The sequence below is a fragment of the Gopherus flavomarginatus genome, chromosome 14 (assembly GCF_025201925.1).
Source record: "Gopherus flavomarginatus isolate rGopFla2 chromosome 14, rGopFla2.mat.asm, whole genome shotgun sequence".
NCBI classification, from domain to species: Eukaryota; Metazoa; Chordata; order Testudines; family Testudinidae; genus Gopherus; species Gopherus flavomarginatus.
Window position 1 is genome coordinate 28,778,642 of NC_066630.1, and position 288,358 is coordinate 29,066,999.

Sequence of the window (288,358 nt, forward strand, 5' to 3'; positions counted from 1 at the left end):
CACTGTGAAATTGCCACAAAGGGCATGAAAGTCTGATGCACCTTGACCTTTGCCATCTCACCCTAAGACTCTGGGGATTTGGCTACTCTAACCTTTTATTGTTATTATTTTTAAAGTGCTAGTCATGGTGGGAGATCTAGTGCAAACAAAGTGCAGGAGGTAGCAATACTGCATGCAGTATAGGCAAATTCCATTGGAGATTGGGAAATTTTAAGAAAACAAGCTCATGTTTACAAGACCAAAGTAGCTTTCATAGCCTTGTCTTCACCAGGAAAGAAAGCTATATTTTAAAGAGGTATTAGCTGTTGTAATAATTAACCTGTTAAAATATTAGTAGCATAGTCAAGGCAAGTTGTAGTCTTAACACATGAGCTGGTTAAGGTAAATCATCCCCTCTTAGGGATACTCACTGTCAAAGGTAGTTTTTCAACATGGCCTTTGCTTTCCTTATATTTGTTAATCAATTAGTCTAGCCCACTGGCTCAACTTTGAAGCTTTTGTTAAATATAGGTAATAGTGGGGAAAGGAGGTGAAAGAGAAGTAGGAATGAATTCACTATCTTGTGTCACAACACTCCCCTTTTTCTTTATTGAATTTTTTCTCACAGATGCTAAACACAATTAACATGCTGCATTTTTAGGAACTTTCAAGAACAAAAATAATTCTCTGTGCTTGGGTGCCGGCCTGCTCTTTCGACCTGTCTCCACACATGATAAGTGCACCAGGGCTGCCTGGGGGCGGGGGGGCAAGGGGGCAATTTGCCTCAGGCCCCAGAGGGGCCCCCACGAGAATATAGTATTCTATAGTATTGCAACTTTTTTTTATGGAAAGGGCCCCCAAAATTGCTTTGCCCCAGGCCTCCTGAATCCTCTGGGCAGCCCTGAAGCGCACTGGATAATGTGGAGATATGTCCCATTTGAAAGCTGAACTGATACCAAAAGTTTCAGGACTAATCACTGCATTTAGGTCCTCTCCGTAGTAGTACTTGAGACTAATATGGTGGCAACATATTTAATGTCCCCAACTAACCTGCTATAGAACATATTTCAATCATGACTGGAAATTCCAGTGAGCAAGGAGTATCAGAGGGTAGCCGTGTTAGTCTGGATCTGTAAAAGCAGCAAAGAATCCTGTGGCACCTTATAGACTAACAGACGTTTTGGAGCATGAGCTTTCGTGGGTGAATACCCACTTCCTCAGATGCATGTAATGGAAATATCCAGGGGCAGGTATATATATGTGTGCTAGCAAGCAAGCTAGAGATAACGAGGTCAGTTCAATCAGGGAGGATGAGGCCCTGTTCTAGCAGTTGAGGTGTGAAAACCAAGAGAGGAGAAACTGGTTCTGTAATTGGCAAGCCATTCACAGTCTTTGTTCAATCCTGAGCTGATGGTGTCAAATTTGCAGATGAACTGAAGCTCAGCAGTTTCTCTTTGAAGTCTGGTCCTGAAGTTTTTTTGCTGCAGGATGGCCACCTTAAGGTCTGCTATAGTGTGGCCAGGGAGGTTGAAGTGCTCTCCTACAGGTTTTTGTATATTGCCATTCCTAATGTCTGATTTGTGTCCATTTATCCTTTTCCGTAGAGACTGTCCAGTTTGGCCGATGTACATAGCAGAGGGGCATTGCTGGCATATGATGGCGTATATTACATTGGTGGATGTGCAGGTGAATGAACCAGTGATGGTGTGGCTGATCTGGTTAGGTCCTGTGATGGTGTCGCGACATCACCATCACCATAGCGACACCATCACAGGACCTAACCAGATCAGCCACACCATCACTGGTTCATTCACCTGCACATCCACCAATGTAATATACGCCATCATATGCCAGCAATGCCCCTCTGCTATGTACATCGGCCAAACTGGACAGTCTCTACGGAAAAGGATAAATGGACACAAATCAGACATTAGGAATGGCAATATACAAAAACCTGTAGGAGAGCACTTCAACCTCCCTGGCCACACTATAGCAGACCTTAAGGTGGCCATCCTGCAGCAAAAAAACTTCAGGACCAGACTTCAAAGAGAAACTGCTGAGCTTCAGTTCATCTGCAAATTTGACATCATCAGCTCAGGATTGAACAAAGACTGTGAATGGCTTGCCAATTACAGAACCAGTTTCTCCTCTCTTGGTTTTCACACCTCAACTGCTAGAACAGGGCCTCATCCTCCCTGATTGAACTGACCTCGTTATCTCTAGCTTGCTTGCTAGCACACATATATATACCTGCCCCTGGATATTTCCATTACATGCATCTGAGGAAGTGGGTATTCATCCACAAAAGCTCATGCTCCAAAACGTCTGTTAGTCTATAAGGTGCCACAGGATTCTTTGCTGCTTTTACAGTGAGCAAGGAGAATCTGTAACGTGGGTTAGGTTAGCATGACTGCAGAAAAAATGCCCTTTTCTTCACTGGACCAGGAAAATGTACTAGTGACAACTGTATTGGCAAGCAGTTGACAACATGATTCTAGACCAAGGGTCGGCAACCTTTCAGAAGTGGTGTGCTGAGTCCTCATTTATTCACTCTAATTTAAGGTATCGCGTGCCAGTAATACATTTTAACATTTTTAGAAGGGCTCTTTGTATAAGGCTATAATATATAACTAAACTATTGTTGTATGTAAAGTAAATAAGGTTTTTAAACAGTTTTAGAAGCTTCATTTAAAATTAAATTAAAATGCAGAGCACTCCAGACCGGTAGCCAGGACCCAGGCAGTGTAAGTGCCACTGAAAATCAGCTCGCGTGCCACCTTTGCCACATGTGCCATAGGTTGCCTACCCCTGTTCTAGACTATGGCACTGATAGTCCCACTTTCCTACCATACCCCCAGAGCCTTCCCTGCATTCTACTGTTCTTTGGGTTGGCTACACACATGTTGCTGTGGCCATCCCACCCCTCATCAGCTGCCTTCTGAGCACACCTCACTCACCAGCATCCCTCCCCCTGCTCCCACTCACTGGTGCTTTCCCACTGCTATTGTGGGCCCTGAGCTGACTCCACTTACCTGCAGCCTTTGCCTCCTGCTGCTCTGAGAGGGAGAAGGACAGTGGAAGTAGAGCAAACAAAGGAAGAGGAAGAAAGGAGGGACAAAAAAGGTAATGGAGGGAAAGTCAGACTGTGGAAAGAAGCTGTATTAGGGTGATGGAGACATATTGGGGGCAATCTATTGGCCCCACTGAGAAAATTTACCTTCCATATAATTGTAATCAATGGAAGGCCCCCTGCTTATGGATAAGCTTGTACTTACACTAATTGAATCTATTTCCCTATGCTAAGTTCTCCTCACACCTTCTATGGGTCATCTCAATTATCACTTCAAAAGTTTTTTTCTCCTGCTGATGATAGCTCATCTCACTTGATTAGACTCTTCCTGTTGGTATGCATACTTCCACCTTTTCATGTTCTCTGTATGTATAAATATCTCCTGTCTGTGTGTTCCATTCTGTGCATCCGAAGAAGTGAGCTGTAGCTCAGGAAAGCTCATGCTGAAATAAATTTGTTAGTCTCTAAGGTGCCACAAATACTCCTATTCTTTTTGTGGACACAGATTAACACGGCTGCTACTCTGAAACCTGTAAGATCATTGTAAACTAAAATGTAAAACTCTATAAATCCCCAAAGTGTATGTTTAAACAGGAGCGGGAAGCTTCACACAGCGCAGTAATATCAGCAGCTATAACACTATTCAGTTTAAGTTACTCTCTCCTTACTGTTATTTCCATTTCTCCTTCTGCATATTGCCAAACATCTATTGCTTCTGAACAATTTGCCTGGAGGCAAAGATCTACAAGTTTCACTGTATGTGAAACCTTTCATCATTCTATTTTAGACTCAGCTGCTAACTCAAAACTACAAATTGCTTCCGGATTGCACAGCTACTTTACCAGCAGTTTGCAAAACATTATTTCAACTCCTGTCTCTGGCCCCGAGAGAGGGAAAACAGCTGAAGAATGATATTGGGGGAGGGGGACTTTCAAACTGAACAAACATCGGAGAGGCAGAAAACGGGAAGGCGCATTGTATCCTGCAAACAGGTGCACCTTCCATTCACCAAACAGGCCTTCAGCAATGCAGGTAGCGCCGGATTTCATCACTGGCATGGCGTTGCATTCAGTTACCCCCCGCCCCTGAGCACTGCCTTGCCCATCTGCCCGGTTCTCGAAGAGATTCCCTATTCAAGCTAACTTGTGTCCCTGTCTCTGGAGTGACACCGTCCCCCCTGGCCGGCCAGTTTCGTTGATCTGAGCTGTGCTTGGGGAGCTCGCCTCCCTCCCCATCACTGCTCTTGTATTATCTGCCCCCAGCTCCTTCCTTTGCCCCCCGGGGACGCGGGAGAGGCATTGAATACAGAGCTGCTCTAGTCGATTCCTTCACTTTGCTGTAAATATCACCTGCCAGCTGTAAACCCTCCGCGGCAATCCAAGAGTTCAGAAAGAATTCAGCCCCCGGTACCTGCCTGCCAACCAATGGGGTAGATGTTAGTGCCGGTCCCGCATCTAGACTAGGTGCAAAAGGGCGAGGAAGGGGGACTTTGGCCACTTACATCGGGGCTCTGTGCAGGCGTCTTGATGGTCTTTTTCCTTACACCCCCGTCCTCTCATTGGCGCCTTCCCCCTCTGCTAGTACAGGGAGTGCGATGGGATTTGGACTGGACACTCACTGGTTTACACTCTTCCCCCCCTCCCCCCGCCATGTTCGTTTGAAACACCCCTGGCATTAAGGATCGGCGTTAATCGACAGGCGTGCACTGGAGAAATAACTCACAACCCACCTCTTACCAAAATCCCCATGTATTGATGGATTCCCTCCCCCGTCCCAGTAACTGACAGCCTCGGGAATTCGTTAGGGCAGAGCTGATGGAAGAGCTCAGAACACACGATTTAGCCGGCTCGTACTTTGCAAGCAGGTTTGTGTTCAACAAGGTACGTACGAACAGACACAGTGCGTACACATTTGGCTGGTGGTTTTGGCTCTTCCTTTGGGGGAAGAGGGGGGCGTCTCAAAAATGGCCATTTCCCAGAGGTTTAGATCCACATTTTAAAATACATCCATTATTTTGCAGGAGCAAAAAAATTCCTGCTAATGCAATTAATGTGAAGTGTGTATAACTATGTAGAGAGAGTTTTATAATAGCTCATAAAATGGTGATGGTAAGGGAAAAGAGAAGGGGGAACTGGTGCACTAATGAGAAAAATCCGGCGCGAAAGCCACATTGATTTTTGTTACAGTTGTGACTAAAGATTAATCTAATGCACAGGCATTAGAAATCCTGTCCCAAGGACCTGCACTGGTTGGAGGCCCCCAACTGAAGCGGGACTCAGGATGTGCTTTCAACTTGCCAGAGGACCGCTGGGGGGCATAGGGGTCGTTTTATTCCCCTGCCTGTTTCTCTTAAGAGCTGGAGTTAAATCATGCCCGATTTAACAGTTTGCATTTAAAGAATGCACAAAAATCTGCTCCATCCCCTTCCACTGGTCCCTGCGCAAAACTCGGAGGCAGCAGGCCCTGGGAGAGGGAAACGGGGACGATCTTGGCCTAGGGGTAGTTGGCATGAGGCACTGGGGTGGGGGGGGAGTCGGGTCCCTGCACAAACGCAGGGCACGTGATGTGGTGCAAGAAGCCTCTGGAAAGACCAGGCAGGTGCCACTGGGGGGCTGACAGCTGGGTGTGGGGCGCTGGGTCTGGAGAACTGGAGCCCAGCTATGGGGCTGCAGAGGGGGCCCAGGTGTGAACCCGAGTTGCAGGGAGCGCCAGACGCTGTGCAATCGAAGGCAAGGGAACGTGTGTGTGTGTGTGTCTATGGGTGGGGGGGGGGGAGGTATAGACCTTCCAGGAAAAATGGGGCAGCGTATTTCGGAGCTCACGGTCTCCCCGTGCAATGCCATGCCCCGCTCTCTGCGATGCGTGCGGCCAGTCATCAACCCGGCCGCCCAAAGCGACTTAAGCAGGAGATTTCCCTCCAGTCGGTGTAAAAGCAGCTTCTGCCCGGAGCCCGCGCTAACACGGGTCCATCTCCCGTGGGCAAGGGGAGCGGAAAGGCAGGGACAGGCGGGAGTCTCTGTCCCCACGTCTGGGATCAGAAACACACCGCTGAATGCGCCTGGGGTGGGCGCGGAGCTGAGCCCTGCCTGCCGGCCGTGCAGGATAGCAGGTTTTGTGGGTCAGCACTGGCCAGACCTGCAAACCCAGCACTGTTCACACCGCCACCTGCGCAGCGTTTCTGTTTGGGGAGCGCAGACCCCGACTGGCTGTGTCTCTACAGCAACCCTGGGTGGCAGGAAGCCTTCGGGTGGTCTCGCCTTTCGGGCTCATTACGGGAAATCTCCCCCTTCCCTTTGAGTTACACTCAGGAGGGCGGCAGGCCAGGCAACTCTACCTCCGCAACAGTCTGCGGGGGGGGGCATGGCGAACCTCCCCCACCACACACCCACCTGCCTCCCCTCCTTCCCCCTCAGCGTGGGGCTCGTTGCGGGGCCTGGGGGAGGGGGCGGAACCCACCCCCTTGCACCCAGACCTGCCCGCACCCAGCTGACACGTGCCCCAGCGTCTCCTGCAGCCTCGCGTCGTGCTAGGGCTGGTTACGGGGGCGGGAGGAGGAGAGACAAAGCGAGCCTGGCTCTGTAGATTTCGGAACCATCCGCGGCGTCCGCTCGCCGGAGCCCCAAAGCCCGGGGCTTTGCTTGTGGGGAATGAAATCTCATCCAGAGCCCACCGACGTGAGAAATGCCCCTGCTCGGCGCTCAGCTCCCCACGCCGAGGGAAAAGCCGCCGCTCCAAATGACAGACAGGAATCGGCTGCCCTAGTGGGAGAGAAACACTCCGGCGTGCGGCCCGCCCGCTGAGCTAGGAGAGGGGGCGTTCACACGGGAGAGCAGAACGGAGTCGCTGCCTTAGATATACGGGGGGCGGGGGGAATCTTTTTTAAAAAGCCAGGCAAGAGGGAGTTCACCCCTCCCCGGCTACATGCGCCTGGCCGTCCGGAGAGCCTGCCGCTGCAGCCCTGGAGGGGGTGGCATTCACTGGGGACTGTCCCGTGTAGACTCGCTTTAAATGATCCTGGGGGAAAGAGCCCGAGCCCCAAAACCCAGCTGCGAGTGTTTTCCGCCCTAGGGCCGGGGTGGGGGTGTCACATCTTCCCCCACGGCCCTGGTTTCCCAAAGGGACAGCGCCCCGCACTCCACGGGGGTGTGTGTTTCTTTCTCCTGCACCCTAAAGCGCAGTTAAGGCGGCTCTAATTCGCCTCCTCTTCCCCCCCCCTCCGAAGAAAAAAAAAACGAGCTGAGGTATTTCTTGTATATCCCTTGCCCAGCTGGCAGCTAAGTCTTGCTGTAAAATAAAATCTTCCATAATATCCCCCCCTCAACGCACCCGCTCTCCTCCCCTGCACTGTTCCCACAAGGCTCTTGCCTACAGCGGGCCAGCCCCTTTTTGCTCCTTCCTCTGGGATCTTTAGACAAAATACACCAGCGCCCAACCCTTTTGAGGGTGTTCACCACTTTGATTCTGGCTACAAGGCACCTTCCTTCCGCTGGGGTGGGAGTCACTTCTGCCCCCCACATGCCACACCATTTGCAGAGAGAACAGTTCTGAGTTTTCATGGTGTTAATAAACCAGCCCAATTCCTAAGGACAGGATCGAGGGCCAGGATCTTCCCACGTCCACCCCCTTGCTGAAGGGGAGCACAAATCCGAACCCCTTGCTAACGACAAACTGGTCTATTGTTAAAGTTCCTAGCCGGTGGGTCCCAGAGCAGAAATATTTAGTCGAGGCGGCAAACAAAAATTAACTATCTTTGGGATGAACAGGGTGGAAGAGAAGGAACCCATCCTACCTCCTAGCTCTGAGGCCTCTGTACAAAGCCATGCACTTTCTGTGTAGAAATATAAAGAAATCGCACTGCTGCACCAGACCTCCTCCAGAAGGACAAAGCCACAGGTGGATAATTTCAGTAACTCACAGCTGCTGATGCTTCTGGAAAGGGATAGGGGACCAAGCTGTACCCGGAGAGAAGACTACCTTGGTTAAACTGATGAGGAAGGAGTGTGCACCAAATCTCTCTTGCTTAAAATCAATGAAATAACTCACTTAAGGAGATAATTATGCCTTGCATTTATAATACCCAGCTACAAAATAATACCCCCTTTTGAATATAGGCTCTGATACTTCCTCCTCTACCAAATCAATGAGAGTTGTGCTCACACTCATCACGTGCACAGACCCTATTGCCAGTAGCCAGCTGCACCAAGTACACCAACATTCAACCTTAGATAGTATTTAAAGTACTGTCCTGTATAGCTCAGTCTAGTAATGCTCAGCATTACAGCTCAAGGAGCAGTTACCCTGTGGTGCAGTGGCTGCTCCAGCTCCTGCCCTAGGAGAAGGTCAAACATGTTAACATCTTCCCCTAGGCCCAGCTGGGCAGGAAAGGGGAAGCGAAGGAGTATGACAAGGTCTAAGCTATGCTACAGCTCAACATCCTAAACCAGCTGTTAGGCAGCCAATTAGGAGTTGAGGGTTATTTTACATCAGACCAAGAATAAAAGGACCTTATGCAATTAGTTTTGATGTATTTTGGAAAAGTTACAGCTGAAAGCTTTAGAGCCTTTCCCAACACATCGCATAAGAGTTTTGTATTTTTGATTAATTTTCTAGACCCACTGCTAAAAAGACATTATAGACAATCCTTGAGGGGGCCTATTTAGGGATTGGTGCCCCTTTGAGCAGGGGGTTGGACTAGATGATCTCTTGAGGTCCCTTCTAACCCTAATAATCTATGATTCTGTGAAACAATACCCTACACATACGTGAATGCCACCTCCTGCTGCGGAGTTTGTGATTAATGAAAAAGTTTACCACACCATGCCAAGAGTTTATCTGCACTGGCTGGAAGCAGTGCATAGCTCTTCCCATAGCCATGTTTGCAAGTACAGTATAGGGCCAAATTCTTTTGAGCAGTTACCACAGCAGAGAACTGACCTTTTTCAGCCCCAGGATGTCAAAGGCATTAACAGTGCCTTAATAGTTCTCTCTCTGCAGGGCAGTACAACCCCTAATTTAATAATATTTTTAATGTAGGGCTGAGTTTTACATGGCTTAATACTGCCTCCACAGAAAGTCACAGGGAAAGCTCCAATGAACCTGAACAGGTTAAGTTCTAAGATGAACCAACAAAACCACCCACAAAACAAAACAAAACCACAACAACCCACATTTAAAGTAAAAAAAGAAGAAAAAAGAAAAAAAAAAAGTCTGCTAAAACCTTGTTTCTGCCACTTAGTGACACAAAAGTAAAAGGTATTCTAAAAAGGTAATTCATATTTAATGTCATTAATTAAATCATTAGTCTGTTTAATTTGTCTTTGAGGCTAAAATGACTCAATTTTAGATACACACTATCTCTAGTGTACATTTACACGTTAACAAATCTGCATTTTATGTGACACTCATCTGGTACATAAATCGAACAGTAAAAGACATACATTTTTTCTAAAGGCATTAGTGTTTATAGTGTATTTAGGATGTATAATCATTGAAATGAAAATGAAAATTCCCTATGAAAAATAGTTACTGCACAGGAGATAATTTTCAGGTTAAGTCTCAGCATTAAACTGTACATTCTCCCCTACCTCCAACTCTAGATAACAGAAGTAATTAATTAGACTACAAGGGTCTAAATTCTTTGTCAAAATGACATGTAAAAAAATAAAAATATTTGAATTATCAGTGTGCAAAAATACACAATATACATAAAACTAGAAATTGTCATTTGTTTTAAAATTGTATAATTTAAAAACTGCCAAAATGATTGTTTTGCTTCAAATTAAAGAAGTTAATCAAAAAACCCTCTCACAGGCACAAATTGTGGACCCAATCTTGCGTCCCAAAACTCCCATTAAAGTCAATGATAGTTGTGGGTGCATAAGGAATGATAGATCAAACCAGTAGGGAGAAAGGCCATACTGATTCCTCCTCCCTACCCCCATATAATATATGAAGGTTTTTAGTGGACATCTTAACTCAGACAAAGCAGGATAAACATGCCACAATCATACAGTCTCACAGAATAAAGTAAAGTAAACATCAAATCTAAAACATTTGAACCAAGTGAAGCCTTAAATCCAATATAAAATTTCCTTCAAAGGAAACTTACCTAGTCTCGATAAGGCCATTGTTAGCAGCATTTTTTATAAAGAGATGAAGAATACTAAAATTACTCCCAATCATCAAATTGGAGGTGTGATATCACTGAATAGTTAAAGGACAAGGTTCCCACTCTTAGTGGAGATGCAAATATATATTAACCATTAATATGCAATAAACATATGTATACCACACATACATATAGATACACACATATACATACCTGGATAGTCCTCTAATACCCAGGGGTAAGGTTAAATAATACATTCAGAGACATTATTAAATACAAATACACTTTAAAAACACAGAGACATTTTATCTGTTGCAAAAATGTATTTGATTACTCAAGTAAAATTACAGTATCTCTGTTGTTAGTATTAAATGTTAAAGAAACTGGACCTCTTTTCCTTTCAACTTTCCAAGAAAGTGCATGTAACAGTCCAAAGTTGTGTTTTTCCCCCCACATATCTAATACAAAATAAACAAACACTATCCTTGTTCCCTTGGTCAAGAAGCAGGGCTTGGTCTTGCAAGGAACATTATGTACATTTTAATGAAAGTGATATTTCTTATTCTATATACAGGAGCATCTACATTTGTCCATGGAAGGTTGTTCAAGATGCTATACTTAGCAGCATTGTGAAAGTCCAGCACATTTTCTATAATGAATATACCTACAAGGCAAAATGTTACGTCTCAGTTTCAACTACCAAAACAACACTTTTGTATCTTCTCTAATAATCTGCGTGCTTATTACTGTACAGAAACTTATGAACATTGAAGACGACTCAAGTAAAAAGCACAATACAAACAACAGTTCAAAATGAAAAATGTTAAATCTACAAAAATTAAAGCAGTTTTAATTTTATAATAAAAATCAAAAACTGAGCTTGTAAAGGACCCACACTGTTCAGTCATATTCTCAGCTTTCAGTCCTTTTCTTAATTCTGTTTGGAAAATTAAACAATGTGTTGCTGATAAAATTTCCAGCGAGATCAAAGTATACATTTATATACAGGACTTTTATTAGAGATCTAATGCACCACTGAGGTGGTGCATCAATACCAGAGTTCATGTTAAACTGGATATAGAAAATAAGTTAATGCCAGAAAAAGATCACCTAGCAGAACAGACTTGCAACTGCCATAAATGTTACAGCATGTTTACAGCACTCTAGTCGATTAGTATTTAGTTCAAAATACAGGAGACCAAAGTTAATGCTTGCATTTGTTTGCAAAGCAAGGTTATATCACTAATAAATAAGCTCTCTTAGAACTCTAGAAGTAGAACATGGTACAAAATAATGTCTTTATAATGTTGTTGTTTGTAGATTTGTAAAAAGCAACCCTAGGTTGCACTATTTGCAGGAATGTTATTGATAAGGTTTATTCTAATTGGTTACAATTTCTTTGTTGTCTTCCACAAAACGTGTAAAACGGAAGTTTGTCCCATTTTCATTGCTTGCCATTTTCTCCAGACCAGCTAGAGGTGCATTAGGTTCAGAATTCTGGAGCTTCTCCAGGCTTCCAGTCAACCCACTAATAGGTGAACTGCCACCGTTGCCCAGGCTTCCAGGAATTGGAGGGATGCCACCATTCTGAATGACTGAGATCTCATTGGTCTTCATAGCCAAGCCATTGGAGAGTGCAGCTGCATACTGATTCCAGAAGCTGGAAGGGTCTCCGTTTCCTGACCTTGCAGCCAAATCTTTCTGAAACATTTCTGAGAATTTTACAGGATTGCCTCCTAGAAATGTCATGGGACCATCCACCGAAAGTCGTCTGCCTCGTCTCGCAGGAGTGCTGTTCCACATGTGAGTGCCCATGTGAACCTGCAAGAAGGGAGTGGGTGGGGGAAGGAAGGTGGTTAGCAGTGGAATTCATTCTGACTGATCAAATATACCTTACCACAAAACAAAGAAGGCAGTCCATGTGTCTATTATTATTTATGTAAAGAATACCACTAAAGGTAAAGGATGTAATATTCCAGTTCAGATCAGTAACAAATAAGATTCATCTGACCTAGGTACCAGCATTATGCCCATATTTTTCCTGCTGAAAATATGCTTATTCATTGCTTATTACTCTTTTTCATTACATATATTTAGTTTATAGCAGCCTTATGTTATCCAGTCAATTGCAGCTAACAATTTTGATCCTGAAAGTAGCTATGTCCACTTTCATTGCAATGGTAAGTATTGTATTTGACACTCTTTACCCTATAAAATGTCCTTTTCAGACAGGAAGAAAGTATCCTTTATTGATTGCTCATCGGAGAGCCTTGTGTATAGACAGCATGGCCTGAAAGTAATTATTCATCTCACATTACTGGCAGAAATCTCTAGAGAAATACTCTGTCAACAGAAACATGTACACAGTAAAGTGCTCAACTAGTGTTCTAGAACTTAAGTATATTTGCTTTTTCGACAGATCAGTAGGAAATGTTAGTTATACAATCAAATAAAATAATGCTTATTAGTTCAATAATTATTAGTTAGAAACAAGTCTGTTGTGCGTGAGTTATGAAAATAGTATATTTAAGATGCAGTGCTTAATAAGTAATATACGCAGTCCACTTCATGCATATCTTAATTAAACACCCTTTAGCAACATCCGGCTATCCTGTTTCATAGGCTACATAGCGAGTTTGGTGCATTTTATCAAACCAGAAATATCTTGCTGCATTAAACTCTTCAATCCCGTTCAAAAATGCCAGGCGCCGAGCATGTGACAATCTACCATTTTTCATACCCCAGATATCTAAAAGGAGCACTGTTTACAACACTGCAGATGTAAATGTAAACAAACAAAAAAACCCCACAACAGCATAAGAACAGCAAGAAGGAAAGTACCTTAAGATTGCCTTTTGTCGTGAAAGCTCTTCCACATATAGTGCAGGCAAAAGGCTTTTCGCCAGTGTGTGTCCTTTCATGAATCTGCAAAGCACTAGAAGATGAAAATGTTTTCCCACATGTGTTGCAGTAGTGCTGTTTGGGAGTTCTTCGGGGTAGAGTTGGAAGCAGAACTGGTGATGTGGCAGAAGATGGCAAAGGCCCCAGAGGAACAAGACCAGGCGGTGTGTCTTTGCTATCCTGAGGAGAGCCGTGCAGAAAGCCATTAACCTCAGTTTTTATGAGAGATGACAATGAATTAGCAGGTATAACTGAAGAGTTCTGATTAGGGCCAATATTGGAATTGGGCTCAAAAAGCTGTGATGGCAGATCTCGCATTTGATGTGTCAACATATGCTGCTTCAAATTACCCTTTGTGGAAAAGCCACGATTGCAAACTGTGCAAATAAATGGTCTCTCTTTGGTATGACTTCTGTAATGAATGTCCAAGGCACTCTGACAAGCAAACGTTTTGCCACAAATGTCACACGCTGTGTTTTTAAATTTACCTCTATCTCTGAAAGGAAAGAGCATACTCAAAGATTCTTCTTTAATTATTTTATCTGTGTTACTAGAGGTCAAGTCCAAAGCACCACCATTAGCAGGAGTTGGAGACAAACCATTGGCAAACTCACTTGGTAAAGCTCTTAGCTGTTTCTCTTCAATACTTGGTGATTTGTGGTAATCATTAGTGCTGTTGGATGGGGACAAGGCCTGCATAGAAGAGGTAGACTCTGAGATAGCAGGACTTCCAGCACTTTGGCTTTCCATATCACCACCAATAGATGATGAATCATTTGTCATAACATCCCCCTCCACTGACCCATTTTCAACTGATTTTAAGCTAGCTTGAAGTTGTTCAGCAAGTCCTGCATTGATCATCTTCATTTGTTTTTCTAAAGCAGCAATACTTGACATTTCCAGTGGCAGAGGGGAAGAAGATAAGCTGTCTTGGGACGCATCAACAGATTTAGGTGTATCTGGCACGCTGCTGTCAGGACAATCTTCCATGTTCTCATCTGAGAAGTTGTCTAGATCATCAAAATTCTTCTCATCAAAAGATCCTGTGTCAGATTCCATTGACTCTGGATAGTTTTCTGTGACAGGCGTATTGGGAATCTGTCCTCCCATATGCATTCGGATATGCTGCTGTAGCACGACAGCATTGGTGAACTTTTTCTGGCAGATCGGGCATGAATGTTGTACTTTCAGCGGGGGCATGGCACGATGAACACTGTAATGAGTCTTTAAATTTCCTTTAGTAGTGAAAGCACGACCACAAATTTTACATTTAAATGGCCTTTCACCAGTATGTGTGCGATAATGCATTTTTAATGCACTCTGGCAACTGAGAATTCGATGGCAAATAATACACTCATTAGGATCGGTTGCCTTTTTGTCAATATTTTCTACCAGTTGCTGCAATTTTGATGTTTCTGATGCCGACGTTGAATCTAGTAGCCCTCCAAATGGAAACTTTGCCTTAAATTGCTCCGACATTAGAGGCATCAGTGGATTTGTAAAAGGGACAATGCTGTTGGAGCTGGAGTCTGCTGCCGGTGAGCTCACAGAGCTGTTAATATTAGTGAAGGAGTTTGAGGTGTGAGTGTTTTCTTCTGTTTTGCCATTTGTGGTAGGCAAAGCACTGACGTCTGCCTCATCTGAATTTTTTACAGCAGGATCAGCTACTCCCGAGTCGCTTTTGACAGAACCTGGAGGGCTAGCCAAATGATGGCTAATGGGAATAGGTTGAGGCTCCTCAGTTTTGATAAATGGTGTCAAGCTTGGAATTGTTGGGGGGAGTGGCAGGCCAACAGAAGTAGTCAAAGTAGACAAAATTGGTTTGCTGTCTAGCCAGCTGGTTACAGGTTTCTCTGGTGGGATAGACATCCCGTAAGGAATACCTGTGCTTGTAGGAATATTGTCCAAATGTTCTGGCACTGGGTATGGATTCATTTGAATATGAGGGTATTTTTCTTTATGACGCTGAAAGTGGACTTTTAAGTTTCCCTTTGTGGAGAATCTGTTTCCACATATGTTGCATTTGAAGGGCCTCTCGCCAGTGTGAGAACGTAAGTGAATCTGCAAGGCACTGTCACTCCCAAAGACTTTCGCACAGAACCTGCATTTATGTTTAAAGAATGCCTCATCAGAAGTACTTTTTGCTTCAAAAGCAGTTACATTTGGTGGCTTGCTTTTTCTTTGCTGTGCCAAGGCAGTCAAGGAGTTTAAATCCTCTGCAGGTGTTCCAAGATTGGACAAGGGGTTGGAAAAAACTGAGTTATTAGGGGCGGGTTGAGGTAGAAGTGGATTAGATGCAGGACTTAATAAACTGCTTATTGCAAAAGCTGGTGAAGATGATGCTGATACTGGTGGGTTGCTGAGCTGTGAGCTACCAACATTTGAAGCCACTTGTTCCGAGGATGGTGTTGTAACTGCTGCTGCCAGTATGTTAATATTTGGAGAAGAGCCACTACTGGATGGAATTATAGTATTGCCAGAGTTGCTCTGAGGTAGCTGTATACTGGGTAGTTGTTTCAAACCACTGATGCTGGCAGATTGACTAGCAAGGCTTTGTGCTAATCCAGCTGCCGCAGCCAGCTGCTGGGATAAATGGGAACTCAGTGTGGACAAGGGGTTGGCAGATGTTCGTAAAGTACCTTGAGAAGGGCTAGAAGATGTTGACACGTCTGTGTTTTGGGAAGCCAACAATAATATTTGGTGACGAATTTGTTCAATCAGTTGCAACTGGTGGATCTGCTGTTGCTGTAAAGCCAACAGTTGCTCCATTAGGGCAGGTACAGCAAGCTTATTATTTGACGCACCATTACATCTCGCTTCCTGTGAGAACTGTGCTACTGCCACTTTCGTACTTTGAAGGTTTTCTATGATGACATTGCTATTTATCACTGAAAAGTTGCCTAATGCTGTCAGATCCCCTATTTGAGGTAGAGAGGTTGTTATAGCTGAGGTACCCATTGTGGAGCTGTTACTGCTTGTAATACTATTGTTGACGTTCTTGGAACTGCTACTGCTATTGTTAATGCTGGAAGCCTCCACATCCATGGATTCTTCCTTGTCAAGTTTGTTATGCTCTGAAAGGTCACTGCAGTCTACTTGATCTGTGTTATTAACTGTGTCATTCATCTGTTCATCAGGATTATCAGAAGGGGAACGAGGAGGGAAGGTTTCAGAAGGAGAAGCTGGATTTTCATTCACAATTAAAACTAATTGATTTTTAGTACAGTTCTTCTTGTGTTGCAGGAGATCTGATAATTCAAAGAACTCAGCACAGCACCTGCCACAGACATGGGCATCCTTGTTCTTAGTGGTTCGATTTGCGTGACCCTTTTCTGTGTGTCCTAAAACATCAAAAGATGATGGATTAGAAACTGAGCAGAAACTCAGAAATTTCTCTAGGACATTTTTATTTTAAATCTACTGTTTTTAACTCTCAGACTACAACACGCAAAGATTGTACGTGAGAAGAGATCAATATTAGTGCTTTCTAAATATTGCTCATGACTCATTGTTAAGACTGCACATGGGTGTTGTATTAATCCCTATGTTTTAGATGATCATTTCCTTCAGATAATCCATCAAAATATAAAATACTATGAACTGAAGACATTGGGGCATAATGAAATTCCATAGCAAAGTATTGATTTCCAATATTTCATACTGCTTATTGTCTAGTTGTCCACTGAGCGCAAATCAACCATTTGAAGGACCCATTAGACTCTCAAGTTCCTGTCAACCTTGTTCATTTTCAACAGATTCAAAGATATCTGTGACAGTTGTCCCTGTCATTAAACTAATTTGTAGTCACTCAAGGTCCCAATCATTTGTTGACAAGAAAAAAGTGCATATCACTAAGCTACAGACTGACAACTCAAAAAAAAAAATATCGCTTGAGTTTCCACATAAGACCTAAGCTAACTTTGATTATATAGCAAAGATTAACTTTTGATGTGAAAGCTAATTCCACTGTAACTGGAGACTTCGAGCTGAATAAAAAGGAAAAATCCCCAATAAAAAGGAGAAACATTCATATTTCACAAATAAAGTATTTTTTCTAAACTCATTTATTATGCTTTGACTCATATTTGATTTTAAGACTGATGAACGATAAATCTGCTATTCTTCAGCAAAAGAACTCTTTGTGGGATAGATTCAGAGCTCAGTAATGCTAGTGTAAATCTGGAGTAGCTCCATTAACACAAAGGAAATACTGCGGATTTACACCAGCCAAACTGAGATAAGGATCTGACCTCAAATCTATAAACTGTGCATAAGTTTTACATTTCTGAATAAACATCAAGAAAGATGATCAGTTAAAAGGAAATGTTCACATACAATAAGCAATAAGTCTTGGTTTTAAGTTTGATAATTCTATGCAATTTTACTTGTCTGAATGCATTTAAAAACTATTTGCTCTTAACTGTTGTCAATTGTTTAACAGATTGTAGTGAACCTCTCATTACAAAATCCTTTCATTTCATGTTTGTTTCCACTAGTTGCTCACATTTCTTATCACTGGGATCCATTTGTAAATTAAACATTAAAAAATCTCTGACTCTAAACTAGCTGATCCTATTCAAAGACAGGATGGCTCCCTATTGTTTGCTCAGCATGAGGACACCAACTTCTGTTGTACAAATGGTGTGTGGTCATCTTGGAAGGCTGTGGAAAAAAAAACCTGTTTAATTCAAGGATTACCTCCCTGCATGTTTCTCTCCAGTACTAAATCAGATAATAGGCGGTTTCCATTACTTCCAAATTAAATCTCAAAGAAAACTAAAATAAAAGTTCCTGTAAAAAGTTGAGAAACAAACTAATGATTTGTCTTAACAAATGAGAATTTGAAAATAAAGAGCCATTTCTTTTATAACACAAACAAAATGAGATGTGATGCAGATTATCAACATTATATTTTTCAAGATTTTGTTCCCTCTCACGCTTTACCCAAGTGTATATTGTATATACTGTGATGTAGAGCTTAGCATGAACACCCAAAAATTGAAGGATATCAGTTGCAACTGATATTTTGTTTAATTAACTAGTTGGTTCCATATTTTATAGATCTTTTACTGATGCATATCTCAAAAAAGTTAAATGTAGGTGTGAAAATAGGTTTATATATACACACATCAGTATTAACAAGCTATAAGGTATGAGAAGAAAGCAACAATTATGATTCAGTTTTTAAGTTAAAGTTTACTCATACTAATGTGTTGGATTCCAATACACATTTTATGTACTTTTAGAAATATTGTACAGTGTTCAAAAATGAAGGAAAATATTAAATGAAATTTATTAAAGTTGTGTACTTTTCTTTAGTCATTGTGCTATTTAACTCCAGATAAAAATAATATGACAAACATTCCACTTAAGGCTTTTTATTTTGACAACCTATCTCAAATGATGCATCCATTTCAGAAGCTTATTTTAAACTAGGAAATGCAATTCCTAATATATTCAACAGAAATGTTATTTCTTTCTCTTTGCCATTTCCATATGTAATGGTTATGTTTCCATCTACTTTTACAGCCAATTATGAAGGAACAAAAGCTATTCTGTTTGTTCACACATTTTCAACAAAATGCATTAAAACTATTATGTCAGCATGTTCTATTAAGCTCTGCATTCAGTGGAAAACACTTTTCAACCAGATCACATTTATCAAAACATAAAGCCACTTTAAAACACAGTTTTGCTTGGTCAGCTGTGCTTAGATAAATAATGGCAGATTCAGAACTAAATAACTAGCAAGGGAAATCAGAAAACTGACAATCAAACACATTACAAGAATTTGCTTCAAATATTTAGCACTTCTGTATGGAGATTAAAGAATATTTTAGTTCTTTAGTTATTTTTTTTAGTTGCAAAGTATGTGATATTCTTGCTTTACAAAGAAAGGTGATTTTGTACACATATCTAACTGCTGCTTTTCCATACCAGAAATTGACTAGTGTTCTAGCACAATACAATACATATTAAAACATGAAATAAAGTCTGTGTATATATTTATATTTTTAAATAGTTTAAGCACGTGAATACTGCAGAAGTTAAGACATCTGTCATATAAGAACAACAATAAACTACATCCATAGATCAAGCAAAAATAATATTGAGGGCTTAGATTTTTGTAACATTTTTCATCTTGATATTTGTTCATGAATTGCATTCACTGGGTTTAATTTTTGTTTTCTTAAATGCAACGATTAGGCTTCTCTATATTAAAATAGATCTTAATTTTACAGCTACCTGTAGATTATACTTCTACGGGGGAGGGTGGGAGAGGGGAGTGGCACTATTAAGTAATAATTGAGGTTTAAAATGACAGATCTTGAAAAGTAGATTTTGTAAAACCGATAGTAAGACATACAGCGTGCTTTCTACTGTATATTTAATCTCTACTGTATTCTAATCACATCTGTTAGCTTTCTAACTATTTCCTTGAATGATCTGTTCTAAGTAATAGTAATTGGTGACCTGACTAAATGAAGTTTCTTTGTTGTGCCTATCATGGTGAAGAAATCTTCCATCTTGCTTTTATGTATCCTGTAAAGAATTAACAGTAAAATTAAATCTGCCGTGGGTAGCTATATAGAAAATTCAAACAGCAGTAATTATGAAAAAAAGTCCACAACCTTTTAAAATGACATTAATGACACTATGGATTGTTCCTTGTCAGATGTTGGTTTTTCAGTTTACAGGTTTCTTAAGGATCGTGAAAAATTTTTAGTGCTCAAACATTACTCATTTCAAACTTGGGAATTTTGAACCACTTGAGATGCATATTCTAGAATGAGAACCAAACACTCCATAATCCTCAAACTTGTAAAATGAAAAAAAGAATCTGCTTTGCTTAGTGAGATGACTGAACAAGGACTTAAAATATTTAGAAGGTTTTGAACTGTAAGTGTATTTATGTTTTCAAAATGATTGCTCACCGAAATTTCCATTATAATAATGGACATGCTTCTGTGTCTATAAACTTTTAGCTAAACCTCTCAGTTAAGCAACTCAGAAATGTAATCGAAATCCCAGTTTGCATGAATTGTTTAAAGTGTCCCTGGTGAATAAAAATATTTTAATTAACTGCCCCCTTAACTGATCTACTAAGTGGGAAATTTAAAATGGCAAGATGTTATTCTGAAGAAAACAAGTTATAATATATTGGGGGGGGGGGGAGTATTCACATTCAATTCAGTTTCTTAACTTTTCTGTGTTATAACTCGTAATTTGCTAAAACTATTTTTTCATATATTAAATTCATTCAAACGAGGAATCTACAATTTAATAATCAAAAACCAACCAAAAAAGATTACCAAGCTATTTTAAAACTAGGAACAAATCTATCTAATGAACACAATTAAAAAATGTCTTCCCTACAGATGAATCAAAATGAACACTAGATGGGGTTCCAGTTGCAATAGTTTCTTCAAAAAGTTGAGTGTAGTTTCACTGTTCCAGTGACACGTAAAAGAAAGGCTCCTTAAGGTTATATCTAAACTTTGGCTACATAAACATTGGCAAAAGGACAAGAAACTAAATCTCTGTTATTTGGAGGGTAAAACGGAGCTATGGGAACTACCTGTCAATCTCCTCTTCGGGGGTCTGGCATCTAAGGGGACAGGGGAATAGGGTTAGCAAAAGCAGCAAAGCTGATAAGGCAAAGCTAAAATAAACTACTAACTTCCTGCTATGCGACCAGTAAGACTCAATTCGGGGGTCACTGGCAAGATACTGAAGTACATATTGTGATCTGAACCCTGTCACCTTTCAATGGAAGGAAGCTAGCAAAGGTTAAAACAGCTAACACTTAAGTAACTCCTAGCACCAGTCATACAAACTTTCTTGACTATATGCTCATGTAGCAACTACTTCACTTGTATATTCCAATTTTTAATTCTTAAAGAAGATTTTACGGGATATAAAGTGTCATGCATCTTAAACGGTTAGGAAAAAAAACAGCAATCAGTGCTTTCTTCATCAGCGAATGTCTGTTTTGCTTTTTACTAACAATTTCAATAAGCTTAACTGTATTTTTCCCCTAATAAGATTGCTTCAGTAAAAATGACTGTTTCCACATATGGTTAAAACTGACTAGCACAGAAAACTTGAAGATGGTTAAATATATGAAAAGCACAGCCTGTGGACACCTAGTAATGACTTATCACCACATGTTATATTAGACGCATGATAAGCAAAATAAATCTGGGAGAGTTGGAGAGAAAGAGTGAGTGTGAAGGGAAACCCACGCAACATGCCAGTTTAACCCCACTGACTTCAGCAGAACTACTTCTGACTTACATCAGCATAAGCAATATCTGATAAGGCCCACGACATCTAGTGCACTGCCTTGCAAAAAAATGTAAGAAATATATATAAATTGTAATCAAGACTGATCAAATACAGTTATCTCACAGATGATATAATAAGCTAAAAGAAGCCTGACTAAACATGTACTCCTTCCAAGCATTCGGTCTTGCAAGTGTTATTAAATAAACAACAAAATAACAGTAGTTTTTAATAGCTGCCTGGGCCCACGCGTCATTCTGGGAACCATCTAATGCTACAGTGAATAATGAAATTCTATGATTTACTAACATCAGATGAACTGATTCATCTATATGGAAGAGAAGCAAGTATTATATCTGCAGCAAATGCTAGCTGCATTGCTCTTCTGATAGAACCTTTGCCTTGAAAAGCTATGCTTCAAAATAATATTCTGTTGTATGATTAGGCCAGGAAGCTCCTATAATCTAAAAGCCCTCCAAAAAACAAAAACAAAAAACACAAACCAACCCCCAACCAAAAAAAGAAAAAAAGAAAAGAAAAAATAAGCTCAAAATGTAATAAGAAAATCACACAATCTCAGTTATTAACAAAAAGAAATAATCCAACTGCCTTTTGTACATTTTCCACCAGTAATTAGTTACTTGTTGAATATAATTTATGTCAAAAGTCGCTTCTATTAGTCCGATTTCTGTCCTGTTTATGCCCGTACAAAGGTATTCTGCGTGCACATTCACAGAATATAATGAAGCCAAGCTTCCTTATTCAATGACTGCACCAAAAATACATTTGAAATATTAAATCTTCAGAGTAAAGATGTACTGCATTGACCCTAAACTTTGAAAGAAAGTGTTCTTAAAAAAAAAAAAAATGTCGTAAGACATGGATGAAGTTTCTTTTCAAACTATTTTCTATTGACCCTTAACTGTGAATACATGTCAGAGTTTCCTAAACTAGAACTCAAAACAGATACAAGAAATTTTTGACAGAAACATGATTTTTCATTTATTCTTAAGTATTACTTCATTTCACATTATTGCAAGTGTTGTTAAAGTAGCAGTGATGCCAAACCTGTCTGATTTCTGAAATTGTAACTGAGCTAACAAACCTGAATTCACTTCATCAAAAAAATAAGAATGAGGGATTTTTGTTTGTTTTGTTTTTTTGCAATTTTGAGGCATATCATGAAAAAAATGTTTCGCACCTATCTCAAATGTATCTACTATAAATTTAAGAACTTCTCACATGCATAAAGCATTCCTTTAATTCACTTCTATAGGGTTAGTTTTACACTAATATTGCAACAGCATTCTAAATCCTGTAACACTATTACAAAACATACCCTCTAGGCAATGTAGTCAGAACTTATTGTCCAAGCATGTAAAACAGTCATAACCTAAAACCATTACTGCTGAAAGGAGGGGAAAAGCTCCTAACAGGGTTTCTAATAATCAACTGCTTTTTCTAGAGAACCAACGTTAAAAAAAAAAAAAAAAAGTACAAAAAAAGCCTTAATTATTTACTTAGTTAACTTAAGTTACTAGCCAGGAAAACCAAATGAAAGATTATCTAATGTCATCATTTTAGGTGAAATCCAACTATTTTAAGTACATCATTTAGCAACAGGCAAGAAAGCTTCTCAGTTAACATTCCTTTCTCACACCCCCAGTGTCTTGCATCTGAAAACATGTGAAAAATCAGATCAAAAGACTAAAAACAGGAAAGAAAAAAAAAGGAGTTTGAGAGTGCAGGCGCGATTTTATTAAGATACTTAAAGGTGCTTTTATCAGTGTCCTTTAGCAAAAATTTAAAAAAAATAAAGACTTTGTCAAGAGATGCGATTAAACAAACCGAAGATGTGAAAAATAGCCCTTTGATTCTCCAGCAAGATAAGTTAACTTCCATCTATGCTTTTCCTCTTTGCTTACTTTGTAAAGTTCAGAACTCTTTTTAGGGCACTGGTGAAAGGATAAATAAAACGTAAGCTTTCCCCAACTCATGCTTGAAATTTCAAAGCTGAAGGAAAAAAACATTTAAAGTTAAAATAAGTGTCTTAAAGTGAAATTAAATTAATTGATTGAACCCGGTGGCAAAATAGCAATGCATCCACACACATGAAAATTTACCACCACCCACCCCCAAAATAAATAAAATAAAATAAAAAACGTTTCCTTCCAGAAACCAAAATACTTCAGAAACTTTTAAACGGTACAAGAAATGAGTGCTATTTATTTATTATGATAATAATGATGCAAAGAAAGGTGTCTCAATATTTAAAAAAAAAAAACAACTAAATGATAACAAAGCTACCATAACATCCTTCCAGCTTTCCCAGGGAGACCCGATTTACTCTGCAGATCTTGGTATCTTAGGTTACATTTGTTCCGAAACTCCTCAGCAGCTTCCGTGCAACTTGGGGGGAGGGAAGGGAAAGGGTGGGGGCTGATAAATGGAAAAATGAATGAAGACAGTTCAGAGATCACAGCTCCCATGTCCCCAAACCTACCTCAGTGGCGACCCTGATAAGCATGGTGCTGAAGGGGGGTGGGGAGGGTGGGAGAAGAGGGTTGTTTCCTGGCTGCTGCTTTAATGACTAATGCAGGGGGTTAAGGGGGCTGAGGGAGACCAGCTCCGGGCTCCTCTCCATGACTCACATCGCACACTGGCACGTCAGCTTCTGGCCAAGTCCCTCCGCAGCCAGCAATGTGTTCGCTTTAGGAGCGTGGAGGGTTTGAAAAGGGGGACGAGTCAGAGCTTTTCTCGGAGAAGAAAAGGAGCCCAGCACACCAAGCGGCTCTGGAAGTTAGCTGGGGAAGCCAAAGGTGCTGCCTCGTCTCGGGGCTGATGAGTGCCACCGTGCCCAGCCCCGGCCAGGCGAAGGAAAAGGAAACGAGTTATTTATTCAGGGCCAACTCTCTTCATCCCCATCCGATTTGCCCTGAGCACCGCATTACCCCCCAGGACAGAGGCAATAGCTCTGGAGATGGCCCCTCCAAAGAGAGATTTGGGCTGAGATCTCAGCCACACTCTCCTACCCACCAAAAACTGCCACAATTTCTAGAATCTCAGGAAGTGCCCTGCAGAAATGAAAGACACCCCCCCCCCCAACTTTCCATCTCGTCCTTCCTCCCAATCTATATTATCCACATCTGCAGCCAGCCTCTTGAACGGACACCCGGTAACAGTTTTCATGTAACTTCCTGAATGGCCTGTTTATCCCCCGCCCCTCCTCCCATTTCAAAATCTGCCCCAAGGTGTGGGTCCCGCTGGTCGGCAGGCGCAGAACTGCCCGGCCGGGGCGAAGATCCAGGGGGGACCAAACGGGGGGGCAGGATTCCCCTCCCGTGCTCACCGGCAGCTCATCCTTACTCGGGCTCCCTCGCAGCTGGTTGTGAAGCTAAGGCATCCGCCACCTCGAGGTGCGCTGTGCCGGGGCAGGGCAGGAGAGCGGGCCTGCCTTTGGGAGACAGGACGCGGAGACCCTCTGCCACCTTCACCCCTGGCCCCCGAGCCTCACTGATCAGCCAGGCACTCCCCAATCGCCCACTTTCTCACTTGGATTTCCCCCGCACCACTTGCCCTCGTCCCACAACTACCCCTCCCCCTACTCTGCCGGTTTTTAAAGTCCAAGCAGACACAGGTACAAGCACCCCCCTTCAAGAAAACTCCCTTTTCCTGCACCAACGCAGGGCTTCCGGACCCCCTTTAAAAATAATAATCACAGGCTCTCCAAAGCCAGCTACAGAGCAAGCCACCCTGGTTCCTCCTTTACCGGCTTCACACCCAAAAAAGCCCCAAAGGAAGAAAGGAAACAAACAGCCCCCCCACAACTAAAGCCAGCCGCAAAGCCGCCCTCGCCGGAGCCGCTGCGAGCCCGGATCCCGCAGATGCCAGGCGGCCAGAGCAAAGAGCGAGAAAAGTTACCAGGGGCAGGGAGGGAGTCAGCCAGCGCGTCAGTGCGGCGAGAAAGACTTTCATCTCCAGCACGCAAACTTTCTCCCCCCTTTAAAAGTGGGGGTTCAAATGCTCCGGAGGCGACGGCTGCCTGGCAGCGCAGGTTTCCCAGCCATAGCGGGACTCCAGGGGGGAAAGGGGGCAGGCAGAAAAAAAGTAGGAAAGGGGCTTTTTCCTTTTTTATGGGGAGTGGGCGCAGAGAGTAAGTGCGGTCGGGTCGATGCATCCTTAGAAAGCACACACCCTAACCCAAACCTGACTTTTGTCCCGCTCCTCACCAGCCTCTGGGGTGAGGACTACAGAGGGGGTGTGGGGGAGAAATCCATCTCTTCTGGGGTCAGACTGCCAGATCATCAACAAAAAAAAGGGGGGAGGGAGACACACACAAATGCAACAAACAGAAGGTTAATAAAATAATACAAATCCATCCTCAACAAGGGCCAAAATAGTAATATTTAAAACAAAAAAAAAAAACCACTACCACCAAAAAACTCCAGCAGCTCCAGCGCTCTCTTCCCTTTCCCGGTGCAGTTTCTAGCTGTCGCTAAGGTAAGTTGATCTATTTTGCGGGTGCGTGTTTGTGTTAAAATGTGTGCGAGAGAGAGATGGGAAGAACTCACCATTTCGCTGGGATAACAAGGCCAGCTCGGGGTCGGACTGGAAATGCTGAGGCTTCGCCTGCTTCCTCCGCGACATGCTGGCTCAAACATCAGCTGGGGCAGAATAAAAAATTACTAAAAAAAAATCTTCTCAAAATTACGGAAATCGAGCCTCCCCCCTCCCCAAGCCACGCCGTACCGCGCATGTGTCCTGCTATAATTATGATTATCAATAATGCATTGCGATTAATCATAGAGGGGCTCTTTGAAAGGCGATTGGCACATGGCCAGCTCTATTCAAACCCGCTCGCCTTAATCAATTAGGCGCTGATTTGCTGGAGACCCTTGTCTCTCTGCAGCTCCCACCCAATGAGTCGATCCATGTGGCAAGAAAGGGGGCTGGATTTCCCCAAAGCTGTTTGGATACAGTTTAACCCTCTTAGCAACCAGCTGGGACTGTTTCACGCCATCCCTGTTACTATAGGAATGTGCCTGCCCCCAGCTCGCTGCTGTCCCGAGCTCCTGGGTTGTTGTGGGGGGTTTTCTCGTTACAAAAGGGGGCCAAGAAGCAAATGAAATTCTCTCTTCTCTGAGCGCCCGGGGAGCGGTGAATAATCAGAACTGGTCGTTCCCCGAAAGCAGCAAATGCAGAGCGAGAAAGGACCCCCGGGAGCAGATCGCCCAGCTGCGGGGAAATGCTCTGGCTCTGCCCGTGCAGCGGGGACACCCACCGGGGCCGGGTGGGGGTGAGAGGCCGGGCTTTTCCCGACTACCCTGCCCCGCGCTCAGGCAGCGCCACCGCCTCTGCCTGGGACCGTCCCATCCCCGCTCCGCCGGCGGGCAAGTTTTGTGTCTTGTTGTAACCTCTGCACCCATCGCAGATGCACCGTCCAGCCTCCCCCCGGGCCCGGGGGGCACAGCGGGCGGGGGTGGGAGCGGGTCGGTTCAGCGGCCGACGGGCGGCTCGCAACCTCACACGTTTCCCAGGACAATTACAGCAAAGTTTGTGCCCGGCTACGTCACGAGCCCGGCCGGGGAGGGGGAGGCTCCGCCCCTGGCGGCGGCGCCGCCGGTTGGCTGAGGCCGACGTCAATCTGCGGGAGAAGGCGGCCGGAGAAGGCTGGCGGCGGAAACCCGCCGACTCATCTGCCCGGTGGAGTCCGGGGCACGGGGGGCGGAGCCCGGAGGGCACCGGGCGGCTGTACACGTTCCTAGGCTGGCGCACGGCTGCTCCGCTCTGCCCGGGGTAGTCGGCGGGAGGGGGTGTGAATTCGGAGTGACGCCCCCCCCCAGCGCAAAGCGAAATCGCTCCTGACTTTCGTTTTCTGCTCGAGAGTCCGAGGCTGAGCCGCGCTGGGCTTCCAGCCCCAGGTCCCGGGCAGCCGCCTGCAGCCTGAGCTCGCGGGCCCCGCAGCTATGCCAAGCGCCCCCTCTGCTCCACACCGCCCGCTCAGCCTCCCCGCCTGAGCCCCGGGAGGTCGGTGCCTCGTCTCTTTCCCTGTGTGGCCAGACACGCAGGCCAGCGCGATGGGCTCTGGGCAGGCAGCTGTGCTGGGAAACTTCTAACTCCGGCCACGGGAGTCAGAACTGAGTTTATGACAGAGCAGCTCTTCGTGTGGGTCAACACGTTTAAGAATGGACCTCTCTCCCCACACCCCCGTGTGTGGACACATAGGTGTCTCTGCCTCTTTAGCTGCACGTGTACAGTCGCGCACACACACACTGCTATGTGTAACAATAGATTAACCACATACGTGGTGTCTGCTAGACGTGCAGCAATTGAATACATCCTGCCCGAACCGCTCAAATGGAGCTCGGGCAGCAAGAATACATCGTCAACCAATTTCGTAATCGCGGAAGACAAAGTTCCCTCCCAAAGTTAGGAAGGTTCTCTCCAGCCCCAGGATTGGTACATTGCACCCACACAAATGCACATACAGCACGGCACGGGCAGATTATGTTTGGTTTATGGGTAGCTATGGAGCCCTTTGTATTCCTCGTTCCTCTGCACGTCAAATTCCTCCGTACTATATACGAAAAGTTGGTGTGCAGGGTTATCTTGGTCTGAAGACAAGCAAGCGTGCTGCTGCTGTAGTCAGTTTCTGTTTCTGGGCCATTCACAGCACCCTCCTCCCCCCCTCCCCTCTGGATTATTTACTCTGTGATTGAAACGACTTCTTTCCCCCGGTATCAATATTAACAAACTCTGTAAAAGCAAGAGGCTGATCAGATACAACTCATTTCAATTTCAAATAAGCCGGTGAAACCTAGAGAGCGAGAATCTCTCTCTCCAATCGAGGAACCGACTCACTCGGATTTTCTTCTCCCTATTATTAAACGAACTAGACTTTAAAATGTTTACCAAGGTGGGTGAAAAAACATCAGTAACCCCTCTCCTCCCCCCAAGTGCCAGCCAAATATTTAGTCAGCTTTAGCAAACCGGACACTGAATGTGCTTTTCTTTTCTATATAGGGTGGGCTTTTCTCCCCCTCTCTCTCTTTCCTCTCCCCGCAGTATTTGGTACAGTAGATTTTGATAAAAAGACAAACGAAGCTGTCAGTCGGGCTGATGTTGAAGAATGAAGATAATAATGTTGCTATAGGTGGTATTTCAGATGCCATTATTTTTCACTGAATATTTAAAGAGATCTTTCGGCAGAGATGGATATATTCAGTGGTAGGTGTCAGCCTCCTTACCCTCACACACTGGGAAATACACCGGATATATACTTACATGATATATGTATACATACTGATACACGTATATGCATATAACACCTACATAAGCCCTATTCACAAGAATGTCTGCAGTTAGAATTATATCAATCACTCGATTAGCTCCCCACGTCTTTAAATCTAGTTACTGTCTGAAAATGATTCGCATTTACAATTTCAGGATATATTTGTTGATTAAATTGGATTGCTTTAAATCACTTTCCCATAGCGCTATGCATTTGGCGCCTCTAAGTGCCCGTTGTGAGCCTGCAATTAAAAAAAACAACAACGGTTTGGAGAAAGACTAATTTGGAGAGAGAAAGTTTAATAACTTTTTTTTTCGTTTCTTTGCCCCCTCGTCATTGTAAAAACAGACGCTTAGTGTTTAATTTAGGGTCATTTGATTATTTGTTGTTTGTTTTCTTCCTCTTTGTTGGGGGCTGGAGATGGGGGGGGCAGAGTGGTGTTTGCAGGGAGAGAAGAATTGGTCTTTATTGTTGTTGATAGCAACACATCAATTAAATGTCATTGCCGCGAACAGAAGTTGTGAGGGTTCACGAAATACTGTGATTTTGTTTTTGCTGGTTTCCCCACTCTCCAGGTCCAGATGACCCCTTCCTCCCCGGCACCCACACATCTTCGAGATCTTTCTTAGGTTATTTTTAAAAAAATTGGGGTGGTGGGACCCATCGTGTTTTTCCATGCAAATAAGCCCTTGGTTGGAAAACAGCGGTGCTGGGGATCGATTTCCAGTTCATTGAGATGAGCACTGAAGGGAGATTGTAAACAGCGGATAATTTGCAGTTCATTCGGGTGAGAGACGATTTCAATGAGATGCAGCACACTAGACTGGATTATTGTTATTAAGGTTTGCGATCAGACATAACAACCTTAGCACTCAGGGGTTAAAAGCTACACAATACCCATATACTTATAATGCATCGTTAATAACGATCTGGGAGAAAATCCAATTGATTTCATATTTTCTGCAAATTTGCACCACCGGCGCAGCTTGTAAAGCGGAATTTACTTAGATACAGGTCGGTCTCTTCGCAGAGCTAACCCCGAACAATCAACCTTTAACCTGTGGCAACATTGTCTCTGCCCTAAAGTTAAAACACTTTCAGGGAAACACCGTCACCGGGTAATTCATTCATTCACGTTTTCAGATGGCAAAAATCCCCGCTTTTACGTAGCAAGGCTTGTTTTCTGTTTATGGAGAAAAGATACCGTGCAAACCAGATTTTAAATATTGCTGCATGTGCCCCCTAAACTGCTAATACCAAGCCGTCCCACAGCTAACGCTGCTCACATGTATTTTAGAAATGTGGGTAATTAGGGGCTTCCAGATGCTGCTGTCAGATGGGAAATTGGCTTTGTGCTCCGATATATAATAAACTTTTGAGCCAGTCCTGGGGCGCAGCTATCCAGGAGTAGCTAGGAACTGCTATCTGGAATTGTTTTATTATCAATAGCCTGGAATTCCGCTATTCAATACGCGCATTTCAACCCTTGTGACTGGGTGGGTTTAGGTGGTAGGACTACTTTTGTGGACAAGGCTGTCAACAACCTTTCCCCCTCCCCCCCTTTTTTGATTTATTTTCTAATGATCATTCCTTAAGAAAAAGAAGAAGGGCCAGAATGGAATCCTTCTCCATTATTACTGACAACTAATAATTGATCATTGCTCACAAGCGCGAGCTTTTAGCTAGATAATTGAATCGTAAGCAATACGGGTTGAGCGAAAGGCGAGAGAGAGAGGGGGGAAAAAACCCAACCCAAAACAAAAACAAATGTAAGAGCACCAAAGTGAAGGGATTTTTCTTTGTTTGTTTATTTTTGCGAAGATAAGAGATGAAAATGACTAATGCCCCATAACCAGCCAAGGTGGAAATATTTAATTCAATTCTTTCTTTGCACATTTGCTGCCTTTTGTTTGACCCTGTGGCCAGCAAAATTTTACACTTAGCCATCCCTTTTGAGTTTATTGATGAAGGTGCTTCTGAAATGATTATCAAGAGATTTACAGCTATCACTCCCCACCTATGGGAAAAGTAATAAAATCAATCCCTCAATCAATCAGATCCTTCCTCCCCCCCCATCTTTTTAATCTATTCTTTCAGCTGCTTTATTACAATGCAAATCTTTAAATATATTTGTTTCAAATTTATCAAAAATGCCCCTGAAGGACACTGCCAATTTAGATATATTAATAACTAAGTAAACAGGCTAGATGAAAGTAGTGAGCTAGTAAAGAGACTAGGGGAAGTGTTTTTCCAGGCAAGACGGTTGAAAGCTGAGAAAAATAAAATGCATAGATAAAGGAATGAAACTAGTAGCAATGTTCAGTACAACTGCAGAAAGGAGGTTTTTGTATGTTCAGTCCCTAAGAGGGAGGTGGGGGAAGAAAAAGAAACATTGCAGGAGTTTCATGCATATTTCTTTTGTTTCTCTGTACATTTATTGTATGCAAAAGAGTTCTGGCAAAACTATACCCACCATAAATCCTATCCTATTATCCTAGATATAATATCTTTGTGTGATATGATGTCTTACTTTCTGTGTTAAGAATAAACCTGGAATTTTTTTGCCATGTAATAAATTCTTTTTTTAGTCAATTCCTTTAGTTTGACATTATAATTGATTTATTGCAAGGGCACAATTGTATTCTTTTATATAGTATGTTCTACATTAACAATAAAATGCTACTTAGATTAGTAACAATGAATTAAAGCATATTTCAGGTAGGCTATAAAGGTCCCAAAATCACTGAAATACCTTGGAATTCAGTGGTCAAAACTGCTAGTATGGACAAAATTAGTAGGGAATCTATAGGGAACTGAGAATTATCTTTGATGCCAAAGGGGATTTTTTTTCACAAGCCACATCCCCTTCTAGCCCAGTTTAATTTGTGTATCAAAGCCACATAAAGCCACAGTGTACCTCCAGCAGAAACATAGAAGTTTAGAAATGAAATGACACATAGTTCTCCAACCTCATATAAACTGGTGAAATCCCACATTGGGAGTCAAAGACATATTCCACTTTCATGGGCTGTACCACACCACAAAAGTAACTTTGTATGGAATAAAAAAGCATGATGCAAATAGGTACACATCAAGAAAATAGCTTTAAATAAATCCTGATATCAGTTCATGAGGTGGCCATTAGCTAAGTAGGGCATCCCTGGCATTCTTCTTTGAGAACAGTGCCTTCATGTGAGGGAACATATCTTTTCAGATTGCGTTGAACCTAGCCATCTAACAGCGAGAGCTTTAGTTTGGATTTTTAAAATATCCCTTAATTATCATAATTATTTAATAGCATATAAAGGATTATTTAAAAGAGTAGAAAATAAGCCTATGGCAGCCATTAAAAAAGAAAAAAATACAGAAAGAGATAGATGGTGAAATTGAATCTGGCATTAGTAAGAAGAAAATCTATTGTTCTTTTTATTTGGTTTCTCCTTCAGGATTTGCTTATCTTTCTTACAGACTTACAATTCTGCAAGGTTTCTCTAGTCTTGTCCAAATAAAAACACAAGGCCAAAATTTCATTACAATTGCCTCATAACTTACATGAGTTCCTACAACTACAAGGTAATCATCGAGCACGGGGTTAGACCCATTGTCACAGACTGATTGCTGTTCTTTCCAGAATCACCCTGTCAATTCATATTTACCAACACTGTGAGTTTTCTACCTATATTTTGATGGCTTACTTTAGTGTGATGAATAATAAATTATTACAGACTAAAAGTGTCTCAGACCTCAGGGGGAAATGTTGTTTGAGTTAGTCCCAAATTTCATGCCTCATTAAATAAACCTGACAACCTAACTCATTTTCCTAACACAATTTTCTAAAGTTTCACCGAATACGGTACAAGTACTTTTCATTACATAAACTTCATTTGCCTAATATTAAGGTGCACTAACTTTATGTGTGATGTTTACAATGTGATAGCTATGACACTATTTGTATGAATACAAGAAGTTGGTATTGCAGAGTTTGGTTTCAATAAAATTAATATACTGTGAATAATGCTTTACATTCTATTATTGACTAAGTACATTCTTCATGGTCCAAACTCTGCACTCAATTCAACCCAGCCCTGCCAATGGAATTGATTTGGTGTGTCTGAGAATAAAATTAGGCCTGTTGTATGTAAATATATGTTTCCTTACTATTTGACAAGAGTATTTTCTGTTGTAACAGGGATTCTCTTCTTATGTGTGGGCCCCAGTATAATAGGGAGATTTTCTTGCGCACCCACCTGCTCTCCCTTTCAGAATTTTGCAGATCCCCTTCCCTTCCACTCATGAACATGTGACATCCATGTAACAACTACAGCACTTGCCCACTTGGAAAACAAAATTAAGACAGTACTGACTGCATTCGTAGCTGTCCTTTAAAGCAATTCAGCAGCTGGAAACAAAGAAGAGGGACAGCACCATGTGACAAGACAACTCTCTGTGGACCACCAGCAAGTGCTACACAGGCCAATAGTGACCCACAGGCAAATCTGAGAATGGCTGCTCTGTAAAAATAAGAAATCAGTTACTGTCTAGGAGGTGAAAGTCTCCCTTCCCTTCATATCAGACTTTGTGCATGGAAATCTGCAAGAAGAGAATGAAATTCACCTTCACCCCATGACTCAAACTGAAAAAGTGGCCTCTACCCCTTTACATTCCCTATGTGGCAGGTATAGCTGCAGCAGGTGTTTCCCAAGCTGAATTATTTCTTTTTCTCACTTTTCATTGGTGTCTTTGTCCTACTTACATTTAGAACCAAATTCTGCCTAAAATGAAATTAATAGGATTTCAGGGTGCAAAAGTCAGAGCAGAATTTGGCCCTCAGTAATACAATAGTTTTGTTAGGTCTAACTGGCTCTCCCAAACTTCCCATAGATTCATTAGGATCATTTGGGCTCAGTCCTAACCAATATTTGTGGGCCCAATGATCCCAGTGGAAGTATGGCATGAATACAAATTAAAGGTGTCATCCAAAACCAATTGAAGTCAATGGACATCATTCCAATGTTGTCGGTGAGTAAGGATTAGGGTGACCAGATGTCCCAATTTTATAGGGACAGTCCCGATTTTTGGGTCTTTTTCTTATATAGGCTCCTATTACTCCCCTACCCTCTGTCCCGCTTTTTGACATTCGCTGTCTGGTCACCCCAGTAAGGATGGTAGCCTAGGCCAATACATACACAGTTCTTACAGGTCATATATAATACAGGTAAAAAAAATGTTTACATAAACCCCAATGCTAATGCTACATTTAGTTGTAATTTGTTGAATATCATGCATAATTAGTTGCAAACACCTAAAAGGACTATTTCTTGCCCTGAGGGGGTCTGCAATACAACAGACCAAGCCTAAACTCTTCATTGATGAAATTCAGTCCTGTGCGGAAAGCATGGGGTTAATGTAGTACTTAAGTGGAGCAAAGGTCTTGTGCACTGGGGTACATTTCACCCTGTGCAAGCATAGCTACAAGGGGAGTTCTGTTGTATGAGCAGTGCAAGATCAGTCAACTTTTCAAATGCAAGATGCAAGATGGCATGGAGTTGTCAGCACTGACAATAATCAATGCTTAGAAAATCTGCCTGATAGCATGATGCCTCTTTATCTCCATTTTAATCTAAAAATAGTTAAACAAAACTACCTTTCCAATCTCACCAGTTTTAAGGGGTTAAAAATAACTTAATGTGTCTTTAAAATATGCTCAGCCCTGCTTCTGCAGCAGTTGTAGATGCTCCAATTTTTATGCGCCATTGAGGCAGAAGCAAAGCAATCATATTTTAAAGTGACAGTTTTAGAATCTATTCTTATTATAACTCTACTGAAGTCAATGGAGTTATACCAAGGATGAATTTGGTTCCTTTTTACCCCCTTGCATCCACGACGAAATCCTATGTTTAATTCCATAATAAAATAAAATAACCGATCTTGTTTTTTCTAAATTGCAGATTCTGTTTCCACCCTTGCTTTTCAGCCCTCCACATTTTTAGAGTAAAATCCAATTTCACCCAGTGCTGCTTCTCACAGGACTTCCAGGACTGCAGCTCCTTTGCCCCAATTATAATGAATTACTCTAGAGTCGTACCAGGTCTGAGTGTGCTCTGGTTAAAAAAGTGACATGGACATGAGCCTAACGGGTGAGAGATGAGTAAGCCTACATTCATGAGTCCCAGCACTACCAGCATCATGCAGACAGAACAGGCAGCTGCCTGGGGCTGCAAAATGTTCAGTAACACTTTGCTGTGCTAGTGACTGTGCATTGTAAAGGGCCTATGTTAAATAATTTGCCGACAGCAACAAAATCCTGGAGCTGGTGTTGCCTGCCCTGTTCATGGAAGCCTGCAGGAGTTTGTTCACTGATATTCACATGCTGGGCAAACAGCTCACTGCCTCGCTAAACTAAGTGAATATGGCATTTGAGGTATACTGTTCCTTAATGCACCTGTAATCAGAGGTAATCCTGGTTCTTCAAGGAGATTATACAACAAAGGTGTAAATACCAGATAACCAAAGACAGAAACTGTTATTGGCTGATGGGACACAATGATTACAGATCCACTGAACAACATGGAAAACCAATAATACAAAAAAGAATGTTGTAATTTGGTAGAATATCCTTTGCATTTCTTCTTATTTTAATTTCCTTACTGTCATACTCTTAACATCAATCAAGGTGTTAACTGTAATGTCTAGAAACAGCCAGAATTTAATCTGGAAGAATTATACACATGTATGCCAGTACTGGAATTATATCTGTTTAAAGGAGTCACGTATCACTACAGAGAATGCATTGTTCTGTGCTTGTAGTATTGGCACACATCTCAAAGGTTGTACTAATTTCAGTTTAGAAATACAGTATTGGCAAAATAATCTTTGGAAATACAAATGTTATAAAATTAAAGATAGAAAAAAATCTTAATATGCTGATATGCAGCACAGTGACTGTTTTCACTGTGCCCAATAAAGATCAAATATGAGCCAGAACCAAACCCTGGTTCCAAATAAACTCAAAACTTTGGATCCAGACTTTGCAGCTCATGCCCATCTCTGCTATGTATCAATATGATTTACCTCTATGGTGGAGGTGCAGTGTGTACATACTAAGTATCTATAAATAGCAGCAGCAGCATCATAGGTCAGATTGGGTGTTTTGGATCTATATGAGGAGGATCCCTTGTCTCTGTGGGGTCTCCCCCCCACAGTGTAGAAAGCGGGGAGTCAGCTGTTGCCTCAGAAGGAATCTGTCCCCTGGAAATGAGAGAGGACTCCTTGCAAGTCCAAGGATCCATGAAGGAGAAGTGGAGGCCCTAGCAGACTAAGGAGGGAGAAGGGAGTAAGTGCACCATACTGCTGCCATGAGACCAGCTGAGCTTCCCCAGGAATTGCAATACCCCTCAGAGCCTTTACTACACTTGCATGGCTTCCTTCCACAGTACAGATCCCCCTTTAGCTGGGGCAGCCTTGGTCAGACCGGTCCCCAGGAGTGATGCTACACTACCAGGGGCGTCTCCAGGCCCCAGCACACCAAGTGCGTGCTTGGGGTGGCAAGCCGCAAGGGGCGCTCTACCGGTGCCGCGAGGGCGGCAGGCAGGCTGCCTTCGGCGGCTTGCCTGCAGAGGGTCCTCCGAAGCCGTGGGACCAGTGGAGCCTCCTCAGGCAAGCCGCCGAAGGCAGCCTGCCTGCCTTGCTTGGGGCAGCAAAATGCCTAGAGCCGCCCCTGTATAGTACCAAGGATTGGGGCAGGGCCGGTTCCAGGCCCCAGCGTGCCAAGCGCGTGCTTGGGGCGGCATGCCGCTTGGGGTGCTCTGCCGGTCACCGGGAGGGCGGCAGGCGGCTCCAGTGGACCTCCCGCAGGCGTGCCTGCGGCGGGTCCGCTGGTCCCGGAGCTCCGGTGGAGCATCCGCAGGCATGCCTGCGGGAGGTCCACCGGAGCCGCGGGACCTGCGAGTGGCAGAGCGGCCCCAGCGGCGAGCCTCCATGCTTGGGGTGGCGAAATGGCTAGAGCTGGCCCTGGACTGGGTCCAAAGTTGCCATGGAGCACAGGGCCTCTGTGCTGATGATTCTGTATCTCCTGTGAGCCCCTGTGGACTCAGGATACCTATGTGGTTTGTGGGTCAGACTCCTGTCTCCATGGCAGAAGACTGCAGGGGAAATAATAATTAGTAATAATACTAACACTTTGCACTGACACAGCACACTTACTGAGTAGCTGCAGCATTCTGTGTCCTAGATTCCACATAAATGACATGGCAATTACACTATGTTATTTGCATGTTTTTTAACTTATTTAATCATTTCAAATTATCAGTATTATTAGTATTTGATTATGGAAAGAACTAGGTGGTTCTTGACTGACATGGCATGGCAGATTAACAGTTTTTGAGGTCCTGTTTGTTTTATGTACGGCATTTTATTTCACTTTGGATAGGGCCAGAATGTCGGATTTGCTTTGTACAAGATTGTAGCACCACCAGCTAAAACTTTCTTCCTCAAGCTAAATTCATTTAAAATTGTTATGCTTAACAAACTTTCAGATGGGAGTCTAATTGTTGATAGACATTTTGCATTGCATGTGTCTATCACTTTGATTTAATATGCATTTTCAATTAAATTAAAGGAAAGGCCTCTAAGGTTGCAATTTAACAGCAAGACATGTTGTGAATTCCAGATATTACAAATATCCAATTTTCAGTGTCTTATGTGTAAAAATAACCCTCAGAAAAATCAGAGTATTTTTATGGCTGAATTATCAAAAGCTTAACGCCTTTGAAAATATTGCCCATTTTTTAAATTTGTTCATGTTGATCTAAAGCAAACCAATTCTTTCCCATTTATGTAAAATTTCAGCCATGTGTGATTTTTTTTCTTCATTAACAATGAAAGAAATCAGGTTTTATGTGGAAATCCTGTCTCTGGTCTATTTTACCTAGTGGTATGATTTAATTTTCTTGTAGAGAAAACATACATCTGAATTTCTCTAAGTAATAGGTACTTCTTGTCATGTTTGATAAGAGCCATTTAAAAGGAATTCTAAATATACTCTGAAAGATGAGAGAGCAAAACCAGCTCTTATGCGTCCCTAAAAGAACACAAAACCAGGCAGAGGAGAGCATGTACAGTACAAAGGAGACCTGTTTTATATCAAGTCTACTTTTGAAATGATCACAATTGCAGTTAACCTACAGGCCAAACTACTGATGGCTGACAGTAGCACAATCATAATCATTTTGTAACTTCATTTTAATTTACTTAAAAGGTTAGACAAAAATATTTTCAAATATATGTATTTTCTTTTAAATTTTACTACAAACATCTTTGCATTGTCCTTTTTTAATATAAATTGCTTGAGATCATTTTGTCCTTAGTGGTGCTGCCGGGTGTCCCCAAACTTATGCTTGATGGCAGGATAAATATTCATTAAACTTCAAAGCTGCCAAAACCTCTAGTTATTTTGATTTAGGGGAATAATTTAAATTAATCCCCATGTTTGTGCAGAAAATATGTAAAGTAATCAATTTCTCTGTCTGTCTCCAGCTTTGAGTCACTTACACTCTTACAAAATGCTTTACTAACATTTCCTGTCTTGAATAATTTGGGGAGAAAATGAATGCTTCGTATCTTATAAAAGAACGCTGTTTTAGTGACACTAGACAATAAATATAACTCAGGGTTGTGGGCTTATATCGTAGCATAACTGCTGTTGAGATTGGCAGAGGCCCTGGAGGTTTTTCGCCTTCCTCTGCAGTGTCGGGCATGGGTCATTTGCTGGTGGATTATCTGCAGCTTGAGGTCTTCAAACCACAATCTGAAGACTTGAATAACTCAGACATAGGTTAGGGGTTTGTTATAGAAGTGGACGGGTAGGATTCTGTGGCCTGCTTTGTGCAGGAGGTCAGACTAGATGATCATATTGGTCCCTTCTGACCCTAAAGGCTAAGAGATCCATGCACAGGACAAGCTTGTCAATGGATATATTAAAACCTAATTCAATAAATATTATTTGTAGCCAAGGAGCCAGTGATGTTCTTTTAAGAGTTTTAAGAACTCGGGCCCCAATTCAGCAAAAGGTCAACTCATGTTCTCAAGGACTTACTCAGTCAAAGCCTAGAGAAGGCCTATCGTCAAGCACTAAGCATGTATTTTCTTTTTCTAATTAGTTGCTCCTAAATGGGGCCAAGTTATCCAGGAAGCTTAAGTTTTAACAGCATGAATGGATCAATCTGACATTTTTTTACATTTTTAAAGTTAACACAATAATCCTCTGAAGGTGTCATTTGGACTGTGTGCTGTGATGTGCACTGAAAGAAAAAGGAGTCAGAACCTCAACTGTTGGAAATCCATGTAGCTCTTCTGAAGTCAATTTACAATTTACACTGGCTGAGGTTGTGGCCTAATACTTCTATTCAAATATGCAGGCAACAGTACTCTCCCTGAGCTATACAGACATTTGTTGAAATTGAATTGTAAAAGTATAGGGATGGTATTATGGAAAACTAAAACAATTTAGAACCTCATCCCCAAGTCCTTTCTTTTCCAAAACTCCCATTGACTTGAATGGGAGTTTTGGCTGCGTAAGAACTACACGATCAGACCCTTACTACTGTATGAAATGAAGCAGTCAATTTTGTCTGAATTTTGTACTTATGAACTTGTAAGTCAGATTGTCCTGCATTGACTTATGCAATGTACTACACATGAATGATCAGAAATGTTTACAAAATGAATTAGTTTGACTCCAGCTTTCTAGCCGGAAAGTAATCAAAGTGAAGAGCTAACCTATTTCTGAAATTCCAGTTTCTCCTAACTTGAAATACTGCATGCTTCATCTTTCTGCCTATTGGGGGAAAATATATATACTCTATACTGCAGTCACATTGAATATAGTTCATAATAATATTTCAAAGCATGGTACAAACATTAATTACTTAATCCTCATGCTGCCCTGTGGGGTTAGTAAGTATTATTACAGTATATGATCTGGCTATTAAAATAATGTTAAAAATTGAAATTGACAACCAGTGAATGACTAGTCTGTGATTGGTAGCTATCTTGCAGTATTAAGTGTTTCTTAGTTTTTTCTTTAATTTCCTCTGAAGTGTATACGCACTCCTGGACACATATAATCAGGACTCTTTTAATGTAAATATTTTCTTTATAGGCTTGTTCAGGGTTAGGGGTCCTCACCATTAAATCTTGGAAACTGATTTATTTTGTCCTCAACCATCTTAATTTAGAATTTAGGAAAATCAGAACTGTCTCTAGAACAATCTCATAATGAACATCAGGTTTTATTGGATAGTACATGGAAATGATTATTTAAGAGAACAGCAACATTATTTAAAATGTTTCTTTGGGCTGGATGAAGCCGTCCTCTCCCCTCATCCCCCCCAAAAAAATTATTGGCCCGTCCCAAGAAAGTCAGCCTCAAAGTTTGAGAAGCATCACTTGATATGATGCTGGAGATTGTCACGGGCCAGGCTCCTCAGCTAGAGTAAACTATTGTACCGCCAAAGAAATCAGATATCAAATGGAGCTACGTTGATCTCCATCCGCTGAGGAGCTGGCCTACCTGCCTCACCTATGTTGTTGTTGTTTTGCAATCAGCAAAGAGTTCAGTTCCGTGGGTCAGATCCTCAGGTGATATAAATTGACTCAGCTTTATTTGCTATCTGACATTAGTGGAGCTATAATGATTTACTCCAGCTGAGGATCTGGTCCAGCATGTTTTAAATGAGATGTGTTTATGGGGCACTTAAGGACCTGATTCTGCATTCGTCCAGTGAGCAGAACTCACACTGCGTAAAGGCTACAGGCTGTGGCCCCTTTTTAGTTCATGCTTCCACAGTACATTTAAGAACTAACAGGAGTGGTGAGAACAAATAATGTTTTAATAAAACAGTGCAGCAGGATATTGCTAGCATTAACCAAAACATTTCTAAAATGAATGATCACTAAAGGGTTAAATTTGGTGCATAAGTAGTTTAACTTAAAGCCCATATTTGTGGCTTTTGCCATCTCAGAGTTCCTACAAGAGCTCGTAGAATTTCAGCAGTGATCTTTCCCCATTTTATAACATTGTACTTTTATACAACCCTTCGTCCTTACACCTCTCTAACTTGTATCAATTATCCATATGAAAATACTATAACACTCTCTCCCCCCACACCCCGAAAGCAAGTATCAATAGAAAGAATGACAGTGGCTAGTTTGCACACTTGAAATGGTTTATTTGTTGCAATCCTCTGCACAAGATGTTTATCAGTAACCACCAGACAGCCATGCAGAAGAAAGAGCCTTAATTCTGTCTGAGACAGCCTCTTATTGCTATTGATAGTTAGCATCAGTGTCCAGTCTGAGAAATGGAACTGCTGCAGGCAACTTCAGTCAAGACATCCTATTGATCTACTGCTTTCTTTGCCTCCCTGAAGCTAGAGGAGAAAAATAAAAAAAGGAGGAAAATCTTTCCGTATAAGAGGTGATGGAGCAATCTATGCCATACAATCATTCAAAAGGGGTGTGTAAGTGCATGGATATTCCTGATATTCAGCACCTCAAACAATTGTAAATCATGCACACAGCCATGATAAATATAAATGTCAATATATTGGCAATGTCCTTTATATAAGAGGTGTCTCTGGAACTACATTTTTAGCATGAAACATTTTTGCTGCTTTTTATTTTTCATTGACTTATTGTGCTTCTATTATACTCTGTTGAACACAATCAATCTAAAGCATAATATCTGAGACTCCTATTCATAAATAATACATATTTGGGTCATTTTCATTCTTATCCTACAATGAAGATTTACAAGCCAAAAAGAAAAACAGAAACAATACATGCAATGCTCTAATTCAGTGGATAAGAATATATTGCTGTGATCAATTAATATGTTTTTCTGTGCATTAGGTGGACATCTTTATGGTACACACATGAGGGTTTATAATTTAGAGGCAGAATCAGCTCTCAGACTCTAACATAAAATGCTCAAAGAGAAACTTTTCCAAAGATTTTTTTTTGAGTGTGTGCTAAATGCAGTAGACTCATGCACAATAATAACCTGTATCTTGTGTGAGCGTATTATTTAGCTGAGCCCTGCCTATTACCTTTGGTATTTGATAATACACAAAAGGTGACCACATTACATGATGCACCTAAGAAATAATAATATTTTATTGTGCCATACATCCAAGGACCTCAAAATACATTATACAAAGGTAGGCAAGTATTGTTATCCCCATTTTACAGATTGGGAAACTGAGGCACAGAAAAGTTGAGGGCTAATTTTTTCAAAAGGCCACATACACAATCAAGTCCATTTTTTTTTTACATGCATGCATTACGGGAGCAAAACAAATGCCTGTGTGTGAATCACCTGAGCATAGGAAGGTGCTCTGCTAAAATCCAGTGATAAAAGGCTTCATCTTTTCCATTTCCAATTTCTTATGAAAAAACTGAATCTCTTTGTGTGCCCACAGTGAATGAGTATACTGAATATGTGCTGTGCCAGAGGAGCAGCATGAGGGGCTGAGAGGATCTGCAATTAGTGTTGCCAACCCTCCAGGACTGGCCTGGAGTCTCCAGGAATTAAAGATTAATCTTTAATTAAAGATTATGTCATGTGATGAAATTTCCAGGAATACATCCATCTAAAACTGGCAACCCTATATGCCTGAAGGGGAGGGGGTGTGTGTGTGTGTGTGTTTTGCTGGGGAGAGGGAGTGACAGGCTCTCCCTCCCTGCCTCCATATTACCTGAACTGTGTGTTGGATGCCAAACTAGTTTCATTCCACTGCAAACAGGGAGGCAGGATGGAAGGCTCAGAGGGAGTACGCAATCCCTGCACCGAATGGGACGCAGCTCTGCAAGACAACACATAGGTGGCAAGACAGCGAGAGGCACTGCTGGGTGGAGGTGGGGAAAGAGTGGGCTGCTATGGGAACTTCTGATCCTTACCCTTTTGGGCTGGCAGGCATGGTTTGGAAAGGGCCCACAGAGCACACTCCCGTCACCACAAGATGGATTCCATCCCTGTGCATTTGCTCAGTGCCTGGCTGGGCATTCAGCATACGGTGTTATTAGATTAGCCTCTCAGCTCTGGAAATCTGCTACAACAAAAGCAATTTTACATTTCACAGGCCTTTTAAAACACATTTCAATAGAAAATAAAAACAATAAGGAAAAAGGCTACATTTCATTTCCCCTTTTTATAGTTTGACTTTGCAAATGTTTTGTATGAGAGCAGCACATGCCTTCAAGTGTCAAAAGATGCAATAACCTCACACACAAATGGCCCAAATGACAGAATGGTTACAGTGAACTAGAACGTACTAACCTAAGAATCCTGCCAGCAGCAATATACTCCTGGTATTTTGTACCGAAGACATTTCATAGTCCTTTTAATATTTTACATGAAAGCAAGTGCAAGTTCACTTGATGAGTATTGTATGTTTATCAGATCTGGGAATGATCCTTACAGAATATTGTACCTTCTGAAAACAGTGATTATTTATAAATCCTTGCTTTGTTTAAATTCAAATGCAGGAACAGAAAAACAAAACCGGTGTTTTCCTTTTTGGTGGTAACAAGAAAAACTATGAAAGTTCAGAGTTTCATTCGGGTTTGAATAAACACCCAACATTTCAGATACTTATAATTGTCTGAACTGCACAGAACCCTTAAATCTGCACAACTGGGCTCCCATCCTGCAATATAATTGATAAAGGAGACCCCTGTGCACATTAAAAGTCCCACTTATTTCAACAGGGCTTGGGGCAAGTGTGGTCCACATCCATGTGGATCAGACTGCAGGATTGGAAATCTCTGTAGAACAGCCTCTCTCACAGCACACAGCACGACTGCTTTGGCTTCAGCTGAAAGAACGAGGTGTGAAAAAATAAAAAAGATCATTTTGAAAGAAGTTTATCCTCCATTTTATTTAATGCCAAAAAATGTTTGTTTGAGGTTTGGTTGGAATTTTAGACAAAGTTTGGTTCAGTTCGTATGGTACATCTGAACCAAACTGTCCATCTCTATTTCTTTGGTTTTACCAGAAAAACAGAACAGAAATCATTTTCTAATTATGCTAAAAGAGTTAAAAGAAAATCTAAAAGCCATTCTGGTGGTACTGTAAACAATGCATGAATGTTAAAATGGAAATTGCAATCATAGTGAACATCAGGATGTTTAGCATCAGTTAACAGACATCAAATAGACATCAGAGGATGGATTTCAGGCCCTACTTGTCCTTAAATTCCATACAGTGAGCATATGGTCATACTTTACTACAAAGAACTGAAATCAGTCCCAGGGAATCTTTACCTGAATATGAGCAGACATGCACTAAGAAAACGACGTCAAAGGAAATTTCAAAACTATATTTTCAGAACATCCAGAGGGGTGTGAGATCTTGTCTTGGGGGACAGTAGAGTTAACACAGCTAGCAGAGGAGGAAAACATCAGAGGAAAACAAATTGACAGTCTGTATCAAAGATAATCAAATCCAGACATGTGCAATCCCAGTGGAGGATTCAAGGTAAGCTAAAAAGGTCCTGTAGTATTAAATGCTGCTAAAGCAACCAGTACAAATAGAAGAGAACACCTCTCATGATCTCTATAGATCAGTGGTTTTCAATGTTTTTTCATTTGAAGACCCCTAAACAATTTTGAATAGAGGTGCAGACCCTTTTGGAAACCTTAGACATAGTCTGTGGAACCCCAGGGGTCTGCAGACCACAGATTGAAAACTACTGCTATAGATATAAAGGCCAGCTGAGGATCTAGCCAAGAAGGTTGTTGAACATTGTTGCAATGCCATCAGCATTATACCATCGTGTAAAAATGGAGCAAAGAATTCAGAGAGTCCACGTGCAGTTAACCGGGAAAGCAGCTAGTTCACAACAGCACAATTTAGCACGTTTGCCAAAGAAGACAGGTTTTATATGATTCTGGTGGAAAAGTGCAATTCTGCCAGTAGCATTGCTGAAACATTTGCTTTGAAAAGGAGGAATCTTATTTCCAAGGTCAACCTGAGGTTTCCTGGGTTCAGTGTAAAATGTTTTGTGGGGCCAAAGAAATATTTACTGGGTTGTAGGGAGCAGGGAGGAGATGTGTAGTTTGAACATGTTTCAAGTCAGCCTGGGAGGTCTTTTTGTTTTTAAATATTTGCGTCTCCTCAGACAATTTTTGTGTGTGAGAGAGAAACTGGAAATGGAGAAAATGACTACTTCAATGGATTTCAGCTGGGCTGATCCAGTGACACTGCTTTGTTTGCATCCTCCTCCAAAATGCTTTTCTTAAAGACATTTTCTTTCCACCGCATCTGATGAAGTGATACAGCAGAGTCTTGCCTAATGTTTCTCAATCCTTTTTTGGTAAAACGAAGAGTTTCTGGATTGAGCAATGGCTTCCTTCACGCGGCCACTGACTATAGAAGCCTTGAAACAATGGCCTCATATGCAGTGAGTACACTGAGAGGAAGAGTCTCTTGGGCACGGGCATAAATGAATTGGCCACATAATGCATATTAGCTTGACAATGAGCAGGTGAGTGGAACTTGTGTACTGCATGCTAGAGATCATCATCCGGAGGCAGAAACTGTCACCTGGATCAGGAGTGGCAGTGAAAAGTTAAAAGAAATATCTAGTAACAATCATATTTTAAAAAAGGAGAGAACTTCTTATATCTGCCAAAGGAGCTTGGGGGAATTAATGTCTCTGAGTCAGAAAGACTGAGAACAAGTGAAATACTACTACGGGGGTTGCCAGAATGCCTGGAGAGACAATATTGCATATGCAGTTTAACCAGGCAAGGGCCAAGATCCTCTTGCAGAGGCTGTGGAGCTGCTTTCAAATACAGGAATGTACTCTGAACCCAGTGCCCAGGCCCTCTCTGGCCTTCTTATTCGCTGATTATACCAGGGAAACCCATAGTGAGGTGTTAGGTCCTGAAACCAGGCAGAAGCTGAGGAATCAACGTTTTACATAAAACAACAATTACAAAGAGATCTACAGCTCCCGCCATATAATCAGGCAAATTACACAGAGTGGAGTAAAGAACCTAAATGGGAGAAAAGAGCAGAGGGGTGGGTGATATGTGACGGGATGCTTAGTCTGTGTCGGGGGTAAAAGATGAAGTGAAAATGTAACGAAGGAATGATCAGGTGTAATCAGATGAGAGATAGTTAAATAAAGGAATGTGCTAACCTAAGATAAATGTGAAGAACCAGGCCTGTGTTTAGTGTAATGGTGCAGCCACCTTTAATGATTCAGGATTCAGAGAGGGATAATCCCCTTGGATCTTGGAATACCACCCTAAATCCAGATAAATCCCATCTGAAGGGCTGGCAAGCAAAGAAACAAAATAAGAAAATGGAAGGGAAAAGAGAGGGCCGGATTCCCATTTAATTGAGGCTCTAGCAGGTAAAGGGGCCTCACAGTGCATTTAAAGCACAGTTACACCCACTTTAAGGTCCTTTCACACTGCCGAACAGCATAAAGGGGCATTCGTGTAAATGAGTCAGATTCAATGTATCTGCAGTATCTGTGAACAAGAAAGCTGCTGTTCAAGGAATCTGAGGAGGGCAGCGTGAAAAGAGCTTGACATGTAAACCTCTCTGGTCGGCTTATGTTTCCGCTGGCCACATGACTAGTAAGACTGGACCAGGGATTTTCCATCACCAAGCAAGCAGGATTTTGCAAAAGGAGGAGCTCAACAGAGCAAATAAGTGCTGTGGATAGAGCCCGTATCAAGTCTCTACCAAATATTTTGGTAAATCTCCATCCTTAATGCATACTAGGGTAGGGGAGCATCTGGAACTTCTTGGGTATCCCCAAGTTTGGATATGACTGCAGGAAGTTTGAATATCAAACCTTTGGAGGCTGGAGCATTGCAGACTTTCAAAAGCAGCCACAAATTTTCAGCCCCCAAACTGAAAGTCCACATTTTCAGGCACACAATATTAGAGGCTTAAATTTTTGCTTAACCTGCAAAGTTGGATTTGCATGTAGAAACAGTATTTATCCATGCAAATTTGGAACTCAGATCTCCAACTAATCTAGTGGGTGCTAAAAACTGGCCTTTGGGGAATGAAAATAGTTGGGACACTGAGGTTTGCACATTTAGAAAATTAATTGTGGCCACCATAAATAATTTTGGCCATGGAAGTCTCTGAGGACGAAGACTGTGCTCTGTATTGCTCACTTCCTGATATTAGGTTAACCATAGATTGCAATACAGTCTGAGTGAAGGCTATTTGCACGGCTCAACTTGAAAAATGGTGATGCTCCCGTGTCTGTTTGTGTCAAGCATGCAGTTACAATGATGGAGGAGTGAGGGGCTGAACCTGAGGGAGTCAGAACGAAGGAGCTGGTTAAAACCCTTTGACCCCACTCTGTCAAGTTAATTTTCCTCTGAATCGTACCTGCCTTTCTGTCATCTTAGATACCTCCAAAGTGCCTATCCCCACAGTATTTAAGCACTATGCAATGATTAAAAAGCACGGAACGTATCCACAAAGGGCATCAAGCTCAGTAGCTCCTTCCTTTCCCCGTGGATGAAGCACTGTTTCAGAGCAGGAGGCAAAAGGGTATATGTATCCTCTTAGCATGCGCCTGTGCTCAAATGAGTGATGAAGATGAGCCCACAACTCTGGTATCTAGGGAAGCCTATTGCAAAAACAGGGGCAAAAGGGAGCAGGAGGAAGGAATAGGAACCAGCTTTATGAGCTAGCAAATGTAATGATGGATAGCTAAATGCCAATAGAAGGCATAACTGTGATTGAGTTTGCACAGTTGTAACTATTAAAGGTTATTTTACTTTTAATTCTCTGTGGTAGTTTCTCTTATTCCTTCTTTACCGAGACCCTTGATTTTCACTTGCTAGATGCTTGGATGCATTTGTCATACTCCAAAAGGTGATTTCAGTTCTTGGATGCCAGGAAACCTTTTCACAGATCAAAACACAGCTGCACACACTTGCTTGATCTGTTAATGGGTGCCACAACTCTGGGGTATGTCTGTCTATACCTGTGAAAATAGATATAATTAGTATAACAGATATCATATATATGTGCAAATCCAGGAGGTAAAAATGACTCATAATAAGAAAAGGTTTTCATTTGCCAAAGCTAATCAAACTATCTGAACAGCATAATCACACACATATGACCTATATTCGGAATGTGGCTGTTGTGACAACTTCAATGCACTCTTGATCTATTGTTTTAACACGGTCTTTTTTTTAAATGCAACCTTTTAAAAATGTATTTTGATTTTTTTTTAAAGCATGCTGATTTAATCACCTGCTCTCAGGACATCTCTCTCCTGGCTAAGTTGTGTCCATTACTTCCCACAACTGGGCAAGATGTATGACGTAAGTCCACAGGGCCACATGAATTGCCATTCACTGGACACAGATCACAGGTTTTAAGACAGTGAAGACAGCAAATTGCTACCAAGTTTATATAATTGTTTTCAGTATAAGACAGTGAGCAGAATACTTCCTAGTAGATAATCTTTCTATCTATACTGAAATGCATACAAACAGCATTACTACCATACAAAGAACCTGACAGCAATTTCAGTGTCTTATTACATTCGTAAATTTAATTTTACAATTATCTCTCTTTCTTATGGTTTTCTGGGTCTTATCTGGTCAGATCTGGCAAGCACAGGCCCTCCTTGAGCAAAGAACCTAAGCATGTGAACAGTCAAATTGAAATCAATGAAACTACTCACATATCTAAAGTTAACCACCTGCTTGAGTTCTTTGTTGGACTGAGGACCTAAATGATTAAACCCCTGATCAAAAGCCAGTTGAAGTCAATGGAAGTCTTCCCTCTAACTTCAGAAGGCTTTGCACCAGGGCCTAAATATGAACAATTAAAACCACCCCCACTACATTAATAACAATGCCATCACTACATAAATAACTACAACAACGTTGTTATGAATTCTAACAATACATATTAGAAGGCTTGGTGTTCAGCATTATTTGTAGCCCAACAAAGTGTTGTCTGGGATAAGTGCTACTAAGTGCCTTTTCTTGCAATATAAGAAATGAAAATAGAATTGCTTTATCTACGGTTTCTTTTTTTGATTTGAAGACTCATTTCACAACAGTTAATTTTGAACTTTTTATTTTATTTCCTTCCAAAGTGTCTGAGCAAAAGAATTGTTATGGTTCTCATCATAAGCTCCAACAGCGAGACATTTGATCAGACAAAGCTTTGAGTGCATGCAGATGTCTGCAATACATAGCAGTTTTTCTTTAGGATGTAACCAAATTAGCACAAACATCTTGGACAATTATGGGCAGAGCCCAGCTTCCATTTAGACACCTAGATGAATCAATTGTCTGTGTTTAACACTTTTGAAATTCTGACCATTGGAAAACATCAGCTTGGTAGCTAGGTATTACGGGGATGTCCATACTGGAGACCATTATTTCATCTTACAAAATGTATTTACACAAAGGAAAGTGGCATCCAGCTAGGCTGCATCTGATGTGGTTTTGTTTTCATTATTAAGACCATTTTTAGTATTCTGAATTCCCTTCAAACTTGGACGTGACTGTGAATGATTTTGGGTTTCTGACTAGATCATGGTGACAGATTTCTGTACACAGTGCCATGTTTTCTATTATAGAAGAAATAATACCTACGGTAGTTCAAATGTGTGCAGAAGCCCCTCTGAGTCATTTGTCACCGGCTGCTTTTGACTTAGTATGGCTGTGTTTCTTTGCCCATAGATGTCAGGGGATGGATCACTTTATGATGACCTGTTCTGTTCATTCCCTCTGAAACAACTGGCATTGGCCACTGGGCCAGATGGACCTTTGGTCTGACCCAGTATGGCCATTCTTATGATGTCAATGGTCAAGGTCCCACTGACTTCAGTGGTGCTAGATCAAGCACTATTTGCTTATCATGACCCCACAGGGTCAATCTTGTGAGGTACTGAGTGCATCTCTTGATAACAATGGAGTTAAGGTCACACAGTACCTCCTAAGAGGTGCTCAGCATTCTGTAGGATTGGGCCCATACACGTTTCCCTATCATGCTTGTCTTTCATTGTCTGTACAAATTGTGGTTTTCTAGCTTGCTACAGCACTTCTGTTGTTGAAAGGGATGAAAATGTTTGTTTGCTTCCTTGTCTATGTTGATGAGGAAGTGAGAGGAAAAAATGTAAATCCTTTTTGAAGGGAGACTGCTAAGCAAGAAAATCCTTTGTCTGTCTGTCTGAAGTATTTCCAAGTCACCTCTCAAACTGGTATCTACAGCTACAATTCCTGGTGATGCACACACCTTGCTTTCAGAGCCATACGTACAAGTGTATAATGCCAGACATGGAGTGAACAATTAGTTTCTTAGCTGATGCCATGATGACGTTTCTGATTACAGTAATACTCAGCTTCACAGATTTTCTCATTTTTAAGCCTAAAAACCTTGACAATGCCTCTTTTTAAGCAATAATTATTAAATAGAAAAGTCAAGTTAAACTATCATGCTGGATGCATATAGGGATTGATTCTGTGCCTACAAAAGTCCCATTGTCTTCACTGGTGCTAGACCTGGCCTATAATGTTTGTGTAAATAGTACTTAGTAGTAATGTGTCTAACTTCTTGATGATTATTCATATAAACATTTTTAATCCATATTCCTTGAGGAAAACTTAGTGGAATAAAACTGTGTGTACACACGTTTACTTTATCATTAAGATCCCGATTCCAGGCCAACACTTAAACACATGCTTAATTTTAGACATGCTTAAGTCTCATTGAGTTTGATGAGATGAACACACGATCTTAAAATTAGACAAATGCTAAAGTGATGTTCCGAATGGGGATGCTTTCCTGAATTGGAACTAAATATGTCCTAGTTCTACCACTAAATTAACACCCATTCAAACTAAAGTTCTCAAGTCCTGTCCCCCCACAAAGTCCCACCAGTCCATTTATTTATCTCCTTATCAGGTCACTCCCAGGCCTTTCCTTCTTAGGTCTAACTCCCGAAGTTCCAGGTTTCTCTGCTGGAAGCTATGTGCTTCCAGAAGCCTTTGTATTCTACTCTGATCTTCCGGAGAATCCCTTCTTTCTACAGCTTCCAGACAGTCTTTATAGAGAATCAGCTCATCCCTGCGTAGGAGTGTCTCTTTAGTAACTAACCAGGGTTGGCTGGCCCCAGGCCTCTAGCTCTTAAAAGGGCAAGCCATCCGTTACAGTACTTTATAAACATGTACCAATTACATTATATCATACCCCATGAGATAGGGAACTTGGGGACAGATCTACTGATGCTATGGCACCTTTCCCCACAGTCTACCTGCCGACTCTTTGACCCTCTTTGTGTATCTTGTCTGTAATTTTTGCTCTTCTTCTGTACCATGCCACTGTGGGAGCATTTGGGCCTAGAGAAGTGTGTGTTTAGATTTCATACATCTCCGACCCTAAATTAATAGGATAGTCAGAGAAACGAACACTGGTGTGTGTGTGTCTGACAGGGGGTAAATTATCACAGGCCCGCTGAAATAAGCAACTGATGTCAATGGGCTTATGACAGTTTACACCATCTCAGGATCTGGCCCAGACAATAATAGAAGAAAATAAGGCCCCAATTCAACAAAACACTTAAGCACATGCTTGGCTTTAAGTATATGCCTAAATTCCATTCCTTTTCAACATATGCTTAAATGCTTTGCTGAATCAGGGCTAGACAGTCAAACATGAGAGAGACTTAGGTGGAGTGTCCAATAGCAAGGAAAATGTGTGGGTAGGTTTCATCCCATAATTTCATTTCTAAACTTGTTAATCAGGTCACCTGAGTTCAACAGCCAACTCATCAGAGTTACTTATTATGATCTATATTATGCTAATATTTTCCTATTTACATTTAAAATATTCAGAACCTCCTGATTTATTCCTCATAAGACACTATCAGCCATGCACACAGTTGATCAGTTTTGGCAGTAATGGGCTATGCCAGAAAAATCACAGTTACACAATGCTATTTGGTGCTATTACAGCCTGATGCCTCTGTAATAGACAGCTTTCTCTGGCTGCTGAAATGATAACACACATATCTACCTGAATAATACTTTTGATAATATTTAAAACGGCTGGCTCCTTTGGACAGTTACATTGTTAAGAGGATATGTCAGCCAAAAACTGTCTTGAAAACTCAAGAGGAAAAGAGACAAACTTAAAATGCCAAATGAAATAATATTAATATGTTTAATATCTCTTGGAAGAAAGCTTACGGAGTAACAAAAATTCTGAGAGTCTCATTCACTGCTGCATTACTCCATTAACATCAATACAGTTACCCCAGCATAAAACTGGAGTAACAAAAGGATTAATCTGCCCCTGAATCTTTTAGTTAAACAGAAATAGCTGAGACATAAACTATAGTCCGGGTGTGCACTTTAACGAAGTGGGTTTATGCAGAGTGTATAATGCAATGTATAAGACACTGTCTTTTAAAAATAATCACTTGGGTTCAAATTCGAGTTTCAAAATATATGACAAATTCTTGACCCTGCCTGTAAAAATCCCCAAGTCACGAGCCAGTAGAATAAAAATCTTTTAATTGGAAACAAAAAAAAAAAAGGCTTGTTGATGAGTTTGCTACACTGTTAAAATGTTTAACCACAGCCTGGAGCTACAGCAGGCATTACATCTGATGTTACTATTCATTAGAGTGCCTGGAAAGTACGCAACAAAATGTGAGCTGCAGTATTTTCTGTTTGTTTTTGAAGGAGATGCACCAACTAACTAAATGTAAAATAAGACCAGTTTCTTAGAGCTGAAGTTCTGCAAGTAGATGGGGGCAGATGTATTGGGGGTGGGGGGAATATTTTGCTCCAAGCACAGATAATTTAAAGATTTTCCAAAAACACTTAATAGCAAATGATACAAGGAAATGGATCAGAGAGAAATAAATGTGACGACCCTGGTGACTTGTCTAGAACTAAATTCGGGAAGGGAAAAGGGCCAGATACACCAAACCTACAGACCATTCTGAACCCATGCTTTGAACACATGTCCTGAATAAAAGTCAGAAATCCTTGTTCTGCTTTTGGCTGCGGTTACGGGTGCTTTATCCAGACAGTGTGCAGTGGGCTCGCTGGTTTCAATTGTCGACAACATTCCAAAATACTTCTTTCTCCTGTGAGATTGTCTGTGCATATTTTCAGCAGACATTAAGCAAATCAAATGACTTGTACTGCCGGATAAATACCTTCCAGTTAGTTAGAGACGTTTCACTCTGGCTAGTTGTTATTAATTGGTTATTGCAATCTACTGAGATTGCACTAATGAACACAATCACTTCAGCCAATGTAATATTGTTAGTGCACAAGGATGAATCCTGTCCTCTCCTTTTTGCCCATGGAGAGCCCCGGATGCTGTTGAAAGCATTCTGCTCTGGGGAGGAAATTTGGGGATTCTATGAAGGGTAGGGAATGGTCCACACAGGGGCTGTGCCTGTGTCTGTGCACATTGTGGTTTGGAGCAAGCGAAAGGAGGACTGCTGAATTCGCAGCTATGCAAGATTGGCCAGCCAACGCCCTCCATGAGGGGCAAGGGGTGCATTGCCAGCAGGAGCTACTGTGACCTCAGGGTTAGAGTGATAGCTGAGGAGCAGCCCAAGGGATGAGCGGGGAAAATTCCTTAGCCTTCTCCACAAAAAAGCATAGCTTGAAACGTCAATCTCTGCAAAGTCCATGTAACTACATTTCCCTGTCACTGTCCCTCCCCTCCTTTTCCATGTTACACCCAATAGCAGTGTCTTGTCTTAAATTGGCACATAAGATCTTCAGGAACAGGAACTGGTCTTCTTATACAATGGTACAAAGTATAACACAATGAGGCCCTGCAATCATGAGTAGGGCTTCTAGGCATTACTGGGATACAAATAATTACCCTGTCCCAAGCCCAGGCATGGTGTGTGAATGGGGAAGATTCAGTGCCAAATAATAATATTTGTGGAAAATATTAATTCTTTTTTTGTAATTGTCCTTAATGGCGCCATACACATAAATAATTACTTTGATGGACCACACTGCCTAGAACAATGTGAGAAACTTACATGCACCATGGAAAGCATATGATTCCACGATTCATTAAGCCTTATTTATTATGTGTAATTAGGCACCTCTTAGCTGAACCCAGGGTCTCCAGAGATGAAAAGCACTATGTAAGTTCTAAGTATTATCATCTTCAAAGTGCTTTACAAACATTAGCTAATTAACAACATAATAAGACATGAAAGGCCAGCATACTTACCCACTGTGCTGTCTAGCCCTTGTATAATTCACATTTTGATGTTTTAAAACGTAAGCAGCATTTTGGGGAAGGGGAACTTTACTCGTTTTTTTCTGTTAAAAATCACAAGTGTCTGTGCTAATAAAATAACTAAAGAGGGGACGAAATCCCCAGAGTACTTCTCTTCCTTGTTACTATTTATTGCTCCTGGTGGATGGCAGAAAGAAATAGCTACCAGAAATGAAGGAAGGCATGTAAATTGCAACCACCTTATCTGATTATTCTTACAGACTCTAGTCAGTCCACAGCTGCCTCTGGCACTCTGAGCCTTTGGAGCCACCATGATGGTTCCTTATGTGAGGCTGTTTTCCCTGAGACTCTGTTGCTTTTCTGGGGCCACCTAAGGCGACATTCTCCTGAGGGCAATCATGAGACAGTCAGTATGGCTATTGGACTCCAGCAGGTGACAGGCTGTGAGGGGGAAAGCCTTTAGTTAAACACAAAAGTCATCACTAAGAGCAAAGGAAGACTTAGGAAAGTACTGGCCAGGTACGTTTCTTTCTGTAAAAATGTCCACGTTTTCCCACCCTTCCCTCCTTATATGACTTAATGTAAGATTTTTGCAGGGCTTATTATATTTCACATTTGTTGGATTACCTAGAGGCATACTGATAATAGCCATGCTGAGATGTGGATACAGTATTTCAGGCTTATTTCTAAATTAACATTTCTTCCTGTATGGCAAGTGGTGGTATAACGTATTGTAGAATGCTTAGCCCCACAATCAGTGTCCTTCTAATTTTAATGATATATAGACACATGGAGGGCAAAGTAAAGGAGGAACAAATGATCTATAATCCCATTCAGTTTTAGTGACCAGTTTTTCTAATGATCAGTCCATTTCAATGATCATTTTTGCAAATGCAGAATGGCTGTGTGTTGTCTGAGCATATATATGGGTTTACTTAAGGATCATCCAGCCACCAATGAAAAGACTAGATAACATCACGGCAGTTTCTCTCTTCCCACTCCAAACAAAGCCTACTGCTGCCCATTTGGGGCTTCGATTGTACCAAAAGGTAGAGAATTTGCAGACCAGTGAGAATATATAAAGCAAAGCAGAGAGAGCTGGCAACACACTACACATCCCCAAGACTGCCCACACAAAATGCCTCAAACAAAGAAATGATTCAGAGTGACTGGCTGTGTTTAGTCAGAACCTGCACAAAGGGGTGCACCAAGGATTTAGAAGTGGAACATGTGCTCCTAGGCCCTTCTTGAATGCAGCTGAGCATTCCAGCTTGAATCCTGAAAGCCAACAATATTGCAGGGAAAATGGGCATATGAGATTCCGTCACAAACATAGGGTCTAATTAAATCAGTTACAATGTAAAAATGCTAAATGTAGAACAGAATTGTCAAAAACATTTTATACCTAATGTGGGAATTCTAACTTTTCCGTTCTTATTTGTGTAATGCTACATTTTAATTTGCCTGCAGAAGTGTTGATAAAGTTGGTATTGCAAAGACAGGTGGGTATTTGATGGTACTGTTGGTCATGGCTGTGCTCAGTAAAACCTGCTATGCTGATCAATGGTTATCAGAATCAAATGACACACTTCCCAAATCAGCTCTTACTCCATTACTACCCTAGAAGACACTACAAAACTCCACCAAACAGCAGTGTTCCCTAAAATATTTACAAATGCAACCTTTTACTGCTTTCCTGTTTACAGCTCAGAATTACACAGATCTGGGGTGAAGAATAAAGCTGTTTTCATAAATCAAAGACTACACTGAGTTTCCGTAAAGTGAATTCAGTAAAGCAAAGCAGGGAAAACAATTTTGATATTAGCAAAAGAGTCATTTAAATCTTGTCAATAATCTACTAGTATGATGCATCTAGTTATTTTTGATTGATTTGCTGTTAAAACAAGTGTAGAACACATGCATTCATTCTCGTAGCACAATGCTTCTTTCTTTTTTTGTTTGGTTTTGTTTTTGGGTGGTTTTTTTTGGCCGGGAAATATGGGCAATCAGTTTATATGCATCAGTCCCTTTAGAATTTTACAACTTTTTTTTCCAGTCTAAGAATAGCCTAAGAATAGGGTACTGTATGCTGCACAGTTATAGAAGAAGTTGGTTATAATAAGGCTGAAATAACTGGCCTTTTTCTAAGCGTTTAGACAGTTAATATCTAGTAACTAACAGATCTCTGTTGAGCTAAGTAGCATAAGACAGTGATAATGGGTATTCTCCAGCTCCTCTCTAATAGTCATGACAGCTATTCTGTGGACTAGTTTAACATTAATTATTACTTATGCTGTTGTCACTGTGATGTGCTCCTTCTTATTTTCTTTTTCATAAATGGGCTGCTCTGCTGATGAACTTTTGACAAGAGTTGCCTATAGAAATAACCCTAGTTTTCATTTGGTACATTTAACCTGAAAAGCCAGGACTGAGAAAGAAAAACTAGATTTCAAGCTGGAAGGTAACTGAACCTATTATTTATATGAGATTTGATATATTTTACTACTGTCACCAAACGTAGATGATGCTCCAACACCACCCACTTCAATAGCTTACCAGAGTGGGTTTTTTTGGATTTTGGTATCTTTAGATGATAATGACCTAGGTTAGGGTGTACATTCTGCAAGGAATTGCCTAGGTCTCCCTTTCATTCATTCATCCATCCATCCATCCATCCATGCAGAAGTCGGAGAAACTTCTTTCAGAACAGCTCTGTTCTTCAGTGCTCTTTCTTGGTAACAGCCTCTTGTACTTCATGATATTCTGGAACTTTGATCCAACAACATAATCGCTGCCTTGTGCGAGATATTTTGTGGCAACTTTCTTAGAAAACATGCTTGTTGGAGGACCTCATCTTGTTGATTGAAATTACAAGATTATTAGACAGAAACCCAAACAAAAAGTGACAACTCCCAACTCAAAAAGCTCATGTAACCAGGGAGTATTTATCAGGACAAACCCAGACAAAGACTCCTCTTACACGTACCATACACAGTCTGACTCCCTCAGACAGGGTTCAGCTTTTATAGCTCCTGACATTTCTTCCACTAGCCACTGCTTCAGTTAAAAACATGAACAGCAACCCCCCCAGTAGCCCTTAATGCACCAGAGATGGTGCAGACCTGCAGAACTTCCCTTCTCTTTGTGTAGGAACATTCCTCTGGAACAAGACACAGGGCTCAAGAGGCCTCTTCCCTTGTAACTGCAGTGTATTCAGGGATTTAGTGCCTTTCAAGCTAGTAGATAAACATTTAGCTTTATTATACTTAAAATTGACATGTTCCTACCTATCGCCTTTGCCAATGCGTTTAAATTTCCAGTCTGAAGAACTATGGTTGAGTTGCTGGAGCAACCTGAGAAGAAAATGAGAGAGAGAGAGAGAGAGAGAGAGAGAGAGAGAGAGAGAGAGAGAGATGATGGCTGGTGAGCCTTGGGAAAGAAGAGCGAAATAGCAAAACAGAAAAACCATTCATTCAGAAAGCCAGGTTCTCCTCATGCCCCTTGGATGTTTATAAATGACACCTCTTTAGGAGCTGGTTTCAATATGTCTAAGGTCACCCCTTAACCCAATGGGATTTAAACCCTATTACACTAGGTGGTGTGCCAGTGACAGGATTAGTGATTGAACAGGTAACAGAGGATACATCCCACCATTTTGTTTCCTCAGGGGTATATGAGTAAAGCAAGGTCTATAGGGAGATGTTTACAGTGTTGGCTTTCGGTCTCATTGGCATTTGCTGTGGCAAACATCCCAGCCCCAACACTAGCAAAGCTCACCCAGTCTTTCAGCAGTGACTGGATGGAATGCAGGGTGGTTAGTTCTAGTATGCACGCTTGGCTGTTAGAACTAGACAGTTCAGGATGTGAAGGCACTCTCACATTGGTCCTCCCATGCTGCCAGGGTGCACACAACCTTCCCTTTTCATTTCTTTCGCTCTTTCACTACCACATTCAGTCTCTTTGGGAGAATGAAACAATCCTTTTCTATTAGATTCTTCTCCAGCTGGTTCCAAACAGCGTAATAAGCCAATTACCCATTAGAGGAAGCAGCAGAAACGCTGGCTCTGAATTTTAGCTAAGTACTTACATGGGTTTATTAATGCAGCATTTGAGCGTTCTCCAAGTATTTACAGATTTATCCTAAAAGATATTTTTATCCCCATTTTACATATGGGAAATTGAGGCACAGAGAGAGACCACACTGAAGGAGCTGGGAACAGAACCTAGCTTTCATGAACAATAATCATAAGACTATTCTTCCTTCTGCCCGTACTTTCAACTTTACTTGTAGTTTCACCCTGGAAAGTAGTTTGAATGGACTTTTTGAATGAAAGAAGTAAAAAAAGAGATCAGAGCCAACAGAGAAACCAGGCAATAATGGTAATGGAGATGCTTGCCTTCAATCTGTCACACCAACAGCAAGATGGGGCTCTTTGTATGCGAGCAGATAGCCATTGCAAAGAGCTACTCGGAGTCTCTATATTGGCTGGACAAGATGGAATGAGCTACTTCAGTCAGGCAATGCAGCAAGTAAAGATGCTGATGACAGCACATGGAATATGATGGATGGCTGGAGTGGCAGAATATCACCTATGTATCCATGTTTTTCTATGGTGTCTAGCACTATACTATCTAAGCACCAATTTAACAATAGTGACAGTTAATGAGCTATAGATAAATCTCAGCCTATTACATTTGATTTTACGTCAGTTTTCCCTAGTTTACACCTTTGCTCATTTCTTCCTCAACCATTGGGTCACAGTAGCGTTTTCTCACAAAGTATGGATGTAGCTTTGTGACTTGTGGCAGGAGTGTAGCTTTGTGCACCTGTTGATGCTTATTCAATAGAGCTCCTTGCAGAAAAACAATACAGCCAACTGGTGAGACTTGTTATGAAACTGCAAACTGGGTGCTTTTTCATAATATTTGGAATTAAACTCTGAGGCAGTGGCAGTGCAACTGCTCTGTGCACCTGCTACTTCATTTGTAGTCAGAACTGTTTGCAGTAAAGAGAATTCCTGTAACCAATATAACCTGCAGCAAAACCTGGAACTCAGTTCATTTTCCAAGTAGTTAGTATTTGGTAAAAAGTCTGCAAGAACTTAGCTTTGTGTGTCTATTAGTACTTTTCAAGTCTTGTGAGACTCTCTTAGTGAGGCATATAATGCTTTTAGAAAGTTGTCCTTTAAATCACATTTTCAGAAATAGAAACACAAGCATTTGGAGCAGCATCTTTCTGCTGTGTCATGGAAACCAGTGCTTGTCATCCTCCAGTCAGCAGAGGCTCCCTTCCATTCATTCTGCTTCCTTCCATTTTTAAATGTATTCTCACCAGCCAGGCTATGATTGCCATCTTACTGACTCACTTGTAAGGCAACTGCTTCTCTCAAGACTTTGTGCGTAAAGAATCAAAATAAGTTTTGGGCGGTTGGGGGTCACTTGTTCTGAGTTCCTGTACATAGCGATTTTCCCTCTCATTTGTTTCATCTTTCTCGGTCATATACTTACCCTCTATTCACGTCGCTTTCAAAGGATGTGTGCTAACTTACACCCCATGTGACCCATGAGGTCAGTACAAGTCAGAGCAGTGAGTCTTATGGAATTTTGCCCATGGCTTCTAAAAAGGCGATAATTCCAGGTAGGACATTTCAACATTGGTCAATAGTTTCTCCTATTAACATGCTACTGAGACCTAGCTAACACAACACACACACAGAATCAGGTTACTTCTCAGGCTATCCCAACATCGCTGCATTTAGACTCCTGGCAAAATATATTTTATTACTGGGAGTCTCATGAAAGAACTAGGATTCCAGAAGGGACAGCAAGCGTCATCATGACGACAATCTAGGGTTTATTCTATATAATTTTTGTTTGAATTATTCTAGAATAGGATTTGACTGAGGAGAGCATAAAGCTGGACACAAACAGCAGAGCTTTTGTCTTGACGCTTGGGACAATTTGCTTGTGACTCAAACTCTTGGAAGAGGAAATGGCATTTAGAGCAATGCACAACTCCTGCAGAGTCATACTAGTGTAGAAGCAGACTGGAATACATCTAGTTTGAAGATTTATTAGTTCAATTATTGTTTTGGAAGCAGAGGCCCTAATAAATTATTAGATATGCTATTGGGAAACTGACTGTTGATGAAAGGAAGAAGGCTGGAACTTCGTTAAATATACATAATCAGTGCTCTGGCTCAGTTCTGGTTGATGTATATTTACTTTTATTGTTTTTCTGTATACGATTTCTATTCTGTTAATATTTACATATATTGGTGAAAATAAGTTACTTTATGTTCTCCTGTTTGGTTGTACATGTGGGTGGCCTTTAAGAAAAGGAGCTAGAAAGTTACTATAGGGCCTATTTTGAGCGGCTTTTGAGTCACTTTTAATTATAAGAAATAATGACACAAAAATAGTTAGGGAAACATTCTGCTCTGACCATAACTGAAACCTGTAGTTACACCACTGACATTAATGAAGTTACACCAAGAAGAGAAGAGAATCACATCCTTTGCTTTCAGGAGGTAGAGTGAGTGGGTGCCGAGTACAACACAAAAATTAATAAAAGAAACTACGAGTTAATTGCTGCATATTAAACTAGTGCTAGTGGGTGACAACCAGGCCCCTGCTCCAACATATGCTTGATGGTGTCTCAAGGCAAGCTGGGAAAATTTAGGTGGGTAGAAAAAGCCCCCCCAAAAAAACTGCAGTTAAAGTATTCAGCTGCATTGAGCCAAATCACTTTGGCCAGATTCTGCCACCCCTCCTCCAGATGAGTAGTGCTTTACTCCTCGAGGAGTCTCTAGGCCCACTACTCACCATGAGAAAAGATGGCCTTTTAGTAACATCGTTTTACTGTGTAGACTGACCTACAATGGCTGTAAAATACCACTGCAGTTCTTATAAGGATGATTCCTTCAGGAAAAAAGGAGTTTTTACTATATGGAGGACAAAATGATAATGCACATCCATGCCAAGAACTGTGTGAGAATAACATGAGCTCTTTACCACCACATGCTGCACTGGGAAATCTACTCCCAGACACACCTTGACTGAGAAAAAACAGATGGGGAATTGTAAGAAATAACTTGCTTCATCTGATAATAAATTCGCTTTGCAGAAAAACACCACAGTGCATGAGGGAATATACTTTCCCAAGGTTTAAGCTTACTTTTCCCAATCAGCATGAGACTAGACAGTTTTTCAAAGCAGCTGCAAATAGTATTCCTCTAATGGATAATGATAGTTTCTAAAATACATGGTTTTTGCTTATGTCACACTAGAACATTTTTGAACACCAACACAAACAGCCTCAATGGTCCTGTTAACTTCCCCAATGTAAATATCATAGCAATTATTGTAAAGATAAATATTTACATGCTGGGAGATGAGAGACAACTAGTTGGAAAATGACTGCTTAGAGAAATAAAGGAGTCATCCAATGAAAATTAGAAAAAGAGGTCTTCTTTAATAGATGCAAGTCCTGCAACTACCATACAAGAGGAAGTTTTAAGGAAACTTATTAGCTTGTCCAAGTTCAGGTTCACAGAAGCATCAGTCATAAGGAAGTGAGACCAGGTTTAGAACATCATGCTATAGACTTTTGAAATGCCTGCTCTCAGAGCCCAGATACACATGATTGGTAAGTTTGAAGAGCTCTTTGCAGCCAGGGCATTATCAGTTAGCTCCTGCATGCGCCACACTGTTTCAAATAATGTGCTCAGCTTTGAACAAATCATGCACATAGAAACATTTGCACATATAGGCATAGGAACTGATCCTACAAAGGACAGCGCTGTACAGTATCAGGGCCATAGAGAAGGTGTACCTTTACAATTTGAGCAAGTCAAAGGTCAGAGCCAAAGTAAAGCATGAGAGATCCAAGGCTGATTAATTTTGTTTCTGGAACTAAAATTAGTCTATGCTCTTAGAGTGAGTTATGAAAACCTTCCAGGTGAATATAACGAGAATATGGGGTGAACACAGCAGAGAATTTCTGCTGTATTCCCATCTTAAATTATTATAATTAGATTAAAGGTTCCCACCAAAATGGATTTATTATAGTACTGTGTTACAGAATTTAAGAAAAACATTTTGAATGGTATGATTTACAAACGTCTTCAAACCTAAAATTCATCGACTGTATGAACTCAAGATCACAGAATAGAGTATTCAGTTAAAGCTAAATAAATCTGTGTTGGTTTTGCTTCTTTCATAATAGCAAGCCAGCTCCTCAGCTGGTGTAAATCAGTGAGTAAACTGTAAATTGACTTCAGTGGCGCTATGTAGATTTGTATTGGCTGAGAAACTGTTTAAAGCAGATACGTTTGCTTAAGAAGAAGATATTAGAAGTCAACATTTTGCAGCAGTCTTAGATATATTGTCGGTGAATAATTAAAATCAGGGTGAAAAGGAGCCCCCTGCAGAGAAGAAATTCAGTTCTGCCACCTAAGTGGGAAATGTTTTATGCGTGAGTAATAATGCAGTTTATGGTTTTCTTGTAACGCATTGTCCTAACTTTAATCTTGAATCATTTATCAAAGTTCTCTATTGTACTATACTAATGGGTTTCTTTAAAAGAGCCATGAAAAAAATAATCTGCGCCTTAAGGAAAATCACCATTTGTTTTTAACTCTGACAGGAAAAAAAAACCCTCCTCTCTTTACTGGAGATGAGTTTTTGAGTCTGGCTCAGGTAAAGCATGCAAAAGTTCTGATGCTTATCTGACTAATCCGAACTACTTGGGCCAACTTCATTTCTGATGTAAGCAGGCACAACTCCGCTGAAGACAAATGGAACTAGGCCCATTTACACCGAGGATGATTTTTTTTCTTGCATCTAAAAATATAGCATGAAATTTTACCATGAGCCAGACCATTATGTCAGTGGTTCTCACACTGATTTGACTGGCCCCTCCCTTCTTTGTGTCTGTTATTACCAATCTCCCTCTTCCTCAAGTACATATGCCACCACCCAGCTCTGATGGCAGAGCAGAGAGCAGCGGGCTGGGTGCCCAGCTCTGAAGGCACCCACTGCAGCACAGAAGTAAGGGAGGCAATGTGACAAGTGATGCCCCTACACCCTCCCGCAGTTTGAGAAGCAGTGCACTAAATAAGTTATTTAAGCTCAGTGAGGCTGTGTGGGTGTGGGGGCTGTTTTTGGCCCTTACACTGCAAGGACTTGATTCTGATTTCACTTATATAAGTGGAATAACTCCATACACATGTAGAACTGGTATAAATGAGTTCAGAAGCAGGCTCTAAATCTTGTGTGTGTGAGATTTCTGACACATCAATTGCTTCTTGTCTGTGCAGAAGCCAAAAGAAATAGCCTACTGTGCTGTATTTCATATTTTCTGGGTTCAGTCCCAGTAAGGCACTGGAAGGGAATATCCCTTATCCAAACCTTTCAAAAATGTTTGGGGTCAAGTTTGATACTAAAAATTGATTTGCGGTTTAAGAGCAGCGATTCTCATTTTATCCAGATTTCCTGACCCAGACTTTCTTTGCATCCTGGGCAGTCTTACTACTATTTGATTATTGTAAAGGAAAATTGTTGATCGCTGGGGATCCAAGGAAGTATTATGTCAGAGTTCAGTTTGCTTCATCACTTGGTTAATTAGAATCCTACTCACAGAACGTACGCCAAAGTGGAAAGTACTGGAGAGACATCTTCAAACAGTTAAAAATATTTAAGTGAAATATTGAGTAAAATTCATTCTATTTGTATTTATATCTCAAAATATTTTGGGGTGGTGAGTGGAGGGAAGAAATGTAATGGGCAGCCTAGTCTATACTGCTTCTGCTTGGCTTTGGGGCTAAGACCAAGTGAAAGTTCTAGTTTTATATTGGCTGTGTCATCTTTTGGGGATTTGGGGCCCAATCCTCTACCTACTGACTTCACTAGGAAGACCTCATGCCATTACAATGACATGGCCTTATCAATCAAATAGACATTTGCATTCTGTAAACAGTTTGATACTGTTGCTATGGGAAAGGAAGGTCCAGGAAAGAAACAAAAATGCCAGTCTCATAGGGCCGCTGTGAGTCTTAATTCATTGCTGTTTGTAAAGTGCTTTAGCATCCTCAGGGCTTGTCTTCACTTAAAATGCTACAGTAGCACACCTGCGCAGCTGCAGCACCTCAGTGTAGACACTACCTATGCCGCTAGGAGGGTAATCCACCTCCCCCAGAGGTGGTAGCTAGGCTAACGGAAAGTCCTTTGACCTAGTGTTGTCTACATGGGGACTTAGGTCGGCTTAACAACATCGCTCAGGGGTGTGGATTTTTCACACCCCTGACTGATATAGGTAGAGGAACCTAATTTTCTAGTGTAGATCAGGTCTCAGATGGGAGGTGTTGTAGATGTTAACCATATTTTTTTTTATTATTATTATTATTATTATAGTATCTCAAGTTCCTGTCTTTCTTTACCTCAATTTTCCTCCTATGAACATCTCATGTAAAGTATACAAGTAACATTTATTGTATTTATGGAAGTCTTATTGACATCAGTTGGAATAAAATGAGTTCAGGAGGAGGAATAAGTGTAGTCTATGCCTCAAAAGAAAACAGAGTGTAATAAATATATTTTGCAACAAATTCTCTCATTACATAAAATGTAGGGAATTTCACAGAAAATGAGATTTTTATATCTTGCTCTAATGGTGAAAATATTTAAAAATTCTGTTGATATCACTAAAAGTTCTGATTCTCCCCTCTCTCCCAAGGAAATTTATAGATGGGCCCATTCTCTCCATGTTTTTTTTTAATCTAATTATATAGACATGTTCCCTTTGAGTTTGATGAAGGCACTTGCCTTTACCGGTGACACACAACAGCACATGCCCCCGTTCAATTTGCTAACATATATGTGCAATGACTAAATATTTGTAATACACGGAATGCATTGTCACTTATTTTACTGCTCTCTCCCAGACAATACTTCCTTTCTTTACTGGCTTCCTGAAAAGTGTATGGATTGAAATAAATCTCCCAGTTCTAAAGAATGGTCATTCTTTCATACTTATATGACTTAACCCAAAAGTAACTATATTTTTAGTACTTAAGCTTTCATTAAAATTTACAAAACGCCCTTGACTGTACACTGATTTATTGTTGTATTAAGTAAAACTACACATACTGTATAAAATACCATGTCACTCCACTTGTAGTCTGATCTAACACATTATCAGTGATTGCAAGTACATTTTATAGCCCCAGCTGCCGAATCGAAAAGAACGAAAAAAAAAAAAAAAGGTGATACAAGCATCAATCTCCAGGATAAAATCAGACCACTTTCTACCACAGTTTGACCTTAGTGATGCCTTTGGATAGTCTTACTTGTCTAAGTCCTCACAACAATTATCAAGGGACAGTTAGAAAATGCAGCTTTAATGGTGAGGGCTGGAATTACTAGCTGCATCAAAGACTTAAACCCCAACCCTGGAGATTTCCAAGCATCGGAAGAATTTGACGTAACTCTGATACTGCTACAAGAAATAAATGGAATAAGGCTGCAGAAACCATTCATATATTTTGTGTGTGTTCTTTATCACCTGTATCCCAGAATTCTGTAGTGTCATTAACAGATACAAAAAGCTATAAATAAAAAAACCTATAGATAACAGACCTTAAGATATATGCTATCGTTTGCTATATTTTATTTATAGCACAAGGAAACACAGTTAATTACAGGTCACAGAAATGTTAATTTATGTCATAATACAAGTTACAGTCCAAGAAAGAAGCCAGCTTATTTTTGGACTGCCACAATTTAGCCTTATAGGGCCTCTGTTAATTCCAAATGCCACAATTATCCTAACAGAGCCTCTGTTAATTCCAAATCTCACTGCCTGTTAATAGAATGAAGTATAAGCAAAGAAATTCAGTAGAATAAGTGTCTCTAGTCAGCCTATTTCACAGTCCTGAATAGAATATTCAAATCAAAATAACCAAAAAAATTCATCATCTGTGATACAAAATACTGAAGGTTAAAAAGAATGGGGTGAAAGCAACCATTAAATGGCTATTTTGAATAAAAAAGCAATTGGATTTATATTAGGAATGTATTTAATAAATCATTTGTTTAGAAATAACAGAGTTACCTATTAATTTATACAAACCCTTTATTAAAAAAGAAGTGATTTTAATTTTTACAGTTACACTGATGACCTGGAAAAGAAATATAAAATATACTTCTAGATAACACAGAGTAACAAAAAATCTGAAGAGACAGCAACCCTTTAATCTATTCTAATGTATACAAGACGATTACTAAGATAAACACTATGTGAAGAAGGTTGGAGTTAGTTATATTACATACAAGCAGAAACTGGTCACCCTACAACTTACAATTTATGGCCCCCTAATTTGCATTTAGTATCAAAGGTATTCAGTTTTCAGGATTTGTAAAATAACATGATTTGAGCAGTTCTAAAGATGATATGCATTTAACTAACTTTTAAACTATGTTTCAATCTTTTCAAAACCAGTTACATACCATTTCAGGAAATACACTAGATATTCTCATGCAACTTGAAATTGCTGCAGTAAAATGGTAAAGTCATTTTTGGAAAGAAAATAGCATTATTTTCAGTAGAAGGCATTGATTTGTCAAATCTTATACAAATACATGAAAGCAGTAGGGCAATACATATTTGAAATACAAAATCTGCAAGCCTATGTTTAGATTCACCTCAGAAAAAAAATGCATACAAACTATAACTTCTCTCTAAGAACAAACTGGCAGGCTACTTTGTTTTGTATTAGGATCTGACTACCACTGAAGAGCAGACAATTAATCTCTTCTGTACAATACTATGACCTTCAGGTCTGCTTTATAGCCAATGATAAACGTAACTTTTGTATTCACAATATTATCACATTTTTCCTACGGTAAAAAAACCCCAACAAGCCCAACCCTCTTGCAGAGTTTGGAGCTCTTTAATGACTGTATTAACACTTAGATATTACCAACATGTATTTTCATCCAATGTTCCTGCAGCTAGGCCACTCTTGGGCTTTCTAAATCTCTAACGAACAACTTTTTTGTATCTCTTCACTATAGATTTAATTTTATATGATGAAAGAGGAGCTCTTAGCAGAATACAGGAGAAACCCTTCCATGACAATCTCCCTATGAGGATATATAACAAGGGTATGTACTTTGAATAGAGGAAAAACAAAATCTTAATTTCTATTGGATTTATATATGAAAACTACGTGCCATGAAATAATTCATTACACATCTTGAATAGGTCACAGTGTTAAATAACGTATGGCCTGATCCTGTATAGTAGTGAGAACATGTAACTCCTATTGAAGTAAATGGGGTTTCTCAGTACTCTGTCTCTCACTCCGCCTGATCCTGAGAAAAGCAATCTGAGATGAACTTGGTTTAGAAATGGTGTTAAAGTACATATTGTTTTTATAACACGATTTTTACAGCCTACTAAACAGAGATCTGTTTTCTGTTGCAGAAAACTAATTTCATCATTTCCTTTACTTCACCACATATTCCTAACGTTTGTTCATTCTACTTACTTGCTCACAATGTTGGACTCTAAGAACATTCATAGGAGTTAAAAGAGAAATAAATTAAATTTACAAACAGTGTTGCTGTACCGTGATAGTTAAGAAGAAATGCAACAATATTAACTCTTTATTTTTAATAGTTCACGACACCACTATACCCAGTTAACCTACTTGCGGACAGGAAAACTAAAACAAAGATCCAGAAACAGCTGAAAATCCTCCCACTGTAACAAAACCTTCCTGGATAGCTTATACCAGCACAAGTTTCATTACAATCACAGAACTCACCTCTTTCACTGCCAGTGCCAATGTCTTCTCCAGCACGGTCTGTGACCATGTTCAAGCCTGAACTTTATTTGCTCATATAACGTCTGTCTAATTTAGGTCCAAATTTTGTCCTGTGTCTTGCGGCTTCTACTGGAGACAAAGGGTGAAATACTGGCTCCATTAAAGTCAATGAGAGTTTTGCCATTTACTTTAAACGGGCCAGGATTTCACCCAATGGGAGTTCTGTATGTGCGTCTGAGTAAAGAATTTGGCCCTTCTTGTAAGCTCTTTGGTGGCAGGGAATGTATCCTCTTATGTGTTTGTATGGGCTTGGCAATATATAAATAATAAATACGAACACAATTTGGACTGAACCCTGTTGTACATTAGTTAGGCCTTTACCATTTATTTGCAAAAATTTTAAATGTAAAGGGACCATTATTTTTGGAATGAGGAAAAACATTTATCTATCTAAAATGCCAATGAATATTTGATCTGATATATTTCTAAGTATATAACATGTTAGAATATTCAGGCTGACAGACCCTATAAAATGTAAGATTACTAAGTACTGTATGAAAGCTGCAGTTAGAACAGAGTTTGTTTTCAGTACGATCTTATAGCACATCTGTGCTTATATCAGTGAAAGTACAGTTACCGTGTGCATTCATGGTAATAGTGGTTATTTATGTAGCTTCACTGGTGTGCACTGAAGTTTATAGACAAATAGGACGGCAAAGTGCTTGACCTGAGAAGCCGAAAATCTAAATAAGACAGACAACCTAGTAAAAAACCAGCAGAATGGGTGGATGGGAAGGGGGAGGCAATGGAAAGTAAGGGGAAAGAGAAACTGATCTTTGAGAGCATTATTTGCAAGGAATCTAGATCAGTTACTATGTTGCAGTGTCCTGGAGTTTATTTATGCAGAAGAAGGAAGGGCCAAATGTAGGTGGAACTCCACTGAAGACAGCACCTGAGTTACAATGCGGATGAATTTTGGCCCAGAGCAGATGTCACTGGAATTGAGAGTAAAGTGGGAAGCGCAGCTGTTAAAAGTTGTGTTTGGAGAGGGGATCTGAAGGAAGAACATTTTATTTCAGCCTGGGTTTATCAGTAGGATAGTAGAGTGTTCTAAATAAAGTGCTGTCCATTTCTTGTATTGTGGGAGGGGAGGGAGGAAGGGAATGCCGGAATCCATCCCCTATTTTAAATGAAGTTCTGTGTACTTTCTGCAGCAGCTTTTCAGAGAAATGGTGCATAATTCTTGGAAAGTCAGTCTGGCATTGCTGCTGTTTGATTAGGGAACCACTCTCATGATTCACCTCTGGTCTGGAAGTGGAATTATTTCCTATTCACCAGCTTAGTTTTTCTTGCTGTTCTGACTAAAGGTTAATGTTTCACTGCTTGGCTGAATCAAGATCACCAGTTTCCTATTACAGTTTGTTTTGTTTTGGTCCCACCTATGAGTCTGATTTCAGCAGGTTTTGACTAATCCAATTCTCTGAATGCTAAGCACAATAATATGTTTTATTAATGTATAACAAAATGATTCCACAAAGTGTTTTAGGTATTTTTAAGCTGATTGGGTCAAGACTACAGCTCCCTTGTGACAGGGTCTGCTGTTTGCAGTGGATCTGACAATGAGTCATGCTATGGAATAGCCAGTTTCTGATATACATGAACACAGAATAAGAACATGAGAATTTAAGGGGGGGGGCAGAGAGGAAAGCTATTCAAGCTTCTTGGTTGTTTGAGTCTATGTCCAATTGTCAGACCAATGCAAATCAAATGAAAAAGAGGATCTTCCAACCCAAACATTCAGCTCCCATTCCAGAGATTCAGTCTTTATATTAACTACTGCACAGGATTTGAAGTATGAAGTCATTTTTGAAGGCCTCTCTTTTATGCACTTGCCCAAAAAAAATGAGAGTAAAAACACAGAATTCTTCAAATTGATCTGCTATTGTGCGCTTGTGCTCCCATTTAGAGTGACTAATTGGATAATTTAGCCATAAAACCAGCCTAAACAATGTTACTCTGTTGAAAGTCCACCTTTCTGCCAAGTTGGCAGCCAGTTAAACTAAGATCATTTGGACTTGTATTTGCAAAGTTTTGTCTGAAACCCAGGGTCATTAAGACTATTTTTGTAATATACTAAATGAAAGCATTAACCATAAATGTTCAGTTCAAGAAAGAAAATCCTCAGCACTGAACTATTTGTCTAAGTAAATATCCAGATAAACTACAAAGCCCCAAACTCTCTTCTCCAAAGTAAGATGAAGATGTTTTAGTGCTTTGAACTAGAATAAGTCACTAGAAGAGTAAGAGGAAGCATTGAGCTAAAGAAGGAAGCTGAGCCAGAAAGGCAGAGGTAGCAGCCTATTTCTCTTTGTTATCAAGTGAAATGACTCCACAAATATGACAATAAATCACTGCAGGAATCAATCTGAGCGGAGGCAACTGCTTCATGCTGATAATGCATCAATCAATATTTAATGTTTACACTTTAATTAATCCGCACGTAGGAAGCATTCTTTCAGTGACAAAAAAGTGATGAGAAATAAAACACCTTTTATATCAAACAGCGACGAATGGCTGCCTATCTGTTAGGCTTTGATTGGGCCCTCAATTGATCATTGTAGCCTTTTTCGATTGCACCAGTGTACAATGTCACATTTGGATATAAAACAAACACAGGCTCTGAGGGGAAAGGAGAGGGATGAGGGGGAGCTTCAGAATCTGGTTTTGGATGATTACAACTTAATCAGAACAAAGGAAGGCTGATACTGAAGTATGGATTCTTTGAAAAGACAGAGGAGAGGCAAATAAAATAGAGGATTTTCAAAATTTGTGGCAGGCACCTATCTCAACAGACTTCTGTTGTGCTCCACAAATGGTGATATATAGCTCTTTAGAGAGACAAAAGTCTGCCACTAAACAAAATTGCCACCTCTGACACATTTCTTCCAAAAGCTGCCAGCGAAGATACCCTTTTATTTTGCTGCTGCTCATTTGTGATAGCATGCATGTGCGAGGTGCTGTACAAACATAAAGGGAGACGCAATCTCTGCCCCGGGTAACTTACCTTTTTTTTATTTTTGCACAATCTATTACATTTTTGTGACCTTTATTTTAAATAAGTCTGATTCAGTGTTCACTGAGGTCAGGGGAACAACTACTATCAACTTCAATGGGCATTGGATTGGTCTGTAGATGAACAGCACTGTGACGAATGGTCATTAAAGACAGCTGAAAAGACCATGACACTAGTATCAAAAGCTTTTAATTTATTCTTTAACCCCCCTCCTCGATCCGAGGTTCTCCTCATTATTTTTGTTATTTTTGGTTTATTTTTCTAAAGCATAACATTCATTAAGATAGTTTATAATAGATACAATAATATATTTTAACAAAAACAAAGGTTTGGATCTGGATCTAGATTCAAACTCTCTCAAAATTCAGGTAGTTTGAATCCTGGGTTTTGGTTTATCCTGTTACGGAATCTGCTATAGAATAGAAAAGGGCCTTGTCATGCCATTGTAAGCTTTTATATAGCATGCCCTACTAAAATTAAAAATTAAAGATACTAAGCTGGGAAGGGTTGCAAGTGCTTTGAATTAAAATTCAAAATGATCTGGACAAACTGGAGAAATGGTCTGAAGTAAATAGGATGAAATTCAATAAGAACAAAAGCAAAGCACTCCACTTAGGAAGAAACAATCAGTTGCACACATACAAAATGCGAAATGACTGCCTAGGAAGGAGTACTGCAGAAAGGGATCTGGGGGTCATAGGATCATAAGCTAAATATCAGTCAACAGTATAACACTGTTGCAAAAAAAGCAAACATCATTCTGGAATGGATTAGCAGGGGTGTTGTAAGCAAGACATGAGAAGTAATTCTCCCACTCTGCTACACGCTGATTAGGCTTCAACTGGAGTACTGCGTCCAGTTCTGGGTGCCACATTTCAGGAAAGATGTGGACAAATTGGAGAAAATCCAGAAAAGAGCATCAGAAATACTAAAGATCTAGAAAACAGGATCAATGAGGGAAGATCAAAAAAAATGGTTTGTTTAGGCTGGAGAAGAGAAGACAGAGAGGGGACATAAGAGTTTTCAAGTACATAAAAGGTCGTTACAAGGAGGAGGGAGAAAAAATGTTCTCCTTAACTTCTGAGGATAGGACAAGAAGCAATGGGATTAAATTGCAGCAAGGGCTATTTAGATTGGACATTAGGAAAAGCTTCCTAGATGTCAGAGTGGTTAAGTACTGGAATAAATTGCCTAGGGAGATTGTGGAATCTCCATCATCAGAGATTTTTAAGAGCAGGTTAGACAAACACCTGTCAGGGATGGTCTAGATAATACTTAGACCTTCCATGAGTGCAGCGGACTGGACTAGATGACCTCTCGAGGTCCTTTCCTGTCCTATCATTTTATGATTCTAAGTGTCCTGACTCTAAACTATTTTTCATGAAACAAACTTCAGCATTTTATCAAACATCAATGCGGAAATCCTGCTTAATCTCTGGTAACAAAATATGCTGACCCAACCTTTGGATGAGCTTTGGATCTGAACTTCTCAGAAGATCTGGATATTGGTTTGGGCCTAGCTCTAATGCTCATACCACAACAGAAGGGATATCAAAGTTATAAACACAAAGAAACCTGAACACAGTGATCTTAGGCTACGCCTACACTGCGCCACAGTGTGGACTACAGGGGTGTGAATTGCAGCATGCGACCAATGCTGTGTTGTAATGGCCCCTTGTGGACATTGCTGGCGAAAACTAAAAGGTATCTAGTTCTGTCTGAAGAGGACTACGTTAACATGGACCGTGTTAACATGAACTAGGTGTATTTTAACTCACGCCAGCATCATCCACAGCACTTGGGCGCGCACTGCAATTCACACTCCCATAGTTGAAACTGCGGGGCCATGTAGTCACATGTAGTCCTCATAGTTGGATAAATGCAGGCCAGATGTTTTTGGATTCCACCCGTGTGCTGTTAGGATTCAACAATACACTTTTCATGATTCTTCAAATTTCTCCAGCCACTGCCAGATCCATGACTAACATACAGAAGTATCAGCTTTGGAAGTGTTAACATTTTAGATGCAAAGGCCCTTAAATCCAGCAAGGCCTTAAAGCATGAATGACATCATGAAACTGTCATTTCTTCTCTACAAGGTTTGAAATATGGCAACATACTTTGTTCTAAGGGTTTGTAATGGGGTTCTCTACTCACCACTGGGTGCCTCCTTGTGTCTGTGCTGGGAGAATAGTTCCACCTGAGTCTGATGCCCCTTCTCGTCTCTCATTTGCCCTGTGGTCCTTCTCACGCTCCAGAAGTTGCAGTGCTTCTTCCTCAAGACTCAGAACACTTCCTCTTTGTGGCTTGACCCTCCGGCCAGGTCACTATAGTTTTTCCCTTCCAGGGTATCAAAGTCTCACTGATTCTCTGACTGGGTATGGTTCCCAATAGTCCTCCTATTCAAGGCAATGCCTCTTTCTCAGTGGCTGGTAGAGGAGCCCAGGCCTGCCCTCTACTCTGGGTTCAAGCTCAGGGACCCTTGAATCAGTAACTAAGGCCTGCACCATCCCATGCCTTGCTGCTGTTCCCCGAGCTTTTTCCTTCCCCACCTCTATCTGGCTTCTGCTCCATCATCCTTTTGGGTAAGCCCTCCTTCAGGGCCATGATCCCAGGGCTTCTACTCTCCCCCTGCATTTTCTCCCTTCCCTCTCTAAGCCCAGACAGCGACTGCAGACTTTCACAGTGCAGCCTCCTTCTGCCCTGAAGCCCTAGCCTCATACCACCCCTGCCTGCTACTGCCTAGCTGACTCCATCACCAATCAGTGCATGCCTATCAATTCTCCTAATTCTCCTTCAGGTGTGGCCTATCAGGTTACTTAACCCCTTCTGAGCCACATTAGCCCTTTCCTGGCGAGTGTGGGGGTGAACGCCCCATCCCGGTGTTCTTAAAGAAAATGGAAAAACAAAGAATATGAAATTCAACTGAAAATGTAATAATGAAGCCATTCTTAGCTAAAGCCTCTAAAAATTAATGTTGTTAATTTCTGACACCATTTCCAGTGATAACCTATCATACCTACATATATTTTCTTCTTCACACAAAGTGTCACTTTTTAGATAAAGAAAAAAGCTAGGATTTCACCAGCTTTATAGAAAATGTTTTACCAACATGTGCTCTGTAAAATCCATAGGTACACCTCATAAATAGCTGTTTGGCTGATTTTACTAACAAAGCCTGCAGAATGGACACACCATACCCACACCTAGGAAAGAGCTGAGTCTGTAGTTTATTTTTCCATAAAGCCTTTTTCCTCCTCCCATGCAAATTAGATGAACTAGCTAAAAAGGGCACGGCCAAAAGAGAAGAATACCCTGTTGTGATGCCTGATCAACTAAATACTTATGGAGAAAAAAAAAGACAACGCTACTGTGTATGCGCATCAAAATGCCCCTAGGGCAGCTTTCAATGGCACAGTTAACATTTATGGAATAAAGACCTACTTATGGCACATGCAATCATGGTTTCTCTCACCATTACACTCACCAAAACTGTCCTTGCATGGTACATCCCTGCCCTCAAGGAAATAATGCAATGCACCTTCTGTACTTAATATTGTTGCTGAGAGACAGAAAAACAACTGGTTACATTTTCTGATGATCTTATGCTCTAGATGTGTACAGGATCCTATGTGTGAATCATTAGCCCACACACACATAAGGTCAAATCATGGGCCCTCGGATTTGGCGTGGAGCTTAAGGGAGATGAACAGTCTGGCCATCAGAGACATTTCTGGATCCTAAGGAGGTAACTCCTTTAATATGGCTACAAAGCCTTCACACAAATATGCAGCCCCCATATCTCAGAACAGGAGCCCATGAATTTGCCCCACCTAAATGCTGTGGGATGAGGAGGAGGAGCAAGGGGGTTCCCTCAGGTGAACTGACAGGCAGCTACAGAACACCTTGAAGGGGCTGCTGGCACCCCAACAGTGCTGTCCCTGGCCCACATGTCTGCAGCGGAGTTCTCTCCTTGCACAGCACACAGAGGGAGTGTGCATCCCTACTATCACCCTGTTGCCCAACCCCCACTAGCCTTAGGACCAGAGGAGCTAAAGCCATTCCCCTGGAAGTGAGGATGGAGGCACTGCTGTTTGGTATAGTTAAAGCTAAGCTGGAAAGAACCCAGATACCTGGACAATAAGGCATAATCTTGCAGTGGCAGGGAGATGAGCTAGGACTTTGCCACATCTTATTCACTTTTAGCATCTTATGACACCCAGGGAAGTCACACACGAAGCAACAGAGCACAACAAAGTAGTGTTTCAAAATTCACATTAAATGGGTTTAGTTCAGTCCTCCATCCTCGGTGGAGTTACGCTGGCGCGAAAGAGTCAGGCCCATGGATTTTACAAACTGTGCTTATGAAATAACTTCCCTCCAGCCTAAAGAAGTAGGAACTAATTTCACAACCCTAAATGCTCTTATTTTTGTCAGTGCAAAGGATCAGGTCCCAGCTGATGTAAATCAACATTGCTCCATTAAAATAAATAGATTAATACCAGTCTACACAAGCTGGGGAGCTGGTTCATACTTTTTTTTTAAATACAGGGTAAACATTAATGCTAGGCCTGGAAGGTCAGGGCATCTTGAGAAACCTTTAACCATGATAAGCACTAGGCTACATACTATAAAAATTGACCCATCTTTTTAGATAGCGGAGAATCTAGAAATAAAAATGGATTTTAAATAATGGAGGAGAAGGATATATAATTAAAACTGTGCTCTGGTCTATTCATATGAGTCAGGGTTTTCAGGACTGGGTCTTTTGGGTTCTGAAATAAGTAAAGGAGAAACTGGTACCACATTTTGTTTTGAAAGGTATTAATTCATAACGTTTACACAGAAATTATCTTATTAATTTAGAATCTTGACCATTTGGCTGATTCCTTTTTGGTAAACAGTTTTGCTTCACTTTGCTACTCAGGATTGCTTACGCTGGCTAATTGCCCGCTGACTTTGCAGTGCCTCTCAGTCTCATTTACCCTAATTTCTGTTACCTATTCCTGAAGCAGCACACTTTTGCTTTGACTTTTAGCCTGTCCTGCTGTGTTGTCCCCTGTAGTTTGGCTAATTGCTTTGTTTCATACCCATCCAATTACAGATAAATATTTGACCCGACATAGAATTAGCTGTTATCTAATGGAAGCCCTTACCAAGTTATAGCTTTAGATCAGGAGACTCAAGTGAACCAAAAGAGTGGAAACCAGAAAGAAAACTGATCATACTTAGTCCTGCCTCAGTGCAGGGGACTGGACTAGATGATTTATCGAGGTTCCTTCCAATGCTAAATTTCTATGACTCTATGGTTTGTAGACATTACAACTGAAATCTTGGCTCTACTGAAGTCAATGGCCAAAGTTCTATGAATTTCAATAGAGCCTATACAGGTCTTCCAGTTTGTGTAATGTCAAGCCAACCAGAGCTAGTGTCTGGTGGGACACGGTACCACCTTTGCTGCTCCGAGAACACTACTTGGTGCAATTGCTGAATGCCAGCTTGAGGAAACCATTGATACTGTTGAACAACAAAAGAAAAGATCCACTATTCTCCCTCCTACTTCACCACTGCTGAAAGGCTAAGAGCTTATTATACAGCTAGTGAGAATGAGCAAATTTGCAGCAGGAGATATCTACCACCTGTGCTAGTTAAAATTCAGCCTGAGTTGCCAGCTGCGGATGGAAACCAAGAATAGTGGCTCTGGTTCTGGTTCTGGTTCTGGCTCTGGTTCAAGTACTAAGTCAGTTTTGGAGGTATAATATTCCTGCCAGTGGACCCATTTAGGAGTGGAGGGGCAGTATTTTGGTACTCCTCACAGTAATAGATTTAGGCCATGTTTAGCTTTGTTAGTTATGTTTTTCGTTATATTCTATTTAGTGCCCAGAGGCCCAATTTGTAATTCTAATAATAAAAAGTATTCTAAAGCCCTAGCTAAACACAAGCAGGTTCTAATTCTATTTCACCTCAAAAAAAAGAGCTAAGCTGTTAAACCCCAGCTTCTTACAATATTTCCTCTTTGTGACATACACAAAAATCTGAATCCAACAGTGCTCACCCAGAACAGTTTTAACTCAATCTATCTGATCTCATATAAAGTTTTACCTTCTATACTTTCTTTTTACTATGTTACTTGCAGCATTGTGACGCAGCTGGTATGCTGGGTAGACAAGGCCTTTTGCAAGCTAAATTGCAGTTACAGCAGCAAACAGTTCTATAAAGAGGAACTCTTGATCAGACAAAGTTTTTCTTTACTCGTAGGCTTTTCTATGGTGCTCATCACCACAATATCTTAGCACCACATAAACACTGATTAATATAATCATCCAACTCCTCTCTGCGAGATAGCGCACTACTGTCATCCCCATTTTACAGATGGGAAATTGAGGCATAGCCCGATCAAACAACAGAGGGAGATGGTAGAGTCAGGATCTGAATCCACATCCCCTCAGTGCTTTAACAACAAGACCATCTTCCTCACTGGGAGGAACTCCAGTCTTCTGCAGCAGCAGCAGCAGCAGCTTATTTCCTACACATCATTTTTGTCCCTTCCATAACTGATCACTTTAAAAATGAATGACTGGCATTAGCTGCCCTTCTCTTAGACTAAGCAAGACAAGAATACCGTAATTTTTATGATGAACAACTATTCTCTCTGTCTTCCAGTCTTCAATATTCTTTATTAACTTTCAACAGGCAAGCCCAGAGGCCTTTGCGCTTGACTAATTTGGACTAATCTATTTACTTATTTATTGATATATTTACGACAGCTTGGTGAGCCCATCTGCCAGATGGTTTTTTGGAAGCTCCTGGAGTTCTGCGAGTCTGCGTTGAGTAATAATACATATACACAATAAGGTTTTCCCTGGCTAGATGGGCGACAGGGAAGTCAGATGGGTGGGAATAAGGGCAGGTGAAGAAAACAGAGGAAGGTCAGGTTGAAGTCAATGCAATGCCTTTTAAATTTATTGTATTTCTTGTTTTATATTAACAACTACAATGGACAACTCTAGGGATTGTACTGGCACATATGACTAGGAAGGACTGAAGTCAGAAGACAACCATTGAAGAGTGGTAAATAGTCATAATGCTGGTCTACAAACAAATTGCCCCAGTTAAACAACAGGTGTGATAATGAACTGATTTAGGGCTTGTCTACACTTACAGCACTGCAGTGGCACCAGTGCAGCTGTGCTGCTCTAACGCTGAGTGAAGACTCTACCCACACCAACGGGAGAGCTTCTCCAATCAGCATAGGTACTTCACCTCCCCAAGAGGTGGTGGAGAAGCTCTCCCACCAACATAGCACTGTCTATACTAGGGGTTAGGTCAGCATAACTACGTCATTCAAGGGTGTGGATTTGCCATACCCCGGAGTGAAGTAGTAATACTGATATAATTTGGTAGTTTAGACCAAGCCTTAGTTAAACTGCTTCAACTGCATTTGTGGACTCTACTATTAGTTTTAACCTGGCTTAGCTTGCTCCTCATGTAAGGCAAATTTAAAGTGATGCAAGAATGTCCACATACACAGTCGCAAAAGTTTAGCTAAATTGTTAAATCTTTGCCATTTGTGTGTGTGTAGAACAGACCGTAGGGGGTTAAATTAACCTCCTGATATATAACTTTTCTGATATTAACAGACTTATGCCAAGTTGGAAATTGCCCTGGAACCTCATAAATCATAATCGCCTCATTTGTAGGTTGTTTTTTTTTAAATAAAGCTCAGATTATTAGCTCCTGAATATTAAATTCCAACTCTGTCAAGAATAGACCCAACTGGAGAACAAGCAAAAAATCTGGATGAGAAGTTGGAGCATTTGAGAGGTATTGGAACTGTTATCTACCTGGCAACAATCCCAGATTTAATCCAGAGGTTAGCAGAACTGCCCAGCAGTTATTGCAATATTTGTCATGTTTGAAAATAAGCGTTAAGGGGGAATGTTTCATTATTTTTCCTTCACTTCCAATTCCAGGATCTTGCATTCTGTGCCAAAAAAATACTGAGAATTCCAGTATTTGTTCAACTGTAGTTTCCCAATGTGAATGCAGTTACTAGGACACATTTAACACAACAGTAAAACAATTCAGATTTGTGCTGCTCCTGAGCTCATGTTAACGGAAAGTATTTTCAGTGAGTTGGGTTCTTAGTAGCTTACTTAAGGATATAGAATATGTATCCTATTAAAGAACTAATAATTCCATCATCTGTAGATTAATAGCTTTCTACTGGACCACTAGTCATGGTGACTTCTTACTAAAACTTTTTTTAAAATAGAAATTAACCTAACCTCTTTGCTGACTGCTGTAGCTGAAATGGAAGAGACAACAGGGAAGCATGGCTCACCTTATTTAGATTGGGTAATTAAAGACAGCTAATAGGAGTGGCGATAAAAAACATACTAAAGGACCCAATCTTGCAAACACTTATGCAACTGTGCCTTATTCATGTGAGGACCAAATTCTGCAGTCCTTAATCAAGCAAAACTCCTCATAAAGAGATGATTAAGATCTTCCTTTGAAAAAACACAAAATGTATAGTTCCTCTTGTATGGTTATAACAGTGCAGATACTCATAGCCTGTGGATTTCAGAGCATTAATTGCTAATCCACAACTGAACTGAAAGGTTCTGGTTTGTTTGTTATGTTTTTATAGTATTTAGTTAAACTTGCCAACCTTCAGTTCCCAAGGAAGTCATATTTAAGTTTCTTAGCAAAATACTTTATTTAAGGAATCCCCATTTTGTGAAAGATCCATTTCTCATGGTCAGCTGTCCTTCCATATTTGTTATGCTGGTTTCCATGAATATGTTTAATAACGTGTGATTTACTTATATGCAAAATCTAGGGGTCTTTTTTTTTTTTAATGAAAAGCATATACTTCTCCCTGAGAAGTTAAACCATGAAGTCCTGGAAACCAAACCGCAATATAAATGTTTCTATTTTCCTTACATGATGTTCAAGGATTGCTCTTTATCAGTGACAAATAGAAAGTACTTAGTATAATTATTATAGCTTAGATTCTAGCCGTAGGTGATTGCAGCTATAAAGTTTCCCAAATAGAAACAATGAGCCCTATGAAACTAATGAAAAAAATCGCCAACTTCCTCACTCCAAAGTCTGATTTTTACAAGGACTCCATTTCTTTTAGGTTGCCAAAATTGAGAAGTTTATTTGAATCTAAGTTAGGTCTTCAGGAAAAGAACTGTAATGTAAAATTGAATAATGTTGCACCAAGGACAGGATAATTAAGCAGTTTCAAAATCCAACAATATTTTAGTTTCTCTTACTGTAGCATGTCCCATTAATGGAAATATAGAATTCCTATTCTAATGTTAGCTTAGCCAAAGATACCAAAAATCTAGTGGTACTCCATGCTATGTCACTGTCCGGTAATCAGGTGAATTAGAAGTGTAATGACTGCTTTGACACAAACTGGTATTTAATATGCTGAAATGTACCAGATTTTTCCCTTCCCCAGGCATTACTAAAATCCCCAAGAAAATTAAAATCCAGGTCATAGCTAAATTCCTTTGAAACTGGGATTTAAATAAAAGAGTTTCTTTGGTGTAAGAATTTTTTGCGCAATTACATTTTTATAAGGTTAAAGTTAAAAATAAATCCAAAATCTTTTTAGGAGAGAACATTTAAAAACAGACTTAATGTGTTCAGAAACCCATCACACATGTGCCTGTCAAACAGATGCTTCCCCATAAATTAATTTGAGCAACTCTATTCTCCAATCAGAGAAGAGAAAAGAGCTGTTAAGGGTAGTTTATGGGGTGACATTGTTTTGACCGACAAATCTTTCGTGCTCTGATTCTGTCGTTCACATCAATTATATTTCTGAAATACACATCAATTATATTTCTGAAATATCTTTTTGAAAATGAAATGAAAACGCGAAGCACCTGGTAGAGCAAAGAAATGGGAAAACTGTTGATTTTTAGTTGGCTCCATCCATGCAAAAGTGGATCCTGGTTTTAAAAACTGTTTATCAGTGATAAAAACAAGGATGGGACAAAACTCCTGCTGTCATCAGTTAGAAAAGAATCGGCCCCCAAATGTCAAAGTATTCACATCATCCTTTTCTTCTAACGTTCTTTCTTCATAGTGTTACTTATCATTAGAGCAGATCTAACAAAATGATGTCGTTTAGTGAGCCTAAATCCTATTATATTTATGGAACTTTGAAAAATAAATCAAAAAAGAAAAATTTGAGGCATAGGAGAAGTTTTGCTAGCATTTTAAAGTCAGGAAAAATTAGTTTTTTACGTTGTTTTGTTCCAATTGTACAAATTTAATTTGCCATCTTTAAAAAAAAAACCCATACAATTGCTAGAAAAGGAATTAGTAGATGTAAGGGGGTTATTAAACATTGGCATTCACCCATTGCTCTTACACAGAAAAGGCAGCACTGAAAAAGACAAAGCTGATTAATATGAATGGCAGCTAACCTAAAAACTAAAACTTGAACAGAATGGTGTATGCTAATCTTGCTCAAATACAATTATGAAAGCTGAATTTGCTGGTGTTTGTCATTACTATGCAGGCTGAGAGGTTTATGTGAATGACATCTCTACAGTACTAGGCAATCCAGTAACAAACAAAGAATTTTATCCACATTGTCAGTTTCCCAACTGCTCTGTCCATCCAGAGCTGCTTGAATACCAAAAGACTTTACAATCTAGGGTTATTTGTGATAAACTTTGTCTAAAAACAACCTATTCATTACTAAAAATGTCCTTAATCCTCAAGTTGCCTGTAAGGAAAAGATTGAAATTCTGTGTTGTTTATTTGCTCTGTTGGATCCACACCCAAAGTAACTCAATATGTTAGTCACATTAATAAAATACCTGCCAGATCAAAAATCTTAACAGTCAACCTTAGTCATGCCATTGTTTATAGATGTTTGTTTACCAGCATATCTGGAGACATAAGGAAAACCTTAATAGCTCTGGCCGCTCATTAGCAAAGTACTGTGGAGCCCTAATCCCATAAAGATATTAAACTATTTTTCCTTACAACAGCAACAAATGGAGGGAATTCTCATTACTTATTAAGATATGCTACATTCTTTGCATATTGAGTTTCTTCTTATACTTTGAACTCTTATCCCTCATCATTCTATTTCTGAGACTAAGATCAAAGTAGACCGGCCTTACAGAGCTACAGATGAGTGGACGCATTTCAGAGAATATTAATGCCCTCTTGAAGAGCAAAGCAGGGAAGGAGGTGTAATCCCCTAAAGAGCTAGCCCTGGGAGTCTAATAATACTGAACAACTGTAGCATGCTCGATGGATCAGCTGTTAAAGAGTGTAGCCTCACGGAGGTGGAGCTGCTTCTCCTAGTTTAACAATGTGGCCCAATTCCCAAAGTTTTTGGAACTGGCAAATCACGTAAATGTGGATTCTGGCAGATTGGCATAGAGCAATGTGTTTTATAGTAGGAAAATAAGTGGCCAATTTTGTATTTTGCATTTCACTCTGTCTTGATTTTCTGGCCTCTCTAATTTGGGCCGATGACTGCTCTCCTCTCCTCTCCTTTGGTTTTAGATGTTACCTTTTGGTATTTTGCCTACTCAAAGATTATTGTTACTGATGAGCTGGCTGGACGTACTGGTGTGTGATCAGATAGTGTTCTCCCTTGATCTCCCACTTCCAGCAGCTGATCCTGACATACAAGGTTTATTTTTTGCCTTTGGACTGCTTGCCAGACTTTTAAAGAGGAATTACTTTAGACCCTTGTTAAAGCTAAGAGTAAACATGCTAAGTACTAAGGCATTTGGTGGGTATCATTATATGAAAAGAAGAAATGTTATATTCATTACAGAGGAAAATCTAGCAATAAAAAGTATTACCTGCATTTATAGCCCTTGTAACCTAATTTCTGTGACAAAGCGAAGAAGTAAAAACATTCCATTCTGCCTTTCAGTGACCCCTATAAGAAACCCCCCATGGAGTCATTTAGGATAGTAACTTGAGTGAAAATACATGCAGTCTTTACTTTGCCTGTTCGTCTTAAATTAAAAAACCTTAGCAATGGTAAACTTAACAGCATTTTAAGATGATTGCGAAATGCCTTCAAATTAGTGAGCAATTAAAAGAAATAACAACTTAAAAGACATTTTCCACAGCATAAAAGAGTGACAAAACATGGAGCTGTATTGTGCAAATGTTAAATTGTACATAAAATACCCCTTCAATATATGCTGCCAGTAAACCCCAAGGCACTGCAGGTCATTAAAATGTCAGACTTGGGGCAGAGTGGAAAAAATGCCGTGTTTAAAAGTAAACATGTAGCCCTTTTATAATTATTTTCCCTTAAAGTTAACTGTGCAAAAGGTATGAAAGAAAGAAAAAATGAGTTTGCTCCTTCTGTGTCTCTAATGAACAGCGCTGCATCATCAGGCTGAAGGGTCAAACTATGATCCCAATCCTGCCCCTCGTCCATGTAGTCAGTTCCAATGGGAACAGGATTGAGCTCTACTTATGGAACTTCAATTCATTTTCTCTTAGCCAGCTTTCATAAAAAGAAACAGGCTTGTACTCATCCATGGTGTAAGCCCACTCACTTTACACCAAGAATGAACTGGATCAACATCTTTTTTAGAAAACACAGGGAGCCCAATAATCAAATATACATGTACAAATATACAATAGGCTATCTAAATGACACAATCTAATATTGACAGATTAATACCTGCTCCACTCACCTTTGTGATAAGTGTCCAAATGTGAGGTTTGAACATTATATTCAGGAGTTCAGACTGCTACTGGGCCCAATCCCGTACTCCTCATACTAGCTAAAAACCTGCATTGAAGTCAATGGAAGGTTTAGCCTGAATACACAGTGTGAAATCTTATCCTACTTGGGCATAGCTAGGAGGCAATCTAATGTTACTTAGCTGAATCATCTGTTTCGTTTTTACTAGCTCATTGCAAATGAATCAATAGACAGCAATAGAATTACTTGTTTCACATTTGTGTAAATAAGAGAAGAGAAGAGATTTTACCAAGCATGTTTCCACAGTGAAAACACAAAATGGTGAGACATATGCTGTTGTATTCTGTAGTCTCTTGTCTTATTTCCAGAGCTCTCTAAGTCAGTCACAAAAAAACAATGAGTCAGAAGGATATCAATCACAGTCCAGTTTTGTTTCCCTCCTACTGGAAGAAAGCGCATCATGGCCCTGAATAAAAATGTTCCATCTCATTAATTTTGTATATTTTAAGCAAAATGTCTGGAGATGAAGTTGATAAATGTTTGCCCTGTATCATTTACTGAGTTATGCGTCTAAGCCAATACCAAAAGGTGCTTAATACACCAGTTAAATTCAGTCCAATACGTCTAACTGAGAGAAGAACTGGACTCATAACATTCAGATAAATGTAATGGTTATGAAATAAGTTTACTACTTTAAAACTAGATTTCAAATTTGGGGCTAAATTCTGCCATTGGATGCATGTTTTTCTTTTCAGTCAATGAGGACTGGGCACATGCATCTAAATTTGCCCCTTAGGGTATGTCTACCCTGGGAGCGAATCTTGCAGCCTGGGTCAACAGGCTTGTGCTAGTATGGTAAAAAATAGCAATATGGACATTGCAGCTCAGACACTGAAGCCTTAGGGGGGTGGGTTCACAGCCCAAGCTGGATCATCAAAGGAATGTCTACACAACTATTATTAGTGCACTAGCCCGAACCCTGAGTGTGAATCTGTTGACCCAGCAGCTGTGTAGACACACTCTTAGTATCTCCTTTCCTTAAAACTACCTAATAATATTGCTGAAAGTGTACCATGTCAGGATTACAATTAGCAATTAAATCAACATCCCTCTAGTTTCTATCTGACAAATGCAGAGTTCAGAGAGCAGGTCCACACTATGGGGCTAAGTCAACCTAAGTTATGCAACACCAGCTACGTGAATAATGTAACTGGAGTTGATGTACCTTAGGTTGACTTACTGCTGTGTCTACACCATGCTGGGCCAACGGGAGAAACTTTCCTGTCGATTTACTTATGCTTCTCGTTCCCCAGAGTCAACGGGAGAATGATCGGCAGTCGATTTAGTGGGTCTCCACTAGACCTGCTAAATAGACCCCTGGTGGAATGAGCACCACAGCATCAATCCACGGTAAGTATAGACAAGCCCAAAGTTAAGTAAAGAGACAGGAATGAAACAGAAAATGCCACTCTGAGATTCAATGTTCAGTTAACCCTTCAGTGCTTCTTTAACAGGCCTTTGCTTTAGAAACAGTTCTTATCAGAAGAAAAAAATTTCATCATTACATGAAAAAAATACATGAATTTCTGTGATAAAATATACTATACTCAAAGTGCAAATATATGGAAGAATATACTCTCTCTCAGATATTTAATTTCCAATATTATTTATAATACCTATATTCTAATATAATTGAATGAAAATCAAATGTATTAGAAACTGCTAGTATACTGGGCCATATTTAACCTTGGTGTAAGTGAATGAGTCAAAACCTCTGCAGAAGAATCTAAAGACTTAAGTCATCTAGACAGTCTAAGACAGTGGTGGGCAACCTGTGGCGCCCATGCAGCCCATCAGGGTAATCCACTGGCAGGCCGCAAGCCAGTTTATTTACATTGACTGCCTGTAGGCACGGCCACCTGCATGTCCCAGGGGCTGCAGCTCGCCGTTCCTGGCCAATGGGAGCTGTGGGAAGCGGTGGCCAGCGGTCTCTGCAGCCTGCGCCACTTCCTGCAGTTTCCACTGGCTGGGAACGGCAAACCATAGCCACTGGGAGCTGTGAGCGGCCATGTCTGTGGATGGTCAGTGCAAACAAACTGTTTTGCGACCCAACAGTGGATTACCCTGACGGGCCACAGTTTGCCCACCACTGGTCTAAGACTTAAGTGTCTACATCAGGCATCTGAACCAGAGCTGAGTAAATAATTCATAATGAAGAACAGATTTGAATTTCACTTGTTTTTTCCATTCATGAATTGTCCCAATTCTATTTATTTATTTAATATATTTAATTTTTTTCACAAGTGATGGCTCCAGTTTGCAAAGAATGTAAAGCTCCGGAGTAGACCTACAGAAGTCAGTGAGACCACTCAAATGCGTGAAGTTAAGAGTGCAGCTAATAGATCTTTGGTGTATGTAAAAAACACACTTTGCTGGTTTGCTACATACCACAAATGCCATCATTACGGTCTTTTGACTTATAAAACTAACAGCCGCCAATTCAGAATTGCAAATATTAATGTAAAATGTGTATGTTGAGCTTAAACTCAATGGACTTTTCATAGATTCATAGGAGTCTAAGGTCAGAAGTGACGCTTAGATCATCTAGTCTGATCTCTCGTACATCCTTCTTATTCTCCATGTTTTCTTCTTATCTTCTCACTGCTGTGTTTCCTCCCTCTTCTGAAGTCTGCACAGGTGCCAGGGAGAGACTTTGAGAAGACTTGTCTAGTGGGTGCATTTAGTGAAACGAAAGGACATAACACCATTTTCCTTTTCCCTCCCTTTCACTCTTCAATACAACCCTCAGTGACCCTGGCTTCTGTCCCTAGCATTTAATGCAATTATTAACTCTGCCTCCCATATGCCCCACTCCCTTTTTTTCTCTTCATCCCCTCTTCCAGTTCCACCACCCCCCAGCTCCAATTCTGATCTGTTTTCCTGCCTGTTCTGCATTGTCTGTTACCTTCCAATAGGTATTTCAATGATGAGTGAGGCACGCTTTAGATAATATTTATTTAGGGCTAGATTGTAGAGTTACCACTAGTGCTGAGAAAGGGGAAGCATGAAGTTGTACTGCCCCAGGAGAAGAATGGGGACCAAATTCTGACTCATACCTACTGTTTGGTACTTGACTTCCATAACTTGCTTCTCTGAGCCAGGAGTGGGGAGTTAATCTGCGCCAGCCCTTTGCCTGATGCTGATTACTTTCCCGTGGACCAGCTCAGCCTTTCTGGCCAGGGTGTGTTACTGTGCGGCTGCTGTGTAGATGTCCCCTTCCTACTTCTGCCTATCCATCCCCATCTACATGGGAGAGGCTCTGTGGAGGTTGTCTGCACTGCTGTGCTGTATCCCATGATGCAGCAGAGCCAGAGGATGCCTGCAGCTCCTTAGTATCTCGCTCAGGTATGTAATCTAGTCCTTAATTAATGAAAGAAATAACTTATAAAGGGAACACACTAGTGAAGCTACTGGTTTTATTCTTTCTGCACCTGGTCACTGACTCTCCATGCATGAATCAATGGGTGGTGTGACACTGCACAGTGCCCTGAAGGACATGTGGCACCTCTGAAGTAGCCCTCTCCAGCATATCTCCACTTTTAATTGTGTTTTTCTAAATTCCCTGACTGAACAAATTGTAGCATGTACAATGATTTAGCATACTCTTGTTTGTATTGTCACAACAGTGCCAACAGGTTTCAATCACTATTCGTAGACATGCCAACCGTTTTCTGGATCTACTGTAAAGTAAAATGTTGTTATGTGTCTCCATATCTTTAACAGTCTCATCAGACTTTTTCACATTGTCCAAAACAGGCTCAATCCACAAAGTCTGTGTTTTCCTGATGCATCTGTGCTCACTTCACTCTTCTATGCTTGCTTGTTTTTCTCATTCACATTCTCAGTTACCTTTAGTAGCTATCTACAATTACTTCATAAAATCGTACCACTTTTCTGTGATCACTGAATGTGAACAAAGTAACATTTTTTTATTCATGATAGCTTTTTCTGGCCAGCAACCCTTTTGCCAGTTTCTAACAGTCTTTGTTTTTTTCTAAATTCATTACAAAGGTAGAAGACTTTTAATATTGTATCTGTTGTGACCTGTCTAACCTGTTTGCCAAAACTCAGGGTTATTTGTCATCTTTTGATTATGTCTCATATCTGGTAATTGAGTATGTATATGCCTATCTATTTAACCTTAAAGACACAAGGCTTTATTTTTGCTGGTGAATTGTTTGTAGGACTGCAGAACTAATGGTGTTACAGCATCCTAAGATTTTGAAACATGAGCAATTGAGATGGAAGAGATATTTTGGTCAGATTATTTCAAACTAGGACTGTCAAGTGATTAAAAAAATTAATCATGCCATTAATCACACTGTTAAACAATAATAGAATACCATTTATTTACATATTTCTGGATGTTTTCCACATTTTCAAATATATTGATTTCAATTATAACACAGAATACAAAGTGTACAGGGCACACTATATATTTATTTTGTATTACAAATATTTGCACTATAAAAAACAAAAGAAATAGTATTTTTCAATTTACCTAATACAAGTATTGTAATGCAATCTCTTTATCATGAAACTTGAACTTATGTGGAAGAAAACAATGTCCTCACTCTGAGTTTGAAGCAACAAGCCAGAGGCAGCTTTATTACGAGCAACTGCAATTGGTTGGGAGAATATACATGGGCAAGGATTCCCCTCCCTGGGCAGGTCTCTGCTAGATAACCAATTAGGGCAAGCATTTATACCTTTTGTTACATACAATAATGAGCAATAGCTGCATTTTGTTATACATATTTCTTTTTGATATCTTACTTTTTAAATTAATTTCTGCCACAGTCTACATTCCATTCTTATCTAACACAAAGGTCAAACAGTATTTCTTACACTCTGTTCCCACTCGCTTTCCACCTGCCTAGACCCTGCCTTCAAGTTTCACGTTATTAGAATTGGTGTCAGTCTGACTTTGTTAGCCTGACTCTTACTCTATTCCTAGAGACTAAGATATCTATGTTCAAATTCCTTTTATCCCTTTCTCCTCTTCCACACTTACAAATGTAGATTTATGTACAAAATATAACTGCATTCAAAAATAAAACAAAGTAAAACTTTAGAGCCTACAGGTCCACTCAGTCCTATTTCTTGTTTAGCCAATCGCTCAGAAAAACAAGTTTCTTTACATTTTCAGGAGATAATTCTGCCCACTTCTTGTTCACAATGTCACCTGAAAGCAAGAACATATAAATGTTTAGCATATCTGGCATGTAGATACCTGGCAATGCCGGCTACAGAAGTCCCATGCAAAAGTCTTTTCTCACTTTCTGGTGACACTGTAAATAAGAAGTGGGCAGCATTATCTCCCATAAATGTAAATAAACTTGTTTGTCTTAACAATTGGCTGAACAAGAAGTAGGACTGATAGGCGCAGTTTTGCATTGTTTTGTTTTTGAGTGCAGTTACATAACAAAAAAAATCTACATTTGTAAGTTTCACTTACACAATAAAGAGATGGCATTATGTATGAGATTGCACCTCACGTGTATGAGGGAACTGAAAAATACTGTTTCTTTTGTTTATTATTATTTTTACAGTGAAAATATTTGTAATAAAAATAATTATATAAAGTGAGCAGTGTACACTTTGTATTCAATGTTGTAATTGAAATCAATATATTTGAAAATGTAAAATATCTAATAAATTTCAATTGGTATTTTATTAACTGTGCGATTAAAACTGTGCGATTAAAACTGCAATGAATCAATTAATTTTTTGGAGTTAATTCCATGAGTTAACTGCGATGAATTGACAGCCCTATTTCAAACCCTTTCTTTTGTTGCTGTTGTGGTGGTTTTAATTTACTTATTTATTTATTTTGTTGGTTTTGGTTAACCTCTATTTAGATCAAAGTTCTCATAAACAATTACAGTGTTGCCAACTGTTGTGATTATATTGTTAGGGCTGTGACACTTGGAGTTATTCTTAAAACCCCAGTTCCTGGAGTTATGTGAATATTTGAGAATTGCAGCTTTTTTGTTGTTGTTCGGTTTTTTGGTTTTTTTAAGTACTAGTAAGTTTTTAGCTTTCATGCTTGTGAAGAAAAGCATGAAAATGTGAGACTCCTTTTCCCACTGTACCATGAAGGATCATAACCAAAAAGCAAATAAAAGAACCTTACATGTATTTTTAACTTCATGTTTTTTAACGCAATCTTGTGACTTTTTTGGGTGTGTGTGGGGAAGCTGACATGACATTTAAATGTTTACGTCTCAATTGCAGTATTCTAATCTTTTGTTGTGAAATCTCCAGTTCTCTTCTCCTCTAGAGACAAAGAAATAATCCAGCAAAACCAGAGAAGCAAAGAGTTCATGTTCTCGATATTTCTGAGGTAAAAACAAGCAGGAAAAAAACTCTTAAAAAAAAATCCCCTCAACTCTCAAGCCTTTCAGGTTTTCTTTCTACTCCATGAGGATGTAAAAAAGGACAGGGACAGCTTTTTTTTTCTTCATTTGCAGGTCACCTTTAAACCATATGAAATGAGATTTATATGTGAATTGGAGTATTTTTCTAAAGCAGTAAATTGCCTGTTTTGACATGCTAGGCTCTCCACCACAGCCCTGTCGTCTATTTAAACTAGAAGTGAGGCAATGGGGATAGATAATGACCTCTTCATTAATGAACCCACTACTTTTAATTACTTTTAGATTTAGGAGAAATCTAACAGGTTTTATAAATGCGCCTCCTGCTTAATTAGGAAAAATCTCCTTTTGTTAGGAAAATGGAGTTGTGTGATAGAAAGAAAGAAGTCATACTGAGAAAGATGTAATTCTTCCCAGCCTCTCTGGTGTAATTGGACATTTGACCCTGTTTCAGCAAGGTTCTTAAGCATATGCTTAATTTTAAGCATGTTAGTTGACCTACTGATATACTGATGTGCTTAAGTAACTAGCTGAACTGGGGCTTTAAATATGTCCACTATTAACGACAATGCAGAATGCAACCAAATGATTTTTTAAAATTATTATTATTTTGGGAAGAGACTAAACTCTCATTGAAGTCAATGGATAAAAGTGGCTGGGGAGTGTATGTATTAGGATAAACATTTTTCTTTTGACAACCTCATTCAGAAGCAAACCAGGTCAAGGGATGATTTATGAAACTGTCATTGTCCTATGGTGTTAATGTGATAGCTGGTTTCAACTGACATCTGTGAGAAACAGTTGGATATACCTCTTCTTCTGCATGAACTAGAGTTTCTAATTAATTATGCAAAGCTGAAAAACAAATAAGAGTACACTAAAAAATAATAGCTAAAATCTAGATAAGGTGCACTCTCACACCTTGTTCAGTTATCAATATATATTGCATTGACCACAATGGTTTCATTTTGACAATGGACTTTTACCAGCAATAACATATATTACTGATAGCACTATTGCTGATTCTAAGACTCTTTTATATTATGATTTACAATCTCTATAAAGCGAAAGCATTAATATGGGCAAAAGCATGCAACAAGCAACATGTGTAACTTTCATGAAATTGGCATTCATTAACATGGATTACTTTGCATATCATATAAAATTTCCTTCAGTATCAGGCAAGTTGTCTTTTTTCCATTTATTTGTTTCAATGATCTAGCAAGTTTACTATGTACAACAGAAAAAAAAATCCTGCATCTGTTTCTCTTTCAGTATATGAGAGCATTGAACATACAACACAAGGTTATGTTCAGTTTTTTTTGTTGTCACAGTTCTCTTGTTTGCACAGTGTCCTCTGTTCATATAATCAAATGTTATACATTCACTTTAATCAAAACATCAGGCATGTTGAGTTATCCATGTGACCAGCAAGGAGCATATCATCCCAATTTACATCTCACAGAGTATCATTTTATCATTTTCATAACCATGCCTGAGTAGAATCATCCTATGGTTTAGTAACCTTTTATTACTGTGGAACTTCCCTGGGTTTTTTCACTTTTAATCTCATTCTGGAATATGTTTTTTTTTTTAAGAGAAATTGTCTTCTCAGCTATAACTCAGTAGAAAAACCTTGTACAGAAACACTATTTTGAAAGCTCTTTGGTACAGGGCATCTCTCACTGTTTGTTTGCACAGCATCTAGCACAATGGGCCCTGATCTCAGACTCAGCTGGACCTTTAGGCACTACTGCAAAACAAATATTAATATAATACTAAATTGAATAATATTGATTAAGGGCCAGATTTTCAGAGGCCTGTAAAACAAGAGAAGATGCCAAGTTATGAGCAGGAAGAAATCACACCATGAATTGCCTTCAAGAGCCTTTCAGCAGTCTTGGCACTCATGACTTGGCTTCTATTTTGGGGATATCCTCCTTCAGCATAGACAATCAAGTCATTAGTTGCTGGTGCTGTCTGAGGTCCCCCAAAAGTGAGGGGCCCCAGGCAGTGCTTTGGTCCTGCCTCTACCGTATAACACTGACTTCACCTGCAAAATCTCACATATGAAAACAATCGTTTTGATCTGTAAATCACATGCTTGCATGCATTAACAGCCTGTTTGCATGTGTAGCAACAGGATTTGTGTGCACATGTGCAGGATTTTGCAGGCAAACCGGCTGCATGACCTCCCCTTGCACAGACCTTTGGAAATCAGCCCCTGTATTTGTACACTTAGGCCTTGGCTACACTGGAGAGTTGCAGAGCTGGTAATGGCGCTGCAACTTACTCACCGTCCACACTTGCAAGGCACATACAGCGCTGTATCTCCCTGGATACAGCATTGGCTGTACTCCTCCTCTGCCTGGGGAATAACGACTGCAGCGCTGGTGATGCAGTGCTGCTCTGCCAGTGTGGCCACCAAAAGCGCTGTTATTGGCCTCCAGAGGTATTCAGAGGTATCCCAGAATGCCTGCTCAGCCACTCTGCTCATCAGTTCGAACTCTACTGCCCTGGCCTCAGGTGACCTTTAAATGCCCCAGGAATTTTAAAAATCCCCTTCCTGTTTGCTCAGCCAGGTATGGAGTGCAATCAGTGAATCTTTCCAGGTGACCATGCCTCCTCGCGCCAAACGAGCCCCAGCATGGAGCAATGGCGAGTTGCTGGACCTCATCAGTGTTTGTGGGGAGGAAGCTGTGCAGTCGCAGCTGCGCTCCAGCCATAGAAATTACGATACCTATGGGCAGATATCAAGGGCCATGCTGGAAAGGGGCCATGACCGGGACGCGACGCAGTGCAGGGTTAAAGTGAAAGAGCTGTGGAGTGCCTATTGCAAAGCCTGTGAGGGAAACCGCCACTCTGGTGCTGCCCCCACGACCTGCTGTTTTTACAAAGAGCTGGACGCGATACTTGGGGGTGACCCCACCGCCAATCCGAGGACCACGATGGACTTCAAAGCGGGGCAGGGAGGTGGAGGTGGAGGTGGTGGGGAGGAGGAAACCGAGAGTGAGGGTACTGGGGTGGGGGGAGACACCCCAGAGTCCCAGGAGGCATGCAGCCAGGAGGAAGGTAGCCAGTAGCAGCAGCCGATACTTGGTGAAGGATAAGCAGAGGAGTGGGTTCCTGGTAAGTGGCTTTTATTTTCAGGATGGAACTGTTTCGGGAAAGAAGGGAAGGTTAGGGCTGCATGCATGCCTAGATGTGGAATAGCCCATTGATGTGGTCTATCACGTCGTCGTAATCGGCCTTGGTAATCTCTTCAAAAGTTTCAGCCAGAGCGTGGGCAATGCGCTTGCACAAGTTTATAGGGAGAGCCGCTGTGGTCCTTGTCCCAGTCAGGCTAACGCGTCAGCGTCACTGTGCCACGAGGGGTGGGGGGACCATTGCTGCACACAGGCAAGCTGCAAAGGGGCCAGGGCGGAATCCGCATTGCTGTAGAAGACCCTCCTGCTCTTCCCAGGTGACCCGCAGCAGCAAGATATCTTCCAGGATTAACTCCTGTGGAAAATGTTGGGAGATTGTTCAGTGTAGGTGCCCCCCACAGCTGTTTGCTTTCCCCAATGCACAGAAACCCCAGCACAGCCCTGAAGCAATCATTTCCCCTTCCCAGGTGACCCGCAGCAGTGAGATATCTTCCAGAATTCACTCCTGTGGAAAATGTTGGGAGAGTGTTCAGTGTAGGTGCCCCCTGCAGCTGTTTGCTTTCCCCAATGCACAGAAACCCCAGCACAGCCCTGAAGCAATCAGTCCCCCTTACTCACCATTTCGGGGCTCCTGTGGGTTATGTGTGCTCTCTTTGGTATTAGAAAATTATGCTAAAGTGAAGACTGTAAACTCCTTCACTGTGTGGGAATAACTGTCTGAGATATAAACAATGCTGCCTCTGTTAACTGTTGCCTTTTTTGCCTTTCCACAAGTGACCCTGACTTCTCAGCTGCCTGTGTTATCAACAGCTCAAGGACTCCAAAGCCTCCGGAAGAAGCCGCGAAAAAGCAAAGACGACCTGCTGCAAACAGTTATGGATCATTCTGCCAGAGAGAATAAAAAACTGCAGGACTGGAGGGAAAGGGAAAGCAGGATCTACCAGAGAAACGCAGTGGCCAGGAAGAAAAGCAGAAAGTCAAAGATACCTTAGCCCAGGAAAGAAACAGGCACTGCAAATCAGCTTAGGAAAAACAGATTCCTACTAACATTGTAACCACTGCACTTCACTCTGTGCAAGGCACCAAACATTACTGTTGGTTTTCAGCCTCAAATTCCTCCCTCAAGGCATCCCTGATCCTTGAAGCCCTGTGCTGGGCCTCTCTAGTAGCTCTGCTCTCTTGCTGTGCAAATTCAGCCTCCAGGTGTTGAACCTCGGAGGTCCATTCTTGACTGAATGTTTCACCCTTCCCTTCACAAATATTATGGAGGGTACAGCATGCGGATATAACCGCGGGGATGCTGCTTTCCCCCAAGTCTAGCTTCCCATACAGAGATCGCCAGCACCCTTTTAAACGGCCAAATGCACACTCCACAGTCATTCGGCACCGGCTCAGCCTGTAGTTGAACTGGTCCTTGCTCCTGTCAAGCTTTTCTGTATATGGTTTCATGAGCCAAGGCATTAATGGGTAAGAGGGGTCTCCAAGGATCACAATGGGCATTTCAACGTCCCCTACTGTGATCTTCCGGTCTAGGAAAAAAGTCCCTGCCTGCAGCTTCTGGAATAGGCCAGTGTTCCGAAAGATGCGTGCATCATACAGCTTTCCAGGCAAGCCTGTGTTAATGTCAATGAAACGCACATGGTGATCCACAAGTGCCTGGAGAACCATAGAGAAATACCCCTTCCGATTAACGTACTCAGATGCTAGGTGGGGTGGTGCCAGAATAGGAATATGCGTCCCATCTATCGGCCCTCCACAGTTAGGGAAACCCATTTGTGCAAAGCCATCCACAATGTCTTGCATGTTCCCCAGAGTCATGGTTCTTCTTAGCAGGATGTGATTAATGGCCCTGCAAACTTGCATCAAAACGATTCCAACAGTCGGCTTTCCCATTCCAAACTGGTTCCCGACCGATCGGTAGCTGTCTGGAGTTGCCAGCTTCCAGATTGCAATAGCCATCCGCTTCTCCACTGGCAGGGCAGCTCGCAATCTTGTGTCCTTGCACCGCAGGGTGGGGGCGAGCTCAACACACAGTTCCATGAAAGTGGCTTTTCTCATCCGAAAGTTCTGCAGCCACTGCTCGTCATCCCAGACTTCCATGACAATGTGATCCCACCACTCAGTGCTTGTTTCCCAAGCCCAAAAGCGGCATTCCATGGTGCTGAGTATTTCCATGAATGCCACAAGCAATGTCATGTCATACGTGTCAGGCGACTCGCTATCATCGTCAGACTCCTCATCACTTTGGAGTTTAAGGAATAGCTCAACTGCCAAACGTGATGCGCTGGCGAGACTCGTCAGCATACTCCTCAGCAGTTTCCCACAGAAATCGCGCTGCATAGAAACCGTTGGGAGAGTCACAATGGTGCCAAACTTGGACGGAAAAACTGGGACTGCTGGGATGTGAAGTGATGCATCATGGGGCATTGAGACAGGAAGCAGAATGACCCACACCCTTCTGTCCCCTTCCCACAACCCACGGCACCAAAATGGGACAAGGTGCTCTGTGGGATTGCTGCCCATATGGCACTACTCACAACAGTGCTGCAAATGCTGCAAATGTGGCCAAACTGCAGCTCTGGTAGCTGTCAGTGTGGCCACACTCCAGTACTTTCCCTACTCAGCTGTACAAAGACAGCTGTAACTCCCAGCGCTGCACACCTGCAAGTGTAGCCAAGCCCTTAGAAGCGAATGTGTTTGAAAGGAAACTTGTTGCAAACTAGTCCCTCTTCTACTTGTCTACCAAGGCATGAGGTATAACAATTCTTCTTAATGACATCACAAAAACTGAAAGCAATGCTACTGCACAAAATTACAGTGATTGCACCATGGTCAATGACTGAATTATCATCATAGTTGCTGAAAACTATCAAAGTCTCAGAGGTTTGTTATTTGTAATACTGAGGCTCTGATCAAATAGTATAAAGGAGTGATTTAACTAGTGATTAGATTAGAGTGCAGAACTATGTAATTACAGTGAGATTCCACATTAGAAGAAACTCCATCATTCAGTGACTGAGACTGATCTGTCTTACCGTGTCACATCAAAATCCAGCATGCTTGTCCAAGGCCCAAGTGTAGTGACATCAAGAGCAGAAGAGATGAAGACAGTGTTCTTATATCTATCAGGCGACAGCTACAGGAGCAGAGGTACTAATCACATCAGCCACACTATCAGAGGCTCGATCACCTGCACATCTACCAATGTGATATATGCCATCATGTATCAGCAATTCCCCTCTGTCATGTACATTGGCCAAACCAGACAGTCTCTATGTAAAAGACTTAAATGGACACAAATCAGATGTCAAGAATTATAACATTCAAAAACCAGTTGGAGAACACTTCAATCTCCCTGGCCACTCGATTACAGACCTAAAAGTCGCAATATTACAACAAAAAAACTTCAAAAACAGACTCCAAGGAGAGACTGCTGAATTGGAATTAATTTGCAAATTGAACACCATTAAATTAGGTTTGAACAAAGACTGGGAGTGGATGGGCCATTACACAAAGTAAAACTATTTCCCCATGCTTATCTCTCTCTCTCTCTCTCTCTCCCTCCCCCGCCCCTTATATCTCCTTGTCAATTGCTGGAAATGGGCCATTTTCATTACCACTACAAACAGTTATTTTTCTTTCCTGCTGACAACAGCTCATCTTAACTGATCACTCTCCTTATAATGTGTATGGTAACACCCATTGTTTCATGTTCCCTGTGTGTGTATATATATATATATCTCTTCCTTCTGTATTTTCCACTACATGCATCCGATGAAGTGAGCTGTAGTCCATGAAAGCTTATGCTACAATAAATTTGTTAGTCTCTAAGGTGCCACAAGTACTCCTATTCTATTCATGGTTAAAATATGTTGAGGGCTGTTATAAAGACAGATGGTGATCAATGGTTCTTCATGTCTACTGAAGGCAGGACAAGAAGTCATTTACTTCATCTGCAACAAGATAGATGTGGGTTAGATATTAGGGAAAACTTTCTAACTATAAGGATAGTTAAGTATTAAATAGGTTGCCAGGAATTCCTGACCTTGGATGTTTTTAAGAACAAGTTAGACAAATACCTGTCAAGGATGTTCTAAGTTTACCTGGTCCAGTCTATGCATGGGGGGATAAACTAGATGACCTCTTGAGAGCCTATCCAACTGTACATTTTGATGATGCTATGATAGGTACTAGTACTACAAGCTGCATATTTTAAATGCTGTCTTTGGCAGACATTTTGCAGCCATTGTAACTTTTCTGCCACAGAGAAAAACTGCAAGATAAAAAGATATGTCAATAATTTGATCATATTGTCCATGAGATATCAACAGTCTAAAGAGAATACAAAGAGTTCAGTGCAAAATATCAGAATAACAAAGAGTAGGAATTAGGATGTGCACACTGCCTTTCCATTGTTCATGTATTATGTGTTGCATCAAGTTGGGCTATATTCTATTACACTTCCTTGTGACAAGCAAATGTAATACAATCCCATATATTGGGATAGAAGGAAAATTTAACAAAATGTGCATTTTTCGGTTATGATTTGCTGTGTAAAAATATCACAGAAGTACTTGGTTACCTATAGGAAAACACAAATATGCAGGATTTTCTTGGCACATATTGTACCACATTACAATAGCCTATTGATTTGCATATTCTTTCTGATTATTATCTGGTAATTGAGCTAAGTAAGTAAATACATACTGTAATTACCATGTACCCTACAGTAGATCTAGTCTGAAGAACAGAATTAACCATGTATTTATTCTATAGCTACATAGCAATCTGTATTATATAACAAATGAATAGTAGTTTATATATAAAGATAACAGAAGACATGGCTTGCCCACTCTGAGTCACAGGGACGCCACACAGGCATATGCATTCATGCAGATGGATTGCATTGCTGAGCTGAGGCCTATTGTTATATTATCATTTCTCTACCAGGTTAGGTAGTAAACAGTCATTCATAAGTCCACAGAATGTGTTCAGAAAAAAATGCCTTGTGTTGCAACATAAATAAATTGCTTGCCAACTGCTTTGCCAACAAACTGGCAACCTCAGAGATGATTCTCTCATATCCTCAGGAAGATGATAAAACCCGTTCTGACCAAGAGCCAGTAGAAATGTTGGCATATCACAGCTGGATGAGTGAATCCACAATAAATGATGCCCCTGATAAACAGGAAGAGTTTGTCAATGATGTTTGCAAAATCCAGTTACTTCTTTCACTGAGAGTGATGGAGGAGAGGAGATTTCAATAAAATGTTGTAATTAATATATTTAATAAGTATGTATTCCATCATAATTCTAATTGATACAATTATTTTTCCAAGTGTTCAAAAAAACTTAGACAAAGGAGAAGCATCTACTATAGAAATACAATAATACCAGATGCAATGTATTCCCCATTTTCTTGGCAGCTATTTCCTTTACATTTTCTCCTTCAGGTTCTGAAGGCAAAATTGGCAAATGGATACAGGAATAACTAGTCATTGTGAGAACCTCCTTTCCATGGCCAGAATGAGGGCTATATTTGACATTCTCCAGGCCTAGTGCTCTTCCAAAAGTTCACCTTCTAAAAACTCATCCATTGTAAATTCTTATTAAATGCAAAGCTTCCTTTGAATGCCCATAGATTCACAGAAAGTAGGTCATGTTGCACAAATTCTGTCAGTGCTGGATTGCTCCCTACAGGATCTTATCTAGAAGTTATTTTTTAAAACAATACATTTAATTCAGCACAGTTTCCCTTTATAAGTAATGGCATATATTTCTTCCTTTTACCAGAAGTGCCTGCACATTTCAGTATAAGACTCATCCAATCTGTTTGGGGTTTATCCCCTCAACCCGGAAAATGCATGATGTTAGTATTGGTCAAAGAACTCACTTGGATGTCTTTGTGCCATAGTTTGCAGGGTACTATCAACCCCATTGACAGCTCAAAGGTGCCAGTTAGGCATAGCCCACATTAAGGGGCAATGCCTCCAAGAGCTCTATTGTATAAACTTAGATGTTACATATGGCCCAAAGAGTGAAAGGTGTTAGCATCACCCAGCCACCAGCCAACATTAAACAGTGTTAAACAAGGCTCGGGGTTTGGTAGACAGAGAACTCAGCCTGCTTAGTGCCATAGGACAAACCCAAGAATATTCATGATGCAGGTGAGATATTTATTGATTAAAACACACAAAAGGAAAGAATCATAAGGCAAAACCCACTAAAATTGAGTGAAGATGCAAAACAAACTACGAAAACCTATCACCCTCTTTTAAAAGTGAGTGATTACTGGTTAGAATCGCTTAGTCTGTCTTTGGCAGGGAAGAAAGGATTAGTTCTGTTGTTCAGATCTAGTTTGGGAATAATAATCACTTTCCAGCTTTTGACAAAGTAGAGAGACACAAGGTGGAGGAATGACAGGATAGTGAAGATGAGGGAAATACAGCTTCTGTTGATATTCTCAGGATAGAGGGCGGTTGGTCAGTCATGGATGGATGCTTTAGGCTGACAGGTCAGTCAGCCACAACAGCTGTTGCTTTGGCATCTGGCTCGCCTCATCATCTGATTGTTCTGGCCAGTCTCTCTACTTCACTGGTGCTTTTCAGGCTGAGCAGAGCTGTGCTGGTTTCGTGCAGTGCAGCTGATTTCAGGATCAAGTACAAAGCCAAGACAGAGAGAGAGAGGGACGGGGGAGATAGTGGGGGATGGAAAGGGACACAGAAGGGAGAGAAGAAGACAGAACAGGATCTAACATGTATTATGCTGGGGTCCTCGCTGGCACAGCAATGATGGTCTCCACTGGATTATCAAGGTTTAATGTCACAGCAACAATCCTTCTGCCACAGACACGAGGGTGGTAAAAGTTCCTTTTTGTCTCTTTTCAAGGGCCCAGAAGAGGCGATAGGTAGAACGACCCATCCTTTCATTAATTTGCCCATCAATTAGGCCTAATTTTCAAAGCACGAATTTTCATCCATTGATTTCTGGTCACCTACTCCCATTGTTTACCAGTCAGTCTTAAAACAGTCCTTGAGTTGTATCAATACCACCTTCTGTTTAAATTAATTCAGTCTTTCCATCTCCTCAAATCTTCTTTTAAACAATTTTATGTAACAGGCCAATGCAACAATTCATGAATCTTTATCTATTTTCCATAAATTAAACCTCCCGTTAAGGTAGGCCTACTAGGAGTCAATTATTACAACAGTTCCGAGGAACACAGATGCTGCTACTACTCCACTTTGTGAGGTACAATTTCTTCCTTGCTACTAGGCTGGTCAGCTTGACTGACCACTGGGGTGGGGCAGAATAGAATTTTGCCGCTGCCTCCTCCCCAGTCCCTTTTGGGCCTTGTGGCAACCCCTGGGGAATGGGGCTAGAGCAACAGCTGCATGCGCCAGGTCTGGGATTCTGCTTAGTTGCTAATGTGGGCTGCACAAGAGGCACAGGAGAAGACTCCTGACCCCCTCGTTCCCTCATAGCACACCATGTCCTCATCAGTCTAAAATAAAAGGAGCCAACCACACCAATATGGTTTTTCAAAAATAGGAAAAAGGACAAGTAACTCAAACTATAACGTTTTTATGGTGAATCCCCATCCATGGTACCTGCTCAGCAACTATTTTGAAAGATATTTTTTTTTGACCAATGATGTGTTAAAAGCCTCTTTAAACTGGCTCATATTTTTATCCTGGTGGGTTTGACTTTGGCAGGGGGTCATACTATAGAATTTTGTGTTTCCCTTGTAAGCTCATTAATTAGCACCAGATAAACTAAATCTATAGCTGCTTTATACTTTAGAAAGAAGTTCAAGCAACAAACAACCATATGAAGAATGTCTGCCAGGCTTTGTCAGACAGTACTTCATGTAAGTTTCATGACTGCATTTACTTTTAATTGATCCTACAGCACCGTGGCCCTTATGGAGTGTTTTAAATCAATGTCAGCCATAAAGTGATACTAAACTGTTCAAGATCCTTTTTTGGTTGCAGTTAAAGATAACTTATTTATGAGGACATGAGTAAAACTCTTAGCATATGAATGTAAATATGGCCAAAATTCTTCCAGGACTATCCTTCTCCTGTGTTTTATAGATTGAAGAATGTCACACATCAAAATGTAGATTTTTTCGGTCTCCGTTCATGAATGATTCAGCAGGGATTTGTGAATGTTTTCCATTCACCTTGCCATTCTGGGCTGTATCCCATTTTCTCCATCCCTTTATTAGCTGGATAATACATTACTTTATCTCAATTACAGAATATGATTTATAAATACATGGGTAAGGAGCTCCCTGATCAGCATCTTAAAATGTGTTTTGGCCTTACTTTGGATAGAAACAATAGTCCACCGTAGCATTTATAGGATCACAGCAAATTATTTTTGCCAATGAAAGTTTTTCTACGAAAACTTTTTTTTTCATTTTCATCAACATTTTTAAACGAAAGCAGATTTTTTTCCACAAAAATTTCCCTCTCATCAAAAAGTTGAAAGAAAAATTTCAGCCAGCTCCAGGTAGCAACCAGCTTATATCATGTGCATAAGTCTTCAAACTTAACTAAAAACAGAGGAAACTGTTTATATGTAGTTTCTTTCAATATTGTGTTAACCAGTGGGAGTGCTTGCTTAGAGCAAGCAAGCACCCTCATTGGCTCAAGAAACTTTGAGCCAACTTTTCATCTCATCCCTAAACTTCAGTAGTTGCAATCATGTGTGCTATGTTCATTACCAGAAGTGGGTGGTGACAGTGTATTCTTGGAGACGGGTCCTGAATGCTGAACGTTGCTTTCCATATTGATTTAAACTAAATACATTTCCACAAATGGGATCCTGTAATCTAGAAGGCTAGTTCAGAAGGATTCTTACAAAGATTCAAGTCCTTCACTCTTTGGCTAAGATTTGATGCTTTTTAGAATAAGTTGCAAGATTTATCCATAAGGTTTCCAATAGCACTCATCACCACAGTACACAAGCACCTGACCTCTTGTAGCTGCCTACCAGACACTTGCCACTCAAAAATGGACTGAGGAAACCAACCTACTTCAGAAACCTCATCAAACTGCAATCATACTGTAACCATTTGGGATACTATGAACCTGGGTTTCATCCACACTGAAAGGCCACATAGTTAAGCACTGGAATAAATTGCCTAGGGAGGTGGTGGAATCTCCATCATTGGGGATTTTTAAGAGCAGGTTGGACAAACACCTGCCAGGGATGGTCTACATAATACTTAGTCCTACCATGAGTGCAGGGGACTGGATGAGATGACCTCTTGAGGTCCCTTCCATTTCTATGATTCTGTATTCCATTGATAGCTCTATGCAAAACTAAGTGGCTAGCATTCACATGAGTTCCAGGAAACCTTTCCTCAGGGATATTGTCTAACCTCTCTACAGCATCTAAATCGTCATATACTCAATCACTAAAGTATCTGCTTTGAGTTTTACATTTGTACAGTATAAACCCTAACCCTAAACCAAAACACAGCATTCAAACACAGTAGACCAGATCTTAACTCATGTAAATTAGCGTAGTACTATTTTCTTCATTGGTGATATGCTGATTAACTTCTCTTCATGACCTGCCCCACTAATAAGCTTACTCATATATCCACTGTGAACATGCTGAGTGTTAACAGTTTTGCTCTGATGCTGGTGAGTTCCATTCATTAATAACTAAAACCTACCAACTAAATTTCCTTGTTTGGGATAACATTTCTGCTGAAGCCCCTAATTTTAGTGCCACTGGAACCCAAAAGCAACAGAAAAAATGTGGAGAAAGGTGTGCACGTACCCTAGCTGGTTTGACCACAGGGCCCCAAACCAAGGAAGCTTTGAATTTTTCTGTGCAAGTTACTAACGGTTCTCCCCATAATATCCTCTCAGCCCTCCAGTCCCATTACAAAATATAACAAAATGTTATTTAGTCATCTGAAGCCTCTGTACTGTACATTAATCCAGTTTCAGGATCTGAAGCAACCATAATTATTTGGGATGTTGATTCTTTAAAGAGGTCTTCAGCATACAGCTGGGAGGCAAGTCAGGAGTAACCTTATTTCCTGAAGAAATAAGGAAGCAAATCTTACCATGTCTCATAGACTTTAAGGCCAGAAGGGACTATCATGATCATCTAGTCTGACCTTAGTAGGTTGGATATTGTGGCACAGGCTAGCCAAAGGGATGGGTCCAAAGGGACAGACAGACTTGTACTTGGGCAGTTAGCCTGTCACTGCAATGTCCACACTGCTATTTTTAGCATGCTAACTCACCACAGGCCACAGAACCTCATCCACCTGCTCTTGCAATAGGTCCATAACCTCTGGCTGAGTTACTGAAATCTGCAAATCTTGATTTAAAGACTTCAAGTTACAGAGAATCCACCATTTAGTCTAGTTCAAACCAGCAAGTAACTTATGCCTATGCTGCAGAAGAAGGTGAAAAACTCCTGAGTGTTGGCCAATCATGGTATTCAGGTTAGCTACATCGAGTTCATTTGTCAATTCCCTGTTTCAGGAAGGAGGAAAGAGAACATATAGTGGTATTAATGAAATCCTGTTATATGGCTCCACAGCTTGGGAAAATGTGCCATCTCATATTACTCAGGTATGTAACACACTGACATATAATTACTGCACACATTGTGATGAAGTGTAGGATAAGAATGCTTTACAATCTTTTAAGCATTTACATTTTTCCTTTTAGCTTCTCCTAGGGACAAATCATAGTTCCTAAAGGCCATATGGTGGTAGAAAGGATGCAAAAAAAGCCACGGCAAGGTCAGCATGACAGAACTTAAGACAGTAAAACATTGATAATGTTGTTCCTAATGCTGTATAAATCAGAGATAAGAGATTATATTCAAGAGAGAGTGAGAAAAGGGTGATAAACAATGACAGGGCTATTGTAAGGTTATTCCAATTTCTCTCTTGTTCCTGAGATTTTAAAATTTTAAACTGCGAATCTGGATGGTTACCAAAGCACAGATTTCACAATTTACCTAGATCCTGCCACTGCAAAGTCAACAGAGACCTGCAGGGGGAAACTCAGGGAGGTTCTGCTTGAGGATTATTCCCCAAATCATTGCATTGGTGTGTGATGGGGAGACAAGGAATGGGCTTTGCAGAGTTAGGGTTTGTCTACACTGCAGCTGGGAGAGTGCCTCTCTGGTAGGGTAGATAGACATGTGCTAGCTCTGCTGGAGCTCAAGTGCTAAAAATAGTAGGTTGGATTCTGTGGCACAGGCTAGCCACCTGAATACGGATCTAAAGGGACAGGCAGACTTGTACTTGGGCAGTTAGCCTATGTCACTGCAATGTCCACACTGCTATTTTTAGCATGCTACCTCAAGCAGAGCTAGCATGTCTGTCTGTCTGGGATGGGAGGCGCACTGCCAGGTGCAATGCAGACACACCCTGTCGTTCTGCTGAACCTGAAATCCACATGAATCTTAGGGGAATCAGGGGCTCACCCGGCCAGAAGACAACGGTTTCTGAACTTGCCCTGGAGCCTCCTCCCTGGCAGTTTAGCAGTGTGGCTCCAATCACTGCTTGTGGCGTTCCCTGCAAACCCCAATTAAAGGGATGATGTCATTAGACTGGAGAACCTCTGCAGGAATGTTAATACAACCACAGGATGTATATCTAGTAAGGCTGGTGGGGTGGATGATGATCAGAGGTGAAAGTATGCTCGTACAGTCCGGTACGGCGTACCGGCAAGAGCCAGTACACCCTGCCGGACCACACTGGCTTCCGTGGCGGGGATTTAAAAGGCTCTGGGCAGCCCAGAGCCTTTAAATCCCACCTGTGGCTCCGGCAGCTGGGCTGGGGCTGGGATTTAAAGGGCTCGGAGCTCCCCGAGGCTGCGGGCAGCCCAGAACCCTTTGAATCCTGCCCGTGGATCCGGAAATTATGTTCTGCTCAGATAATGCTTGATAGCCTCAAAGGGCCTCCATTGCTTCTGCACACAATGAAGCATCTTTACTATAGGCAGGAGGAAACTTAATTAAACACCTTTTGTTTCAGTTATAAGCCTTGCTTCCCATTTCTCTGACAACTTGGTGCCAGGATTTAAACCTTGGATGCACAGCCACTTATAGAGGCAGTTAGAAGTATACACAAAGCGAATGGTTTTCCTGGAAAGAGGGGAAAGGAAGGCTACACACACACACACACAAAAACAGTTGTATCCATAAATGACGTCCTTAAACAATAAAATGAGTCAGATAGTCCTAACAGAGGCTGAAAACTGTTCCGTTCCCAAGGAGTGAAGGACCTGAAAGATTCTTCCTGAAACAGTCTTCCAGGCTACAGAATCCCATTCATGAAAATGTATTTAACTGGGCATTTACCATGTGAACTTTCCCAAGATAAGCATACACTTTAGAGAGCCAACAATGGCATTCCCTCTGAGATGCATCTGTGAGATGCAAACTCCTGAGAGTTGAGGGGTAGAGCTGTGCAAGAGGTGGCCACTTCTCTTTCTAGGGGGTTCAGCAATTAACATTTTTGCGTGCTTATTTTGGTTTGCACCCTGTGTCTATTGCATGCTGCCTAAAATTCTCTGGTTTCAGGGCAAAACTATAAACCCCACCCTAGAACACTTGGACGTAAGAGGATTCACTTAAAACACAAGTGGAGTCACTCTGAAAGGTGCAAAGTTAGGCAGAGTTTTTGCATGAGCGGTGAAACTAGGCAAAACCTGGGCTTGTTGTTCTTAAATATTTGCACAGCTCTAGTGTGAATTGTTCCCCCACTTGCAAAGGCTCCTCAACTTAAAGGAAATCCTTGTAGTAAGGTGGACTAGAGGTAGCTCCTCCAAGAGCCACTTCAGCTCTGCTCCCTTAGTTGAGTAGCTAGGTTATGCTCTCATTGTCCCCTTTGGCTGAAGAGCCAAACCTTTCCCAAAGAGTGAAGGACCAGAATCTTTGCAAACCCCCATGTCTCAAGGTGAATTCATACTACACACACACACACACACACACACACACACACATGCACACACTTGCTGCCCCTATCTATACTAATGATTAGTGAGTTTCACTATGAAATCCCTAGTGTACACAATAACTTAGATTGGAGTAGAACAGCACATAGGAAGTGGGAAGACACAACAGAGGGGCATTGGCAGAGGCAATGGAGGAAGTGGGGGTGAAATAGGAGGCAACGGTAGAATGGGGGAAGGAAAGGTAGGGGAAGAGGCAACAAACCGGGGAGAAGAGGAAGCACAGGTGTGCAGCCCTGTCAGACTGAGCAGGATCAAAGGGACTCATGAAGTAGTGTGGGGAAGCAACGCGACAGTAACAAAATCCATATTTCCTTCCAATAGTCCTCCCAAACTGACAAATCTCCTTCTAAAATCTTTGTTTGAAATTTAACAGCACTGACAAGAGGTGAGGCGGGAAGGGTGGACTCCTCTTCGGTCAGGCAAGCTCCCACGATCACCACAGAGGCGTACAGTGGTTCTATGCTGATGTGTGGCCTCATCGCATTGCCTCAAAAATATAATCATGAAGAAAACAAAACCTGAGGATGCATCGAAATGTTCATAGAGTTTTTCTGTTTGAAAGGTGAAAAGAGGCTCTGATTTGGGATGGGCTGACACTCAGGGTCAGGTCCTGCTTTTCAGATAATATTCCTATTGGCAAATGCAAATACCCTCATCAACTAAATACCAGTTTCTACGCTCTTTCTCCTCCAGCACATCCTCTTCTCACCAAATCAGCCTCCTTTCTCCTTCTTTTTCCTGATCATGTGGCTCCCCGACATCTCTGAGGCAAATTCATCTTTGAGAAGCTCGCTAGTAGGCCCACTGTTCCCTTAAAATAAGGTAAATAGCCCTGACCATTGCTTCTGCATCTGGGAAACACTCTGGTCTGCTGACCCTAGTAAACCAGGGCCAGGGAATATTCATGAGCTGCATATCGCTCAAAGGTGGATGCAAAATGAAACCAGTAACTCTGTACAACCAGTTCAGTCTTAGGTCACCTCATTTTACTTTTCATTGTTTCTTTGGCAATAACACTGGTAGTTCAGACTCAACATTTTTCATCCAGATCTCCTTCCTAAAATAGAGAAAGAGACTTTGAATTCATTGTGAGAAGTAAAAGCAAATTCCTTCCTGCTACCCAAACTTACCTCCGATTTCAGCGATACATTTCAGTTGTGTGTGCCTGGTGACACGCGGTAAAACACCAGCATCTTACTGTACTGGGTACTGATTAGAAAAAGAAATGTGTTAGATGTCGGGCCTCAAGAAAGCAAACTTAACATTCTGACAGCAGCTGGAGAGTGATAGCCATAATCAAGCATTGTCCCTGCTTAGATCTGTGCCAAACAACCTCACTTTCTTCTAGCTAATTCTCCATAAGAGACAATCTTTCTTTACTGTTCCAAAGAAACATGTTGTCAGTTCCCACCTGCTGGCATTGCCAGAAATAAAACCACAGTTGATCAGACGCAATAGGTCAGGAAAGTAATGCATTGAACCATTGTCTGTGCTTCTAGGCTGTGTAACATATGTCTCCCTTCCCTCTAACTGCAGTAGTTTTGTTATGCTTTTATTAAACAATAAGATTTTTAGAGCTAGAAATATGTCCTTTTTGGAATTTAACACGGGGGCAAAATTCAGGCTTGCTGCCAGGCTGAAAGTTTGATATCATTTGGAAAACAAAATAGATTAGAACAGCTTTTGGGGGAAAGAAAATGCAGATGTCAGTCTAGTGACACAGAGTAATCTATTTGCTCAGTGCTTGTATTTTGCTACCAATTTTGTATTTTTCAAAAAGGACAATAAAAGAATTGTGCTCTCTGCTAATTAATGACAAGCTGGTAAAAGCATCTATCCATTGTTCCATTTATTTCTTCATTTCCAGCAGTTAACAGCCCTGTTCTGAAATGAATCAATGTCGTTTACACAATGCTGTCACCCCTATTGTTTCTTTATCATCCTTGCATTTTCATAAATCGGAGGTGTTAATTCCTTAATGGCTTTTCTCAGAGCTTTAAAATGTATGCAAAATGGTAATCTGCCTCTAAACAATTCATGTTTACATGGAACACTCTTAAATATGTTTACTATCAAAATGAATCCTTTGTTTGGATCTAGCCCTATCTGTCTGTTTTCCAAACACTGAATCATAGCAGGTATGTTGAGTCTAATTTTAATTAGCAATGCTATCAGGTAACACTATTTTTTTTTGGAGCAACACCCAACTAGTTCCATTCACAGGTGAAAGGCCTTATATTTTTCCCGTAAGAGCTGTTGTCTGTACAATACACAGCTGTTGTGTAATATAAATTAGATTATTAAATACGGATGAGTTTGTGTATGTCAGGGTTTGAAGGCTCTTTTAGTTTGTGATCCGAAGACCACTGATATCAATAGAAAGACACTCTTTGGGTGGCCTTTGGTTCAGGGCCTAAGTTAGCCACTTTATTTACGTATCATCACTTAAGGACACAAAGAGAAAATATTATACGCAGAATTTCTGCATAATAGTTAGAGATTAGCAGAATAGATTTAAACTGCTTGTGGGAAGGGAAATTCACTGTAGGAGCAAACTAAAAAATAAACTTAGTAGGGGGGCCAATGAACAGATTTCTATGGTACTGCCAGGAGCGTCAGATTTAATATGGTCCCCTCATATTTAACAGAAGATGTTAACTTTTCAATAGCTTCTTTTGGGATCATCCTATGTTAAAAGACAATGAAATCCCTGCTACAGAATTTTCTAGGATGGTTTAAAAAATAAAACACATTTTATAAAAGGCTGTAGACTTTGGACAGATCACTTAATCGCTCTGTGCCTCAGATTCCCATCTGTAAAATGGGGATATGAATACTTCCTTTCTCCCACTTGTCTCTGTCTTGTTTATTTAGGTCAATGGGACTATTCACATGTGTAAAGTAATGTCTAGACTGGGGCCTAAGATTGCAAGCTCTTTGGAGCAGAGACTCTTTCTTCCTCTGTATATACAGTGCCTAGTAAGAGTCTCTGAACTCATTTGGCTTCTTGGAAATATTGCAAATAATAAACAATAACAGAAATTATTACATTATTACTATTACATTCAACAGGTTCTTAGAAGTAATTTCTGTAGAACCCTATTGATTTAAACGCTCTCAAATCATGTCAATTTTTCCATAAGTGATTTATAACGGTCACCCTCATCACAGACTATCTTTTCATTCTGTGTCCATACAACACCTAACGTAACGGGATCCTGGTCCGTGACGGGAGCTGCTAGGTGCTACAGTTATAAGACTAATAAATAAACAAATAATAATACTTCATATTTACACCCAAAAGCCTGTTCCAAAGCCACTCACGCCAAAGAGAGTCTTTACATTGACATTAGAGGATTTTGGAGCAGGACCCACATGAACTGCACTGAGAAAACTTTCTATGAGTTATACACAAAGAAATTTAGGCTAATTTTGTTTTTTTCTGGAATCAAAGCACATTTCCTTAAAAGTGAACTTTCAAATCTATTCTGAACTAAGTATGAAACAGTTTGATGAGGGATATGTTGGCATTACAATAAATATAAAAATGAGAAAATACCTGATTTTTACCTGGAAATTTAATGTTGCCAATTCCAAGCAGTCATAGGAAATATGTGAGAAAAAAGCATTGGTGGTGATAAAAGGAAGAGTTTGAATAAAACAACACTTGAAATATTATGGCTGTAGCTCTGTTTATTTCTCTTTTGTATCCAGTTAAGGAACAGATTAGATATTGCTTACAAGTGACACTGAAGTTTTCCAATAAAGTGTACTGAGTGTACGATCCATGTTGCTCAAAGGATGGATTCCTCAGAGTACATCTAAGGCTTTGTCTACACTAGCACTTTTGACAGCAAAACTTTTGTCACTCAGATGTGTGAAGAAAGCACACCCTGACTGACATGATTTTCACTGACAGAATGCTAGTGTGGAAAGCACTATGTTGGTGGGAGAGCTTCCTGCCGCTCGTTCGGGGGTGGTTTAACCAGGCCGGCAGGAGAGCTCTCTCCCTCCGGCATAGAGCAGCTACACAGGAGACCTTACAGCGGTGCAGCTGCAGTGATACAGCTGTGTCACTGTAAAGTCTGTAGTGTAGACAGCCTAAGACTGAAACAGACAGAGAAGATCAAGGCTTGGCAGTGACCATAACATGCTGCTGCACAGCAAGCAAACACTGGAGTGGAGCTGCCTCTCCCTTAGGCCCTTGTTCTGAGTTTTGTTAATCACCCATTGTTCTAGGTGGGAGAGCCAAATTAAAGAACAGGGTGATCAAAAATAGCTCCAATTCATCCAGTGTAAGCAGGTCATCTGAAATACCACTGCATTAGGAAGCTATAAGCAGGAATTAGAGGCATACCAGGGGACACATCATTATAAGTGGGCAAAAAGGCCAATTAACTGAGGCTAAACAAAAATTATTTTGTAATCTTACCAACTGTGAAACATCTGCCCTTACTACACACTGGAGAGTGTCTGAACGCTCATATGGCAACACCTGAAGCCACAGACACACCAGGCTATATTTCATTGCTAAGAGACGTACAGCATAGGGAAAGAAACAAGAACTCTTATTACTGTCCTTCAAATTCAAGACATTAAAAAAACCCACCCTCATCGCTTTTGTGATATTTCTTACAATTCCCACAAAAATATTGATGCTATGGATTGCCATTTCTGTACTGTTAACCACGGGTAAAGTATGTATTAGAGAGAGCCTTGTGTACACACAGAAGTTGGAGCCCTCAGTACTTGCGGGAGTGTCACCTAGCACTGGAATTCATTATGAAAGATTTATTCTACAAAACACAATAAGAAAAGCCAGTGTATTTCCTAACCAATCAAAGCTAGCAAGGTCTGAAAAGTGTACAAGAGTTGCCTCTCTCATAAGATTCCAAGCCTAAGATTCCAAGCCAATTCCATGACCAAAAAAAGTTTCGAATAAGCTTCACATACAGATCCAAAAGCATCAAACTGCATGTTCCTCACAAACCTCTGAGGTCTGCCAATCATTTCTCATTATGGTCTAACTCACTCCCAGACTCTGTGGGATTTGGGGACAGAACACATCCCTGCCTTCCTAGTAGATAGAGAAGCTGCAATACAGCCCAATGCGGCAGTTATTTCAACCCATAGATTGGTAGCTATGCTCTACATGGCAAATATAGTGCCAATCTATAAAAAGGGGAATAGAACAACCCAGGGAATTACAGACCAGTCAGCTTAATTTCTGTACCCAGAAAGCTAATGGATCAAATAATTAAGCAATCAATTTGCAAACACCTAGAAGATAATAAGGTGATAAGTAACAGTCAGTGTAGATTCCTCAAGAACAAATCAGGTCAAACCAACCTAATAGCTTTCTTTGAGAGGGTAACGAGACTTGTGAATGGGAGGAAGCAGTAGATGTAGTACATCTTGACTTTAGTAAGGCTTTTGATACAGTCTTGCATGACTTTCTCATAGACAAACTAGGGAAATATAACCTAAATGGAGCTTCTATAAGGTGGGTGCATAACTAGTTGGAAAATGGTTCCCAGAGAGTAGTTATCAGTATATCATATTACAAAACAGTTCACAGTCAAGCTGGAAGGGTATATCAAGTGGGGTCCTACAGGGATCAGTTCTGGGTTTGATTCTGTTCAATAACTTCATCAATGATTTAGATAATGGAATAGAGAATACACTTATAAAGTTTGTGTATGATACCAAGTTGGGAGGGGGTTGCAAGTGCTTTGGAGGATAGGATTAAAATTCAAACTGATCTGAACAAACTAGTCTGAAGTAAATAGGATGAAATTCAATAAGGCCAAAAGCAAAGTATGCCACTTAGAAAGCAACAATCAGTTGCACATATACAAAATGGGAAATCACTGCCTTGGAAGGAGTACTGTGGAAAGGGATTTGGTGGACATAGTAGATCACAAGCTAAATATGAGTCAACAGTGTAACACTCATGGGCGGTGCATGAACGGGCGAAACCTAGTCCCAGCCTTGCCTCTCCTGCACCCCCCGCCAGGGCCACTGGCCGGGCCCTAGGCTTGTCCCCCCACAGCCCTGGACTGGTTGGAGGATGCATGGTGCACAGCTGCAACCTCCCCAGCCCTGGAGGGCCAGAAGGGCAGGTGGGCTCATGACTGCAGCCCTCTTAGTCCCACAGTGCCAGGAGGACAGGCAGCATGGCTCCAGCCTCCCCAGCCCTGGAGCTCCAAGAGGGCGGGCAGTGCAGCCCCTGTTTGAGCCAGGGCCACTGCACAGGTGGACTGGAGCCGCATGCAGAGCAGGAAGTTCAAGCAGGGGGGATGTTAGGGGTGGAGTGTGTGCAGGGTCATACATGACTGTTTGGGGAGGCACAACCTATGGTACTAGCCACCCATGGTAACACCATTGCAAAAAACTTAACAAAACAAAAAAAGCAACCATCATTCTGGGATGATGGGTGTTTTGTAAGCAAGACAAGAAATTCTTCCAGTCTACTCTGTTCTGATTATGCCTCACCTGGAGTACTGTGTCCAGTTCTGGGTGCCACATTTCAGGAAAGATGGGGACAAATTGGAGAAAGTTCAGAGAAGAGCAACAAGATTGATTAAAGGTCTAGAAAACATGACCTCTGTGGGAAGATTGAAAAAAAATGGGTTTGTTTAGTCTGGAGAAGAGAAGACTGAGAAGGGATATGATAACAGTTTTCAAGGAGGAGGGAGGAAAAACTGTTCTCCTTAACCTCTGAGAAAAGGAAAGAGGCAATGGGCTTCTGAAAATTGCAGCCAGAGTGGTGTGGATTGGACATTAGGAAAAACTTCTTGTCAGGGTAGTAAAGCACTGGGATAAATAGCCTAGGGAGGTTGTGGAATTGCCATCATTAGAGATTTTTAAGAATAGGTTAGATAAACACCTTTCAGATGGTCTAGATAATACTTAGTCCTGCCTTGAGTGCTGGGGACCCGACTAGAAGACCGCTCAAGGTCCCTTCCAGTCCTGTGACTCTATGGGGGCATCTAGGTCATCGAACTATGTAGATATGAATCCATTAGGGCCCTCTGTTGTGCACCCCAATGACGTCCTCCATGCAGTCTATTTGAGGGAGTCTATTTCATGGTGTATGTGGAAGGCATTTCTCCCTCACAGAGGGATAATGCAGGTCCAATGAATTTCACCTGATATGATGGTATTAAAGAACAAAGTGCGTAAAAATGACAAACACAACGTGAGTGGAAAACAGATGACAGAAGCGTTTCGGGGGTAATAGATTGTAAATAAAGTTGGAGGTGCCACTCTCAAACAACAGGTCAGCTGACACTGTTATCCTAATAAGTTACACAAACCTCAAATTTGAGAAAGGAAAAATAAACATGTTATATATATATATATTTAAAGTTAAGAAAACTATTTCTGTAGATGTGTGTTGGTGTCAGTACTCCCTTGCCTCCCACAGTAAAACCACCTTCATTTTGAAATTTCCTTTCTTATCCTGTGTTGTACTAATGATTTCATGAAACTGCCATTGACCTGCACTGATGAGAACTGTTTTCTAAACTACAACCACAAGAGCTTTGAACTACAGCATGGAGAAGATATATTCAGCCTCTGAAAGGCCTCAAACTTTCAAACTGCAAATCTCCATAACAAAGCAATAAAAACTAAAGCTGCTGCCATGGAATAAACAATTGGAAAACCCTGGCTGTAGAGTGAATATGGGTGGAGAATACTAGGTTGTTGGTGATGTCTTCAGACCTCGGGGGGCAAACACTGGCCACACTGCAGCTTTCCAGGCCTTACCACTTTGAATATGTCTACACTGTACTCATGGGGCATGACTGCAAGTTGAGCAGACATACCTGAGCTAGCTTTAATTTCAGAGACTGCTAGCATTAAAACTGCAGCATCATGCATTTCAGTGCTGGCTAGCTACGCTAGTAATTACCCAGAATTCTGGTGGGCTTGTACAGCCCATCCTGGCAGCTGCACTGCTCTGGTACCTGAAAGAGCTTGATTAAAGCTAGCTCAAGTATGTCTACATGAGCTGCAATCACACAATTGCTGTATAGACACACTCCTAAATTTCAGCCCTTTTGTTTCCATCATCAATAGCACGAGATATTTTAGATCATGACATCTGCTTGCTCCTCTTTGTGGCTGCGGCTAAGAGGTAAACAATGTGGGGCCTGATCCAAAGGCCACTGGAGATACTGGTTGGGAGTTGACTTCAATGGTTTTTGGCTCCAATCCATGTTGAAGGAACACAGACAAACTGAAGGATAATTAATAAAGGGGATTAAAGGGACAGATCCTGATTTCACTGAAGTTGTGTCAATTTATACCAACTGAGGATCTGTTGTCATTTTATTCCTCTGAGCTTGTGACTGAAAAAAATACAGATTTCCCATTATTTGACTTAATATATGAGGGAATTCTTTCTACACTAAGGCAAATAACAACAGCTGTGTAGAACTATTGACTGTTTGACTACACCTGCCTCAGCTATACAAATTAGGATTATATACACTATCATTTTCAAAAAGGAGACCTGAAGTATTCTGCAATATAAGTTTTTCAAAAGATACTACCTAAGAAAATCACGCTTGAATGAGCCTGAGCTGAGAGTTTTGGCAAAGCAATCTGAACCTGGATTTTTTTAATCCAATTCTGTTGCAAATACAATTACTCTGATTGTTTTGATTTAATCAAACTGTCTGTTAACTCTCTAATTCTAACATCTTTTCAATCCTTGCTCAAACTGACACACATGTACTCTGTGACTGTGCATTATGTAGTTAACAACTTGTTATTTGGCCTATCAGTTGCTGAATATTCAGACCATTGCTGGAATTGTTCAAAATGTAAAACTACTTATTGCCTTTATCGCTGCTGTTTCTCATTTCCTTCTCAGAGTTTATAGTTTTTACAGAAATCAATTAAGAAATATACAGTGATGTTTTATTTTTAATTTCTTATGAGGGTGAAGGTTTCCAGATTATTTTTGTAGTGAAAGGAGGAAAAGCATAAGAATGAGCAGGAATAAAATATACATTTCATCTTCTAATTCTATCTCCCTATAAAATTATACATTCATTGTTTTGATTATGTAGTCAGAAATCTAAATATGAAGTCAAAATTGCAGTTAAAATTATTTTTTAAGAAAACCACAGCACCTACCATTCAAATTTGGATATAATTATAGTCTTTTGCTTTTAAGGCTTTAAGATTAATTGGTTCCCATGTATGAAAATTAGTTTTTTGCTTATGTTTTTCAGTAGCCTTTTTGGGTCCCAGTTTAAACAAGGAAATATTTCTAAGTAGCTAGTGAACATTATTTAACCCTTGGAGAGACAAAGCTGTCACTTGTTTAATGGGGATTACCATTAAGGTTTACAATTAAAAAAAGCTTCAACAAATACAACTTGTTTTCCTCACTTACATAATGACAACTAGTATTTTCAAGTGAAGGAAGGGTACAGAGTGTAAAATTGAGCCTTGCTGTTATAAAGGAATCTCTTAGTGTCTGGCAGTAATCAAAATCAAATCTCATATATGCCAGTCTGGCTATCTGCACATATACTTGGAGGATAAAATAAATTGGGTCTATGTCATTTGATTATTTCTGTAATCAAATATCCCATAGATTAAATGAAGCATTACTTGACTTTCATTGAAAGGAATAAAACAGAGGGTATTTATTAACTTATTACCAGCTACCACCCCTATTGGGAACATGTTCAATAATTCTTGTGCCTATTAGTATCTCTTTTGGTTTCCTGAATGCAGCGGCTTTCCATAGAGAAAGTTCACATTTCTGTATCATCTGTGTAACAAAAAGCAGTTGCGTTATTTGTTTAACAAATCTCTCAGACTCTGCTGGATGAATTATCTATACAGTTTAAGTCACTTCAGTCATGGTAAGTTTACTTTCACATCAAATTTTCATCACCCAAACAATTTATAGTTGTATGGGCCTGATCCAAAATCAATGGAAAGATGCTCATTGACTTCACTGGGCTTTAGATTAGGCCCTACATGTACATTAGCATAATGACTCATTATTTTCAGTTTATTTTGTGATCTCATACTGACTACCTGATAAGCTTGTTTTTCCCATCATTGCTAGCCAATTTCTGGCCCACCCTTCAATGAAAGGATCATGTCTAGTCTTATTTAGCTTTGATTAACATCATTAACCTATCATACACTGACGCGACTCACACAGCAAATTGGTAAGCCAATTTCAGCAAGCAACATAAAGCACAGAACAGCTTGGATTGTCAGATAAACATACCCAGAGGTGCAGTTAGGATGCTGAAATTATTAGGTGAGTGATAGGAAGCCAAAAAATCAGTGAGGCACTTGAACAGAGAGCATAAACATAAATATCCAAAAGCATGCCGCAGTGCATGTGTATTTTATGTTGATGTGCTAATACATTATCTGCTAAGAGTTTATTTAGACCGTTTTTGTATTCCCTGCTATTCATTTATCTGCATAAGGAAGAGGCACTAACAGGACAGTTCCTTATGAACAAGCAGCCCTGTGTGTTTTCCACTGCTGTTTATAATCCTTCATGCTCATATCTATAATTCATGAGCAAACTGTTTCGTGAACGTTTCCATAAAGGTTGAGCAAAGTACGGTGCTGTTAACATTCGCACTGTCATGCACAGAATCGAAATGTGCCCACTCTCATTCTATTCATCACAGCTCAAAGACATTTTGGCAATGATATTATCCAAATATTATTAAAACTTTGAACCCTGTCCCCATAAATTATCACAAAATGGCTTCAGAGCCATTAGGCAAGGAGGATGTATGGGCTCCAGTTGCTTTGGAGTAATTATGTGCTTAAAAGGAAGCGTGGCTAAGCATTCTACTAGTAAAAAGAGAAAAGCTATGATCATTTGTTACTGCTTCAGTGCTATGCACAGTACTGTTCACACAGGTCAAGCCAACCTTACAGCAGGACAATTATCTGCCTAGAGAGACCAAACATCTGTTATTAAGTACGCACAGACACCACTGCAACATGCTGGAAATCTTGTCCACTTCATTGGCTGAGCTTATGGTAATGTACTTCAAACACTTGGCTAACTCTGCACAACATCCCCCTTTCTTATTGTTACTTCAACAGTTCAGCTTTGAAATATGCAGTACCTTCACTCCCCCATTACTTCCTTTAATATGCGCACAGCTGTTAAAGATGCCGGTGTAACTTTAGATGAGTCTCTGTCTTTTTTTTGTATTTGTTTCGTTACATTCTTGTGCATTTATAAGTTACCAACTGAGCAGTGTTGTAGAGATAAAGTACAGCACAAAAGCACAGGGTCACTTTGCTTTTGCATTATAAAACAAATCCTCCTTTGATTTCTGTGTTTCAAACATTCATTAGGCTGTTAAGAGAGACGAAGGAGGTCATTTTAATTTTATAGGTATGAAATATAACCTCCCCCCCACAAAATAAACAAACAAAAACAGAAACCCTGGAGTCTTTTTTTTTTTTTTTAATAATTAGTTCTGGAGTAGAATATATTGCAAAAGTTGACAAAAAGAGAAACACAATCAGGTAAAGAGAGATGACTTGATTAGGACATAAAGAAGGGCTAAGTGGATGTGTGACTGCAACCGAGACACCAAGAAGCAGTGCAGCTGAAATCTGTTCCAGGTGGGTACTGTAAATCCATTCTGGGGTTTATTGATCGAAGGTTGATTGTTTTTCTCTGGTGAAGAATGTTAGCTAACAAACCTGCAACTGCTGACAAACAGGTAGAAGAGCTTCTCTCTGTCTGATAATTTACCTGAAATAAGGAAGAGATTCTGAACTGTATATAATTTGCTCCACTACTAATAGATTTGATGGTAATAGACAATACTTTCCCCCCTCTGATAGAAATTGCAGATGTAACTGACACATTTACTTTTACAGGGCACAGCAACAACCTTAAAGGAGATCAGTGAGCTGGTGCCAGAGACGTCAGGGTAAGAAATTAGATCCATCTTTTCTGTCTTAGCCTTTTCTAAGGCACCTATCACTGGGTAGTAATGGGAACTTGGGAGAAGGAGGAAGAGGATGCTAGATGGAGAAGCTGCAGAAATTCAAGACCCTAAAAATATTTTTTTACTGCAAGGAAAATGAGCAGTTTGTATTTGTTTTTGTTACATGTTCCCAGTAACCACCACCTGTAGTCATTTTAAGAAGGGCCTCTACAGCCAGCAGATTTATGCTTGCCTAATCTACTGTCTATATATGCTTCCTTTAAAAAAATCCCAGAGTCCCCTTCTGAAAAATAAAGTGAGGCCAAGATATTGGCCTCGGTTCTACAAATGGAAAGTAAAAAATGAAGAGCAAGACAAGGAGTAGTGGGGAAGTTGATCCTGAATTAAAGATAGCAAGAGAAAAAACAGGGGGAAAAGGGAAAAAGAAGGATCCAGGGAACTACATGGAGCAGGTCCTCAAGGAATCAATTTTGAAGCACTTAGAGGAGAGGAAAGTGATCAGGAACAGTCAGCATGGATTCACCAAGGTCAAGTCATGTCTGACTAACCTAATTGCCTTCTATGATGAGATAACTGACTGTGGATGAGGGGAAAGCAGTGTTATTCCTTGACTTTAGCAAAGCTTTTGATACGGTCTCCCACAGTATTCTTGCCAACAAGTTAAAGAAGTATGGGCTAGCTGAATGGACTATAAGGTGGATAGAAAGCTGGCTAGATTGTTGGGCTCAGCAGGTAGTGATCAATGGCACCATGTCTAGTTGGCAGCCAGTATCAAGCGGAGTACCCCAAGGGTCGGTCGCGGGGCCAGTTTTGTTCAATATCTTCATTAATGAATGAAGGATGGTGTAGATTACACCCTCAGCAAATTTGCAGATGACACTAAACTGGGAGGAGTGGTAGATACACTGGAGAGTAGGGATAGGATACAGAAGGACCTACACAAATTAGAGGATTGGGTCAAAAGAAATCTGATGAGGTTCATCAAGGACAATTGCAGAGTCCTGCACTTAGGATGGAAGAATCCCATGCACTGCTACAGATTAGGGACTGAGTGGCTAGGCAGCAGTTCTGTAGAAAAGGACCTAGGGGTTATAGTGGACAAGAATCTGGATATGAGTCTACAGTGTGCCCTTGTTGCCAAGAAGGCTAACGGCATTTTGGGCTGTATAAGTCGGAGCATTGCTAGCAGATTGAGGGGTGTGATCATTCCCCTCTATTCGGCATTGGTGAGGCCTCATCTGGAGTAGTGTGTCCAGTTTTGGGCCCCACAATACAAGAAGGATGTGGAAAAATTGGGAGGAGTCCAGCAGAGGGCAACAAAAATGATTAGGGGGCTGGAACACATGACTTATGAGGACAGGCTGAGGGAACTGGAAATATTTAGTCTGCAGAAAAGAAGAATGAGGGGGGATTTGATAGTTGCTTTCAACTACCTGAAAGGGAGTTCCAAAAAGGATGGATCTAGACTTTTTCAGTGGTAGCATATGACACAGCAAGGAGTAATAGTCTCAAGTTGTAGTGGAGGAGGCCTAGGTTGGATATTAGGAAACAGTATTTTACTAAGAGGGAGGTGAAGCATTGGAATGGGTTACCTAGGGAGGTGGTAAAATCTCCTTCCTCAGATGTTTTTAAGGCCTGGCTTGACAAAGCCCTGGTTGGGATGATTTAGTTGAGGATTGGTCCTGCTTTGAGCAGGGGGTTGGACTAGATGACCTCCTGAGGTCCCTTCCAACCCTGATATTCTATGAAATGCACACCTAAGCACGTGATGGATATGAGGAGGAGTCAACTACAGCTATCCTCATTTGTATCATATTTGTTTTAACATATCTACTTGTTAATAAAGGATCAGTTGTGCAGGGGGTTTGAAATCAGCTCAGTGTGGGGGACCATGCCTTGTGTCTAACTTAACATTCACCCAGGCCGAACCTCAAAGGATTTGCGGGATCAAGGCCATTGATAAAACACACTTGTTGGAAGGATTTCCAGTTAGTTTCTAGTTCCTACAATAGATTTTCATTCCTTCCTTACATAGCCAAGCTCTCTCTCTCTCTCTCACACACACACACACATGCTAGAGGTGTTCTCCCTTCCCTGACTAGAACGGGTACTGGATCCATAATAGTCAGATCGATAAAACATGGTTATTTTTGTCAAACAATGGTCCATTAATTTAATACCTAACCCAGAGAAGGCATTCGGAGCAAATATGTGAATGAGTAAACCAACAAAGATGTTCGCTTTACTATTTTATAAAGGTTCAGGCTTATGAGTGTATGGTCTGAATTCCAATTCATTGCCTATCTTCCTTTGAATTAGAGCTCAGACTCTTACCAGGGATAAGAAGCCTTTATAATAGGTTCAGTACAATTACTTACACACTCTCACTGAAAAAAGGGCAACCGATCTCTCTGCATAGGCCCTTACGATGGGTAAATTTTGGAATTCCGTATATATACCTTCTCTGGCATTTCTCAGATACAGAGGGTAGTAAATAGAAAAACTCTTTGGGGGACTGGGATGGTTAGGTGATACACTTGATCTATGTTCAGTGAAAATAGGAGATACGCTTCCCAAACTGCTCAGAGTCAGTTCAAAAACAACCTTGAACACTATCCACAGAGACTCAGCTTGACTGACAATATTACCACACTGTAGATTTCACGGTACAAGAAAGTGTGAGAGAAACGGTCTCACTTTTTGTTGTTTAAAATACCTGCACCTGCCCCTTTGTTATTACAACTCCTGCCACAGTAGTCAAAGGGATGCAGCCCTGCACATCTCTGAGCTCCTTGACAGTCCCCTCTCCACAGTACTGGAAGCCAAGAGCTGAAGTTTTGGACTAGAGAGAGAGAGATGCCAGGGACATCATAAGCAGCCAAAACAACTTCAGAAAAAGTCTCAGAGAAGTTGCATTGGTTTGATTATATATAATTAAAAGAGAGAATCCAATAGCCCTGACACAGGTGGACTGAAACATTATCTCTGTGGATTATAGAGAGAAATGTATATTGAGAGGGGAAGATAATGCATGGGGCTGAGATGTTCTCAGGTAGTAACTGGTGTGTAAAGAGGGAAACTGAGATCCTGACCGCACTGAAACAGAACCGTGATAGTTTCAATCACGATTAAGAACATAAGAACGGCCACACCGGGTCAGACCAAAGGTCCATCCAGCCCAGTATCTGTCTACTGACAGTGGCCAATGCCAGGTGCCCCAGAGGAAGTGAGGCCAACAGGCAATGATCAAGTGATCTCTCTCCTGCCATCCATCTCCATACTCTGATGAACAGAGGCTAGGGACACCATTCTTTACCTTTCCTGGCTAATAGCCATTTATGGATTTAGCCACCATGAATTTATCCATTTCCCTTTTAAACATTGTTATAGTCCCAGCCTTCACAACCTCCTCAGGTAAGGAGTTCCACAAGTTGACTGTGTGCTGTGTGAAGAAGAACTTCCTTTTATTTGTTTTAAACCTGCTACCTATTAATTTCATTTGGTGACCTCTAGTTCTTGTATTATGGGAACAAGTAAATAACTTTTCCTTATCCACTTTCTCAACATCACTCATGATTGTATATACCTTTATCATATGCCCCCTTAGTCTCCTCTTTTCCAAGCTGAAGAGGCCTAGCCTCTTTAATCTTTCCCCATATGGGATCCTCTCCAAACCCCTAATCATTTTAGTTGCCCTTTTCTGAACCTTTTCTAGTGCTAGAATATCTTTTTTGAGGTGAGGAGACCACATCTGTACAAAGTATTCAAGATGTGGGCATATCATGGATTTATATAAGGGCAATAATATATTCTCAGTCTTATTCTCTATCCCCTTTTTAATGATTCCTAACATCCTGTTTGCTTTTTTGATCGCCTCTGCACACTGCGTGGACATCTTCAGAGAACTATGCATGATGACGCCAAGATCTTTTTCCTGACTCATTGTAGCTAAATTAGTCCCCATCATATTGTATGTATAGTTGAGGTTATTTTTTCCAATGTGCATTACTTTACATTTATCCACATTAAATTTCATTTGCCATTTTGTTGCCCAATCACTTAGTTTTGTGAGATCTTTTTGAAGTTCTTCACAATCTGCTTTGGTCTTAACTATCTTGAGTAGTTTAGTATTAATTATTAGATTAATGTCTAAGTTATTTCTAGCAGGGCATTATGACAATTTTCCTTGTTCAAAATGGCCAGGGATTTTCTCCAGCAATGACAATAGATATGCCTACTAGCTATTCCACATATAAAGTAGCATCTCTTTTCTTAGTGCAAAATGCTCTCATCCTGCTCAAAGCCTGAGAAAACTGGCGTTACGCCAATTGGTGGCTCTAATTTACACCAGGGGCTGAAAGGGGCCCTAATAATTGAAGGAGAATAGTGGTGGCTCCTAGCCATCTTTCCCTGCCACTTTCCCCCTCAGGTATACTGAAGGAAGCTGTAATGCATTTGAGCATTTGGGTCAAAATGAGTATTTTAGTGATAGTCAAATTCTATTTGGTTCCCCAGGACACTTGCTATCAAAAGTGTCCCTTACACACACACGTGAAACTCTCTCTGATTTCCCATTAAAGGACTAGGTCTAATTTGTAGCTCTTATTTATGACACACTGGATTTTACATGTTCAGTATCATTTTTTTCACTGAACTCTGCCTCCAACTACTTATCTCTTGAGAGAAGTTTCATAGGGAGGTTGAAAAACTAAACCTTTGCCTGTCTGTTGGCTTCAGATGCATTTGTTTGGAGATTTCAAACCTGACAGGCCAAAAGCCATTCAGCTGATCTTTAGCTTACATAGCACAGTAGCATTTTAAACACACTCTTATGCAGGACTGAACTAACTGTAATGAAGTCAAAAGTAAAGTAGTTCATATGGTCAATACTAGCAAAATGGTTATTGAAATGTATATTAAAATCAGCACTGAAAAAAAACCTTGGTGAAAATCCAGCTGACACAATACCTGTGTTTTGTAGCTCATTATCTTTCATAATTCAACCCAAATATGGTTCTACCATATAAAGTACTTGAAATTTAAATATTGCACGCATTATATATTATTATTAGGTATCAGTGGGCACTATAACAAATGTCTTCAACCTATAGATGTAATTCTATATTAAACTCTTTAACCTGATTTAAATGTTGTACAGAAAAGATTTAATTCTCTATTAAATTATTGAAAGTTTCAGAGTGATTTCTATAGAACCCTGATCAGTTTTTACAGAACTCTATTGGTTTCAATGTTATTAAATTCTATAGCATTTTTAATAAGGTATCCATTGTGCCATCAATTTTTCTGCAGAACTCCCCATCAAAATAAATAGGGATGTCTGCTTAAAAACTGAAGGTAAGTTCTTTTCACATAACTTTGGATCTTAGGAAGTGCTATTTGGTGTTTAAAGCTCATGCACATCTTCAAAATGAAGCAAGGATTTCATTCAAGCAGACAGGACTTGCCCAAAGATCTTTGCATGTATATGTCATGTATATTTATCTCTTTCCCAAAAGGAAAATGTTGACATAAAGGAGATTCATAAATTACAGGTATATCATGGTCAGCTTTATGGAATATACCAAGCCCAGACCCAACTCATAAACTCAGCATTTTTTAATCCATTTCTACACCATTATCAACAGACCTTCCTTGGAGCATTCAGCATCCTCTGCCCCTCCGTGCGCTTCCGACACCAAGTCCGCCCAGGCGTGGTCCTGGAGAAGTCAGAGGGTTCTGCACCCCCACTTCACAGTCAGACGTGACTCTTAGCCAGCCAGTAAAACAGAAGTTTATTAGATGACAGGAATACAGTCTAAAACAGAGCTTGTAGGTACAAAGAACAGGACCCCTCAGCCAGGTCCTTTTTGGGGGGTAGTGAGCCAGCCACCCACGTCTGCACTTCACTTCACGTCCCCAGCTAGCTCCAAACTGACTCCTACTCCAGCCCCTCCTCCTCTGGGCTTTGTCCCTTTCCCGGGCCAGGAGGTCACCTGATTCCTTTGTTCTCCCACACCTTTAGCTACCTCCTTACTGGGGGGAAGGGCCCTGGCCATTAGGTGCCAGAAGACAGAGTGTTGGCCATTTATGCAAACTGGCCCTTTGCTCTGCATCAATCTCACCCACTAGAGACTTAAGAAATGCATAGGGGAAACTGAGGCACACACACAGTATTCAGAGGAAACATTAAGAACAGTCCTACTTCGTCACACAGTACAATTAAAATTATTCTCTCAAAGGATGTTGTTTGTCAATGCGCTAACAACAAAGAAGGGTGCATAGCTGTTTGTGTCACCATAACACAAGTGATAGTAATGGAGGTGTTGCGGCTGAAACACAGAATTGGGAGCTGGGAAGCCTCTCAGATTTCCTGTGTCACACTGAGCAAGTCTGTCAATCTTATTGTGCCTCAGTTTCTGCATCTGTAAAGTTGAGATGAAAACAGCTACATCACAGAGGTGTGTGGGGCTTAATCACTGAGGGATAGGCTGTGCCACCCTATTCACTCTGAAAAGCATCTTACCCATTAAATAGTCCCATTGACTTCAAGGAAACCATTTGTGGAGTACAATACTACTCAGCATGAGTAAAGACATCAGAATCTGGCCCTTTGAAGTGCTCAGCGATCCTTATATGAAAGGCACTATATAAAGGCAAAGGTAGATATAAATTCCTGGAACTCATATAAAGGAAGCTTCACAAAGAGAGATTCACACACATGATTGATGGCTGTTATTCACAGTGCATATTAATTAATGCAGCCTTGAAACTTGAGAAAATTATCTGTGTACTGACACTGCCAGCTCTCTCAATGTTTTATATGGTAGATAGCTTGCCCTTAACGGGTCACTTATATTGTTTCCTGTATCGTCTGGCTACTTGATGTTCAGTATTTTTGTATGTAGGATTACATAAGAAAAAAAATCAAATGATTATGCAAATCTAATTTACTTTTAGCATAATATTTATTTAAATGATGATGCTAATAGGGATGGATATTTATATAGAAAGGTATTTACTTACAAACTGATGAGACGGGAAAAAGTAAAATGATTTTTAAAAGCTCAACTTCACATATTAGATAATTACCAGCTATACTGAAAGAACTCAATAACATGAGGGAATATGAACTCCTCTAATATATCAGTACTTAAAGAGCACACAAAGAAAGTTTATAGAGAAGGAATGAAACATTCCTGGCTGAGGGAGAGTGACACATACATTATGTTACATGTACACTTGTTAAATTTCTCAATAGACAGTAACAAACATAACAGGTTACATACACCTATTCTACAATACTACTTAACATTTATACTGTATACAGCACCTTTTATTTTATTGGGATCATATTAGCATATATCAGGAATTAGAGTGACACTGATGACTGTTTGCAGTAAAGGTTACAGAAGAGAGTTATCCTGTTTGAATTGTTATATGTCTATTTCTTTAGTAAACCTGAAGAGGAGGAGAAGGAGGAAAATGAGTGGGACTCGGGGGGAGGAGGAGGGAGAGAAAGGAAGAAGCTGGAACATATGCAGAAGTGATGTGTAAAGTTACACATCATGAAAGGCACCCTGCTCACGCTGAGTAGTACTTTACGCTATGAGTTGTCTCAGAATCCAGCCCCTATTAGCTGTAAGGGAGCCTGAATCTAAGGGTATATAAATAACTGAAAGTTACATGCTGAGGAGTAAATCGGGGAAGCAATTAACAGAAGGGTATAAGAAGGCATGAGTTAAAGCTGCACCTTTTAAACACACTCTTCCAGCCCCTTTGGGTGTAAATCACACCATGTTAGACTCTCTTACTAGTGCATAACTTACACCGTCAGTGTACAACAAACCTCGATGCCAACTCGATGCCAACTCTGCCCACATATCTACACCAGCGACACCATCACAGGACCTAACCAGATCAGCCACACCATCACCAGTTCATTCACCTGCACGTCCACCAATGTAATATACGCCATCATATACCAGCAATGACCCTCTGCTATGTACATTGGCCAAACTGGACAGTCTGTACGGAAAAGGATAAATGGACACAAATCAGATATTAGGAATGGCAATATACAAAAACCTGTAGGAGAACACTTCAACCTCCCTGGCCACACTATAGCAGACCTTAAGGTGGCCATCCTGCAGCAAAAAAACTTCAGGACCAGACTTCAAAGAGAAACTGCTGAGCTTCAGTTCATCTGCAAATTTGACACCATCAGCTCAGGATTAAACAAAGACTGTGAATGGCTTGCCAACTACAAAACCAGTTTCTCCTCCCTTGGTTTTCACACCTCAATGGCTAGAACAGGGCCTCATCCTCCTTGATTGAACTAACCTCATTATCTCTAGCTTACTTGCATATATATACCTGCCCCTGGAAATTTCCACTACATGCATCCAACGAAGTGGGTATTCACCCATGAAAGCTCATGCTCTAAAACGTTTGTTAGTCTATAAGGTGCCACAGGATTCTTAGCTGCTTTTACAGATCCAGACTAACACGGCTACCCCTCTGATACTTGACACCATCAGACAGAACACTTTTGAATTTGGCCTGGTGTTCACACACCATGACAAGTGTGGTCTACCTCTTTTTGTCTGAACAGCCATACGTAATTAATGTGGGCCCTGCTCCTGCACCACTGAACTCATCATTGAGTTTTGCTAATGATTTCAATGTGAGTAGTACAGAAGTAAACTCACTCTCTTTCTGCCACACTCCAAATACTCATCACCTTACAGCAGGGCAGAGGGGTTTTCCAAAAGACAGGACAAGTATGACATCGGCTCATGTCTAGTATCCCCAGGTCATGTTTACAAATGTTCATTGAAAAAAGAAAGTTAAGAAGGGCTTCTACATCACTGCAACTTTCTCTAGCATTCTGGAAAACTTTAACTAAACTTAATTTCCTGAGTGTGGTAACAGCAGATAAGATGTCTCAAACTAAGAAATATTTTCACAGCAAGATTGCTGGGTCCAGGGCTGGCTCTAGCAATTTCGCTGCCCCAAGCACGGCAGCATGCCGCGGGGGGGCGCTCTGCTGCTCGCCGGTCCCGCGGCTCTGGTGGACCTCCTGCAGGCATCCCTGCGGGGGGTACGGTGGTCCCACGGCTCTAGTGGACCTCCCGCAGGTGTGCCTGCGGATGCTCCACCGAAGCCGCGGGACCAGCGGACCCTCCGCAGGCACGTCTGCGGGAAGTCCACCGGAGCCGCCTGCCGCCCTCCTGGGAATCGGCAGAGCGCCCCCCCGTGGCATGCCGCCCCAAGCATGCGCTTGGCGAGTTGTGGCCTGGAGCCGGCCCTGGCTGGGTCAGAATACCATATTAAGAACTTCATCATTCATTTAGAGGCAAGCAAACTCTTGACCTATACATGATGTACATACACCATTCAGAGCCATACATAGCCAGATGCTGAAATCATTCTTAACCAAGTCAAGTTGGCTACTTGGTAAAAATACTCTAATTTTATGCCCAACCAGTTACATTAATTCTTTGCCCTTCCAAGAATGCTCACCTTAATGATTTGCCTATGAGTCTGAGCAAGGGCCTTTCCCGGTCTGTTCCAAAACAAGCTCCTCATTCTTTGTAAAAAAATTCCTGGGGTATTAATAATGAAATTAACAATGACATAATGTTCAGCTCTAGCCTTATCCTCAAACTCGGGTCCTCACTCAGGACTGCTCTGCGCTCACCCTCTAGACATTCTCTCTCAAAAGAAGGAACCACTCCCATCTCCCCTAAATCCAGGTAGAATAACAAATGACAACCGTGAGTGAGTCAGCAGAGCCAGTCAGATCAACACTGTTTAGACGAACATTGCCAACCTGTTACTCTGTTACTGTAAATGCATCTTGCTATAAATCACTTTTAAACCCCTGTTTTTATTAATAGTATTCATTTATTTAGGAAGGACTGGTTCACAAATCCTTGCCACATAAACATCAGAAACAAAACAATCATTACAACAGTGAGCTTTTGTTTCAGGAGACGTTATAGAGGAATAAAGTCATCAGATCTCTCTTTAACTGGGTGTCACCAGATTACAGAGGGAGCTTCATTGCAACACTCATGACATGTAATTTCTACTGATTTTATTAAATTGAGTGAAATCTCTGATTACACATTTAACAGAAGAGACACGTCTATCAAATGTTAATGTTAAATAAAAAAAAACTAAACTCTTGTTTTCAGTGAGACAATCACCAGAGACCATTCAAATTTAGAGTCAAATATGACTAAGAACTGAATCTGAGCTGCACTTGTTCCCAGCCAAATAACCTGCACAAAGCTAAAGGCCAGAAAAAAATGTTCAGTGGGGAGACTTTGCTACCCTTGCAATCTGAACACTCCCTCATGCTCCCAACTTTCCTTGATGGCCTACTGGGCAGTTGTAGGTTCCCATTGCTCATGGGTTTCCCATACTCCTTCTCTTATCCCTATCTTGTTAAGTCAAGTCCCATGATATTCTAAGTAGTCACTGAAGCAGATTTCATCCACTGAACAAGTCTACACATGGCTGCCTTCTGGACAGTTAACCACTAGACAGAAAACTATTGTGAGGGTAGAAAAAGTAAAAAACAGGGAATAGAGAGGCGGCTTGGGAAGGGAAGTTCCTCAGAGAAGTTTTCTTCTGGCCTGTATCTCACATAGTGTGTTGATTGGGTAAGGTGGCAAGAATGTGAAGATGAAATTGTGCTCTTAGGGAAACTCATATTCATTCCCAAACTTCAGAACAAATAGTACAAATATTAATATCAGCAATTCAGTGGCCTATGGTTCAGCTCACTTTGACAATGAACATCTAGATTTTCTCTTTAGCTGTGAGCTGCATTTTTTAAAGGTGCTGTAATAATCAAAGCTTCTCAAGGAAACAGTCTGTGTTATGGAACTTGGTAAGAACTCCTTTCCCTCAAAACAATGTGATTTAGGGTGAAGCACATTTTTATAAGGCTTCCCATAATTGAGAAGACATCTGTTAAACTGCAGGTGTCTTCTCTGTCTATTTCTTGCCTACTTGATAATAGATGATCTAATTTGTGTCTCTACACAGTTTCCTCCTTTATGTAAGTGACAGAGATAGAGTGATACCATCCTTCAACTAAAAGGAAAAATGACTTCCCTGCAAAATGTGACTGTACTTCCCATCACGTTAAATGATCAATCATGAAGTTTTACGAACTCGCTTTGCAGCTCTTTTGTCATGATGCTATGACTCTAGTGCCTGTTCGGTGTAGATATCTCATGCTTTTCATAACGCATATCCTGATTGCATAAGGAGCTGTGTGGTTCTTTCAGAACCCCAGTCATGAACACAGTGCCTCATGTACTGTGAGGACTTCGTGCACCAAATAAATCTGTCCTCCCTTCCCAATTTCTTCTTCTTCTCCTTTCTCACTAGCCGTTTTCTCTCACTACTTGATTGCAAGTTTGATTGCAAAGTGACCAGAAACCATTAACATTCAGTGATGGCATTTTTGAGGAGTACTAAATTCTCTCTCTCACGCACACATGCACACACAGTTGTATGTGAAAGCATAGTTCCCTATTCCTTTTAGGCAAAACAAGGGTACTGGGGTTTAGAATTCAGAAGAGGTTTATTCTGGGCTTTTTTTGTAGTTCTTACATAGTGTTTATATGAGGGTGATTCTGCCACTAAATTATTTGCAAATGCTTATCTTATTGGGGGTGGGGGCATGGGGTGGGGAGAGATTTGGAGCCAATTTGTAATAAGCAAGAGCAGATTGACCCAGATTAAAAGATACAATTAGTCTGTCTGAACAGTAAACCTGAAAAGTACTACTTACAAGAAGTTATTGTTTTATGACAAAAGGAGACACCCTGGCAGAACAATAAAGCCAGTGCCACAGATAAGAACCTTGCAATTTACTCAAAACACTATGGAAAAACCAGTTCAGAGATATAACAATCCCTCAAAAATAAAAAGATATACAAATTTTATCAGGACAAAGTTAAGTTCAATGACACACACATATTCTAAACATTATACATATGTACATACATATATAAATATACCAATATGACTCCGATTCTATTTTACACGAAGGATACCTCTCACAGCAAGGGTTCTCAATCTTTCCTGTCTACTGTGCCCCTTTTAGGAGTCTGATTTGTCTTGCATACCCCAAGATTCAACTCTCTTAAAAACTACTTGCTTACAAAATCAGACATAAAAATACAAAAGTGTCACAGCACACTCTTATTGAACAACTGCTGACTTTCTCATTTTGTCTGTATGAAATTTTAGTTCGTACTGACAGCACTAGTGCTTTTGATGTCGACTGTTGTAAAACTAGGCAAATATCTAGATGAGTTGATGTACTCCCTGGAAGACCTCTGCATACCCCTGGTTGAGAACCACTGCCTTACAGTACACTGGAGGCAAAATTCTGGTCAATTAAAATCACTGCTAATTGACTTAAATAGGATCAGGATTCCACCTTGACAGCACCAAAGGGCTCTAAAAAGTAGACCTAAATTTCATTTACAATCACGTTAAGTCTCCTCTACATGGCCAGTAAATGGAAAGTTGCCTTAGAGTAAATGAGAATCTGGCTCCATCGTATAAACATATTCACATGTGTATTTATATGTACACACACATTTTTAATATATCTTTAATAGATATATTAAAGAACAAACTTCTTGGGGCACGGACTACATCTTTTTATGTTTGTAAAGCACTGAGCACACTCTCAGCACTCAGATAATAAGCACTACTTATGTGTGTGGGTGTGGGAGGGAAAAGCTTTTGGGAGGGAGGGAGAGCAAATAGGCAAATATTTCTAAATAGAGCAAATATTTCTAAACAACTGAGCAGAATGAAAACAACCTCACAATTTATTTAATTTTGTTTACTAGATTTTTTTCATATCTAACATTAATCTTAAAAATAAAGGCATTAAAATATTATGCTCTGAACGCATACTCCCAATGGATATCGGTGCCACCAACATTCAGACTCACCCTACCGGGATGCCACCATATTCCAGTTCTCTATTAAAACTCTAGTCTGCTGAATGTGGTGAAGGAGTGGGATTAGGGTTATTCCAGAGGGCCAAACTCTGCTTCTGTTGCTCATACATGAAGTCTCTGTTTGACCTAAATCACGTAACCTATGATGTGGAGGAACTTCGGTAAAACCGTGCCTAGTTAAAAACACAACAGAGAGACAGAAGGGAGCTGTTCCTGTCATAGAGCTAGCTTCACCTCTGTCCCCTTTCTGGTCTCTCTCGGAGCATTTCCTCTGATCTTGTGTCTTTATTTACCCTCGGGTGGAATTTAGCAATTCTCTTACTCTCAGACCAGGACCTAGGCTACAGTACCCTGTGGATCAGCCATTCTTACTCAACAGGACTGACTCAATTTGGGCACCTGCAGTTCTTCCTTTTGGGGGTCTGTGAGCAGTGGTATATAGTGACCAGACAGCCTTCTTAAAACCAAAGCATTGCTTATTTTAACAGCAGGAACAAAACATTTAGAGAAAAAAGATTTTAAAACAACAACCTGTCTCTCTTACCTAAAGGCTTATTGGCCACCTGTGCAAGCTTGGATTCTTCAGACACCTCCAGTAGGTGCTTGTCTCTCAGTCTGGTTCACTTGAAGAACTATCCTGTCTCTTGAGAGAGTTCCTTTTTGAAACCTGCCACAGTTCTCTTGGTGTCCTGCGTCCACAGGACTCTTCCTGTGGTGGCTCAAACCAGTTTTGCAGATTGGCTAGAGAGGAGGAAAAAATTTCAAAGTTCATAGTCGTGGCATTGTCCCTTAGCAGCACTCAAGTGTTTGCTGAGGGGGTACTCATCTTGAGCCAGTCTTTCTCCTTCCTCCTTGTTTTCCCCAACAGCCTCTATTAAATTAAGCCAATACATGTATACAGTAAACATCACAACCACCAAGCCAACATGCAGTATTCATACATTATTACAGAATTACAGAAAGTGAAAGATGCCTTATCTGCCTGAAACTGCATGGAGGACATGAATAGACAGAATGGAACAGGAATTTGTCCAGGTTACAAGAGCGGACTGGTGAACATTTGCTACAGGATATACCATTACCACAGGTGGCTGGACCTTAGTTTTACACCTCATCTCAAAAAAGCATCACCTTCACAGCACAGGGCACCTCATTGAACCAATACCCCAGCTCTGCATTACTGACTGAAATGGAAGAGTCCCACTTACTCAGTCACCAGCAAATAGCACAACTGCTGTTACTCTTTAGTCCTGTATATGTGAATTCTTCATTCATGGCTGCTGCTCACACATCCCTGTACCTGTTAACAGGTGCCTCTCCTGTGATCTACTGCCAGCTATGGACATCATACTGGGAAAATATGACTCTCCGGGGGGAAAGGTTTAATCTTGATATTCAATTTTTTTTTTGTTTTTTTGGCCTCTAATTGCAGGCTTGAGGCAGTGCACAGCAATTATCAGTCTGCAAGCACGAAAAGAAGTAAATGCCAGTCAGACTGTATGGCTGTTTTGTGCACAGAACGACTTCTGCAGAACTCTTCCATGTCAGTGCTGGTCTGGCAGCTTGTTCCTTTAGTTTAATGGCCGTGATTCAGCTGGTAACTGGATGAAAAATTGCAGCAGGTTCCCCTGTTATGATTCTTTCATGCATCTCTGTCAATGGCAGTTTACATTCTGGGATTGAGATCATTTGTTTCCTGCTTGTTCACAGCTTCAGGCTTTTCTTGTTTGCAGCCATGAATTTAAAACCCTTTCTCCCCTCCTAGCAAACCGTATCTAAAGGGATGAAGGATTATAAGGCTTAATACTTTGCAGCTCGGCAACTTTAGCAGGAAGTTAAAACTACTGTAAAGGGGATGATGACTAAATACTCCTATGGAGGGAAGAGAGACAGAGGGAAAGTGTGTGTTGGGGATGGGAGGTGTGTAGACAGGAGCATAAAATACACATGAGATGGTAGGCTGAGAAGAACTGTGGGAATCCCCCTTTAAAAAATCCCATTCTTTATGGGTTCATTCCCTCAACCCCATTCTGGAAATGTTAACCAGTAGTCTTGAAGTTTAAGAAATACATTGAGAGGCTCCAGAGAATTAGTGCTTTCTACGTCCTAATGAAAAGGGCCCTCCTGTGTCCATACCATAAATGAGCAGAAGCGCTTAAGGCCTGGTTTAGTGCTAAGTGAAGTATATGGGACTATTTTATACTTGTGCTTACAGATCTCCAGCCGGAAATAGCTACGTTAATACTGAAAGACACTAGTTGATCTATCTCAATGTCCTAGGTATTCATATATACTCACTATCTTCAATGTATTTATTCCCAAGGCCTCTTTGAAGATAATTTCCATTGTACAGATGAAGAATTGAGAAACTAAATGACATTTCTAGGGTTTCACAGGGAGTCTGTGGCAGAGCAGGGACTTAAATCCATGTCTCCCAAGTCCCAGGTTAGTGCACTAATCACTGGGTCTTCCTTCCTCGCTGACTTGGAAGGTCTGTTCTTCATTCCAGATAAAGGTGGGAGGAGAGCCTAAAAGAGATAAGGGAAGCAGTCTAAGAGTGGGAGCTGGGAGTAGTAGAAGAAGAGTACAAATAAGACCCAGGATTAGGAAGTAGGTGAAAGCCACACAACCCTTTTTGAATGGGGTTACTATTTTAGTGTCCCTATTTCAAGCATGGAAGAACCCCATGACCAGATTCCCAAGAGTAGGGAGCCAGGAAAAGGATAACCCATTTCTGCCAACGGAGCCACACCACAGTCTTCAAGAAAACCTGATGCTAAGCATTTTTACTCTTAAGAAACAGCCTTTATAATTGGGATTTCTAAATAATCCTTCTCAAAGGGGATTGCAGCTGTAATCAATTTGTGGAGGGCTGTTTTAATAAGAAACTGCTCCAATAGGATTAACTATGAGACCGTCGACCTCCTTCCCCCTAGTCCTTAAATTCTGATTTGAAACATTTAGATACCCCATAAATTATTTATTGGTCTTACAAGGTGTCATTCAAGCAAAGAAAATGATGCTTGACAAGTTGAAAACCATAGCCATTTCCACCAGTTTGTTAACAGCCTCCCCCAGATGGCATGTAAGGTCTTGCTTTTGCCCTGTACTATGAGGACATGAATTGTATTCTTGCATTGTGCCAAAAGACGACCCCCAGGGAGGTCCTCAAGACTTTAACCACCCAGTTTGCTTCAGGACCTGTTATTTTCTGACTTCCTCACGACTGGTTTATGGATAGTGCGAGGACAGGAAGTTGAAGGGGATCAAATTTTCCCTCCAAATTCATAAAAATCTGGTAAATGGGGGAACAGACTAAGCTCCGCGTAAAAACAGATGCTTCTTTTGATTCTGAACTGTGAAAATAAACACCTAGAAAAAATAAATATGATGAAAGGCAGTACAGGGTTAGCCTAATACAGGCCTAGGCCAAGACAAGAGGACAAAATCCTCCCTACTACCTTGGAAGTATCTTGCTCCTCCCCTGAAAGAGCAGCTCCTTGCAATATTCCAGGCAGGAAGTAGTAATACAGGAAGGTCTAGCAGAGACTCTTTAGGAATACTGGTAATTCTCTCCATGGGATAGCTACAAAGAACACTAGTAGCAATGGTCTAAAATGTTACAAGAGGAGATTCAAAACAAAGAGCCAAATCATGAGGTGCTTACGTATAGTAAATCTACACACCGTCAGGATGTACAAAATAAGAGGCAATCTGCATGTAACCATTATTTGCATAGAGGCCCATTACAATTCCTGGTAGAGATAGGTTCATTGAGTTGTTAACTTTTATATCTTTTGTTATTTGAAAACAGGCAGGAGGCCACAGGCACCTGAAAACAATACTTCCTTGCCCCTGGGACTGTGTCAGATAGATGTGTCTCCTCCTCTCCGAAGGGATCTAAAATGTTGTGCTGCAACATTGGCCACCTTCTCCTAATGGTTGGGTCCTTTTTGTCCTTTAGGCCCAGCAGGTTCTCACACTCTCCCCCCTGACATGACCCATCATTACTTGCCCCGGTCCCTCTGGAACTTGAGGCCACGATGACTAATTCATCTAAGAATGTTTTTCTCTCTCTTCACAGGTGCTATGAGATTATGGATTTGATCCATGTCTATCCACAGTGCAGCCCTTCTCTCTATCATGCCATGGTTTGTGCTAATATATCACATAAAGCAATTAAAGAAAACGGTTAAACAAGGACTTCAAAGTGTGAAGTCCTGATTTATAACATTTACTGATGTATAAGGTAGTAGCCTAGCTGTACCAGATCAGTCAGTGTTCAGCAAGAATGTAATAAAACTGTCCAGGGGAGCAAACTGAATGTCTTTTTGTGGGAGTGGGATCTAATTTTGAAAGGGTACAGTTTCCACAGATGGAATATTTGAAACTGAATCCACTCAAAAGCATAGCATTGGAGAAAGAATAGATGCACCCAAGTACGATCTTTGTCTGTCAGACTTCCTGATATAATTTCAAGTTCACTGAGCTTCTTTGATGTCTGTGCTTCTTAACAGACGATTGTTGAAAACTCCTCTTCCATTTTGTTCTAGTGTATGTGATACAAACATGCACAACAATTAGCAATATGACTTAAAATATGTTAGGAGGAGTGTGTGTGTGCGTTCGTTCATGTCAGACTTTCTGCACACGTACAAACTGGTGTTTTGTAACAGAAAATCCCTTTGTGTTGAAAAAGGAGAAAAAACAAGAGACAAATCTGATTAAACAAAATTATAAGGGCAAGTCATATGCATAAAAATACTTCAGCACTCTATTTACTCTTAATCTTTGCTCAGAAATATCATATACCTTTAAATTATTTAAGATACCACATGCCACACAATGTCTTTGCTTGATGAAGCACTATACTGTACAGTTATCTATTTTGTAAAGATATTGGTGGAGATGTCACTGAAGTGCTAAAGTTTATATCTTAACATAGGGAATTTGTTGTTTCTATTTATCTACAAGAAAATATTTCCAAGATTAAGTATGATATTTAATCCCTTGGTCTAGTAAATCAGTAAGGATAGAAAATTCTGTGCATTGATTTCACAAAGATATCCAAATGTATAGGTATGCAATTATTTTTCCTTTGAAGAACTTATTTATATGACTGGCAAAGAATGTAAGTGGTAGGAATAGGCAGTCATAGAGTTACAGTAAATCCCCAAAGGAAAATCTCTCTCTTACAGAGTTTCACTTTGCATCTGACAAACATTTTGCAAGAAATGCCTGAAAATGTAGGCCCTTCTATATGTCAGGATTTCCAGGAGCTGGGGAATTCAGGGGGTTGGTAGGATTATACCATCCTGGTCCTTCAGAAACAAAGCAATTTTGTGGTTTTGGGTATACACAGGGAGGTAAATGAGTTTACAAGCCATAGAAAATAATACAATTTAGTGTGTGTGTGTGGAGGGGGGGATATGAGGAAATCCTTGTGCTGCTATGGGAAAAGGAGCATGTTGGCCTAGAAATCCTTTTTGTTTATAATTTCATAAACGAAGTCAGTAGCCTGAGACAAGTCTGTCACATCTATGGCTTTGAACAAGGGTCAGTGATGGATAACTAACCTCCTCTCCCACTTTTATAAGCAAATGTCAAAAAAGGCAAACAGCAGCAATGACATCCTGCCCAAACAACCAAGAGTGTTTCATTTTCTTTGCACTTCTGTTTCCTCTGTGCCTTTAATCAGGGCCAGGGGATGTAATTGCTCTGTCTGTGCACAGCTTTAGGCATGCTGTGCAACTAACAATTAGTTTAGAGACTGTGATCTATAAATTTTGAGAAAAGAGTAAGAGGATTTGGTGAGGTTGAGCTATCCTTTCTAATGAAGAAAAATATCACACCGGAAGGGACCCAGAGTGTTATCAAAGCAACTTAATATCATCTGGTAGTGATTTGTAGACCCCAGTAATCTATTGTGATCATTTTGGGTGTCAGGGGGAGGGGAGTGCACGTGCTCTACTGTTTATGAGATTTCCAAACGATGGCCGCCATCTGTGCAAACGCCACTAATCTCAGCCACCGTCTTCATGGCAAATGGCTCCACATAATGGTCTGAGAGAAGGGAAGCAGTACAGGAATGTACAACTATTTATTGTTTATAAAAATAAACCATCTGGACCAAGATGTATGTAAGGAATTTATATCAAACAGCTGCAAAAGCAAGTTGCTTTGATGGGGAGGGTGCATTGGTGATGCAAGTGGACCACACTGAAAGACATTTCTATTAATTGTAGATCTCAGACCATATTTGGCTTGGATTATGCCACCACTGTAGCCCTCTTAACTCCCAAACTTGCACGAGTTTTACAAAAGATTTAAAAGTCTATTTAGTTAAGCTGATGTAAATCCTTGTGTGGACACTCTTAAATCAGTTTACATTGATTTAGCTTAATTCACCAATTAAATCCACTAGCTAAGTCGATGTAAACCAGGTTTAAAATCAAATTAAAAAAGTGTCCACACCAGGGTTTACTCCAGTTTAACCAAATAGGTTTAGTGATCGACCATGATTTTAGTGAAACCAGTGCAATTTCTAAGAACAAAGCAGAGCAAGGGCACACATTTAATATTCATCTTGCAATGCTCATCCCTTTTATGTGTATATAAAAACTGCAGGGATCTGGAAATCTCTCCTGATTACCAGGCAGTCAGCCTGATCCCTTGAAAGCTATTTCCTCACTTCTCAATGAAGAAATAATGCATCAACCACAGAAGGAATCAATATTTCATTTTTTTTGGATAAAGACTCAAACTATGATAGTAAAAATGATAAACTATGACAAGGCAAGATACGAAATGTGATTTCCTTGTATTGGGTCTGCATGACAATGTCAGACAAATCGAGACACACACACACATATATACTGAGGGTGGGAAAAAAAAAAGTGAGAAAGGACAAAATCCTTGGGTATGTCAAGCCTGCAGAGCTAGTTTACCAGATTCAATTTGAAGTTGGAGAGATCTTCACTTATTTAGCTGTTAATGGGTAGGCATGTCTATAGCAACCTCTGGGAAATCCTTTCCTTTGGTCTACATGCTTGAGAATAGTTACCTTCTCTTTTCATTAGAGCTGCATGCACTTTGAAACACCTGCCTCCAGGAAAACTCTCCAGCTGATCGGTTCTAACATGAGAATTAATTCAGGCTGTTACAGTGTATGGGCAAGGCTCCAAAGAACAGTGCATAGGCATTAGGCTTTCCCATAATGTGAATGGCAATGATTGTTCTTCTGGGAATCCTGCTCAGCTGGAATTCAAGTTGCTCTATTTGACAACAAAATTTCAAAGTGTGTGTCCTTTCCCTCTAAACAAACAGGCTGTATACTCCATGGCTGAGGTATATAAAATGGTATAGTTTGTAAAGACAGCACAGGACAACTAATTTGTCAGGAATTGACACAGTGTAAGTTTGTGAGTATTTCTTGCATAGACTGGTAATAGATACAGAACTTCGCAGCTGAAGGACAGACATTTAATTAATTTGAACTTTCAAAACATGTGGTTATACAAGCGGCGAATAGATAAATGTCATGATTTTTGAGTACCTGGTGGACTCCACACACGGGCTATTCCCTGGTTGGAGAGAAATGAGTTGCACATGACAAGCTATTGTATTAATGTGGATGTAAATTCTTGGATATGGATATTAGATGTCAACATACAAAGTGAAGTTTATATCTCTTGTCCATGTCTACACACACAAGTTGCACTGATTTAACAACTAATTTAGTTAAAATTGGTGAAACGTGTGTGTATAGACAAGGTCAAAGATACCACACACTTTCAGAACTCCAGAAAGCAAGTGTCCAGCCAGAATATGTTTCTGAGAAACTCTCTTAACTCCTCCCCAAACATTTTAAAATCCTTTGTTAAGAGCATGTGCCTATGCTGTTGCTTGGAATCATAACCATCATGTGGTCTTGCTTACAAAACAAAAGAAAGGTTGTCTCAATTCAAGTATCAATGTCCATCCTACATAGAATCATAGAAGTGGAAGGGGCCTCGAGAGGTCATCTAGTCCAGCCCCCTCCACTAAAGGAAGGACTAAGTATTATCTAGACCATCCCTGACGGGTGTTTGTCCAACCTGCCTTTAAAAATCTCCAATAACAGAGATTCCACAACCTCCCTAGGCAATTTATTCTAGGGTTTAACCACTCTGACAGTTAGAAAGTTTTTCCTAATGTCCAACCTAAACCACTCTTGCTGCAATTTAAGCCCATTGCTTCTTGTCCTATAAGAACAACAATTTTTCTCCCTTCTCCTTGTAACAACCTTTTATGTACTTGAAAACTGTTATGTCCCCTCTCAGTCTTCTCTTCTCCAGACTCCTGCTAATACATCCCAGAATGATGTTTGCTTTTTTTGCAACAGCATTACACTGTTGACTCATAGTTAGCTTGTGATCCACTATCACTCCCAAATCCCTTTCCGCAGTACTCCTTCCTAGGCAGTAATTTCTCAATCATGTGCGCAACTGATTGTTCCTTCCTAAGTGGAGTACTTTGCATTTGCCCTTATTACTTCAGAGCATTTCTCCAGTTTGTCCAGATCATTTTGAATTTTAATCCTAATCTCCAAAGCACTTGCAAACCCTCCCAGCTTGGTATCGTCCGCAAACTCTCTATGCCATTATCTAAATCATGGATGAATATATTGAACAGAACCGGACCCAGAACCGATCTCTGCTGCAAATCTATTCACTATGTCCTGCACATTGCTCACAGTCACAGTCCTGTGTAGTAGGAAATGATTAATGGCCCAGCAAACTTGCATGACGACAACCCCAACAGTGGATTTTCCAACTCCAAAATGATTTCCCACTAACTGGTAGCAATCTGACATTGCGAGTTTCCACAGCGCGATCACCACTCACTTCTCCACTGTCTGTGCAGCAGTCATGCTGGTGTCTCTGTGCTGGAGGGCTGGGGTGAGCTTGGCATACAGATCTAGGAATGTGGCCTTTCACTTCTCAAAATTCTGCAGCCACTGCTTATCATCCCAAGCCTGCATTACGATGCAATCCTACCAGTCAGTGCTCATGTCTTGGGCCCAGAAGCAGCACTCTACCACCTGCAGCTGCTCCGTGAACACCACACCGACTCTGAATTGGTTCTTGCAGCAACCCATCCTCCACTAAATTGTCACATTCTCCACTGATTCAGTTCTTCGTGCGACTCTGCAAATACACCCATGACAACAGTGCAGAGCTGTGCAGGCTCCAGGCTTCCATCAGAGATTATAGATAGTGAGGAGGCCGGACAGGTTCATGGGATTTTTTAAAATGGAGTGAAAATTATGGGATATAGATGACATTAGGGGATGGAAAAAGTTGCATCCTAGGAAGTTGACCTTTTGCTCCCAGGCATTCCTGCATGACTTGTCTCTGCACCACCATGGATTGCCAAAACTTCCCAAAAGACAGTGTGCTGGATGGTACCCAGTTTCACACTGGGATCCCTACCCATGGTGCACCGGACTCTGCATCAACACAACCACTCCTGTTCAGTACATACAGCACCAGTACAAGGAGCAAGTGCACAAGTGATATACTAACTGTGACAGTTTTATAATGACATAATTTGAGTTGGGCAAAAATTTGGAATGTAGACATGACCCTCAATTCAAGAATGGCTTGTATTGATTAAGCTTAAGTCAATTCCTTGTGAAATTCAGCTGAAGTGATATAAAACAACCAGTGTCTACACAGGGGTTTGTGCCATTTAACTAAAGGTCCATTTTTAAATGGAATTAGTTAAACTAGTCCAAGTTTGTGTATAGACAAGGTCTCAAATGTTTATTTCAGTAACACTGTCTGTTACATAGCTTTATCCGTTTTGCTACAAACTACCAAAGTCTGGTCTACACACTGGTAGTTTGGTTTTTTTGTATCAGTATAACTATTTCAGTTAAGGGTGTGATTTATTAGTGAAATAGTTATGCTGGTACAATGCCTAGGGTGGGCATAGTTATACTGGAATAAAGGTATCTTATACCAATAGCGTTTATTCCCCTTCCTTTGTGGGCATAAGCTATACTGGTAAAATCATCTTCATACCATAATAACTGTGTCCACACCAGGGGTGTTATACCACTTTAACTGTGAGGAACTCAGTTGTGAGGAAAGTTTTGTGATGTATGGACACCTGTCTGCTAAGAACTGGATTGAGACCCTTAACATATACCACTGAACAGCTCTTCAGTCGAAACATCTTTCGGTCACCACATGGCTGGTATTAGAACCAGTGATATAATGAAACACTGTGTCTCTTTGCCAGTCCTCTGATTCATCCAACTGAATGCAATATGCTCCTTGCTATTAATCTCTGTCCTCATCCAAACCAAAACACACTGAACACATTCAGACACAGTACAGACCTAACTGATTTTTCACAGCTAGTCTTTCCTACAAAGACTTTGCCGTTATAGCTAGGTTGGCAAAGCCTCCTAGTGAAGGTGCAGCTTATCCTGGCATAAGGAATTCTTTTGCTGGTAGTTAAATCACCTCCCAGAATAACAAAAGCTATACTGATGTTGGTTAGGGCTGTGTTTTTTTCACACTTTTAACCAACATATCTATGCCAGCAAAACTTTTTAGGACAACATTGGCCTTGTGGCCTGTCAGACAAAGCGTGAATAAGGCAGAGGATTTGGGCAAACAGTAGTTAGATGTTTTCCCCCACCATTTGCAGTAGAAGTTGTGCATCTTGTCCTACAAGATCATTCTTTCATTTCTATAGAACTGATTATCTGACCTATTCCACAGAAGCCACCGTGCACCTTCAGGCTGAAAGTTGAGGTATTCACTAGTCCATAAGTGTAATAAGTAGTTTATATTCTTTACAGGGGCATTGACTTAGATATCTGCAGGATTGGCCTTAGCACTTCTGATGCCTCAAAGCAGACTGAATGATAGTTAACTTATATGTGGTCAGAAATAAAAGACAGTGTTTGTCAAGGGATTTCATTAACAAAAGAGAAGCAAGGGGGTCAGATTCTGTCCTCAGATGTATATGTCCCTATGTCTCTATCTGTGCACCCAATCCAGGCTTTAGCCCTCTAGTCTCCACTTCCCTGGGGTGAAATCTCATGATTCTCCCACTCTTCAGACTGGGTCCCTGGGGTGCAGCACCCTGTGTACCAACCCTGATTCCTCAGCAGGCCCAGCTGGGTTCAAGCCCTATAAATCCTTCCCTTCCAGAGCTGTGACCAGAGCATGAGTAGAGTGACATAAAACACAGTATTGTTTAATCTCAACGGGAGGAATTAAAGCATAGGAAGAAAAGGATTTTTAAACACACAAACAGCCTACCTGCATCAGTTGTACTTAAAGTCTAGGCAGGTTTAGTTTATCCACCCACTCCCACTTCTGCGGCTGGGGTTCAATCTGCTGCCCTCTTATTCCTGTCTCTCTCTTTCACGAGCTCAGACACACAGGTTTTTACCCACTCCCAAGTTCTTTATTCCAGTTTTCCAGTCTGGATTCCCCCTTCTGTTGTGCCAAGTCCAGGGTGTTGAACTGATCACAGTTTACCATCAGTTTTGTCTTTTATGTATTGGGTGCTACCTAAAGTTTATGGTCTGCCTTTCTGCCTCAGTCCAAGACAACTTCTGCCAGAATTCTTCCTTGGTAATTACAGAGCCAACACAACAACAATCAAACTAATAGATACACATATAATATTAATAAAATATTACAGGGAGTTGCCACATCCTTCACAGGACCTTTCTTTCAAGCATTTTAGAGACATTCATTAAGATCACAACACTCCTGCAAGGTCCGACAAGCAGTTGTAAGGTCCTTTTTACACATTGGACCCAGAGAGATTCAGAGACTTTCCCAAGGCTACGCAATGAGTCAGTGGACAAAGGAAAAAAACAAAAACAACAACAACAACAACAAAAACCCAGGCAGAATCTGCTGTGATTATTAGATCATGCTCCCTTTAATAGCTGATCCCGCAGCACAACACTCATTATACCATTAAAGTATATAACCTTATGTACGGCTAGAGGAAAAGAAGAATGAATAAGATTGGGTTTTGAATAAATGTTGGTAAGATAACTGTATAGGGGCCGGAATCTGCCACCCATATTCATGCCTCATTTCATGAAAAGTGCCATTGAATTAAAGAATAAGCACTACTTAACATAACATGATACGGTTATAAGTAAAAAAAAAAAATCTCATTTTTCCTCCCACATAAGAAAAATAGATTACAAGCCCAAGCGTTCAAAATCATAAAGCAGGCCTTCTGGAGATCATGAGACTGGCTCAGATGTCAGGAGATTTTTAAACAAGAATCCAAATGTATCATTTTTTATTTTCCTTCTGGCTTTTGAATCTTCAGGGTATACCGGGGCCATATGTTCAGACTTCTATCTGCAACCAGAAAGAGTAGCAGATTACTTGGCTAAAAAAAAAGGAATCTGAGATTTTCACAATCACAGAATTTTGAGAGCTAAGGTTTTAACCTCCGCCCCGCCACACCAATCAGTTATTATAAGAGTTATCAACACGGGACTATTGAACACTATTTGCAGTGGACCATCTTACTGATTTGCACTCAAGACCTCTCTGGCCCTGGTTTTGCACAAATATAGGAAAATTGGCCACAAGCAAACAAATAAAAAATAAAAAGTGTTTTTAATCCTGGAGATACAGCTAGAGCATGTTTTTATATTTATGCATGAAAAAAAAGCAGAATATTGGAATTAAGATCTTCCATGTTGACCTGAGAGGACCACGTGTCTCCTTATTCCACCCCAGGCAAAAGAATCATGAAACATATTCTTCAACCAGATTTCCTTTTTTTTTTTTTTTCCCTCCAGGCTTCAACTTGAAGGTCATGTAAGCCTTCAAAACTTCAGTATGCTCTCTACTCCTACACACTTATTCATCATCATTCATCCACAGCAGTGTAAAATACCACATTTGCCAGTCTTTTAGGAATGTGGAGTTATATTCTACTTACAGTATGCTAATTCTGGATCACGGAGTAATTCTCACTATGACCAGCAGATGAAAGATTTTCCAGAGTATGCCAGTGAATGACATTTTTTTCCATGAGTTATTTGTCAACCTTTCAACAGAGCACCATATTTTTCCTATTAAGCCCCTTGGAGCTATCACCCAGTAGCTAGAAAAGCTTGTGGCGCTTTGCTGGAGCTCATAAAGCACAAGGCAAAGTGTTGGTAACTCAAAAATGCACATTGCTTTAAATCAAATTTATTAAACAAGCGAGGCTGGCAGGATGTGAGATGCCCAATTGCTTTAGTAGAAGGATGACTAAAATGTTCCAGTGCTGCAGAGATTACACACACTGTACATGCTGTCCGGTCGGTAGAGGGAGAAAAGGAATTTTTCCCTAGTCAGAAAATAAATGTGCTCCACACAAGTGAGAAGTGGGTCCATAGAAATAAGAAATCTCTTGCAGTCCCATTCACAGCATCATTTTTGCATTTGTAAGGCTTATGCCAGCAAACAGGACAAAGTGAGCAGAGATAAAATACAATATTTGGAAATTCTTGCAGAGCCCTATTAAAAGGCTCATCTCATAACAGAAAAGGGGATTTGGGCCGATGAATTTGTTTTTCTAATAAAGGAACCAACTCTGCCACCTCTCCATTGAGTAGTATCTTACTACTCAAAATCAACAAATCCTGCACCTCGATCATGCTTACTCCAGCTTGCCTGTCCAGGCAGTCCACACCTGGGCATAATAGGGTTCTTACCTCTTACTCCCCTGCACGGTGAAGCAGTCCAAGTTCCAATACAGACTTTAAAAATAATATGAAAATACTTATAATAATAAATAAATAATAATCATTAACAATACCTAGCTCCGATTGATGTCTATGGATAAAAACGGATCTAAGTATTTTATAAAAGGAGGGAATTGTTGTTATCTCCATTTTCCACATAAGGAAACTGAGCCACAGGGAGATGAAATGACATACCCAATATCAAACAACAGGGCTGTAGCAGAGCTGGGAATAAACCAGTTCTCTTGAGTGCCCAGTGCATTCTCCTATACACTAGACCATGCTGCCTTCTGATGATTCTAAATGCAGTCAGCTCCTGCCTATCTACTATCTTGGGTCCCAAGCCTGCAAACATTTACTCATATGAGTAGGCCTTCCTCTGTCATGTGATTAGTCCCATTTATTTCAAGAGGATTCATTCATGTGACTAAAGATTTGCAAGATTGATCTTTTTGCTTGAAATTGTGTATAATCATATAGCCCGGTACGTTAACACTACTGCACCACAGCTGGTGGGTCAGGGAGGGGGACTTTGCATGGTTTATGACATACCTGATGTGTGGCAAAGAAAAAATGTCATTCCCTAGGGCTGGCAACTATCACAAGCGCAAAATCCACACGTTTGGCCCAATCCTCAGCTGGCATAAACTAGCTTTGATGACCATTGCTGATTTGCAACATCTGAAAATCTGGCTCATTACTGTATTAGACAAAGTCTGGGTTAGACCTTTTCCTGTTTGCTCTCCCCTAGTCTATTTTTACTGTGAAAATCAAATAAAAATTGTAACACAGCAAACCATTACCCCCAAGAACTGTATGCATTGAAGCATTACCAACCCTATGGAACATAATTAACCATTACTTGAATTATGGATTGCAAACGGAGGGTCCTAAGACCTTTAAGATCTAGTTTTGGCAGTTTAACCCACAATGAAGGAGCCCGTTTTTATAAGAACAGAATATAAGATTTAGCATTTTCATATCTTAAACGGCTACTTTTTCACTGTATGGTTCAATGGCAATTAATTTGGCTTGTCAACAGTGCAAGGTAACATGGAGTAGACAAAGTAAACTTTCTAGCTGACTTGTAACAAATGAGTCTGAATCCACTGGAAATTAAATCTGAGGGGTGAATTATGCGATGGAGGCTTTCAGGCATGTGTCCAAGGCAAGGAAAACTGGATAGGAAGAGGGGAGGCAGTTGCTCTCTTATGAAAGAGCTGGGTCACCCAACCTGGACTATCACATAACAGTGGATGGCTCTCTGGCCACAGAAGTGACAATACATGCTGCATCTTCTTGCAATATGTTAAGCTGTTATAAACATTCATTTCCAGTAGTAATGCAAGGCCCAATCCTGCATTCCATGCACAAGCTAAACTCCAACTGTAGTCAAAGCTTGCAGGGTAATATAGCAATAAAAAAAGAATTTTGGGTAGCACAGAATTCTAACTTATTTGGGCTTTAAATTAGAAGTAGACCGGGACCAAAATCCTGGAGCAGAACTCTTCTACATTTTTGGGAAAGATTCAAAAGCTGAACCAAGTGCCACATCTTTACAACAGACTGAACCAAAATCCTGGATTTAAAATTTTGGAATCTTTGAAGTCTACAGCCAAATTTTGTGGTATAAACCCATTTCACCTGTAAGTGAAAAAAAAAATCTGTCTCTGGTAAGGACGTGATCTATACTGTTCTCAGTGTCTAAAATATAATTCTTTGTTCCTCAGTCCTCACCTTTCCCCACACATACTTCTCTGGAAACACTTCTGGAATATTCCAGTATAGCCAAGGCAATTTGATCGAATTTGCCACAGAAGGCAGTATCATACCAAAACCACAGGAAGAGGACAGGACAGCCTTTCTGAGTTTAGACTGAACATTCATCTCAAAGTAGAGGCATGAGGCACAGCCCCCAAACCATGCAGATCCTCATTATTTTGCAATGGAAGGAAGACCCAACAAAATGGAGTGGGTTGCCCAGCCATGCTGTGCTAGGCTCCCTTTTCTCTCTGGCAGCAGGGCTTCCAAAGGGGGCCTGATGCTCTTGACAGGGCCTGCCTCACCTGCTCCCTATTCCTCCTTGATAAAGGGTGTAGAGGGCACAGAATTGCTGCTTCTTCATATTTCCATCATTACTAACTCTTTCTGGGTTTTCTGGAAGTATTACTGCCAGTTTTGGAGGAGACCATGTCATGAAGAATGGCTGCTCCATGGCTTTTCCTCTCCCGTTGCTTTCGTTTGCCCCTTGAATCTATGGATCTCCAGGGAAGAGCCTATACTGACTCCAAGACCCAGGTTCAAGAGCCTTTACATCACCCGTTACTCCCTCTCATATCCTACATGTGAGAAATGGGGAAAGGGAATCCACAATATGTAATCTAATGTCATCCCCCTACTAGTGAAGGAACATATTTGAAGTCAATGGTTGTTCTGCTTGTGTAGAGATTGCAGGTCTAGGCTCTCAGTAATGCTCTCAAACAGTTATATTTTTCTCAGCTCCAGCAGATGCAAAAATCTACTGTATTGACTTCCACTCAATGTTCATTCCCCATTGATTGTCATCAAGCACTTCACTGTAGTGTTGCAGATTCTGCAAAAGTACAGGTGCTTTTGAAATAATTCTTGAGAGATGATTGGAATTTAAATATGAATGTTCTGATGAACAATCTGAAGTTCTCAGCTTATTGTTCTGGGTTGCGTTCTAAATTGTATTTCTTGGAGGATCAGAGACTCAGGGTGTGAAGGCCTCAAAAACTTTTTTCTTTTTAAGTATGTTCTTTTCCTCATGTCTAGGTATCATAAGCTTGGTTGTTACAGGAGAGTGAAAATTTGAACGAGGGTTTTGTGAACTTTTAAATTGAAGGTTTTGATAATTTGGGTGAAAGCCAAAAAGGCAAATGCAAACTCCAACAACCTGCATTTCTTCTAGTTTGGAATGACTCTGTCTGCTTGATCAATAAGCAATCTTTTTCACATGATAAAGACATCTTAAGAGCTATCCATGTTTAAGAAAGGTAGCTCTAATGGGATAAATAGCAGCACATTCTATGGTAGCACAACAAAAAAGAAGCGTGTCCTTTAGATGTCATCTCAATTGTAGTTGCTATCGAGGCTAAAGAAAGACTTTTTAGCTGTTCTGGGCCTAAGCAGTCAATGTGATTGGACAGTCGCCCATCCAAACTGTTTGGGTAAGTATCTTCTGATAGAAATAGCTCCAATGACTGGCAGAAGAGATGTACATGAACTTCCATGCCATAGAACCCAAGCACAGAAGGGGCGCTGCTAGATTGGCTGCATCCAGGGGTCCTTTGTGCTCCCTGTGTACCAGGGAAGTACCTCCTTCCACGCTCTGCACATGCTTATGTGGGGACTATGTGTTGAGGGCAGACCTGGGAATCCAGTGGATTCACATACTAAGGTCCTGATCCTGCAAATATTTACACATGTTTAACAGTAAGCATGTGAGCAACTGCATCCACTGTCTATAGACTGATTCGTTGGCTAGGATTCCCTGCACCGGGGACACAAAGGGTCTATTAGACCAGCCAACAGAGTTGAGTAGGTCCTGTGGGGTCTTGATGATTGGAGATGGATCTTGGGAGTTCCTTATTCCAATTCTGTATCCAAACTGAAGTGGAGGTTGAGGTAACTTCCCACTTCTCTCTGGATACTGCTAAACCACCTCAGCAAGAGATGACTTGTTCCTTGGGCTCACACGAATGCCACTGCTATTAGACCAGCCCAGATTCTACAAAATGGGAGGTATTTTTAAAAACTCTGTATGAAACGACGCTCACAGACCTCTGCAAAAGACCTACAACCACAGCTCCTTCTTCAGACCACACAGGTAGAACACTGGGGTATACTATCAATTTATGCAGCAGATTTTTGCAGTGTGAAATATTAACATTTCCAGCAAGGAGTAGCTCAACATAAGTTGGTCTGCCAAGTGGGGCTGCCTCATCTTGTTTTTGCTTGAACTGGAACAAATGAACACGTTTCCCTGACTCTTGTGCCTCCTCCATGCAGCACCCCAGGACACAGGCTTTACCATGGAGTAACAGGAGATATATTTGTAAAAGTCTTACTAAAGTATTGACAGTGCATCTCTGCAGTGTATTGCTGATGAACGCTTTGTTGCAGCTCATGGCCTGCCTCCTGTCTGGTTGGTGCACAGCATTACTCCAACCTGCAGATGGACCCAAGATTGTGGTCTCAGTTACATTAATCTAAATCTCCATGGCTCTGGGGATCCAGTTTTCAGTGGGTCTTCTAGCTGCTACTTTTTTATTTACAGATCAGAGTTACATCAGATCTATACCAGCCTATCTGAGATCAAAATCTGGCCTACAAAGCTTTACTCAGGTTTTGTTCAGTGGCTTATGCATATAGGGGTGAGTGTCACACCTAGTGTATTACAATAAAATGGCATAATTTGTATTTTCAAATGTAAATTAAAAGTCAAACATGCAAATTCTTATTAAAAAAAAAAAAGGAAATTATCATGTGAAAGCTTCTCAAAACCAGAGCCAGATTCTACCACCCTTGTTCACACTATTCCTAATTCAAAGCCCACTGATGTCCATGGAAACACTCCTACTAAGTTCAGTTGGCTTTGGATCAGGGCCGTTAAATCAACAGGACTGTTCATAGAGGGCCAGATTTGCTGCTCCTTACTCAAAGCTCGTGGCAAAGCTACAGTTTGGACAGACTAAGGGCTTGTCTGTACAAGGAAGTTGATTGGCTCAGATATAGTGGAATACTTATACTGCTATAACTATATGTCAGTATAACTTGCCCTGTGGACACTCAATTCTGAATTAACGTGACTTTCAAGGTGAAATATTCATACCAGAAATAAGTCGTTTTTATTCAGGAGCACAGCATGTACATGGTATAGCCACAGTGGTATAATTATTCCACCATAACTATGCTGGACAATTTCCCTGTGTACACGCGTCCTAAGACACTATTCGGTGTGATCTAGGGAATTTGGGGCTACAATTTTTAGCCAAGAAAAAAGTGGCTAGTCTAAAAGCCTCACCTCTCTTCAGTACATTACCGTTCACGTGAGCAACCCCCCTCCGGCTTCCAGAAGTGCAAGAATGCAGACAAACTCAGAAGGAATCTCAATATTCTTGGAACAAGTGATTCTTCATATTACTACTTTTTCTGGCAGTGCCTGTCAATCATGAAACTTCAGAAATGTCACAAACACCCACATGCACTGTTTCAAAGGTATCTAATGTAGGCTATATAATACCATATTTCAAAATGGATTCAAAGCTTTTCATGTATCCAATAGTTAAGAAAAAGGAAAAACACAAACATGAAATGGAAATGAAATATGTTTGTTTTGCTATTAAGAGCAACACTATTAGTCTAGTCCACATCAACATTTCATCACAATTATTTCTGTGGTACATGTTATGGTCCTGATCCTGCAACTGAATCTGTGCAGGATCTGCATGCTCATGCAAGATTCCAGTGGGGCAAGCCTGCGCAGGTGTGATCCTAAAATATACTTTATGATTTTAGAAAGGATGTAGAATACCAGTTAGTTCTTTGGGTGTTCCAAGTAGCAACACCATCCCCATTCTACACCCACACTTGACTGTTGCAATTAAAAAATAATTAATTGTTACCTTAAGACAAGAGGAGGGAGACAATCACGTTTTTGTGGAAAGTGTGCATCTTTCACAGTGATTAATATAATAGCTAGGCAGATCACACCCTGCATCTGTCTGGCACCTGTGTTTTAAAGTTATTATTTAATATTGTTAGTTAAGCACCAGCGATGTGCCTGGAACTGTACAAGACACAGGAGAGAGACAGTCCTTCTGCTGCAGAGTTTCTCTTCTAACCAAGAGCTTGTCTATATGGAACATTATGGGTAGGTTGACATTTAGGCGGCATGCAGAGTATGGACATTGCACTGCTAACATGGCTATAAACAGCAGTGTAAGATGGTGACGCACTTCTTGGGTGAGTAGAATACAGACACATCCGAACTCTAGGGTATATACCCCACATGGCTATCTACACGCCCAAGAAGGTTCTCACTGGGCTTCCAGGCCAGAGGTGAAGACAGCATGAAGAGAAGCCAGGATTTAAAGGAGCGACTGGCCACTCTGCTACCTACCTCTTTTAAGTCTCAACTAGGAAGAGTTAGAAAGCAGGAGCGTGCCATTATCCCATCCTCCAGTGCTTCTCTCCTCTCCTCTCACCTTCCCTGGCTGCTCTGCCCACTCCTTGCCTGAGTCAGGTGCAAGAGCAGAAGGCATTGCCCAGTCAGATCATGGAATTGAACTTGCATTTCCTGATTCCTAGTCTTGTGCCTTAACTACAAGACCATCTTCCCTTCCTCTAGTCCAGTATCTTGCCTTGACAGAGGCTCCATAGGAAGGTGCAAGGAACACTACATGAATAGCTCTGGGACAACCAGACCATAATGTCTAATCTCCATCCCTAACATCTGCCAGTCACTGCTTGGTGTATGCCTTGATGCATGAGGGTTTACATCCCTATTTTGTACCCTAATGGAACGGTGGACATTCTCATGTTCCAAGGAGCTCAGAAGGTCCCTCTGTGTATTTCATTTACCATCATCTCTACAAACTGGCACTGAGTCATATGAAGCTAGAGCCAGCTACTGTTGGCTTCTCCTGAATCCCCATAGGTCCAGCCCATGAGTCTAGCCTGCTAAAAAGTATGGTTACACCCTCACTACTAGATGTTGGTTTTGTTTGAGTGTGTTCTGCAGGCTTTCCTCTGGTATGTAGTACAGCCTCCTTTGTGTCTGAGAGTTTGTTTCTAGAATGATAAGCATGTGGAGCTAAAGACTCAGACACAATATTTAAATCCAAATGTCCACTTTTGTAATCTCTTATAGGCCAAAGACTCAGAAGCATGTAGCGGACGCAGGCGAGGGTAGTAATGCTCTTACTAACCAAGCATTTAAGACAAGTCATTCTGCCACATCTGCACCTTGAGCTGCACGGTTATACAAGTCTCTAGCATCCTACCCTGTCATGTTAATAGAATGCCAGGGCCATTAAAAAATACTGAATATATTTCCCAGTTTCAGCAAGCAACTTTCAAATGACTGTATTATTTATTCATTAGTATTACATTCAAAGTGCTGTTTCCCTTGTTATTTGGTGAAATAAATGAAAGAAAAGCAATATCATTCTAAATCCCAATTTACTGCTCTTGGAAGCCTGGAATGGCCACATCATAAAATTCTCTCTCTTCTCCCTAAGTCTCCTCTCTGTCCTGCTTCAGACTGAAAGAATAACTGCCTTCAGCATCTCCCCTTATATATTGTGAGAAGTTAGAGGCAGGCATGGGGTAATGGTAGCTCTAGCTAATTAAGTCTATACTACTATAATAATCATCCTCCCCTAGTAGGGAGGAGGGATGGTGTTGTGATGAAGACACTGGACTGGGATGCCAGAGACTGAGCTGCTTGCTGGCCAGAGTAGCACAGATAAACTAGGTGAGCGTAGTACACTGCTCCAGAAAAAGAGGTGAAATAACTTACCTCTCCCCCAGAAAAAGGGGGGTACAGGGAAGAAATTCAGAGTACAGAAGGTTGGAATATTTTCCCCTGCTGTCAGAAAATCTTGACTTTTCATCAAAAAGCCTCAAACGAAAATGTTTTTCTCCAATAACTTTCAGTTCAAAAATTTGAGGGTTTCAGTTGTTTGATGAGAAAAAAAAATCAAAATTTTCCACAAGAAAGCAGAAACTCCCAGTAGAAAAATTAACATAGCCCAAACCCCAATTTTCCATCGAATCACTGTTTTGGTGGAATATTTTCGACCAGCCCTAACTGTGACTCTTTAAGGCAAAGTTTGTTCTGGGGCCTCTTTCTGCGGTGGTGCATCAATGTCCTGTTCCTTATTCAGGGCAGGATGCAGAGCTAGAATCCCTTTGAAATCAGTAAAGGAAGGTACTGCTCTGTGTAGGCAGTGCTGCCAACTCTTATGATTTCATCATGAGTCTCATACTCTTCTTAAAGCTCTAGCTCCTGGAGCCCTATGATTATGGGAAAATCTCAGTTCTCCCTTTTAAAAAAGTATGTTTCTATCCTTCATAGGTGCAGAGGAAAGTTTGAACATGTGACTCCCAAAGGCTCAGAAACTAGAATAACAAAAAGAAGCTCAAACTTAATATATATTTTTAAAATTATGATTTGGGGGGGGGGGCAGAGGGGGTAGCTCAGGATTTTTGAATGCTTAGCAATACAGCATAAGATGGCCAGGATCAACACCTCAGTCATATGTGATATTAAAAATGCATCAGGTAGGATTTCACTAGCAAAATCATTTCCTGATCCAGGAGAGTTTGCCATGCCCTCTGAAACCTCACTTTGTAGGCAGAGATTTTTAGAGGAACATGGGACTTTTAAGCACTCAGCTCTCATTGCTTGTCACAGAGATTTGGGCACTTTGTGCCTTTGAAAATCTCCCCTGTAATCTTCAAAGTCAATATTATCACCTCCCACTTTTCAACTCCCTAAGATCTAGTTTAAGCTATAACGGCTACTTTAAGCTCCTGCAGTGTCAGGAAACTTGAATTTGCATCCCAAAATGCTCTAGTACAATGATATAAAGAAAAGTTGGCAGGAAATAGTAGATATCTGACCCACACAGATGTGTGAGTGCACTCCTGAGTGTGTGTGAGAGAGAGAGAGACAAATAAGAGATGAACCCTGCTGTGTACTTGACTCTTTAAACACACTGACTCTGCTTTCAAATTGGCCTTGAAATACTAACTACTAGGCAGATGCAGACACGTAAACTACGACTTTAGAGAAGGGCCCTGATGTGACAAAAGCAAATTTAGTCTCTACTATCTAGCAGCTCAAAGAAGCGCAAGCAGGCAGAGCTAAATTAAACTGAGGTCAGAATATAACCCCTTCTTGACACAAATTCAGAGAGCAAAACCCAATTGCTCGAGGACACAAAAAGTGGTAGTTTATCTTGAAATCTAACATGCATGATCTGGCAATGGCATTGTTTCAGTTATGAAACAATTCACATCTCAGCTGACACATGTAGTGAAGCTTGCTACTTGCCTAGTACATAATTTAAGGTAAAAGAAAAGAGTATGTGTTTCATCATGGTCTATCATATCTTTGTCTATTGTTCTGCAATCCATTTGCATACCTAAAGGGAAATGGCCTCTTTAATTTCTTTCCCCTCTCCTAATCATCTGAGGCCTATTAAGAAGTGCTCTGTATCCTGTAATCAGACAATTTATACAGTGTGTACCCTTAGGCTACAGCCATTATAAACAAGCTGGAACACTCCTTTACAATAAATGATTAGCATGGGAAGACACCATTCATAATTAATTTTTTTTTTGTTTTTGTTGGCAGATGGTTCCAGGCATCCCAGCATGGCCTATTGCTCACCTCTTTATTATGTGTAGAGAAGGGCAGTATGTGGGGGTGGGGAAGAAAGCTAACGTCTGCAAGGCTAACTCACTTTAGGAATAAAAAATGCTTTTCAGGTCTCCCAACCTTCTCACGAGTCTGTGGGGAGTTTACTGCTGAAGTTGATGGAAACATTTATAAATTAGCTTCAGATCAGAATCTTAGTTAAAATTAAGGGAACATTTTAGATCAGGATCACATTTTGGTGCCACTTTATCCACAGCATCTATTCTTGATACACCTTAGGCAAATCAGCTAGTATGTCACAGATCTGGAACTCAGGTATCTGATAGATCTGGACTATGGACAGCACTGCCACTAGGCTAAACAAAAGTTCTTCTTGTAATTACTTTTTAAAACCAATTGCCTATTTACCTGCTAGTGGAACCAGATCATTGACAACTAGGCATTTCCATTTATTAATTTATTTATTTTACTGTTTGCTTCTTGCTTCTCCCTCCATTGTCTGTATCACCCTTAACACTTTTGAGTTCCTTGCAGCACCATTAAAGCTTCTCCACACTGGGATGCAGCCAAAGCGAACTGTCATTTGAATGACTTGTGCCCGCACTGGTGCTGAGACCCTCTCCTGTTGAGTTCTCCTGACTGTGATAGGGAAAATTTATCAGAAGACCTGGATTCTACAGAACAGAGTCCTTCCCTAAGAGCAAATAAATCTTTCTCTGTCATGGCTCAGTAGGATTCTGAACCTTCACTTCGCTCCTTTCAGAAAATAACATGCTGTACTTGCATATTAGACCTTTGGAGCCAGATCTATCCTGATCTCATTGAAGTCTGTAGGACTTTTGCCATTGACTTCAAGGAGATTTGCCCTCTGGAAATATAATAGATTGTTTGCACTACCTAGAAATGTACAAAGTCATAATTTCCAAGTGAAACAAAAGGAAATGTATTCTAGAAACATTTTCATGCCCACAGACACTAAGTCTGATCCTTGGCCAGTGGCAAAGCAAACATTAAGGCTGGGGTAGCCGGCTCTGAGAGGATCATGTCAGTGCAAGGGGATGATCGGTTGGTAGACAGCCTAGCAGGCAAACACAGCAAGGATTGTGGAAATGGGGGTATGGCTGGGGCTTCTTGCAGATGCCTGACTGCTGCTTGCATTTACAGTAGGGGACCAATCTAGAGAACAGTTGAGGAGCAAGGGATCATAGAGCTGGCTTAAAGTCACTGTAATGAGGTGTTCACCCCCACATTAGTCTGGAAAGGGTTAACGAGGCTGGGAAAGGGCCAATTAACGGACAGGCCACACCCAAGGGAAATTAGACCTAAGCAACACTTGAATGATTATGGAGCCCAGCTGAGAAAGAACAGGCAGAGCGGCTATAAAACCAGGAAGTTGGCAGCAGAAAAGGCTGCAATGAGGAAGCCTGCAGGAAAGAAGGAAACCTAGGGGGAAAATAAAAGCCCTGCAGAGCCAGGCCACGAAGGAAGGGATTACCCAGAAGTGTGGTGGAGCAGAAGTCTGAGGGAGGAAGAGTAGAAAAAGGCTCAGGGAAACAGCAGCAAGGTGGGATGTGGCAGACCTTGGCCACTGATTAGATGTTCTCTCAGATGGAACCTCGAATAGAGGTTGGAGCCGGGTTCCCCTACCAGCTACTGGGGAAGTGGCACATTCTGGGCAGTGGAAATGAAGACTGTCTGAGACAGTTAGTCCAGTGAGACTTTGAAACTTTGGGAAGGGGAAAAACACATAGTAACGTGATTGAAGGGCCAAGCCATGAAGAGGGAGCAACCAAGCCACAAGAGACTGAAGTGGTCAACAAACCCAGAAGGAGATAATTCCCAGAGCAGCCAGGAGGAAGTGCCCTAGAGGTGAGTGTACTCCATGACAGTCACCTTTGAATTCTTCTTCTGAGTCCTATTATGCCCTTCTCAGCCACAATCAGCCAACCTGGACTGGAAGCAGAAGTGTCAAGAAAGGTTGTTCTCATGCAGATTTCAACCTGGCTTGAACTAGAATTTTCACACAGCAGGCACATGGATTTTGCAAGCCAAGGGGTTCCAGATAATTTTGACAATACAACTTCTGCAAGTTTGTCAGGTGCCATGTTTTCCCTGATCCAAACTGGTATGAGAGATCTTCTTGGAAAATTTAAATGCTACAGAAAGTGGAATTGTTTTCTCTGACTTAGCCCTGACTCGATACCAAAGCATGGTTTGCACTGAACGGCTAGATATGCCATCTTTCAGATGAAATGTAAAATTGGGGCCCTGATCATTTGTAAGTTCTACCATGAGTGTTAAGGAGTTTTTGCCTTCAAAACCCACCGTGTTCATGGTGGTCCTGTTTGCATTTTCCATGCATCTTGTACAGAGAACAAGCTAGTCTGATTTCAGAAAAGGGGCCATGTTGATGTCAAACTTCTCCAACTCTCTGCCGCTGATGGTGGAATTTCTAGGGTCACTGACCTCCTCTAGCTCATTTGACTTATCAGTGCCCATTGTCCTCACATTCCAAAAGCAAGCCTGAAAAGGATGACCACCATATCTGAATCTTCGGTGCATATACTTAATCAGGGTGGGGGTAGGGGAGGGAGGATGCAAAGGATTACCTTCGGATCAAAATCTTTTTCTTGTCAGTACTGACTAGGCCCAAAGGCTTGTAGACCAAGATGTTTGGAAGCCAGAATAGCTGTAGAAGATGCTGGAGGGAAGAGCTGAGTTGCAAACCAACCACCCTGATTTTTTTCTCTGCAGTGGATTTGGTTCAGAGTTTTCTCCTATAGCCTTTGTTCAGCCAAGAGCTTGCTGCAAGACAGCAGCACCAGATGGAGTTATTCCTTTGTGGATACTGTAAAAAGCAACAAGGAGTCCTGTGGCACCTTATTGACTACAAAAGATAGGTTTTAAGTGACAGGCAAAATGTCAGAGTTAATTACCAAAATAAAATACAATACAATCACACAGTCTAAATTCTCAACCCTATTAGACTGGGCAACATCTAGATTAAGCAGTTTTTCTCCCCCCACTGGATATTGCAGTTCATAGTATGCAGGTTTCACCCTTGAAACCTGGGCCAGTCCCCTATGTTGGAGTTGTCAGTCTTCTCTGAGTGTCCTTATTGCTAGTTGCAGTGTAGGTGGGGGAAGGAGGAAGGCCAAGCATGGGATCCTGTGTTCTGTTTTATACCCTCAGTCCCATGTGCTTGGAGAACACAAGTCCAGGCATGTCTGGTGGGCCTTGCTGAGTTCCCATGCAAGGTTGAGCAATTCCCCTGATGTGGCCGTATGCAGGTGAGTCATTGAATTGTAGCTCCCTTGTCCGTTCAATATCCACTCAGGTGTTGGTTACCTCCCTTGTCATTGTCTCTGGAGAGCTAGTATCTGGGCATCTCCCAACCCATAGTGTATTTTAGTGACACTCATACAACACATTCTCATAACTTCATAAGCATTAGTTACATACATATTCAGATAGAAAAATGACTTTCAGCAGATCATAACATTTCCCCTGATACCTCACATGGCCTGCTTTATATGCAATATCATAATTACATATAAATGAGGAATATGGGGGTTACAGGATTCTCCCCCAAGGTATAGAATGTCTCAATAGGTATCTGGCATACGTCCCAACCATTCAGTGAGTGGTGGGGTTTCTGGTTTAGGCACTAAATACCTGACCTGTAGTAGGTTGTACTGGCTTATGTGGTACCAGTAGCATGCCCGACCTGACTTTTCAGGATGAAAGATGAGTCATTTTATTATCCTGACCAAATCTCCTTGTCTTTGGAAGCTGGTTTGCCTATCACTTCAGTGAAACATGCTTCAGTGTGTACTCAGGACAAAGAGTGACTGCACTTTTTGCTTTGTTCCTGTCTTTTCAGCAATTGGGGGGTGGCTTTTTTCCTTTCACAGACAGATACTGCAGGTCCTCATTACAATCATCATTAGACTATATCAATGTAAAGGTAAGTCAAACGCTTAGAGTAAGCTACTTGACAGAGCCTCTTTATTTGTCTGGATGACTTAAACTGCAAAAGCTGAGGTCATCCAAACCTCTCAATCATGGTGCAGCCTAGTTCCAACAGTTGTAGTAGAAACTGATGATGTAAAACATGCTTAACATGCCAAGCCCAAGTTTCAGATGAGGCAATCTGTTACAAGCTTTTTTTCTACTTGAATGTTATACAGCAGCATGCAGAGATTTATTTAAACCGTTTCTAACAGTATGACTACTCAGATCCCCCCCACGATTTCCTGCTCCTCCAGCTAATTGCAAGGACTGTTTTGTCATGAAGCAGAAGAAAATTATTTCTTGACTTTAGATCTTTGCTGCATTCAGTTCCACAAGTGATGTGCATTGCAGGTATTTAAACTGGATTTCAGAATCTGGGTTTGGATCCATATCTTGGGCTTCTATTGTAAAGGTTATTACTAATAAATGCTATGAGATTAGGGATAAAAGGGAGGCAGTATAGATGCCAGAAGTCTCCCATAAGCATTTTTTTGCTAACTTGTTCATTTAATTTCTGAGCATGCTCTTACTCCTCTGTTGCAACTGCTGTTCTGGAGAACAATACAAAGTGAGGCTCTGGTAGTGGTACCTTAGCTGGAAAAACTGAAGTATAAAATTCATCGCTTAAATTAGATAATAAGGCTTCAGGCAGGATTTCCAGCTCCTGAAAAGTAATCTACCTGTAGAAGAGATCCCTCTGCAAAAGAGTTGCATAAAGCAAGTTATGTTGTACTGTAATATAGGGCAAGAAAGTGAATGAAAAGAGAGGAGGCAACTCCATCAGGGCGTGCTGGGTCATCACCACTGTGGTGACGTTTAAGGCCAGATTCCAACATCTAATGCATCGCTTGTATTGCCACACAAGTTTTCAAAAAGTATCTGCTGACACTTGTAAATCGCCAAGTTTGGATTTCCAACAAGATCTCTCAACAAGCTGTGTTACTGCAAGTCATTATTTCCACTGGAAATAAAAAATGGCTGTAGCATGTTAACTCACAGCAGGGTGTGCAACAGTGTCAGGATAACTCACTAGCGAGCATTCCCACTTCAAGGCCAGAAGGTTCTGTTCAAGTCCCACACCACGATTTAGACTGAGGGCTTTTGCCTTATATATTTAAAAATTGTGCAAAACCAGTGCTCACGGACAGTGCCAAATTGGCAAGCCCTGGAGAGTGAAATCACCCTGCAACAACAAACCTTCCACTCCACACTGCCTTGTTGACATGCCTCAGTTTTCACACGTAGGAACGATTTTGACAATTACATGCTCACTCAGCCCCCGAGCTTTTCTGCTAAGGCTGCCCACTAAAGTTACAATGAAATTGAGAGATTCATAAATGTTAAGGCCAGAAGGGACTGTTGTGATAAACTAGTCTGACCTCCTGTCTCTCACAGGCTCAAGCACCTCACTCAGTAGTTTCTGCATCAAGTCCATAACTGCTGCGTGAGCAGTTTGAGACATTCAGTCTCCATTTAAAAGACTAAAGAATTAGTGCCAGTTGGGGTGGGTTTTTTTGAAACATACTGAGACCAAACCAACCAAACATTTTGAGTCAGCTGAGATGTTCTCTAATTAATCCACCAGGTTCCAGAGGCTCTGATGAGCACATTTTTTATAAATCATCAAATGATACATAAACATACATCCTTCCCAGTTGCCAGTCACAGAGAGCAATGGCTTTCAGTCAGTATTGATCTGAGCTGGACTCAGACTAAGATATAAATATATTCTTGTACCAACTACCGGGACCATCCAGTTCACAAATGGTTCATATGTCATGTTAAAGAGTACTTGGCTACATCAGACTACTGTTGATTTCAGCCATCACTTGAGATGTTACTAGGATGGCCAAGTGTTCCACAGTGAGCAACCTGGACAACTATTGTCTCCCATGCCTGGACACAACACAGCACTCGCCTCTAGTGCAGGGCAGATGAGGAGAAGCTTAGCCACTGACAGTCTGGCTCATCTGCTTACTGCAGGTGTCAGTGTGGGCAAGCTATAGTTAGGTACTTACACGACCCTCAGCATGATAGTATTTGAGCACCTCACAATCTTTAAAGCAGGAAAGTATGACTCCCATCTTACATGTGGGTAGCTGAGCAGAGCTTCAAAAATATTTAGGCTCTTAACTTCCTTTGATTTTGAGGATCTGAGCCCAGGTGATTTGTCCTAGGGTCACAGAAATTGAACCCAGATTAAGTGGGTACAGTTCTGGGACCTATCCACCCCTTATGCCAGGGGTGGGCAAACTACAGCCCTGGGGCCACATCTGGCCTTTCAGACGTTTTCTCCGGTCCTTGAGCTCCTGCCGGGGAGTGGAGTCTAGAGCTTGCCCCGCTCCGTGCAGCTCCCAAAAGCAGAAGCATATCCCACCTCCGGCTCCTATGCGTAGGGGTAGCTGGGGACTCCGCACACTGCCCCCGCCCCAAGCACCACCCCCACAGCTCCCATTGGCCAGGAACCGCAGCTGATGGGAGCTGCAGGGGTGGTGCCTGCAGACGGGACAGCACACAGAGCCTCCTGGCTGCACCTCCATGTAGGAGCCAGAGAAGGGACATGCCGCTGCTTCAGGGAGCTGCTTGAGGTAAGCGCTGCCCAGAGCCTGCGCCTCTGACTCCTTCCAGTGCCCCAACCCCAAGCCCTGATCACCCTCCTGCCCTCCAAACCCCTCATCCCACCCTCCTTCACCCCAGAGCCCATACCATCAGCAGGAGCCCTCACCCCCTCCTGCACCTCAACCTCCAGTTTCATGAGCACTCCTTCACCCCAGAGCCCATACCATCAGCAGGAGCCCTCACCCCCTCCTGCACCTCAACCTCCAGTTTCATGAGCATTCATGGCCCGCCATACAATTTCCATACCCAGATGTGGCTCTCGGGCCAAAAAGTTTGCTTACCCCTGCCTTATGCTCATCATTCACAGTAATGTCTGCAGTCAATACGTCTGCATGCATGACTCTACATGCAGGGTGAAAGGCTGGGTCAAAGACTGAGGAGAACAGCACTGGATAGGTTGTGTGGAGTATAGTCCTGGAAGCGCACACATGCACACACACACACTCATTTGGCTGGATGTCATTCTCATCAGCTCAGCTGGCTGGTAGCCAGAATGTGTAATTGTTTGCAAAAATCAAGGAGACACACACACACACACACACACACGCAACAAAACAAAAATCAGCAAGCAACCCTTCCTCCCCCACCTCCATATACACAGATTGGGATGCCAGGACAGACCATGAACGTCAAGATGTTTCTGTTTCCCAAAGACACACAGTTTGCCTAAGGATTAAATGAAGTTCATTTCTGTCCTCCTGATGTGTGTTCAGAGCCCATCAGACTCTCCAAGAAGAGCAAAGTGTTTCCCTGAGTCATAGTTGGGGAGCAGGGATAGCTGGGTGGTTTGAGCACTGGCCTGCTTAACTCAGGGTTGTGCGTTCAATTCTTGAGGGGGTCATTTAGGGATCTGAGGCAAAAATCTGTCTGGGGATTGGTCCCATTTTGTGCAGGGGGGTGGACTAGATGACCTCTTGAGGTCCCTTCCAACCCTAATATTCTATAGTCAGCTCTCTCAGTAAAACATGCTCTAATGTACAAGGCGATGTGAAAACTATTGTTGAGGGCATTTCAGCTACTCCTTTTGCCTACATAGGACTTGATCCGAAGCTAATTGAAGTAATTGACAATCTTTCCATTGGCTTAAATGGGCTTTGGATCAGGGTCATAGCTACTACATTATCAATAGCTAGCCCAGTGCATTGTAAGGTGTTTTGGGGCAGCTAGTGTCTGAAAAGCACTCAGTTGCATTATAGTGACATAGTACTAAGATACCTCATATAGTAAAGCCAAAACTATACTAAGTCCCCAAAAGATCTTGTTCAGATTTTTAAACCAACAGAGCTCAGACACAATTGTTTTGAGAGTCTTGCACATTGAAATCTGACTTTCAGTAGAAGGCAGAGCAAAATGTCATGAAAGTAGCACTTGCCTCATTTAGGGCTTGTCATCATGTCAGCAATATTTATGATCAAACAAATAATACTGTTTCTTGTCAAGCAGCATACAGCATGTTATCCACAATTATTCAAATAAATCACTATACAATAGTAATCATATTACTTAGAAGTGTGACACAGTCCTAGTTTTATCTACTAGCAAATATCTGTTACCATCTCCTGCCCCTTTCCATTATGGGTATTTTACAACACAGCTGTGTATTTAGGTATAATACTGAAAACTAACAAAAATTTGAACTGAAAAATAAGATGTTCAAAGAGTTGTGAACCTAACCTACTTTTATAAGTGGGCTTCACATAATGAATTTTGGAAGACTTTCAGTCAGAAAGTGTGCATGTGTGTATGTATGTGTGTGTTTAAACACAGATTAACTTCAGTGATATAATACAAGAAGCCTACAAAATAATTCACTGTGTAAAAATCTTTTCTATTTTTTTTAAAAGACCCTTAAGTACTTTGATGTTATAAATATGGCCGTAAAGAACATCAGTTTAAAGCAAACTTTAAATCGGCTATTTTCAGCATTGCCATTTGCTCTTTATTAGACAGGACTAATCCTGCAAAGAACTCAGGGCCAGATTTTTAAAGGTATTTAGGGACTTAAGATGCAGATTGGCACATAGTGAGATTCTCAAGTACTTAGGCAGGTTAGCCACCAAACTCCAGCTGAAATCATCTGCATCTTTAGGCACCTAAATACCCTTGAAGTTCTAGCCATCAAGTATGTACTCGATTTTAAACACAAGTAGTACCATGCTAAAGTCATAATGGGTGGCAAGTCAACAGGACAACTCATATGCATAAACGTTTGGCCGGATCGGAGCCTGCATCCCTTGAACTTATTTAAAGGCCTGATCCAAAGCCCTCTGAAGTTGTCTGAATTGAGTGGGCTTTCAATCAGGTCCAGAGGCCCTGATGCAGGAAAGTACTTAAGCATATGTTTAAGTATTTGCATAGGTCCCATTAACTGCAAGTTAAGCTCATGCTTAATTCTTTCCCAAATAGGGGCCTAAGTCAGTCAGATTTAGGATGTTCAGCAATGGCACCTTGTAGGGGGAACATCAAGCCAGCTACCTTGTAGCCTTGTGTAGAGTGGGAGTAAATTACTCTGGATATGTCTACACTGCAGTTAAAAGGCGCCAGCTGACTTGGGCTCATGAGGCTCGGGCTAAGGGTCTGTTTAATTGCAATGTAGATGTTTAGACTTGAGCTGGACTCCAGGATCCGGCGAGGTGGGAGGGTCCCAGAGCTCAGGCTGCTGCCCAACCCTGAAAGTCTATAGTGCAATTAAACAGCCCCTTAGCCTGAACTTCAGCCAGCTGGCACAGGCCAGCCACAGGTATCTAACTGCAGTGGAGACATCCCCCGTGATTGTGATTTAGGAACATTTTACATCCACTTTCCAAGGGTGGACACAACAGGAAAGGGAATGGGAATTTATATTTAAAACAACCAGTGTAAGATTCTGAAACTGTTGAACATTTTCAGAAAATAAATGTACCCTTCTTGTTTCTATAAAAGTGTGATGATCATGTGTTTTGAAGTGGGGAGTTTCTTTAAGAGAGAAGGGGAGGACATGGCAGACTGACAATGTTATGAAATCATCTACAACATATGTATACTCCTTTTTTTTAATAAAGCCCCTCTAATATCACACTGTGAGAGCTTTGGCCCTATTCCTTGAATTGCGCAAATATAGAGGAGAACCTACAAAATCCCGAAGGAAGATAAAACAGATTCTTACAATTGTTTCCTTGGGGACTTGGGGCTATAAATGGTTATGCTAGCATCTGAATTTTCTATAGTTTCTTTAAGTTTACTTGTTCAGCTAGCTCTTCTGAGTCCTGCTCATCTGCTGAGATGTGAAAGAAGGAAAAAGAAAAATCCACCTTTTTTAAAAACAGAATTTCTCAAAATGTGCCTGGCTTACAATCCTAGATACAAATCTTGCAGAATCTTAGATACACATGTAACTTTATGTTTATAAGTAGTTCTATTAAAGTCAATGAAACTACTCATGTAAGTAAAGATAAGCATGTGCATAAGTGTTTGTAGGATCAGAGCATCATGCAGTTCAGTAATGGAAAAAAAAAACCAAGCATAGAAACACATATTCGTAAGCCTACTAAATGAAAGTCAAAATATAATAGGTCAAGTCTTCAGCTAGTGTATATCAGCACCATTTCACTGATGACAATGGAGCTCTGCCAATTTAAACTCATTGAAGGTACAGCCCCATATATTTACAGCTTCTGACCCCACGATATGTACCAGGGACTCTTATCAGGCTAAAGGCAGCCACCCTGTTACCAAGACACTTGAAAATGATGACATCTTCCCAGGTAGATGAGCCACAGTGTTGGTTATATCCAATAAATATTGATTACATCCAATATTTGTACTCACTTTAGTCCAAGCTGTAGCTCTTAAAATGAAAAGCTCAAGTAATCTGTAATACAACCACCCGTCTCAGTCAACACCAATCACAGGAGTGTTTAGAAGGCCGTATGGTGTTTCAAAGGAAACAGAATATGTAACATTCTGCTAATTGAATGGGACAGTTCTTATTACGAAGAAGTATCCTTCCATTTCCCACCGTAGTCAAGATATTTACATATGGATAATGCTTCAATTTGCAATCTATAAATAGCATGTCATTACAGTGTAATTAATAATTGTTTATATAATTGCATGAAAACTATTCACAATTCAAATTTTATATTAAAGAGCAATGGCTATTTTTGGTTTCACATTTAGAGCTGTCTAGTGGCATATTTCCTAATTAACAGTAAAGCAATAACTTTCAAGAATAGGAGAGGAGAGTGACTCAAGGCCCAATCCCGCACTCACTGGGTGCTACCATTTAATCTATTATGGTTGCAGAGCTACTTTTACGTGTCTAGATCATTCAGTTACAGCTTTATTGTAGATTGCCTCTAACTATGTCACCCAGGTCAGTTGAATTATAGGTCAAGGCAAGTAACAGAAGAGCTGGATTCCACAATTATCTGCCCAGTATGTGTGTGTTTAGAGGGATTACATTCTGTCAAACTAAGCAGAATCTTCACTGTCATACCTAGTAGCTGAGAAAAAAGTTTTAAAGCCAACATTCTAGGATATTGAGATGCTCTGCTCTTTGGATTATACAGCAACTTTAATCCAAGGATATCTCAGAGCTTTACAACCTTTGTTTAAACTTCATGAGACCAGGGTGTAGTAAGCAATATTATGCCCATTTTACAGTTGGGTTAACTTCAGTATACTCTGTGAGGTTAGATGACTAACTGGGAAGATAATGTTGTAGTTCTGGCTCCCTGCTTGCTGCTCTAACCACTAGCTCTATGTCTTCTGTTTTCTTGGTTCCAAGGAGACATTTCCACCCAAGCTTCAACTGCAAATGCTCACTTTTCCACATGCACAGGGAAATCTAGGAGTAAGCAGCTGATTAATGCACTTCATGTTAACAGCAGTGTAGCCATGAGTCCACAAGATTCTCGTTTGTCAATAGAGAAGTATTTGTAGCTGATTAAGATGGTCCTAACGCTATGTAGACCAACTTGGTAAAAAAAAAACAAAACCCACAAACCAAACCAGAACATACTAATGATGGTAGTGGTTTTTTTTTTTGGTTTTTAGCCACAAACTTACATAACTGATATGTACCTTGTTTATATTTCTTTTACAATCACTGATGACTATCAATACAATAGTCACAATGGAAGCATTCTTCCTTGTAGTCAGCCTTGGGATTATTATTACTATTAATCCTTGTGACCGAGTTATTCACTGATCCAACAGTTTGTATAGAACATCACCATCACTTCCATGGAAATGTCACTGATGCTGATCTCTGACATTGCTACAGAAACAGTCAGCAGCAGCTGAATAGAAAAGGAGGAAGCTCCACAATGGGCCTGATCCAAAGCCCACTGAAGTCAATGGAAATCTTCAGTAGGCGTTGGATTGGGCCCTATATTCGCCAACCACTTGTTAATAAATAAATAACATGAAAATCTTCTTCTTTCAGCATCTGTTGAAAACCCACCTAATCTGCTAAGCATTCAGGCTATGAGGATAACATCCAATTTGTTTTTTTGGTAGTTATGTATCTGATCAGTTTATGGCATGTGGGGCCTCAACCCATCCTTCAACCTTTATACAAGCAAATAGCTGCCTTGAAGGCAACGGAGAACACTTCAGAAAGCTTTGGCCCACAGCCCCAGTCCTACAAACACGTAGGCCCTCATCCTGCAACTGAATGTACTTGGATGCCTCCCCATTGATTTCAGTTGGGGTGGACTGAAAGCACTCAACTGCAGGATTGAAGCCTTGAGCATGATTTTCCATTAAAATCAACTGGAGGATTAAGTTACACAAACACCTAAGTGTTTGCAGGACTGGAGTCTTATATTGATATTTTCTGGGCATTATGTCCTCTTATGGTGCTGTATAATAATAATGGACATATAGAATAAGTGCATGAAAGTAGAATGAAATTTGTTAAAACTTTTTTGGGGGTTGTATTAAGTCTTTCATACACAAAAAACACCCAGGAAGAAGGAGCGTGCACACGCGCACACACACACACAGAAAAAGGAAGTAAGCTCCATTTCAAAAGATTGAATTCAGGAAAAATATGTCAAGGTTTCTGAAGCTTTTAAACTTTCTCCATCCTCAGAAGAATAAATCCTTGTTTTGTCTGAAACCATGAACAAACCTCTGCACCAAACACGACTTTCTTGTTTCAGTGTCCTGGGTTGCTCACAGCCTCACACACAGTTACCCGAACGTGCCTGCTGTCAGAGCCAAACTTGGTGCAGCTCCTTACACTGACTGGTAGCTGTTAGTAATACAAGCAAAATACATTGCACTGCTGGTGCCAAACCTTTGAACAAAATTACTTCCTTTAACACAACACCACCTTAATTATGTGCTGGGGAACATAAAGCAGGTCAGACAATTTGTACTGGGACATCATAATTCCATCAGTATAATGCTGACATTAGCAAAGATTTATGAATGGAATGTCATAACTATTTTTTTAGTAAACATATCAAGTTTCACTAATGGGTTGGGGGGGGCGGGGGCTGGAAGTACTAATTAGCTTTTTCATTTTCCGTGTACCATCTAAAATGTGGGGAGGAAGTGGTGGGAGGGGGGAGGTCTTGTGACAAAAACAAGCACTCAAACAATTTAGGTATGGCCTGTAATTCAAGCAGATGTTCTCATATAAGGGCTGCAAGGATTAAAGCCTTCTTTGCACATAATTCCATTTTGCTAACTGCTTTCTGTCTGCACATACTTTTCAGAACGTGACAGACTTCCGTTAATAATCAGGGTTATTTTTAAAAAGGAGGACAAGTAAAAGAATCCAAAAGATTTGTGCTGCTAAATACCAGGGTCTGGCAGCTTCATTTAGAAATTCCTCAACATTTAGCCAGCTAGTTGACTCCATGGCAAATTCTAATTTTGATGGAATTATTATAGCAGTGGCCAACAGAACTAAGGTTTGGTCAAAGTGTCCTTTGCAGCTTCTGGGTCCAAAAAATTGCACTCAGTGTAAGCACGTAGATCTGCACTGAAGGCAAAGGAATTGTACTCTCATTAAGTCTCAATTATTGCTATTTATTTTTATTACAGTAGTGGCCAGAGGCTTCCCTCATTGTGCTGGGTTCTGCAGGTCTCTGTCCCAAAGAGCTTACAATCTAAATAAACAGGACAGAAAAGGAAAGAGTAGAAACAGACAGGTAAGTGATTTGCCTATGCCAGGTCAGTGGCAGAGATGGCACTGTTGCCCAGGTCTTCTAACTCCCAGGCTGAGGTCCTGTCTACTAGACCATGCTGCCTCTCATTTGTCTGTCACTTTTAAAAAATAAAAACAGAAAAAGGTTTCAAAACTGCATATTGTAAGTTGCCACTGCCAGCAAAACTCGTCCCTGGCAACAACAACAAAAAGACAATTTTTTTTTCCTCAGTCACACTGGTATGAATCGTAAATTGTCACTTTGACTTCAGGAGATTCATGGTGGACTTACACAACAGTAACTAAGATCAGAGGGGGAATATCTATTTCCTGAGCCCAACATTAGCTGGGCAATTGGGATTTTCAAAAGGAGGAAGAATCGCCGATGGTGCAACAAGGCTACTCCAGCCTTCACATCGCTAGCATTCCTTCTTCTGTAGGGTAAGGACCAGAAAATCCACCTCCAGCTAATCCCTCCTGAATGCTATCATGCAGGAATCATCCATAGAATGAGTTTCTGCAACAGCAGCAAGAATTCTCTGTGCAGCCTCCTGAAAGCTTCCCCCGACTCCTAGCACAATGGAAACAATGAGGGTCCTCCACACCTGAAGAAGTGGCTCAGGATTGCCCCTTAATATGGGTTTGAAATTGGGCTGTGTTGGCCCTCTGTTCAGGGATGAATACACCCTTAGATCTCACAGTCAAGTAGTGCTTTAGATTTTTTTTTAAAACAAATTTAAAATGATTGACATTTATAAATTGCAGTAACATTTGTTTTATAAGACTCTCTAATGTAGGTTGTGCAGATTACATCTTTGTTATCATCATAATGGCTCTATACTATGGATTCTTGGTCTGAGAAAATACAAGCCAAGATCATCTTATCAGAGTCTCCATACTACTGATATTTAATTACTAAAGCAATGCAGTTTTAAGCTTATGGTGTTTATAGACCTGTTCACCATATTCTACCTGACGTTGTATATCAAGTTCATGAGTGTCTAGTATTATTAGTATTCTCAGGTCCCTCTATTTCATTCAACAGAATGAGGTTTTTATGGATCTGTAGCAGCATGGTGCACGTCGGTGCATCTCAACACACTTCCAAGTACCCTTGAAATGGAAGACCCAAAGTAAAATGCAAGGTACATGGTATAGTAACACAGCTGATCCTCTGTAGCTATTTCTCATAGCACTGTTAAGAATAATTCTTCCCCCAGAACAGTGCATGAAAATTAGTGAAGGAAAAGTGAGCCCTGCTAATGCTAGTTTAGCTTCTATTAGCTAATCTAATAGCATTTATAAAATCTGTTCTGAATGTCTGAGGACACTGGCGCTGGGATATTAAGTCTTCAATCTCTATGTCACTGGTTCTGATCCATTTTGATAGTGACTGAAAGTTCTTACCATTTGCAAACTCTTTAGTGGCCTATATGCAATGAATCTGTGGCCTTAGTCCAGGTGCCCCAGGCAATATATGAGATGCTACGCACTCAGTGAAACCTTTGCTGATATTTGCAGAGAAACTAACGGGCATAAAACCCTTCACCACTAGCACTGGATCTTCTCCATTAGGTTTGAGATCCAGTGGCTGGAAAGCTTAGATGACCAATATTCAGGCAGTGGGATGCTTTTCAATAAACAGAAGGCTTCAGAGGTGAATATGAGTAATATGACAAATATCATCACTAACAAAACTGAAATTTCATAAAGTAAAAAGTTAAAGAAAAAGCTGCTGATTTCTTCTATTTAAAATATAAATGCACAATCATAGAAGTAAAAATCAGGTGCATCCTGAAGGCGTAACCTCTCCCAGTGTTCTTTCTGGGGGTGGGGGTTGGGGCAAGGGGGAAGTGTCAAGATCCCTTTGGGGAGCATGAGATATCCACAGTATTCCTTCAAAATCTCCCTAGTGTTTCTTGCCTTTAGCCTCACTGTTGTCAAGGCTCCGTGCAGCTCTCATCATCTTTTTTATCCTAATAAGACTTCGGAGGCTGTCAGTGGGTTGTTTTTTTGAATAGTCCAGGTGGATAATTCAGTGATAGAAGACATGCTTTCACCCTTTGCTGCTGAGTGCTGTCTCTCTGGAACTCTCCAAGAGTGAATGACTGGAACCAAGAGTGACATGAAGATCTTTGGCACAGTGTGCAAGGTTAACATGATTGACTGCAGCTCTGAACAAAAATCTGCAAAACTACAATTCAGTGTACAACCACTAGACAATCCCGTCACGTGGAAGGAAGAAGAAAAAGTGAGAAACACTGAATATTAAACACTTCACTCTAGAACATTTAGTATGAAACACACACACTAGTTTGAGATATAGAAAGAGTTTGCTCTCACCATTAGCAACATATAATAGACAACTTTTCCAAACTTCAGTGTTTAAAGATGGGTTATGTATTTAAAATTAGTATTTAGACACCTAGTTAGGTGACCTGATTTTCAGAGATTTTGGAATATCCTCAACTCTCCGTGAAGTCACAGATTTGCCTAAATATTCATGCAGATGCTCAAATTTTGACACCCAAGTTTGAAAATTTTAGCCTATGGCCGCAGTCCTGAGGTCAGACACACACACAAATGTGGGCACTGATTTTACAAGACGCACGGTGATACGTGCCTAGGTTGATTACATTGGAATGAAAATGAAATATTAAAGTTTCATCCAGAGATTGGTTTTCAATTGTCCCCAGTCCAGGGTACAGCAAAAGAAAAAGCTGGAAAGCATCCAGATGGCCTGGTTCAGTTTCTTTCTAAAAAAAACCATTTACTGTAAGTATTAGCCAAAGACACCCTTTTCTTCTTGTGTTTCAAATATGTGACAGAAATATCATATCCTTTATTTATCAATAGGCCAGGTGCTGCAGCATCTTTTGTTTATACTCACTTTTCATGTTTCACTAGTGACCTGAAGTTCTGCACCGATTAATCTTCAAATGTACATGTTATATGGGTTTAGGCTTGTCCACTGCATTGTGTACCAGTTCTACAGGGGACTTCAAGACACTGAATACTCAGCAGAGAACAATGAGCTACAGAATCATTGTATTCTTCATTAATATCAGCTATGAATCCAGATGGGATTGGCTGCTTTTGCCAAAATGTTCCCAAGTGGCCTTTGTTTTAGGTGCCTCCGTTTTTGAGAGTCCAACTTGAATCCATTGCTATTTATACTCCTCCTAGGGGGGCACGCAGTGTCTGTACTCTACATACTGCCACAGGATTTGTGCAGAGTAGACATACCTTTAAAGTAACATCACAGGATTCTGAGGAAAGGAGGGACAGCCTCAGAGAGAGAAAGAGAGAGAGACACACTCATCACTCAAATGTGATCATATTTGTATTCAGTTGTAACTACCTATGTTTGTTGCTATTAAGAAAATCTGGAAGGAGAGCTTATTTTATGCATCTTGGGGAAGAAACAGTCACCAAAATGTGATTCAAATAGACAATAATATGATTTCTTTCCTTTTTCTAACTGTGCTTATTAATAGCTGCATTTTTGTTTCTATTTTTGAGTACACTGTAGCATGATACATCAGCAGCAAAATAGCTGTTGTTTGATGTAGATATTTAAACAAAATTAAAGCATTAATCCATTCAACATTTATTTTAACTAGTGTAATGGGGGACTGCTTTCTTGTTTATTCAGATCTACAGTCTGCTTACCAGGGTGTGTAAGCCAATTCGGAGTGGTCTCTGCAGAGTGGAGGAATATAAAATCTAGATTGAGGTCACTGGAATGAGAACCACAATGACATTTTGAAACTTCTTACAACAATGTTCCTTAGTGAATCACATTAAATATCCCGGGACTTGCAGATGGGAAAAGGAGTGTGTGTGTTTATTTTCTTATTTCTACTGTAGATCTTTCTTGCAAATTCCATACTGAGATAAAAAGTTCTGCATTTAAATGGCAGAAGAAAAATAGATTAAGGTAGGGGAGTAAATAGATAGACAGCTTCCAGTAAGCAAGAGACAGAGAGAGAATTGGAGAAGTGCAGGGAGATGAGATATTTCAAAGCCATATAAAGGGCAACGGGACAATATGCAGCAATAGCATTAGGTAAGGCATAGAATCAGAAATGCAGGACCGGAAGGAGCCTCGAGAGGTCATCTAGTCCAGTCCCCTGCAATCATGGCAAGAGGAACAAGTATTATCTAGACCATTCCTGACATGTTTGTCTAACTTGTTCTTAAAAACCTACAGTGAGGGAGATTTCACAACCTCCCTAGATAATCTGTTCCGGTGCTTAACTATCCTCACAGGAAGTTTTTCCTAATGTCCAATCTGAACCTCCCTTGCTGCAATTTAAGCCCATTGCTTCTTGTCCTATTCTCAGTGGTTAAGGAGAATAATTTATCATCCTCTTCTTTATAACAACCTTTTGCATACTTGAGGACTGTTGTCATGTCCTCTGTCCATCTTCTCTTGTCCAGACTAAACATTTCCCCCACATAAACCTTAAACAACAGAGGTTCTATCATTCCTGTCCCTTTCCCCCTGCACCAAATACTTGTGTCACCACGAATCTAGAGATGGAACATATGGATGCATTTTGCATGGGTATGAGCATGAGACTGTGGCATTATCAGATCAGCCACCAGCATTTCTCCCCCAGGCAATGGGCATGTTGTGAGCATAATGCCATTAATTCTGCTTCAGCTTAGTTAGTTTGCTTTGTATCACATAGTTCTTGTGATTAAAAGATAAAGGGCACAACCTTCCAATGCACCTAAGTTCCATTGAAAGTCAAGGGGATTTAGGCTCCTAAGTCACATAGGCACTTTTGAAAACGTTACCCAAAATCAACAACATGGGTTTGTTTTGTTGTAGGGAGACATGGGGAGGGGATTAGGGCTGTGCATCTCACTGCTGCAACCTTACACCACACATGCAGTGCCAGCTGCCTCATTGTTTTCTTAGTATTTGATTGCACATGGGTGGGAAGGAAGAACTCATGTTTTATGGTCTCTTCTCAAAGATTATTGTTAGGGCTTGGTTTGGTGACAAACCAAATTTCATTCTAGCAATCACACGAGTGAAAAATAGATGTTTCGCCTACCTAACCTTGTCAGATAAAGATATTCAGAGCTCTCTCCACACTTCCATATTGTGAGTTATAGTTAGTTCCTAACCTGAAGGATTTCCCCCACCCACCTCTAAAAAATCCATAATATCTGCTGTGTACAGGCAGGTTGCAAGAATTTTTAACAAGACCTACACTGCTTAAAGCCCCTCTTCTCTTCTTAGATATTTGATCTTTTCAGTCATCATTTTAACTTACAATGTGACATTATGCCAAAAAGAAGGAATTCATACATTAGATTCAATTTAGAAAGTTTTCTTCTCATTGTATACATGACAGATCTTTAAAAAGATGACTGAAAATGAAATGCAATAAAAAATAATTCCATCTTTTGTGGCAGTTTTTCTTAAAGTATCAGAATAAAATAATTATGCTATAAAGATTAAGGAACTAGCATTGCAGAACATCAAAGTGTGCTTGGACAGATGTATGAAACTCACCTAAATTTGCAGATTGATTTAGAGAAATCACATTAATCTGGAATAGGAATTTAAAAAGAATGAGTTACGCAGACTACAGATTGAAGGAGAAGACTTTGTTAGAGATGGACATAAGCCATCAAATTAGGATTCACATCTGGATCTGCTTTTCAAACTCGCTAAAGAATTGAAGGTTTCCAAATACTGGGTGAAAGCCCGGTCTTGTTGAAATTAATGGGAGTTTTGCCACTGACTTCCATAGGGTCAAAATGTAATCCATGTGGTTTTTGTTTTATCCATTATGAAGATAAAGGCTATTTGTAAGATTTGGATGCAGTTCTGGGTTTGGACTTCAAACATTTCCAAAGTTTGGGAGTGCTTGGTTTGGGTCAGGTCAGTTTCTGTGGTGAAGGGGGTGATAGGTCGATTTGCAGACCTAGGAGATGTAGAAGAGTTCAGAGTCATGGATGATGCCAAGGTGACACCAAGTGGAGACTAATGAAAGATCTTAGTAAAGAAGGGAAACAGAAGAGACATGGAGTGGTTCTTCAGAGTATTCCTTTTTATGGTTTTGAGACATTTAAATGAATGCAGACCAGAATGCAGACCTGAACCTACAGGATTTTCTGTGGATCCCATTTTCCATAAGAGTGGAACAGATCTGATAATGGATCCACTATGTTCCACTGCTGGCTTGAACCTATCATCAACACACCTTTTAGGCAGGAGCCTCGCAGAGCTGGGCTGGGCTCCATACCATGCAGATAATGTATTGCTCTGGACATAGTTAATGAATTCACTCAAAATACTTAGGGGCAATCTATTAAAAGTGATCATTCTGACTGAAAAATCTGACTGAATAGTCCTGAATTGACACAGAACAACTACCTATTACCCTGTTGCTTTTGCTATTGTTTTGATAGGATGAAGGCTGGATGATATTTGAAGAAGGTCTTAGGCTCTGATGGAAGGAAATTCCAGAGTCAGAATCTGTCCACCTTTACGTTACAGTGGAAATTACATGTATTCACTTAGGCTTTTGCATAGGAAGACTGGAGATTTGAGTTGAGTTTATCCTAGGATTGGAGTTCATTTCAATTTGTCATTGTCAAAAAATGCTGGGTATTAGTATTTATTATTATTTTACATGCCCTCAGACGGGCAGATGAGTGGCTTTTATACATAATAAAATATAAATATCTGCATATTCACTTGTTTCTTTAACTGTCAGATCTCAATCTAATACAAAACAAGGGGGGGAAGGTTGTTATTGGGCCTACTCTATTTACATGGCATGTGAATGTAGTGCTGAAAGCACTTAGGATGTGACTTTGGAAGAAGCCTAAGGGAATTCAATGAGTGCTTAATACCCTTAGGCTACTTTGAAAATCCAAGCCCTAGCCAGTGTGTTTCTGCTAATAGTCTTTGCATTAGTTAGCATGTGGATGCTTGACTCTGTGGTGCCGAGATCTTATTACCGAGTCTTTTTTATTTGTAGACTGACTTTTCTGGAATGTTAATAGCCAACAAACCTAGAAGAGAAGACAAGCTCAGTAGGGGGTTCTGCCTGACAGAGTGTTTTTTCTACTGTTTATTTCTCTATGAGTTTTTACTGTTTATTTCTCTGTGTGTTTTCTTATAACAAGAAACTTTGGCTTGCAGGTTTGGGCTAAAGATTTGGCAGCTTTCAATCTAGCTTAACTTCAAAAGGACTGTAGATGGAAATGGGCCTCTCTCATTGACGACTTCACAGTACTGTCTTGTGAATGCCGCATCATCACATGCTGTGAAGGGGAAACAAGTCCAGTAATACTGACCCTTCATGAGTTATTTTAATCCTTTGCAGCTCAACCCTGAAAACATTCAGTTTGAAAGGCAAGTCTTTAGGCAGCTAAACACTAGTGATGTGCAAACCTCAAAGATGTCATAGGGCTGAATTGAATAGGCATGCACATTGTTAGATGCTTATCCACAATCCTCCAAAGCTCTTTGGTCTGCAGATTGGCACTAGATATCAAGAATACAGGTTTCTTAAAGGAATTCCAGTGCTGCTTTCAGCAAAGAGAAAACTATCTCAAGATTGGAATGGTGGTTTAAGAGTGTTCTATCATGTCTAGGTGTAAGAGTAGGGATGGAAGGTAAGAAGCCTTGAATTTCCTTCCTGGCTTTGCCACAGTGTGGCACTCTCTCCCTGGGCCTCAACTCACCCATCTGTAAAATGGGACAAGAATCCAGACATTCAAGTTCCTATCCAAATGTAATCCTAACTCTGAAACCTTTATGATCACTAATTAATTGCCGTTCATCAAGATAAGAATTGGAACTTGGCAAATAATTCATAAGCAAATTACCTAGCTTTCTGTTTTCAAACTCACTCTGTAGGGATCATGATTTTCTTTAAACCCATTTGTTATGTTAATTTGGTTAAAAGCAGTTTGTGGAGCTGTTCTGATTGATCTCAGAGGTAAAATGGTAGATTTCTATCCCCTGATTGGCTATGTAGTTCTCTTTCAATCAGGCTTCTTGGGTGAATACTTGAAATTACAAACCCAAACTTTGTTCCTTGAAGATATTTTATGTTTGTTTGATGTTTGCTGTGGTAGAAAATTCATTTGCTGAAATATTTGTAGGAGGTGAACAACAAAACCAAAAACAGATGAAGCATATAATGTTACAAATTTTAATGACTATTGGTGGATTTTTTTTTGTAGTATTCATCTAGATCCAATAAGAATATTCACGTGGAAGGATGTCAGGCGCTATGACCATGAAAAATGATACTGCTGATTCATGTCAGCAGTCAGACGAGGAAGGCTCATTAGCTCCTGACCACATGGAAAAGAGTTTGCACGTTCCACTGGGCAAAGAAAGGAACAGGGTGACACAGTGGATCCTCTGGAGAAAAGCTGCCAAAAAAGCACTCTCAAGGGGAAGCTCAGGCTCCAGTTTACATTTGATTATTCCAAAAATTGAGAGTAAAGGAATTCCCCCATCCCATTGCACAGGGTGAGTTTTGGACACTAACTTAATGTGTATGTGCACACGTCTGGAGAGCAGGATGTGGAGTCTGCCTATCCCTGACATCTATTGGTCCCCGAAACAGCAAGTGAATGTGCCACTGGCATATGCCTTGGGAACAAATGCCAGCTGTAGAATATCTGTTTTTACAGCATATTTATAGAACTGTTAGAAACGGTGTGTTACTGTAACACCGACAGACCCTGGTCGTCGTCGGGTGGGATCAAACCTGGGGCCTCTGGAGCTTAGTGCATGAGCCTCTATTGCGTGAGCTAAAAGCCAACTGGCTGTTACCTAAGGCTGTAGAGAAGACTCATTTTCTCTCTCTCTCTGAGTGGTCTCAGTGTCACTAGATGGGACAGAACTCTACACCTAGATGGTGTGTGGGTTTCATTATCATCATAGTATTTGAAATGAGGCATCCCCAAAAGATCTAGCTGAATAGCCATGCTTTTCATATATGGCCTCCTTACTAAGTAATTTCTAAGGGGCACAGTAGCATAAATTAAGCTGATGAGACAACTGCATAATACTTGTGCTTGAAGGAATGGTTGCATGATACTGGCAAGTAGATAAACAGGGGTTAACATGTCCTAAGCCCCAGGAAGACTAGGTCTTGCTGCTGAATAGAAGTCAACAATAGGAGACGGCTCGTGTCCTCCCAATACTGAAAAAAGAGCAGATCAGAATAGGAATCCTGGGATGAAATCCTGCCTTTACTGAAGTCAATGGCAAATGTCCCCATTAACTTTGATGAAGCCAGTATCGACTTTAATGGTTAATTTAAAAGAGGGGAAGTGAGTTGGTTTTTAGAAAAATGGTGTAGTGCATTTTTAGCAATGGAGTTTATTGTGTTGTAAAGCACCCCCATGTATTGGTGGAAAAAAGTGTATTTTAGAAATAAAGATATAAAGTAGCATCATTAAAGACAGATCATCCCCAATTGGGACAGAGGAACCATTCTGAAAGGCAATAAAAATTCAATTAAACCATTTAAGATTTTACAGATGGGGAACAGAGGCACAGAGAGGTTAAATGATTTGCCCATTGTCAAACAGAAAGTACGTAACAGAGCCAGGAACAGGACCCAGATCTTCGGAGTTCTCAGCAAATGCCTTAACAATCAAACTGATTCCACCTCGAATGAATAAACTTGCACATAGGATAGGAGAGAAGCTGTCATTATGCCAGCAGATGAGATAACATTGAACAGAGGTATCCAATAACAATGTTGTATAATATAATTTGCATAGCAGCTTTCATAGAAATTGTATCCCGGAATCCTTTACAGAGTTAAATAATACAGTTAGAGAGTTAATAGCAGAGTGAAAGAAAAATTAAGTAGTATAGGCAAAGAGGAAAAGAAAAGGTATTTCAACTAAGGCATGAAAATAAATGTAGGCAATAATTAGCACTTATGCAATGCTTTTCATCTTCAAAATGCTGTACAAATATTATTTTACTAATATGCACAACACCGTCAGGAGGTAGAATATTCGGTTATAATATATTATTTAAACTTTTTCCAGATGGGAAAACTGAGGCAGAAAGGTTAAATGACTTGGTTAAGGTGGAGTCAGTGTTGGAGCTGGAATTAGAGCTCTGGAACTCCTGGATCCCAGACTTGTGCTTCAGTGTCCTGCAGGTGGAGAGCTGATAAGGCAGATCTACACAGGAAAGCTATTCCACATAGGGGGGTTCTGCAGAGCAGAAGACTCTCAGAATTGCAGTAGCCCAACTATGTGAAGGGGCAGAGAAGCAGATGGAGAGAAGCATAATCAAAGATGACATGCTGAGCTAACTGAAGCACCTAACTGAATGGAAAATTCCACTGGGCTGATCCGGGCCCCCTTGAAAAACAGCCAGGCAGGAGACAGGTTTCAGAGTGGCCATGTTAGTCTGTATCAGCAAAAAGAACAAGGAGTACGTGTGGCACCTTAGACACTAACATTTATTTAAGCATAAGCTTTTGAAGCCCACGAAGCTTATGCTCAAATAACTTTGTTAGTCTCTTAGGTGCCACAAGTACTCCTCGTTCTCCAGGCAGGGGAGATAGTCCTGCAATTGCAATGCAGCTTAAAATTACTGACAAAGCAGGAAATGGAGCTCATTAGAATCGAGATTTATTTTTATGAATATTAGGCCTATTTAAAAAGCCTGCTTAATCCCCAAATGGGTGAGGGTGTTTTTAGTTATTTATATCATGCTATAGATGTAAAGGGCACTTTGCAGACTAACAAAAAGAGAACCTGGATCCTCTTGCACAGACTTTACAACACCTGATCCTGCAGAGAGTTAAGCATATGAGTAACTTTATTCACAGGACTAGTCTCTTGTTTGCCTTTGCTGGGTTGGGTCCTATGGTCTCCAATCTGGAAGCCTTACTCCCATGAGTAAACACGACAGATAGGAGTAGCTGCATGAAACACATGACAAGGGTTAGAGGAGGATAACAGAAGCAAGGGGTTACCTTATTTTGTAGTGTTGGCTCTGCTTTCTTTATGGCCACTTTAAAATTTTTATTTTATTTTACTTTAAAATTTTATTCGGAGTAGCCAAGTGAGTCAGTTGGCACTATGAAGATGCTAAAGGAGGCGGTATTGGTGAATGACTTAAAGGAGAGGGGAAAAGTTGCTTAGCGCTCAGATTCTATTAGCATGAATGTACCTATCTACAGCAGACCTGCTTCCTCTGTTTGCAGCGTAAATATGAAATCACGAAGAAATTACAGCTGGGCATTAATCTAGATGTTTTTACATAACATGCACTCTGCATGACCTTGTTTTAAACTGTGCTAGAAAATGTTATTTTTGCATTTTTAAGCATTTTCAGTGGGAGTAAAAGAAAATAATGGACAATGTATTGCATATTGTTGCACCTTACCATCCTGATTGCCCTAATCGCACTCCTATTCTGGAATGTGGTAATGACCACTGGGAGCATGTAACCCTATTTGACTGCCTATAAACATTTAATGTTCATTAAACTTTATTAGGATTGTGAGTACAGCCAAATCAGGGTGGCATATTAAGAGCGCAAACCTCCAAACGTGTCCGTAACTTTACTCATCTGAGTAATCCCATTAACGAAATCTTTTGTCCGTATGTATACACCCACACATTCAATTCTAAATTCAATCCACAGATACTATGCTTGTTTTAATCTAGACAAAGTTCTGAAGTAGCTGACCCTATATCGTACTGAACAGTGGAGGAGAACTATAAATAAAACTGGTGTTTTTAAAAAAATCCTTACTGGAATTATGCCTCTTGTTACAGTCTCTGGGTCCTGTGCTCTCCTGGTTTGTCACATTCATAATCAGATCTCCTAGCCAGGCCTGAAATGACTTAGCCAGAAAATTACTGAAGCTATGGGTTAGTCGGACTGCAACATTTGTAGCCTTATTTTTCGTCCAGAGTATAGAACACAATCAAATTATCATTGAAAAATAAGGGGGAATTTAGCTGTTGACTTCAATGGGAGCAGAATCACAATCACAAAGCCTGTTCCAAAGCCCCACTGAAATCAATGAGGGCTTTCCATAAGCTTCAATGAGTTTTGAGTGAGCAATAGTAAGTGGGGAAGGGTTGCAAGTATTGAAGCAGACAAAGGAAATAGACACGGGTATCATAAAGCCAAGGTCTACATCCCCAAGACATCTCTGTATGAAATATCTATCTTCCTCTTAGCGCTAAGTGTGTTGTTTACTATTATTTATTTTTCATCTGCCAAAAGGTAAATTAATCCATTTATTTTGAAAAGCATGTTTTTATTACATTTGGAGTAATTTCCCTTGAAAAAGAAAAATGTTTCTTAAAACCATGGGCAGTAAAACTAGATATTTTTTTGTTTACATCTGAGATGAGACTGTGTATCATTATTCATGCATAATCTGATTCCAAATTTTTCCTGGTTTACAATTGGTTTTGTGTATTTTCTTATGTAAGCAAGAATTAATACACGCAGCCATGAAAGAAATATGCTATATTATCTTTTACTGCATTTCTTTAGAAGATGCTATATGTCTTCTTTAACTTTCCAATGACATTCAGAGCAGTCTGAGGAAAACACAAATAAATACATATATAAACAAAGACACAAAGAGAAATAAAACACAAGACCTCTACTAACCATATGTAATGGAAGCGTGGAAATGATAAATCAGAAGTTTGGAGTCTGCCTACGACTGAGATGTACTTACGGGAGGTACAGGTGGCATGGAGGGCCACAGTCAAACAGCAGACACAGCAGTTACAGCTTGTTTTCACTCAGCAACTAGATAGTAATTAAAGACTCGGTTCTTCTTTTTCACTTCCCTGTTTGGGAAGACAATGTCATGGCATTGTACTTGCCTCTAAATATTAGCACCCTCCAGTGTGCACTCCCAGTAACAAACTGCCTTCCTTTCTCTTTAAAATGATCCTCCAACAAATGCCAGAGCCCACTGGCTGTGGATGATCAAAGGTTGGCACCAAAAGGTTAGCGAGATGTGAGGTGGTTCTAAATCCCACTGGAAAGGCATTGCTGGCTTATTCTGGTAGCCCTGACTCATGTCATTGACTATTTGCACGTTGACCTTTACATCCACCACATTTCAACTTCATATTTACCATCCTTGCTCAAACTTCTATTGCCCACTTTCTGAGAAAATACTCATTCTGTCTACCCACATTTGCTAATTCTACTGCCTGTCTCCAATTTCCTTTAGCTCAACAAAGTTCTGAATGCACTAGCACCAGCTTTCCTCAGTACAACCTTCTCGGCTACTTTGATTCTGACTTTCCATCATACTTTACCAAGGAAAATTGCAGTGCCTGAGGATTTAAATTTGTTTTTTTACACCTATTGTGTTCATATTTTCAGCAGAGAGAGAGATGGCATCGTGCTGTCCTGTGATTTTGGAGGCAGTCCTGAGCACCTGAATTTAGGAGAGAAAACAAAGCTGACTTTCACAGTGCTGAGAATGCTCTTCTTTGTGTGGTTAATGATCTACTTTGTCTCTGTGCCATTTAGTTAATTCTCAATATGCTTCAGTATTTTAGATTATTTGGTTCACAAACCTAACAGCTGTCATTTAAGTGTAAATAACAATAATATTATCAACATAATATGCATTTGGATTATTTCTGAGTGTTTTAAAATTTGGCATTGTTGTGCAGCTACTGAGTCTGTGACAGACATTATATAAATTCAAAACAAATTAAATAAAAATAAACCTTTTTTAATTCTAACAGATTCCACCATGATTTGCAACTTTACATCCAGCATGGCTGAATACAGCAACCTCATGGGCAGCAACCAACCACACACTGGCCAATGAATGTAAAAGTGTTGGAGAAGGGAATTTTTGACCAAGGACACTGGGACAAGCTCCTAGTCTAGAGCATCATTCTCATACATAGTGGTTTAAATCAGGAATAACTATATTGAGATCAATAGAATTATATCAATGTACAACAAATGTAAGATGAGATAAGAGCTAAGTGCCTAGTCCTACAAAAACATGCCTTGGAACCTCTAATGTCCATTCAGAGCAGAAGACAGTGGTCTTCAAAATCTTATTTGAAGTGTATTTTCTTTTCACACTCATTTTCCCCTCTCAGAGCCTGATCCAAAGGCCATTGAAATCAGTGGAAAGACTCCTTAACTTCATTATGGCTAGGATCAAGCCCACACATTGTAAACCCAGAGTAACTCCATTTGAGCTCATGGTGCAAATGGGAAGAAAATCATCACGTTTAATTCCACAGTTAGATGCACTTTTCAGTGGCAGAGTTTTATTTAGGGAAAACAATGGCTGTGTTCTGTTTAGTCTTTCCAAGCCTCACATAGTCTTTCAGCTGTGAATTGAAAAGTAGCAGATATAAAATATCTGTAGTGATCTGTGATTTCTGACTACATTTAACAATATCTTTATTTTGTATGATTGTAATATCCCATAAGTAATTTAATCTTTTTTTAAAAAAGCATTAAACCATCAAAGGAAGTTTTCAAATTCAAATATAGGAAAGATAAAATAGATAAAATGTCTCAGAAAGAATTATTATCTATAGTAATAACTGGGTTGTAAAGTTTGACCTTATGAATCAAGTAATATGATGGCCTTTGGAAACCTGAGGCCTATGGTATTTCTGGGTCTGCCACAGTGTCCCTTTGAATGTTCTTCAAAGATATAAAAGCTACCTAACCTGTCTTACCACTAAAATAAAAGTTTATTCCTGCTCATCTATTCACAGGATCAAAATCCAAGAACAGCTGTGACTTAATGAAATCCAGACCACACTCATCTTTGTGAAAGGGCAGTTCTGAATTTTCACTTTCAGAATTCCACCCTGAATCCAAGCCTTTTAAAAATTCCACTTATTCTAGTCTATATTTATTATGTGTTCAGAAAGGTGAGGACATACTCAGTTACATATTTCCCATTAGGTTACCTGACTCATGCCTTTGGGAGGCATTTGGGGTAAATGAATTAGGAACCTACATCATATTGACTTTCTGTGAGACTTGTGGGCTCCTTACATCATTTTTTAAAATGGTAATTTCAACGCTTTTGAAAACCGTACCCTTGGCTCACTAGCTACATAATAAATAGCAATCTAAAATCCAAAGAAGAATATCCAGACTACTGTACAATGATACAATACAGTGACAGGTAACGCATATTCTTACAGCCATTTTCTGCCCTTGGAAGCACACACACAGCTGAGGGCAAAGCATCTCCATACAATACAATATAAATCACACAAGGATATCAAGACAACACTAACACGGAATCTTAACTATAAGCTCTGTAAATTCTGTGTCTCGGCAATGCCCATAACCTCAGAAGCTTCACTATTTATTGTCCAGCACATATGCTTCAAGGTTTTATTTTTGGTGTATACAACTTGAATTAATATTGGCTTAGTGTAATTAACGGACCATCTGCTGAACCTCCCAACAAGGCATTTGAGAAAGAGGAGTCAGATTTCCTCACTGTCTTACAATATAATCAAGACTTTTAGAATGCTCACCTCTTAATATATTCTCAGGAAAGTGCAAAACATAGCTCAACCTTAACTATGGTGATGTTTCCACCACGCTAAAGCCCATTACCTATCTTCTTTCCTGGCAAGCAAGTCTGAGGGCATTTTAACGTTCTTTTTGCTTATTTTAAGAACTCTAAGTTGCTTAGAGGATTAAGACCCTGGTCCTTCAGGGTATGTCTATTCAGCTGCTGAAAGTAAGGGTATATCTACATTAGAAACACCGAAGTGGTGCAGCTGCAGCACTGCAACTGCAGCACTGAAGCGCAGACACTACAGCAACGGAAGGGGTTATTTCATTGCTATAGTAAATTCACCTCTTCAAGAGGCACTAAGAAGAATTCTTCCATCGTTCTACTACTGTCTATATTTAAGTTGACTTAAGTGCATCTCTCGGGGGATGGGGTGAATTTTTCACACCCATGAGTAGTCTAGCTAGGTTGACCCAAGTTTTAGGGTCCCTGAGTCTTGCAGCTTAGTTTGACAGACTTGTGCTAGCGTGCTAAAAATAGCAATGTGACTGTTCCAGCGTGGGCTGGAACTCAGTCTCTGAAGACCAGGGAGGAGAGCGGGCTTCAGATCCTGAGCCTGAACATCAAAGCAAGGGCTCTGCGTCTATTTTGAGCATGCTAGCACAGGGCTTGCTAGCACAAGTCTGTTGACCAGGGCTGCGAGACTCTCTCCCAGCAGGTGTGTAGACATACCCAGTGGTGAGCTCCAGCTGGTTCGCACCGGTTCGCAGGAACCGGTGGTTAAATTTAGAAGCCTTTTTAGAACTGGTTGTTCCAGGACAACCGGTTCTAAAGAAGCTTTTAAATTTAACAAAGGCTCGGGCAGCTGCCCACCCGGCCCCCAGCCCCAGCTCACCTCCCCCTCTCCCCTGAATGCTGCACCCTCCTTCTCCTCCTCCTCCCCTGCTTCCCGCGAATCAAATGTTCGCGGGAAGCCTGAAACAAGGAGCAGGCAGGTAAGCTGGGCGGAGGGCTCCAGGGAGGCATGGCGCATGCAGCCCAGTCTGGCTCCCTCTGGCCCCAGCCGAGTGCCCCTGGCTCGGGCTGGTCCTGGCTGAGCGGCACCAGCCCAGCCCGGCTCGGGGAATCAGGCCCCGCGGTGCCAGCCAAGCGGCTCTGGCCTGGACTGGCTCAGGGAGTCGGGCCCTGTGGTGCTGGCTGAGTGGCTCCAGCTCGGCCCGGGGAGTTGGGCCCAGGGGAGCCGGTCGCGATTCCAGCTGAGCAGACCCGGTCCGGGCCTCAGGCAGTGTGGTAAGGGAGCAGGGAGGGGTGTTCGGTGGGTTGTGGGGGGTGGATAGGGGTCAGAGGTCAGGGAACAGAGGGATTGAATGGGGGCAAGGGTCCTGGGGGGCAGTCAGGAAGGAGCAGGGGTTGGATGAGATGGTGGGGGGCAGTCAGGGACAGAGAAGGGGTGGTTGGATGGGGCAGAGGTCCCAGGAGGCCATCAAGAATGAGAGGAGGGGTTGGATGGGGCAGCAGAGGGCAGTCAGGGGACAGGGAAGGGAGGGGATGGGTCGGGATCCCCGGGGGGGTTGTGTGTCAAGGAACATGGGGGGTTGGATGGGGCACGACTCCCTTGTGAGGTGAGGAGGAGGGAACCTGTTGTTAATATTTTGGCAGCTCATCACTGAACATACCGTCAGTTTTCTTTAAGTTAAAGTTAAACAAATATCTAAGTGGATAACTCAGATGTGTGCACTCTTCGGAGAACTGCACATTGGCTATCTGACACCAGCCCTGGGGTAGAGCCAGGAAGGCATTGTGGTCTAGTGGTTAGACAAGGAAACTCTTGGGGTGAAATCCTGGCCCCATTGACTTTAGTTTCTATTCTGATCTTTCCCACTGACTTGGGCACTAAACCTCTTTGTGCCTGAGCTTACCCATCCACAAAAGTGAAGCTCAATTAATGATGCAAGGCTTAATTAATTCTTTATAAAATACTTCAGGGGATGCCAGTGGGAAAGCATTATATGTATTAAGTCACAATTACTGATTTGAACGGTATATCAGATATACTTGCAAGATAAAGCATATTCCTACTCTGTCCCTCTTATCCAGAGACTTACTCCCTTCTGTTTTCAGACCCCATTCATAGAAATAGTTCATAGGAAAATCTGTCCACTCTCAGTTACTGCCTCCTTCCAGGCTCCCTGCTGGTCCTTTGATTTAACTGCAGCAGAGCAGGACTGGACCAGAGCAGTAAGAGATGATGTCACATCTGCCTGAATTAATAAGGTGATAGACTCAGCATGGTACTGTAAGGTGAGCTGAATTGGTCAACAGATGGGTACCACCACCATGTTTTCCCATGGCTGTCTGGGATGGATCCCCACAATTCAGCTCTTTGGGAAAAGCTCTTTGCAGTCAGCTCAGATTAATTTCACATTTTTGTTTGGCATATATGTTAATATCCTTTATGAGGCCTTAACCTGGAAAGTCCGTTGACTCTTGAAGATCTAATACGTGTCGTATGTCTTTAATGAATGACTGCCAGGGCTGTTTCTTTCACCTTATTTATCTACTACTCATGACATAAATATATCAATATACACTCTCCATTTATTATGCATCTTGTGCCTCCACACTGCGTCACTTTATCTCCACATTATTAATGGTGTTCCTCTGTTTTAAAATGTTTTATTGCTCAATACCTTAATACACTGGTCATATCTTTGTCTTCTTCACCAGCCCATTTTTTTTTCTCTTCAATCAATGAAAAATGCTGGTCACTAAAAAATGATGCTCATAATGCTATTTATTTTGGAAGGTACACAAAATATAATGTGCATATCTGGCCATTTAAAGAATATGGATTTTGTAGGTAGGCAGCATGTCTAGTGGTTGTAGCTAGGGACTATAGCTAGGCCTCAGGAAAGCTGAACTCTATTCCTGACTTTGCTACTGCCTTGCTCTGTGACTTTGAACAAATTTTTAAAAGTGGTCTCTAACTTCAGGTTTCTCAGTGTTTGCTTCTGGTGCCCGGTGTGAAGGAGGCAGTCAAGCTGGTCCCTACCCACTCAACTGAGGTGCTGCTAGCCCACTGGGGGCCCTAAGCAGGATTATTTTTTGCTCCCCCCCACAACACATAACAAAAAGTGAACAGGGGCCTCCCTTGAGCTGCTTGCGGCCCTAAACAATTGCTTAGTCTGCTTATGCTTCTGCCATCCAGAGACCCTTACAGAATGTATGGTAATGGTCCTACATGGCACCCATGAAGACTCAAGGGAAGGAGTCACCGAGCTCTGCTGAGTGGGGTGGATGGTTAAGACAATGGTTACCCAGAAGCCAGCAGATTTCTAGTGGGCAGGTTAAGGGTCTGGGTGGATGTTTGAAGATCTTAGCTGAGTTGGCTTGACCCAAGTCTACTTTGATATATGGCAAATTCTGGGTACTGGCTCTTTGCATAGCTCTTAAGATTTCCAGGGGACAAAATGCTTAAAGAAACTGCTCCAAACAAGCCCATGCAAACAGCGATGGTAAACAGCATTTGGTAGATGACCTCCATGAGGAGACAGGAGCACCTAGGACTAGGTAATTATTGAGGCTAAATATGACCTGGATTGACAAAAAATGGTTTTTGTATGTATTGTGTATTATTAAGTATTCTCAAGGAATGATGGTCTAAAAATGTAACTGGGGCTCCTTTGTATACTGGATTGAGGACCCTGAGACTGAACTGAGGATACTGTTTTACTCTACCCTGTCAATGCTGAAAAAGAATGAAGGAGCTGGACCTGCTTCCTGAAACTAGTCCCTGGTTCTCTACTTCCTTTATCTTCCCTGCACAGGCTGGGCTTTAGCATGCCTCAGTAGATGAATCATATTGAGAAAAGCTGGGGTGACATGCAATTGTGGCATGAGAAGCATACAAAGCTGTGGATATCTTCAAACTTCTCAGGGGAGTGCGACCAACCAACCAAGCTTACGGTTAAGTACCAACAACTTCAGGTCAGTAGACATTCTGGTTCCTTTCAAGTCCTGCTGAGGTCTGGGCTTCAGAGACACTGGATTAATATTTAATTGTTAACAAGTGACCTTCTGCAGGTAATGAGGTGGACTCCAGCCAGAAAGCAACCGTTTTTCTGCAAAAATGGCCTTTGCTAGGAGAGAACAATTCAGAAGGCCACTGAGTCCTGTTCTCCCACTAGGCCTCGCCTTACATTGTACTTGTTATTGTTATTAAAAAGAGGACTGAGCCAGCTGGTATAAATTGGCATAGTTCTTTTTCTTCAAGGAATTATGCCACTTTACATTAGCTGAGGATATGTCCCAAATACTTATGATTAATCATAAGCAACATCATCTGTCAGTGGGGTAAGGTGAGCCTAAAACCTTTTTATTTCTGACTGTAAATACCTGGTCCCTTCCCTAGAACCCTTTTTTACTCACTGTGACTGGTCCTGGGTTTTGGCTCTCAGTCCTGGTAATACCATTGAATACTGACACAGTCAGGTAGAAATGGATGAAAATCATGGATATTGTTTAGGTCATTGGCTATCAAATGAGGGGTTGCAACCCGGTTATGCGGGGGGTCACGAGCCCCGAGCTCACCGCATGGCTGCGAGCCATAAGCCCCCACCCCTGTGCCAGGCTGTGAGCCCTGACCCTGACAGTGTATGTGCCTGTGAGCCCCGACCCCTGTGTGGAGCTGTGGCGCTGTCAGCTCTGACCCCAACTGTGGTCAGGAGTGTGGCTGACAACCACGAGTCTGCACCTGTGCTGGGCTGCAACTGAGCAGTTACCTATTGAGGATATTCACACACAGGAACAGTTTGTTGACATGATCAATGATGATGAAGTGAAAGCAAAATTCACACAGCTGCCTCCAAACCAGTGCTGGTGCTCAGTTGCAAGTGAATACTCACTAGTGTCTGAAATGGCCCTCAGAGTCCTTATGTCATTTCCTGCTACCTACAAATGGAAGAGTGGATTCTCCAGCCTTCTCACAATGAAGATGAAATCTCGAAACTGGCTTGATGTGAAGGATGACATCAGATGTGCCCTTTCTAAAACAACACCAAGAATAAAACTTCTTGTGTCAAACAGCATCATCCATCTCACTGCTTTTTGACTGCTTCAGATCATTAATTGCGAGTAAGTATTAAAAAAAATTCTACTTAAAAATAACTTTTCTGCTTATATTTAATTTAATAAAAATGTGTTTTAGTTTTAATTTAAAAGCAGTGAGAAAAGGTAAATTAATTTTAAGCAATTGGGTTTAAATTTAGTATTTAACATATTGTTAAATATATTTAAAAAGTGTTCTTAATTTCTAAGGGTGGGGGGGTTGCACTCAAAGGCTTAGTGTTCAAAAGGGGTCACCAATATAAAACATTTGAGAACCACTTGTCTAGGTTCATAGGATCCCTGTTACAAGGGAAACTCACCACCAAAGGGCCCCCTTCAGCCAGGACATGGTATAGCAGGGGTTCAACTCTAGCAACCCCCTCACCCCACACTGTCCGGCATTCTGGTTCTGCAACAATGTGCAGTTTCTGTGGCCCATCCCTCCAGTGAGGTCACCTTTCAAGTTCAGTAACAAAGGTCCAAATAAAGCTTAGCTCCCAGCCCCTTTGGGGCTACTTTTAAGTTTTCTCTGCTTTGTTTCAGAGAGCTGACTCTCAGGGCTTTCTCCCTGGAGGCCCTTTTTTCTAGCAGGTTCCCCCTGCGTCCCCGCCCAGGCGATTCTTGCAGATTCTCTTAGTTGCATCATGATAGATGGAACTGGACGGGCTGTAATTGACAGGACACCAGGGAAGGCCAGGGAGTTAGGCTGGAAGCAATGCAACTACATGGACCGAGAAGTGCACAGGGTTTAATAAAGTTCCATTTGTTCAACATAACCTACATTCAGCTTCACTCTTTGCTAATGACTCTCATTCCTGTAGGCCCCACCTCAAAGCCTCCTACAGGAGTCTAACCTGCTTCCTGTAGTTCCATCTCTCTCAGCCCTTTTTATGAGGCCCAGGTCTTCACCAGGCTAACACCTGACCCCATAAGCCCCATCCCCTCAGACTGGGAGGCAGCTAATTATGGCCCAGGTGGGGCAGCCCTACTTCCCCTTAAAGGGGCCAAGGGTGACAGTTCCCTCACTCCACAAGGATTATTCAATGTTTTTAAAAATGATCTTTTTGGTTGTGTGTTTTGCAAAAGGGAAACCTAAACTATCTATCGAGAATAGAAAAACACATTCCCTAGTCACAGCCCTCCAGAAATAGGGCACTGCATTGTGCCACCCTGTGTGCAACATACAGTATTGGTTATCCTCTCCCTTTTCCACTCTGTTTTCAAGATTTCTCTGTATTTGTTTATCACTCTGCTGAATTTTCACCTCTCTTTCGCCTGTCTTTGCTCCATGGTAACAATCTCTCCTACCTGGAACTTATCAAATTACACTTTCAAACTCATGATGCTGGAGCCTATTAGGCTCAGTATCAGTGGTTCTTATTGGGCCCTGCTCCTCTCGTGTATCTGTAACTCATTGGTCGGTGTTATAGGTCCTCCTCTGTGCCACTTATTTGACAGCCACTATCTTGGCCCACAAAAACAGGGACAGTAATAGGCACCTGCAGAGCTAAAAGCATGAACCTTTAATATTTCTACTGTATTTTCTGAAACTGTTTGCTGTAGAATTCTAAATAGCTGAGGTACAGCTAACATAGTAAACTCTCCTAATATCCTAACACTGTTATTGTCTAAATGTCGTGCGAAGCTTAATTTGTCTCTTCCTAACAGCTCTGACCTTGTGTCACTTGGCTATATAGGAAAGTCAAAGTGAACTATGAGGTATCCATAACCACAATAAAAAAATAAGCCTAGTAATGTCCATTTTTGTTAAAGAGAATTATCACTGCTCCCCAACGCTACCACTACATACTTTTTCAAGACAATATCAGACATAGTGGGTAAACAGTAGGATGTTCTCTGTGGATGACTGATAATAAACTAAACAACAGAATTTAAGACAACTAAATGTGCTGAATCTTATGCTCAAGCTTGGTAGTTGAAGAGGACTCCCCATACCTTTATCTAAATTCTCTTTTAACTAGTTAAACTTTAGAGTATATAGGGTATCTGCTCTGAGCATTCACAAATCAATGAGAAGACTCGTGTAGCAGAACACTGTTCCCCATTTGATCTTAACCTGGGTGGTTAAGCAATATTCAGGGTCTTGTGGGTTGTTTCCCTTCGGAGAGGAAATTGACGATGAAGTCAGGTATTTCTTTGATACAATCCTATTGATTTACAAAGAATGTACATAAAGTCCTGTTACTCTAAACACAGTAGAAATTAAACAGTAGGAGACAGTTTCTTTGCTTTCAGTTTCAAGCCTCTTTCAGCCAGCCCTCTACGCAAAAGTGCGCGCTCTAGACTTTTTCTCAGGATCATGCTCCCAGTGCTTGTTCTGGCTATAAGCAAGTATGATTCTCAGAACAAACTCTTTGCACACCAGATGAATGGAGTGTGGCTGCTTTACTCCAGCCTCATATAACTCTGGCTGCAATGACTCTGAGGTCATAAAATAGTTACACTGATGGCTTCAGCAGGCAGTCCCATCTAGACTAGTCCCATGTAACTATTTGTGATGTAGAAGAGAGGCCATAAACTTCATGATGGGTGAAAGAAAGAAGAGTTTTCCAAACAGCTCTTTGAAGAAATCTTAGAACATGGTATGTCACTCCAGTGATGTGGAATTTGACATAGAATGCTCAACCTCAACGTTGCATACGATGCTGCAGATACAGAGATTACAAGTCTCTTCAATTTACAGAACTATGAGGTTTTCATTCTGAGCCTTGGTTGTCCCAGGGTCACGAACTTTTATGTAATAGACACAGGGATGATTTGGAAGCTGAAAACAACACAGATTATCACAACGACGATAACACTAATGCTGAAAAGATTTCCCTACTTTCAATGTAGACCTGAGTGACTTCAGTAGGTGGGGGCCTCCTGGCTGGGAGCCTCTCTGAGCACGGACAGATGGCAGACAAAATGCAACTCCAAGGTCTGAGAACGCAAGAGTGACGCAAAAATCACCACCTGTTTATCCATATATTGATTAAATCATATTAACCTTTGAAAGATCAATACCAGTGTCTATTTTTTGGGCTGTCTGAGCCTGCATCTTTGCAGGCCACCTTTCAAACACACAAACATAAAAATCACCATAATTAGAGGAAACGCTATAAGTTCATTTCCGTGAAGGGGGAAAAAAAAAGAGTTTAAAGACTAGATGTTTAGACAGCCCTGCAAGCCCCCTTGTGACCTTACTCTGATATTTAACAAAACATTAATCTTCTTGCCAGCAATTATAAAGAATACAGTGATGTAGCTGGGGCTCAGTGAGTGAGTAATAGTAATTCCATTGTTCTCTTTTATTTATGCCTTGGCTGTACCAGGCAGATGAGGTAAGTTGGGGCTTTTTATATGTTATTATTCTGAACTGGCAATACATAAAGGCTGATTACACAAATATCTGTCTGTTTCTGAAGCACTGTTTCACACCTCCTTCCAGTTCAAGATCAAAGCGTTTCAACATTTTATTATGAAATCATGAAATACCCCCTCTCTTAGTTTGCATATGAATTATAGTCTTTTTTTTTTTTAATACTGGTGTACAACAGTGACAGTGCCTTTTGAACCGAGGAACAAAACAAGGTGTTACATATTACTTCTTGAAGGCAGTGACTTGCTGAATAATTTGGTTTGCTGGAGCACAGTCCAACCTCTCTATTGAATACAAAAGCTTTGAGAGCAGAGTCTCTCTCTCTGGCAACCAGGGGCCAATGATTTTGTTTCAGTTTGAAAAAAACCAGGACCCACTGTTAAGCATCAAGTTGAGAAAAATATGTTTCATGTAGCCATATGTATAACTAACAAATGATCTTCCCTCTGCTTCTCCAGACTGCAGTACTTGTGCATGCTAAGAACAGAGCACCCTCATGTAAATGAAGAGTAATTTAAATAGTGTCACTCTTCATTTATTGACATAGTTCCTTGAATCCCAGAAGGTTCCAAATTGTTTACACATATATGCCATAAAGAGCCACTGAAAAACACAGCCACAGGGCAGAGTGTGGCAGGACCGAACAAACTGTGAGCAGAAATTCTGGTCATGGCATGGGGATAAACATTCACCTCTCATGCCACTGAATCTATCATTCTCTCTCTCTCTCTCTCTCACACACACACAGTTTATAATGACTAATTTCACCAACATGCTAAACTGCATGATACTCATTTTGTCTACCTCAGAAAGATGAAGAGCTAAGATGCTGAGATGTGAACCTCTGGTTCCAGGAAGTATATATTTCAAAGTTTCAAACATGTGAGAATTGAGCTCACTTCTGTGGAAGTTAAAGGCAAAATTCCCATTGAATTCCAGTAGATAGTAAGCTACATCTGCCTGTAGGACATTTCTTACTATCATACAGCTAATCAATCAGAGATCAGTAATTACTTTTTTACCTGGTCCTGAGCATATTTCCATGTTTTCCTTTGAAGTGGCTTCATTAATAACCCATTGAGGCACTACATATGTTTAAGGGTTTTTTTTAATTGCTTTACAAGACAGACAGACAGACAGACACACACACAGAGTAAACAATTTCAAAGCTACAATAAAGAACCGTTGTGTTTGGCTTTAAAATCTGTGAATCTTGAGTTTCTACTGTCATTTAAACCTCTGGTACCACTATAAGTAAGAGTAGAATTTGGCCAATAAATATTGACCTGCTTTATTTATTTATCTCCCCTAATTCACTACTTTGATTGGTAGAGATGATTTGGACCATTTCTTTGAATCTGATAACGTGTCAGATTCTAGATTCAGAGTGGGAGGGTAAAGTGAGATTGTCTCCATGCTTCATTACATACCCAAAGAGTGACGGACCCAAGACAAGCTCCAACCTGGGGACTTTTGTACGGGCATGAAGAGCAGGGGTACACAGACAAGCCAGCAGTTTGATTTGTAATATTTTCTCTTTTAAATATGATATGTTTATATTAATAGAGGCTTTCACAGCATAAGTCATAAGCAGGGGGCCAAATACATGACTGCAATAATTATTCTCTTTGTAAATAAACTACAGCTTTTGTTTCTTGCATAGAGTAAAGATCAGATTCTCTCCTTGAATAGTGCCTTTCTCCTGGGATAGCCCTGATGACTACAATAGGATTCATGGAATAAGATACTATTCAACAGAGTCAGGATATCAGAATCTGGCTCTGAGTTAGTATGGCTACAGTCTGACTATCCCACCACACACTGCATTGTGGCTGTGAAATCTCAAAATCCTTCACACAGCCAACTAGAATTTTCCTGGACACCCATGTCTGTATGAAACTAGACATGTTTCTCAACAGTCCCTAAAATTTGAGACCAGTCTCAAAGTCTTCATGAAATCATATAGCTTATTGCATAGCCCACCAAATCAGGAAGAGGAGGTGAATGAGGCATTTCTAGAAAAAACAGCAGAAATAGCCAAAACACAAGACCTGGTAGTAACTTCCTGGATATCTGTTGGAAAAGTACTACGGAAAAACACAAAATTTCCAGTGGGTTCTTGGAACATATTGGAGACAGCTTTCTGTTTCAGAAAGTGGAGGAAGAAACCAAGATGACAGCCTTTTAGAATTGATTCTGACAAACTGGGAGAAATTGGTTATGAATCTGAAGGTGAAAGGTAATTTGGGTGAAATGACCATGAAATGACAGAGAATCTAAAAGGAATCCTACAAAAAGTGTAAACATGGATGAATTGCTAAGGAGGAGTATAAAAGAATAGCACAAGCATGTAGAGACAAAATCAGAAAAGCTAAGACACAAAATGAGTTACATCTAGCAAGGGACATAAAAGGCAATAAAGAGAAGTTATTTACATACATTAGAAGCAAGAGAAAGACAAAGGAAAGTGCAGGTCCTCTACTTAGCGAGGAAGGAGAGATAATAACTGATGACATCAAGATGGCTGAGGTGCCTTAATGCTTATTTTGTTTCAGTCTTCACTAAGAAGGTTAATGGTGACCAAATACTCAACACTGATATTAACAAGGGAGAAGGAACACAAGCCAACAAAGGAAAAGAACAGGCTAAAGAACATTTAGATAAGTTAGATATATTCAAGTTGGCAGGATCTGAAGAAACTCATCCTAGGGTTTTTAAGGAACTAACTGAAGCAATCATGGAACCATTACTGATTATCTTCCAGAACTCCAGAAGGATGAGTGAGGTCCCAGAGGACTGGAGAAGGGCAAATATAATACCCATCTTTAAAAAAAGGGAACAGAGAGGATCCAGGGAATTACAGACCGGTCAGCTTAACTTTGATATCTGGAAAAACACTGGAACAAACTAAAAAGAACAGGAGTACTTGTGACAACTCAGAGACTAACAAATTTATTTTAACATGAGCTTTCTTGAGCTACAGCTCACTTCTTTGGATGCACAGAATGGAACACACAGACAGGAGATATTTATACATACAGAGAACATGAAAAGGTGGAAGTATGCATACCAACAGGAAGAGTCTAATCAACTGAGACGAGCTATCAGCAAGAGAAAAAAAACTTTTGAAGTGATAATTAAGATGACCCATAGAAGGTGTGAGGAGAACTTAACATAGGGAAATAGATTTAATTAGTGTAATGACCCAACCATTCCCAGTCTCTGTTTAGGCCTGAGTTAATTGTATCTAATTTGCATATTAATTCGAGTTCAGCAGTCTCTCTTTGGAGTCTGTTTTTGAAGTTTTTTTGTTGCAAAATTGCCACCTTCAAGTCTGTCACTGAGTGGTTAGAGAGGTTGAAGTGTTCTCCCACTGGTTTTTGAATGTTATGATTCCTGATGTCAGATTTGTATCCATTTATTCTTTTGCGTAGAGACTGTCCGGTTTGGCCAATATACATGGCAGAGGGGCATTGCTGGCATATGATAGCATATATCACGTTGGTAGATGTGCAGGTGAACGAGCCCCACACATGACACCAACTTGGTTGTTGCAAGCACTTTGGAGAAGACGATTAGAATTGGAGAATTGGTCTGAAACCAACAGACAACCAATAAAGATAAGTGCAAAGTATGTCTTCACTACCAGCTGGATCAGTGGGCAGTGAACGATCCAGCGAGGATCAATTTATTGCGTCTAGTCTAAACATGATAAATCGATGTTCGAGCGCTCTCCCTTCAACTCCTGTACTTCAGCTTGGCGAGAGGCACAGAGTTGATGGGGGAGTGGCAGCAGTTGACTCACTGTAGTGAAGACACCGCGGTAAGTAGATCTAAATACGTTGACTTCAGCTACATTATTCACGTAGCTGAAGTTGCGTAATTTAGATTGATTCCCTACCCCACTCCCCAGTGTAGACCAGGTCTTAGGAAAGAAAAATCAAATGCACAACTACAAAATGGGGAATAACGGGCTAGGTGGTAGTACTGCTGAAAAGGATCTGGGGGTTATAGTGGATTGCAAATTGAATTTGAATCAACAATGTGATGCAGTTGTGAAAAAGGCTAATACTATTCTGGAATATATTAACAGGAGTATCATATGTAAGACATGGGAGGTAATTGCCCCACAAGGCACAGGTGAAACTTCAGCTGGAGTACTGTGGCCAAGTCTGAGCCCCACACTTTATGAAAGATGGGGACAAATTGAAGAGAATCAAGAGGAGATCAACAAAAACAATAAAAGATTTAAAAAACCTGACTTATGAAGAAAGGTTAAAAAAAACTGGGCATGTTTAGTCTTGAGAAAAAAAAAGACTGAGTGGGGATTGAATAACTATCTTAAAATACGTTAAGGGCTGTTATAAAGATGACTCTGATCAATTATTTTTCATGTCCACTGGAGGCAGGATAAGAAGTAATGGGCTTAATCTACAGCAAGGGAGATTTAGGTTAGATATTAGGAAAACTTCTTAACTATAAGTGCAGTTAAGTTCCTGAATAAGCTTCCAAGGGAGGTTGTGGAATCTCTCCTACTGGAGGTTTTTAAGGACAGGTTGGACAAACACCTGTCAGGAATGCTCTAAATTTACTTGATCCTGCCTCAGCAAAGGATGGACTTGACTTCTTCAGGTTCCTTCCTGCCCTATATTTCTATGTTCTTGGATAATACGAGCATTTCATCCGCTCTTCCTAAAAATACAGTTGGTACATATTCCTCATTAACATAATCATTGAATTTTCTATTCCAGAGTGTTTTAAAGCATGATCACAGTACAGCATGACCTTACACGAGGTATCAACAAATAAAATCTTCCAGGTTGATACATTACAGAAATCTTCTGAAATCAGATCCAAAGAATCTAATGTTATTCCTGACATTCTTTGCACAGGGTTAATAAGAGTAGCACAACAGAAGGGGAGAGAGAGACATTTTGAAAAATGTCAAACTTGAGCTTTAGAAAAGATTCCGTCTCTAGGGCTTGATGATATTCACAAATGCACAAGCCGCAGCATCTTTGTGCATCCTGTAAAATCAGCAGCTACGCACGCATGAGACACAAACTCACAAAGGCAAGAATTCAGAGTTGAGGCTTAAGCCCTGTTAATAATTTGTTGCATTGTTGAAGCATGTATGCAATATGTAAGACCCCCAACTGTTTGGAAACCTTTGTCATGTCTTGGCACAATGGGAGTGAGTGAAGGACTGAATTGTAGCCATAGTCCTTCAGTCCTCCGGCTAGTGTAAGGTTTAAATAAGAGAGTGTTATCTGAAAGAGTTTTTGTGCTAATGGAAAAGGAAGAAAAAAGGAAATAAAACAACATTTTAGAAAATTAAATGTAATCCTATCTTCAAGGTGTGTGAGCCTTCACATTTGATGCCACTATATTTGCTGTGGGCCATCATGCAAATAAACAAACACATAATTGAATAATTCTAGCAACTCATTTTATCTTGTACAGTTCTCCTGAAAGAATTTACAGAGTAACATGAAATATAACAGGTAAGAAGGGGCAAATATGGCCCACTGAGAAAGATGTTTTTAAATTTGAGTAAATATACATCTTATGGGATAGATGGTTGTTCTGGTCACCCGGGAATATCACACAGTTCAAACATAAATTAAACTACATTGATAGATGTTTATCTTGTAAAACACTTGTCCAACTTTTCAATTATTGCATTAATAATGGGCATTACATGGTCTGGTGTGATGCAAGACTTTATATGGCAGATACTGCCTGAGATGCGATTGAATCACATGACCACAAAAGCTCCTCTTTGAACAACTGCAGTCTATGGTACCGACATGCCGATCTATCCTATGGTCTGGGATATCTGCTCATGTAACATACCTATCAAATTGGATTTATTTGTCAATCACAGGGTATGAGGAAGGGGCTGGGAATCAGCTCTCTTTTGTCACTGGCTGGTTATATTGCCTTGATGTGTCACATAACCTCTCGGTGCCTCAGTTTACCGGTCTGTAAAATAATGCTCGTCTGCTTAACTCACAAAAGTGGTGTAATGACTAAACAGGAGAATTTGTAAAGCACTTTGAGATACTTGGAATGAAAAGTATTACATTACTGTCAAATATTATTAGTTACAGTATTACGATTATAATAATTTAAAATGCTGTGTTATGCCACTGGACCATGCAATCTAGTATTCTGTGCCTAGCTTTGGGCAGTAACTGATACTTCAGAGGAGAGTGAAAGCTGAAAAAACACATCTAGATAGTTATGTAGATTGGGAGATCAGTGAGAGCTGAGAGTATTCATCTCTTTGGAAAAATCTGACCTTATGTATCTATAGCCTCTCAAAAATTAGCACACCCAAAATTACAGGCCATTTTTGAAATTCACATCATAATGTATTATGGAGGTGGGACCTCCTGAATTAAGGAATCCTATCGCATGTAGAAATTAGATTTCTTGGGGTTTTAGACAAGGAAGTCATGCCTCATTCTTTTGGACATCTCTGATGCTACGGTATGGATGGGGAATTGGGAGGGATTAGGTGACCTGGTGTAGAGTCAAGCATCAGGAAAGTGAGTCACCAAATCCTGGCCGGGGAAAGATCAAGAAAACTAAGATAGACAAATAACAGATTTTTTCGGTTTGATGACTGAACTGATTTTTTTAAAATTGTTAATTTTGGGGGCAAAATTAATATTTTAAATAGTTTAAAAATGAAATGAAAGTAAAATTCAAAAGAAATATCATTTTGCATAGAAAAACAAAATATTTAATTTAGAAAATGTCAAAATTAAACATTTCAACTTTTTTGTAGGTGGGTTTTTGTGTGTATATGTGTGTGGGGGTGGGAGGGCTGAGGTAATTTGGCTTTGACACAAATTCAAAAAATGTTTCAGACAACCTGAACGTGTATTTTTGTCAGAAAGAGCGCTCGAAAGGAAACAAGTCCAAATATTACCGGTCCTGTCTGGAGGACCAGTATATCTTAACTTCTGTGTATGAATTTTCTGAAGAGCTTTGTCTTTGTGCTTTCTCTGGTTTGGCTGTATTTCCAGCTGGAGATTTGCTACCTTTTGCTAAACTGGATAAGGCAGAAATGTTATTTTTTGACTGTGATTTGGAGTTCTACACTTGAGCATCTGTACTACGAGGTGAACTCAGCTTGTATCATACTTGTGGCTCCTATATGTAATTTGGGGATAACCTTTGACTTCAGTTACTGGTTTCATTCACATATTGATTCTGCTGTTTCAACTTGTCGATTTCACTTAATGAACATTTCCAAAATCTGTGCTTACTGCTGCAAGTATGAGTCTTGGTCCTTTCTCAGATTGATTATTATAATGGGATACTTGCTGTTCTTCCTACATCTACTGTCCGTAAATTGCAGTTTGTGCAGAATCAGGAAGCTCATCTGATTTTCTTTATTCCCCATCTCCCATACCACCACTTTTCTCAATTTCTTCTCGTCACTCAGGTGTTTACATTTGTCATACTTTTATCTACTCAATTTACAGTTTTCACCTTGGCATTTAGTGTATGAAGCCATTTTGCAACACCACCCTTAAGATCTAGGGCAAAATTTTCAGAAGTAGCTACATGATTTAGCAGTCTAAGTCTCATTTTCAGAAGTGACTTAGGCAGTTAGGAGCCCAAATCTCAGTGAAACACAATGCAACTAAAATTTCCAAGTCACTTTGAAAAACAGGACTTAGGCTCCCAAGTTCCCATGCCTTTCAATTAGACTTAAAGCACAATTTTTAGAAGTGCCCACATAGATTTTGAAAATGAGACTTAGGGTGTTAAACTACTTAGGCACCTTTGAACAGGTACCCTTGATCTCTGTGTAATCTATTCCCAATTAGAGCTCACTTTCTGATTTGCAAGTGGTGCTCTCATATTTACAATTCTTTAAATCTGAATACTCAGCCATTGCTTGCATTGTTACACTATGGAGGAATTCTCTTATGAAGTTGAGACATTTGGCATGGTAGATTCATTAAGGGAGTTCAAGTATCAGAGGGGTAGCCATCTTAGTCTGGATCTGTAAAAGCAGCAAAGAGTCCTGTGGCACCTTATAGACTAACAGACGTATTGGAGCATGAGCTTTCGTGGGTGAATACCCAGGGTATGCATCCGACGAAGTGGGTATTCACTCACGAAAGCTCATGCTCCAATATGTTGGTTAGTCTTTAAGGTGCCACAGGACTCTTTGCTGCTTTTAAGGGAATTAAAGGTTACAATTCCTACTTAATGTTTCTGTTTCTTAACTTATTTTGTGTGTACCATATGCAACATTTGATCCCCCCTTAATGAAGTAAACCATGGAGACAATGCCAGTGAAAAACAGATTATATCCTGTCAGTCAAGCAATACTTTAACAGGAAAAAAAAATCACATTGAATGCTTATATCCTGTATGCTTTCTTCCCACTCCATTTTGAGTTCTGCTGAACTCAGGGTTGAATGAGCAGAAACAGACCATTTCCTGAACAACTTCCGTGTGGGTCTCGTAGATATTACCTTTATCCTTAACTTCAAATGGTCTTTTCCATTGACTGAAATAGGTTTTGGACCAAGTCCTTTGTACCCTTTTTCTTTATTTTTCTAGCTCCTCTCCATGTTCTGTTCTGCAGTCCCTCTCCTTTTTGAAGCTCCCTTTTTCACAGATAATCCTTATTTTTTTATATATAATTCCTCCTAAGTGCTGTAATATCCCAAATGCTTTTAATTCCATGTTTCCTGTGATCTTTTCCAGACAACTTCTCTGCATGGTTTCTAGTTTTCTCTGAGGCTATCCTTTTTTCATCCACTTCTTCCTCTCCTCACTTCGCCCCCCACCATGCAATAGCACTGGCTTCCTTTACCCATAGCTCATTTGTCTGTTTAGCATCTATTTGTCATTCATTGCCCTTGATGTTCTAGCACTCCTCATCTCTTTTCATATTCTCAGCTATGACCGACTGTGGATACTTATATACTACTATGGAAACACCAAAAGCTTAGTGTTCAGTTCTTTTTCTTCTAATTGGACATTTGCCTAGTTATCTTCAATAATCTCCCTCTTCCCCGGGCAGCTTTAATATTATCACCACTCCAGTCTGTACGGACCCATCATAATAAAGTAATGGAAGCTGGCAGAAGAACTCCTATTTTAAGTTTCCTGAGGCTAATATTTAATCGCAAAAATGTAATAAGACATTTTTTTCCAATGGAGCTACTCTATTTTCAGGAACATCCATCTGCCTGGTTTACACATGCAAAAGCCCATTCTGAAACTCAGAGTTTGGCATGTGTCAAAAGGCATGCCTTCTCTTACTGGTGGTGCAGACAAGGAGGCCCACTGAAAACGTCCCAGTTAGACTAAAATACTGAACTACATGGGCTAACTTAGAGTCAGTGAACACTGAAAAAAAGCTAGCAATGTCCATGGAAAAAATACAGCAATCTAACAACATTAACTTTTGGCAGAAAAATTCAACTGAACTGAACAGGCCGAATTCTGCTCTCAGTATTACCCACACTACCCTGTACGAACTAGTGTGAGTTTAACTAAGTGCAGAATTGACATACTGACGCTATATTGAGCTTCACCTTGTCATTCTAAAATTAACATTTAATATTTGTCATGTGACAGAACCTAGAGCCCAGATGTATTGAAGCCCCGTGACGGTAGACACTGTACATCATATAATGAAAAGAGGAGTCCTGCCCCCAAAGAGTTTATATTCTAGATATAAGAGAGAAAATAACTGGCAGATACAACAAACAGATGGGGAAAGCATAAGGTAAAAGCAATTTCTGTCAGCTGAGGATCTGGTCAGTAATTTAATTAATGTAATCAAACCTATGTATAGACATCAAAATAAACAATACAGCTACATAAAAAGCATATCATACAACGAAAATAAAGCGAAACTCCCAGTTACGCTGCGTGTAAGAAGCAGCGGCCACAGCACCCCAGCTGCTTTGCCAATATTAAATTAGCTTAATAATTATTATAGTGTTAGAGTGGGAATTCACAGTGGTGTAGTAGTTCATTGTGATCTCTATTCTACAATATTACTCAGCTCTGAAGTGCTCATTGGGAATGTATTCATGCTGTTAACAAAATGTATATTTGTATATACAATCTCAGACACCCACATGGTTTTCTAAATAGGATGTAATATTTTTTTTTAAAGTACTGAATAAAAAGCCTAAAGCTGCAATTGGATTAAGTCACAGGATATCAACATTGAAAGTGAGGTCAATTTAACAGGAAGAAATTCATGTCTCTAATGACAAGTTTGGTACAAGGAAATGAAAAAAGATCAAAGCTGATAAAAAAAATATGTATGTAATGAAACAGTGGTTTGAGAAGTCTGGGAAACTCACTTTATTTTCATTGTATGATATGTTTCTTGTGTAGCTGTATTGCTGTTGAATATTGTTTGTTTGGATGTCTATACATGGATTTGATTACATTAATTCAGTTATTGCCCAGATTCTCAGCTAGTGTAAATCAGCATACCTTCGCTGACTCCAATGGAATGACACTGTTCTACCGAGGCTGAAGATCTGACCCTCTAGATCTTGCAAATAGAAGGCAGTGGGTTTAAGAGAGGTTAAAACTTCAATAGTTTGCTAACAATGCACAGATCTATAACAGTTGTGCAAATGGCTAAAAGTTCCTGCTACAAAGATTTTTAATTAGCATTATAAAATGAATTGCAATTTAATTAAAAATGAAAACAAAACAACACAAAACCCCAGAAGTGGAAAAATGGTAAAAGAATAAAACACTCCTGGATTTGGATGCAATTCTAACAGTAATTTGAACTAACATCTGAAATGCATTATATAATTTTAAACATATACTGAAAATTATTTTCTTCCAAGCTTACAGCAAGTATAGATTCACCAGTTGTTGCAAGGTTTTTGGCTATTTTTCCCTTAATCTTTAGCTTTAAATAAACAAGATTGTTAATTAAAAATTTTACCTTCAGCAGGTATCTCGTCAGACCTCCTATGTTAAACAGGGTGTGGCTTAGTCAGCAATTGTGCTATAAGAAGTCATGTAGCGATTCAGGAGATGACAGAAAATGTTAAACTAATAGCCCAGTATTCTATTTTGGGGCAAGGTAATGTCTTTTGAATGAGACAATCAAACCAAGGACTTGATCTCTTGTGGTCCACTGACCATCCTATATAACTCTTCCTAGAAGCGTTATTAACCCTGGTATCCTGGCTAGATTTCATTTGAAACCACTGTAGTCTGCCTTCCTTCAATTCTCCTTTTTCCTGTGGGGTAAGTCTAACAGCTGTGTGCTGTTAAAGAACTATGGTGTTTCTCCACAGTAATGGCTGCAATGTGCAATTTCCTCGAAGTTGCTGAAAAGCTTTGAAATCCTTCTGCACAGAAGGCCTTGGTTTCTAAAAGGATTCTAGCTCAGTCTGCATTTTTGCAGATGCAATTAACAGAGCTTGCAGTTAAATTGTTAAGACTGTGATTTTCAAAGTAACCTAAGAAAATCAAGTGCCCAACTTCAATTGACTTCCAATGGGATTTGGGCACTTAGCTCCGTTAGCCCAGTGGACATCTCAGCCTAGATCTTTCAGGAATATCGTTTGTACCTGTAGTTAACTGGATCCAAAACTGCAGGTGCAAAAATTGGTGCCAATTTAATGTAATGCTATTACACTGGAGAATGAATTTCTCCATTCGTCCACACAGCAGGTACATGAAAAGCCATGGGACCTGCTTTGAAACCTGGTGGTGCCAGGACCGGCGCTAGAGTTTTTCACGCCCTAGGCGCACGGCCATTTCGCCGCTCCACTCCCGCGGCTCCGGTGGAGCTGCCGCAGCCATTTCTGCGGAGGGTCCGTTGGTCCGCGGCTCCGGCGGAGCTGCCACAGCCGTGCCTGCGGGAGGTCCACCGAGCCGCGCGGGACCAGCGGATCGACCGCAGTTGTGCCTGAGGCAGCTCCACCAGAGCCGCGGACCAACGGACCCTCCGCAGGCATGACTGCAGCAGGTCCACCAGAGCCGCCTGCCGCTCCCCGTGGCAAAATGACGCCCCCCGAAAATCCTGGCGCCCTAGGCGATTGCCTAGTTCGCCTCAATGGAAGCGCCGGCCCTGGGTGGTGCCTCTAGGCACCCTGGCAGGGCAGATTTGTTATCAATTTTTTTATTATTTGTTCGTTTTGGAAACTGATGGGATGTTAAGTCTCATTGTTTGCATCTCTTTCAATATATTTCATTACGTTGCTGGTGAAGTTGTTAACTGTGACTCGTCTGCCTTAACTGTTTAAATGCTGATGTGATATATCACCACGTGCAAAATGCAGAGTACGTTGTAATTTATCACGGATACCAGGTTTAGAATAACATCACAATAAATGTGTTTTTTGAAGCCTCGGGGTGAGTAAGAAGTTCACATATGCATAAAAATACATATAATAATAAAGAAAATTATTTCCCATCTCAAAGTTAGACATGGCTAGAATTCCCCCACTAAGTATTGTGCATCTTCTTGTCTGAGGTACCATGTGATTGGCATGGAATACTCCTCACTGCTTATACTGTTCTTTGCATATAGTGTAATAGTCTGTACATCTTAGCTCATTGATGGGGGGAGCTTATCACTTAACGGAGAACACCAAAGGTTTTTTAATGGCTTTTTGAGTCATGTCATATAAGATTTTCTCATCAAAGTGAAACAAAAAGTTTCATTTTGATTTGAAAGGAAACCAACTCCATTCCCCACCAGTCCAAAACAATTTTTTATCCCTTCTTTAATTTCCCCTCCTTCTCTTTTCTGTGCAATGATTGGGATAATTGGATCCTTACGTGGGGATGGGTGATGCAGGGGGAGGGCACTGACACCTTCAGCTGGGCAGGAACTGGAATTTCCATTTTAGAAATTCAGTGATTTCTAAATTTGTTTTTGTTCTGAATCAGAATGAAATGTTGAATTTTGAAATTTCTCACAAAAATGAAATGCTTGAAATAAAAAAAAAACATTTGGGGTCAATCAAAATGTTTCATTTCCACAAAAAATCTATTTTGTTTGGATTTAAATAACATTTGAAAGGAAAAGTTGTTTCAAAACAAAAGCAAAAATCAAAAAAGTTCTATTCAGTTGCTCTGTTCTATTCTGCAAAGTTTCATCACAGTCAACAAGTTCCCATGGAAAAATGTTCTGTAGGAAAATTTTCGACCAGCACCCTTTTGTTCTGGTCAAGAGGCAGGGCTAGTGCAGCAGAGAGTGCATGATTCAGCCCCTTCAAAGGCTGGCACAGCTCTGGTTCCAGTATGCTGTGTCCCATGTGACCACAGAGCCATTGTGAGAAAGCCCAAATGTCTCTGGATAAATTCATTTCTGCACGGTCCTCTTCCACCCTCATCAATGTTGTCTTTGGCTTAAAAATCACAATATAGCCTTTCACATATGGAACTACAGGTGAAACAGGCAGTGACACCTATAGTTTAGGTTACCTGACATTTTCCATCAAAATACTCTGTTTTCAGTTGTTTGTAATTTTGCCACATGTAAACAGTTTGAGCTGAAACTTTCCATGCCAGGTGTCTGCCTCAGGCTGAATTTTCGGAGGGAACTTTCAATTAAAATAGCAAAGCTATTTGCAAGAATGAGATTAGTGAAAAATACATTTTTGTCATACTAAAAAGAATTCTTACAACCGTTTCACTGAGAAACTCTAGACCTGCCATGCTCCTCGCTTACAAACAGCCCCCCCAACCTAAAGCAAATACTCACCAGCAACCACACACCACACAACAAAAACACTAACCCAGGAACCTATCCTTGCAACAAAGCCCATTGCCAACTCTGTCCACATATCTATTCAGGGGGCATCATCATAGGACCTAATCATATCAGCTACACTATTAGAGGCTCGTTCACCTGGACAGCTACAATGTGATATATGCCATCATGTGCCAGCAATGCCCCTCTGTCATGTACATTGGCCAAACTGGACAGTTTCTATGCAAAAGACTAAATGGACATAAATCAGAGGCCAAGAATTATAACATTAAAAAAACAGTCAGAGAACACTTCAACCTACTTGATCACTCGATTACAGACCTCAAAGTCGCAATTATTCAAAAAAAAAAACTTCAAAAAACAGACTCCAACGAGAAACTGCAGAATTGGAATTAATTTGCAAACTGGACACCATTAAATTAGGCTTGAATAAAGACTGGGAGTGGATGGGTCATTACACAAAGTAAAACCTATCTCCCCGTGCTAATCTTTTTTCCTCTACTGTTACTCACACCTTCTTGTCAACTGTTGGAAATGGGCCATCCTGATTATTACTACAAAAGTTTTTTTTTCTCCTGCTGATAATAGCCCACCTTAACTGATTACTCTTGTTATAGTTAGTATGGCAAGACCCATTTTTTCATGTCCTCTGTGTATATATATCTTCCTTTTGTATTTTCCACTGCATGCATACAATGAAGTGGGTTTTAGCCCACGAAAGCTTATGCCCAAATAAATTTGTTAGTCTCTAAGCTGCCACAGGTACTCCTCGTTCTTTTTGCATTTAAAGTATATCAAAATACACTTGCACTGGCAATCTTGATCATGGCATTTCCTAACTTTTGAGTGCTTGACTCACCACCCTTCATGTTCTTTTAATGGCATTTTTTGGCTGAAATACTATAAAAGTTACTGGTGGTTAAATTATTTCAAGCAAATGACAGTTTGTAAGGGGAATCATGTATCTGCTCAAGCTGCTCATACTCACCATTCCTCTACCATTAAGAAGGATTTCAACTGCAGCTAGTTAGTTGTAAAGCTTTGCTTGAAGATTGAGTCCTGTCTGATTCTATAATTAAACATTTAAAGAAATCTATGAAGTACAATAAGGGAATTCTAAAACTACGTTCATTGAGGTTAGAGAGCCTATGCTCGGAAATGTCAAAAGGTTTCCTTTGAGTAGTTATTACTTCTCTTGTTTCCATAAAGGAGGGAATATTAGGGTTTTGCTCCAATTTTTTTGTTCTTATAATATATTCATATGCATTATGCTAGGCTACAAATTCTCACACAGACTAATCTGTATATAACATACTATCCATAAACATAATAGAATGTACAATAGAGATGTTAGGAATAGAACATTTTCTATTGATCATAAGATATCTACACTTAATTTAATATTACAAAAACAATTTGGATGTGTTAGTTCATATATTTACATTTAAATAAAATCTGGGAATGATTCAAGACAAAAGTTTTTGCATACATATAAAAGCAAGATTAAGTTATCTTGGGAGGGATAGTTTTGGGCATTTGTACGGTTGACTACTCATGAACAAACTGTAATGTTCATCTAGTGATCTTTAATTGTATATTAACCTCAGAAAACAACTGTCATTATCTAGGTTACTACTTCAAATACTATCCCCCATCATATCTGTACTGATTAGAACATAATGTGTAGCTAATGAGACTCAATCTGACGTCTACACTGTTGGTACATGCCTGTTGTGAAAAGTCATACATTACACAGACAGCTCCCCTGCATTTGGTTTACAACATAGAATTCCCTAAAGAATTTCCCCTCCCTGCCATTGTGTGTGCAGAGTTTGATTACAGGTACTGATTTACTGTGTTCCAGGTAAATATAAAACAAAAACATATTCTGTGTAATGATGCCACAGTGGGATACATATCTTAGCATATATCAGTAATATTGCTAACTTATTCATCTGTTTGTTTAGTACTTGCATTGCACTTGGGGTTGTGCAATGTCCTAAAATAAAGGAACACACTGTCTCAACAGCTTAGGACAAAAATGATCAAACATCTGATTCTACAGACAGGTACACAAAAATAGTTCTACTTACTCAATAATTCCATTAACTATTGCATGTCTGGCAAGTATCTAGGACTTCAATGGAACTATTAGTGCTAGTAAAGTTACACACATCCAGAGGTGTTTCCAGGACTGGGCTCTTGTTTAAACATCTATGACAATATTTAGACACAGAAGAAGACATCTTGGCCTAAAAGTCATTAACAAAACTCCCACTGATTCCAATAAGGCCAGTATCTAATCCCTAAAAATATGCAGCCTCTTCTTAAAGGCACTGGGTGGCCACAGCTCCTATTTACTTCATTAGGAGATGCAGATACTCAGCATCTCTGAAAACGAGGCCATGTTTATTTAGATCCATATGTATGGATTTAAGGTGCCGCACTGTAGGCCCCCAAGTTTGAAAGTTTTCCCTTAATGCATTGGTGAGCATTGCACTATACTAAGATATTAAAAGTATGGTCCTACCCCAAAAAGTTTATAGCCCACTGGTTCGGAGGCACAGTACGTTAGTTAAAACCATACAGGCTCAGAGGTAATTTATGGCCATCTTTTAAAAACTACCTATGTTCACTTTCTTTTTCTCCAGGTGTAAATGCGTAGCTTGGTCTTTTGGGCACAGATGCATTTTACACATTTCCTGCTCTCTTTGAATGTTGTGCACTCCTCTTGTGTAAGTGGCAAGCTATTTCCGGGATAGAAGCCCGGTTTGTCTATTGAAGAAAAACAATTACACGTAACATAAATGGCAGCCTTTTCACACACATATATGGGTCATAAATGAATGCAGAATATTGCCATTAGTCAGGAACTCCAAGAATCAGACAAAAAATTCTCATCCTAGGAGGCCAGACTCCCAACAGGAATATATTTAAGAGTGATCCATGTTGAACTTCAAACAGTCTGTGCTGTGTATAATATTTCAAATATGAATGGCCAATAGGGCATTACTTTTTTTTTTTTCCTGAACCAAAGTTTGTATGTTTCTGGCAATGGTTCTGGGAAGATCATGGCTTTATTAGCTAAAAGCCTCATTCAGAAAATAACCATATACTAGCTTTAGTGGATAAACAGTGATAGAATCTCTTCAGTGATGTATATTAAATCTTCTTATTTTAACGTGTTTTTTTTTTCAGTGCATTAAGGACAGTTTTCTTTTTGACTGGTTTCTCTATGGTTTGGGTGTTCCTTCTCTTCTCTTTAGGCTACCTTTAAGAAAAATGAACCTCTCTCTCTACAGGAAGTAAAAATTCTTATAAAACATGTGAAATTTTGTGTTGTTGAAAAGTTAACCTTACGGTTTTAAAGCTGATCTCTTTGGAAAATATAGCTCTTATTTCTAGTTATATTTAATGTTCTTTTAGCTCAAAATATTTGGCATGATTTCTCAGAAATGCCATTTTGCTGGGGGAAAAAAAGAAAAAAAAAAGAAAAAAGGTTTAGAGGATCAAGTCTGCTGGGCTCTTTCCATTATTTACATACTGGCCACAATACTGGCAACATGTTAACCACTACAACATGGTTACTCAGTTTCCATGGTCAAACTGGCTCTTTGTTTCAGGAGATGGCCTGTAATTAGAAGGTAACTGACATCATGTCACATTTCTGTACATATCAATGGGAAATAATATTAGCTGTGAAAAAAGCATCCCTCCAGGGTTTATCATGAATTTAGCCTTGACTGATCTCACACAAGGCTGTGTCAAGGTCAAGTTCTTTTACTCAGTAATTCTTTTAAAGAATCTGTGCTTAATACGGGGGTTCTAACTGAAGTCCTTGGCAGTACACTCTGCAATACATGTATTTCATTAATACTTTGCTTATTAAGGACTTGATTCAGCTCCTATAGAAGTTTGTCCATTGATTTCAATGTGAGCTGGATCAAGCCCCAAAAGACAGACATGCTAACAAAAAAAAAAAAAAAAAGGGGGTGGGGGGAAAGCACATCCGTTTAATACACTAAATGTGTCCCAGAGATTAACAGCTAATCTGAAGGAACGGATGCTGAAACTTGTTTTGAAACTTAATAGGCAGCAGGTTTAAAATAAATAAAAGGAAATTCTTCTTCACGCAGAGCACAGTCAACTTGTGGAACTCCTTGCCTGAGGAGGTTGTGAAGGCTAGGACTACAACAGCGTTTAAAGGAGAACTGGATAAATTCATGGTGGTTAGGTCCATAAATGGCTATTAGCCAGGATGGGTAAGGAACAGTGTCCCTAGCCTCTGTTTGTCAGAGGATGGACATGGATGGCAGGAGAGAGACCACTTGATCATTGCCTGTTAGGTCCATTTCCTCTGGGGCACCGGGCTTTGGCCACTGTCGGTAGACAGATACTGGGCTGGATGGACCTTTGGTCTGACCCGGTACGGCTGTTCTTATGTTCTTATGAAGCTACTTTATTTTCCTTGTCTCTGTCAATAAGGGCTTGATCCAGCAAAGGTGCTGAGCATTCTTGCCTAGATCCTCAGGCTCCTGACCTTGAAATCAATGGGAGATAGCCACAAATACCTTTGAAGAGCTGGGCCTCTGATCGCAATACAATAAAGCACATAAAAAGTCTTGAGAAAGAAAGAATGAGAGGGGACCCAATCACAGTCTTCGAAGAGATTAAGAGCTGTTATAAAGAAGACAAGGATGGATTGTTCTATATGCCCACTGAAGGTAGGACAAGTAGTCATGTAGCTCAATATGCAGCAAGGAAGATTTAGGTTAGCTATGAGGAAAACTTTCTAACTATAAGGACAGTTAAGCACTGGAATAGGCTTCCAAGGGATGCTGGGAATTCACATCACTGGAGGCTTTTAATAACAGGTTGGACAAACACATCTCAGGGGTGGGTCTAGGTTTGTCCTGCCTCAATGCAGGAGACTGGATTAGATGACCTCTCAAGGTCCCTTACAGCCCTACATTTCTGTGAATCTGATTCTACACAAGCACATGCTTAATGATCACCACTTAAGTTAACAAACAACTCCAGATCAGACCCAGAGCACTCAGTCCCATGCAGAATCGAACCCAGAGGGCAGCCCTGGCCCATATCACGTTTGTGTAGAATGTAAAAGGATAAGGCTAGCAGTGGTCTGTTACAAACTAGGACAAAAGTGATTTTTTTGGCATCTCTTCAAAATGTACTTGGATCGATGTTATCAGAACGAGTCTGATCATTAAAGCTACTAAGGAAAGTAAGATGTAGCTAAAATGTTCAACTGTTTATGAAGGGCTAGATTCTGACTCCCTGATTCATTCTGAATAGCACTTTAGTCCATGAACAGTTCCATTGATTTCAGTGGGGCTGCCCTAGAAGTGTGGTCCTGGGAATAAGTCTTTGAATCTGGCCCTAAATCATCTGTTTCAGACACTGAGGGGGAGAGTCTATGCAGCTCCTCTGTGCTGCACATCTTAGGACCTGAAGTCCAGGGGAAGTCAAGGCGAAGGTGGGTTTGCCACTTTTGTACCCTTGCCTTTCCCGGGGCTGCTTAGAGGACCCTGGGAAGCCCTACGTTTTGGCAGTTTTCCTGAAGTTACCCCTTTGGTTGTTGCACTGCCTGGAATCCCCACATTGCTGGGTTCTGTGGTCCTCCCCTAATATACCTCCACTGTTGCCAGCCTTCTATCCAGCATGCTCCAAGGCTTGCAAAGGAGTTCTCAAAAGGCAGCCGTATGGCTTTCTTTTGTAGTGCCTGAGCCAGAGGAATCCTCCTTCAGCCAGAACTAGAACTTTTAGTGCCACTTGATACTACTTGCACAGTAAAAAAAAAAAGAGCTGGGGCAGGGGTAATGATCTCACCCCCAAACTCTGCAAAAGCCTTATAAGTCAGTCTCAATGGGAGACTGTCCAAGAGAGATACATTAAGCCCCTTGACTATGACTGAATATGCTAAAACTGGTACAGAGTACTAAATAAAAATGAGCAGAACAGATTATTACATACCTGTGGTACTCAAATAGTGTATACCTTAAGGGTATAATATTGGGTTCAACACTGGAGAAAATTGGTTGATCATACAATGCCTGTTTTTTCTTAATTATATCTATTTTGTGATGTGTGCCCTGCTAGAATTATTTAAAAGAAATCTGATATTCAGAAATAGCACTGATTGGAGAAAAAAAGGGGAGGGGGATCCCAATGTTGTACACTAAAAATAAAGTACTGAGTAAAAGAATCACATCATTAATGTAGGATATGAGTGAAAAATCCATACAGATCGCATGGTGGCAAAAAACAATTTGATCCTATACAGGAACCTTTCCTGTCTTAATTTTAACAAATAATATGTCAAACCCTGAGATTCTTTCTTGCCTTCTATAAGGGCAGATCCCTGTACTCACATGGAGCTCATTGCAGGATCAGGACCTCAGTTATTTCTCAGTCCTTACTCAAGGAAGCTTCTTTTGATTTTGATGGGAGTTTGCCTGAATAAAGAGTGAGTTACAGCTGAAGATTATCAGGATTTGACCCAGAGGATTCTTCCTTTTGTATTGAGCTGTTCTTTCATTTCACTTGCTCCTTGTATTTGCTGCTTAATTTCTCTTTTCATGTCATGTTCATATTTCTGTCTAATTTAGTTTTACTAATATTTTACCAGCTATTATAACCCTTTAGTATTTCATATATCTTTACTGATCTATGCTGACACTTGATAAATATGTATAGTTTCTGTAAAAAAAAATCAATAAAGAGTTAAAACAAAGTAATGCATTACACTAACAATGGCTGGCTATCTTTTCAAATCAGGCCACACAAACTGCACGTCCAATATCATGGACTATTTTGCAAGCTACATTATTTTCAATACCTTTGTCATAATAAACATTGAAAATGTTCTAGTCCATCTCTTATTTCAATACATTGTATTAAAGGAATGTGAGGCATTTACTCATTCACTTGGCTCAGAATAAACCACAACGTTTTATAGGGCTACAAACATACTCATTACATCCAGCTTGTTCAAAACACTGTTTCTTGTAAGCTTATTAGAACTTTATTAGAAGCTTAGGAGATTGCTGCCTCTGTTGCCCTCATCTTCCCTCTCCCATTCTCTTTGATTATCTGTTACACCCACTTGTGTCTTGTCTTAAATTAGATTTTAAGTATTTTGGGGGTAGGGACTGCCTCTGAGCATGGGCTAGAGTTTGCTTTTAGGGTGGCCCAGCCCTGAACAAGGGGTAGTTTGTAATCTGTACTGACCCAGGAGTAAACCTGGAAGGTGTTTTGATTCAGAGATACACCTCTGCATCAGAATTCCTTCCCTGCTTTCTCCTTGCTCTGGGGTTAGCAATTTGCTCCAGGCCTATTCCAGCAGCAAATTATGCAGTACCCTAGCTTGCTGAGCTGAACTAGTTAGAATAAGGTGGGGGTTCGACAAAGCCTCTGCCCACTCCCCAACTCCAAGGAGATAGTAAATGGATTCACTGCCCTGCTTACTGCTATGTGCCAAGGACCAGGTGTAAGGGGTAGGGTCAGTTCTTACTCCCTCACACTCTCTGGTGTAGATGTGTAGTCCACTCACAGTTTAGTCACCTATCACTGTTACTCAGATTTGTATTTTATGTCCTGAAGCACGAGGTCTGTTATTCCCTTTAAACATTTGTGACTTAATTTCCCAGCTTAGTTCAGCTATTGATTTTAAACTTGTATCTATCCACTCCACTTTTTTAATCCTATTAAACGGTTGCCATGTTTTCCTGTGGCAGTGAATTCCACAGGTTTTCTAAAAGTTTTAATTTAGCAAATGGTCAGTGTCATTGAGTGTCCCTCTTCCATTAAGGTAATGGCTTAATCTTGCAGAGTCCTTCTACATAATACTCTAACATGTAGCCTTTCCAATTCATCAACTCAGCCGTAACTCTCATCCAGGCTCTCATTGTCTTGCATCTCCATTACTGCAGCATTCTCTTCTATGGCCTGACAAAAGCTATTTTGAATGCTCAGAATGCTGCTGCAAAAATAATTTCCCTAACCCATTGCTTGCACCGCATCACCCCTCTCTTTGCATCCCTTCACATCACAGACTCTTCTCTGTTGTATCAAACATAAGTTATGTGCCTTCTCCTGTGAAGCTCCTCACACTTAGGAAAAGCCCCCAATAAATGTCCACAAAACTCATTATGCTTCTTCATAATCTTCCTTAAAACTCTCTTTTGCCATGAGGCCTACAAAAAAAACTTGATCAGGCTTAGGCTGCTGGTGCACTGAGACCACTGCCTATCATGCTGGGGAATATAGTCTCCTGATTCCCTTGTACTCCCCCTCTCCCCTGTCTGTATCTATCTATTGTTTCTTGTCTTTCTTTCAGCTCCATGTCTGCATAGCGCTTAGCACAACAGGGTCCTGGTCCATGACTGAAGCTTTTAGGAGTTATGACTATACAGATAAACAACATAATAATTACTGCAAAGGAATGCTTGACTGATTTACATCAGTCGAGTCACTATTCTGTATACCTTTATCATGTCACCTGTTCTCTCCTTCTCTAATGCAAATCTTCTAAATCTTTCCTCATTGTAAGCTACTTGTCAAGTAACTTGCAATTTTCTGGGCCTTGTCACTTTAATTGGAAATGTCCTATGGAGTACACTAGAGAATTCTATTTCTGCTACAGAATTCTAAAGGAAAATTATCCTGTTGTAAGTACAGGCCGGCTTCCAGCTCACAGCTTAACTTTGCTTTTAGTTAAGTCTTGACCATTACTTTAGTTCAGGCCTCAGGCCTCATACTGGGCCTTTATAAGGGCCTGTACTTACTACATATCCTTCTATTCATTTTTAAAAATTTCAGTCAAACTATATTATTTTTCCATAGAACCTGACTGGTTTCACTGCTTTAAAGTTTTGTAGGAATTTTCCAATAGATCAAACTTAACAATATCCATCTTGAAAAAAGATAAAAACAAAAACAAAAGAGGATGCATTAAAGGATGCATCATAAATAACACATCGAAGACATTATTCCATTTATCCCTTTCTACTGTGAACTAGCATCATTTCTGCATTTTCACTGCCATTGTCCACTGAGAAAATACTTCCACTGAACTATATTTCCCTTACAATTGTGTTGGAAATGTTTACTTCTAGTTGATTTTGTGTATGAAAAACTTACGTTAGTTATCACACTGAGTACTATTTCATACCTGTGGTTTCTTTCTAGGTTATATTTGTACCTAGTGTAGTAGCCATGTCAGTCTCAAGATATTAGATATACTAAGTGGGTGAGGTAATATCTGTAATTGCTCAGGCCTCAGACAAGAAAACCACTGAAATGAAACAGTATCAGAGAAAGATAATGGAAAAGCTCTAGGTGAGATTACCCTACTGTAATCAACAAAGTATGTTGTAGGAGAAATTACATAGACTCATTCATGATCTGAGAGCAGTTTGGTAGGAAATGTGTCTTCAGCTGTGCTTGGAAAGTGCTTAGCACATTCTAAATAGTGATAAAATGGCCAATATGCTAATCAACTGGGAGTCCAACCTACCTGTAGCTAAGTCTTCTAAATGAAAACAAGGGTGAGCGTGAAGCAGAGGTTAGAGGAACTCAAAGAATGAGCCTAGACTCTTACAGGTTGTCTCACATACACTGCAGCTATGCTGGCTCCTAGTAAAGGAGAACGACAACATCGGGCTGCTACTATGATTTTTTTAAGAATCAACCAATTTAACAAATGCATTTCTATCTATTTTCTTAATCAGACATCCTAGGCAGACTCTACATCTCTGTTTCTTTATACCAATAGTACTTTGTGATGTCCGGGCTTTGCCATGTGCATAGCAGTACATCTTGTATAATTACCCTTTGACTGCATGGCATATTTAAGGTGGCTCCTTCATTGAACTTTTTTAAGGCTCTGCTCCCAGTTTCACTGGGACAACTCAATTTCTTTCTGTGGTGACTTGCTTCCTGTGCAACCCCACCGCAGTCAATGAAATTACACAGGTGTACCAGAGAAATGTGGTCCCTGGCTTTCAAATATAGAGGACATTGGTCATACCATTAAGCCCGACACAAGGGCCTTTTAATTTAAATGTAATCTGCAAAAGACCAAATTACCAACAACGTGTTCTCATTAATTCCTGTAAGGGATGCTCAGGCTTTGACCCCTTATTGTTCTCCTTATCGGGAAGTGGCTGAGTCATAGTATTAATAAGCCATCACTCACTTAAATGGTCATTCACTGCTGCATGGACTAAAGATAGGCTCATCCTTTTGAAGTGGAACTGGGCAAGCAAGGCTGCTGTAATGGGCTGTGATTATTTTCACTATGAATGCTCCTCTGGCTTTGAAAAATTAAAAGAAGCGCTCGTTTTCTTTCTTGAGTATTTCTCACACTGGCAAAAAAAAATGAACACTTTGAAATGTAAATGATTTAATCTTTGCAAACCTCAGCCTGAGAGGGAGCTACGACTTCATTTACAAAATGAAGACATTTTAGGAAATGATTATCATTGTAAAATTGAGGCCAACAGGGGGTCTGAGTTCAAACTCTTAGGATATCAGCAGTGTAACAAGTTTGATCTTCCTTATGGCATTTGCTCGTGTGGGTTCCAGCAGAGAGACATTGTAAATGGGAATTTGTTCCCAGTAGTTTCGGTTAGTTAAATAAAATAGTTCTGCTCATTGTTGAAAAAAAACCAATGTAATAAAATACATGGCAAATAAAAAATAAGATTACAATTATTTGGATTAGTACACAGTATGTGCATGTATGTAATTTAGTAGTTGAAAAGTACCGACCGCTCTGAAGGTTGAACTCCTTTGTTTATCCACAACATAGGCAATAATACTGTTATCTTTACCATACTGTCCTACAAATGTGTCTCAGACCTGATCTCGCGGGACCACCCCAAGTGGGGAAAGAGTATTTTATTTAAATGTAACCATTCAGTCCTTAGCCTACTCTGTTAAGACTCCCAATTAATGCCAGTGGTTAGTGCTGGTTTTTGTGATATATAGTAGGTCCCTTAGGAACTGGCAGAGACTACTGACTCCCATCACAAAGAGCAGATGTAACAACTTTCAGTGATTAATAATCTAGACCATGATCTGAAATCTGATCTGGATGGACAGATCCCTGCACACACATGCAATTCGACTGAGAGTAGTAAAGTGTCATAGAGGAAGAGGGATCAGTCTGTATGAATTGCACCTTAGGAGAGAGAAGTTAGAGAAGATTTCCCCTGGTGACCTTAGGATGGGATTCAATGCTCTCACCCGCTTTACACCAGTGTAACTACACTGATTTCAGTGGAGTAGCTCCTAGTTTGCAGTAGTGTAAATGAGATTAGAATCAGGACCTTTAACTCATTACCATTCCCCAGAGCCAGCCTATCTCCCAGTAAGATTTACTCAAAAGCATGACTTAAATGTAAAATGTAAAGGCACCAAATCTTCCTCATGAAGAATCCCTGCTGTTACTTTGATCTCACTCTAAAAATTGCATGCATGCAATTTTGGCGACATTCAGAAGTTTAAGCGGTTGAATGCATCTACACATGCAAGGACAAAATACTGAATTTACCAGTATTCAATATCTCACCATGGTAAAAGTGAGTTGAAAATTAAGGGCTGTGTGTGCACAATGCACACGGTATAGATTGAATAAGCTCTGCAAGGCTAAGCCACAGTGCTGATCCAGACCAAACTTTTGAGGTTTTCCTTGTACTAATCGCAAGGAGAAAAATATCTGTGTTTTAATATTCTATAAAGAGAGAGAAAATATGCACTTTAGTTAAAAAAAGCTGTTGAAAATGTCCACAACATGTAGAAAAATAAAGAAACTTTTTAATAAGATGCAAAAAAAAAAAAGTGTAAACAGTATCCAGTATAAAGCCAGGCTCATTGCTTACTGTTCTTCTGCGCTTAAGCAGGTGTTTTGTTCATGTGCACTGAAGTGTGAGGCAGCTGTTCTCTCTAAGGTATGAAGGAGTCCATTGTGAACAACAGTCAGCTTTGATTCCAAGGCAAGTTTGTAAATTGGACAATCCTAGTAACAGAGGTAAGTTCCACACACTTCCTTTTGGACAGGACTTCTTTTGCTTAGTACTGCTACACACCTGACAGGTGTTGCAGACTCAGAGTCAAAGATGAGGGTGTGTAACCAGAAACAAAGGTGAGAAAGAAAGCCCCGTGGAGTAAATCTGGTCTTTAGCACACAACGTGTCAACTGTATCTAAATGATTGCAGTACAAAAGTGCTATTTGGTGGTTTTTATGAGTTCTAAGTGCCACTGACCTGAAAGATACTCATTCAGTGGAGGACTGACCTCTTACTGCTGAGTACTATGTCCTATGATATTTTAAATAGCTAATTACATATGATGCCTATAACAGAAGATTACTCTGTTGGCTGATGGGCATTGTGGCTAGACTGGAGGCTATGGGACTGATGAATATGAAGTACGAATATGTAGACTAGTGATGAAATAGCACTGAAGAGGGCTCCTGAAAGTTATACTAGATTGTGAACTCTCTAGGGCAGACTGTGTTTGTTTTACTTATTTGTACAGAGCCTTGCACAATGGAGCCCTTATCCCAACTGTAATAGAAATAAGTTTTTTAATGGACTGTAGTTAGCCAAACTCCACTGAGCATTCCAATGAATTCTGAATTCCAGAGCATTCAGTGAATTCTGAAACCTCAAGTCTCAAATCAATAGGGTGTGACTTCCTCAGTCTCTAAGGAGATTTGATTTGATAGTTACTGTTAATTTTTTTCCCCAGTCCTGACCAACAAGACTTACTGAATACTGAACCCTGATTATTTTTGCAGGCCAAGAAAACACTGTAAAGCAGTGTTGCCAACTCTCATAATTTTTGTCATGAGTCTCATGATAATTATTGGTTTCAGAGTAGCACCTGTGTTAGTCTGTATCTGCAAAAAGAACAGGAGTACTTGTGGCACATTAGAGCTTTCAGCACGAGCTTTCGTGAGCTACAACTCACGTCTTCGGATACACAGAATGGAACACACAGACAGGAGCTATTTATGTATGAATATGTGTTTCATTCTATGCATCTGAAGAAGTGAGCTGTAGCTCACGAAAGCTCATGCTGAAATAAATTTGTTAGTCTCTAAGGTGCCACAAGTACTCCTGTTCTTTTTGATGATAATTATTGTTTCCCTTAAAGCCCCAGCTCCTGGAGTCAAGTGGATATGTGATGACTTCAGCCTTTGTTCTTAAAGAAAAAGTATATTTCTAGCTCTCGTGGCTGTGAAAAAAGCTTCAAAATGTGACCCCCGTGCACCTAAAGACTCAAAAAGCAGCAGGCAAATAAAAAGAACACCAAATCTAATTTTTTTTTTACATAATCTCATTATTTTAAAGCCAATCTCATGATTTTGATGAGCCTGCCTCATGATTTTTGAACATTTGGGGTTGGCAATACTGTTAAAGTTCCTCCATCAAATGCTTTTATACACAGTATTCATATAGATCAAATGTCTCAGTATGAACCTTACCCTCCATGGACTGCCATTAAACATGTGGCAATAAACTAACGATAACAGGCATCTTTAACCTAAGTTTCTTTTAGCTCAGCATTTTGGACAAATAACTCACTGTTTGACACTAAGGGTTGGGGGAAGCTGAAATAAATGTACAACATGTTGCTTCATTCTCTATTGGTGAGGTTCTAATTTTAAGGAAGAATGGAATTTAGCCACTGGGATTCTCTAAGAATTGGCTGCTTCAAACTAACCTGCAAATACTTTGCTATGGTTAATTCACTATCGATGCAAACTATTTCCAAGTTGTTGTTTTCTTAATATTGTCTTTAGTGGCAGATATTTTACATATTTAAAGTCTTTTTCATGTTAGCCTAATGAACGGCTGCTGTAATCCACCAGGGGAACATATATTTGAGTTTTCATTCATGCTTTATAAAGTATTGTCACAGTTAAGCACAAAGGAATAATCTGATTGTTTCCCAAATAGCAAGAACACATCATGATTGAAGGATTCCTTCTGTTTAAAGCTATGCTGTGCAAAGCCTATTGAGCATGTTATCAGAGTCATCTCTGATGCGTATACTAACTACACAAAGCTGCTGTATAGATGCCATTCAAGAGCCAATTAAGTATCAAATGGTCAAGATTGCTGACTTGCAGATTACAAATATCACAAGATATTTATGTATTTATATTAAATCAGGTTGAGAATAAGAGGCAAAACTCTGGGTCGCTCCATTTGTAATTAAAATAGGTCTGAATCTGAATTGATGTTTTATGATTTTGTTTGGCAAGGACTTGAAAAGCGCCGCCACAGATCCAGTGCCTTTGCCTTTCACAAGATAACGTGAAATTTGTATAAATGGGCAAAAGAGCATTAGATTACATCACCTCGTAGGTCAGCTGGAAAAGCAAAAGCATTAAGCGCGAGTCTTCCACAATATGTATTCTGACTATGAGAAAGCGGAGTGAAAGGCAAAAAACAGGTGTTACAGGACACAGTGTGAGAAATTATGTTAGGGGATGATTGTAGCAAAGGGGTTAGATTCCCTCTGCTATCTTTCTGTGGTCAGACACTAAAACTACCAGGGGCGGTCCTCATATGTTTGACCTCTGGGCAAAGATAACTCTTTCATACCCTCTGTTCCACTTTTCCACTTTGTATCCAAGCTCTCTGCTATAAAATGTAAAACCAGCACATAGAACATGCTGCTTTGGAGGTCTGCCACTTGCATTCAGGCAACCATTTGTACTTTTGCAGGCGTAATCAATCTCCTGTTGCTATCAGCAGGGGAGTGGAGCTTTGCTGCTTTATGGCTTAAAAGTAGTTTTGTGCAAATTCTACTCTTCCCTCCGCCAGCCCCCCATCCCCCTCCCCAGCCCCGCTTTTAGCTCCACTACTCATAGGACTTTCAGGGACATGGGCTACAGCGGAGAAAAGAAGCTTGTTTGATTTAAGTATAGAGGGGTTTTTTTGTGTGTGTTTATATTTTCTCTGCATCTATTAAGGGGTGTGGGGGAGAGACTTCATTTATATGTTAATATTAGCCGGCACCCTGACTAAACTGACAGAACTATTTCATGGGAAGCTGACAAATTTTGTCAGCTAGGCTATACTTCCACATCTCAATGGTGGCAATAATCTTGATTAGCAAAACAATTGGGGGGCCAAAGGAGTCCTGCTGCTCCAAAGGCCCTGCTCTCAGGTTACAGTTTGCTAATGTGATGAATCCAGAGAGTCCTTCAAGCTTGAAAAAATTCTCAAAAGCAGTTGAATTTAGGCAAATGAAGGGAACCATTTTGAGAGTTGGACAAAAGGGGTTAATTTGATTGACCATGTCTCCATAGTCTTATAATAATCATTTACTTAACAAGTGCACAGAGAATCATTCCATGGAAACTGCTGGAGTTAACAGAGGATGTTTGAATGGAATATCTGTTTCTTCCAGATGAATGGGAATTTTAGCCAAAAATCAACCCATCATTTCTGCCTGTAGTATTGGGTCTTACTTAGAAACAGCAGCAAAATTTAAAGGATTACAAACACTTTATGATGGCATCTTCTATGAAGCAATCTGGGCTTCCATTTTTCATTAGCTTGCTGCATTACTAATTAAATCTTTGGAAATTAATTGCTCTTGTATTGAGGAAATGAAACTGCCTTATAAAGGCTTAAGCAGTCTTATTTTCAGTGTTATTTATGGCACTTATTTCTCCCTGCAAATAAGTTATTTATATCTTCACCTTATTTGAATCAAGTAGGCATCATTATTACATACAGGATCCAAATTCTGCTCTCCTGTACACTTGTTTAAAACTGGGGCAGCTCCACTGCTATCCGTGGAATCACTCTGCATTTGCATTCATCTAACAGAACAAAATTTGGCCCACTGGAATTACAGGCTCACAGGAATTAATCTGGCCCATTCGGGCATAATATGCAAAATCCAAACGTTAGACATATGGGTGCAAGTCGTATTGCAGTTGTTGTGCCAAATTCTACAGTTATGTGTGTGTAAGTTGCATATAAAACAGATATCAGTGTAATGGAGGGTGTAAAATAGAGAAGGCCATCCCACACTTTACACCCTCTGATAATTGCTTTCCTGCTACATACACAAGCTTGACATGTAATTTACACTCCTTTTTCTACAGAACTGTACATTACCACTTACATTGTGATTTTTATCCCTGTAGAATTTAGCCCAATGTGTACACAAACAATAAGCATACCTGTGAAATGCAATGATATGTCTTTTTTTGTTAAAAACAAACAAACAAAAAACTTTCCTACCTATGGCAGTCATAGCACATCTTTTAAATTTGCACGGAGCTGGTACACATTGAACGTCTTTAGCTTCAACAGCTCTTAACTCTATAATTTTATTAGATATTCTGCAAGCATGAAGAAGGACCAGGTTAAATCAGAGAGAAGAACAAGATAAACTATTTGTGCTTTTGCTTCCTGTTCTTTGAAGTTTAGTACCATAAATGCCATTATGGTGGAAATTCAAACTTTTCTGAGCCAGTCACTTGTGACCAACGTGCTGTAAGTACATTCATAACTCTGCCTTAAATCTTGAAACTCATTTATTCTGTGTTGTTTAGAAACAATGAGCAAAGTTTTCAAATGTAGTTAACTGTGTACAGTAAGAAGGTATTTATTTTAACTCTCTGGGCCAAATTTGTGAGAGCAAATACAGGGGAACATTTTTCAAGCACTGTCTTCCGCACATTCAAGATGTATCATATAAACAAGTAAAATCCTTTTATCTAAATAGGTTGTGTATGTGCATGGTAAATTCTATCCACCACAATGTTGAAAAATGAACATGCAGAGTTGCACGTGCATAAATGGAAACCAGGTGGAGGCTTCCTTGAAAATTAGTCTTCTTGATCCTGAGTCTCCTGTCAGTAGCATAATTTTTATGGTGCTTTAACTCCATTGATTTAAATGAAGATACTTCCAATAGACACCAGTGTAGATGAGAGGATGGTCAAGTCCCTTATATCTAACCAGGGGTATGTCCAGACTACCTGGTAGTGATCAATCTATCGGGGATTGATATATCGTGTCTCGTCTAGACGCGATATATTGATCCCCAAACGCACTCCCGTCGACTCTGGAACTCTACCAGGGTGCGCGGCGGAAGTGGAGTCGACGGGGGAGCTGCGGCTGTCGATCCCGCACTGTGAGGACAGGAGGCAAGTTGATATAAGATACATTGACTTCAGATACATTATTCCCATAGCTGAAGTTGTGTATCTTACACTGACCTCCCCCTTCTAGTGTAGACCAGGCCCAGGAAATGGATACTGAAACAGCATCAAAGGGTGTCATAATGATTTGGCACTTAATCCTGACTTTACTCAGGCAGAGCCCTCTTTAATGCCAGGTGGAGATCTGCCTGAGTAAAGGGTTCAGGAATGGACCTATCGAGCCTTTGAAGACCTTAAACCACATTGGCTAAATCACCATTGTAAACAAACTTATTTTTTTGCAGATTTTGTCCAGCAAAACAATGGTTTTCAGAGACTGACAAGACATATAACAAACAAAATAATCATGAAGAACTAAATCCAGTGTCCTAGGGAATTAAAACTACAGTGGGGAGAGGGGTTTACTAACACGCAACATCCTGGCAACCCGCATCAAGCAGCCTTAAAGGAGAGAGTTGTTTCCTCTTCTTTTTAACAGCTCTGCTCGCTGACTCATTTTTTTCTGTACTTCATGTTTCCAGATGTTCATAACTGAATTAATTTTTTTTAAAGGAGCCCAGAGTGCTGTTTTATACCAGCTGTCACATGATGCCATAGTGACACAGAAACAAAAAAGAAAAACATCATATTACATCACTGACATCATATTGCTACAACTTCATTAAGAACCAGGGCTGTCAAGTGATTAAAAAAAATTAATCGCAATTAATCACACTATTAAACAATAATAGAATAGAATATTTATTTAAATATTTTGGATGTTTTCTACATTTTCATATATATTGATTTCAATTACAATGTAACACAAAGTATACAGTGCTCATTTTATATTTATTTTTATTACGAATATTTGTGCTATAAAAACAAAAAGATAATATTTTTCAATTCATCTCATGAAAGTACTGTAACACAATCTCTTTATCATGAAAGATGAACTTACAAATGTGGAATTATAGACAAAAAAACCCTTGCATTCAAAAATAAAACAATGTAAAACTTTAGAGCCTACAAGTCCACTCAGTTCTACCCTTTGTTCATTCAGTCACTCAGACAAACAAGTTTGTTTACATTTGCAGGAGATAATGCTGCCTGCCTCTTGTTTACAATGTCACCTGAAAGTGAGAACAGGTGTTCACATGGCACCGTTGTAGCTGGCGTTGCAAGATATTTATGCACCAGATGTGTTAAAGATTCATATGGCCCTTCATGCTTCAACCACCATTCTAGAGGACTTGCGTCCATGCTAATGAGGGGTTCTGCTCAATAATGATCCAAGCAGTGGAGACCGACATGTTCACTTTCATCATCTGAGTCAGATGCCACCACAGAAGGTTGATTTTCTTTTTTGGTGGTTCAGGTTCTGTAGTTTCCACATCGGAGTGTTGTTCTTTTAAGTCTTCTGAAAGCATGCGCCACATCTCATCCCTCTCAGATTTCAGAAGGCACTTCAGAATCTTAAACCTTGGGTTGAGTGCTGTAGCGATCTTTAGAAATCTCACATTGGTACCGTCTTTGCGTTTTGTCAAATCTGCAGTGAAAGTGTTCTTAAAATGAAAACCATGTGCTGGGTCATCATCCGAGACTACTCTAACATTAAATATATGGCAGAATGCAGGAGACATACAATTAATTAACATATTTTTTCTTAATGAGCGTCATCAGCATTGAAGCATGTCCTCTGAAATGGAAGCTGAAACATGAAGGGGCATACAAATGTTTATCATATCTGGCATGTAAATACATTGCAATGCCAGCTACAAAAGTGCAATGCCTGTTCTCACTTTCAAGTGACATTGTAAGTAAGAAGCTGGCAGCATTATCTCTCATAAATGTAAACAAAAGTTATTGACTGAACAAGAAGTAGGTCTGAGTGGACTTGTAGGCTCTAAAGTTTTACATTGTTTTGTTTTTGAGTGCAGTTATGTAACAAAAAAATCTACATTTCTAAGTTGCACTTCATGATAAAGAAATTGCATTATGGTATTGTATGAGATGAACTGAAAAATATTAATTTCTTTTGTTTATCATTTTTACAGTGGAAATATTTGTAACAAAACTAATACTATAAAGTGAACACTGTATACTTTGTATTCTGTGTTGTAATTGAAATCAATAAATTTGAAAATGTAGAAAAATATCCAAAATATTTAATAAATTTCAGTGGGTATTCTGTTGCAATTAAATGCAATTAAAACAGATTAATCACAATTAATTTTTATTGCAATTAATTTTTTGAGTTAATTGCATGAGTTAACTGCTATTAATCAACAGCCCTATTAAGAACCATGAACAAACTTTCCCCCTGTACATTGTTGATATCTTTATCCAAACACTCAAGATGGAAGTATTTAATTTGGAGATTGCTTTGAGCAATAGTATAGGTTACAGTGACAGATCAGAAGTTATGAAGGCCTGGCATGACAACGATGCTAAGGATTCTGGTTCTTATTCTCAGGCAATTTATGAACAGCACATGCATCCGATGAAGTGGGTATTCACCCACGAAAGCTCATGCTCCAAAACGTCTGTTAGTCTACACGGTGCCACAGGACTCTCTGCTGCTTTTACAGATCCAGACTAACCCGGCTACCCCTCTGATACATGTACATGTGTAATTCATCACTGGGAGAATCTCACAGAACTTCTTTTAAGTGATTTTGTGGAAGAGATATTCAGTCCTTTGTGTATCTCACTCACAAAAACTAGCCTGATCACTGCTCTTGGATGACCAAACAATGCCTCTGCTCAGCTGAAATGTTTCCAGTGAAGCTTTAAGTGAACAAGAAGCTTGAATCAAGCACTGGAATAAAAGCCCTCCACAATTTCAAAGAAAAGATAATAGATTTGGTTTGGTTCCAAACATCGTCAGCTAGATGAACACCAAGGACAATGTTTAGTTATAGATTAATAATCCAAAGTACAAATAGTTCTGAACAAATTGGGGGAAAACATAAAACCACAATATTAAGCAAACCAGAGGCCAAAGGTCTGCCTGCAGTCACTAACCATTCTCAGAGTTATATTTTTTTAAAAAAGCAATGACACAAACTATACTTAATAAACCACTGAACTTTGCAACACAAATATTAAGGTGCATCAGCCTGAATCATATATGCTGCAAAGAATCATGAGATGTAAAAATCAGCTACAGTGCGTGCAGATCGTAGTTCTCATGCAAATAGCAGTAATGAAATCACATTTAGTTGCTGAACAGGAAAATGACGATTGCTTTGCTCTCATTTAGAAGGGAGGGATTCTAAATTATGATTTAAGTTCATTATGGGAAGTTCTCAAGACTTTTCATTTCTGCATGCCCCTTTAAACTGGCTGGCGAAATGCAAAGTTATATGTGAAAGAATCTAGACCAAATTCCATATGAAAGAAAACTGGCCTAATCATCTCATTATTTAGGTGATGATGTGGCTGTAATACATAACACCACTGGAATTCTATTTTAATTATATTTACTGTGAACTGCTTCTAAAGCATTACCTACAGAAATAACATGGGTTATGGATTGTTAAAATATCTGAGGAGTAAATGGAAAAAGAAAGAGAGATGGACTTCTTTCAACAGAAAGGTAACAGAGAGAAAGACAAATTCAGACCTAGTACAAATGGACTGCAGTTTCATATATACCAGGTCTGACTTTCGCCTCACATTTTTCGATCTGTGATAATTCCTCAGTTTGTACCACTATGTCCACCATCAAGGGTGACAGCAGAAGGCACAACTCCTGTTAGCTTCAATGGGAGCTGCATGTGCATACTCTGGCCAAAAAATTTTGTTTCATGACATTTGGCACAAATAATGTCACCATTTTGTTTTGCCAAACTTCACACCTTACCCCACAGCTTCACCACCCTAATTTTGATTTAGTTGCAATTTCCCTGAAATCTTGAACAAGTTTGCATGTGTAGTCAGCACTGAATTTTAAGCCTGGAGATTTCCTGACCAATCTGAGATCTGATAAAAACTTAAACCACAGCTTCACATCCTTTAGACTCTGATTCTATAGTACCATTCTATATGCACTGTAACAAACTATTAACATTTTTGCAACATACAAAGAGGCTTTTCTTTTAGTTCCCAAACAAATGACCTCTTCAAATTCATAACGAGGTATGAATCGAGCTAAATGGACTTCAAGGTGAGTCATTCATTAATCACAAACAAAACAGGACTGGAATCAAGGACACATCAGCACATACTGTAAAGGTAAAAGGTTGCACAAGCTTTTTATTTAATATTAACTACATTATTTTTTTTTTAATGTGAATTCTGAGAAGTCGATTTTCTCAGCTTGTTTGAAAGTGTTCAAAGTGACTGGCTAATCACTCTCCTCAACCGCACTTTCCCTTCAAGTTAATATTTGTTTAACAAAACTGTATCATCTGTTATGTGTTTCTCTTCCTGATGTTAGAAAGCTATGGACATATTTAGACTGAAATTATTTTGGCAATTATGTAAATACACAAGAGTGCTGGGGGAAATTTCACGATCCGAGGAGTTATGGGGACAAAGCCTCAGGTGACTAACTCCACTGGAATCAACAATTTCTTTGGAGTTATACTAACAGAGAATTTGGCCCATACCATTTAAGAAGAGGCATGCGGTGGAGGCCAATCATTGCAGTTACAGAGCTCCACTCAGTGGGGAGTGGGGAAGGAGAGAAGGCTTTAAACCAACTTTGCTGTTCTTAGCTCTTGAGACCAGGTTGGGGTCAATAATGCAGTTTAGGGTGAGGACTTCTCTAAATTACACCTCACTGCCCCTTCAGCTTTAAAAAAAAAATCAGTCAAGAAATCAATAAAATCAATAATTCTTCTCTAACTTGTTATTGTCCATGTGAGGGGAAAATGGATTCCAGCTATGATGGCAAGCACAGTTCCTAATAGCTGTTTTGAAGGGAAATACTGAGCTCTGATCCGGATGGTGGACGCTGAGCTAGGAATATACAAGAAGTTGGGTTCAAAGGCCTCTCCTGATCTTATTTACACCCGTTTTACATCTGCGTAATTCCATTCACTGCAGTGGATTTACATCAGAAGCAGTCTCAAAATCTTGGGCATGAAGGGGGGTGAGCTCTCTCTCCCATACACAGCAATGTAAGACCTAGCGAGGACCATGGTGGGCAAGGTGAAAGCTGCATGACCCATTTGGAAAGTACCAGGTCTAATCTGAGGGGGGTTAACAGTGAGTGTCACAGGCAGAAGACAGCATATTGATTTAAGACCTTATACCAAGGTAAAAGGCTTGTCCTTTATATGAGCAGACTTTTCATCTTCAGTTCTGACTTTGAAAGATGTGGAGCACAGAAGCTGGTGGGGCAGATTCACGAAACTAAACAGCATAATCACCCACAAGCTGTGTAGCCCAACCAAGACCCAAGTTCTGTTGTAAACACAACAAATGTCGCTATTGATTACATATATATGCCAAGAGTTCAGTGGTGACTAAGCCTGGCTCTCTTTGCACTAGATGTGCAACAAAACAAAGGTCAACTGGCAACTCTGTATTTTCATAGGAAGAGTGAATAGTATTTGGACAGCAGAGGAAATTAAATTCAACGGCTGCACCTGTTGCATCCAAAGCTGAAATTCATATTGTCTGAACATGCTTATTCTGTGAGCATATTTGACTGAAAGGTTCAGCAGCACCTTGAGACACTTTCAATAAACAAAGGCAAGAGAAAGTGATTTAAAGACATGGGGCCACGCTGCGACATTGCACCTGTGCAATGAAGGGACTGAGTGGAGATACTCTGAGGCCCAGGGCAGAAGAAGGCAGACTGCCATAAAGAGAGCAGGAAACAGCACTCTTTACACATGGGGCAAAAGAAGCAGTCTGCTTTCTCCGTTGATCCTGCTGCAAAACACTAGCGGCCATACTGGGACTGGGGTAAGATGGGATTCTGGCCACCCCATCAACTACATTTTTCAGGGAATTGTTGGATGCTGCTGGGTATGCTAGCCAACCTCCCACCCCCAAAATGTAGGGAGTGCTAGAGTCAGTACAGTGCATGGCTCTACATCTGTGCATAGTGGGGAGAGGAGAAAGCAGTGCAAGTGCACAGCTGCTCAGATAGTCCAGTGATGGGCATGATCTAAAAACCTATACACGCAACTTTAACTTTAGCAAATAACTTTTCATATAATTGTTCTAGAATTTCCATCAACTTGCCTGTTTTTCTGCAAACTCTCCTCCAGGAGAGGGCAAATTAGGCAATACATTCCTCTCTGAGACATATCGTGGACCTATTATCAACACCGTGGATACTTCAGATAAAGAGCCAAATACTGGCCCACTGTATAAATGGCTTCAAAACAGATATGTAATATGATGCAAAACAGCTCTATTGTGAGCCCTTAATCCGATAAGGAATCCTCCCTCCCTCCCTCCCATCACACACCATAGTAGCCCTGAAGCAGGGTTACTATTACTCATCTGGAGCACCGGTGAGTCAGGAGGGTGACAATGTCAGAAACCCCCTGAGGTGGTTCTTGGGGCGCTGGTGATCAATAATATTGAGTCACCACTCTCAGGGCAGATTATTCAGAGTGATCTGGATTTCTTGGTAAACTGGATACAAGCAAACATTATGTGTTTTCATACAGCCACATATAAAGTTATACATCGAGGAACAAAGAATGTAAGCCACATGTATAGGATGGGGACTCTATCCTGGAAAGCACTAACTCATAGTGGATAATCAGCTGAACATGAGCTCCCAGTGCGATGCAATGGCCAGAAAGACTGATGTGATCCATGGATGTATAAAAAGGGTAATCGCAAGCAGGAATAGAGACGTTATATTACCTCTGTATTTGGCACTGGTGAGACTGCTGCTGGAAGACTACGTCCAGTTCTGCTGTCCACGATTTAAGAAGGATGCTGATAAATTAGGGAGGATTCATGAAAGAACCACGAGAAACATTAAGGGACAAAACTTTAATAATGGACTTCAGTAACAGACTCTTCAATTTAGCAGACAAAGGTATAACAAGATCCATGGACTGGAAGCTGAAGCTAGACAACTTCAGACTAGAAATAGGGTGCCAGTAAAAAAACAAACAAACAGTAACTACTGCAACAATTTACCAAGGACAGTGGTGGATTCTCCATCACTCCCAATTTTTAAATCAAAATGGGAAGCTTTTCAAACAGACAGGCTCTAGTTCAAAAAAGAATTGGCTCGTCACTTGTGTTATGCAGAGATCAGATGAAATAATGACAGTGATCTCTTCTGTGAAATCTATTCTTGCCCTGGTCAGTGCTGGATGGACAGTTCTCATTGCCAAGTAAGGAGCCCTACACACACTAAATGTTCAGACCACACATCCTTGTGCTCTTGACTCACCATGGCACAAGAATAAAGTGTCTTTTGTAGCATATCACATGTCTCTTGGAGCCCCACCTCTTTGGAGGCTTTGGGGAAACCTCAGAATCAGGGAGGAAACGTCCAATCCCACAGAACCTGGCCTTTAGCAATAAAGATATGAGAGGCAAACATTGCCCTTAGCTTTTCAAGTGAGTATCTCCAAGACTACACTTTAAATGAAGAAATACAAAATACTATGTCCGCTTACATAATCAGTCCCATGATCATGTTTTCCATACCTTATCTGAATAACCGATGCAAGTCCTGGAGGGCTGCTGTGGTATCTTTTTCCATAATAATCCCATCACCTTCCATCTGTTAATAATTAGCTACGTAATCCATGTGTCATGTTATATAGTCATCAAAAAGTGCTGTTACCTGTATATAACACACACAAAACAGTATGAGAAGATACTTTTAAAAAGAAGAGAGAACCTTAAACATTAATAAGTAGAAAATCTGGGAATCAAAGCATTTTTCCTCCCTTTTTTTATAATAGCCTTTCATTCTTTTTATGATTTTGTCTTTGAAAGCTCTTTCTGTGGATGACAGTTGATATTGTTCTTCCATCCTTCTGCAGACAGCATTAGGGAGGGAGAGAAAAAAAAACTATTGTAGAGCTTCTCGTCTCTGCAACATGATTTTTATAATTAATATATACAACTGAGCAGAGAAAGGTACGTTATAATGAAGTGCAATTAAGAGGTGTTTGTTCCTGTCCCACACATAAGATGACTATAATTTCCCTGGCTGTTTAGAAGTCAACCATTATCATTATATTTCACACATATCTTTTCTACTTTTTTTTTTTTTGTGCACTCCTGATTTTGTTTGTTTTCAATTAAAATACCAAACAAACATGCGTTTGGAAAATCTGATATTCCGTTAACATCATCTTTTAATTATACGTCTTAGCAATCTTTAAATCTAATATCCCACTCACAAAACCAAATTCTGTTCCAACGTAAATCCAGAATAACTCCATTCATGCCTATGGAATTACACCGCATTTACACCGAGGTAAAGGAGAACAGAATTTGCTCTGTCCCCAGTCAGTCTGGCTCACATGCAACTTCTGAGTTATTAATCAATTAATTTTAAAATTAACTTACTGTAGAACAGTGGGTTTAGTTTACCAAAGCTGAGTTTAGACTATAAAGCCCAAATTTCAGGTTTGCATTATTTGTATTGTGGGTCTCCAGCCTCATTGTGCTAAGGTCTGTACCAACATGTAATAAGAAAATGTCCCTATCCTGAAGAGTTTGCAATTCAAATTCACAATGAGACAATCAGTGGATGTAGGAGACAGAGGAGCACATGGAAATAAGATTCTGTTTAATATGCTTTAATTACAACCCCAACATGCTGGGTGCCTTAATACTGATATTAAGAATAAAGATGGGCTAAGCCAACAAAAGCTGATTGAATTGTGGATCAAACTTTGCCGTTCAAGCCTGGGTCTACAGGAGGCTGATCCAAAATGCTCAATCTGACCCTCCCCAAACTTGGTTTTGGAGGAAGTCCAGAACTGAAGCTGTCTGAGAGTTTTGCAGGTTGGACCAAACACTCTCCTCCTCCCTCTTTAGATTTGGAAAACCCCTGTAAACCAATTCTGCAAAACACCTAATCGTGACAGTGCAAAGCCAAACCAGCATTTATAGCCTTATTAAAGCCCACTGAATCCAATGAAAAAACTACCTCTGAGTTTGATGGGCTTTGGACCAGGTCTGTATAATTTTGCTCAGATCCCATTTACAACCATAGGTAAAGAGCATACTGTTTTTGAAAACAAGATTAAAATAGATTTAAAAATGTTATTAAACCTAATGTTAAAAAATTATATAATGCACAAGTTAAGAAAAGTGTGTCTGTGCATCTGGGTATAGTGTTTAGATTATCCACAAAGTTTGTTTTAAAAGTCATAAGATACATATAGCGCATAATCAGCAGTAACCCAAATTTAGGTGAATAAATTTAACAATACAGTTTAGATATTAGCATTCAAGTATTTGGGTGCATCACTCATTAAAACTTATACAGAAAGTTGGTTGTGGAAAGCAAATATATCAATGCATGAAGATTGTCCCTCAGCAACTGAGAATTTAGGGTAGCACTGCCTATCTTGTGGAGAAGACTTTGGAGAAGAATGAGGGTATTGATTCTTAGAGTTGAGTGAATAATTTCCAGCTGCATTATTAAATGAAGGTATCCTCCGTCTTGGCTCATAGGGTGGCACAATTTCTTTGAAAAATGTCCAGAAGCACAGATATAAATTTTACCCTCTGTGAGCACTTGTCCTAGTAAAACTGAATAGCTCAAATTTTCATGGACAGGGAACATAAAAGAGGTGTGAGCACAGCAAAACAAATTCATTTTTACATAAGAACGGCCATACCAGGTCAGACCAAAGGTCCATCTAGCCCAGTATCTGTCTACCAACAGTGGCCAATGCCAGGTGCCCCAGAGGGAGTGAACCTAACAGGCAATGATCAAGTGATCTCTGTCCTGCCATCCATCTCCATCCTCTGATGAGCAGAGGCTAGGGACACCATTCTTTACCCATCCTGGCTAATAGCCATTTATGGACTTCACCACCATGAATTTATCCAGTTCTCTTTTAAACACTGTTATAGTCCTAGCCTTCACAACCTCCTCAGGTAAGGAGTTCCACAAGTTGACTGTGCGCTGTGTGAAGAAGAACTTCCTTTTATTTGTTTTAAACCTGCTGCCTATTAAATTGGAGTGAATATTTGCCAAACTTCCTTGTGGCATTTGCTCAACTCTGCAAAACATTTGCTGGGGAAAAAAAAGTTTCATATTTAGATACATCTAAACCCATTTAAATCTATCTAAAATGTCATTTTTAAATTAATTGTTGGGGTTTCCCAAATGATCTAAAATAAAAAAATTAAACCTTCTGTTTTTCAAAACATATTCTCCATTTACCGTTTGATTACTGACCTACCCTCATATTTGTGCTCTCTCTCTTTCTCTGCTAGTGTCTCCAACTAGCTTCACTTCAACAAACTACAGCTGATAAAAATTACAGGATCAACTTCCACATCCTGAATCCCTGCAAAAACTGTCCCCTCAGTATCTTTTATGCAGTCCTCTGTTTTTCCATACGATATTTCAGCAGAATTTAGTTTGCTTGTTTTAATACTGCTTTATTTGACTATTAATTTAATTGGACAGAAGGGGCCTTCCCACTAGGCTGAAATGTTCAGTGTCTAGTACCTGTGCAGTAGAGTGCATTATCGTGTGTGACTTCTCTTATCTGCTATCAATAAGCCATTTTGCACTGGTATCCTTTCACATTATGTTTTATACTGAAAGTCATAAAAAAACCCTCTTATTTAAAAAAAAAAATCCAATCCAACCAGCTCTCCCTCATTAACTAAGAAAACACCCAAACCTGCCAAAGAACTGATCTTATCCCAGCTTCTCCGTAGTAGATGTGTTAAAGTGACCATGTAGATTTCTCACAGTAACTATGTTAAAAAACAGATTTGATGGGATTTGCATGTTGTTAATGGATTACAAGTGAGGAGCCGGCCGTATCTTTCAACAGTTATGGAAAATTATTTGCTATAATACACATCTGGAAACAAGGAAATGGTCAAGGTGGTCAGTCTTTCTAATTTCATTTTTTGGATTGCATAAAAAACCCTAAACAATTCGAAACTAAACCACCTTTCCTCCTTAGGCTCCTCTCTAATCTCCCCCAAACTCCTCATTAATCCTTTTTTCTCCCATATTTAGTTAACATTTTATTGTACTGCCTACAGTGCAAGCCAGCTATTGAAAGCAAAAAAACCGAAACTGCATGGCATCTGTCATGGGATAAACAGCATTCCTGCATAAACTACAGGCTCCATTCCTGCAAACACTTTTGCACGAGTAACTTTACTTAAATGAGTAGCGCTATTCAGTTCATTGGGATTATTCACACGAGTAAGGGACTAAGAAGACTGCACAGCCGTAGTACCATTCATTCACCAGAGATGGTTAAATAACCATTTAATGGACTGCAAAGAAATGCCATATTGTCATGAGCACGGCACAATTCTCAGCCTTTTCACCTTGTCCCAGGTTGGAAAGCTCCATTAATAATCTTAAACTAGTAACTCTTAGGTGACAGCTTGCTGTACTATCCCACTTGCTACCAGGCCAGATCCCATTCTATTTAAATCTTTAGGGTCATGATCTTCATTTTACCATTAAAAGACACTGGCTGAAAACTCATTGGGCCAGAATCTTAGATTTTATAAATTGGCATAGCTCCATTGAAATCCATTGTTTCAATTATTCTGCTGTTACAAATCATATTGTTCTTACAGAAAATAACTTTTCAGACAAAGTTTTCTCTCACTCAGGTATGTTACCTACATTGTGTGGCTTAAAATTTTAGAGGAATAGTTAGAAATTGTTTAAGAAATATATCAGAGGATATTCATCCTCCTCCCCCCAAGCAGTCTTGGAATTCAGATTCTCTCCCTATAGATTTCTTTCCTGATCAACATATTATATAAAAATACATCTTGACTTTGCTTTGCTAAGAAAGGCTCTAAATACTTGGTGTAGCACAGCAGGAAGCTCCTTTAAAGCAGTTTAGATTGGTGGGTGGATTGAAAGGGGAGGAGACCACAATTATACCCCATTTCAATGACATGTCTGGAGATACAGTAACTCCAGACAAAGAAGCTGAAATGTATGAAAGTTGCCATGTCTTCAAGACAGACCTAAAAATACCTGCCTGAACTGCAGGTTTGAAACCATTTCCAAGAGCAGTTCACATAGGCTTTCCTGCTGGGAGCCTAAGACAGCACTGAAACATTTACAACAGGCTGTCCAGAGTACCTGGTTATCAGTGAGAGTGAAGCACAAAGCACTTCTCTACTTAGTGCAAACATATAGTCTTCTTTGTACGTGCAGGTAACTACATCTCTCTATCCTCCAGTTGTTACTCAGGCAAAACTCCAACTCACTCTTATTGCTGATCATTATGACGTGCCATGCATTAATAATGTTTGCCGATGTGAACTAAAGTAGACCATTCCAAAAAAATCAAGACCAGAGCTGAAATCTTTGAATAGAATTCTGGAATGGCTACCAACCACACGATAGTCTGCAATTCTCAGAATACTTGTCACATGAAGCCAAAGTTGCTACATTCTGTAGCTTCCTCCAACTTGGCACAAGGTACACATTTCAGTTCAGAAACCATTTCAGGCTAGGGATGGGTACTGTCACACACCTTGCCACTAGCGGAATTTACTTTTGTGGCCTTGGAGTCAAGCAAGCTTTTCTGAAACCCAAAACAATTATTTCCTAACTGAGATTAGCCCATAAAGCCAGCACAGGGGGCACATTATTAGAAATATCCATGTCTCTATCTTTTCTTGTTTTGGCTAGAGGAGCGGGTATAGGATTGAATTCCGTATGCACAACTCTGCAGTCAGAACAGCATCTGCAACAGCGGCTGCACAAAGTTGCTTCCTACTGTTGTTGCTGACTCTCTGGTATCTAGGGGGAAAACATTCTTCAGATGCTTGTGAGAAGAAACCTCTAAGTTCAGGTCTCTGTGACAATTACAGTTCCTTTCTCAAGCGGATCAGCCTCTTCCTCTGAGTAAATGAGCAAAATAGCTTTTGCTGACCCTTCAGAGTACCAGAACTAGTCTCAGCCAATCAGGAAGTAAGAAAAAATACCATTAGTTTGCCCATTTCATTTCCATGTACCTTGAAATACACTACAAAACACAGAAAGATCACAGAGCAGACAACATATGCTGGAGAATTGGGGCCAGTGTTATAATATGAATGGACCTCAGCTTAGACCTACTGTAATATTTTTCAATATTTTTCCATACGTTTGCTAGAGGCAATCAGACAGTCACATGAATTATCTGTGAGAAAGCTGTGACCTGGGTCACAGGTGATGATGCAAACCAACCCTTTCAGTTTTGCCTGGAGGATTCAACTACATGACCACACAGCCTTCAAGAGGACTCTTACATAGGAGAGAGGGATAGCTCAGTGGTTTGAGCATTGGCCTGCTAAACCCAGGGATGTGTGTTCAACGCTTTGAGGGGGCCATTCAGGGAACTGGGGTAAAAATTTGTCTGGGGATTGGTCCTGTTTTGAGCAGGGCGTTGGACTAGATGACCTCCTAAGGTCCCTTCCAACCCTGATATTCTATGACTCCTTCCCAATGCACTTTCACATACATGGGTGGGAGGTTTAAACCCACGAGTCATACCCAAGGTCTTTATAACATTCTGCACAGTTCTAGTTATAAAAAAATACGTACCCATCTCTCACAAGAGTTGTAACCCTAATCAGTATTACCCTTAACAAGTGAGTTGGATAGCTAACAAACAGGTACCATCCTTAGCATGAGTTCAGGCATGAATTTAGAGAAATTTATTAAAAAAAAATTACAAATAATCATTACACATGAACATCTAGTTTTTCAAAACTTAGCAATCTAGGTTGCTCCAAAACACTTTCCTGCAGTAACAGTGAGATTTTGTCACTTGGCAGTAGGAATTTGTATGTCTCAGGTGGATTATAAGATAACTAACGGGTCTGGGACGCACGTGAACACAATTTGCTTTTCTCAGATATAAAACAGAACTTAAGAACACTTTCATCTGCTAAGTCCTCACTTCAAAGTCCATCTTTTCCAGCATTAATAATACCTATCAAAGGCCTTTTAAGTTTCAAAGTGCTTTACAGACATTCATCAAGGCTCACAACTTTCCCTGCGAGATAAGTATCATTTATTATCCCAATTTAACGGCAAGGAAACCAAGGCATGGATGCCTTGCCTACAATGGGGAAAAGATGGGTGTGAAATTCTCCACTGGAGTATCTCCACCTGTGGTAAAAACAGTGGAGGCTGTAGTGTAGAAAAGACTCAAGTGCTTTTACCATCATGTCATCTAACTCACAAGCTCCTGTCCCTATCTATGAAAGCACACTTGCTCATTCAGGCTTTTTTTACCTGAGAAGCCATTAGAAAAGTGAATGAAAGGAGAATGTATTTCAGAAATGGAGAAATTAAAAAAATAAAGTATCTATAAAACTGCATAGTAAAGGCAAAACAAATTTGCAGCGTTTCGTTTGAAATTCTCAAAGCGCTAAATGTCTGATCCTTCACACATTTAAGTCAATGGTAAAGTTCCCATTTATTTCAGGATCTGAGTAGAGGGTCAAGCCCTTACATAACTCTAGATGAACAATTTATTTTACAACAAGGTTAGGAAATACTGTTACTATCTCAGTAAATGGTGTAGATGGCACCCAACAGACCTTGATATTTTACAGCTATTTCCCAGAAGGAAGACCATTCTGTTCACATAAAATAGCTCATGGCAAAGGAGGAACTTCTTAGTGGGAAGTGACTGCATGATCAAGCCTGGAGAAATCTGCAGGCAGATCCTGATGTAAATCAGCATAACTCCAGCATAAGTGAAGTCAACAGAGCTATGCCACTTTCCATTATCTGGCCCATATTTACTTTAAGTGCAACACCAGGAGTATGTAAACACGGGTGAAATTCTGGCTCCATGAAAGTCAGTGGGAGTTTTGCTATTGACTGCAATGGAACCAGGATTTTGCCCACGGTGAAGGCAACTACTGAAAACTCAGGGCCAACTTCTGCATAGTTACTGCACAGCATGAAAGCACAGTAACTCTACTGAAGTCAAATTTCCACACTCAAATCCCATTTACATCAGGGTTACTGAGTAGAATTTGGCTCTAAAAATTGAGAAAAATAGGATTCATGAAGAATTAAGACAAACACTTAGCAGTACTCAGAACAAGACAGATACAGAGACCAGACATACACAACTATAGATTTTGATGTCAGCTCTGACAGCTACGATGATGTTTAGTGTGTGTATGTTGACAGTTGAAGATGAGGGGCTAAAGCAGAAGGAAAATCTTCCACGCTTGAGGCACTAAATTATTCAACTTAATAGATGCAAATGACGGAGAGTTAACTAAGCTATAACATGAGCTATGGCTCAGGGACACATGAAGCATGTCAATTTATAGCACTTTACAGTAAATTTTTACTAACTATATACTAATAACTGATCAAAGTTATACATGGTATAAGGAAAATTAGTTTTCCTTTTTTCAAATTTAAATCCTTTATATGTAGTTTGACTAAAATCAGGAAGGGATATGAAATGACTAGAGAGATTTGGTCTAGATCTAGGATAGGACATACACTGAAACAAATAGATTAAGTGCAACAAACAACAACAACAAAAATCCATGCCACAACATCTGCATGGCACACAAAGCTTCCGTCATCACACTAGTTTAAAAAGTATTTTGGAAAAATACCCCGAGTTAACTGCTATGCTGTGCTGAGTGGGCTGGTATATATTTCCTTGATTTATTTTACAGTCTCCCATTATTCCCTCCATCTAACCAATTTTTCCATGTCATTAATTGTTTTGCAACCAGGTAAATAAGAGACAGACTTTTTTTCCATTGGACATTAGTTCCTCTTATTTTGTTTTGTTCTGTGCTGTTTCATGTGCTCTTCTGGCTGAGACAAGTGTCTGGAGATCTTGCAGAACTTTGGCAATAATATGAGAGTTTCTGGGAGAATTTTCAGAGAGCTTTGCCAAGCTTGTACAGCAGCTATCATACTTGGGATGATACAAGGCTATTTCATTGTGGTTGCATGCCAAAGTGAAGCCTATTCAAAACACCTGTTTTGTGAAGTGTAATAACCAAATAACATAAAAACCTTGGTTTCCCAAAACATACACTGGAGCATCTTTTTCCACTCTGGCCATGATCTTCAACAGTAACTAGCAATTTTATGAGCCTGTACTTTTGCATGCCCAGTTTGAGACAATCTATTTCCCTTAAGTTCTAAGCACCAGCACTAAACATCATTCGGTGTCTTAGCTGGATACCCAAAAATTGGAGAACCCTGAATAAAAGCCATCAAGGCCTGAGCCTAAGTACCTTATATGTTTATTGGTGTGCATAAAAAAAAATCACATTTGAAAAATCTTTATCCTCTCAGTTTCTCAAGAAAGAGATCATCTTCCCCACCCAATTCTCCTTTATCCAGGCATCTTCAGAGTCTTCTTTTGATGTCCTGTAAACTAAGCTCCATACATCACTGATGGTCCAAAAATGGCCTCCTAAGGGAGCAGGGCCAGGCTCATAGAATGAGAACCACTGTGTTGGTTACATTAAATGGACTCTGGGGGAAGTGGAGGAGGGGTGAGGGAGGGGAGAAAGGGAAGGAAAAGATACATTCCCTGTTGCAGTTCAAATATAGTTGTCCAGATCCTCAGTTGGTGTAAATCGGGGTAGCTCCACTGGCTTCAGCAGAGCTACATTGATTTAAACCAGCTGAGGATCTGGCAAATGGAGCGCAAAATAGGATGACAAGGAACTGCAATAATAGATTTCTTATAATGTGAAACACTGAAGTGCCGAATAATATAACTTCACCCATTATATTATGTTTTATTAAAATCTATTGCTGCCACTGGAATTTATGAAAACATTTACCTAATTGCATGACCAACATTTACTTGTTCTTTGCTTTTAAGAGCAGGTTTTTCCTCACTGGCAGAGTGCTTTCACAATATTATAGACAAGAATACTTAAAGAATAGATAGCAAACACACATAATTCAGGGACTGCATGGTTTAGGAAATTGGAAATGGATTCTGGGAGCCTTATCTCATTAGCAGTTCAAATCCAGTCTGAGTTGGTAGTGACCAAGATAAGTTACCAAATGGCTTTTCAGTTCCCTATATGAAATGAATTTGATAGTTTCAGTCCACTATCCTGTGAACAAGTGTCCTTATAACAAAAAGCACGATCTGTATTTCAGTAGCACCTACAGTCCACCACTGAGGTCAATTCCTTATTGCCAACTCTTATGATTTAGTCACGAGTCTGATGACAATCATTGTTTTCTATAAAGCCCCAGCTCCTGGAGTCAAGTGGATATGTGATGATTTCAGCCTTCATTCTTAAAGAAAATGTAAGTTTCTAGCCTTTGTGCCTGTGAAGAAAGCTTCAAAATGTGACCCCAGTGTACCCTAAAGGCTCCAAAAGCAGAAGGCAAATAAAAGAACACCAAATCTATTATTTTTACATAATCTCATGATTTTAAAGCCAATCTCGTTATTTTTGGTGAGCCTGAGTCATGATTTTTGAACATTTGGGATTGGCATTACTAGTGATAGTACTTGCCCTGAAGAGCTTTCAGTCTAAATAGACAAGACCATCAAAGGGCAGGAGGAGAAACATGGGCACAGAAAGATGAAGTGGCTTCCTCAACATGACACAACGGGTCTGGCAGAACCAGGAATAGACTCTAGGTCTACCATTTGGTATCCTATCCTCCCAACAGGACCAGTGACACTATTTGGCAATGCTGGTGAGAGTCTGAGCAGACAGACCAGGAATTAATGAGGAAGGAGACTGAACAAATCTCTCGCTCTTATGAGGTGGTTACTGAAGATCAGGGTTGCAACACACTGATAGCCTAACATAGACCAGGTTACACACCTGTAGCTCATGCTGCAATTGCTGCGTGGACAATCAGAGGACTTTGGGCCAGAATCTGTTGATGTACCCTGCTGTACTCTCCACTGAAGTCTGGTCTTTCAATTTTTCAAGACTGTTCATGTGGAAACTTTCATGAGGACTAAACTGACATGACTTTTTTTTAAAAGAAGAAATCCTGTATCTTTTAGGAAAGAATACCACCAATCACAAGCCGTCACTCAACATTTAAGTGAGTGTGTAAATGTACTCGTGCAAGTAAATAGGATTCTCATGGGGAGTGCAGTTACATATGTGCTCACATATTCGTGGCTCGGGACCCACAAGAGAAGTGCAATATTTTAGTTCCCAAATCTGTGGACAATTTACCATGAAATGTTGATTCACAATTCTTCTCAGGCTTTAATGCATAAATTATACATGTATTTTAAGATAACGATACAGGCCACTTCATAAACATTGTCTTTGATGAAAAAGATCAGACAACTGTTACTGTTTTTTATTAGTGGGGGAGGGAGTTAGGGTTGGCGTCGGCAAGACAGACCATTGTATGTATAATATCAGTGACTTAAGTTTACTCTGAGTTGGCTCCTTTGTAAATTCCCCAGGCTCTATGAAATCCAGAGTTGGGGCTGATAAAAACACTTAAAAATAAAAAGGCATCAAAAGAGCATTTTATAAATGCAGTATATTTTATAAAAAAAAAATTCAATCTGATCCAGGTAGACACATAAAATGTTAGGAGTAAGTTCAAAGCATGGCTCAAAAAACTTTTATATGCTCCCTTAAAATAAAAAAGAGACTACAGATGCATGTCTGGGAGAATCTTTTGTGTGCGTGCGTGTAAACAGAATTAGGATTAAATGCTCTATATTTATATCCTTCCTCACTGAAGCTTTAAATCGCATATTTTTGCTCTTAAATATTGTTCTTGATTTTTCCTGTGACAAACAACTGCTATGGAGAGGAAATAATTACCTTTATTAAACAGGCAGTAGCTTACTCTGTCTCATACACCTTTTAGACAATTCTGTACATAAAGGAAACCAACAGAGCTTATACTGTGGGCTCACATTATCGGAAAGGCCATCTGAAATGGGAGCAGAGTAGGGGAAGACATCCCCAACCTCTTAGTCAAGGGCCCAGACTGCCTGTAAGTGGAAAGGGGCAGCTAGGGAACAGGCTGGGCAAGGCCATTTGTACGTAACCCCCACTTGGAGTTTGCTTGCTCCTGGACTTTTGAATTGAGCTTCTAGGGGACCTACCAAAAGGAATACAACTAAAATGGCTACCAGAGCACTCGGACACCATTTGCCAGCATACTCGGGGTTGGAGTGGAGACAGAAGGAACTAGAAGCTCTTGCTGGAGCCAATAGAGAGGATTCTGCATAGGGTAATATGGACAAGTGGTCCACTGGACTAGTGAGAAGCCAGAGCGGCACAGCCTCCAGCGAGCGAACAGTCTGACTCTGCAGCACTAATGAGAGAGAGTTTAGATTCCAGTTTTAAGTTTGGAAGCTGAGAGAGAAACAGCACAACTGAGGAAGTCTCAGCTAAACTGCCACTCCCTCCTAAAGCAGTTCTTGCACTGCTGTGAGATCTATGGGTTAGACAGTTTCAGTACTGCAGCAACCAGCACCTAGCAGAGAGAGATCTGACCAGGGCCCGGATACCAAGACCCAGCTGAGACCCCAGGAGGATTCCAGACCAGGGAACCTGACTGGAGTCAGGAGAGGACTCTGCCCCCTTCAAGGGTGAAGATAAAGTCAGAGGACTTTTGTTTGAAGTCAGTGCTGCACTACTTCCTTTCTGGACACTCAACCTCAGTCTACCTTGGGAGGTGCCAAGGAGGGAACTGGATTCTGAAGAGGAGTTAGTGTTTGAAGGCAGGAAAATGGTTTATTTTTTTAAAAATGTTTATTACTTATTAGTTAACCGTAACCCTTTCCTTTCCCAGATTCTATTTGTCTGCTCCCAGACAGGTCCCCCACTTGCTTTACTGTTACTATTTGTGACTCAACCTTTGCTGGGGTTTTATTTATTTCATTAACCCTTGAGTACTGGTCTTTATATTGTTTGCCAGCTACTAGCAGTACTGATTTTTGTTCAAGGGACAGCATCTTTGTATATATGATACAGTGAGAAGTCACCAGTTGGTAGAGGCACCAGGTGCCAGAAAAGAGCCCAGGGCTCAACCCATGTGAGGAGAGGGGAGAAGCTACCGTGATAGCAAGCACCAGGGAGTGAAAAGGGGAGGAGCCTTAAGCCATGCCTTTGGGAAGGAGCTACCTATGAATGAGTGCTGAATCAGTGTCTCTCTGCCAGGATGCTGACACCTGTGTGGCTTTTATGGCTGAAGTTTAAAGTTTCTCTCATAGTGGAACCTTCAAGGAATGGCAGTGGCAGTATAACTGCATGCCTCCCCCAGAGCTAAGTCTACACTGGCCCTACAATACACTGGCTCTCCTGTACTCACAGGTGCAAAATACGTACCTGTAAGGATGCATACTCTATTGGCCAATCCTAAAGTCCTTACTCAATGACTTCAATGAGAGCTTAGTCTGAATAAATCGTAATCAAACTCTCTCAATTGTTTTGCGCATCCTCAGTAATATAATTGTAATGTATTATTTTCTTTACTTTCACCTTATATTACCTCATTTAAATTCTCTAATCATCTCAATCTCACTTATGAACAAATTAGGAACAAGAAGGGTCTTCCACAAAGTCTCTTAGGTTCCTAAATGGGCCTGCACTTTTTGTACTGAATCGTTCTTAAAAGAAATACACCATCATATTCTAATCCACTCTTCTACTATTGGGGAATCATCAGACTTTAGTATTCATAAAATATTTTCAATTCTTTCAGTATCAAAACTTTATATTATTTCACATCATACACACAAGGTCTCTTGGTATCATCTGTTAAGTTATTATTTACCATCCTAGTAAGGTAGGACCAGTACCCATGGATTGAAACCCCGCCAATTGCTGATATTTGCTGAGCAAAACTGATTGGGGATAGCAGTAGCACTCTAACATGAGAATGGTCATACTGGGTCAGACCAATGGTCCATCTAGTCCAATATCCTGTCTTCCAACAGTGGCCAATACCAGGTGCTTCAGAGGAAATGAACAGAACAGGTAATCATCAAGTGATCCATCCCCTGTCGCACATTTCCAGCTTCTGGCAAGCAGAGGCTAGGGACACTTCAGAGTATGGTTTGCATCCCTGCCCATCTCGCCTAATAGATACCGATGGACCTATCCTCCATAAACTTATCTAGTTCTTTTTTGAACCCCGTTATACTGTTGGCCTTCAAAACATCCTCTGGCAAAGAGGATGTCTGCCATATCTTCTTCTCCTCCTGACACTCCACATGCCTCTTCACCAAGGTAATTGTCCTTAGTTTATTTATACAGATGCCTTAGCCCCAATAATGAACATTTGACATTTCAACGTTTCAAAAGTGAGTCTTTATATAATAGAAACATCAGCAAAGATTATATCTACACATGCTTACGATCAGATTTAACTACCTTTCTTCCTTTTTGTAGCTTGTAAGATCCACAAATGTTAGAGGTGAGGCTGACAGCAGAGGCAAGAAACACAAGGAACGAGCTGAACCTGTGAACTTGCCCTTAATAGAGAGCATCTGCCCTTGAATTGTTAAAGGAGGTGCACAGGAGGAATAGCCAGAAATACCTTCTCTCCGTTTGGTGAGCTAAGAGCTGTGCCTCACCATTCAGATGTGGATCTGCTCCATGATTTGGTCACAGTACACTTGTACTGCAAGAACTTCACCCATAGATAGATCATGATGGCCACCCAGAAATTACAGCTACTTCAACTGCCCAACATGAGTACATCAAATAAGTTCTCTGTAGAGGCTATCTGTCCATTACCAGGTACATTTAAAGTGCCTGACCTTTATCTTTAGAACTCATGGGTATTGGCAAGGAGGCTGAGCTCATCTCTTGTCACATTTAACGTCAAATATCAGACGTGTGTTATGGTGAGTCTTCTAAACTAGTAGAAGTGATTCAGGAGGCAATGCACAGAATTTTAACCCTTCTAAGAAAATAGCTTAAAGGCTGGGGAGGAGTAAGGATGGTCTCCTAGTCAAGGCACAAGACTGAACAGCAAGAGAACTGGATACTAACCCAACTCCACTGCAGACTTCCTACGTGAACTTGGGTAGGTCACTTCACTTCTCTGTGCCGCGGGTCCCTCATTTAGGGAATAGGTATAATGGTATTTCCGAGGCAAACATGGGTAATGTGAGTCTTAGTTCATTGATGTGTATGGAGATTCTAATGTAGAAGGCACTGCATAAGACAAAAATATTAGTGAAAAACTTGGTTGTGGGTGACCAGAGAGTGAAATCCTGGTCCTACTGAAGTCAAAAGGGGGCTTTGCCAAGATGTCACTCAGGGAATCTTAATCCTCACTCATGATAGAACTCCTTAACTTTAGGTAACTGGTGTCCAGATACCATGGTGATGATTTCTTTTAGAAACATTAAACAAACATTTCCTGCCAGTAACATAGTCTGATTTTTTTTAAAATGATGGTAGGATAAAGCAGGAACTGAAGATGAAATTTAAGTGAATTCATCATGATTTCAAATAAATACAATAGCCGCTGAAGCACGCTGGGGAGTTTCCAAACTGGCAAGGCAAATGGGAGGAAGGGGAGTCATTTTTGGTGCTTCTGACCTAGGGAGAGAAGTTAAAAAAAAAAAAAAATCAGAGGCAGGGAAGTAGGCAGGGATATTTAACATCCCTAAAAATCAGAGGCAGGGATGTTTAACATCCCTTTATTTACTCATTTCATTTAGTAAATGCATTAAATTAAACTGCAGATGTTCTGCTGTCAGTGCAGTGAGCAAGCTGCAGAGTGTTAGTGGGCTGTTTCATGATGGAAACATTTTATGTAAATAAACAAACACTATTTTGTTAATTTAATGAATTATTTTAAAAAACGCTCCATTAGGCTCTCTATAGCCCAAGTAACAGTAGTTCCTATTTTTAACAGAGACCCTGCACTAGAAAATGCAGAATGCTCAAGCTCATAGAAATTGCAGATCATGAATAACTAATTATCACTAGTATACCCATGTTTTATGTTGTTATATGTTATCAATAGTATTTCTATACCAAAGACCACTAAAGCCATGACACTAGAAATAAGAAATCCAATCTGTAGGAGGGATGTCAAGAAGTAAGGTTTATAAATCAATGGAAGGTATAAAAAGATGAGATGACTAATGATGAAGAGACTCCTTGAATAGGTTTAATATGAATTGGGAGTTCCTGGGGGACAAGGGTCAATAGTTGGGAAATTCTGAAGAGCTGCATTCTCAGTTATATATGTACCCTCAAATCAGTGTCTAAAATAACAGCAAACTGAAGATTTCAAGAACATACAGTCCACTCATGATTCTGACAGATGGAACTGTACAAAAATAAATAAATAAAATCATTCCTGTATCTGACTGTATTTTATCGCATCACTGTACTCATAGGATTCAGGTTGCTAGCTATGTGGTAAAATTTTTAATAGACAGATGGCTAATTTTACAATTCCAACCCAATTTCTTACTGGACCAACTCCAAGGATCCAGTGTTAGTGTAATTCCATGGATAAAGGTCAGCAGAACACAGAGCAGAACATATGCTAATGTCAGCATTTTCACATAGTCTTCTTTAACAGAATATACAGTGCTAAGCTGAGGGATTTGCACTGGCTCAACACTAGTACCATATGGGTGGCCTGTTGCAAAGTAATGATGGCCTAAGCACAGAATCTTAATCAGGTACTGATGGCCAATGAATCAAATAGCACCACACAAGTAATCACTAAGTGATTAAAAAAAATTACAGAAGATGTATTGCTGAAATTACTCTGCTAACTAGAGAAGTGATTTTGTCTCAACTAAAGCCTGTCATGTCATTACCTCTTAATCTAACCCCAATCTTTTTCTCTTGGCACAAATCTCTCTAGAAATGTAAAAAAAAACTTAATTTCTTGTAGTTACAAACTTTGACATATGTAATAGAAACTTAGCACTGATGCTATTGTGTTACTATTTGGAGATATTGATTTATTTCCAGTAATCTGTTAAAGATGCACATGAACGGTTTTAATCCTATTTACGGTTTATGGTATTCAGTAGAAAAACTGGATACAGTATTACTGCTTGACAATGTAACACTTTTATTGTTATAGATTTCATCGCATACCAAGTCCAGCTCGCTTTACTCACAGGAGTTATTCTATTTAAACCAATGGAATTATGATATGAGTAAGATGAGCAAGATTTATTCCTGAGGTATATCCTGCATTATAATTTGATTACAGAATGTGTCTGCATTTGATGATCATTTGGGGAGGAATTGCAGACAGTACTCACAAAAAGAACAGGAGTACTTTTTGTGGATACAGACTAACACGGCTTCTGCTCTGAAACCAGACAGTACTCTGTAACACTTAACCCAGACTGATGCTTTGCAGAAGAGCACAGGCAGAGCAATTTGACTGTGCGTCCTCTGTATTCCAGTGGAAAGGATCTGTGTGATTGCCCTGCATGGGAGGCTGACAGCTGTGATAGAGGTTGGCCAGAGGCAATGCTATGGTATCTGGGTTTAGGCAGATCATATTCCCACTGCTCCATCTGCCCCCCTCAATTTCCATGCACTAGGGGGACTGCAGCCACTACTCCAGTAGATAGACTGTGGTAGTGACTGTGAAGCTGAATTGCCACATCTTGGACCCAGTTTCAGGGGTGAATTTCAACTTCTCAACCCATCTGCAATTCTGCAGCACCGGAAGTGCAGATTTTGCAAGGCACTTAAACTCACCCTTAACTTCAAATTTAAGAGTAATCTCATCCTTATTCATCAAAGCACTTGAAGTAAATGGGGTTTAACCACATGCTTAGGGGCCAGAGTCCAATATTTGGACTTTTCCCAGAAAGTGGGTTTCACCCTTATCTACATATATATATGTAAAATAAATCTTAGGTAAAAATAATACATTTCTAAATAGCTCCTTGATCTATGGTGCTGCTAGTTTTTCTACAGTAAGGTGATGCATGGCCAACATGAGATAAGAATGCAACACAGAAATATCAGTGCACTGTAAATAAAGACTCTGGACGGTAACTTGTATGAAGAATATTCTATTTTTACCCTAAAGTAATGGATCAAAATACAGAGGCTCTGTCCTCCCAAATTGTGTGTGTGTGTGTGTGGTGGGGGGGGGAATAGGGAGAGAGGGAAGGATTTGAGTGTTTTTAAAAATCTTTTGTTAAATCTGCATTGAAAATCTGGGAAGCTTTCCTCTCTAGATTTCACTTTCTGAAAATGACTGGAAATCCTACCACCCATTTCAAACATGTCCACAGTAGTTTATATAAAACAATGTGAATAAGTGGAACAAAGCTTAACTCTTCATATATAGAAATTAGACTTCACTTTCGCCAGGAAAATAATACTGAAACCTCAAATTTAGTAAGTAAATACTTTCATTAAATTAATTTTAATTGTTTATTTAAAAACTTGAAAAGTATTGCATTTCCTTTTACCCAACAGGTTGTTTTAGTCTCTTCCAGACTGTTTGTTTTATATTCAAAATAATTCTAGTAAAGTGACAGGACTTTTACTTTTGAGATTTTTGTGGATAAAGTTTAGGAGCAATTTAAAAAATGAAAGAAAAAAAACCCTTCTCCCTAAGCCTAACAGATAAAAGTTAATTACAGAAGAAAAACCACAAAGAAACACATATAATTATTCTAACAAAATCAAATACTTAGGGGAAAAAATCCTTATAAATATATAAAATCCGAATGAGCAAAATCTTCATAGTTAATAGAAATATGAAATGTTCTGTCTGAACTGGAAGCCTGTAAAGGAGCATTTAGGCTAAATACAAAACATAGTTTGAAGAAACTTTAGACGTGCAAAATTACTTTGAAAGGGAAAAGGAAAAAAAGAAAACCCCCAGAAATTAGGCCAGTTTTTAGGCTACAAGCCAACTGTTTGCTCTACTTTGCTTTATTTATTAGTTCTTAAGGTATTTAAAACTTGAGCATTAAAACTGCAGAATGATTTGCAAATGAATGCAGTTGCAGTTGTGAAAATATAACTCACAGCTGAATGTGGGTTATTCAGACAAATGGCTGCTTTGTTAGAGGAGGGGAAGTGAAGTTCTGTGTTAATTTATTACAAACTGCAGCATTTCAACCCCGATGTCCAGGCAACAATGTTTTTTATTTCAAGTAATTTATAAGTACTTCCCATAGCACTTAACAGTGATGTCTTTGGTTGTTTCACCATGGTACCAGAGTGTATATGTATTTACTGTGGGAATTTGTTTTTAATAAAACTGTTGTAAGGCATTTTTATTCCTTCTCTTTGTTACATTAAAACATTCGCTGCATAAGTAATGTATTTTATTCCTACTTGAAAGGCAGCAGATTACGGCCAGCACTGTATTTGGTTGTGTAAAATAATGACAGGGTAAGTAATGTCTCAAGCAAAGCAAGCTATTTCACTTGCCACTGTATCTTTTTCCTGTCTTGGTGTGATCAAGATAGACCCAGGACTGGATCTGTCCCAGAGGAAAGTGAAAAACACGAAGGGGGAATCAAATAAAGGAAAAGAAACCAAATTATGATGTCTGACTAATCAGAATTCATGACATTGGCATATTTTAGCAATGCTAGTGTTATAGTTCTTGAAGAGTTTCCATTATAAATGCTTTGAGGGATTTATTACAGGGTCATGCAAATTCACTTCAGATTATTTAGTTTACAGGCTGCCAGCTCAGAGACTAGCACACGAATGGACTGCTAAAGGCAATATACCAGTACTAGTTCTACATATCCACACCCAGGACTAGGATGGGGCTTTTTGTCATACAAGTTTTTTTCCCGATCCAAAAAAAAAGAATAGATTTTAAGGCCAGAAGGGACAATTATGATTATCTAATTTGACCAAGTGATGACAAATTCACTGTGTCCCCAGGTAAGCAGTTCAAATGGTTAATTACCCTCACTGTTAAAAATGTACACATTACTAGTCTGAATTTATCTAGCTTCAGCTTCCAACCAGTAGATCTTGTTTTGCCTTTTAATGCTAATTAAAGAGCCATCTACCATCAGAAATACTTTTCACATCTGAGGCATAAGTACTTGTAGATCATGACCTCATCTGGGGTAGGGACATTTTTATATTTTTCTAAAAATCGTTTCACAAATCCCTAGTTATTAGGACAGAAATTGATGTTCTTAATGATGATCTTATTTCATTGCTCTCCCAATGATTTGTGTTTTTCCAGCTTATTAATGCAACTGTCAGGGAAAAAATTATAGGCGGAAAACAATATTATAGGCTATATACAACTTTAGGCCTGGCCTACACCAAAAAGTTAGGTCAATGCAAGTCACCTGGTCTTACTTTTTGTGCATGTGTTTTTATTCACATTTTTCCCTGGCCAACATATGCACCCCACTGCAGTGGTGCAGTAAAACCACCATGGTCAGCCTACAGATGTCTTCGCAGTGCAAGTGTAGACACTGCACGACCTGTGTTGACCGTGGGCAGCGAGTGAACCACTGGCTGGGGGAGGCTAGCCCCTGACTGCCCTCATCCCCCATGGATCCACCCCCCTTGGCTCCCCCGGAGCCCAGAGCTTCCCCTCCCCAACAGGGCCACCAGCCCCTCCCCAACTGCTAGGCGGGTGGGCCAGTGGCACACGGCCCCCGAGTGCAGGGCAGGTGGCATGCGCCCCCCTCCCAGCACCAGTACCCCCAGGCCCCCAAGACAGGGTGGGCAGCCCCAGCTCTCTCCCCTGAGCACGGGTGTCCCAGCGCTGGGCACTCCCTACCACCTCAATTCCTGGCCACCCTAGCCCCTGCAACACTGAAGAGGAGCAGCCTGCCTTGGCTGGGGCCAAGGGGGAAGGCAAAGCAGCAGGGGGCTTTGGGTAGAAGCGTGGATGCGGCCATGCCGGGCCATTTGGGGAGGCATAATCTTCCCCAGTCTATGTGCCACACTGCATGGTGTTGACCATAACAGTCAGCTATCCTGCTCTGGCTGCGATTATAAACTTCACTACCCAGAGGTCACAGACACCGAAGCCATTCCACCTTTTAAAGCTCCCCATGTATTTTTGAAATACCTTTTCTTAATCACCCACCTTGGATAGCATACCTATCTGCTTTTCCTTATTGTGTGCGACTGCCAAACCAACCATGCCAGCTCCAGGCACTAGACGTCCACCTGCCTGAAGTAGACAGAAGATATTGGATCTCCTGGGCCCATGTGGGGAAGAAGCCATGCAAATACAGCTACAGACCAGCCATAGAAAAGTAGACCACTACAAAATGATTGCACAGGGCATGCAGACAAAGGGGTATAACTGGGATCAGCAGCAGTGCCACGTAAAAGTGAAGGAACTGTGGCACCCAGGGAGCAGGGCCAGATTTCCAATTAGGCACAGTAGGCACATGCCTAGAGGCACCGGCATTCTAGGGGCACCTGACCTCTCTAAAACTGTGTGCAACACAAAGGTCAGCTGCAGGCTGGGGGGCAGGAACTGAAGATGCTGTGCCTAGGGGCACATAAGGTGTAAGTCCAGCCCTGCCAGGGAGGCCACCAATCAATTTGATGCTGAGCCACAGATTTGACAGCTTTACAAACTACATGCCACACTTGACGGAGACCCAACCAGCATCCTGGAGTCCAAGACACAGACTCCTGCCATGAACAGGGAGGAGGTGGTGGTGGTGCAGGAAAAGAGAGAGAGAGGGGAGATGCAGCAGGGTGACCAGTTGTACCACAAGCCAGGACAATGTTTGCAGGGATACTAGAACAATTTGTACAGTGAGAGTCCTGAAAGCCAATGAACCAAACTGTAAATCCTGTATATGATGGAAATCACTTCAAGCCAGGGGGTGCTGCAGCACTCCTAATTTCAGCACCTATGCAGTCTAGCCAGCCCTAACCAGTCAAGCATACATGAGTCCGATAAAAGGGAAGGGAATTCGGGAACGTGTGCATATACCTTTTTTCTTACAAAGTTCAAATTTAAAGATGGCGCCCATCTCATCCCCAAGTTAACAAAACACAGGCATTGACTTATTGTTTTACTTGTATGAGACGAGGTAGCAGTACAACAAACAGAGGTAAAATTGGTATCTGCTTTTCATTCCCCTGTTGGGCTAGGCCAAGGTGTGGGGGAGAATAGTAAAAGATAGGTGCAGTTTATGTATTTTGGGATGTCCCTTGTATCCTCCAGAGAGATCATTATGAAATTTTTCATAGAGATTTTCTGCAATCTTTTCCTGAAGGCTAGCAGCACATGGACCCGGGCAGCTTCATGACACCAGCAGCTGCTGTGCTTTCTCTGACTCTGTTACCCTCAGGAGTGAGACATCAGCTAAAATCACTACTGTCTAGGAAAATAATGCCAATATTCAGTGCCAATGCCCTATACATTTAGGATGGAAGACGGACTCAGATTTTATTGTTTTATGCAACTGAAATTCCTCCCCAGCTCCTCCACTCTCGCATCCAGAATGCCTGACTCTGATGAGAGGAGAAAGAAGATGACTAGGGAGGACATGTTCAGGGAGGTCCGGCAACCAGTACTATATTGGACCACAAATGTAAGGCCTTGAGGACTGACATGGCGGATGACGTGGCGAAGGAAAGAGCATACAGAAGGACAAGAAGCTTTGGGCTTAAATTGCAGGAAGGTTGGTTTAGGTTGGACATTAGGAAAAACTTCTTAACTGTCAGGGTGGTTAAACACTGGAATAAATTGCCTAGAGAGGTTGTGGAATCTCCATCACTGGAGATTTTTAAGAGGAGTTTAGACAAACACCTGTCAGGGATCGTCTAGATAATACATAGTCCTGCCAGGTGCAGAGGACTGGACTAGATGACCTCTCGAGGTCTCTTCCCATTCTATCATTCTATGAAACGCCCAGGATTCCCATGAGGAAAAGGGAGAGGGAGACGCCTCAAGACATAATGGGTCCTCCCAGGCAGTAAAGTCAAATACTGCAGACCCAGGCCCAAAAATCTCACACTACCCTTTGCAGTGCTTGGAGAACTCCATGGTAGCAGGTCCCCATACTTCTCAATATACCATGAGGCATCATGGGCTGCATCCTTACCCCTACCACTCCACACTGGGGAACAACAAGGAAAACCACAGCTACACATACATGGACCTGTGAGAACCCTGGTTGGTGTATGTAGTCACAACAGACTACATTTATACACTGAGATAGACAGAAATGTTTGCTGCCTTTCCAATTTTAAAGTTCCATTCCGTTAATCGATGTTAAAAGTTTGTTTGGCTTTTCTTATTTTATATACGTTGGTTCTCTGCACTATTTTTGCCATCCAGTAAATTTTTGGAGTTCACAATACATACTGCATAATGCAGAGCAGTACTCAAATGTAAATGTACAGCAAACACCACAGAACTAACCGGTTCAGGAAAACTCCCTGTCACATTAATAAATGTACAGCAAGCACCACATAATTCATAGCTTCAGTAAAACACAGTCTCATGTTTATAAATGTACAGTATAAATGTTCAGTGAAGCATATACTCAGTTATAAATGTACAGCAAGCACTACACAATTCCTAACAGCATCCAAAGCTCCAGGCTCAGAGAACAGTCCTGCACAGAACACTACTGTGGCTGACTGCTGAAGTGCTTTTTCAAAGCCTCCCTCTCAGACATTGCATCTGAGCTCTTGTTATGGGTCTTGTGTCTGGCTGTTCAAAGTTAGCAGACAGCTGCTTCACCTCTGCTCTCCACCCCAGCTACACAAGAACATAAGAGTAGCCATACTGGGTCAGACCAAAGGTCCATCCAGCCCAGTATCTTGTCTACCAACAGTGGCCAATGCCAGGTGCCCCAGAGGGAGTGAACCTAACAGGCAATGATCAAGTGATCTCTCTCCTACCATCCATCTCCACCGTCAGACAGACAGAGGCTAGGGACACCATTCCTTACCCATCCTGGCTAATAGCCATTAATGGTCTTAACCTCCATGAATTTATTTAATTCTCTTTTAAACCCTGTTATAGTCCTAGCCTTCACAACCTCCTCAGGCAAGGAGTTCCACAGGTTGACTGTGTGCTGCGTGAATAAGAACTTCCTTTTATTTGTTTTAAACCTGCTGCCCATTAATTTCATCTGGTGATCCCCTAGTTCTTATATTATGGGAACAAGTAAATAACTTTTCCTTATTCACTTTCTCCACACCACTCATGATTTTATATACCTCTATCATATCCTCCCTTAGTCTCCTGCTCTCCAGGCTGAAAAGTCCTAGCCTCTTTAATCTCTCCTCATATGGGACCCATTCCAAAACCCTAATCAGTTTAGCTGCCCTTCTCTGAACCTTTTCTAATGCCAGTATATCTTTTTTGAGATGAGACCACATCTGTACACAGTATTCACAATGTGGGTGTACAATGTGTGACAGTGCCTCCCATAAGGCTTTATGGAATGTGCTTATAATTGTATATGTGACATAACTGAAATGTTTTAGGCTACATATGCCATGTAACATATCTATGTAAAAGTTATGATCTACTGAATATATTCATCCTATTTGTATGCAGGTATCATTTTGGAATTCAAAGTTATGAATATTGGCTCTATACTGGCTTGATTTTAACTAGCATAATAGAGCATTTGGTCAGCTTCTTGAGAAAAGTGCAAATTAAGTGCCCAATCAAAAAACACTTGAGCCAACAATGAACTTGAAGATGCCAATCCACATCTAAGGCTTCCCAGGAATGTGGCTTGCCAATGTGAGTCCAAAACTCCACTTTGGAGCTGAACTTTGCATGGGAAGGAGGAGGGAGTCTCCGCCCACAAGAGAAAGTCTACTTAAACCCCTGGGAGACCTCTCCATTTTGTCTTCAGCTAGCTAAACAGAGAGCCTCTCCAACCCCAACGATACCTGAAAGGAACTGGAAAAAAGGAAAGTAACTACAGAGGGAGTGAGTGATTGGTAACTGGACCCAGACTAGAAGGAGACTAGTCTGTAAAAGAAAGGTTACTGGGTGAGGTTTTATTTGTAGTCAGTTTCTTAGACATAGACTTGCATGTTCTATTTTATTTTACTTGGTAATTCACTTTGTTCTGTCTGTTACTACTTGGAACCAGTTAAATCCTGCTTTCTGTATTTAATAATATCACTTTTTACTTATTGATTAACCCAGAGTATGTATTAGTACTGGGGTGGGGGGGGGGTAGGGGAAGACAGCTGCGCATATCTCAATTTATGAATTTACTCTGTATAAGCTTTATACAGGGTAAAACAGATTTATTTGGGGTTTGGACCCCATTGGGAGTTGGACATCTGAGTGCTAAAGACAAGAATACTTCTGCAAGTTGCTTTCAGTTAAGCTTACAGCTGTTAGGGGACGTGGTTCAGACCTGGGTCTTGGTTTGCAGCAGGCTAGCAGGTCTGGCTCAAACCAGGCAGGGCACTGAAGTCCTAAGCTGCCAGGGCAGGAAAGCAGGGGCAGAAGTAGTCTTGGAACATCAATTGGCAGCCCCAAGGGGGTTTCTGTGATCCAGCCCATCACACCATGGATATATATATATATATATATATAGGGCAGTAAGATATTCTCTGTCTTATTCTCTATCCCTTTTTTAATGATTCCTAACATCCTGTTTGCTTTTTTGACTGCCGCTGCACACTGCATAGATGTCTTCAGAGAACTATCCACGATGACTCCAAGATCTCTTTCCAGATTACTTGTAACTAAGTTAGCCCCTGTCATATTGTATGTATAGTTGGGGTTATTTTTTCTCTATCTATTTTCTATCTCATGGAGGGGGGAGGGGAGATGAGAAGTAATAATGACCAATACTCTAGAACAACTATATGGGTGTTTAATGAATACTGTGACCTAGACAGAATGTTACTATAGAGACCCAAACCCCAGAAGCTGAAGATAGTGCAGATACCCATGTTACAGAGCTGAGAACTCTGACATCCATGTGTAACTTTGGGGACATTAAAATTAAATTAGGATTATTTGTGGAACATGTGGTTTCAGGAGAGATTATTGAGATAAACAGGCCTAACCCTATAGAAATGCCTCCAAATACCAAGGGCCCCTGAGCTATCCAGGGAAAGGATCAAACAATAACAGCCACTAGTATAGCACAAGCACACAGGTGCAAGATCAAGAAACCCAGGAAGCGGGACAGAGACAGAGTGACTGAGAACGTAGGCATTGTGGTCCAATGTATAAATCGTGGAACACAACACAAAGGGCAGAAACCAAAATACCCAGCCATTAGGCAGTGGTGCAAGGGGTGTGGAAAACAGAACCACCTTATATCTCAGTGTCAGACACCCTAGGAAGAGTAAAGCAGTTAATGCAGTAATTGAATATAGAGGCTTCCAGTGAAGAGGAGGCTCTGCAGTGTGACGTCAGCAGATCCAAAAACTCTCATTCCACATGCACTGAAGAAGAAGGCTGCCGGCTATTCAGCTGCCTTATTTGCAGCTATGTTCTTGTATCAATGACCAATTCAATTCCATCCATATTGTGGAGCCAGTTGTAATGTAATCCCAGCAGCAAATGGGTCTACAGACAACAGTTCTCTCCATAACCCTGATTCATCCCCACAGCAAGCCCTCTTATGTAGTGAAGGAGGGAGGAGTCCTGTAGAAAAATAGTATGTGATCAGGTAATAAAAGACTGCATCATAATACACATAAAACACAAGGGATCAAATTACATTTTCACAGGCAACCCTGATTCTGGCATTTCCTAACCTGAGGGTTTTTGACTGTGCAACATTAATAATGTTCTTTTAATGTAGTTGTGTGCAATTTCCTAGGTTTTTAGACAAGTACACTGAAGTATCATCATGTGGCATGATATTGACACTCACAACAAAAAATCAGCCTTAGGGAGACACCCTACATGGAAAATTTCAACCCAAATACTTAAAATGTGATAAAGTTTATGAACAACTGAAATATAATGGGAAGTGGCAGACAACCTTAATAATAGAAAGTGCTATCAGCTCTACATACAATAATAGATCACACCAACATTTGCCATCTACTGTAGATCTCATTTTTTATTTAACCCACCGGATGTTTCCTTAGATCAGCAGTACTGACTGCCAAACTCATGCAAATATCTGTAATCATAATAGTATTTTTGAAGCTCAACCCAAGATCCATGTCAATAAATACAACAAACTTATAGGACATACTCTTATGTGCTCTCAAATGCACTACGGCGTACTTTCAAATGCAGCACTGCCAACTCAACCATTCAAAAATCATAAGCCAGGACCCACAAAACTGATGTAAAATCACAAAATCTTTAAAAAAATAGTTTAATTTGCCTTTTGATTTGTGATCCTTTAGGGTACAGTTGGGTCATGTATTTAAGGATGTCTCCATAACCACAACAGCTAGAAACTTACTTTTACGTAAGATGAAAGCTGAGATTTTCACCAAACATAACTTTGTGAGCTGGGGCTTTAAGAAAAAAACATCAAATATCATAGGACTTGCAATAAAGTTGCAAAAGTTGGCAACACTGCAATTGTAGTACATCTGGGGAGAGATCAAGAGCAATGATAGTTCAACTCACACTCCTGTGATGAGGTAAACATGTAAAGCTTCTTAAATGGGCTACCAAGTTGTTTAAGCAAGGCAACATTGGGTTTCAACAGCCAGAAACATAAGGCATTTGAATATACAAAAGTATTTTGTGGGTTTACTAGACAGTTTGCCCTGACCACCATTACTCCTCTGAGACAAGGGCTTAAGTCCAGAATGATGCAAAATTAGTTTAGTGGATACCTGAGTGGTGGGGAAAGACACACATAGAGGTCATGGGCATTCAGGGCGCACAGGTCTACTGGAAAGATGCACAGGACAACCACTAAGGCTGCACCAGCCTTTACATTCAAGCTGAATTCCCATTGACTTCAGTGGGAAGTGGCTGTGCAGATGGATTGCATGATTGGACTCAAAGCATTGAAAACTTTGTGACAAGAAGTTCTAGCCACAAGCACCATATGTGGAGGAAGTCACATGGCAGATAATAGCAGCAGTGGATAAACTCAGCCACAGAGAACAGAAAATTACAGACCTCCAAGATACTGCTTATATACTTGGCCCTGAAAAAGTGTGACATCTCATCCAAAGGGGCAGATGGACGTGCCATACTGAGTTATGAGGCTAAAAGGCTCATATTTTTATGTTAGAAAAATATAGCTTTTCTGTGTAGTGAACAGAGAGCAAAGATCCTCCTTCTCCTAGCCACTGCAGACAGAAGCAGATCGGCATTTCAGGCTGTGATTATTGTGAGTCAGATCCCATAACTCTGTCCTAATAAAACTCAAAAGAAGCGCACATTAGAAGCATGTCATTTTTAAGGGTCTTGGACTTCCCACTTCTGAATCAGAATTTTCTCTCCAGGAATTCATGTGATGGTACATTATAAATCTCAGAGAAGAACTTAATCCCCTCAGAGATTACATGAGCAAAACTGCAGGAATCCTATTTCAAGATGAAAAAAGTGCTTTCATATCAACTGGTCTTGTTATAGCAGACATACACACACTCACTTTGACGCCTGCATCAAAAATGTAACAATGACATGCTTGTAAATACATTTATCAGGACAGCATCATAACCAAAATCCTGGATCAGAAAACTCAGTTACATAGCTTCATACAATAATTGTGGAGGAGGGCATGAGAACAGGTGTGAGTATACATTACTCCTGTGCCTGCTTTGAGGGGAGACATTCCCAGCATAGTAAATGGTAAGATAGTGGTATGTCCCCTTCAAGCCTTCCAGTGGTTGCACCTAGATGAACACCAACATTTTTGAGGGATTTGGAATTGAGATCGAATCTGAAATTTGCAGCTGGCACCTATCTCTGTAACAGGTTGAACCAAAAACCTGATCCCAACTCACTCTCTCTTATACTGTGGAATAACTATTGAAGTCAATGGAATTCTATCGCTGTGTGAGATCAGACGAGGGCTTCCATATTGGAACATCTGTGAACTTGAGAGAGAACTTCGACACCGGATGAAAATTTCGCAGCTCTGGCCTGACTCGACTTTGGAAGTTTCTTAAAATGCCACACTGATTGCAAAGAACTGTTGCACACTGGGCCACACAGCCGTTCTCTCCCTTCACATGAGCCTAGTTATTCCCAATATGCAGCGACAGTGCAACGACATACTAGAGCCAGACACAAGCTGGGAAACCTAGATAAATGACAAAATAAGGCTATTTCCCCCTTAGCAGCCATTCTAATATTGCCTTGAAGTTGTTCCTTAAAAGCAATGTCTTTTACATTTTGTGTTTGCTTTATCAGCTGGACTTGTGCAAGTCAAAGTAATACCTCCTTCAATCTTCTGAGTTTTCACCTGTTTCTGCTACATACTATAGTATTACAAAAGCCAAGATTTAGAGACACACTCACTTCATATTATCTTAAGAACCAGTGACGTTAACTGGAAACAATAAACACAGTTCTGTATTGTCCATCAGATGCTTTAAAGCCATTTATAAGCTGACAAATACACACCGATTTCTGTGGTTGGAACATCTGCACTTTCTCAACTATTTGTAAAGCATCAAAAATGCCTATTAGTATAAAAATTAAAGAAAAATTACCCGCAGGAGGAATGGGCATTAGCCATGCTTCACTTCCCCCCTTTCTGTTGACATTTGAAGCACTTTTTTTTCCTCCTCCTTTCTTTCCAATTCACAGTGGGTCTAAAGAGGTGAATCAGTGCACAGAGAAAGAGAGAGAGAGAAAAAAAAATAAAGAAAAGAAAGAAAAAACCGCAACCCTCTTTTTGCCAGTGTGGGTATGAAATATGAAGGCCCAACGATTGTTTGAGCTCAGTGCATTGGAATAACATTGGTTAAATTATGGATAGTTTTGAATAGTGTCACTTTTTTTTCCCCTCTGCAGATGGTTGTTCACACAAGGAGCCTGGCCTGCATAATTGTATCACTAATAAGCAGTAAGGCAATTAGTTGTGTAAGTGTGCTATAATCATTCTAACAGAAGAGATGACGAAGAGACAAAAAAAAGGAGGGGGGAGAAAAAAATGTCTTTTCTCAATTCATCAACTGACAGCCATAATTAGATATAGATAATTGAAAATTCCACAGTAGGGGGGCAAGCTTATACAAATGAATTTTCTTTGCTTCCCTTATGCATTTTTTCCCCCTTTGCCTGAACATCCCCCTAGAAAAAGGCAGAAAATTTGTCATTCCAGGGGAGCGTATACTGTATGAACCACAGGCTGCTCATTCAGAGCAATGATGTCAGAATAACATCCCCTCCACCCCCTAGTATGAAATAGACAGCTTTGAACTGGCCCTTTATTAGCTGTTTTCAGCCAGTAGCAAATAATACCCTCTAGATGATCTATATCAGCTTGTGGATCGTGAAATGTAAAACTCTAGGAGAAGAGGTCACCTTTTTTTCCATTGACATGAAGACGGCTTGGTTTTGGGGAGGGTGCGGGAGGAGCTCTGAGTTATAATAGAGCATTACATCATCAAGTATTATGGGAAGAAGGGGATTTCTTTTGAGCGAAGCCTGATTATCAAAGGCTATAATTAAATTTGGGCTAAAAATGCTCAAGTGCTTATGAGTTTGTGGAAACTATGCACAGAACAGCTTTCCATTGAATTAATCAGCTTGCAAGTTTTCATTATTCTGGACCTTCTCTTTCTAAACTGTAAGCTCACAATCACAGCCTCTTTTTTATCAACAAACTCTCCTAAAATTTAATTGGACAAACCTTAACTGTGATTTTTTTTCCTTAAAGAGAGAGCATGTTAAGTCTGGAGCTTGTTAATTAAGTTCTTTAAATGCCCCCAGCTGTGCAATAAATTTTCAAAGTACACAACTGCATATTTATTTTTTTTAACATTTGCTCCCTCGTTTTTCAGTTACAAGCTGTTTTTGAAAACACAACAAAAAAATCTCAGAGAATTCCCATGTATTATTGTGATTCTGACTGGTGAAAATTGGAGAAAGTCAGAAGTTGCATTTGATTAAAATATAACTTGAGAGCAAAGGAAATGCTTCCAGTGGCCAAAATTTACTACATTCTTCAGAAATAATCCAAGAGTGGGTTGGTTTTGGTTTTAGAGTGTCCTAACAAGTTATTGTGGCAGATGTGTGCAAGGAGAAAATGCATTCTGCAGCTATTTCACAACAAAAACCTTCTGCCTGACACCAGTTAAGAAAGAGGTGATTGAAATTATATTTAAACTTCAAATTCCAGGGCCAGGTCTTCAAACTGGTGTAAATCAGTATAGTTTCATTCATTGAAATGGAGCTACACAAAACTACACCAGTACAGGTTCTGATCCCAAGACTTAACAATAACTACTGCTTCTGATAAAAGTAGGATAACATGCTAATATTTATCTTCACATTTACTCTTCAACATATGCCCCACTGTCTGTATTTATATCCTGATTGTGAACAGATCACGCATTAATTGGATCTACGCAGTGAAATCCCAGCTTAAATGTTAGATTAAGAACTACGCTTGGAAAATATTCTATAGTACTAATGCTCTCCTGTCTGGAGAGAGAGAGAGAGAGAGAGAAGAGAAGAGAGTATAATATGTGGTCCCCATCCCTCCTTATTAGATCCATATTTTGAGAGTAAAAGTTATCATACATAGGGACTTCTAATCTCTGTCAGCTCAGAAAAGTTTGCAGAATGGAAATAGCTTAGTATGGTACCGAGCACTGGAAAATAGTATTGGCACCTTTGTTATCATGAAACCAACAATGAAATGACAGTAGGTGGCTACACTTTTCCCATGTAGAGTCCTCAGTTTAAACAGCCCATGGCTGCCTCTGATGAAAAGAGCTAACCATGTTGAACCTCAAGAACAGATCTGTTCTCCGTGCTAAACAGTTAATTGTAATGGGAGGTTGTTACTACAAGCTTCCCTCTGCTTTGAAGACCTGTTTTTAGATTCAAACTAGAGCACTTCACTCAAACATCCCTCATTTTAGGCCCCAAATTCCCAATGTTTCATATAAATTTGGTGACCCACCTCATTTTTATTGTTGAGAATTACTTAAATCAGAAATAACCAATTGTGAAAACAAAGTTATAGAAAGAGTTAATTATGCTAAAGGGGGAAATCCCACAGGATTATAAATTTCCTGTAGGAATAATTTTTTGGTTGTGTCCCTTGGTTGGATCTTTGTCCCATGTTGCATCTCACATTTTGGACCTTCAAGGATTAAGAGCTGTGAACTAGTGTAGCAAATGGAGCAAAAATGTTTACATGCAAAAATTGCTGGCAGCACAAAAAGTGAATAAGCACATTCTACCTCACACAATTTTGCAACATTTATCTTAGGCCAGTTGTTTATATACATGGAAATAAATGGAATATCTCAGATTCAAAATACACCTCTACCCCAATAGAACGCTGCCCTCAGGAGCCAAAAAATCTTACCGCGTTATAGGTGAAACCGCGTTATATCGAATTACTTTGATCCACCAGAGTGTGCAGCCCCCACCCCTCAGCACTGCTGTACCGCATTATATCCGAATTCGTGTTATATCGGGTCATGTTATATTGGGGTAGAGGTGTAGTTCTGGTATCCTTTAAAAGTATTAAATATGAAATATCACAAACATTAAAATTGTGGCTAAATTCTCCTTGTAGTTATATCCAGGCAGTTCAATTTACTTTAGGGAGCCAGAGGAGAATTTGGCCCATACTCCCTTATGCATCCCCAGTACAGCAGACATTGTGCCTTTCTATAAGCGGATAGAGACAGGAAACAAAACAAAACTCTGAGATCTTCTGCGCTTACAGGCTGCACTGGCCAAGCGTATCATTTCTTTCCTTCATCCGCTCCCCCCACATTTTCTCTTTTACGGACCTACAGTTTGAAAAGAGTTTGGTTTTCTTCTCTCATTTTCAGATCATTACCCATTTCTGACATTTTGTTTTTTTCTTGCCTGCTCTTTTTTGATCTCTCTGAGCAGAGTACTCCACTGGTTTACACAATGTCTATTACTTTCTAGATGCTGGGATCAGCCCAAAAGCAAATGCCCCTGAGGTCTCTTGAGCAACCCATTTAAGCCTCTTGCCAACATGGAGGTCACATTCTTGGCTAGGGATTTACACAGAATCCAACCCTTCCAAACCAATTGAATGTAGCCTTACTAACTTTCTACCTTGACTCCATTATCCGAGAACCTTTAGATCTTTAGTCTGGCAGTGGATGTGCTGGTATGAGATAAAGGCAGGTCTTTTCTCGGGGTAACTTTTCCAGAATGAATTGCCACCCTTTTCTCAAGTGGTTTTGCTTCCCATGCTGTCTGTGGGAGGTAACCATGAGTCCTGCTAAGAATGCCAGACATGTAACTGAATGATGTACATGCTCAGTTCCACTACGGAGGGCATCAGAAGGTCAGCAGAACCCCCACATATTTCAAGAGAACTCCAAGGACATGGATTTGGATCCCAGTCTATTACACTATTGTAAAATTGTATTCACTCAAAAATTTAAATTTACTTTCATTACAGCTCTAAACTATTAGTGCTAGTTGAAACTTTTCTATCAAACACTTTTTTTTGTAGAAAATAGAGTTTTTGATTAGACAAAGTTTTTAGAAGAAAGTGTCTGCTTTACTCAAAATTTTCTATTTTCACTGGAAAAATGAACATGCTGTGTTCGGTCAAAAATTTTCATTCTTCATGTTTTCTTTTCCTTTTTTTCCTACAAAAAATTTGAAATTTTCCAGCGGGGAGAAAATTCCAAACAGTCTGATAAATTACACAGTTTCTGAAATGAGTTATTTAATGTTTTAGAACCTTGATTTGTAAGGCCGTGACAAACGATACTTGGAAGCTCACTGATTCAGCAGAGACAGGGAAGGTGGCTTATACTAACTTGATAAAAAGCCTGGTTAATTCCCTGCTTTCAAACTTCAATTTATATGCCATCATTTTCTGAACAGATGTCATACTTCCTTTGGCCTACATTACAACTCTAGGCACAACTCTGGAGTAATTCTGAGAGGCCTTGTCTCTCAGACACACTCCTCTGAGTCACAATTCAGCCCTCTTTGCTCCTAGGGAATACTATTTAACAATGGTCTATGTCAGAAATTAAATACTACCCCCAACTCTGGCTCAGTTACTCTGATAAGGGGATGGAACCAAAATTCTGCCTCTACGCAGCCTGTTTCACATCCACATGCCTCATGGAATAAGTGAGCGGATAGGCTGCCCTGCATTTTCCAGTGTGTCCAGAACTAAGGTCTGGGTAGCCCTAGTCCAGGTTGAACGAGAGTTCTTACTTTCACCTTCCCTGAACAGGCTGTGTTTTGAGTCACCATCCAGACCCTTGATATTAAAGAATTAACAGTAGAGCCTATCCTTGTTATTTAAGATGGTGTGATCAAGAGCAGAATTTCATCCCAGTTCCCAAAAGAGATTGACTCACACTAAAACCCTGGATCAAAAAAGCCCCGAACTTTGAATTTTTTGACACACAGATCCAAATTCTGCATCCAACCACTAACGGTTAGAATGCTTAAAATTACCCCAAACTGCATGTCTGGCACCTTTGCACTCGTGTGAAAACCCCGTGACCTTATTGGAATTCCATGCAGGTGCAAGAGTCTGACCATTCAGATAGCATGTGGGATTAGGGCCACAGAGAGGATACATGTTTGTCAAGGTACAGTATTAATCTCATTCAGGAACAGCAAATGAATCTTCATAGTTAAAATCTTTACTTGTTCATTCAGAATTTCAGGCGGCTGCTTTGTAAGATTTTCCTCCCTCAGCCCCATCTAGTTTATATAAAGATACCATTTTTCATTAGCAGCAACACAATCCGCCATGGACAAAGAAATAAGACTTATTTTGGAGATGTCTTTTAATATATATATATGTATATATAATGCATTTTTCCTTTTGTTACAGCAGCTGTCTCAGGTGTTGCTCTCTCTTGCACAATAATATAACAGGTAAGATACACTTAAAATATATACCCAAGATTTGAAGTGAATGCACATTTTACTGGATTTTTTCCTGCCTAGCAGAATGAAAGGTTTTATTTTATTTTATTTTAAAGGAGGATTCTTGGCTGCATTTCTATGGTACACAATGACACATTTGGTCCTTTGTGTTTCTAACTAAGTAATGACATAGTTCCTCTAAACCATGAAAAATGTTGCATTTGACCAAACAAGAAAGGATGAACTTCTGGGAAATTCCATTCACTGGATCTTGAATTAGACCCAGAACACTGGGACGTATCCATTCTTTCCTGCAGCCCCCTGCCAAACCTGGCTAGAGCTCCAGTGCCACTGCACTGTTTCTGCCTTATTCACTGGATACAGTAAAATCAACACAAACTGTTCTCAACTGCTGAAGGCTTGATTCTCAAACATATAGATATGTTGAAAATTAAATTGCAGGGTTTATTTGAATTTATAGACAGCTCAGTGAATGTATTTTTGAGATACAGTCTCCGTCAAGGAGATAGATGTCACCTGCCATGAGTAACATGATTCTATAATGTTAAAATGCCACATTCTCTTTGTAGGTAATTCTATTCAATCACTTCCCGCAAAGATTTGGGTAACGAACACTTGAACATCTGTTGTTTTTTTTTCTCTCCTCCCCTCTCCTTTCCTGAAAAATCCTGATTTGGATATTTCTTTACTGAATGCAAAACTTCTCAGCTCAATTAATCTCTCAAGATAATTTCAAGAGCCTGGTTTGGATTATGTTGGTATATTATTCCTCCCCTTTTATTAAAGTTCCCACGTTTTCAGTGGGAATGTGGCAGGGCAGATTAGAGGAGGGCCATTTGGGGCTGTATTAAACAGTCTGCTTTCCCACTTGTCGTCCTTTGCCTGCCGTGGAATGCAGGAATAGATACAAAGTTGGTGTTGTGTCTTTTTGTAGCCCCAGCCTCTGAAGTAAATGACACGCAAGAGTCAGTCGCCATTGAACAGAAGCACGTCAATTTTTCAGTGTAAGCATTGCATTACCTTATCATCATATCCACTTGTGATTAGAAGGGTTTTTTTAAAATCTTTCAAGCACTTAAATTTATAAATCACATGAGTCACACCCAAGTGATCTTCAGAGCTGAAGAACCTCATTCTCTGAACACTGCCACTTGGGCTGAAGTATTAGATTGGACTATGATTAAATATGAACGGATAAGTGGTATCAAATAATTCAACCAATACAGATTTTTTTTCATTTGTGTTTCTATCTGCAAATAGGCAGTTATTACAAATGTGCTGTTATTTGAGATGTTTGGAAAATTCTGTGCAAACTTAATCCCAGCTGTTCACAATCAAAGTCTTTGATTATTTGTTATGATTTTATTTATTTAGTTTATACTTCATACACACAGGAATAAGAAGCTCTCCCAGGCTTTAGTTTGTTTTACATGGAAAATAAAACCAGTTGATTATCACTCATTTCACAACCAAAAAATAACCAACCAAAGATGGAGTCAAACCCAAACAATACTCTCTCTCCAACAAATACCAAACTATTTCATGCTCCTCCCTTCCCTACAAGGTTTAGGGATGGATTATACAATCCTCACTCATGTAGGTGAGTAACATTATTTGTAAAATATTAAAAGAAGAAACTAGATTATATGGATACCTCTTCTCAAGATGAAGCTTACTTAACATATAAGAAAGGAAGCTGCTAGTAGTGCATTCACCATGAAGGTCCCTCTAATTTGGAATTTATTCCCTCTTCCCCAGTTTTAAATAGTTGTAATAGTCTGAGACTTTCTGATCACATGGCATAGATACCAGGTCAGATAGACAGCTGCAGTGAATGTGGCTATGCTGACATACCGCAGAGGAGGATCTAGCCCTGTGTTTTTAATTGATGGCTAGAACACCTAGTCTGGGCTAGCACCCAACTCCTCTGGTGCTTTGAAAATTCCAGCCATGGTACCTTGAATAGTTTTTTATTTTTCATAGAGAGATCACAAAGGCTCACGCTGTACTAAAATCAACATTCAGCATCTCCAGTACTTTGGTTCCACCCAGCCTAGGAAGATTATTTTTCTGAAGGACCTGAAATAACACTCTCCACAAAACATATATAAATTATTGAGATATATTTTGGCCTTTTGAAAGTGAAAATCTTTCTACTGCTTTATAACTTAAAAAAAGAGTTCAACTGGTGACATTTGCCCAATTCAGCATAATTTACCACCAATGGAAAGCTAATTCTATCTGTCTTGATTCTGACAAGAATTACATTAATTTTTCTGTCAGTGAACTATGTTGCCTTAGTTGTGATGGAATCCATAATTTGGTTCAGATGATTAGTGGGTATATTTAAAGACCCTTTATCAGCAGTCCAGTCACTTTTTAATATCTAATAAGTTCAAAAGACATACACATTCCCCCAAGATAGAGAAAGAATATAGAGGATCCATTATTCTTTTATGTTCTTTTGGCACTAGGTAAATTCATATAGAGTGCAGCTTGGATGCCATTATTATTATTATTATTATTAGCTTTCATTAACAAAGATGACTTCCCATTTATGTAATAATCAAAGAACTGTATTAGACAGTATCGAGGGTAGTCACCAGGAAATATCACCATGTACTTATTAACTTTCTAAGTGATGACTAGGCTCGGATGTAATAACTCCTATAATACTACATCACAATCACTTAGTTTCATAGGGATTCAGAACTATCTACTCCCTTGACCTTTGGGAATTTGAGAGGGCTGTTTATTTTTTTAGACTCCAAGTTAATGAAATTAAAATGTGACTAAATTTGAAAAGTACATTATTGTATTTTGCCAAACACAGCAGCACCACACTAACTGAAAAGTAAGCAATTATTAACAAACACACTTATTTTCTTGGCAGTTCCTGTAGGTTCTTACTTGCTGAATTTCAGGTCCCAGCAAAAACACAAAGTGAAACTCAGTCAAAAGCACTGAGATTCACCTGGTTTCATACTGAAATGGGAAGCTTAAAGCCATAAACTCAAAACTGATTTGATTATGCTCAGGTTTGTGATCTTTACCCTAATATGGCAGTGTTTCTATCAAGACAGGAAAGCAGGTAAGCTTTCTTAACAAAAGTTTTGCATGGCCTTCTCTCACAGAGGTGTGGTGAGGCTTAAATAATGTCAATTAAGCAGTTTGATGTTCTCAGATAAAAGCCACTATACAAGTGTGAAGTATTTACAAGTGCAGCTGTTAGCACTGCCTTAAGGTTGCTTCACACTTCCATTAGAATTCCCTGTTTTCAGTTGCTTATGTACTTTGCTACACTTTTACCATTTGGGCAAAAATTTTCTATGCTGCCTCTGCCAGTTGCTTTTTTAAGTTTCATCAGCTAAAACAGTTAATCTGTTTCCAAGGAAATTAAGGAAAATATGTTATTTCCCCACGTTAAAAATTGCTTTCAACCATTTGATTGAGAAGTTCTAGCACATCCCTCCATTCTTTGGAGCCAGAACTGGGCGTTTGGGAATGAGAGGTGAAGGGGAGGGCTTCCCTGGTGTTAGGGATGCTCTTTTTGCCATCCCTATAAAAATCCGCTCAAATTTGGTGAAGTTATAAACCTCTGAAGAATCTCAGTTCACACATGCTCAATAGAGACTTTCCAGAGTTGACATCTAACTTCTCCAGAAATTCTATCTGTACTGAGCATGCTCTGTCCCCTCACAACCTCCAGGTGCTGGCTGAACTTTGAGAAGACTGAGGTAAGGAACTTCAATAGATGTGTTTATTATTTTATCTAGATCTGCATGTATCATATGCTATGTGAGTAAAGAGTAATTTGTTTTAGAATCCTGTGCAAAGTCTATTTGCTTTCACTGTCACATTCCCCTGAAGAGTTAAACACTTAACCTAGAACGTGCAAATGATTGAAATCTGAGGGGTCAAGCAATGGTTCTGGGGACCTACAATAGCTAGCCCATATAAGTCCCATTTCTTTGAAAAAGTAACAGACAGCATGCCAGTGCCCAGAAAAAGTGGAAAGGCCCAGCAAAGGTCACAGGAAGAGATAAATGTTACATCCTTCTTAGACCCAGGGAATCTTTGAGCACACAGGTCCAGTGGATTTGGACCCAACACAGCAGCCTGGTGAATATCTAGCAAAGGGCTCTACTAGGGTGATGGGTGAGACAAATCACATACTATTTTTTTCCCCTGAGCTGGCTGAATTAAGGTTGCACGGATAACTTTAGTTTTTAGTAACTTCAGCTGCTGACTTTGTAACTGTAACATCCTTTTACATCAGGTTTCTTGGCTGTAATTACGACGACTGGATAAAACATTTGCCTTCTTTTTTCCAGGGTCTGCAGTTCATGCTCTGAAAATCTCTGTCAGTCTGCTACTGCGAATATTAGCTTCTGGATGGGAACAGAGCAGCAAACCGCAGTGGGAGAATGACAGAGTGCCCAACCGATTAGTGTTGGGGGTGGAAACAGCAGCAGGAAGCCAGCCAATCATTCGAAGAGGAAATGGGCATCAAGTAGAAAGTACCTTTAGGGTAGCTCTTTTAAAAAAGAAAAGCACTTAAAAATCCTCCAGAGTTAATTGGTTTGAAATATGAAACTTTTTGAACGCATTCTGTTTGGGTGATTTTGTCCTCAGAATTTCATGTGGTACTTGGGTTCAAAATGACTTCATTAAGCAGTAAGTGGGTCAGGCCGTGCCATCGCTGGGAGAGGGAATGTGATAAGGGTAGGCAGTGTCAGGAAGCTTTTTCCTCCTCACTGGTTAAGTTTTATTAGCAAGTCTCTTGGAAAGCATTGTACTGTATCAAAGGCCTTGATGTTTTTAGAACAAAGAATTTATGTGCATTAGAAGTGTAACCTACCTTGTTCTGTTCATTGAAATACATCATCATTTTGTGCCTGGTGGTAGCAAAGGTAATTTAGAGGATCCTGACAGAAATATATATATATCATTAAAACTATCCATTAATATACTTGTGGTATTATAAACATAGGGGGTTGTGGATGACAGAAGGGAAAACCAACTCATTAGTTTGTATCAGTATTAAAATGTGATACATTTTCTTCTCAGTCTGATTCAAGTTAAGTGAAAGGAGCTCTCTGAGCTCCCAGTAATTTGTCTAAACCAAAAAACAAATATCTTCCCCAAAACACTCCAACTTGTCCATAAAATAGTAATCCTTTTGAAATCTCATGTCCAACCTGCATTTGCTCATGAGATGATGAGCGTGATAGTCTCAGGCCAGACCAGGGTTCAGTCCAGTGCAACTGACCATGCTGCACTTAAATAAACAATACTTGTTTATCATTATTTGCATTCTTATCTCAGGAGACATCTAACACTGTCATATCAGGGCTCTTGCAGATCCACACTGACATCATCAGATATTAGTATCATTCCCATCTATTCCTGCAAACAATCTAAGCAGACTGCTATCAATATGGTAAGACAGGACTAAATTCTCAGCTGTGCCGTGCTCGCAAACAGCTCAGTTATGCCAGAAGCAATGATCTAATACAGATCTCTTCACTGAACAGCTTTCTGCCCCCTCTTTTCCTCCAGCGTGCCCACTACACAAAGAGGGGGAGGAAGAGTGGATGATACAGAATATCTACATATAAGGAATTTTTGGCTACCAAAGCAGCACAACAGAACCAGAACAGCAGTCAAAGATCTGGTCCATGAATCTCATATTCTTACTACAGTACCTGGACACAATGGCATCAGTGACATTGAGTAGTTCACAGATAACTTCAGTGTAATGACGATATAACAATCCTGCAGAAGCTGATTTATTTGTCATGTATAGAAGTGTTGTTTAATATTGCAATGGTTGTACATCTATATCCCTGAACACGGGAGAAGCTTTTCACATTTTTCTGTCTGCCTTTTTTTTTGTCAAGTCTTTTATGTCTTGAGAAATATGATGCTCATAAAAATCCAGTGGAAAATCCCCAGTGTCTAAAAACTGAGAAAACATCTTCTTTCCATAGTTTTCCCATTTGTGACCCTGTGTCATCTAAAAGCAGAGTACAAACCAACTGTGCAAAATATCGGTATTGCTTTAAATGCATAAAGCTAATAACTTAGAGGCATGCCATTGTTATTTCAATGTTCAATAAGATATTGGCATGCAAATTTGGGTCTATAAATATGCTTCCACCTTCTTTTTGCTTATAGTGAAGAATACCTTCATTTAAGCTGATCAAAATCTTGGGGAAAAAACACTTATTGGTTTGATTGGGATAATTTAATTTTGAAAAAAAATAAGTGTGTTTCACTACAGTATTTAAAACTAGATGGGGTTATCTGAAGGATTCTAATGACCGCATAAATATTTAAATTATCCATTTTGGGGGCAAAGCACTTTTAAAGGTTTCCTGTTATATTCTTGCTCTTAAAGTTATGCTATGTTCTCCCTAAGATCCATCACCCATGAAGCAATGTAACAATGTGATGCAGTGATCTGGGCCCAGATATTCAAAAGAGCTCAGCACTTAATTTTATCAAAACATAAAGGCCAGTTTTCCAAATGTGCTCAGCACTTAATCTGCTGAGGTCTTTTGAAAATCTGGCCAATAATAGGGAAAAGCGAAGAAAAATTATTTTCAAGGTCAAAACTCAATCTTGGTGAATTGGTTTGGAAATATCTCACACCAGCTATGTCCTTCCTCCTGAAAACAACCAAAAATTGAGCAGCAGTTGATAATTGTTTCTTATCTCCACAAAGAGAAGCCACACTAGCCAGATTTTCATTCCAAAACCCCATGGACTATATATAAACCTACCATATCAAATAAACTAGGAACAGATTTACCCTACAATTTACATCCCTTTCAGTTTTTATAAGTAGGAGTAAAACACAAACTAAAAAGTATCGGTGGATGAAGAACAGTGAGCAAATGACCACAGAAATCATAAAAAGGAACGGCCATACTGGATCAGATCAAAGGTACATCTACCCGGTATCCTGTCTTCCAACAGTGGCCAATGCCAGGTGCCCCAGAGGGAATGAACAGAACAGGTAGTCATTGAGTGATCCATCCCCTGTCGCCCATTCCCAGCAATGCTTAGGAGTGCTGAGTGCCTACACCCAAGAGCATATTAAAGGGGGAAAGGATAAGTGTTAGCTTACTATTCATAAAGATCCCTGTAGACATAATCAGTGAATTCAGCGCTACATGAAAGCTAGCAAGGTTCACTCCCTCTTTTCTGTCAATTTGATCAGTACCAAATTGAAGTGGCCCAATATTTTGTAATAATTAGTGAGGGAAAAATTCTGCTCTCTGATCAGCCTGAGAGACCACAACTCTGATAGCATGCTCTCCCTAACTGCATGAAAAATCTATATATGTGGGAAGAGCAAACCTTCTGGCGAGTTCTGCCGTGCACATCTGGAATTCTGCCTTAAATTATGTTCAAACCCCACCTTACTTTGGAAGTTGTCATTATATATCTCTAAGTACATACGTACATGCGTATGTGTGAGTGTGACTGTGAGTGTGTGTGTGAGAGAGAGAGCATTCTATCCTTTACAAGATAGGATGTCAAACGTGCACATGACCATGACATGCTCTAACATTTGACTCAAAGAAGATACAATCCCCACTACTTTGGCAAATTTTATTTGTTAGTTCATGAACTTTAGCTCTACCCTCCAACTATTAGGCTCTATTGTCAAAAATACAAGTATATTGTTTACCTGGTGACATGGCTAGAGTCCATTGTTTGCAGCCATTACCAGATGCTCATTGTTTGCAGATGTGAATTTGTTACAGACTACTGTATTTGCTGGTCTGTGAATTTCAGATGTTCAAGGTGACTGTAGTCTAATGGAAGGAGTTGAGGAAGATTAAGTAATGTATTGACTAAGTAGGTATATGTATCACTAGAAAGTGACACTTGCTTCATTAGAGGCTATCACTCAAAATTAGCTGTTGCATAATAATTTTGGAAGACAAACTGGAACCACTAAGTGCATAATGCAAGAGATATAGGTGAAGTCTTGTTCTCATTTATGCTTGTAAAATGGTATTTCTGCAAAGTTCTTGCATGAGTTAAAGTAAATTTCTGCAAAGTTCACCCCACAACGTTAGAGACATACAATATATCCTCTGGTTTTCACTAGGTATGAGTGAAAACTCACAAACATGGAGATCAGTTGTTAGACTTTTGTGGAAAACTGGCTACACAAAAAAATTGAGCCAAACACAGTGTTGGGGTAAACTGGAACAGTTCCATTGACTTCAACAACTGATACCAGCTGAGGATCCTGGCCATTGTTGTTTTCTTAAATTGGTGTCACTAACCTTAAATTGTGAAGTTATCTTGTGTTTCACCTAGAGAAGTTCAGGTATTAAAGTACTACCCTTATTAGCTCACCAGGAGAATATGACCTTTTGGTAGTTTTCATTCTGTTAATTAGTTATGACAATCCACTTGGGTATCTGCCCTTCAGGCTTTGTTATTCTGAATTGGTTTTCTGTAAAATAAGTAAAATAGTGGTGCTAGTAATAAAGATAAGTTAAAAGAAAATTAAAAATAATATCTCTGAATCAGAAAATAACTATCTAGATATGCAATCTATTGCGTGTATCACTACCAGATTTTCCCATGTCTGCTATTCAGTTGTCAGTCACATCTAACCATACACTCAGACTTGTTTTTTCCTTCTGTTTACCCCATAAGAAAAATATTAACAGAAATAGTTTTGTGCTGAATGAAAATGTATCACGATATATTCACTGAAGAAGAGAGGGAAATGCACATTGGATGATGATACTGCTCTGCTTTGACCATAAAAGGGCCTCAGCTTTACATTCAGAGTATGAAATACTCTCGCCTGTTATAGCTATGGAAGATAGAAAACTCATCTCTAGAAATTATAAAGAAAAATGGAATAAAATGCTATATTTACAGCATGTGTACTAGTATTTTGAACCTGCAGTGTTGAATAATGGTAGGTGCCCACTGCTGAGCGCTATTGAAGGGCTCCAAAGATTGCTATCCACATCAACTTTCCTAAAAGTTATTCTTTCTAAAGAAAAAAAGGACACACACACACACACACTTTTCACCTGTGATCTGTTAGCTTTTCCAGGGTAGAAGGTCAGCAAAATACAGCAACTTCTGCTGACCAGTGGAGATGAAGCCACAATCCCTTCCTACTCTCTCCCCACTTTTCATGACTGGATCCCAGAAAGAGCAATAACAGCTCAGGGAGTACAATTTTGTGCAGTTCTTAACGTGTGCCATGCAATATGGTTTGGGGATGGTCCTTACATACTGTACTTAATGAACCACCACCAAAGGGCCACTGGCTTTGTAGCCCAAAGGGAGAGTTATCCCAAGAAAAAGTGTTATTTGAACTCATACACGTTTTATCCTGTATAAATATCCGGTCTCCTGCTACTTCATAACAACGGGATTGTCAAATGTCAGTACTGCACACATGCAAACCTAGAAATACTGCCCAAGATCACACTGGTCAAGCTTGAAATAGATCTGAGCATTCTGAACCCAACTTCCATTAGTCCATAAACAAAATATTATCAAGTATTGAATTGAGGATAAAAATAAATGCACAACATGAATTTCATCTTTATGAACACACACCTCGGATTTGGTTTCAGATTATGGCATTTATTATTCTTTAAACATATTTATATCCACAGTAATATTTATAAGACACATATCAAGGGAAAAACAGGCCCCTTGATAATAAACACTCATCTGAAAAAATATTATTTTGTCAAAAGGTCCAGTGGATTACCAAAATTCTATTCCAGAGGTCGACAACCTTTCAGAAGTGGGGTGCCGAGTCTTCGCTCTAATTTAAGGTTTCACGTGCCAGTAATACATTTTAACGTTTTTAGAAGGTCTATTTCTATGTCTATAATATATAACTAAACTACTTTTGTATGTAAAGTAAATATGGTTTTTAAAATGTTTAAGAAGCTTCATTTAAAATTAAATTAAAATGCAGAGCCCCCCTCGGACCAGTGGCCAGGACCTAGGCAGTGTGAGTGCCACTGAAAATCAGCTTGTGTGCTGCCTTCGGCACACATGCCATAGGTTGCTTACCCCTGGTCTATTCCCACTGCAAGTCAAATTTTTATCAGCAAAAATATGAATACTGAACTCTATCATCATAGGCCTTCCCATCCATTTTTCCAAAGCAAGTATTAAATATTATATTATCTTAGACATGTTCAAAACTTTATTCATATGTTTGTAGGTATCAGCTAATTCCTATCCAGAAGTGCCTGGGGTGCATGACTTGTGCTCCTTTGCTATAGATATTTCTCCATACAGACTGTGGGAGATGATACTTTAAAAGTTCAGTTAAGCTCCTTCCGTTCATCTCAAACTCATTATAATTCAAGCCTGTACACTGAAACTGACAATGGTCTCTTTCCTTTATTTCTTTAATTAGTACTGTCATTTTTAATACATTGAAAAGAAAGATTGTGTGTCTTGATATCAGGCATCTTATCCTGAAAATTCCAATGTGTCTATTTTACAAAGTAAAAAATAAAAAATAAAATCCTCTGTTCAACTATCAATTGAAGACTGCGTCTTTTCTGTGGGTCATTAATTTAGTTCCATTTTTGGACACAGTACACACAATTTCTTTAAACAAAGATGTCAGATTGTTAAATGTCTTGGCTATAGAGTGTCCTGGTAATTCAATCCCTTGGATTTGCTTGGATGTCCTAAAGTGTTTTGAGTGCAAACACTGGAAGGAAACTCCAGCACCGGTCAGTCCTCTCTTAAATCTTCTTATGGATTTCATTTGCTGTGTGGCCTGAGAGAGGTCAAAAGGTTTTGGCATAGAAGTAGAATTCTAGAAATAATCACCTTATAGACCCACTAAATCAATCATAATTAATGCACTTGCCTAGTTCTGTCAGAAGATTGCTGCTAGAGGGCAAAATAAAGAGGCCCTTTCTAATACAATCTGAAAAGAGATCAAATCTGTCATTTCATCTAATAATTGAGCCAAATGAGAAAAGAGAAAGGTCAGAGTTCATCCTGTGACCTTATGTAAACCCAATAATACATAATTCATTTTCATTTTATGGAATTTATAAGATGCTGTAAACTGTCAGAATACAGACACATCTGCTTTAGCTTCCACCAAACTCGAGTCTCCTGCTTACCATGCAACTCACACTGAGCTGCCAAAACTTTTAAGTGGTATATTCTGGCAGAATAATCCAAAAGCCTTCAACAAGGACTGATATTTAATTCATTCTTCCAAGCGTGTGAAGTTAATAACTGAATAAATCACTTGCAGTTCTTTCTAAATGATATCAAACCTGTAATTTATTTATTGAATGTTACAAATACAGTTAAAACATGTTTTCATGCAAAATGGTTCATTCCTTTTTTTATTATTATTATCGAAATGTAATCTGGATTTTTTTTTTAATAATATGGTCTATAAATACAGACACATCTTTACAGCACAGCACTTCCATTCCGAGCCCCTTGCTTCAATCAACAGGATGCAGCAGAACATTTACAGGCACCTTGTATTGCAGTTGTTAACTATTCAGAGCAAATGGTGGGAGGGCATGCTTAGAAAACATTTCCCAGGGAACAAGCTCCCTCAAATGGCTGTCCGTTTAGGTGGAAAACATTGAATTTCACCTGAAGTAAATGCCAAGTGATTTCTTAGGCTACGTCTACACTACAGGATAAATTCAAATTAGCTTAAACCGATTTTATAAAACAGATATTATAAAGTCGATTGTGCGCGTTCACACTAGGCACATTAATTCGGTGGTGTGCGTCCATGGTCCAAGGCTAGCGTCGATTTCTGGAGCGGTGCACTGTGGATAGCTACTGTAAAATAATGAGGCCAATAACTTTGATTTGCGTCCACACTAACCCTAATCCGATATAGTAATACCGATTTTAGCATTATTCCTCTCGTTTTGTAGGAGTACAGAAATCGATTTAAAGAGCCCTTTAAATCGATATAAAGAGCAGTGTAGTGTGGATGGGTGCAGCGTTAAATCGATTTAACGCTGTTAAAATCAGTTTAACAGCGTAGCGTAGACCAGGCCTAAGACATTTTATAATACTTTACTCACACCTTGGCCTATTCCGGGGACATTCTCCTCTCAGTAAAGTTATTTAGGGTTGTACTAGAGGAGAATTTGGTCCATTATGTCCAGATGTTACATGGATGCCAGGGGTCCTATTCCTCACTGCCTTGTCCCATGTGCTGTCATTGTGCCAGTCACATTGTGGAGCATTCTGTGCATCCCTGACTGTATATTTTCCTTAGACATCCCGGGCAAGCAGTTTACGTAGAGATTTTTTATATATATGTTGCATTTGATACAGTTTGTAAAGTGCTTAGAACTAGAGATAGGCACTAATGGAAGTCAAAAGAAATCAATAGTAAAAAACAAATAAATAGATCAATATGTAGTTACATTGTAGAATGTATTTTCCATTACATATGAGGCAGAGTGGAAGTCTGTCTGTTTGTTCCGTTCAGCGTTGCTGGACGCAGTAAAGGGGTCAAACACAGCCCCAAATCCAATCACTTTGTACTGCTTGGACAGTACAAAGCTACCAGAGAGATGTCTTAAATCATGCCAGAGGCTGTTCTGGTCTCTGGCCAGGCTAAAACAGAGAAGTAAAAATGTGGCTTGGAGCTCTCTTTACTCCCTGCTCTCCTTAACTGCACCAAACTGAAGACTGAGCCTTTTGCTTACATAAATTCCTCACTCCACGAAGATTTCCTTAACTCGGGAGTAAAGGTAAGAGATACAAATAAAAGTCACCATTAAGACTGACTAAGCTATGCTAGAAGGTATCCAGATTCCAGTTACATGTACAATATGTGAGATAGTTACCGAGCAGTAGAATTAGCAGTAACACTAATCTGCATGTCTATAGCACCTTCTATGAGTGAATTTCCAAGTGCTTTAATGAACATATCCTCACAGAACCCCTCTAAAATAGAAGGATATCGTTTTCTAAGACATTATCATGTCCCCCTTTTTAAAGACTGGGAAACTAAGGCAGAGAGACAAGTCTCCAGGGCCACACCAAAGCCTGTTACAGTATATCTAAGCAGCAAATAACAACCAGTGGCAGGCTCATGCCAGTGATTTGGGCTTGTGGGGCTCAGACTGCGAGGTAGGAGGGTCCAGAACTTGGGGTCCAGCTGTAGAAGTCTACACAGCAATGAAACAGCCACACAGTCTGAGCCCCCCAGAGCCTAAGTCGACTGGAATGGGCCAGCTGGGGTTTTCTCTTTGCTATGTAGACATATCCTTATAAGCAGAATTGGAACCCAGATCTTCTGAGTTCCTGCCTTCCCCTTGTAGTTTTACCACACACATCAAGATACAGAGAATACACTTTTACACACACACACACACACACACACACACACACACACACACTCTTTCCTTTTGGCTTGTTTGTGAACTATGAGAAATAAAAATGTAATGTGTATGTCAGTCTCTCTGGATTCATGTTAATCTTTATCTATTTACCCTTTTTGAGTTTGAAGTGACAACAATCCTTGAATTCATCATATTGTTTAAGGTTGACCCCTGGCCCCCTCAGGTCATATCACTCCTGAGGTCATCTGCCCGTCTGATTAACACATTCCATAATTTTGGAGGTGGCCAATCTCATGGTCTATCCCATTAATCATGGCAGAGGCACCAGAAGCAGTACGAAGAAAACACTGAAGTTATCAAATCCCCGCAGGAGATTAGGAAGTTAGATAAGCATGTGAAGTTTAACAAACAAAACGTACATGAACAAACCAAAAACTATTCAGGGCCTGTAACCTGACACAGGCAAAGCAGCATGAGAAAAACAAACACATCAGCACAATCCTCCTCCCCCTCATCTCCTTCTGAGCAGAATTTCATAAAGCTCTGATAGTTTCTCATGAAGATAATTTAATATACCAATCTGGTCTTGAGAAGACAGTGTCAAATATTTCTCCTCTTTCTGGGCTATATTAATCAAATTGCCTGTATAATACACAACCGAGTTAGATCTGTCTATATAGAAAACTAACATTCATCCAAGGTAGTAATTTGAGTGGCCACTGCTGCGTTCCCTGAAACTCAGCATTCTGGGGTACCTCTGGGAACAGCGGGGGCCTGCCCCCACTTGTTATACCCCATACGTGAAGCACTCTGAAAAATAGCCTTATCGGTGAGTCCACTGACTCTATATGAAAATACTGGACAAAATCAGGCCTGGTTCTAAATCACTATAGAACAAGGAACAATACTTTAGAAAACCAGGACTGTCAGGCTTAAAACTGGCCACCTGGCCTCCTTGTGGCAAACCCTGGCCAGAATGACATCAAAGTGCCATGACTTTGGTTTCATCAACAAAGAGATGTTTAAGATGGTGTGGTTTTGCTTGTTGACACTGGATCTGATTTTGACTTAGTTAAAGGGACATGGAAGAATTATAAAGTGGGCTATATACCCACAAACAGGTATTTTAAAAATTGATTGATTTAGAGTAAACATAAAAACATCTTTAGAGGCAAAAATGAATGAGAGGAAGTCTGATTTAGTGGATAAGACAGTGGACTGAGAGGTAGAAATCCTGAGTTCTTTTCCCAGATCAGTAACTGGTCTGCTATGCAGCTTGGGCAAATCACTTCAACCCTGTGTGCCTCTGTTTTTCCTCCCACTATTTGTCTATCTTGTCTAATTAGACTGCAAACTCTTCGGGACAGGAACTGCCTCTTGCTCTGTGCCTGCACTACACCTAGCACAATGGGATCTTAGTTACGGCTTCTAACTGCAACAGTAATACAAAGGTTATGGTTAAGGATGCTAGGCATAAACATGGACTTACTTAGGCAGTGTCTAATATCGTTAGTTTTTCCCAGAATGCGAGATCTTTGGGGCAGGCACTTTGTCCTTTTTTGTGTTTGTAAAGCCACTACCAAAATGGGACTCCAGTCCCGAATGAGATTACGATCATAATAGAAACAGGTCGACATAATAGCTGATCAAAAAATTAAAACTTATTTTCAAGAAACACTGAAATCTCAAAGTTGTTTTAATTTCAAAGTGTTCAGAACTGACCCATTTTTGTATTTTTCACATTTATATTAATAAAAAAAGGGGGAAATTCAATAAAATACTGAGAGCTTAATAACATTTTTAATTGACTAAAAACCACAAGTTCCTCTTTGATATTCTTTGCTAAAAATAATTTAGAACACAGAAAAAAGCATATGGTTTTATGAAAGCCAGCATATGTCAGCAGCTGACATTGTTTTGCAAAAAGCTCCAGTAAATCTAATTGTCCCTAATTAACAGACGGTGAAACTAAAGCAAAGAGAAGTAAAGTGACTTTACAGGATTACTCAGCTACTGAGCTAATGTCAGAACCAGGGTAAGAAAACTGATCTCCTGACTCCCAATCCTTTGCCAATTCCACTAGACGACAATTCCCCCCAGTTGGCAGAGAATAAATGATGGTTAAGCTCTGCAGAAAAGAGAAAGAGCCTTTTGCTTGTTGATAGTAAAATAAACCAATATGGTTGTTTTCTGTTTGTAGCTTTCAAGGCACAAGTTGTGGGTATTTCAGTCTCAGCAAGTTCAGGGTATGGCTAACGAATGTCAGAAATGATTGAGTCATTCATATGAAATTGACATGCCTTTGCCATAAGTCTACCCTAAGCAAACTTCTAGTCAGACACAATAGCAAGAACTAGAAAGGTTCAAGAGATTAGTATCATAACCTGAAAAGGAACTCTCTGATGCAACAAACCATGTGGAAAAAAAGAACACAGGTAGTAGTTATTAATTGTATTTTGTAACCATCTTGCAAATTTGGAAGTCTCACATGAGGAGACTCTTACTGCATCTTCAACCTTTGCAGTTGAATGTTTACTGAATTATAAGGACCACATTATCAGAAAGGGGCTTTCTGTTTTGCCTATAAATTTGCACACACAATCGAACATCTGTGTCAGCAAACAGCATTTACAGCCATGGACCACACAGAAGCCCAAATGCAGATTTTTCCCATCTCATTTCATTGTCATTTCAGTTGACTGAGTATGGAAAGCTGCAGGTACAGAGCCTGGTTTAAGGCACATTTGAAAACAGCCTTAAATGTTTAATTGTAGTTTACAAAGAGGCTTAGGGTCTGGCACATGCTGGCTATGAAGAGGCGGATGCCACTGTGGATTCATGAAGTAGGCAAATGATTCCATGACATTGATAAAGCCTCAAGGTTAGAACAATCTTTAGGATTTATTGGTGTCACCAAACCATTTGTGCCTTTGTTACAATTTCTTCCTTGCTCCACTCTTGCTGCCAAGAGAAAGTGAAGTTAATCCCACCCTTGAAAAAGTGCAGTTTATATCTCCACTTGTGTCTGGGGCCAGCAAATGGGAGGGAGAAACCAAAATTATCTGTCCACCTGCTTGCAGGATGGACTATCTGGGGATGCAATGACAGTAGTCAGCACTAAACATGAACCCAAAATCCAAGCAGGTTGAGATGGTCCCTCACTTCCCCATCAGGAGATAAAACAAGGGCTAAATCTAGCTCTACATAATTGGCTATGGTAATTAAAAACCCATAAGACCAGGAACTCAGGGTATTAAATAAAACAATGAAAATCAAAATACAAGGATTACTAGCAACTCTTCTCCTTTCTTTTGTGCTGCTTTCTAAAGCTTCACTTGCAATTATGAAGTTTTATCTTTAGAAAAAAGATGGAAAGACACAAAACATTTTTATGCTTTTATAGAAATTTCCTAATGTGGAAACTGACTGCATGAAATATACAATACATTATGATTTATTTAAGCACTGGTCATGTTTCGAGGTATAAAATCAATTAGATCAAAGAATTTATAGTTCTAGATATGCTTCAGAGAATGACATTGTTATGGTTGTAATAAACAAAATATATTGGTAAGTACATGTTCAAAACTATAACAATTTAACCACTTCCTATGCTTAATTTCTACACTCATGTTTTCTTTGGAGTACAGATTTTGGAGTACAGACTTTGCTGAGGTATGCGTCCAAACCTGTCATTTGGGGGGGGAAGGGGACCCAAGTCCATGCTGAACTACCAATGAATGGTAAAACAAACAAATTTTATACTTAGAAACTAGACATACTGTTTTCTTATAGTGCTCCATATTATTGTTTCAGTTATTGTATATACCAAGTTCCATTTCCAACGTGTCAGTCATTATCCTAACTAAGGACGACAAACTAATTAAACAGAATTAGTAGACATCAATTCTTCGAGGTACGAAGGTGTCTGGAGGTTAATGCGTGAGACTAGGAAGGGTATCTTACTACCTGAATAGAGAAGAGGGAAACAAATCAATCTTCAAGCTTTTCTATGTGAAAACACTCAGGAAAATTATTCACATTTAATTTTTAAAGTGGACTAGTTAAACTGCATTAAACCCCCATGTGGACACTCTCATTGACAATAAAAGTGGCCCTAAGACAAGCCTTTGGGAGGGCAGATTTTGGAAGGTGGGAATATTAGTTGCATCCATTGAGCTAGCAAATCTCAGATTTATCCTGCAGTGAGGGTGACTAATACCCCAATCAGCATAATGCTTAAGCACATGCTTATCTTGAACTTTAACTTGAAGTCAATGGAATTTAAGCTCAAGCTAATTGCTTTGCTGAACTGGGGACCAAGTGCCTAACTCCCTGCTGGTATACACATTTTCCTGATTTCTAAGCACAAATGAGCACATCAGTTTTGTGGGTGAAATTTAAACATATGCCTTTGAAAATGTGTTGCTGTAGAGCATCTTGCAATGGCTTTTCTTGGCTTGGTATGAATCCACAGGATACACACCACAGTGTTCAGACTGTGAGTGAGATGTTAATAAATTTGAAGAAGGAGTAACGTCCACTGAAGAAAGGCCGTTATACAACTCTGTTTACACCTATTATTTTGCCCTTCTTTATATAAAATGTCAAAAAGCATAAAAAGAAGTAGAGAAAACAGATGGCTCCCCAAATACAGGTAAAGACCTATAGTAAAAGGGAAATTAAAGTAGTCCAAAGCCTGACATGGGAACTGTTGAGTTAAAAAATATCTGGGTATTGGTTCCTTAACAAAAATCAGACATCTATATAATAAATTTGTGGATGCTGGTATTTACTCTGTTAGCCACACATTGCTTGATCTATTTTAAATGGGTTGAATCCCTTAGAAGAGTATTGTTTTCTGGATGGCTCCTCCTCCAAGATCCAAACTCAAGATGAAGAATACATTCATAAAAAATAATTGATTAAAACAATACTTGTAAATTCATGCATAATGAATAGTATTCTGCAACAAACTGACTTGCCCTTACAGCTTAGGAATGGAGACAGCTCACTCCAGAGCCCACAAAAGGCAAAATTTCTATTCTGGGGCTAGATGTACCGAGGATTTAAGCACCATTCACAGTAACTGTGAAGTTAGTGCCCCCCTTGTATCCAATAGCCTAGTGGTTAGAGTACACACCTGACATGTACGAGACTCAGCTTCAAATCCCTACTTTGGGGTATCATTGAATATCAATGGAATTTAGGCTCCTAAATGCCTACGTCAATTCTGACATTGGGACGTAGGCTCTTAACTCACTTAAGAGCTAGATTTTTAAAGGTATTTAGGTGCCTAACTCCCATTGACTTCAACTCTGAGCAAAGTAACACCTAAAACCAGTAACTCCTCACTTAACGTTGTAGTTATGTTCCTGAAAAATGCAACTTTAAGTGAAATGATGTTAAACAAATTGAATTTTCCCATAAGATTTAATATAAATGCAAGGTGTTAGGTTCTAAGGAAATTTTTTTGGGCAGATAAAAGGCATTATATACTGTACAGTACTGTACAGTGGTTGGGAAGTGCCCTTGGTTTACCCCACACAGGCACAGCCCACTGCAGGCAAGGATGCTAGGAAGCCACCTTCGCAGTAGCAGTGGCAGCTTCCCGGATAAGAACAGGCGCCGACTTTGCCAGGGGATGTTCCATGCCCGACTCTTCCCGTCCCCACTCCACCTCCTCTCTGGAGCACACTGCACAGCTGTTTGGCAGCACTTAGGACTTTCTGGGAAAGAGGGGGAGGAGCGGAGATGCAACGCTTCCCCGCTCCTCTACTTTCCTCCCACAAAGTCCTAAGCACCACCAAACAGCTGTTTGGCAGTGGGGGAAGTGCTGGGGGTGGGGGAGGCAGAGAAGAGGAACTTGTGTAATGCTCTCTTGTAAAGTCGCTGCTCTTCCACAGAGTCTTACAAGCAGTGGACAGAGCAGGCAGCCAAACGACATGCATCCGACGAAGTGGGTATTCACCCATGAAAGCTCATGCTCCAAAACATCTGTTAGTCTATAAGGTGCCACAGGATTCTTCGCTGCTTTTACAGATCCAGACCAACATGGCTACCTCTCTGATACTTGACATTACAAGGGAACATTGCACAACTTTAAATGAGCATGTTCCCTAATTGAGCAGCAACGTAACTTTGAAACAATGTTAAGTGAGGACATGAAGTGAGGAGTGACTGTACTTCTAAAAATCTGGGGGCAAGAGGCTTGTCTAAGGTCACACAGGGAGTATGTGACAAAGGTAGAAATTGAAGCTGGGTCTTTCAAGTCCCACAACAGTGTCCTAACCACTGGACCACACTTCCTCTGGTGATACTCATCTTTTTATGTTCTAGGTAATCATCGTAGTTAAATTACCCAAATGACAACTTCTTCCCCGCACAAAGCTGTCAATCCTACAAATGTGAATTCTGACAGCCTAATCACTCTAATATGCTGGGTATTCTTAATTAGGAAGGGAGAATTTTCCATCGTCAAAGGAAAAGCAGTTCAAATAGATGACTTGCATCGACAGCTGTCCGTGTTATGGCTATGAAACCTTAAGACGATTGGCACTTGATCTATCTGCACTATATTGATGCTCACATTTAACAAAGCACATGGAGAATTATGATTATGTTACCTAAACTATGGACACATATTAAAGAAAGATTCATTTATAGAACAACATTGGCTTGTTTTTTCTCTGTTACTAATCATGAGTTTAATTTTTAATGGAAAAGCATTGCTAGCACAATTAACACTCACTTTACATGTGCATCCATAGACCCAATTAATTAAATTTTATTGATGCCTAGTTGCTCTTTAAAATGCTTTCCAAATGCTTTCAAATTGATTTTAAATGGTTGATAGTGGAAGTCAGTTTGTACTTTTCTTGGGTTATAGCCAATACTAACCCCACAGCACTTAATATAAGCCTTATATACTGTAGGCATTCCATGATTACCATACTGTATTTTTGCATGGCAATGGACACAGTTGTGCCAGTATAATAGTGTGGTTAAAACAAAGTTAGATGGAAGTAGTTACAAATTAGGCCCTTTCTTATGACTGCATTTTATGTACCATATTACTGAAGGAGAGAAAACGTTACTCATGTTCAACATTCTGATTAATAATGCATCAAATAGACCTAGTAATAGTCATGAAACCTGCAGAACATAGCAGCAGAGAGTCCTGTGGCACCTTATAGACTAACAGACGTACTGGAGCATGAGCTTTCGTGGGTGAATACTCACTTCGTAGGATGCATGCATGCATGTACCAACGAATTGGGTATTCACCCATGAATGCTCATGCTCCAATATGTCTGTTAGTCTATAAGGTGCCACAGGACTCTTTGCTGCTTTGATAGATCCAGACTAACACAGCTACCCCTCTGAAACCTGCAGAACATAATAGCTTTCTTCGGGAATGCTTCTTAGACTGTGATACTGACAGACTCTTCTGTCCACTCTTTTTATACCTTGCATAATAATTTAAATATTCTAACTATATAGGAACATATCCCTCATCCCTGTAATATTCTAGCACCACCCAAACACTGATTAATTTATATTTGCAGGAAATTTCTATTAGCCCTTTTACATCCACTGGGAACTGTGAAACCGAGAAGTTGAGACTGATCCTCTGTCTAGTGAAGGCAACAGGAATCTTCAGAGGCTTTAGGTCATACACTGCCTACATGACTAGCCTACGGTCACAGAGGAAATCTGTGACAGAGCGAGAAATTGACCCCAAAGATCCCAAGTTTAAGTCTAGTGCATTAATCACAAGATCATCCTTCCTCTCTTCTTCTATAAAATGTAAATTTCATGAATTTGTGTTCTGGACACTATTGCAGTTTCATATTTTAAGGTCATTCCCACTGCTGCCTTCTCCATAGTTCCCTGGATGGTGGCAAGTTTATATTTTATTTTCTAGGTAGGGGGGCTGTGTCCTTCTGCCATGTATCATTATGACAGGATGCAATGGTTGTAAATCCTTCTCTTCCAGCTCAGTGGGAGATTGATTTTCATGACATCTCTTATCCTCTGAATAAGCACCTGCTTAGTCTGATGTCTCTCATCTAGATTATATCTAATGTGAGAAGCTGTCTAAAGTACAATAGTAATAAATATTTGTCTACATATCTAATAAATCTCTTTTTTGCACCAATACCATTTGTTATGAGCCGCTTTTAATATGCTTCAATTTTTCTGGGATTATTTTTAGCCCAAGATTCTAGATTTCAGTCAAACTCCATGATTAGTTTTAGTTTATGCTGTAACCTAAATAGAAGGAACTAGAAAAAAGTGTATACCTAATACCACATATCAGCCAACACTTTCAATATATATTTAAATTCCATTGACCAGGGTTCAAAATACAATATGTTAATAATGCAGAACTTTGTTACCAAATTGTGATAGATGTGATAGTAAAATACATAAAATTTCTAAACAACAGTAAGTCTGTAATAGTACAATTTCTCATTCAGTTACCACTATATTTAAATACAAGTTACTGAAACATAAGAATGGCCATACTGGTTCTGACCAATGGTCCCTCTAGCCCAGTACCCAGTCTTTCGACAGTGAGCAATGCCAGATGCCCCAGAGGGAATGAATAGAACAGGTAATCATCAAGTGATCCATCCCGACAACCATTCCCAGCTTCTGGCAAACAGAGTCTAGGGAAAACATCCCTGCCTATCCTGGCTAATAGCCACTGAAACATTCTGTATCAACAGAAAGACAAGATGAGACTGTAAATGCAAAAGTCTTTAAGTCAAGAGTCATTAAGAATCCCAAGATGCATTTTTTAAAACTAAGATTTGTCCTGGTACCTATAATGACATTTCTGCTCCTTTACTGTTGTACCTGTGTCCCCACTGGCTAGGCACCAATTTTCTGATTGTCTGTCACTCATATGTGGCTTTAATTTAGAGGAGTTGTATGGCAATAGACTGTGAAAATGTTTTAGGATCTTTTAGGATGGAAGATAACAATAGTTGACACTTTTTGGGTATCAGTGATAAAGAATAACTATATGCCACTGACACACTATTGCATTTTAGAGACTGGAATTTTCCAGAAGGAAAACAGTACAATCCTCAAGTCATTGTGTTAATTTATTTAACATGAACATATGTCCAGTAAAATTCCAGTAACTAGATTATTACATGATGACAGTAAAGGGTGTTAAAATAAACATAAAAGAGATGATCTGGCATTCATCTTTTATTCAAGGAGATCAGATGTCTGTACCACTATTTTAAATAGAGATCAGGAAATGACCCTTGAGATATAAACATATATTATATAGCAAACAAAGAAGTATATCTAATGTATGTTTCATCCAAAAGACAAAACTTCTGTTAAATCGATATACTTAATAATATAAAAAACAATTCTTGTAAGGGTAGTGTAGGTATGACAGATGGAGTTATAACCAATCTGCCAGAAAAGAACCAATGATGTAAAATCAGCCATAACAGATTGGATCATTTGTCCATCTTTTCAAAAGTAGTCAGTACTTGATGCTTCAGAGCAAGGGCGAAAAAAGCAAAACCAAACATTTTGCACCTAGCCAGTTGTGCAGAGTGATATATGTGAGAGGGTGAGGCTGGGGAAGATTGATTCTTGAAACCCACTCAAGTGGTCAGCTCACACCTTGAAAACTGATCGCTCTTAAAATATTATTTGGTTCTGACAAAAATGAAAGGTTTCCTGCTTCTGGTCAAAGCAGAAATACTGGAAGAATAGAATTTCTTGCAATGTATTGGTATTTGCATTTTAGGATCCAATCGGAACCTAGTAGCATAGGGGGCAGCAAAAGGGAAACATGTTCAGGATTTACAACACTAAAGATGTTCAG

At 40.3% G+C, this 288,358-nt stretch overlaps 1 protein-coding gene across 2 annotated transcripts; it reads right to left on the reverse strand.

Annotated features, from left to right (window-relative positions):
- Positions 1 to 9,367: 9,367 nt before the first annotated feature.
- On the reverse strand, positions 9,368 to 131,744 carry SALL1 (spalt like transcription factor 1). Of its 2 annotated transcripts, none has more exons than XM_050922515.1 (4): positions 131,663 to 131,744; positions 25,916 to 26,008; positions 12,999 to 16,399; positions 9,368 to 11,978 (listed from the first exon to the last, which is right to left on the reverse strand). In XM_050922515.1, exons 2-4 carry the CDS (start codon positions 25,989 to 25,991, stop codon positions 11,538 to 11,540), a joined length of 3,918 nt encoding a protein of 1,305 aa, XP_050778472.1. In that variant the 5' UTR covers positions 25,992 to 26,008; positions 131,663 to 131,744; the 3' UTR covers positions 9,368 to 11,537. The 2 variants fall into 2 exon arrangements, with proteins under 2 accessions (XP_050778472.1, XP_050778471.1); XM_050922514.1 differs by lacking the exon at positions 131,663 to 131,744 and adding an exon at positions 26,626 to 26,817.
- Between the last annotated feature and the right edge of the window lie 156,614 nt (positions 131,745 to 288,358).

What these genes read in the sequence shown, in the direction of transcription:
- SALL1 (XM_050922515.1), bottom strand. Translation starts at nt 25,991, where the DNA reads ATGTCGCGGAGGAAGCAGGCGAAGCCTCAGCATTTCCAGTCCGACCCC. An exon ending in CTTGTTATCCCAGCGAAATG is followed by an intron (nt 16,400 to 25,915) that starts GTGAGTTCTTCC and finishes TTGATGTTTTAG; the next exon opens with GACACACAGAAAAGGGTCAC. An exon ending in CGACAAAAGGCAATCTTAAG is followed by an intron (nt 11,979 to 12,998) that starts GTACTTTCCTTC and finishes CCCTTCTTGCAG; the next exon opens with GTTCACATGGGCACTCACAT.